The 276,789-nt window shown below is 37.1% G+C and overlaps 5 protein-coding genes across 6 annotated transcripts; 3 read left to right on the plus strand and 2 right to left on the minus strand.

Annotated features, from left to right (window-relative positions):
- The first annotated feature begins 47,217 nt into the window (after positions 1–47,217).
- LOC117330662 (protein O-glucosyltransferase 1-like) lies at positions 47,218–55,736 on the plus strand. The gene is made up of 10 exons (XM_033889098.1): positions 47,218–47,397; positions 48,271–48,367; positions 49,702–49,848; positions 50,354–50,489; positions 50,994–51,115; positions 51,481–51,640; positions 52,031–52,089; positions 52,795–52,962; positions 53,391–53,447; positions 54,277–55,736. Exons 1-10 carry the CDS (start codon positions 47,238–47,240, stop codon positions 54,419–54,421), a joined length of 1,251 nt encoding a protein of 416 aa, XP_033744989.1. The 5' UTR covers positions 47,218–47,237; the 3' UTR covers positions 54,422–55,736.
- Positions 55,737–65,944: 10,208 nt separating this feature from the next.
- On the minus strand, positions 65,945–70,117 carry LOC117330663 (WASH complex subunit 1-like). The gene is made up of 4 exons (XM_033889099.1): positions 69,948–70,117; positions 69,029–69,602; positions 68,186–68,394; positions 65,945–68,039 (listed from the first exon to the last, which is right to left on the minus strand). Exons 2-4 carry the CDS (start codon positions 69,562–69,564, stop codon positions 67,321–67,323), a joined length of 1,464 nt encoding a protein of 487 aa, XP_033744990.1. The 5' UTR covers positions 69,565–69,602; positions 69,948–70,117; the 3' UTR covers positions 65,945–67,320.
- A 34-nt stretch (positions 70,118–70,151) lies between these two features.
- On the plus strand, positions 70,152–100,962 carry LOC117330665 (mannose-1-phosphate guanyltransferase beta-like). The gene is made up of 11 exons (XM_033889101.1): positions 70,152–70,224; positions 87,952–87,983; positions 90,388–90,540; positions 90,958–91,038; positions 91,740–91,788; positions 92,139–92,281; positions 92,688–92,846; positions 93,943–94,021; positions 95,746–95,873; positions 96,400–96,582; positions 97,324–100,962. Exons 3-11 carry the CDS (start codon positions 90,412–90,414, stop codon positions 97,453–97,455), a joined length of 1,083 nt encoding a protein of 360 aa, XP_033744992.1. The 5' UTR covers positions 70,152–70,224; positions 87,952–87,983; positions 90,388–90,411; the 3' UTR covers positions 97,456–100,962.
- LOC117330664 lies at positions 70,474–85,650 on the plus strand. Its single transcript, XM_033889100.1, has 4 exons — positions 70,474–70,572; positions 79,417–80,337; positions 82,097–82,231; positions 83,129–85,650. Exons 2-4 carry the CDS (start codon positions 79,606–79,608, stop codon positions 83,684–83,686), a joined length of 1,425 nt encoding a protein of 474 aa, XP_033744991.1. The 5' UTR covers positions 70,474–70,572; positions 79,417–79,605; the 3' UTR covers positions 83,687–85,650.
- A 10,579-nt stretch (positions 100,963–111,541) lies between the features above and the next one.
- Positions 111,542–190,532, minus strand: LOC117330666 (potassium voltage-gated channel protein Shal-like). Of its 2 annotated transcripts, XM_033889102.1 has the most exons (5): positions 188,795–190,532; positions 126,929–127,091; positions 123,641–123,823; positions 121,593–121,766; positions 111,542–118,469 (listed from the first exon to the last, which is right to left on the minus strand). In XM_033889102.1, the coding sequence occupies exons 1-5, from the start codon at positions 189,898–189,900 to the stop codon at positions 118,185–118,187; spliced, it is 1,911 nt and encodes a 636-aa protein (XP_033744993.1). In that variant the 5' UTR covers positions 189,901–190,532; the 3' UTR covers positions 111,542–118,184. The 2 variants fall into 2 exon arrangements, with proteins under 2 accessions (XP_033744993.1, XP_033744994.1); XM_033889103.1 differs by lacking the exon at positions 121,593–121,766.
- Positions 190,533–276,789: the final 86,257 nt, after the last annotated feature.

Genomic DNA, 276,789 nt, shown 5'->3' on the forward strand with positions numbered 1-276,789 from the left:
ATACTAATGATACAAGGATATACCTTTGAAAATAGTTGTTTCGATAGCATTAAGAGAAGAACAGAATCAATGTAGTACACATCTAAGGCAAATCTAGATCTTGATTTTTGTTTGTTTTTATTTTTTGCTTTAGGGGTTTAACGTCCTAGCAACAGCCAGGGTCATATGAGAGCGAATGTCAAGGTCACACCAACAGCCAGGGTCATATGAGGACGAGTGTCAAGGTCACACCAGCAGTCAGGGTTATATGAGGGCGAGTGTCAAGGTCACACCAGCAGTCAGGGTTATATAAGGACGGGTGTCAAGGAGACACCAACAGCAAGGGTTATATGAGTACAGGTGTCAAGGAGACACAAACAGCAAGGGGTATATGAGGACGTGTGTCAAGGAGACACTAACAGTCTGTGTCATATGAGGACGGTTGTCAAGGAGACACCAACAGCTATGGTCTATTGAGGACGGTTGTCAAGGAGACACCAACAGCCAGGTTTATATGAGGACGGGTGTCAATGAGACATGAACAGTCAGGTTCATATGAGGGTGGGTGTCAAGTAGACACCAACAGCCAGGTTCATATGAGGACGGTGTCAAAGAGATGCCAAATCTAGATCTAGCATTGATTAAACACTTAATATATTCACAATTATGACCAGCATTTATTTCAAAATAATCTTTGAATATAGAAAATCTATACATTAAAGCACTTTTTGACTTAAACCGGAGTAAAGGTATCCAACATATTGAATGTATTTCTTACCACTCGATACCACTATCAGAAATTAATTTCTGCCAAAAGAGAGAAGGAAAAGTTTGAAGCCAAAAGTTACTTCGTGTTTCCATATTCAGTCCTGCTAGTTCTCAGACACTTCGTAACCCTTCGACCTCTTGGGATTAACCTCATTTGTTTAACTCGTCTGTTCGTGATCTCTCTGGTGTTTAGAATACCGCTACCATATTGATCCTTTGTTCCGAGATAAGAAAGACTAACTGTTTCGATCTGATTAGCCAGAGGACGATGGCCATACGTACTGTATCATTCACGCCCCCTGAGTAAACGTAATTCTACAAAAAGATGCCTGTGTTTTATGGGTTTCTCTCTACGGCCACCATATCCGGTTTGGGTTGGTATATATTACGAAACTGCGAGAAACTCCTCACCTGCATAATTAATTGAACTTGCGAGAAAGAACACATTGGACAAGCTTGTTAGGTCTTTAGTGGTGTGTTAACACCGACTCTGTTACATAGATCTTAACCCGACAAGGAAATTAATGAACTTGCGCGCATCAAATGAAATCTAAAAATGGCACCGACTTCTTCGTAATACGGAAACCGACGAACAAGTGTAACGGAATCAATGGAATGACACGTGTTCAGCCGAGTAAATACGGAAAAGGGCAAAAGACGATCGGGGCACATGTTTCTTGTTTTCTCAAATATACATTATCATATTGTAGAAAAATCATGTTATGTTAGTCTTTTCCCGTGTAAATGCGTTTATCTTTTGTAGGACATCGTTTGACCTTGTCGGATATACCGGATATGACATCACCATTTCACAATATCACCAAACCAGCCGGACCAATGAAGGTACAGTTGTATATGTCTGTGTTATTATATTTAAAAAAATAAAAAAATAACCAGTTGACATCTTGATGTGAGAAGAATGTATTGTTCTATTGACGCAAAGTATTATTTCTCAAAGAGAAATGTCTATTGCGCAAGTAACGTTTCCGGTTCATAGAAATGAATGGATTTGCAAAACATAACATCATTTTATTTAATACAGTTTTTGTTTTTTTGTATTATACGCTGTAGAAAATGATAAATGTCCCAGACAGTAAATATGTACACATCTTCCGTTGAAGTTCGCATTGTAATTGTTTCATATCATGTGGAAATATACACTTAATACATTTTAACAGCAGAGTCTTATTCAGTACCGGATATGGCCAGACTCGTTGCACATGTATATATACGTAGTTGTACTGATCAAATTGTATTTCTTTTACTTTTAGGAATAAAAACGTTTGTTGTATAATTTTTCCTGTAGAACTGCAAGTTACGAAAAATATTGTATACAATATAAGTCCATGGTATTTTTTTTTTTTTTTACATGATGTAATTTATTTGTAAAGTTTTGATAAAAGTTTCATTTCAGATAGGTTTTATTGAACTAAAAACTAAAAATACGCTTTAAGGTAAGCACGCAATAGCCATGAATCATACACAAAGACTCCCATTTCTTATACATAAAATACTGATCTCAAATGAACGTTTAACATTTTATACTTACATTGAATAAAGTCAACAATCTATGGTGGCTGATGAGTGCCATTTTCACTTTTGAAGACGCAAAAAGGTGAAAAATTGATTTTTTTTTTTTTTTTTCGCATTTTTCAACCGGAAAAAGGCGAAAAGGCGAAAATGGCACTAATTAGCCACCATATCAAGCATATCTTTCTGAAGAGTTGATTCAAAATCATATACGTAAATCAAAATTGTATGTCTGTATCTAGATACATGTGTTATGCTTTGTCTGTGTTTGATGCGATGTTGTTCCATATTCATTTTATTATATTGAAATACAAAGCGAAATATCACCACAACACTTACTAAACAAATGTTTTAAGTACAGTCAAAATATTTCTGAACGAAGCGTACAATTCCGTATAATTCCGTACAATTCCGTATGATTCCGTAAAATTCCGTATAATTCCGTACAATTCCGTACAATAGATTAGCCGAATTACTACAATGTACGGAGTGCAGAAAACAAGGAATGTTTCCTTGGCAGTAGTAAACCTACACTGGTAAAAAAATTAAACTTTCATTGCAGACCGATATTGTCATGTAGGACCTTAATGAGGACCATTTAGTGTATTCTATTTAATTCGTACGTTGATTCAATTGTCTCCTTTATCCCAATGTGCTACATATTGTGTATATCTTTACTTGAAAATTTAACAGTCACTGTTATCGTGTTTAAGTGTTAAAAAAGCATAAATCGACCATCATACAATTAAAGTCAATGTACAATGCAAGAAAGATATTTTAGGGGAAATCTGTATCTCCTAACTAATTCAGTCTAAAAGATTATCGACTAATTTGGCCTTTAAATTTCCCACTGGAAGTTCGCTATAGTGCACTAATAACACAAGTCGTTGACAATGAAATGTTCTTTCATTTTATATGCACTTTTACTGGAAGTCAACGTAATCCAAGTGCGTGTTCCCCATTTTCTCCATAAAACCTGAATGACACTCTAGACATAACGAGAAGAAATGGTGGCAGTTTTAGATAAATCACCGTAAAATGTCCATTTCCTGCCTTTCTTGAAATAATCTCCAGCTTAAAATATTTATATAGAATTTTTAATTTTCCCTTTTCAGTTCTCACCAACATCAGATTCGACGCAGACAATCTTACTACTGTACAATTTACCATTTGAATCGTTAAAATATTAGTTATTTATCATTGTGTGATATATAAACCTTCAGGACAAAACATTGGTTAAGATAAGCCGTGCCTATGATACGACAAAGTATATTTCTCCTAATTCCTGTAGAATTGTTGCAGTGTCTGGCATATATCTGGCTGATGATGAACCTACAACACGCAAGAAACAAATAAATTCGGGTATTTCTTCACTCTTATCGGTTATAAAATTCAGGTTTAAAACTGGTCAGTATATTATTGATAGCGACATTCAGACAATTTTGGTGTATCTTGATTTCATTAAAGACTTCATCTTCCATTAATGTGGGTTCTCTCGGGATTTGTCCATGCCCGCTTCGCTCTACCCGATTGCCAAACAACACCTGCAGCCGCCATGTTTACAGCTATTACAGCGACACCTGGCGGAGTTGCGTGACAACAGGTTGTATGAATGGGTAGATGTATGATATTTAGTGAGACTATGGGAGTCCGATAAACACCCATGGGGTCGGATGATGCTGAACGGGAGCATCCAGTGGTGCAGTTTGAAGGGGATGCTATGCATCAGGGTATTCGACTTTATAATTGAACCTTGAAGGAGACAAGGACACACTTTATAGACATCTTGTCGCCATTTAGGCTCCGGGTTTGGCCTTTACGACTAACATCATACAAATTAAATGTCCAAAGTGTTGGTTGTCACGTTATCAAATTCAAATAATCAAATTTACTTATACAACATTTATAGTGTAGCTATCGAACTTATTTAACTTAATACCCTAGAGTAGTGATGTTAGGTCGTAAATAAACAACTAGCTTATCAGGCGCCGTTTTACTTTTTATCCTCATTTAGTGATATCACTTAGAGTTTGAATACGTGATACGACTTAGACGTTTAAGTGATATTAAGCAAAACTTTTAAGTATGTACAGGTAAAACTTATCTTTTCTATCTTGTTTTCCTTAATGCTCCTAAGTTCCTATTTGGAACCCACAGAATTTTAGAAAAATCCATAAAGAATTTTCTTTGAATTGATAACAGCCTATACATTCCGATATAGTCGCCTGTCAGCTATTTTGTTTCTCTGATCAGACTTAAAATCAAACAGACATATTAAGAAACTAAAGTTAACCAGCATATCAAGTTTTAGAAATTTCTTCCAGTGCTTCTCTAGAAATCGTCTCGATAAGGATTGTTTAAAGAAGAACGCCGGACCACGGAGCACGAACGTTGGGCGATTTCAATAGCCCACCATCTAATGATGGTGAGCTTGACTTCGTAGCAGTAAAATGTATTCAGTAAGTCATGGTGTCAGTCTGAATGGGAACAACAAAAGGACCGATATATTGTGTCATTTCAACAAAAATACATGTGCTGCAGGTTGCAGCTACATGTAATTTATAATGGCACTGGAATTGGACCACTACATATATGACAGCTACAATGTATCTTTCTTGGTGTGTTCCTTTGAGCATGGCATCATGCAGGAGACATCAAATACCATTTTAATAACTTTGGTACGTCATGACATGCAGACAGAGCGAACAGCCTTCGGCACAGGTGCAAACGCTGAACTCAAAGGTCAAAAGTGAGGCAATATCAAGGGAGACATATGAAGGACAGCGTTGCTGTGGAAAATAATATAGACACATAAAAATGTAAGTTTCAGTCACTCCTACATTTATATCCCATGTAATGGGGACACCAGATATGCTCAAAGGTTAAAAGTGACACTGAATCTAGGGAGAAATAGCAGGAAAATAATGTTTCATCTCAAATTTAGTCGCCATGTGGGGACAGTAAATATAATTCTTACGTTATGAATGCTAGGACACAAAATATGACATATCTGGTGATATCTAAATATCGGCTGATTGACAACAATGGCTGGATGGGTTATTTTTGTCGCTATCTGCTTACCTATAGGTAAACAGTTATACGTAAGCAGATAGGGACAAACAAATCTCCTCCAACAATTATGCAAATTAGTCATGTAAGTTTCGTATTTCATTTTCACATATTTGCAAAGTTTCGTATTTCAGTATCAACTGACTTGAATAATATCAAAATTCTTCGTATTTCAAAGAATTTGATTGAAATGTATTTTAAACTAACTGGTTTGCGTAGTTTCGTGTTTCAGTATTTACTGAATTACATGGTTTCGCATTATAAAATGGCTTCCATGTTTTTTAATCTATTATTAACCAACCACATCAGCTAGTTTTGCGTTTGTCGAATGACAAATGACATTGTTGCTGTGATATGATACATTTATAAACAAAAAAATCTCATCTATTATCTATTATTCACTGTTAACGGATATAATCTTAATCTTGAATACACATTGTCTTCTAATTTTTCCTGGTAAACGGAAAACCCGTTATATGTAATATATAATTCAGACGTGATTCGTTGTTTTCAAACTTTCCTCCCAGCGGCGATGTCTAGAACGTCACAAAATAAGACACCTGTCATCATCTATGGTTATTTCTAAAGAAGTTAACGTTAATCATTAAAAGTAGTATTAACAACGAAAAATTAGGAGCTGGTGTCATCGAGGTATCGCTCAAAAAATCGATCTCGGAAAGTAAAAATCAAGTTTCGATTAATTCACTGAAATATCGCCTCTGGTTGTATTTATATTCAGGCAAATTCACTGTAACTATTCATATAGACCCCTTTCACGTTACATCACGGGGTTCGGATTTAGCAATAGTCTGTCGATTACATGAACAGAGGGTCAAATATTTTATCACACCCATAATATACTTGTTTTATTATATTATCACTAAATCACACTTAGAATCACTGAAATCTCGACTTTCCTGTAGGCCTAGAAGTCTTGCAGTACTACCAGGCGGCAGTTATGGCGACTTCGAATTCTAGGCCCACAGAAAAGTCGAGATTGGTGTTGACATCTGAGTGACTTAGACGCTTCAAAGGGTAGGACTAAATTCCGAAACGTCACGCGGTGTTCAATAGTTCGCACGTAACCGTGCAATATTCATTTTACCAGTTCAATAGTACAACATATAGCTAATGCGTACAGGTAAGGAAAATCAAACGCATTATGTTATAAATACAAATATTTATCTTTTTCGAATAAAGAAGTTATCGTACCTTACCCTTTTCAATTTATTTCACCATATATGTATACTCAGGTATCATATTACACCACTGACAACGCTCAAAAAATGTCCAACATGGCTACCAGATTTCTGCTGTGTGCACATATTCTATAATACACTGTATCGTATACTAACGGGATGTTTCCAGGCTTCATGCAGTCTGTATGCATTAACAGTATGTTTTACCGACCCTTTACACCATCTGTTTAAATACTAATTCACCAAGTATTAGCTCAACGGTATTTGCAAATCTTTTTGCACTAACAAACCATTTACAAACCCGTGTTTACTAATCGACATTATCAAATCTGTATTGATTAATTTGTCTTCTCGACTCAATGTCCATCAATCAAAACTCGCAATTCATTGATCAATATTAAGTACTGCGTAGCCATGTGCATTTTTATGGGTTTAAAGTACGTTTGTACTACATGCACAAGTACATTGTTATATAGATTAGCGGTAGACTGGTTAATTGTTCATGAATTTTATTGCTCAAAAGTGCATGTACGTTTGCACAACAATTAGGACATTGTTATACAGATTATTGTTGTTTACGGAAGCATTTCATTACATAAAAATTCAGCCTATTAGTTGTTTCACGAAATCTTACAAATATGTTTTCTTTTGTTAGGAGGGGAGTGAATGTGGGTCTCCTGCAGTTTGAAGGTAGGTTCTCAGATGTCAACCTTTTCGGTACACGGGAGAGCCCAAGAACGAAGCCCTGATGTACCCCACTACATGTCAATCGTAGGACACGAATGAAAGTAGATCTCATGAAGTTCGGAGGTAGTTTCTCAGATCGACCTTTTTGGTACACAGGAAAGCCAAAGATTGAAGCCCTGCTGTATGTTGATCGTTGGGAAGACTTAGCTCGGAAGGTTCCTTGGTGTATAGTATTGAGGGGATATAAATAACATGTTCCTGTCTTTTCTGTCTACTTTCTCTTTCTGTGTTGTGTTTCCTTCTGTTGGCAGGTCTAAAAGAAATGGCCATCGAAGCTCTCTGCTTGACACTGCGCTTTAAAGTTGGCAGTGAGGACTTGGTCGCCTGTTGTCAGTATACTCTGTTGATAAAGCCATTATTATAGGATTATCATTCAAAATATATTTCGATGTCAGTTAATTATTCCCTGAACCTTGAAAACACATAACTGGTATACGGTTGTACAGAAATTCCACTGATATATAAAACGTTCCACAACAGTTTACATGCTAAACCCATTCTTTGCCTCATAATTTAGGTATTTTATCAATTTGACGCTAATCTACAGAGGACATGTTTTTCCCCCTTAAACTTGATGACAAAAAATTTATTAATGTACCATTTAAACGAAAATTCTAAATCGGTGTGATGTACATACTGTAAATCGCTTAGATTTCGCAAATACTCTTAACCACGAACTTACCTCAGAACTATAGACATATTCGCGATCGCATGATTTTGCGAACGCTGATCTAAAAATTACGTTATGTTCACAAATGTTGCGTTATGAGGATCATGGACTCGCAAGACTCCTATATCGGTGACCGATAGCTGGGTTGCAATCAAGAGTTATTATTTTCGTACAAATAATCGCAAGGAATTTGAATTCGCGATTGACTTTCTTCACGAATTAACGCAAAAATAAATCCCACGCGAAATATTAGTGACTTTCAGTACCAAAACGCAGACACTGAAAGCTGGATTTCATAATACTCAGCCTTGACCACATCATCTGAACAGTTCTTCTTACTACTAAAACAAGACTTTGAGATAATAGAAATCAGAAATATTGACGAGAAAAAAAAACTTTTGTAAAAATTAACTCTTTTTAAAAACGGTTTCTGTCATAATTTCCAGATGTAACTAATATATATTATTTCAGAATTTCTAGGAACAAAAATACGAAACAATGACGTGTCGAAGGTAATTTGTGTCAGCAAACTCTACACGCTACATGAAATGGGAACGGCAACGCTAATTGTCCCCGAGATCCTCTTTACTTTTAAAGCGCTAAAACTGCAGCAACAAAGCGGTCGTTCGGTGTTGAATTATTTTAACGACAGAGAAGAGATCTCTTTGCTTGTTCACCAAATATTACATTTAAGTTCTGCCTTGTGCGTGACGTGACTTTTAATTGCATAAACATCACAAACAGCGGTCTGTAAAATTAGCAGTGGAGTTGAGGACAAGCGAATACTGCCGACAATGAAAGCCGTTAATGGGAGAAAGCGCAAGTTACAAAGCTGTTCAAATCAAGCGCTACTTCTTTATATTGTGTCCATCTAGGCGAGGAGGATCAGTTGGCTTAATCTCTAGGCTGAGACACACCAAAGTTTATGGTATTGTCCCTTAGTGTTCATTCCTTGACTTCCAGCTCTGATATTGGCACTAAGAACTGTAAGACCGTTGTCAGTCGTGCGTATCTTCTGAAAAGTCCTTTGGGATTGCAGGTCATAGAAACAGAAGGAGGATTCCTGAAACCTGCTACCACATTTGTCCTCATTTAAATAGTAGCGCAGTTCAGAATATACACCTGTGCTTGACGTTCTTTAGAAATCGAATATAAAAAATATGAATATTGAGTCAAGGGGTTATTGCCCCCACCCCCATCCAGATTTCGATATTTGATTTTGACTACCCAGATATCAACTCTTTAAGCCCTAAGCACACTACGGTGATGCGATACAGTCTCATGTATTTTGTCTTATTCTATCTAAATCTAAAGGACCTATTTAAGGAACAATTGTACTTTGCCCACGGACCAATTTTGACCAAAACGAGGTGTTGTAGCAACCTTAGGGACAACCCTTGAGGTAGGTTTAAAAATTCAAGAGGTTACAGGGGCCTGTTCTATGGCCATCAGGCGTGTGCGACAGGTTCACTTTTTATCCAAAAAGTGTCAAAACAATGTCGTAAGACATAAATGTTCAAATTTGAGGCACATTTTTAGCTGGGTCAATACTTTACTGAAGCGATACACCCACTTTGTTTCTTTTACACAAAAAATATTTTGTAATTAGCTATATTATGTTGAGGAAAAATGGTCAAAATTACAAAAAAATATCGGAAACAGGTTTGTCATCTAAACGTCAATTTGCCGGAAGGTATCTTTACGGTAAATCCAATTATTACAGGACAGCGTTCGTGTTTAATACTTTAACACAAAAACCAAAGTAATTTATTTTAAAATCTGTTAACATACATAGTCTTCAGTTCAGGTTAATATGGATTTAGAGCTCTTTTTGATAGCTCAAAACTTCCAATGGACTATGACTATACGAACGGATTCAAAAATACATCACTTTAGTATTTGTGTTTAACTATGAAACCCGAACATTGTCAGGTAATTATTTATTTTTTCCTATAAATTGACGTTTAGAAGACAAATATATCGGTTCCTGATTTTTATGTAATTTTGACATCATTACTCAACATAATATGCCTAATAATTACAACAATAACCGGAAGTGGGTGTATCACTTCTGTAAAATATTGGCAAACTCGACTTCTTTCGTGCGAGGGATGTTGTATGCAAGAACTACATTTCTCCCTCCCAATTGAAGAGTTACAAGACATGACAATTAACATCATAGTAGTATCTGTCTATTGCTATACCTGTGTTCAATTTATCATCAAACTTCAAAGCACAATATTAAGGATATTAAAGGGGGGGGGGGGGGGAGAAACCATCAGACTAGAAACATTGCTAGATAAGTATCACTTTGACACTTCTTCTCCCACCTTCGATTAGATTAGACTTTTATCAAATGAAACGCTTAGATGAACTTGGGTAATTCGAGAAATGATTTTTTTAACTATGGCGATATAACCAATTCGATATTGTGATATGTCTTACATTTACATTCTTTCAGCAGACGGGATCATTTGGGGACGGATGTCTTAAGGAAACCAAAAGAAGAAAACAAAGCAGTTGATTGTATGAAAAGGAAAGTTGATTTTATAAAACTTATTCTGAAACCTTAACGTATCGAGTTTTTACACATTTATATGGTAAATTAAACAAATATCGTTAAACAATAGGATATATCTCTATATTACATGTTTAATTAGGTTTGGCAATCTGTATCAAAGTTACTTTGGATCTTGTAACAAGTTTGGAAATCAAAATGGATAACAAACCGATGATTCTTAAGTGCCTGCTTAAGTAAGCGTTGCTGTCTGTCGGTGTCGCGTCCCTAACGACACTGACGAGTTGTTGATGTAGATATTAGCACCGTAAATTATCGCACGTGCGTGTGACATCACTGCTCGCGGTGACAAGGATATATACGACCAGGCTAATGTGCAATACACGACACCTCTAGTCTAAACTCATCAACACCCGGGCCGTACGTTTTATCTCTCTCCTCAATATATATACGAACCCTAATGTAACTTAAATTTGAAATACGACCAGGACAATAGCGGCTATTCACACCTCGGTTACAGAGCATCAGCTCAATAGCCATACATTTCTTTAAGCGTGGATTCTGACACCTTCCTCTAGTTCCAACGCCTTAGATTGATGTACCTGACAGACTACGGCAGATTATTACAGCAACATGCAAAATTCTCCGACATACCAAAATATTTCTCTTTTTTCCTCGCGTCCCGCCAGCAAAAGATGAGTACGAGAAATTTATTATCCATGGTAGAATCTTAAGATAATATTCCCCATCACGCGAACACAACACAAATATCACATCAAGGTTAAATTGGGAACTTCCTGGTAGGTGTTCCATGCCGTCTCCTACACGCTTGTTCTGTCGCTAACAAAACCATTAAACCGACATTTCCTTGTAGATGACTTCCATTTATATTTCATGAAATTAGAAATTAAATCATAAATTTCCAGGAAACTTTTTGACAAGATAATTTTAAGCGCTGGTATCATATTACCGGCTGATGGCGTGTATCACCATGGCGGAAAATAAACAGATTTATGGCCTGAAAGGCACCGAAATCTCCTGATAAATTAGGTAAAATAAATTTAGCCGGTCTTGTCATGGTAGAAAGGATGATTATAAGATTTCAGATAAATGTGGGTCCCTTTGGAACAGCGTAAACTCCAAACGTCTCTCGCTTTGGAACTATTTTGTAGCATATTGAATCAATATGGGACGAACTTTGAGAAGATAATAATTTTATCAGCTTTATTATAGTGAATATGGAAAACCTGTCATGTCATTTTCTTAATTATACCACGAACATGGGGGAATATGACTCGAATTACTAATTCAACATTTTTAGAATTTATCGAACGATTTGATAAATGAATACGTCAAGGAACGTTTTGATGACTAAAATATTTGTCGATAGAAGAGCAGTCGATATTTATCAGATATCGCTTAAACAGTAGATGTCGTCAAAAATGTTCTAACTAAAATATGCTTTTGTGATATCACAATTAAGGCGTCCAAAATGTTCTTACTAATTTCTTGATTGCACACATCAGGCATCCAAAACTTTAATGTTTTTATCTAGATGTATGCTAGTGAAGTCACAATTCAAAGTCATGAAATTTATTTTAAGATCATCTTTTTGTGTTATAGCGTAAAGTAGCTTCTTTTGAAAGATTTATTAATTAGATTCAGTTTCCTAGCCTAGGAAGACAATGATTTATTCCATACGCTTGCAGTGTGTCGGTGATTTGGCTAAAAGAATGCGTACTCTTGCAATGATGTTCAAATCATATTGTTTTAAACCAATACAGTGTCTTTATATCATTGAATGGGTACAATGGTAAATCTGGCTGGCTTTAACTATTATTGAAGCATGGGGGCGCGGAGCAACTTATTTTTTTCAAATGGAATGGCGCACCTGTCCATGGTAGGCAATATATATCTATCTATATAAGTCAATGTGCTTGATTTTGCAAGGAAAGGGTCAAAGGGGCTTATATTTCATTACTTTCTTTTTCGTATAGATTGAATAACATATTTCTATTTTATTGTTTCAAAACTTATATTCCATCCTAAGTCATCATTGTAAAGCGATCTTGTCCACTTTGCAACCCTTTGTATTAAACAATTCACTCGTACGTCATTATGTCATCTGCCTCACAAACGAACCCATATCTATGCATGTCCCTTGAGAGTGAGTACTTCCGAAGATCATCTTCGGCTACTCCTCTAGATTTGCCATTGTCCATAAGTCACCGACTGCAAAACCAAACAATATATTTATGCATCCCAAGAGAATGCGGACAAGTATAAGCGAGTTAGCATGCATTGTAGGCCTAGCGGAGCCGGTGTCATTTGCCTACCAGACAGATCGATACTGCCGTGTCTCTCATGACTGTATCAAGAATCTAAAACGAAATTAACGCAAGTCAGGCGGAAAATGAATACACAAACTATGCATTTCTCACGGATTTCACAAGTGGAATCCCCCGTAATTGATTTTTTACGCTTGTCCATTCCGATAGAATCCCATTGGCCATACAAGCGGTAGGCCTGTGTGCGAGGTTCCACGACGTGGCATAGAGAGGGTTAGCAGAAAAGCGATTATCTAGCCTACAAGTTTCGCCATTACCGGGCGTCTAACCGGTCCGATGGAACGGAGTGTGAGATATTGAATCGCTGGTTATTGAAACAGATAATAAGTGTTTATTCTGAAAATGACTCCCATGGCAATTCAAAAATACATTAACTGTGTGACGTGCTTGGTAATAGGAGTATTCGCAAGCTTCAAACTATTTTTATACATGCAAGCACGAAGAATGTGCAGGTGTTCTAATGTTTAAAAGTCGGTTTCCTCTTCATGTGCCATTTCCGTTTTATGAAATTTGAGATACATTATGTTATTAGAAGGTAGAGTAAATGAAGATACATTGCGTTGAATGATAATCTTATTAACGTTGAATAAAACGCCATTACCTTCAGGTAGGGCATGCCATTAATTGTCTTTCGCTTTCATTCAACCCTACATATAATACCATGAGTCCGCGATAGCTCAGTCGGTCAGAGCACCGGTCATGTAGCCTCAGGTAAGGTGGCCGCGATAGCTCCGTCGGTCAGATCACCAGTCACTTAACCTCAGATGAGGGGGTCGCGATATAGCTCAGTCGGTTAGAGCGCCGGTCATGTAACCTCAGGTAAGGTGGCCGCGATAGCTCGGTCGGTTAGAGTGCCGGTGACGTCACCTCAGGTAAGGTGGCCGCGATAGCTCAGTCGGTTAGAGCGCCGGTCATGTAACCTCAGGTAAGGTGGCCGCGATAGCTCAGTCGGTTAGAGCGCCGGTCATGTAACCTCAGGTAAGGTGGCCGCGATAGCTCGGTCGGTTAGAGCGCCGGTGACGTCACCTCAGGTAAGGTGGCCGCGATAGCTCAGTCGGTTAGAGCGCCGGTCATGTAACCTCAGGTAAGGTGGCCGCGATAGCTCAGTCGGTTAGAACGCCGGTCATGTAGCCTCAGGTAAGGTGGCCGCGATAGCTCAATCGGTTAGAACGCCGGTCATGTAGCCTCAGGTAAGGTGGCCGCGATAGCTCCGTCGGTCAGAGCACCGGTCATGTAACCTCAGGTGATGTGGCCGCGATAGCTCAGTAGGTTAGAGCGCCGGCCACGTCACCTCAGGTGAGGTGGCCGCGATAGCTCAGTCGGTTAGAGCGCCGGCCATGTCACCTCAGGTAAGGTGGCCGCGATACAAAATGTAGCTCAGTCGGTCAGAGCACCAGTCACTTAACCTCAGATGAGGGGGTCGCGATATAGTTAAGTCGGTTAGAGCATCGTCAACGTAACCTCAGGTGAAGATCCGAGGTATGCAGTCCGACGCTGTCGGTTTGTGTTTCTCTGGGAGCTGAGAAACGGGTCGGTCTGTGCTGTCGTGGTTGCGTCCTTTCGAGGGGGCTCTCGTATGTCGTTCGTTGAGGTAACAACGCGAACCGGTCTTAAAATGACAAACAAATAAAAATCATCTGACTCTGGTTGTTGCGAACGTGACATTACAAAAATGAAGCGAATACTGGCATGTGAACAAAACTGTGTAATTATATCTCAAAACCGATAAACAGACTGTAAAAAATGGACAAAATAAGAACAAAAATAATAATATCATGCGTTTCGGAAGAATAAGCGTCCTCTGCTTCATTGAAAACATGTACCAGGTAAATCTATAATTAAGGCAATGCCACGTCCTCAAACTTAGACTCAGGGTGGTGACAATGGAACCAATAGAATAGAAGAGCTTTAGATACATTCATCCTCACGTCGTACAAGGAAATATAATACGCCCTAACCACAATATAAGCCTGTATAATTAATCTTATTATTTGTAATATTTCTGTAAGAAAGGATTTCAACACACAAATTCCTACTCTGACCTTTGTTACGATACATGATATTCTCCAGAAAGCTCGTCTGTTTGTGTAATACTGTAATATGGTAACCTCCAAAGATTCACACTGATACGCTTGTTACATGTATGAAATCTAGTATTCTCTTAAAATCTGTTTTATATCCTTGCTTTTTACGCATAGTATTTCCTGTTGTTGCTGGGATGAGATGAGGTTTTGTCTAGAGTCTCATTTCAACTCGGAAAGTTGGTGCCAGTGTGTTTTATACAGGGGTATGATTGTAGCCATTGTCAATGCTGAATCACTTTAAGCTTGATATCATTTTTTGCTATTTATGCTCTAGATGTTGTTTCTCTCCACAGATTTGTACTGTGTATTGTCAGTTTATATGGTTTAACAATGATTTATTTTATATCTACAGTAATGTACATCCGTCCCTTCTTCTCTGTTTTCTGGAATTCGGCTGAACTGACATTTTGTTTGATCAAATACTGTCACGTCGGAAACGGAACGCTTTAATACAGAAAAATTCACAGCTGTCTGGGGAAAGTCATAAAAAGAGAATGTGTTAACAGACCAATATGAATCAGATCTCGTATTTTATATCCATTTAAACACCTAATGCTCAGATGATGTAATTAAGTTAACAGACATATATACCCGGCTGAACTACGCTCTAGTGTGGTATAAAATCTTGCCAGATTTGTGACCTTCAAATGAAACAGAATAGTTGTAAAAAGTGTACACCGTCACGTGTCTCGCTACTAAACAAACGAAGTGATGTTCAGAACAATAGATCTTCATGTACACTTTTCAAAATGTCCCTTTTTGCTTAACATTATATTTCTAGAAGCACAAATAAAGAAGAGACATTTACTAATTGATAACATTTTGCGAAAATGAAAAGAAGTAAATCTAGTGTGAAGGCACATTAAACTAATTGTATCTGTACCTAAATATATTTTTAAGGGATATTCTGCTTGTGCGTCTTCTCAACAATTAAATTTCATGCAGAATGTTTATAATGTCGAAATCACAATCTTCTTCTGTAAACGCTTCTTTGTACTAATGAATAATGAGTTGTACTAACGTTGTCATTTGGATTAAAAAAGTGAAGAGAAAACTATCGTTAATATCACCTTTTATACACGACTTCTCCAATCTGACGTGAAACGTCTTCCTCGTGTAACGGGTTTTCACTTCCGTTTGCACACGTGACCTCTCTTCTTACAAAAACAAAATAGAAAATATTCTTAAGATTTCAACTGCAATCAATTTTCTAGTTTAACGTTTATTCAAACTGCCAATCAATCGTTATTCATACCTTCGTGGGAACGTTTTAAGATATACCGATCCTAATGGTATTACCATTCTCTAGTTATACAAATCTATAATGGCAAACTTTTTCAAATGGAAATTCCGCGTAAAGTTTTTTGGGGTGAAAATTAATTAAGTGCGACACCTACTAAGCTTGCTGGAGACATTCTCGGTTTAGTCTCCAATTAGAGGCAAGTATAAACTCAATCATTAAAAATCAATACTTCCTCCCGCGTGGTATTACTGCACATTGAGTAGTGTTAGGAGCGAGATGTTCTCTTCCGGTGTAATTAGCGAAGCTGCTGCCGCTCTCGCATAATTGTAGAACTTGGCTAAATAATTTCCCGGAGGAGAGGCATTAATGCTTGTAGGAAAACATGATTACTATATTAGAACCAGTCTCCAAACAGGGTTGTCACCAGCACGCGCGCCAGGAGATCACCAATCAGATCGATGTACGTCACGCCTCGCGGAGGAACATCATAAAGTGTTTATGCAGTAAACAAACTTGTCCGTCTGTCTTACTTCAACCCATCCGCCATTATTGCCCGAGAAGTTCCAAGTGTCTACCTCAGAGTATCCCCTCAAACTGACCAGGGGGCACTTAAGCTGATAAAGAGGCTATTGAATGAATTATCGTTAAATATAACATGATTTTATGAGTATGACAGAATAAGTTGGGGTTTTTTTTGTTATCGGCATATTCAGTCATAATCGCAAAATGTACATGTATATTATATTTTATGGAAAGCATTCTTTCTTTTTATCTTATAAAGATGAAAAAAAGAAGAACAACATTTTTACATCGAGAAACCGCGGGGACCAATGGCAAAGTCATATGTTATTGCCACCTCAAAAATGACGCAGCTACATGTATTTATTATTTCATAGTTTTAAAAGATAAATCAAGTTGTTGGAAAATTCCTTTTACTGTTCAGACTATGAAGGAAATTCAGCAGCAAGTTTTAAATTAAAGCAAATTGACGCAAACAATGTCAAAATAGTTATCAGAGGCATAATCTTTTAATGTTTAATTATAAAAAAAAACGATGTAAAGTTTTACTAAGTTTTTGATTTCTTACATTTCACTGGTAAAATGTATTTTTATGATAAATAATGTATGTTTTTTATGATTAAAAATGTCTGTTCAAGATTTCTGAAATGGTCTGTAATAATTCTATGTGAGGTGGAACTTTAGAATACTTTTTTCATAAAAAATTTGTTTTGTCATCACGTTTCAATCATACGTGGGTTAGTTATCGACATTGTATGAAAGCTCCACCCAAAACTCACATCTACTAGATAACATTTTGAAATTTAAAAAAAATGTCTAAACATACCTGTGCTTATCTTGTGCTTAAATTTTATTTCAAAACAACTGACTTAAATTCGCAAATAAATGTAGTTTAAATTTGTAAACTGATTAAATTTGCGGAATTAATGAGTTAATAAATACTAGAATACAATTGTACGTTTTAGGAGATTTTGATTGCACTGTAATAAGCCAATTTACACATTTCGATATTTCGTTTTAAAAACAACACTGTGTTCTTATATATAGTTTAATTAAAACTAATATCCGCAATTTTCTTAGAAAGGCTATTCTACCTTACAGCGTACTTTTTGATTGCATGGTCGTTCAATCACTCCAGGCAATTTTTTATGTTTTAGGGAGAACAAACCAAGCATGGTTTCATCATTAGCCGCCGTTTCGTATACACAAGAGATTATATGGCCATTTCCATTCGTCGATATCAAAATTAGTCCAAATGTATCTGCGTTTTCAAAACGAACATGTTTCAATAAAAAAAATCCAATATCTTCGATGTTAAGTAAATTGGAAAAGAAAAAAGAAATAACTACCAAAATATCTTTCGGCCGCATTTGATCTATATTGGAATCTTATATCATATATTGCTTCAATATGATATCATATAATATCGCCTTTCTTCTCGTTATTAAAATTTTAGCCAAACAATGTGATATTACTGTGATTGCCAATCTTTTTATGTGAAATAAACAGGCCTGATTTTAGATGAGTATCAAATATTAAAATTCGCAAACCGAGTGCCAATCATAAGACAGGGTATGGTTATTACAAATACCGAGTGGCATTCCAGCGAACCACAACGAGGCGACTGATACCTCATGGCGAATTACCACCCCAGCGGGATCAGATTATGAGATGCTATCTTCTAGAGGTACTTAACTAATGTAGAATTACCTATAACAAAAGAAGCTTTAAACTAATTATTCACATTTTTGCGATTAAGAGATAGTCGTCGAAGCTGATTATCCTTTTTTCAGATGATGACGGTATTGGAAGGTTATGACACTGGTTTTTGTTCTAAAAATAGATGCACTCGACACCAATACATGTATTTGAATATGTTGTTATCATTATCCAAAATTGCAGCATTTGCTGTAGTTGTAGCTATGGTCATCATTTTCCAAAACATGTTATAGATGTTTGAAGCTGTTGCCAATCAAATGAAGACATTAAAGCTGCAGTCATTATTCTCCAAATGAAGAAATGAAGGATTTTTTAAATCTCGATCTTAAGTTGGCGTCTGATAGTCGAAGTTAATATCTGGATGTAAATTGAAGCTATGACCTTCATTTTTAAATCTAATATACATATTTAGCTAATCAGTATGTACATAAACAAACCTGTAGAAAGGACACTATCAATCATCGATTCATATCGGGAAGCTAATATTTTAAAGATATTGTATCTGGTTACGATATGAAGATGATACTCAAAGTAATGACCTTCTTCCTAAAGTTGAAATTTGATGTCCTATAAGGAATAATTCTAAATCTTGAGGCAAAACAGATAATCAAAAGAGACAACTTTCAATCGTGGGTTTAGACAGATATCTGAAGATAATGATGCCGAGAACAAACACAGATAAGGAACTGAATGGAGACTCCTGAAGAGCATAATGAGAATATGAGCAGGTGTTCCGGAGAAAGTAACCATTTTCTGTTTCATTGACGACACCGCTATACAAATCTAAGACAAATCCAAGTTAGGTCATCAACTCTAATGTGTTAGGGTGGGTGGTGACAACGGAACAACCAGACATGTCAACAAGCATCAAAGCCTTCTGCCTAGAATATTTCCAAATGCGATCATGTCAACCGTATAGCTTCCTCATTGTCTTTATTAAACCTCATCTCTTCTAAACCTTCTGTTGCTAATTTCTCAGTAGCCAACATCTTTCACAGAAAGTGTGATAATGAAACAAACGCTTGAAATCACGACAAATACTCAAAGCTATGGCCATCATTCGATAGATAAAGATGAATATGTGCAGCTGATGACTTTCAAAGTGACGACGAATGCTCGTCGAAGGATAAGAGACATTTTCGAAATCTCGAAAGGAGGTCGAATGCGTGGATGAAAGCTTGTGCTTATCTAAATGAAGCTAATATTGATAGGTGAAGATAAAGGCTTAGTTTTATCGAAATGAAGATGGGTACTTAAGCATGATTCTCATTTTCGAAATGAACGTTGCTATTCAAAGTATTGACTCTTCATCGACAAGTAGATGGATACTTAACTCTGATGACGTACATGCTTCCGTAATGGAGACGAATCTCACACATAATGGCCCCAATTCTTGGGATGAGGGATCTTGGTCTTATAATAGGTATTGGAATCTGTGTTCATCATTCTCGGAAAGAATACAAATACTCCAAGCTGTGACCCTCTTTTCCGAAATAAAGACAGAAACTCGAAACGAATACAATTACTCTAAGCTGAGACCCACATTATCGAAGTGAAGACAGTACTCAAAGATTATATTTGACCCACTAGTACATTTGTATTTCTCACAAGTTTATTTTCAAAGCTTGCCGGGAGCTTTCGATGGTTTGGGGCCGCGGTGGCCGAGTGGTTACACCTCCACCACTGGGTTGCGAGTTCGAAACCTAAGTGGGGCAGTTGCCAGGTACTGACCATAGGTCGGTGGCTTTTTTCCGGATACTCCGGCTTTCCTCCACCTCCAAAACCTGGCACGTCCTTAAATGACCCTGGCTGTTAATAGGACGTTAAACAAAAACAAACCAAACCAAAAGCTTTCGATGGCCACTGTCTATCTTGGCCACTTCAGTTGTTGGCTTGAAGGTGTGGTCACATCATTTGGCGAGATCCTTGCTTTCTTATTGAAAACTAAGTATTTCCAATGCATCATTCTTGAAATGAAAACAAAAACTCGAAGTTGTGATCGTCGTTACCGTAAATATGATGGAGGTTTAATGCTTATGACTCTTATTTCTAGACATGAATACGCACTCACACCTGTGACAATTATTCTATGATCATCGGAATCGACGTCCTCCAATCTCGGGGATGTAGACAGATACTGAAACATGATAACCCTTATTAAGGAGGTGGATATGTGGATTACGTGACTCAATCACAGGACGATCACGGTGTTTCCAGGGAATGGCTGTGTGAGATTGTCAGTGTAAGGTTCCTGTCAGGCGTTAATTCCACTTGTCAAATATATTTAATTACACTCAAAATGTCTTCAGCTAATGAGATACTTTGTGTTACTCAACTACTTTAATTACAAATTGTTGACGTTAAATTGGCAGGGAGCGGTCCATAACCATCGAGAAATTCGTGACTGCATATTTTGTTCGAAGGTTAAACTCACCGGTGCTGATATCGGAACAGTTAGCCCATTCATGCCTTTCCATCTCTCATTAATTGGATCGTCCTTCCACTGTGTTTATCGCTTGTAACATTTCATAAAAATCAAGGTCGGACATTTGGACCAGAACAGATGGAAACATTATCCGAAGTACGAAGATCCAGAAAGGACCTTCCGAAGCCATGACCACGTGATTTATGGGAAATAGTTCTTAACAATGTGATATATGATATTTCATATGATTTCATAAGATTCCTTGTCAATAAGCATTCTAAGACATCAAATGATTTCACGAGCCGAAGCGAAATATTAAGCGCGTACGTAAAATATTTGTCGTTGATGTTTGCAAATCTCAAAAGAGTTTAATGCATGAATAATTCGGACGCCCTTTAGGTAAGGACACTATGACGTCTTTTTTCTCTTTGGAAGTACAAATGCCTTTTAGGAAGAAAGTTGTGTACATGATTTACCTATAATTAAGTCAGCGCATGCTTATTCGCAATGTTTTATTTGGGTTTCTAAGATGTTTGTTCGTGCATTTTTTCAACTATAATTCAATTCAATTCAATTTGTTTATTAACCTTGAGCTTCACAGCTCATCAGTACAAACATATATAACAATAAGAATACCATTCATACCATGGGATTTGCCTCTTTTTAGACAATTAATAGATTTTTGGATTTCCTCAGTAGTAATAGGCACGTCCAGTTCATCAAACCCTGCCAACCCATCGTCAGGTAAAACTCTAGGCTGGGCCTGTTCATTATCATCAACAGATAAATCCTTAAAATGACTAAAAAAAAGTCCGAGAGCTGTACTGTGGGATTAACACGTTTCTTCGTCAAAATTTTTTTTATAAAAATATCTAGGGTTTGTTTTTCTTAGATGCTCCAACATATCACCTTCTACCTTCCTATACAATAATTTACGCTTCCTCTCGGCCGATTTATATTGCTTTTTACTTGCAAATAACTGTTGATGATTATCACGAGAAACTATGGTTTGTTTTCATTGGATACACGTGATTGCGACATGCTGTCGCACGTGCTGACCTGTCTGGACGCTCAGATTGCCCGGCTGTAGTAAATGGGGATAGTAAATCCACCAACTCATGCGTGACATTGTAAACACGGGTATTCATAGACTCTGGAGTACGACAACGGCTATCCGAACAAGAGTAACGTCATCGGTACACACTCGCCTCACATTGCTTGTCACTATATCTCCCAATAGTAGCAGGGGGCGAGTTAACCGACTGGAATCCCTATTGAATATCACTTTATCTCACTCTGATATTAGGGGTGGAATCCATATTGTAATATACCGATATTTCAGTTAAATAAAATTGCAATATTTAAAGATAAATAGACAACGTGTTTAAATAAGGTTTTAAACTGAAGTAAGCATTGAAATTATCGTTATTATGAAACATGTTTGACTCCGGGAAGTAACAGTTAAATCCTACAGACATAAAAAGTCCAAAATATTAATTCCGACTCAAGGAAGTAATAGGTATAACCTACACAGCAACCCGGAAACCAAATATTAGAACTCTAGTACAATTATAAAGGGACTTACTGATGCCTTTCAACACTTGAACCAAAACCTTAATATTTAGAAATTAAAACTACTGCTGCCGCCAACGCTGGGGTGACAAAAGTGCTTCCTCTCTTCGGGAAGCGAGCTTAAAATCAACGTTAAAGTCATTGTTCATAGCATCTTAAGTAATTCTTGATCCGTTATCATTTTGGAATTCAAGAACCAAATGATACCTGAACTGTGCTCAGAATTAAGAGTTTTCGTAAAGTGTGCAGTTAGATTATCAGTCAAACCACAGAGAAACCAATTCCATCGTTTAGCCATCCATCTCACCAAGTCCCCATGACGATCCGTTCCCGAGCGCCAGTCGCTTGGGATAAGTAGTTTTTAGTCTAGTACTGCGTATAACAAGTGATTCTTACTTGTGAAGATGCTTTTATCTCGTGAAGAGGGGTTTTCTGCATTTTCTTTTTCATAAATGTGAATATGTGAGGTCCATTTGTGTTGATATACATAGATGTGTTAAATATTGTTTAAAGGGGCACTCCTTCGTTTTGACAGCAGAACCATGCAATTTTTTTGTTTATGAAATCTATATCCAAATAAGGATTATACAAGTGTCTGTGTCTACTAGTAATGAAATGAACGCCAAAATGTACAGAACAATGACAAATTGTACTCAAATACAGTCTGTCTTTGCGGTAATTAATGATACTTCGGGGCGAATTAAGAATTTTTAGGAATTGATACTTGAAGAACTTTTGGGCTGTCTTGAGAGTAAAGCTGCCGTATTAATGTAAAGATTATAACTTTTACTACTAGGGATAAAAATAAATATTTCCCATTAAGTTCCATTTTGACAACCTAAACTAAGGAATACCCCTTTAATAATGCTAGAGGCATACAAATAAAACTTATCCCTTTAATAGATATTGAGATGATTGCCACGCCATATTTACAACTTTATAATTCCTTGTTAACTATCAAATGTAAATGACTTTGAACCCCAATAATTTTCGCCAAAAATATATCAATTGTTACGTTTGTTAGGGGGAAGATTTATCATATTACCCGAGGGCACAGCCAGTGCTAATTATCTCGAAATTCCTTATACAAAATGGTAAAATATACATTTTGCTACCCGCGGGCTATTCTCCGGAGCAGGTAATATGAACGAAAGTATTGACTGTTGATCGGAACTCCCACGTCAAATGATATAAATAGTCAATGATGTGTTGGTGAAGACCAATACAGACGATCACTTGACAGGCCTCATTTGTATATTTCGTACAATACGTCATCAACATAATATGTTATCCGTTTCACAGCCGATTGCTATAATATCATCAAATGGATTATAAATTAAATTATATATGTATATTTTGAACGTGTTTTATTACGTAGAATAAGCTTCGAGACTGCAAGAATGGCGTGAGGGGATTGTTTTATATATACAATGTTGTGAAATCACCATCACAAACAGTTGAACGGATAAATTTGCCTGTTCACAATTAAAAAGAGACCATAGCCACCTCGGCGATATATAACAGGCAACTTATCGGTGAATGGAAGGAATCACTTAGCCGCTGGGTTTCACGCAAATAATGACGTAATTAATTAAGCTAATAAAATACATGTATATCGCAAGCACCTGGCGTAAAAAAGACGCATAACTCCAAAAGACACAACAAAATAGTACAAGACTTTGAATGGAACTTACGAAACTTTAGTTGCCGAGTAGAAAGTCTGATGGTGGTAGTACAATGTATCAAAATGACACTATCATAGAGTATAACCTGGTGTTATGGATAGTGGTTATTGTTTCAGAAGCTGGCGCACAATGGTGTATCTTGGCAGACGTACACATCATTTTTCGGCGACGAGCAACGCTATACGCAAATGGCGGTCAACTTCCAGATTAGGATGAAAGGTTGTAAACACTTTTTATTGACATACAATCAATATAGATATTTAATGCATAATTGGACAGTTTTACTCCCAATTTCTGATCCAAGAACATTAATTGGTCAGTGTAGATACAAAGAATCTAGATTCTGGTTTACCAGTACCATTTTATCAGACTGCTTGTAGGTAATCTGATTATGCCCACACACTTGCATACAGTTCTTCAGTAGCGTTCCGGTTGGAGACACGACGTCAATTATTTTGTCATCAACGTCTTTCTTCGAGTGTTGGGTAAGCAGTTCATCATGAAACAAGGTCCTGGGGCAAATTATATAGCTGTCATCTAATTTGAACGTAAGTATGCAATTAAATTGTTTTTATATGTAAAAAATACATAATGTTTCATTTGACGTCACACATAGCACGAGCTTATAAATGAAAATTGATTTCAAGTAAATGATATAGTAGACAATGATTTTAGATGAAACGATGATCGAACTTCCATCCGGTTATCAGTGTTTCGTGTTATTTAATGATAAAACAATTATAACAAGTTTTAATACAGTAATTAAGTGACGTGTATTGTGATTACTATGTGGTTGAGTAGACCTGAAATTTATGTGAACCTTGACATTGTCTGGTTCATAAATCTTCATATTTACCGAAACAGAGGTCCATAATTGTAACTAATAAATACGTGACAGTGGTAACGACTTGTATAGACACCAGACCCGGTAGTCGTAGCTTCTAATTTATTTTGTCACGGAGACCAATATTCTAATAGGCGATTGTCCTAACGAAACCCTACCGGCACGCGACCATGAGTGGTCATTTATCCTAGTATGGACAAGATAGTTATTCAGACTTCTTCCTAATGATCACGTGTCATATATGGTCATTTAGTAATGGTCATGCTTCACCCGTGGTCAGCTCATGTCTGGAATTATTAGATGAATTATGTTGTGTGCTGTGTTTATGTCTGCTGGAAGTTGTGGTCAGAAGTTTATTGGAGGAGAACGTGTGGTCAGAAGTTCATTGGAGGAGAACGTGTGGTCAGAAGTTCATTGGAGGAGAACGTGTGGTCAGAAGTTGGCTTAAGGTAGACGGTGTGGTCCCTAGTTGATTTGAAATGAAATAAGTTGTCACTGTTTAATATGGGTATACGATGTGGTCACTAGTTGCGTTTAGGGGAAATAAGTTTTCATTGTTTGATATTGGGTATACGATGTGGACAGTTATTGATTTTTGATGAAATATATGATAGGTAGGTTATTTTCGAATAAATATGTTATGGTCAGTAGTTGATATTGATTTAAGCCGATGGTTAACAATTGATTTTGCGTGAAAGCTATAAATGATCAGTCGATACGTATACTTGTACATGTACATTGTATATGGTGAACTAAAGCTGGTACCTCGTGTCTACGGAACAAAAACTTGGTCATGCAACTGTTGCCTCAAGATAATATGCGGTCTCTGCAAATACGAGACCATATTGAATGAATTCGGTTCAAGTAGAGTAAAATCCCACAGGGAGCATACATATTTACAGATTCTAAGTAGCCAATTAAGTGCATATTTGTACAGTTTTATCAGAATACATCGGGAATATGGTTTGTAAATGTCTAGGCTCGTCTGTGGTCAGTTGATCTTGTCCGTCTGAGGTCAGTTGATATCGTCCGTCTTAGGTCAGTTGATCTCGTCCGTCATTGGTCAGTTGATCTTGTCCGTCTGAGGTCAGTTGACCTCGTCCGTCTGTTGTCAGTTGATCTCTGGTCCGTCTGTGGTCAGCTGACCTCGTCCGTTTGCGGTCAGTTGATCTCTGGTCAGTATGTGGTCAGTTGATCTCTGGTCCGTCTGTGGTCAGTTGATCTCGTCCGACTGAGGTCAGTTGATCTCTGGTCCGTCATTGGTCAGTTGATCACTGGTCACTCTGTGGTCAGTTGATATCTGGTCCGTCTGTGGTCAGTTGATTTCTGGTCTGTTTGTGGTTAGTTGATCTCTGGTCCGTCTGTGGTCAATTGATTTTCTGGTCAGTCTGTGTTCACTTGATTTCTGGTCAGTATGTGGTCAGTTGATCTCTGGTCCGTCTGAGGTCAGTTGATCTCTTCCGTCTGTGGTCAGTTGATCTCGCCCGTCTGCGGTGAGTAGATCTTGTCCGTCTGAGGTCAGTAGACGTAGCGTGCGCCCTATTAACGATAAACAATCGTATTATACTTACGGCGCAGTGGTCTGTATCTTCGTTAGTTTTAATTATATACCAACGCATTTGACTTCATTTGCATTCCTGGTATATTCTACAATAGGTTATACTGCGTATTTTTCTTTTGTTACAGGTTTATAAGCGGAAATACATCCATGATTGCACGTAGCGCATGAATACGTGTGAACGTGTGCTCTACAAACTATATATATGTACACTGTACAAGTGCATGATACAGTATACAGATTATTGATAATGCTGATAATCTTCTTGATATATGTTGATAATGTTCTTGATAAATGTTGATAATGTTCTTGATATATGCTGATAATGTTCTTGATGTATGCTGATAATGTTCCTGATGTATGCTGACAATGTTCTTGATAAATGTTGATAATGTTCTTGATAAATGTTGATAATGTTCTTGATATATGCTGATAATGTTCTTGATGTATGCTGACAATGTTCTTGATAAATGTTGACAATGTTCTTGATATATGTTGATAATGTTCTTGATAAATGTTGATAATGTTCTTGATATATGCTGATAATGTTCTTGATATATGCTGATAATAATCTTGATATATGTTGATAATGTTCTTGATATACGCTGATAATGTTCTTGATATACGCTGATAATGTTCTTGATATATGCTGATAATGTTCTTGATATATGCTGATAATGTTCTTGATATATGTTGATAATGTTCTTGATATATGCTGATAATGTTCTTGATATATGCTGATAATGTTCTTGATATATGTTGATAATGTTCTTGATGTATGCTGATAATGTTCTTGATTTACGCTGATAATGTTGCTGATATATGCTGATAATGTTCTTGATATATGCTGATAATGTTCTTGATATACATGTATGTTGATAATGTTCTTGATGTATGCTGATAATGTTCTTGATTTACGCTGATAATGTTCTTGATATATGCTGATAATGTTCTTGATATATGTTGATAATGAAAGGCTGATAATGTTCTTGATATATGCTGATAATGTTCTTGATATATGTTGATAATGAAATGCTGATAATTTTCTTGATATATGTTGATAATGTTCTTGATATACATGTATGTTGATAATGTTCTTGATATATGTTGATATTTTTATATGATACGTTATTATACCACTCTCTCCTATATCAAATATATATGTAAATCAAAACATTTACCAAAAACAGGAATGCCAGACAACCGGAACACTCCACAATGAGTTTTCGGACTTTATACATACTTAACAGACTATCGTGAATCAGAAACTGAAAGAAATTGTGTATTTATGAAAGTATACGGGGAATTCCGTAAAATAAATAACTGTGGCTGCCGGACCAAGTTTCTCTGAAAATTAGTCCCACACTGCAATGCCGGGTTTTACAGTCCATACAAAATGGCGGAACACCGAAAACGTGGACCTGGGAAAACGCAGACAGATTCTGCCAAAAAAAGACGCAAAAGTGAGTGGAATCGGCAAAACCCGAGTATTTCCTTAGAAAAGGAAATGATTCGTTGGAACATAGCGAGAAAAGAAAAGGAAATAGACTCGAATGCCGATTTTGCCGGTCGTCTATTGGATTGCTGGTTAGCTTTTGAACTTTTGTCAACTTCACCGATCTAAACTTTTATCGATGTTTTGTTGTATGCATATTGCTATATTTTAAAATTAAGTATTTAAATGTAAACTATGTTTATTTTGTTCAGTTATTACGCAAATATTCAGTTAATATGTTTAAATGAAAGCATAATTGGACAAAGTTCACGTTACTCCTATACGTATATGAGGTCTTATTCCACCTGATTACATTGGTGGATATTGCGACCTCATATCCCCTCAGCGTGTTTTTTCTTGTAGCTGCCAGCGCCCTGATTCTAGGGCGCGACGAAAAAGTGTCATAAACCATCTAAAACGATAATTCACGTTAACAAATATGTGTACGCTTACTTGTTGATGAAGTATCAATCCATTTATGCACAAACTGTTGATGGACACCTCTTAAATATAACTATATCCACAATAATTCTCTTGCAACCTACTGTGTTAAATATTGGGTCACTAAAACAACTTTGCTGTTCCGGTTATTATAAAATACGGAATGCAAATAAAACGGAAAACATAGCGTAACATTTTCACAGCGTTTCGTTTGTTTCGTCTATTTCAACTCCATATTTGGATAAACCGAAAATAACCTCGAGAGGTCACAATCAAAACAAGTATGGCGGTATATACAAATGGGACCTACGCTTAAACGACAAAAGAGGCTAATAATCACTGATCTTTGATATAGATATGGACACACGTTGTGTGACTTTGTGTATTTATGATAGATAAATAGAATAAGGTAGGTCAGATCATATGAAATGTGAGTAAAGATAACTTTTAAACGACTTTAATTAGGTGGGTCACAGCAACAGGTTTTATGTGCGGTGGTGATTAGAGGTTACATGACAGCCTGTCAAAAGTTTCCTGTCGTGTAAACCTCTAATATTATTGGAGTAAGTTCACGTATGCTCGAAATGTAAACAACGGCAATGTGTGTAGTTAGTGCAGCGCACGTTGTTATAGCCTCGTTCTCGACTCCGTGACAATTCTCGCGATAAATATAAACGCGACGAGTTATTTTTATTCACTGATGTCTCAAGGATTCCCCCGGTCAAGCGTCCAGGCCAGTGGCCATTTTAATGTTAGGAGAGCGTGAATGAGCATCTTGGATTGCCATTAATATATGTGTGCAACCAGAATTTTAGGTTTTCGGGAGTATGAGGCTTTAAATGGACACAAAGTTTAGCCATAAATTAAGAAGACGATTCTCGAATTTGACTAAACAGTATTTATTTTAACATCGATAAGAACTTTCATACAAAACATTAATAACTTTTCACCATTATTGAGTGCATGTTGAAGTATGTAAAACTTGTTAACCAAACGTTCAGTGGCCAAACATTGCATGTCAAAATTTTTGGAGGGTACGTCCATTTTGTCTTCACAGTATTGACGTTTGCGGAGATAATGATATACAAAACTAGAGACGCCATCTACATGAAGACCGTGTATTTTACCAGGAGGAATTAACGAGAGCACTGCCACAAACAAATCGAATGAAGTAAAGCTTTTACATGACAAAGACATGTGAAGCCGGTGGTCGGATCAATCAGCCATGTTGTTTTGTTGGCACACGCGAAAACAAAACATACCCGTACGTTGACGTAAACATATCACAGATGATTAATTACATGTAATAACTGGCAAACGAAAGATTCATCGATTTGATGTTTGATGAAGGCGTGCTTTCTTTATAAAATGACGTTGGTCATAGCTATATAGATATTTTATTCATTTCTTCATTTTGCCACTTGTGACTCGCATAACGCCACACCTCTTTGTACAGAACAATCATGGCTTTATTAATTGATATTGACAGTGTTTTTGGGGCAGAGCGAATCACTGACATATAATTTGTTTTTACATCTTAACCAAATACATCAAAAGGCCTTAACAAAATGACAGTGCTGTGGTCTCGCATTTCAGTTTCAATTTCAGTTCTTCGAAGGAATTAATTCCGGAAAAAAACAAACGTGACTCTGTGTTTGATGCGCCGGGACTCTATGAAGCCGATAAAGATCCACGCAACACCAAGCAATTTCAAAAAAGTACTAAACATCTATCTGGAAGAGAAACTGTGTTCTTACTGACATCTCACGCGATTTGAGGGACATCTCGTGACGAGATTTGAAGACATTAGGATAGTCTATATTGGATAGCTCGGTGACCCAAGATAATTGACAGCCGGTTCAATAACATGTTTCCTTCGTCCGGATATGCAACTGGAGGATCGAAGGATTCATCAAAGATGTCCAATAAAGGCCTGTCTACGACTGAAGAAAGTAACGACCTGGCCTTTCCCGCCATTATTGACTGAGTGTATCGTCTGCTCATTATTGCTGCCAGAAGACCCTCGCGCCGGGATGGCTATTCGATTTTCATCAGTTGTTCACAAAGATTGGAACGTGTACATTTATCTTCTCTTAATCAATTAGATGGGCTTACACTGGATAGGAAATAGCACAAATATCATCAATGCCTGAAGATAGCCCCACTTCCGCTATATTGGACAGACAAAAACACGTCCCTTATTTAATCCCGTCCCCCTCCCCCTCCCCCCATCCCCCTCCCCCCCCCCCCCCCCCCCCCCCCCCCCCCCTACTTCTGCCTCGTGTCGAGAGGAGATTATTGACGAAATGTTTCTGTAAAGAAAGCTAAAGGAGGTGATGTTTTTGAAGATATTCTCCATCCAGAATGTGACAATTATTTAGCATGAATGATGCATTTGAGAGACAAAATTCAATCATTTCATTTATGATTTAAAATATTACAACATTATCAGGCTTAAGACGCAAAGATGTAATAGTTGGGAATTAAAGGTATATTACAATAAATATGTCTCCATTTTTTTTTTATTATATAAGACGTACATGGCCATAATTAAAATTCCGCTTAGTTATATGTTTTAATTTAACTCGAAGTGAGCATAGTGTACAGGTAAACCTTTACTAAATCACGCCATTTTTTCAGAGACATCATAAATATCCTGTGGATTAAAACTAAAGATAAAATCCATTAGTAAGACAAGACTTTCAAACAGATGTTCAATACTAGTATTGAAAAAGTTATTTTCGGTAAAGTGGATTTAGGTATTTTGATTCAGTAAACATAAGTATATTTATACTACAGAGGTCATGTACATGCATTTCATGTTCATTAACAAGAGGTCCGTGGGCTCTAACAGTAGTGTAGTATACATGCTCAGTAGCAGTATTGTAGTATACATGCTCAGTAGCAGTATAGTGGTGTTGGCAACAATCGGGATAGTGCAATACTGTGCTATGGCCATGGCGGCCATCTTTGATTACTGAGAAACCGAAAACATAACAACACTTAATCAGAACCATCTTAGCATCATTTCAGACAGACTTGAGAAGAAAATATCAATATGGTGGTCATTGCATCCATCTTGGATTTCAGACCGAACTGAAAAATAACAGCACTTGGCTATGACCATCTCGGGATCATTTCAGAAAGTTAGAGCTGAATCCCACAGGTGGATCTTGAGAAAAAGTTCAAAATGGGAGTTGTTCAGGAAAACTATATATGATTGTTCAATAATGTTACAAAATGGCCGCCGTAGCTAGTGTCGAGGTTTTAAACAGATTTTCAGCTCAATAGCACCGGTGAAACTGGCGAAGAAGTTTGAAAAATGGTGGCCATCTTGGATATTGGATATTGGAATTTCAATGACGTTATCGACGAGTCCTAAAAGGATGAATCCGCCGTATGATGTCCCTGACATTACTGACGAGTCCTAAAAGGACGAAATAGTTGTGTGATGACCCTAACATCACTGACGACCCCTAAAAGGACGAAACAGATGTATAATGCAGCTACATAAACAGTATTCCCAATCTTCCGATTTAACAACATGACATGAAAACATAGAGTAGTTTCTATCAAATAGAAAAATCAGTCGACAATGGAACAACGGATGTTGTCGCTTACAAATAATTTAGGTCCAAATGAATCCAAAAGTCGGATTATTTAATTCCGGATGGTAGTAGTAATGTAACCTAATGGTGCTCACGTCTTTACTCTGAGCTCCAGCCGAGGACCACGGGAACCCATTACCGACGGAATGGTGTGTCGTAAACCTAAGTTGGAGGAACGTTTTTATAGCCGAATAAAACAATACTACATGTTTAACAAGACTGTGTGGGCCTATTAGCGGCTTTGCTGGTTGGTAAGGCTATGGGCCACGGGAACAAATCAGTGTTTAGGACCAGTTAAAGAAAAAAGGGAAAATTGTGAGAAAATGGATAGAGTAGTTGTAAGACACACTATAGATATAAAAGTACGTACATATATATTACTTACCTTGGGCAGAAACAGAATATCGAAGTGTACAAGTAAATAAACATTACTTACAGTAGGAATACAATATGTATTTAAATGTACATTGTTACAGTAGAGACATTATGTAAGAAATAAATCTGTTAAATGACAGGAGTTTACAGTATACAAACTAGCTTTAAGATCTTATACAACTGAACAAAGTATGCGGTCACCTCCTCTCCCAATGAGGTACATGTAGTTATGGTCGATTTTACTTCCCTTACCCTCATTCTGGAATTAGGCCGCAAAGATTACTAAAATCAAGGCTGAAGACTGAAGATGCAGATTTGTTCGTTAATCAGCCGCTGCTTTATCAATACTTTATTCGTATTAGAAGGTATTATTCATATTTCTTGGTATTTTTTTTCAATATTTTATGTTCGATTGTTTGCTTGTTGGTTTTTTTTTTTTTGTATGTCTGTCTCCTTGTGATAGAGCGGAATTGATGCCAACTTTATAGTGCTACCTCAATGAAACATACTACCGAAGACACCCTGCAGGACACCCCACTCGGTCAAATTATACTGACGACAAGGGAACTTTAATTGGTAACTGCTTATTTAGTTGGTAGATCGTTTCACATAGTATGCTATAAATTAATTAATTGCTTATAGTGCTATCTAGGAAGTCTTTAAAATTTGACTATTTTAATGACAAATGTTCACGGGATCGAAAAAATGGATGACTCATTGCTTAAAAACAAAGGTCTGAGAATAGATTAGTAGAGCGAGAATACGGAAATGTCTGAGGAGTGTGAACCCCAGCTGGATGGCTTCCCATCCACGGAGTACCTTGTCCGCTCCTCTAGAGATGTGTGATCTCCGCCAAAGTAATTTACTTCTGAGGCAAAGTTACAACTTTACATCTTTTATCGGTATTGCACGTAATTTAGGTTTTCCTTTATTTTATTTCAATTATATACAACACAATTCCCTGATATAAAACAAGCGGTCTGTCTCTATTCTTCCTTCGACAGATTGTGTGTGATAAATTGCAGCCAAATTGTCACTTGAACAGGAAAGATGCCAGATACCTTTGAAACAAAATTGTTTGCCATATCTTTCTTTTATTTCTTTTTCTTTTTTTTTAACGTTTTTGTTGGTTTTCGGTACTTTACACAACCAGGGACTTGAACAGACCGAGGATTTGGCATAAAGGGTTCTTAATTCCATTACAACCGGCGGTTTGTAAAATGCATCCTCAAGATGTTATGGCCGATGATTGCTTCGTCTCTAGTTTTTTGGCATTGTCTTCTACATCGATATTCCGTCGAAGGTCTCTCACTACAAACAAAACTTCAATGGGGAAAAAAATCTAATTCCGCTCCTGTGTTTTGTGTTTTTGAAATTTCTATTTAAATACTTTGGTCACGATATTTTCATATTAGACATTGCCTAGGCGATGCCTTACACATTTTGCCAATAAATCCTTCCCGTGGCGTCTTACAATTGCTGACAGAAATGATGAAATCATTTGATAAATTAAGATAACATTTTACATTGTTTCTATGGAAACCGACAAATTACAGAATTATGTAGAATTATGAATAATTTTGAAAGTATTTCACAAAATTAATTATCAAGGCTTTTACAACGGTATTTCTCTCGAGGTCTATTTTCAAGTTTCGAAACGACACACGATATTTAACAGACACCTGTCTATCAGTAATGAAATCACCAGAAGTATCGCTTTTCTTAATTTTGTCAATATTGAATTGATGCCAGACCATTCCAGAAACATCTGATACCGAATCCAACCTCTTCAAAACGCACTCAAATATACAGAAGTTAAAATGGTCTGTGATCCAGGCAACGAACTGCAACGAAATATTTGAAGTGTTTTTGAAATGTATTAAATCTCTAAAACAACATTAAGTTGATTTAGAAACATAGTGTTTATATAGAATTACAACGATTTTATCTTCTCAAACGTTGATATCAATTGTTTTACATGAATTCTTAAGGCCCGGAAATGACGTCGGTTCGTTCGGAACTTTCAGTTCCGGTGGTGAATATGTATATTACAAGAACGTGGCCATAATTAGACATAACTTGGACATGCCATAACTGTTTTTACTCAATGAAGATAAAAACTTTTTCATTGATATATGAAATTCTCGACGTGTTTCTGCTTTAGTAAGTTTGCTTTTTGTTTGTTTGTTTTTTTTTTGTTTTTTTTTTTTTAATTGTTTGTTTGCTTGCTTGCTTGTTGTTTGTTTGTTTGTTGGGGTTTACATGCCATATGTAACTTCAAGGAAACGCGAAGAGAAGAAAAGCACAGGAATAGAAGAATAAACAAGATCACAAGGTCACAAATTTGCATTATCGGTACCGTTACTTTTATACGCTTGCGAATGTAGCAAGAACTGTTTTGCCTCTTCGTATTATACAAAATGTACACATCATACATATCAAATAACTCTAAACCTAATTTAGTATCACGGGACATTAACGTAAACATTATAGTTGGCTTGTTTAAATGAAAACAGGGCCTGAAAATAGCCATATATCTTTTCATGACGTCATAGACGTAGGAGCACATTGAAAAATCGATCGATGCCCTTGACCTTTTGACACCCTAGTATATCTCCTAGAGTGTTTTTTTTTTTTTTTTTTTGTCGATATTAGAGCTCTCCGTTTACTATAGGTTATAAAAACACTAGCTGAAAAATATTGATTCTTTTAGAATAGTTAGAGGCTAAAATTGTTTTAGATAGAGTCTAAGAATAGGGCTGGAATTCTTGTTAAGCCCAAAGGTTTTATTACATTATTTGGTGCGCGGTCTGTTAAAATACTGTATAGTCTTTGGACGACCGGACCAAATTTAACTGTTCATTAAGTTATTCAAAATCAGAAAACGATCTTCGCTCCGTCGGTTAGCGTGTTAACATCCTCTAACATCTATAAGTACTTCCATTACAGATTATTTCCTTGGTACCATTTACTGCCATGACCAGTAGAACGGAACGATGTTGTAAACGCTCTTTTCCATGTCAAACTTCAGTTACTTAAATCGCCAAGACGTAACGATCTTGAAATGAATTCTGTGATTGCTATTGCTAAATTAAATCGAGGTTTCATGGAACTATTCCGGAATCACATGATTGGCCACACAGAGGATATATGAGGTCGTGGAATTCCCTCCTCATCCTCCCCTTTGCTCTCCTTCCCTCTCCGGAACACAGTATGGGGGAACGAGTGTGGTAATTACTACATATGAACGTTGGCCTGTAATTTATGATGCAAAACAGCCAAACGGTGTAATCAACTTTCCTACGGAGTCGATTTTTCCTCCGTAACTTTCCCTTCCGTGTATTGATTTTTGCCAATATCCAGAGATCTCGTCGTCAAGAAGGTATATTTATAAGGGGATATTAACTTGCCGGTCACAATTGTAACATGTTGTACACTGACTGAAATTGATCCGAACCAATGTGTCAATCAAAATCTATTTCCTGGCTTTGATTCATTGTTCATTACATAGCTTCCTCCATAGACTCTGGAGTTCACTAGCTTACAATCCAATCTCTCTCTCTCTCTCTCTCTCTCTCTCTCTCTCTCTCTCTCTCTCTCTCTCTCTCTCTCGAGTCAGTTACATTACCTCTGACCTTTGACCTCAGTCATGATATATGTTATGTTGGGGAACAGCGGTGTCTACAGTACTACAGAAACGGTGTAAACTTCATAAATCATTGAAATTTAATTATGCAATATTTCCCCCCTGGTCTGGCGGTTTCACTCTTTACTTCCACAAATACAATTATCCCTTAATACATAATCAATAGTAAAGAGTCTAATTGTCAGACCGACCCCGGTGTATTATATATCATATTTTTAATTCCGACAACAATACACGGCTCCACAGAGAACACTACAAAGATGCTTCGCTTTGTTTTCGGGTATTACCTTGTTTCTGAGTATATTGTTTTTCGGACGAACGCTGAGACAAAGACAATGAGGCAAAGACAATGTCAAGTGAATGTAAGGTCAAAGGTTAAGGGTCAACATATCGAAACGAAAAATTCAGAAAAATCAGACCATCCAGTTTCAAAAGAGTTTATCCCTGATTAATGCGATGTATTGTTACAAATACACGTATGGTACATACAAACTATACGTACTTGTACATGTATGTATCAATACATGTCACAACGTTAAACTGCCCTGATAAATGTCTTGCGTTATTAATGACCTTAATGAATTGCGTAAACTTGCAATAAAATCTGATTTTTCGCTCAGACAATATGAGATATTTCCGCGTACAATGATAAATCATATTGCTAATAAATGCCATGTTGTACCAGCTCAATGATTATATTTTAACACATTTGGCTGTTTGTTTATATTTTAATTTAAACTTTAAAAATGAAATGAATCACTTGTTACCGACAGCATGATCCATAAAATGAAACAGCCATTCTGATGTTCTTACTGTCACCACACTCGGAACTCATCGAATGTGACTACGCATGTGTGAGAAGCACAGCCGATGAGTTCCGATTGACTGTCACCATGGTAATAATTATGACATCATAAATCGTGTGAGTAGTGGCATTTACAGTCTGATGGATCCCATATCAATGTTGTATGTTTGTATAACAAAGATATGCATTTCATATTATTTGTGACTCAAATTACTTACATTTGTCGTGATTAATATTTAATTTATCTTGATCAGGGATAAGAATTTCTTCTATTGCATAAAAAGGTTACAAATCAACATTTAAAATTCTAAGTGGGAAAACAGTTCTGCAAATAAACGTAGATGTATGACGTCATTATCAAAATCACATCATATATATTTGTATTTTATTATCTGGTATTTTACATTATTGGTTCGTACTGTGAGTTTGTTATCAATATTAAACATTGGATGAAATATCACTGTACCAGAATTTCTTGAAATTGTCGAAGAGCTGTAAACTAATACAAAATCTTTACAATTCAATCTGGAACGGATGGCGGATTCACTCCGCGTTCATTCATTATAAAGTGAAACTAATAACGACTTCACGGATATCGACGTATAAACAATTAAACAAACAATAGTCATTATATAATCAAATTGTCTGTTTCCTCACGCGAGCTAACGATTTCAGCACTCGACAACAGGAAATGATTCTAATTTGATTTCGGATATCGTAAACATCACACATTTCACGCCAGTATGTACCACATATTAAAGAAAATCAACTCCGTTTGAATACGTAGCAAGTATGACGGTTATACTTATCAAACACCAGATCTACTAAGTTAAAGAAAACTCGTGTACAGCTAAGATTTATGAAAAGTAATTTAGAAACTCAGAATGCTCATTTCATCACCGCGTTGCATATTTCACAAGATACTGCATTACATCAGCGAGAGGAATTTGGTGAAATCTAGTTAATCTATAATTCTTTTTTCCTCCGAATTGGTCTTTATAGAGGGGCAAAGGGTTCCTATAATTATCAATCAGGTGTCTGTGTACATCAATATTGGACGATCCAACACGTGTAAATTGAATATTTTTGTACATGTGTATGTTAGAGGTCACTGTACATGTGTATGTTGGAGGTCTCTGTACACGTGTATGTTGGAGGTCTGTGAGTGTGTGTATGCTGGAGGTCACTTACTCCAACAATGTTAGAGGTTTTACACGACGAGATACTTTTGACAGGCGCCGTGTAACAGTCGGCAAAATTATATCCGATAGAAAAAGAGCCGACCAGCGGCCTCTTATGTTATAGGAGTAGGAGGTCACTGTACATGTGTATGTTGGAGGTCTGTGTACACGTGTATGTTGGAGGTCTGTGTACACGAGTATGTTGGAGGTCACTGTACATGTGTATGTTGGAGGTCTCTGTACATGTGTATGTTGGAGGTCTGTGTACACGTGTGTGTTGGAGGTCTGTGTACACGAGTATGTTGGAGGTCTCTATACATGTGTATGTTGGAGGTCTGTGTACAAGTGTATGTTGAAGGTCTGTGTGCATGTGTATGTTGGAGGTCTCTATACATGTGCATGTTGGAGGTCTCTGTAAATGTGTATGTTGAAGGTCTCTGTACATGTGTATGTTGGAGGTCTCTGTACACGTGCATGTTGGAGGTCTGTGTGCATGTGTATGTTGGAGGTCTCTGTACATGTGTATGTTGGAGGTCTCTGTACATGTGTATGTTGGAGGTCTGTGTACACGTGTATGTTGGAGTTCTGTGAGTGTGTATGTTGGAGGTCTCTATACATGTGTATGTTGGAGGTCACTGTACACGTGTATGTTGGAGGTCTCTGTACATGTGTATGTTGGAGGTCTCTGTACATGTGTATGTTGGAGGTCTCTGTACGTGTGTATGTTGGAGGTCTCTGTACATGTGTATGTTGAAAGTCTCTGTACACGTGTATGTTGGAGGTCTCTGTATACATGTGTATGTTGGAGGTCTGTGTACATGTGTATGTTGGAGGTCACTGTACATGTGTATGTTGGAGGTCACTGTACACGTGTATGTTAGAGGTCTCTGTATACATGTATGTTGGAGGTCTCTGTACATGTGTATGTTGGAGGTCTCTGTACACGTGTGTGTTGGAGGTCTCTGTACATGTGTATGTTGGAGGTCTCTGTACATGTGTATGTTGGAGGTCTCTGTACATGTGTATGTTGGAGATCTCTGTACATATGTATGTTGGAGGTCACTGTACATGTCTATGTTGGAGGTCACTGTACACGTGTATGTTGGAGGTCTCTGTACACGTGTATGTTGGAGGTCACTGTACATGTGTATGTTGGAGGTCTCTGTACATGTGTATGTTGGAGGTCTCTGTACATGTGTATGTTGGAGGTCTCTGTACACGTGTATGTTGGAGGTCACTGTACACGTGTATGTTGGAGGTCTCTGTACACGTGTATGTTGGAGGTCACTGTACATATGTATGTTGGAGGTCACTGTATACGTGTGTATGTTGGAGGTCTGTGTACATGTGTATGTTGGAGGTCTCTGTACATGTGTATGTTGGAGGTCTCTGTACGTGTGTATGTTGGAGGTCTCTGTACACATGTATGTTGGAGGTCTCTGTACACGTGTATGCTGTAGGTCTGTGTACATGTGTATGTTGGAGGTCTGTGTACACGTGTATGCTGGAGGTCTCTGTACATGTGTATGTTGGAGGTCTCTGTACATTTGTATGTTGGAGGTCACTGTACATGTGTATGTTGGAGGTCACTGTACATATGTATGTTGGAGGTCACTGTATACGTGTGTATGTTGGAGGTCTGTGTACATGTGTATGTTGGAGGTCTCTGTACATGTGTATGTTGGAGGTCTCTGTACGTGTGTATGTTGGAGGTCTCTGTACATGTGTATGTTGGAGGTCACTGTACATGTGTGTGTTGGAGGTCTCTGTACATTTGTATGTTGGAGGTCTCTGTACACGTGTATGTTGGAGGTCACTGTACGTGTGTATGTTGGAGGTCACTGTACATGTGTATGTCGGAGGTCACTGTACGTGTGTATGTTGGAGGTCACTGTACATATGTATGTTGGAGGTCACTGTATACGTGTGTATGTTGGAGGTCTGTGTACATGTGTATGTTGGAGGTCTCTGTACATGTGTATGTTGGAGGTCTCTGTACGTGTGTATGTTGGAGGTCTCTGTACATGTGTATGTTGGAGGTCACTGTACATGTGTGTGTTGGAGGTCTCTGTACATTTGTATGTTGGAGGTCTCTGTACACGTGTATGTTGGAGGTCACTGTACGTGTGTATGTTGGAGGTCACTGTACATGTGTATGTCGGAGGTCACTGTACGTGTGTATGTTGGAGGTCTCTGTACACGTGTGTGTTGGAGGTCTCTGTACATGTGTATGTTGGAGGTCTCTGTACATGTGTATGTTGGAGGTCACTGTATACGTGTGTGTTTGAGATCCCTTAGCACGAGTTTCATTTAGCCCTGACACCATGACTGGTGTACATGGTGTCAGCGCCAGAGGAAACTCGGGTCTCTTTACATGGGCACGTCAGAAATAGCTTTTACTGACGCACTTTTCAAAATGTATATAGTGATTTTAAAATTTTAACTAACTGATCAGACTAATATATCTTTAACTTTTGGTTTTGTTCGCTTGCAAGATATTATCAATAAGAATCAAAGGAAGGGAGGTAACTCGACTTTCTTCGAAAATCGTTGGTGCGAGTGAAAAGTCCGCATAGCGTACTCTTGTAGGTAAACGGCTGCCTACACTTTATGATATGTTTGATGAGAACTATTACGCCGGATGATTTTTTTAAATAGTTATTTTCACAATGTATACAGATAAATAGAATTATTGTTCTACTTTTTTCCATCGAAAAATGTTTTATTAGTGTCTTTAGTTTTACTTGATACTTACCAAAAATAATTCGGTCAAAATCAAATCCGCCGAAATGTTTTGCTTTGTAATCGGGATGTTTTTTTTTCTTTATTAAGAGTAATTTTCCTCCACTGGACTGGAGGATCTGGATTATTCAGATTCCACTTTTAAACTAAATATACAATATGAAATATGTCACGAATTGGTGTAAAACGGAAATGGTGTTTTGAATTGCTGGCAGAAATTTCAAATGACGTTCTTCCTCAACTATTGACCTTTCTGACCTCTAAATGAAAACCATGTTTTCACAAAAACAACAGTGAGATATGTTTGTAATAGAAATGTTGATGACGTCATTGTATTTGTTGATGTTACTACGTGTATACCTTTGTCAGTTTAACTGTAGACCATTTTCCCGTCTTGCAATACTCTAATTTATTTTTTTTTGTCGATCACCCTTCTTGAAAAGCGACACAAGAAGTAATCTTTCCTGTATGTGCAATGGTCATTCTTTCAAGTGAAATTAAATCAGGAGTATTCTGTAGACATTTCGTCCAATACCGATTTGTTAACAAAATCCGATTCACTGCTTCAACGGTCGACAACTGAAGCGGGAAAGCATACCACATCCTGATTTCCGAATTTTATAATTGCTAACATTTAAACTTTTCTTTCAGTTCTTCTGTGATAGTTTTTTTTCTATCATATTTTATTTATCACTCCAGAAGTTGACATTCTTCATGATCAGCATTTTATTTTCTGATCTACATATTACCTCCCCTGTCGATAAAATAACCTCGTGACGTCATCATTATGTTTTGCTCTATGTGCTATAAGCCATATACTTTACATATATATGATACAAGAGACACATAATTAAAGGTGGTAAAATGCAAATTTCCCATTTAAGTTGACATGCATTTAGTATGAACAAACACAGGAACCGGAACTGTTATTTACAACAGGAAATGGGCAGTGGGTTGCATGCTGGGTATACTTACTGTGATCTTCTCCGTTTCTTCGCTCTATCTTGCCGAAAATAACGCGCATCGTTTAAAACACCAAACACGTCTTTATTTATGTATTTATTAATTAACACCAATAAGTACGATGGTAACGAGTTCCGGTTAAATCGACCATACATTCCCGCTATCATCTTTCTGTATTGCATTAATATGAACGCGGTGGTCAGGTGGTAGAGTGGTAACACATTTGCCTTTCAACTAGACGACCGGGGTTTGATTCCCCGATCGGACGTCAAAAGATTAAGGGTCGCCTGCCCGACCACGTGGCTGTTCTTCTGGCACATGGCCGGTTTCCTCTCACAATGATGCCCCTCGCGCGCTACCATCCGGGCCAACAAGCGTGATTAATACAAGTTGATATAATTTGTTTCGCAATTGCTGTAAAATAAATAAAGTTTAAATTACATTAAGTACGCGGCGTTTTAAATTTTAGAAAATGAAAGTATAGTGGGGATATGAAACAGATAGACAAATTTAATAACGAAATATGTACATGTTTCCAATACACGCAACCAAACTTTCAATTAATTTTTTACTGCAGGACCTTTGGGGATGAACGTAACCCATTCCAGAGTTTAATTGTATGATCCATTGAAACAAAAATCATATGTCAAAGCGCGATATCCTTCGATGTTTTGGTGGAATTTAAAAAAAATAATGTTAGTTTATGCGACTTCAAGTTATGATTAATAGTAGTTATAAAACACTATGTTGTCTGTTTGAACGAGTAGCGAACAGATGTACATGTTTCGTGGGGCAGTGGGGACATGCAGAGAGACTCACGTCGTCTTTTCGATCTTTCTTCTTTCTTCATCCGTGAGTCTTCACGTGTAATATTCTGTCTATCCATAATAAGTTGTGTTTGTAATACAGAGATATAACACGGTCGGTGGGATATCTCGCCAGTGTCCATTTGTGGTGTTTCGGTGTGACAACACTATATAAGTTTTTTATCAGCCTGTAGTTCATCGTCTTTTAATGATGTTATTGTGTTGGCATAACAAGCCAAACCATATCTCCGAAATGACATTACCACGCACTACTGTAAGCACATTCAGAATCTGTCCACTTCAGACTTTAGTTATAGTATCTAGGTTGGCGACAGTGTGATTATGCCTTTTGTTAATCTAGCCTCCAAAAACGTCTAGAAATTATACTCACTAGCATAGGTTCAAATACCTACTATACACCGCAACAAATTACCAGGTCCCTGTGGTCAGAAATGAGTGTCCGGGGTCGCGCACACGTGAAATACACAGACAGATGCACGTGATTGTCGTATTTTGTCGACACACCGGAGGCCCACTCGATTTGCACTCTATCAGGAGAGAAGCTTTCTAAGAAGATCACATTCCGTTATATGTAAATCTAGTAAACCGGTAGAATATAACCAAAAACAAACAAGTTTTAAGTTTTCTCAAACACGATGACACAAACATGTGCATGTATGTGTCATAAATCCTTCTCTAGTGAATCTCATCACTCGCACACTTAAAACATGGTCGCCGCCATCTTGGAAGATAAATCTTCCAGCTTCGAGACGGAAGAGGTAGAAGATCTTCCAGAAGCAGAAGAGCTACAAATCGAGTGACCGAAAGATATATTCTAGAAGGAGAAGAGTGCAAATCGAGTGGGGCTCCGGTTAGATGTCACTTCCGAATCATACCGGAATTAGCCGAGATGTTTACGGCTGGGAAAGATATTTCTAAATTGGCGATAATTATACTTATAATCAACTGCATTTTGAAATGATAACTAGACAACATGGAACACTTTATTACAAATGTAAACCTAATAATAAGCCATGGATGGCAGCAACCGTTAAAACTACTGCGAAACCATACCACGGAATATAAATAGCGATCTTTGTACAATAGAGTTATCATTTTTGTCAACTTTGCTGCACGATATACAAACATGTAAGATTGATTTTAATTAAACTGCATCGCATCTAATTCACAAGTTATATTCCGCGATGGGCGCTCATTTATAGATGATTTGAACATTTCTGAGTTAATTGATTAGCATGCGATAAAACAATAACAAGATGCCCCACGAGATCTTGTTCACACCATTGAATGATCTTGATTGGTTCTATCTAAGATGACACTTTATCACTAGCCCTCCACCACTGGGTTGCGCGAGTTCGAAACCTACGTGGGGCAGTTGTCAGGTACTGACTGTAGGCCGGTGGTTTTTCTCCAGGTACTCCGGCTTTCCTCCACCTCCAAAACCTGGCACGTCCTTAAATGACCCTGGCCGTTAATAGGACGTTAAAAAAAAACAATCTATCTAAGACTTATCGTCTCTCTACTTTTCCTTTCCTTTTCCTCTTCCTCTCAATCATTTGATAACAATTGTGGAATCTACGTGTATGAAATCTAAGAAAGATCTAAGAAAAACTTTCAGATGTATACAGTCACAACTAGGGACCAACGGGAGCCTACGTATATATCGAGAATTGTATGAGTAACAGCGATAACAATATTCAACAGTCGAAATTCATAATGGTCTCATGTCGGCCATTTTGTTTACCGATCATTCTCAAAATTCAATATACACAATAAGAGGCCAAAGGAAATAAAGGAGAGACTTCCTTCAGTTGTGTAAAAAACAATTAATATTTTGCATACTGACACAAGAATGTTGAATACGCCTATTGTTCACTATTTTTTTTATGAATTACTGGTAAACCCACACATATACATTGTAGTCCACGAACGAAGGGAATTTGATTTCGGGCTAAAAATGTCCATTTTAAAACAAAATCAAAACTGATTCCTGATTTTCTTTTTCTGGAAGAATTTATTTTTAAGAAAAAAAAAATCATAAAGCTTTTAGGTATAAACAACGTGATATGTAAAATGAAATAATGACAGGCGTCATACCTTAATTGGTAAATAAGATAAATGATCTACTGCACGTATGGTTAAGACCAGTAATTGTATGTACTTTTATGCGAGCATTGACAAATGATTTAAAGGTTTTAAGAACTTCATTACCGTCAACGTTTGTAGGCCCATCAAGATTTACATGTATATCTGAAATGTTAAAATTAAAAACTGACGAACCCGTTTGTCCGCATCAACGAGTGCGTACCTGGTGATCCGAGGAATGGTTGGCTTCTTATAATTCCCCAGGGTGGTTTGAGTTTCCGAGGAAGCTGACATCACCAGCCTTCTATTAAATAAATTATCGATTAAATTTTTTCTCGGTAAATTATATGCCGTTCATTGTCAAACCTATCCCGATTTGAGGAAGAAAGGAAATATTCATGCCGTTACATAAAAAAAAAAACGACGAGGGTTTATCATTTAATTAATTGGCCTGTTTCGTTCACATATACATGATAAACCCTCGTCGTTTTTTATGTAACGGTATGAATAGTTCTTGTATCATTACTGGTCGAGGAGGTATATGACTTTTTTAGGATAACATTATGTGATTTAATAAATTATTCCATCCATCGTTTATTAAGGTAATGCAAATCTTATTTTAGAAAATCCTGACTCCATGTACCGCATTTATATAACTACATATTATGTCTTTTGGGAAAGTTTTTTTTTAAATTTATTTACTATTTCAATTTGAAGAAATTGGTTTGATGAAAAGAAACTCAAAAGTTTCTGACGATTTATGCCATTTGTTTAGAAATAGAAGAATAACGCACGAACGTTTTTTTTTTTTTTTTTTTTTTTATGATGTCTCAAATGCAAGGTACAAATGTACTTGTAGGCATGGTAAACGTGGTAAACACAGTTTGGTTGATGTAGGGGGAGTGCCTCAAGGAGTAGTGTTAGTTCCCCAATGTTTTAGTCTTTTATTCATAACGGAGCTGATATACGGATTAAGAGGTATGTCTGGCTGCTGAAGGCCAAGGGAAAGGTTTTTGATAGACATAATGATCCCATTTGGAAATATTCTATTTCTTTATGCAACGTGACGTCATACATGTCTGATACGTAAATGTTGATTGTCTGGTGATTCCGTCGTCACCACCTACTTTAACTTGTGACCGATCCCGGATTTGACCTAGATCGGGTGCCGACGATGAATCAGAAGACGTTTACTCTTCCAGAACACCTGGTCTTATTCTCTTTATATGTTTTTATTCATATTTTGTCCTCGTTTAATCGATATTGAGTTTGAATTTTGGTTTCGTTGTGTCAGTATTTTTGTTGATTTGGGACTTTTTACCGATGCTATGTCCGTTAAATAAAAACATGGATAGTAGTAGCCCGAGTTTCCTCTGGCCCTACTCCTATACGTATATGAGGTCTTATTCCACCTGATTACATCGGTGGATATTACGACGTCACATGACAGCCTGTCACCATATGCAAAAGTTTCCTGTCATTTTAACCTCTAATATCATTGTAGGCCGAGTGGTTATAAGGTGTCCCGACACTTTATCACTAGCCCTCCACCTCTAGATCAGGGTTGCGAGTTCGAAACCTACGTGAGCCAGTTGCCAGGTACTGACCGTAGGCCGGTGGTTTTTCTCTGGACACATCGGCTTTCCTCCACCTCCAAAACCTGGCACGTCCTTAAATGACCATGGTTAACGTTGTTAATAGGGCGTTAAACCAAAAGCAAACCAAAATCATTGGAGTAGCCCTACACCAGACATATGGTATCAGGGCCAAAGGAAACTCAGGCAAGGATAGTAGACGAGTGGCGAAAACGCGTAGACTATTGACGGTGAGGCGGACCTAAGAATAGGCGGATACATATGGGGCGCCGTTTTACTATTATTCCCATTTGGTGATATCACCTATTCAATCAGTGATATCACCTATTCGAATATGTCGGTATCATAATTAACTAAAAGGTACGAACGCTGGCTGGTTACCTGGTAAAAATTATTACAGCATACATTTCTGAATCGTTTTCCTTTATTGTTCTATCAACTACATGTTTCTAAAAAACATTTTTTTCTACATGGTTTGATATTTATCGTAGCTAGATGAGAAAGAATCGGAGGAGGAGGCAAGACATGGGGGCCTGTTCGTTTTTTAAATGTAATATTTTAAACATATCTTGACGGACCTTCAAATGTTAATACAAGCTATGGAAGTCTTTGTCAAGGCTCGTCTGAAAACAATATAGAATTACAAGGTCCGTCTTTATTTCATAAACAAACAACACGGGTCTAACTGGACGAACCGTTAATTTGGACCGCAAAAACGAAAACGGCCTTCAGTGTCAGGGCCAGAGGAAACTCGTGCTAGATGTATATACACTTACAGGTGTGATTTATGTTAATGTGCTTTAGCTTTGTCTTATTTATTTATTTTTTTGTTGATTTACTCACTTATTCATTTGTTTGCGTATTTTGTTTTCGTAAATGATTTGATTGAGTTTTATTTATTCTTTTCCAGACAGTATACGTAATTTATACCAAAATAATGAACTCTCCCATCAGAGCTCTTCTGTGAAAAAGGAAAAATTGATCTACTTCCGGAAAGATGCGACTGTATGCCTTCTCGATATGTGTATGGGTTACCTGTATGTTGTTTATGTCACCCTGTATGTCTGACGAGATGTGTCAGGCGACAGAAGACACAGGAGGAGAGAGCTGTACCTCAGAACCACAGCAGAAAATTGATGATAATAAGTATACGCAATGTAAGTGTCGCACCGTTCGATTTTTCACCGGCGCGCTTCCCATTAGAGTTGTTTACATGGTTATACCGATTACATTAGTTTTTAAACTTTGATCAAATTTTGTGAGTACTGAGTACATATCACTATTATCTCGAAGCCAGCATGACCGCATCGTAATAAACAGGATAAATATTTTACAATTATATGTTATTAATTAATGCAACTGTACAGCTTTCCAAAGACTGAACTTCTGTCAGTTATAGTAGTCTGCATTTGCACTCATATACATGTATGCTACTTTTAACAATCATATTTCATTCATTTACTTCTGGAGTTAAACCAAAATTCTGTGTTAATTTGGCGATTGCTAAATGTGATACCAATAAATTCATCATATGTACATCAACCACCGAATGGTGCATTGTTTTTTTAAATAAAATCGTGTCTCAGGTGGTAAGCCCAGTCATATCTGTATTACAGTTCAAGTAAACAGGACCCTTATGACTTTTCAGTCTATTGTAACATGCCAAAATAATGATATGTTGGCAGCTTTTTTGGATTTCTTTTATAACTTTCAGAAGCAGGTACTGTACCCACCATTGTTGTACCTTTTAACCAATGTTTGTGACATACATCAAACTTTTTCTGTTTCTCAGTGATACTGAACCAACAGATTTTTTAAAGTACTGATTGGTCAGTTGGTCAAACATTATTTTTTTGCGATTGTAATTTGGTAGGCTGTTGCATTGGTTAACTGGTTAACACACATCTTTTTTAATATGTTGCAAAAGCCAATGTATACATGCAATTGTAAAATAAACACACAAAGAAATGTAATTTGATGGAAGGGAGATAACTCACTCTGTCATTGAGAATAATGTTATATCGTTACAGCATCTAATGTGAAATGGAAGAAGTATCTGAAAAAGATTGATAAGGCTGTGGCAGATCACACAGAATGTAGTTCAGATATCTGTTCATGTCACCAAGAGTGAGTATTAAAATCATTCTCATTTAAGATTGTAATATGGTGAGAAAGAAAACCAGCAACCATTAGTATTCAAATTGTCTGTTATTAACACTCTTATGCTTGTAAAGCATGGTATTTAAAGTACATATGTATTAATTAACTCAGTTTTGTAAATTACAATGTTAAGGTAAGAAATCAAAGTCCATAATGAAATTGATTTATTCATTTTGACATTTTGTCTAAAGTGGTAAATATTTGCAATGTCTATTACCTTTATTCCTTAATTATCATGTCGATGGGAAAGAGCATTTTAAAGTTGATTAAGATTCATTAATATCAAAAAACATCATATTTAATTTAGACTAAGTCATGGCCATGTCAGTCTTATTGCCAAGTTAGTTATTCGGATAGACAGTACTATACCCCGGTATAATAACATGAAGCAGCAGATCTACTAGACATGCAGTCACTCAGATTGTCTAAAAACAATGTGTTCTTTTATAAAAAAAAAATCATCATTTGTGTATGACATCATCAAAATGTGTTTTTCATAATTTTCAGTTAATAACTTGATAGATGGAATACCAATGAAAATGTTTGTTAAAAACAAGATTTAGGTACCTGTAATTACTTGTTGTGTTCTTATACATTGTACCTGTATCTTTAAAAGCGTTTGGACTGTGGTCAATTCTAGTCCATGTACAATGCTCACCAAATGCGATGTTGTTCCTATGTGATGAAGTATTGTGTATTTGTAGCGTGATTAGTAATGACCTCCGATGTTGTTCCTATGTGATGAAGTATTTTGTATTTTCAGCGTGATCAGTAATGACCTCCGATGTTGTTCCTATGTGATGAAGTATTGTGTATTTGTAGGGTGATTAGTAATGACCTCCGATGTTGTTCCTATGTGATGAAGTATTTTGTATTTTCAGCGTGATTAGTAATGACCTCCGATGTTGTTCCTATGTGATGAAGTATTGTGTATTTGTAGGGTGATTAGTAATGACCTCCGATGTTGTTCCTATGTGATGAAGTATTGTGTATTTGTAGGGTGATTAGTAATGACCTCCGATGTTGTTCCTATGTGATGAAGTATTGTGTATTTGTAGGGTGATTAGTAATGACCTCCGATGTTGTTCCTATGTGATGAAGTATTGTGTATTTGTAGGGTGATTAGTAATGACCTCCGTCCTCCGATGTTGTTCCTATGTGATGAAGTATTGTGTATTTGTAGGGTGATCAGTAATGACCTCCGATGTTGTTCCTATGTGATGAAGTATTGTGTATTTGTAGCGTGATCAGTAATGACCTCCGATGTTGTTCCTATTTGATGAAGTATTGTGTATTTGTAGGGTGATTAGTAATGACCTCCGAGTATGGGAAGAAAAACCTGGTGGAATTACGAAGGACATGATCACTAAATCTATAGACCGGGGGGTGCACTACCAGATCATCAACCATAAACTTTACCGTGAAGACAAATGCATGTTTCCTAACAGGTAAAACAAATCTGCCATGGTAATTGTATTCTGTCTTTTTAAATAGAATGGCAGAAGAGATTCCATGAACTTTGTATGTTCCAACCCTTATTTACAAAAACAAAAACAAGAAAAACCAACAAGTTTTTGCACCTTTGAAGTGCCAGCCCATTTTGATGATCATATATATAACATTAAAACAATAAAAATGAAATTAAGAAAATCTCAAAGAAGAGAAGTAAATCATGAAGGCATGTTTCCATTCAATATAATTTTCATTCTACATACATTACAGCTGGTTGATGACATATAGTTCATGAGATACATATTATTGTATAAAACATGTTGATTTTCCTCTTTAGTTTAGAAGAAACGTTGCTAAAACATTGTGCATACTTCTGAGGCTTTCGAAAATGGAAAAAAAAATATATAAAGATACCTTCCTATGAATAATGTAAACAGAAAGTTTGATTTTACTGAGTGTCATTAACGACAATTCACTCTACATATTTTGTTTTATTGACAGGTGTTCAGGCGTGGAACATTTTATCCTCCTCATTATTAAAAAATTACCTGACATGGAGATGTTGATAAACGTGAGAGATTGGCCCCAGTCATCCAGACATGCTCCACCTATACCGATCTTATCCTTCAGTAAAGTGGTATGTATGTGACGGCTCATCATACAGCAATCTGACTAAAACACAGATCATCATTATACACTATGTGTTTTGAAGATCTGATGTTGGTGAGTAAGGGGTCATATTCAGTTGACCTCAATACTTACAACCCAACTGAATTTGCTTTTTTTACAGCGTTGTGTGAAAAAAAATGGACAATTAAGGAGAAAAATTCATTGTTCCCACTGTATTTCAGATTTGTGATGATTTTCAGAATTTAAAAGAAAAAAGAAAAAAAAAGCTCTCCCAACTTGTTGAACTGATCGAGACAGAAAAGAAAAAATCACTTTGTAGGGTGGTTCTGGAAATAATGAAAAATGTTTTAAATGTGTACATGCAACAGTGAAATATTCATACAAAAAGTATTGCTCTCTGAACCTGTAAAACTAAACGCGATTTATCTAACAGGAATAATCAAAGTTGTGTATTTTACTTCAAAGTCTTAAGTCAATTCATAAAATATTTGAATATTTTGACATTCCCTAGATGACTGAACATTGGGATATTATGTACCCCGCCTGGACTTTCTGGGAGGGAGGCCCAGCTGTCTGGCCGATTTATCCAACAGGACTGGGACGCTGGGACGAACAACGAGAAATTATTCCAAGGTTTGCAGTTATTCCAGAGTGAAGTGATGTAAAGAGATTTAAGTATAACTTTACAAAATCACAGGTAGATGTAAGAAATTCAATATAAATGACCTGTTATTGTACTACCAGTACAAAGATACAAAATGTATGTAGTGGAATAAGAATGCAAATGAACAAAATGCCTGTAATAGCCAATATTTACTTGTCCGACAATAAGCTCACCCTCTACTTTATAAAGTTTATGATTTGGTCCCTAGGCCTATCGCGATTTAATTTGGTAACAAAGTTATAGAATGAAATATGGTGCATTAAAGAATAGAACAATTTTTAGGATGTACATTATTATATAAATAACTGTGGTGTTCGTTCGGCTTTGCTTGTAGGGAAGCGAAAAAGTGGCCATGGACAGTTAAACTGGACAAAGGCTATTTCCGGGGATCTCGTACCAGTGCAGAGCGAGATCCACTTGTACTCTTGTCTCGGAAACGTCCAGACTTAGTGGATGCCCAATATACAAAGAACCAGTCATGGCGCTCCAAGGAGGTGAGTTGTCACAAAGAGAATTTTTGTTTTTTATAGATAACCCAGCTAGACCATTCTGTTCAAAATGTCTGTCAGTCTGATAAAAATGAATAGCGTCAATTGAGATACAGGGTTTGCTGAAGAACATATTATTTGTTACAACATAAAACAAATCTTCAAATGCACGGTGGTCTGCTGGTGGTACACTTGGCTGGTGATTAAAAGATGGCAAGTTCGAGTCCCAGGCTAAAGGCCTGGAAACCACAGATGATAATTTGTTAACCATTTTGAAACAGCTACATATATGTTGCTGTAATAAAGCACTAGTACATGTATATCAGAATATCAAATTTAAATATATTGATAATTCGAACGTCCTCAATTATGAAATATTGTGTTTTCCTCCAACAGGACACGTTGGGCGAGGATCCAGCTAAAGAAGTACGTTTAGAGGATCATTGTCAATATAAGTAAGTTTTTTTATTTTATTGTTACAGATCGTGAAACTTTAATCATTTCATGATCTCAGGACAGAAGGAAAGGCTAAATACAAAAGAATAATTTCAACAAATTTCAAACCATTGTTAGTGGCAGAATTTGACAATAATTAAATGTGTTAAGATTTAATTTCTATAAGAAAATTGTTTATTCAGCAAGTTACTTGATATGAATATTCATTTTTAAGCAGGAATGCTAATATACAATATGATTAAGTTAAAGAATTTATCTGCCCAAATTTGTATGAATGATCAATGGCTACTGAAAAGAAAATTTGGGGAAAAAAGAAAAAAAAAGCATATTTCCAATCCAAATTTTTATGATTGGGTTATAGACCAGGAATTAAACAGCTAACCTCTTGATTGGAAAAAAGTTGTAATCCACATTTTTTACATTATATTTACGAGGCATCTCTTCCTATAGACCAAACAAAATTTCTCGACTTAGAGATGCTATTTAAAGAAACTACATGTTTTTGTATTGTGCTCCATTTCATTTCAACTTTTTTTTTGTCAATAGTTTGTACAAAATGATGGGACTGTGTTTGTACTGTGTTAAGCTGTACATATATTTAATTAAAAAGTTTTTGAGGATATCATTGATAGAAAGTGTTGGTGAATGTGACATTATGTTAAAATATATAAACAGCACAATTTATTTTCTGATATTTTTTGCAGATACCTGTTTAATTTTCGAGGAGTTGCAGCCAGTTTTCGACTGAAGCATCTCTTTCTCTGTGATTCGGTTGTATTTCATGTTGGTGACGAATGGCTGGAGTTTTTTTACCCTGCTCTGAAACCATGGGTCCATTATATACCGGTCAGACAGGATCTGACCGATGTCCAGTAAGTATCCTCTTTAATGCCACCCTAAACCGTATACTGTATCTAATATAACATGTCCAGCAATTAGTCAGATACACATACACATAGGATCTGACCCAATGTCCAATTCTGTTACATGTAAGTCTCTTCAACATCCCATTTCTAAGATCATAGGTCCATAGTCATGTGCTGATCAGACAAGATATGGCCAATGTCTGATAACCTGTTGACAGGGTCTTGATTTCTTTACAGACTTGTACTACCTCCCAAGTAATGAAGAATTCACAAACCTATCAGATAAAAACTTTATCTTAATATAAATGTATTATTATCATATACTTTTGTTTTATTATCTTATCTTGATGAAGTAATTCATGAAGAAATACCCTTATATCACAATTCCACTATAAAAACGTCTCCAAATCCTGATCTGTTTTGTTCTACCACAGAGATTTGTTGGAGTTTGCCAGACAGAATGATGCTGTTGTACAAGGAATAGCTGAAAGGTAAGTTGAAGAAAACAAAGGAAGACCTGTGTGCTGACCGGGCATCAAAATCATGATCTACCACACCTAATCGCCAAGCCAGAAATACCCACAGCTTAAACAAATGTGCCACATCTATATTCTCTTATATATATATACCAGTAAAACAAAGAAAGGCTCTGGTGTTCAGACAGCTTTTTTGAAAATTTTTTGTTGCAACAGACTAAGCTACTTCCTATTAATTTAAATTCTAGTTGACAGATGTCAATCGAAGGTCATTTGTAAAATTTTGCTTACAGGTAACTTCAAATTCATGTCACATTATGATTGGATCCTAATTAACTGTAGGACAAAAAGACAATTTCTGATTAGAACACTCACCTGTAGTACCTTCGGATCACACTATTACTAGATTTTAACAATAGATTAGAGTGATCAACATGGCGTTTAACAACCTAACTCGGACATGAACCTGGGGAATTCATTCTAGCTTTGTTAACATTATCAGCTTTGGATGACAGCTTCATGGTATGCACATATTTGCCTTGACTGTTCGGTGGAGTTACACTTTACTATAGTTTATATGGGGAAATCACATTTTTGACTATCATTTGTTTTGATTTCTATTGGAATTAATTCTAACTTTCTTAACATTATCAGGGATGGGATGACAGCTTGATGGTATACACATGTTGGTCCTGATCACGACTGACCCCATGGGTGGGGCCAAAAAGGGTTGACTTAAATTAATTATTTCAAAACTCAGGTGACCATTAAGGCCCATGGGCCTCTTGTATTTATAAATAATGAAACTTACCTATATTTAATGGGTTTTTTTTTTTTTTTACAGAGGACGAAAATTTATATGGGATCATCTGGAAATGGAGGATATTTCATGTTATTGGGAAAAACTTCTGAAAAGATATGCCAAGCTTTTAGAATATTCTCCCAAAAGGAAGAAGGAGTACAAACAAATCAAACCAAAGACATCCTAACACTACACATACAGTCCATATGTATATGTTTGAGCAGAGTCATCTGGAGTGCCGTTATGGACGGAATTTCATAACAATAGCTGTGTAAAAACTTGGTACATTTATAGATAATTACCATCAGTGGTAGATTTGATGGCTGATATTTTAAACAATAAAACCTCTCTATATTGCTGCTTACAAAAGTTGGCAGTTTATCGACGCTCTATGGGACCAAGATTGTGTCGTATATGACAGTGTTTCGGTGGTGAAGTCAGTATCAGCAGTGTCAATGGAGCTTATCACCGTTTTTTCTGGACATGGTCAGATGATACAGGATGTCGTTGAAGTCAGTGGTCGGTAAAGTCAGGTTTCATTGTATAATGACCTTGCGACAAAGTTTGCTGGACAAATTTGTGATGTTTTCGTTATAAGGATTGTCACCCACTGGGTAAAAGATAACAGCTAGTACATAAAGTGATCAGTTTAATTGAACAAAAGGTGGCAGTATAAAGAAATGGCACTGTACATTAATTTTAATATTTAATACAAATGTTGTGAATCCACTCATTATTAGGTTGGAAAGCACATATCTACAGTTTTTGATTTAGAGAAAGTACATGTATATTTATTTCTACAATTTACCTCTTCAGAGCAAAGAATAATGTTAGTGATGCAAATGATTTGATAGAACAAGTTTGATATAATTTGTGAAATATTGAATTAACCTACAATATGTATGTACGGTTGTGATGTCAGCTATAGTAATTTGTGATGTTAGTAGAATTGTCACCAACATAAAGTGATTTATAAAAGATTTAAAAAATGTAAATTTATACATTTGGAGATGATTTGTCACCAACATAAAGTGATTTATAAAATATTTAAAAAATGTAAATTTATACATTTGGAGATGATTTGATATTTAATCATCTTGTATCTAAACAGAAATCTATCTAATATTCTGTATACCTTTATACCTTAGAATTAGTATTGTATGAGGAAATCCAGATTTAAGAGGACTTATGCACGCAATTCATGTTTTATGTAAATTTACCTTAGATAAATATAACTAAATACACAACAGTATAGTTTGGTACTGTTTGTCTTATCTTTATGGCAGCTCGTGTTTCTAAAATCAAAATTGCTATGCAAATGTTTTAGATTTCTAGTAATATATCTGATATACAAGACTGTGCAGTTTTATGTGACATACTGACAGGCTAAAATATGTTCTTATTGTTTCCAACACATAATTTTGTTACTATAAAATCTATAGGAATGATATGTAACTTGATTTTTATTTTTTTTTTAAGTTATACAAATACATGTAGGGAGGGTTTTGGAGAAAGGGGTGGGGTTGGGGTTGGGGTTGGGGGGTGTGGGGTACGTGTGTTGAAGGGGCCAGAAAAGGGGTTGGGTGTAGGAGGAATCAGAAAGAGAGGGAGTGCATGTTTAGCATGTTATGTGTTCTAAAAATATATAAATTGTAGTGAACTTGAAATTCATTGACAAAAAAATTATCTTTTGAATTATCACGGGCGTCTTCATATGGTTAGTAGAAGTAGGGGTTAATATTTTTTTTCTATAATTACTAACCAGATGCAGACGCCTGTGGAATGATCAACCACAGGCAGCTCGCCTCATCTGTCAAACACCTAATATACAATCATAGATATTGACAAATGAGGCGGGCACCTGTGGATCAACTCCGCAGAAAGAAACAGGAAAATATAGAAAAAACACTTTTTAATAGAAAATGTTAAAGAGAAAATGAAAGAAGCCTACACTCATCTATCCCATCCTATACAAAGCTGTATCATTCCCTCCTTTGTTTTATTATACTGTAGTTGGTCCAACAACTGTATGATTTATTATGATAATAGCTTTAGTGAAATCTGTTTTATAATGTTTTATTTAATATTGTTTAGTACATGTATGTACAAGTTGTATTCAATGGTGCTAGGTAGAAAACTGAGATATGGAGTGTCATTTTTGGTGAACACTCATCTTAATGAGAAAAAATAAAGATGGTCAACAAGTATGATACTGAGTTCAACTTTCATATTAATGAGGAAACTCTTATCCCAATTTACTATGTGCTCTTGGTTGGGAAAAAAGTTGTTTGGTAAACAAAATTGCAAAGATACAACGTGTGTCGGCTTCAAAATAGTTTTGGAATTATGGCGAGAAAAGGCAGAGACTTATATACTAAAGTTGTATATAGAGCTCTGGAAAATGTGAACACAGCTGTACTGGTGTACCGGTGTAGTATGGTAAAGTGAACCGTGGTCATTATGGTAAAGTGAACCGTGGTCATTATGGTAAAGTGAACCGTGGTCATTATGGTAAAGTGAACCGTGGTCATTATGGTAAAGTGAACCGTGGTCATTATGGTAAAGTGAACCGTGGTCATTATGGTAAAGTGAACCGTGGTCATTATGGTAAAGTGAAGCCCATGGCACACAAAAAATGTCTGGGGTAAGGAAATTTTTGGTAGGGCATGGCACTTCACTTTACCATGGCCATGCCAAATCTTTTTTAGATTACCTCCTTTCATTCCTCTTAACACATCAACACACAAAAACATGTCTTGGGTAAGGAAATTTAGTGTTCTGTGGGGCACTTTACTTCACCTTACCCCAGATATTTTTTGTTTGTTACTTTGGAGGAATTATATAATGTAATTTGAAAAGATTTGGTGAAAAAAAATGAATAAATAAGAAAATATGTAAGTATGGTGTTGTCCTCAGTAAAGTTCAGGTGCTTTGGCAAAGACACGTTCAGAGTTCTGTGACATATTCCTCATTCTTTTGTGTCCATGTATTCAGACGCATTGAGTGGACTGTCTCAGAGCTGAGTTTCATCTTCAGCTGTTCCAGAACCAATTTCTCATCATCTAATGTCATCTGAGGGTGATGAATTTGATGTACACTCAGAAACATTGAGCGGGTCCACCAGTTGTCTCCGTCATCCCCAGAGCAAACCACAGAATGCTGTTTACAATTGGTCAGAAAGCAAGATGGCAGACACACCACCATTTTTAATTTTGCAGAGAGTTGAAGTTTATCATTATTTCTCAGAGAGTTGTTCATGGATCTTTCCCAAATTTCATATACAATGTACCTGGTATAGGCTCCTGTTGGTCCTTTGTTTTGTATGTATTATTTTGAGACTGATCTGGAAACAAGATGGCTGACAGGTGCCTGGTGGCCATGTTGAATTTTGTCAGTTGAAGTTTGTCATCTCTGTTTCCCTGAGAATTCTTCGTGGATCTTGCTCAAATTTCACATGAAGGTTTCCCCTTGGCCACTATTTGGCCAGTAAACCTCAAAATGGCCAATACACAAATAGTAAGCTGAAAGAGAGTACTTGGATCTTTCTTGGATTTGATAGGTAGGTTCCTCTTGTTTTCAAATGATTAAGAGGAAGAAGAAAAATGTAGTTTAAGAGAAAAGATTAGTCTAACAAAGATCCAATAAAGGTCATTCAATGATGGTGTCAAGATCCCTCAGTGATCTTGTTGCATATAGAGAGTTCTTGTATTTAACTTCAAATTTAATGCATAGCAGTTTGCTATACTGTTTAACAGAGTATTTTTCATGATTGACCTAATAATTACCTAGAGAGTAGATAATTCTTGCAAATAAGGAAGAGTTATGTATAAGAAAATTCATTTTTTTAACAGATGAACTGTGCATTGTTAAGGATTGAGAACATTGAAAGACTTGCTGTATTTGAATTTTAATTATACCCCATCAATGAAGTTTAATTAGGTGTATTATACTAGCTGGAATCACCCTGTCTGTTGTCTGGACAACTAAACTTGTGAAACCTGTGAAACAATTTTAATGAAGCTGTCCCTTTCAATTCTGATTAGGATAAAAAATGACCATCTAGGATTTTAGCACCTTAAGCTTGTTATCGCGATTTTTTTTAAAAGCAAAATGGCTGACAGGTTACCATCTTGGATTTGGACAACTGTTAGTGCCATTTTCAAGCTTTGACACACTAGTTTAGGCTATTCACTTTCAAAGTCTAATCGACCAACAGATGAATTTGGTATTATTACATCATTAGATATGGTAGGCGCCAAGATCTTGTTCAAGAAGTAGCGATAAAACTGTCTAAAATCCAAGACGAGTCATTGAATTCACAATTTTGGTAAAGCATCTCAAGACCCTTCCATCTATAAAGATTACTTGATTCTGCTTTATTCGGGTGTGAGAAATCTCCTATTTCTCAGAGAATACTGTAAATCACTTGAATTCCCTGTTGGATTTATTTTTTAGTCGATGCACGAGAAAATTTAAAAGTCCCTTGCGATAATTTGTAATAAAACAAGAGGCCCATGGGGCCTGTATCGCTCACCTGGTTGGATTTGACCAAACGTCAAAATAATGTTCATGTTCAATTTGTTAATACTCATACTCTCTAAGGGACTGAAATACCCTACGGATTATTTTTACAACATAATTGTGTTTAAAGAAACTAATTCCCTTAGGGTGGGGAAAGACCCTTGGGCCTATTTTTACATAAGAATTGTGTTTATCCTTCAATGTCCAGCGATATGCTATACATAGTTATGGGATGGAGGGCTACCATTTATGCAAAATCTGTTCCCCTTTCACCAAGGATGTTTCTGACCAAATTGGGTTCAAATCCATTTAAAACTTTATGACTAGTAGCGATATAAAGACAAATTTCTATTTCCCCTATTTGGCCCCACCCTTCAAGCCCCTTGGGGGTCAGAGTCAATATTTATATAAACTCTCTTTCCCCCTTCCCCCAAGGATAGTCTGGAAAATTTGGTTCAAATCCATTCATAACTTTATGATAAATAGGGATTTAAAGTATACACCCCTATTTTCCCTATTGGGCCCCACCCCTAATGCCCCTGGGGGTTCAGAGTAAAAATTTATACAAATTCGGTTCCCCTTCTCCCAAGGATGTTCCTGACCAAATTTGGTTAAAATCCATTTAAAACTTTATGATAAGTAGCGATTTAAAGGATAAACCCCTATTTTCCCTATTGGGCCCCACCCCTAATGCCCCTGGGGGTTCAGAGTAAAAATTTATACAAATTCGGTTCCCCTTCTCCCAAGGATGTTCCTGACCAAATTTGGTTAAAATCCATTTAAAACTTTATGATAAGTAGCAATTTAAAGACTAATCTCTATTTCCCCTATCTGGCCCCACCCTCAGGCCCCTGAAGGGTCTGAGTCAATATTTATACAAAGTCTTTCCCCCTTCCCCCAAGGATGTTCCTGACCAAATTTAGTTAAAATCCATTTGTAACTTTATGATTAATAGCGATTTAAAGGATTAACCCCTATTTTCCCTATCGGACCCAACTCCTCAGTCCCCTGGGGGTTCAGAGTAAAAATTTATACAAACTCAGTTCCCCTTCTCCCATGGATATTCCTGACCACATTTTGTTAAAATCCATTTAAAACTTTATGACTAGTAGCGATTAAAAGACTAATCTCTATTTCCCCTATTTGGCCCTGCCCTCTATTTCCCCTATTTGGCCCCGCCCCTCAGGCCCCTAGGGGTACAGAGTAAAAATTTATACAAACTCTGTTCCCCTTCCCCCAAGGATGTTCCTGACCAAATTTGGTGAAAATTCATTCATAACTTTATGACTAGTAGCGATTTAAAGGATTAATCCCTATTTCCCTATTTGGCCCCACCCCTCAGGCCCCTGGGGGTTGAGAATAAAAATTTATACAAACTCTGTTCCCCTTCCCCCAAGGATGTTCCTGACCAAATCTAGTTAAAATCCATTAAAAACTTTATGACTAGTAGCAATTTAAAGACTAATCTCTATTTCCCCTATTTGGCCCCGCCCCTCAGGCCCCTGGGGGTTCATAGTAAAAATTTATACAAACTCTGTTCCCCTTCCCCAAAGGATGTTCCTGACAGAATCTGGTCAAAATCCATTAAAAACTTTATGACTAGTAGCAATTTAAAGACTAATCTTCCCCTATTTCCCCTATTGGGCTCCACCCCTCAGGCCCCTGGGGGGGGGGGGGGGGGGGGGCAGACCAACCGTTTAAACAAAATTGGTTTCCCTTCACCCAAGGTTGCTTCAGACCAAACATGGATCAAATCCCTTTATTCCTGCAGAAGAAGAAGGATTTTAAAGAATATGGATAAAATCCCTTTATTCCTACAGAAGAAGAAGGATTTCAAAGAATTTGCCATATTTCCCCTATTGGGCCCCATCCCTCAGGCCCCTGGGAGGCCAGACCCACTGTTTATACAAAATTGGTTCCCCTTCACCCAAGGTTGCTTCAGACCAAACATGGATCAAATCCCTTTATTCCTGCAGAAGAAGAAGGATTTTAAAGAATATGCTATATTCCCCTATTGGGCCCCACCACCCGGGCCCCTGGGGGGCCAGACCCATTGTTTATACAAAATTGGTTCCCCTTTACCCAAGGATGCTTCAGACCAAATATGAATCAAATCCCTTCATTTCTACAGAAGAAGAAGGATTTTAAAGAATTTGCTATATTTCCCCTATTGGGCCCCGCCCCTAAGGCCCCTGGGGGGGGCCAGACCCACTGTTTATACAAAATTGGTTCCGCTTCACCCAAGGATGCTTCAGACCAAATTTGGTCAAAATCCACCGAGTCGTTTAGGACTAGTAGCGATTTAAAGGAAAAGTTGACGGATGCCGCGCCATGCCATAAGCTCACCGGCCCTTCGGGCCAGGTGAGATAAACAAGAGGCCCATGGGGCCTGTATCGCTCACCTGGTTGGATTAGACCAAATGTCGAAATAATGTTCATATTCAAATTGTTTTATTTGTAAAACTCTAACAATGCTATATATGGTTATAGTGTGGGAATCCGAACTGCTTTAAAGATTAATGAAGTCCAGACTCTCTAAGGACTGAAAGACCTCAAGAATTGTTTATAGAACATGCATTCATCACTTTATGACTAGTAGGAATTACCTCTATTTCACCTATTGGGCCCGCCCCTTTGGCCATTCGGGGGTCAGATCTAGCTCGAGTCACCATTTATGCAAAATCTGTTCCCCTGTTTCAGACCAAATTGGGTTCAAATCCATTCATAACTTGATGACTAGTAGCGATTCAAAGGAATTACCTCTATTTCCCCCACTGGGCCCCGCCCTTTTGGCCCCTTTAGGGTCAGAGCCACCATTTATGCAAAATCTGTTCCCCTTCCCCCAAGGATGTTTCTGACCAAATTGGGTTCAAATCCCTTCACAACTTTATGACTAGTAGAGATTTAGAGGAATTACCTCTATTTCCCATATTTGGCCCCGCCCCTTTGGCCCCTCGGGGGTCAGAATCACCATTTATTCAAAATCTGTTCCCCTTTCCCCAAGGATATTTCTGACCAAATTGGGTTCAAATCCATTCATAACTTTATGACTAGTAGTGATTTAAAGGAATTACCTCTATTACCCCTATTGGGCCCCGCCCCTTTGGCCCCTCGGGGGTCAGAATCACTATTTATGCAAAACCTCTTCCCCTTCCCCCAAGGATGTTTCTGACCAAATTGGGTTCAAATCCATTCATAACTTTATGACAAGTAGAGATTTAGAGGAATTACCTCTATTACCCCTATTGGGCCCCGCCCCTTTGGCCCCTCGGGGGTCAGAATCACTTTTTATGCAAAATCTGTTCCCCTTCCCCCAAGGATATTTCTGACAAAATTTGGTTCAAATCCATTCATAACTTTATGACTAGTAGTGATTTAAAGGAATTACCTTTATTTCCCCTATTGAGCCCTGCCCCTTTTGCCCCTCGGGGGTCAGAGCCACCATTTATGCAAAATCTTTTCCCCTTCCCCCAAGGATGTTTCTGACCAAGTTGGGTTCAAATCCATTCATAACTTTATGACTAGTAGCGATTTAGAGAAATTACCTCTATTTCCCATATTTGGCCCCGCCCCTTTAGCCCCTTTGGGGTCAGAGCCACCATTCATGCAAAATCTGTTCCCCTTCCCCCAAAGATATCTCTGACCAAATTGGGTTCAAATCCATTCATAACTTTATGACAAGTAGCGATTTAAAGGAATTACCTTAATTTCCCCTATTGGGCCCCGCCCCTTTGGTCCCTTTGGGGTTAGAGCCACCATTTATGCAAAATCTTTTCCCCTTCCCCCAAGGATGTTTCTGACCAAATTGGGTTCAAATCCATTCATAACTTTATGACTAGTAGTGATTTAAATGAATTACCTCTATTACCCCTATTGGGCCCCGCCCCTTTGGCCCCTCGAAGGTCAGAGTCACCATTTATGCAAAATCTGTTCCCCTTCTGCCAAGGATGTTTCTGACCAAATTGGGTTAAAATCCATTCATAACTTTTCTGACAAGTAGCAATTTAAAGGAATTATCTTAATTTCCCCTATTGGGCCCCGCCCCTTTGGCCCCTCGAAGGTCAGAGCCACCATTTATGCAAAATCTTTTCCCCTTCCCCCAAGGATGTTTCTGACCAAATTGGGTTCAAATCCATTCATAACTTTATGACTAGTAGTGATTTAAAGGAATTACCTCTATTACCCCTATTGGGCCCCGCCACTTTGGCCCCTCGGGGGTCAGAGCCACCATTTATGCAAAATCTCTTCCCCTTCCCCCAAGGATATTTCTGACCAAATTGGGTTGAAATCCATTCATAACTTGATGACAAGTAGCGATTTAAAGGAATTACCTTAATTTCCCCTATTGGGCCCCGCCCCTTTGGCCCCTCGGGGGTCAAAGCCACCATTTATGCAAAATCTTTTCCCCTTCCCCCAAGGATGTTTCTGACCAAATTGGGTTCAAATCCATTCATAACTTTATGACTAGTAGAGATTTAGAGGAATTACCTCTAATTCCGATATTTGGCCCTGCCCCTTTGGCCCCTCGGGGGTCAGAATCACCATTTATGCAAAATCTGTTCCCCTTCCCCCAAGGATGTTTCTGACCAAATTGGGTTCAAATCCATTCATAACTTTATGACTAGTAGTGATTTAAAGGAATTACCTCTATTTCCCCTATTGGGCCCCGCCCCTTTGGCCCCTTGGGGGTCAGAGCCACCAATTATGCAAAATCTCTTCCTCTTCCCCCAAGGATGTTTCTGACCAAATTGGGTTCAAATCCATTCATAACTTTATGACTAGTAGAGATTTAGAGGAATAACCTCTATTTCCCATTTTTGGCCCCGCCCCTTTAGCCCCTCGGGGTTCAGAATCACCATTTATGCAAAATCTGTTCCCCTTCTGCCAAGGATGTTTCTGACCAAATTGGGTTCAAATCCATTCATAACTTTATGACAAGTAGCGATTTAAAGGAATTATCTTAATTTCCCCTATTGGGCCCCGCCCCTTTGGTCCCTTTGGGGTCAGAGCCACCATTTATGCAAAATCTTTTCCCCTTCCCCCAAGGATGTTTCTGACCAAATTGGGTTCAAATCCATTCATAACTTTATGACTAGTAGTGATTTAAAGGAATTACCTCTATTACCCCTATTGGGCCCCGCCACTTTGGCCCCTCGGGGGTCAGAGCCACCATTTATGCAAAATCTCTTCCCCTTCCCCCAAGGATATTTCTGACCAAATTGGGTTGAAATCCATTCATAACTTGATGACAAGTAGCGATTTAAAGGAATTACCTTAATTTCCCCTATTGGGCCCCGCCCCTTTGGCCCCTCGGGGGTCAAAGCCACCATTTATGCAAAATCTTTTCCCCTTCCCCCAAGGATGTTTCTGACCAAATTGGGTTCAAATCCATTCATAACTTTATGACTAGTAGAGATTTAGAGGAATTACCTCTAATTCCGATATTTGGCCCTGCCCCTTTGGCCCCTCGGGGGTCAGAATCACCATTTATGCAAAATCTGTTCCCCTTCCCCCAAGGATGTTTCTGACCAAATTGGGTTCAAATCCATTCATAACTTTATGACTAGTAGTGATTTAAAGGAATTACCTCTATTTCCCCTATTGGGCCCCGCCCCTTTGGCCCCTTGGGGGTCAGAGCCACCAATTATGCAAAATCTCTTCCCCTTCCCCCAAGGATGTTTCTGACCAAATTGGGTTGAAATCCATTCATAACTTTATGACAAGTAGCGATTTAAAGGAATTACCTCTATTTCCCCTATTGGGCCCCGCCCCTTTGGCCCCTCAGGGGTCAGAGTCACCATTTATGCAAAATCTGTTCCCATTCTGCCAAGGATGTTTCTGGCCAAATTTGGTCAAAATCCAATAAGAACTTTATGACTAGTAGCGATTTGAAGCAAATGTTGACGGACGAACGACGGACGACGGACGACGGACGGACGACGGACGCTGCGCCATGGCATAAGCTCACCGGACCTTCGGTCCAGGTGAGCTAAAAAACCACCTTTAGATGATGGCTGATGCTACAAGTTACCAATATAGGTGTTTGCAGAGCCTACGACCAATAGATGATTATTAGCTCACTAAGTGAGCTTATGCCATACCGTGGCGTCCGTGGTCCATCTGTCTGTCACGTAACAGTTGTTCGGACAACTCCTTATAAAGTACTACTCCGATTTTAACTAAACTTGGTATACATGATCAGTATAACATGAAGTTGTGCATCTTACATTTTTTTCTCGAAAAACCATTTTTCAAAATGGCCGCCGGCTTCTCATTGGTTGAGGCTTGTCCGGACAACTCCTCCTAAAGTACTACCCCGATTTTAACAAAACTTGGTATACACCTCTAGAGAGAGAGAGAGAGTGTGTGTTACATATCTAGACTTCATTGTTTAATTCCTCTAAACACAATAACACCTCGCAAGAGGCCCAGAGGGCCTGTATCGCTCACCTGGTTTATTGAGATATGAAACAAGAACTGTATTTGTCACTGGTATTGCTATGTCAATATATCATAAGCATTGTATATGGGTACATGAACATTGGTTTTATTGTAATTCTAAAAAATGTCAATTCAGCCAAATTAATCCCTTTTGGCCCCGCCCCTCAGCCCCCTTGGGGGTCAGCCCCACCATTTGTACAATTTTGAATCCCTAACCCCAATGAGATGCTACCAGGCGAATATGAGCGATATCCATTGCTTAGTTTCAGAGGAGAAGTCGTTTATATCAATTTAGCCAAATTGACCCCTTTTGGCCCCGCTCCTAAGACCCCAGGGGGTCAGCCCCACCATTTGTACAATTTTGAGTCCCCACCCCATAGGGATGCTTTTGACCGAATTTGGTCAAATTCCGATCTGTGGTTATGAAGAAGTCAATTGTTGACGGACGGACACCACGGTATGGCATAAACTCACCTTGGTCCTTTAGACCAGGTGAGCTAAAAACTGTCTTGGGTCAGGAAATTTAGGGTGGGGCATGGCACTTCCCTTTTAGAATTACTTTTTTTTAAAGTACATGTAGGTCAAAGGTCAAGATCAAGGTCAGTAGGCCCTCAAATGTAGTACCATTGGCAAGGTCTTGTCACAAGGAAAACATGTCAAATATGATACTGTGGAAACATAGAAATATCAGTTTAAATCTATTTACTAAATATTGACAGTAAACAAGACATCAACACAAAGACACATATAAATATAAATATTTTTTATTTCTATTTCTGTAGATGATATTTATCTCCATAAACTTTGGTAATAATCAAATAGAATCAATAACAATGCTTCAATACAACATACAACAAACTTTTAATTCGTATGTAAACACTCATTACATAGTTATAATATAATTATCAACATTATGTACGTAGAATTTTTACCTGATCAAATCCCTCCTAATATATAATTACTTTGGAAAACATTAATTGGCTACAGGAGTAGGTGTCACATTTCCACTATTTGTGTAGCTCTATCCATGATTCTATTGGCCGAATGATACAGTGAGTAGAGGATGACTTCATCCACTACCTATAATATATCAAAGCAGATAGTCGGAATCATTCAGATTCTACAGACCCCGATACTGTTGGAAAATGTCATTAGTTGTTCATATAAATATTACACTACAGGTCGCGTGGAGAATGACAAGTTCCACAATCCATTGGCATAATTCCACTCTGGTCTACCTCGACTCCATGGTGGAGAATTACCTTACTCAAGATTGCACATCAAAAAGAAAGTTTTAGAGAGATTGTGACTGCAGCCTTATAAACAGACCATATAAATCACATCGTAAACTTTTAGACAAGACTAACAGTGGAAATAATAGTTCCAGTAACAACCTGTAAAGTATCACATGATATAATGTCCATACTGGTCTTCGTCATGTCTGTGGCTAGGATTCAGCCAGCCATGTTTGGTCCCATACACATACAGATAGTTCATATACACAGTACAGTCACAGTTTTATGCTACATTAAGCATCATCAGGTTCATACACTTTCATACAAAATCATTCTTACTTTATTTTTATCCAGTAATAAGCACAGGGGACCAATAAATAAACTTTGATACAAGCTAGGGATAGGCTAATTGCAGAAAAATGAAATACATGTATATGTATATGTGTGTAGCACTTCTACCAACCACAATAGATGTGGGTTGGCTTATTACCAGGCTCCATTGCTGGATAAATACAGAAGTTTTTGTTCATCTTCACGCATGGTGAATGTTTGTCTTAAAATGATTGTTCAACTTGTTGCACAGGATGCATAAGTATTGGGTGAAAAGTGGGATAAACAATTAATGTATATAAGAATGACAAAAGTTTGAAACAATTTTCTTGTATTTTTCAATCAAGTTATAGATTTTTTTGCTATTTTGCGCCATAATCAATGAAATGGAAATGAAAATCAAATGAAACTATAAAAAGTGAACTAATACATGATAAGTGATCATGACTTGCCAAGAATATTTTAAACATATCCCAAAGAGGTTTTTTTTGTCTAATGTTGACCTATCATGGTCTACAATGAATTGTTGCACATTTTGATTTTAGAGTGGGTTGGGTTCTTAATCATCCCAATCATCATCATCATCATCGTGTTCCTCCGTGTCTTCCCCCTGTGGTTTGGGAGGTGGAGGGATCATAGAAGATATTTTATCCATAGCTCCACCACTACCACCTGATTTAGAATCATTACCACTGGACTTGTCCCCACCTCCGGATGTCTTTTCACCGGAGATACCCTTCCGCCTCATCTGGAGCCTGCTGAAGAGGTCAGACATAAGGTCGCCTCCTCCTCCTCCACCACCTCCTCCTCCCTTGTCTTCCTTCTCTTCCTTTTGCTTCTTCTTTTTCTCTACCTTTCTATCTTTTCCGCTTTTCAGCCCTGCCTTCCCTGACCCACCTGCTTTCCTAATGGCATCCATGAGACTGGAGCGGCCGTCACCAGCATCAGCCACTACTTCTGGGACTCCCTCGGGGACCGCAGTGGGTGGACCTGTGGGGGCCTCTGCAGGTGGAGGAGGAGGTGGAGGTGGGGGAGGTGCCCCTGGAGGAGGGGGAGCTGGAGGCCCAGGAGGAGGAGGTGGTGCTGGTGGTGGGGGCCCAGCTGGGGGTGGGGGTGGGGGTGGAGGAGCACTGTCTCCTGGGGGTGCTGCCATATCTGTAACATTTGGGACCTCAGCCTCTGGTATAACCGATGGAAGATCTGGCATATTTCCTCCCATAACTGACGGTGCTATAGAGGGAATCTGATCCGCAATGTAGCACAAGTCATCGGCAACACCTGTAATAGGCAAATAGTTATAAATACAATACATCGTGTCAAAATATTCTTCATCCGACATTTAAAAATCCCATATACAATCTTTTTCATCTTCATCTTTAAAATTCTAAGTGGTCATCTGACTAGAATAAGGAGACAGTACTCACCTGGAAGGTCAGGTAACGATGAAGGGACAGCAATTTCAGGTACATCCCCGATGTGGGGGATATAGAAGTAGCTGTCAGCTTGTTGGCGCTGCAATTCTTCTCGCTGAGCGATTGTGAGAGGTGCTTCAGCTAGTTCTTCCTCCTCCTCAATAGCAGTCCTTGTCTTTGTCACCACCCCAAGGGGATCCAGCATCACATACTTCTTATACCTAGGTATAAATTATCATCAATTAGATTTGGTAGATCTAAAATCAAATCAAAGTACTGAAAGCTAAGACATGGAAATGTGGTATGTCTAGAAAGATCTAAAAACACCTTTTTTTTTTTTACAATCATCCACTGTTTTGCCTACATTTGGGTGGTGATGATCTATCTTCTGTTGTCTTATTTTTTTCAATATGCAGGAAGTTTTCATGAATATCATCTAAATAGCCTATTTTATCACTTCTATGGCGTTATATGCATTTTCTTCAATTTCTATCAGTGAAAATAACTTTGTTTCTTTAAATAAGTCCCATGTTATTATATAAATACTACTATATACTGAAAGAATTGCTCAAAAGCAGATTGCCAGTATAATGATTTCTTACCCAAAATGTATGTGATATTAGAATATTTTGATAACCATCAATGAGCCATAATAATAATGTAGATCTTTATGTAATATACTTAGAATATATATGTATAAGAAGCCCATCGCCAATTCTTCCAAAGCCAACATGTATAGTAAGAATCTCATCACCAATTCCAAACTACCGTCAATTCAACACTCAAAACCCAAACCCCACTTTCACTACTCAAAAATTAACAAAATAATACAAAACTGTGAAAGATATCACGTACAAGTTTTCTGATGTGTTGAAGAGCAGCAGCGAACTGACGGACTCCACAGACTTTGGAAGTCCTCCGAGTCCCTCCTGTTGTTTTTCTCCCTCCTTCTTCTTGATATTGAGGTGGACCATGTAGAACTGCAGCTTGTCCTTGAGAGCTTTGTCATCAAGAGTCTTATGTTTCTGCTGAACATGATAGTGTGGCCGTTTAACATGGGAGATCCCATTGGTGGAGCTAGTGGGGAACAACATCTGATGTTCTTCTGTAGTTGCAGCAGCGGGATATTTAGACGGGGCGAAGACTTTCGTAGCTTTGTTACTTCCCTTGATTTTATCTACTTTGGCCTGAGCTAAACTAAGTCGATCATTTACTTTCTGAAGTCTTGTACGATGATCGTTCACTCTGGTGTTGATTCTTTGGAAGATTTCACTGGCAACCTTGTCAAGATAATCTAAAGAGTCGGCTATCTGGTGAACAGTTTCGTCGCGGCGTAAGTCTGGGGGGATTCCCGGAACATTGCACGACTGTAACGACATGACTCCTGGCATCTAGATTCCTTATATGTTACACCAAGTTTGTAGGTTAACTGCAAATAAAAAGTATACAAATTGGAAGGACATACCTAATATTTAATGATTTTTCTTCATTTGAGAAATATTTCTGTCCTAATATTTAATGATTTTTCTTCATTTGAGAAATATAATATAAGTTAACGAGAATAATACACTATTTCGATAAACATGACATAGAATAGCTGTACATAAGTTGGTTTAAATATTAGTGATCGTCTCGTGATAGTGCATGATCAGCCCATGATCATCTGATCATAACACACCATGTTGTCATTCCCCTCCCATATCTTTCTTGTTACAATGTCTTCAAAAACAAAGCTTCCATGTTCACACCGTTATTTCATATTAACTGATCTTACATTTTGTTCCTTCTTTCCGGAACTAGCGAATGTCCAGTGCCATGTAGATATGTATTAAGTTCAGCAATAGATGTTCCCTTCGTCAATACTTCTTAGTAAGTGGGACGATATCACTTCCGCTTCTAAGGGAGCAGTCATTATTATGTTGTTGTTCCTAGTCCGTTTCCGTTTTGTGGATTATTAAGGCCCCGGAAGTTGTCCTCGATCTGAGCGAGCGTCGTGGCGTCTAGGTACTCGTGTTTCCGGTTCGCCCTGTCAAAATCAACAAACCTTCGTTACGTTGTAGCGTGTACTTTGCAAGTACCGTGAGAATTGCAAGCGCGCATGTGCAATGAAAATTGTCATTTCCGCCGTGAGAGTTACAAGTTTTCAGATCATAATACAAGTATTTCACTGTTAATGATGATAATCAAATGTGTCAACATTCGAAAACACCACAGTGAAGATCTTGGAATCACATAATTATATTAAGTGTGTCGGGAAACCCGCGAATACTACGCTAGCATCTGTAAAACGTTGTCTGTGAGCGGCGTATGTTACACCTCGTTTGCATACAAGATGTAAACAAAGATTCAACGCAGAAAAAAATATAACGGTTGGGAAAGCAGGTGTACCAAAATTAAAGGTAAGTATAGCAGAAATGTACTGTGGAATTTACTGCTTTATTTTATTATTTCCTTATTCCTTGGATGAGCATAGGTGCTTAGCACGTGTACAAGTAAAAGATCATTTCCCAACATTATTGACATAGGCAATTTAAAGATAGAAACAACAAGAAGCTAACCCATAACATACTATTCAATGAGCAACCGTCCATCTGAAATTATATAGTTTGTGTATTTTATAAGTTATATCTTAAATATGTTACCAGGTAAATATACGGCCATGCTGCAGATAATATTCCCATGATAAATTACATGTATAATTATTTCAATGCTTTTACAATTAAGGTACATGTAGCAAACGATAGGGACCTCTGCATGACTAACAAGTTTTGTGACAGTGTTTTTGGAAAATTTCAATTGACCAAATTATGTTAAAAAACATGGCCTTCTTTCATTAGTATATCCAGGGACATCTTATTATACGTCCCTGGTATATCATGCTTACAAGTTTTATAATGCAGTTTAAATTCTAGATGTATATATCATGGCACACACACCAATTTTTACCATTAACTGTCCTCTTCTCTGATCAGTAGTTTTCTGTAAATTGCCATTTTATTTTTTTTGTGTTTTTTGGAAGTTTTAATCAATGGACACAACTGGGTATTTATAATGCCTTTTTGGGGAAAATAAGGCTAAAACAGATGGGGAATGGAGTCTTTTGCGCACACAGTTATACAGACAGGAAAAACACTGTATGCATGCTCATTATATACTCCTTCTCAAGTTAAAATGTTTCCTTGATTTTCCATAAGTTATAGAGATGTTTTTAAATGTAATGCAATTCATTATTCACGAGTCCATACTTGCAGCACCATAACTGAGAGCTAGGGATCAAACACAGGACCTCTGGCTTACTATATATAGTTATCGTTGACTCAAATTAAACCAATTGACCCAATATTATATATACTTTTCTGATTATGGTAATTTTATACCATGTAAAAATATTATCTTGTAATAAGCCTTGCTGACCAATAAAAAACATTAACATAAAGTATAGCCACAGTAAGTTTATGACAGGGCAATCTTAAGGTACATGTATTTGTATTTGTAAGCATTTTCATTAAACTACAATTGACGTGGCTGGGATTATTATTGGGCATGGGCATTTTGCAAGATAGATGTGGTCATTTCCTTTAGCATATATATACAATACTACTTTTACTATTTTATACGATTGAGTATCATCAGCCAGTTATTTACAATAAAGTTTTGTACTTTCTTCAATCCAGACTTATAAACTTGTTGATCTGCAGAAACTGAAAGGGCCAACTTCTATGTTATGTGTTGAATTTATGAAGAATGGAAGGAATGTATGCATGATGTATGAATAAAATTAAATTGTAAATGTATATGTGCTGTTGAAAAATCTTCAAAAATGAAAAAAATCTTCTGTTTTCAAAATCAATGAAATCATTCCTAAAGTTACATCATATATATATATGGGGCAAAGAAGTAATTCAAACAGTGTAAACAATAAGGCTCGTTAAATTTTCGAGGCAATCCGCCCCTTTATCAAAACACAAAAAATTACAAATACAATCACATAATCTATATAAGAAGTACTGGAAATACAATAAAATACAATAAGAATAATGTTTTAGTAACTGGAGAAACCACAATGAACCCTTCGGCAAACGTGGGCCGAAGGCGGATACTAGCGTGACTGCATCATGTTCAACACTAGAACGCTATGCGACCAACGGCAGAGATATTTTGAATTCCCCCGCACATGAAAGTATATCAAAGAGTTCAAAGAGTGTTATCTGGATTATACTGTTCATATTACTTCTTTGACCCTTATATATATATATATATATAGCTTAGAAACACAAATGACGAAGGAAGCTAGACAACTTTTTGACTCGTGCCCTGACCGGGCCTCAAACTCACGATCTAGGCACCCAATCGCCTAGGCAGAAATATCCGCAGCCTATACCGCTGCGCCACATCGGCGTTCTTAAAAAAGAACGTTTCAATGGTACAGTGATGGTCGGCCTGATACCCTGACATGATCATTGTGGAAGTCGTATATTATATATATATATATATATATATATCGTGTACCTTTAACAACCCATTTTATTATGGGCAGTGTATATGTATATCAAACCTTTATGAAAAGTTGTAAAATTGTTGAACATTCTTGAAATGAATTATAAATTGTCAGTTACTCTCTGTAAGTTCATATACTTTCCAATTATCTTACCTGGAAGACTAGTTTATAAACAGCACACAAACTTTCCAATTAATATTAATTTGGGTTATTTCATTTTAGATTTCATTTAAACCAACTTCATCAGCACAAGAGAACTTGATTTGATTCCTAGAAACAAATTATTTACATGTACAAGATTATATGTATCAATTATGTAGTATCAGTGAACTAGATCTTTTAAGATCAGATTAGACCAAAATATTTTTTCAAAAGCTAACACTTTTATCTTTAAATGCTTTTCAAATATAACTTGAACTGGTTTATTGTGGTCATTTTGAGGTGAGCTCACCTGATCCAGCCATGAGAAATGCAAGCACAAGTTCAATGGGTCAAATATCACTGTTATAATGATTTATTATGGTCATTTTGAGGTGAGCTTACCTGATCCAGCCATGAGAAATGCAAGTACAAGTTCAATAGGTCAAATATCACTGTTATAATGATTGATTATGGTAATTTTGAGGTGAGCTGACCTGATCCAGCCATGAGAAATGCAAGTACAAGTTCAATAGGTCAAATATCACTGTCATAATGATTTATTATGGTCATTTTGAGGTGAGCTCACCTGATCCAGCCATGAGAAATGCAAGCACAAGTTCAATAGGTCAAATGTCACTGTTAAAATGATTTATTATGGTCACTTTGAGGTGAGCTTACCTGATCCAGCCATGAGAAATGCAAGCACAAGTTCAATAGGTCAAATATCACTGTTATAATGATTTATTACGGTCATTTTAAGGTGAGCTCACCTGATCCAGCCATGAGAAATGCAAGCACAAGTTCAATAGGTCAAATATCACTGTTATAATGATTTATTATGGTCATTTTGAGGTGAGCTCACCTGATCCAGCTATGAGAAATGCAAGTACAAGTTCAATAGGTCAAATATCACTGTTATAATGATTGATTATGGAAATTTTGAGGTGAGCTCACCTGATCCAGCCATGAGAAATGCAAGCACAAGTTCAATAGGTCAAATATCACTGCAGTTATAATGATTTATTATGGTCTCTTAAATCCAATACCAAACAAATATTAAGTAAATTTCATATACAGGCATGTTCTCTTTACATTGAGTCTCGGTGCTATAATGACATTACGAGATTTGAAAGAATTTGTACTGTACACAGTCTGTAAAAAAATAATGTAGAAGATGAGATGCACTTTATACTATTACGTCCAGCTCATTCAGAGTTCAGAGTTAGGTTATGAAACAATATTATATAGACACCCAAGTGATTATAAGCTTATAGAACTAATTTAATGAAAAAATTATAACAACTTTTGAGTAAATTTGTTTAATATTTGATGATGAATAAAAAAAACTTGAAACAGTTGTATTAATTAAAGCTTTATGTTTATGTTTAGATTTCCTCCTGTTTTATCCAACAATTTCTCTTTTGATGTGCCATATCAGCCAAAACTTCCATTTTAAGAGTTCAAAGAACAGAAGTACATATATATAATATTTATTGAGAGTAAAAATATGCACCATTTTTGATATGCATTTATATCAAAAAATAATACAAGGATAGTAAGTGTTATAAATACTTTCATGGAAAATTGTACCATGTGTCTTATAATAGAGTGATAGATATATTTTGGTGTGAGATTTCCTAAGAAAGTGTTTGTATGTAAATGTAACTCTTTCAGAAGTTACATTTAAATTTGATCTAGTTTGAAATAAATTTAAATTTATTTATTTCTTAATTCTTGAAATAGCACATTAAGCGCATGTTGACCTATATGCCAAACATAACACATAATCAATATGTGTGTAAATGTCACCCTAATTAACTGTAACCCTTGATATCTCAGGTGAGAATCATATAATTGGCTATGTTTGGTTAAAAAAACAAGTCATTGTTCTCCATAATGGGAGGTGGAGCTGTAGGGTAGAAGGGGACCAGGAATCACTTACCTGTGTAATATTTGTATCAATTATTAAACCACTTTGGGGCTTCCTTTAGCTCTTGTCCTAGACTTTTCGTCTGCCATGTTGTATATTCCATTTGACAGCATCTTCACTGACAGTAAAAACTAATTTGACAGAATCAACCAATCAAATTCTTCTAGAAAAATATATGATATAAATGTTGATGCTCCTATCGATTCTCAATGACATCTACAACATGGACCCAGACGAGTATCACGATTTAGTCTGTTTTCTTTCATCCACCTGTAGTTCTTACCCAGATGATCTCAAGGACAGCTCTACAAAGTTTGCCAGAAATAGAAGGGACAACTTTAAGCTAAAAGCCAGCAAGTTCTTTCTGAGAGGTATGTGTACCAAACAGTTATATAAAATATACAGTCAATATCAGAATTTCTCCAATTTTTTTGTCTGAGAACTTTGAAATCAATTTCTAATAAAATAGCTTTATCTAAATAAGAAAATTAGACTAAACATTTTTTATAAGAAATTTATCAATATATTTAAAATGAGACATCATCCTACTAACTATAAAGGAAATACATGGTAAAGGTTTGGTACTTTTTACTATATTGTATTTGTCATGTACTTTATTATTAGACCTTAACAAAATTTGCGAATAAATATACATTATTTCACAAAGAATCAGAAATATAATGCATATATCCCAGAGTACATGTAGCCTATAATTTATTTTTTCAGGCATAAAAAAAACCCTTCCAAAATTGGTGTTGTTTTGTCATTGTTTTTCTTTCTGGTTTTGAAGAAATTCTGATGATGGCTATATATATTTTGCAATAAAAGCAGGAACATCCTTGCATGTGATTCATTTGAATGAGAAACACATAGTTAATTTCATGTACATATATCAATGTAAGCAACTGGGTTAAACACCAAATTGTTCATTAATTAACCTTTTCATATAGTGAAGCAAGAACATTTCAGCACATGGTTCCTGTTACAAATTTAGCTTATGACTGATGGTTAATTGGATTTTGTTTTTTAAATGTGTTCAATTCACAAAATGAAGTTGTACAGTTGTTGAGTTTATGCTGTATTAAACTGGAATGTACTTATTTCCATTAATTGTTATATCCACACCTATAGCTATTTCAGCTAGTTAACCTTTGATTAGACTTTGTTGATTATTTGTACAATTACAATGTTGAAGTTTTCCATCTAGTTGAGTGTAATGAAGCAATTAAATTCATGCATTGCCGCATTTTTTGGTTCTGAATTATTTTCTGTTTTTTTGTTTTTTTGTATTTTGTTTTTTTTTTTGTATTTGTTGAATGCTATGAAAATGCAAATAATTTATCATACATAAACAATTTAATTCTCACACATTTCCTTTCATTCAATGAATATGAAATGATATTAAACAGCAGGTTTTAGTATGGTTATGTCAAATTGACCCACTATTGAAGTCTCAATTATGTCTGTTTTATATAGATACATATTAAAGTAAATATGAGCATTGTTTAGAAGTGATTGAAAAAAGAAAAGAAGGCACTTTATATATGTATAGAGGTCTTAGATTGGAAAGTAAGATATATGAGAGAGAGAGAGAGAGTTCAAGTAGTATAACTATGTATATGAAAATATACATTTATAAAATATTTTAAAGTTATGTGTTCATATTTTGGCAAAAACTGGGGACAGGGTATAACCATGCAATATTAATTAACTTTTCCCATTTTTTTGATCCAGTAAGAAATTTCAATAAAGATAATTCACCTTTGTTTGAAGCAATACGTATATATACATTTCTGAGTATGATATGTACATGTATCTTTGATAAGGTTCTTAAGTGCAGCTACTGACCGTGATGTTATTGTTTTATAATTAAAATTATGGTATTACATTACATTATCTACTCTACAACTAATACTATTTTGATTAAAATAAACCAAAAATGCATGTTTCCTTGTTTAAACCAAAAGGGATGAACTGTGCCTCAAGAAATAACTAAAAAATATTACGTTCCTCTTTTATGCTTCTGAATATTTCTAAGTTTAAGGATATATATGGATAACTAATCAAAGTATTTAAAGTATTGGACATACGGTATGCTTTTTTAGTGTTAGTAATATCTTGAAAGTTAGCTTTTAAATCATGTTTTTTTTAAATTCAACAAAATTATACTTCCTAGAAGAGTTAAATTTATCTTTAAGTTAGTCATTTATAATTTTTTAACCATTGTTTGTCAAATAAACTCTAAAATATTTAATAAACTTAATAGGTATTTTCAGTATATTTTTTCTCTATTATTGAATCTTCTTAATCTGTTATTTCCCTCCATGACTTGAACACGTCTTTCCGGAAAAGGTTTTTACACATGAATAATCAATTGGTAAACATTCTGAAAGAAAATTAAATGAAACTTCCTTAATAGCATATTTTTTTCAAATAACACTACGTATCCAGGTTAGTTAAGTTTCAAGGCTTCAATAAAAGACTTGATGTTAATCATTATAAACCATTAAACCAGTGATATTAGACATATTTAACACTGGCTTACATTTCTCATGGCCAAATCATGTGTGCTCATTCCTAAATAACCATTATAAACCATTACACCAGTGATATTAGACATATTTAACACTGGCTTACATTTCTCATGGCCAAATCATGTGTGCTCATTCCTAAATAACCATTATAAACCATTAAACCGGTGATATTAGACATATTTAACACTGGCTTGCATTTCTCATGGTTGGATCATATTGGCTGGGTACTAAATAACCATTATATATTGTTATTGCTCTTTGTAATAATATTATTGTTGGTCTTTGTAAACAAGATAAGTTCACAAACGCTTATTATTGAACAGTAATTTGCAGAATTGCCGCCCTTTGTTATTAAATTACTATTTGTTTCTGTGAACATGATAACTTGGGAAAATTTGTTTGTGGCCTTATAATCAGAAAGATCTTGAAGATTTGGAAAATAACTGTGATGAAACTTCAGCCTTAAAGGACAACTTCAAAATAAGACTTATTCAATTGGTATGTAAAGAGTTATTGCCATTTTTAATTTTCTTATCAGACCTTTTGAATGTGATAGATAAGGTTTAATAGTAAGATCTTCACTGCATTTGATATATCAAGTCTTCTGTCATTTAATTAGCAAGTTTAGATGAGTTTAAAAATGACATTAATTCAATAGAAATTTATTGATTTATTGCCCATTTTTACTTATGGTTTACTGAATATAAATAGATTTTTATGGAATGTCGTACTTGGTATGCTGGAAGAATCATTCAAAAGCTAATCACAGTTAAGTGTCCATTTCATGATGTTCCAATCTAGTCATGATATGTCATCATGTACATGTAGGTGTGATTTATTGCCGTTTATCTTTTTAGTGTTGCTTTATTAAGAAGATTAGCAAAAATGTTCCCAGGAAAAAATAGTTCTGCAGTAAAACATTCAAAACAAATTTTAAAAATATATAGGTGCTATGCTTTTATAATGTATACATGAAGTTGCAGATTTGTGTGTGTTCTTTTTTTTTATTTGATACTCAAAATAAAAACTTTTTATCTTAATATTATATTTCAATTGTGCAAATGATATTTTTTTTTCGTAAGTGTAGCTCAAACAGAATGGTAAAACTATATCAGGGATGTACAAATAAATTGAAAAAAAGGAACAAAAAACGCAGGACTTGTGCAAGTCTGCCAGTCTATTTTGCATTTGAATTGGGGCAATTTCCAACTTTTTAGGTCACCTGAGACAAAGTCAAAGTCTCAAGTGACCTATTCTAATCGGCTTTGTTCGTCGTGCATCTGTAAACAATTAAAATTTTCGACTTCTTCTCCTAAACAGCTGAACCAAATTCAATGAAATTTGGCAGGAAGCTTCTATGGCTATATAAACGTCAACCAAAATTGTGAATTATATGGTCCCCACCTACCAGGGGCCAGAGGGGCAGGGCCAAAAAGGGTCAAATTCAAAAATCTTCTTCTCAAATTCAGATATGGTGGAATCAAATACTCTTGTTCAATTTCTATTGGGATTCATTCTAACATGATTAACATTATCTGCCTGGGATGACAGTTTGATGGTATGCACCTGTTCAATACATCCATTATAGGGAATTATGTTACAATGGACTCTTGCGCAACTGGTGAGAAGTAAAGTTAATGGGATATTTGGGGATAATATAGCTTAATCATTTTATCAAGGGGTAAAGGTTTATAACACTACAAAATGTTCAGGTCGCAGAATTGTTGACGAAGAAAGGACATTATTTTCTTTTTATCCTGTTATGATGATGTGCTCGTAATATGTGTCCATAGTAATATATTTGTGAAATTAGTTGAAATAACGTTCGTTATGAATGTACATGTTGTAAATGTTTCAAAAATAGGCCTGGTAGAGTTTCAATTCAAGGCTCTGTTTAAAACGGCAATAAGTAAACTCAATGTGTTCCATTACTTATCAAACAGAAGAAAGTGGGCAAGTGTTCCAGCTTGTTAATATTGAATGAAATGACAAAAGGGAGTCAGTCTAATTATGTACTTTGCAAGAAAAAAAAAGAAGTAACCTTGCTCTGAGATTTTAATGTTCTTTTCTTTTTTAATTACCGAGAATGCTATTTTCAATTGATGCATTTCCATTTATAATAGTTTTCTTTTAACTGCAGGCTGATCATGAGGCATCGACAACAACGGAAGAGGCCAAACGTCAATATGTTGAGCAGAGGGAAGAAGCCTCGCTGAGGATTGCCCAGACAGCTAAGGTGAACATTGATAAAGCCCATGAAAAGCAAAAGAAAAACTTCAAAGAAAGACAGCGAAAAGGGAGGCGTTATGAGGACATTTGTGTGGGAAATATGGTTCTGATTCATAATGCAAGGAAGGCTGCTACAAAGAAGAAGGGAAATCTAGATCCGAACTACCATGGTCCATATAAAGTAGTCAATATAGATGGCAAGTGTGCCACTCTTCAGAACGATTCAGGACATACTCTAAAGAGGAAAACAAACATAGACCACCTGAAACTGTTCAAAGATCAGACCGCTCATGAGACAGATTTGTGTGCGCAGGACACCTGTGACAATACTTCTGAAGAGGGTACAGTTTCTTGTATGCAGGACACTGTTGGGAAATACATTGAAGATGTCAGTTCAGATGGCAGTCTGAATGAACTTTTTAAGTTTATAAGTGAACTGAACTTATCAAAGATATCTCTGAACACTTTAGGTTTTCAATATCACCACTGTCCACAACAGAGTTTCTTGAAGGAGGTTATCAGTGTATCGGAGGCAGAGTTAGAGTGCTTTGGTACACTATTGTTACCTCATCTGAGACATTTGGATTTGGACTTGTCAGTGAAAACATCAGTGGCTATGCTTACATCTGCAGTATGTGTTATGGCCAGTCATCAGTTTCAGCCACTGATGACCATTGCACAAACACTCAAGGAGGTACCAAGCCATCTTGAGGATGTTGACATTCACGAGATCCCACAACTCTACCCAACACAAAGACTCACAGTTGGCGGCGAGACACTAGAGGCGGTGGACATGGCAACTCTAGAGGATGGGAAGTGGATAAACGACAAGGTAAAAGCAGTTCTTAATTATTCAGCTTAAAAGCATTGAATTAAATTTGTATGTGCAATTTTTGGCTCGTCTCTTCGAAGAAGAGTGAGAGCTTATGTTAATTGTCACTCCGGCGTCAGCGTTGGTTTTTAAAATGTTAAATTTTTGGTGCGAGAGTTGAAAGGCATAGTAATTTATGGTAATATGATCCCTGTTGGGGTTAAACTATCCCCTGCTGGAGTTAAACTAAAAGATTTTTTTTGGGGAAAAAAACAGATTTTTGAAAATGTTTGGACTTAAAAAAAATTTGCGTTAAGGTTTTGGTGCAAGTGTTGAAAGGTATTGATACATCACTTTATAATTGTACTAGGGTGCTGATATTTGGCAATAGAGTCCCTATGTAGTAAGACAATCCCTTCCTGGTGTAAAACTTTAAAAAAGATGGATTTTATTCTTTTTAAATCTGTGTTTTTTTGTTTTTGTTTTTAAATCTTTGGACTTTGTGTTAAGTTTATGTTGTAAGTGTTGAAAGGCATAGTAATACATGGTATTAGGTTCCCTGTGGGGGTTAAACTATCCCTTGCCAGAGTTAAACTGAAAGATTTTTTGGGGGAAAAAACACATTTTTAAAATTTTTGTGCAAATTTTGACAGCTATTAACACATCACTTTATGATTGTACTAGGGTGCTGATATTTGTTAAAAGAGTCTCTATGGAGTTACACTATTCCTTCTTGGGGTGAAACTGAAAATAAAACAATGTGAAAATGCTCACATTAGACAATTTATACCGGTCCACATTTTTCAAGGTAGACAACTCTCATTAGGATAATATTTTTTCAAAAAATTGAAGAAATATGTCCAAAAGCAATTACATTTGTATCTAATATATTCATTTAATCTACAACAACATAGCTTGTCTCCCGAATGTTTGTCAATAAATAATTTATATATATGTATAAAAATTGGTATGGTTTTGAAAATTCAAAAAACATAATCTGATCAAGTAAACAATAAAAATATTATTAATGCAATTTGCCAAACATTCCAATTAATATATTTTAATTATTTATTGACAAACATTTGCGAGACCAGCTTTGCTGTTCTCCAACAGCTCTTGTTTTCCTTCCAAGATTGATATTTTCATGTATCGGCTGATAAAAAATCTTTGATGGTCAGGTCTCGATTCTAATAACAAAACATATACTAGATGGTCACTCTGTGTTCTATTTATCACAACATATACTAGATGGTCAGGTCTGTGTTCAATTTATCACAACATATACTAGATGGTCACTCTGTGTTCTATTTATCACAACATATACTAGATGGTCACTCTGTGTTCTATTTATCACAACATATACTAGATGGTCAGGTCTGTGTTCTATTTATCACAACATATACTAGATGGTCACTCTGTGTTCTAGTTACCACAACATATACTAGATGGTCAGGTCTGTGTTCTAGTTACCACAACATATACTAGATGGTCACTCTGTGTTCTAGTTACCACAACATATACTAGATGGTCAGGTCTGTGTTCTAGTTACCACAACATATACTAGATGGTCACTCTGTGTTCTAGTTACCACAACAGATACTAGATGGTCACTCTGTGTTCTATTTATCACAACATATACTAGATGGTCACTCTGTGTTCTATTTATCACAACATAAACTGGACGGTCAGGTCTACGTTCTAATTATCTCTACAATGGATCTGTAAGATACCACGAATTTAAGATGAGATGTTAACAGGTAATATTGTATTGCTGTTTCAGGTCATCAACTCCTTCTTGGCACTGAAAAAGATGGAGCAGAACACATCAGAATCAAACAGACACATTTATGTCCTTCCCTCGTACACAGCCGTTCAATGGGATCAAGGTCACCTGGATCACTGGATGTTTAAGAAGGTAAATAATGGACAAGGAAAATCTTTCCATAATGTTCTCGCTATTAAATTTTATTCTTTCCTCACATAAATGGATGTATGCAAGGTAGATCAGAAATCAAAGATGGCCATCATGGCCTCTGATAGGTCAAAATTTAAATAGTATCTGATTTTAATGAAATTGGGTATTAGACACAGATTTAAATTTAAATATTTTTTGATTTTAATGAATTTGGGTATTGGACACCGGTCACTGTCGTAGCCTCATTTTCACAATTTAACAAAATGGCCTCCATTTCATGGCCTATGATTGGTGGAAGTTCAGATATTGTTCGATTTGAATGAAAATTGCTATGTAGGGGTTTTGAGGGATGCCAAACACATTGGTACGACTACTGGGGCATTTGGAGGACATGTGTAACGGAACCACATTACAATTAGCAGTTGTTATGGTTGAATTAAGATAAAAACAAGTGGTATATGAACATGCATATGATCATTTTTCATCTATTAACCCACTGTAATCATATCAGGTCTTTAGCTGTGCATATTTAAATGTGTACTTAGCCTACTTAATTGTTATTATTTAGCAGGAGAAATTAACTTTTTAAATGCTGTGTTGATGTAAGAAAAACAAAGTCAAAATTAATTTTACCCATGTTACCCGACAATTTCTTTTAACATCTCACTTAATGTTAGTGTCAGGGCCAGAGGAAACTCAGATAAGGATCTTCTACATTGATACAAAGAATTACCTTCAGCTTATCAAATGTAATGTTGATTGAATTGAAGACTAATTAAATACATACTGACCAAATTTGGAATGCAACTTGGCACATATTGCATTTTTTGTCAACTTACAGCCCATGGTCTATATATACTAAGCAGAAATTTTACAATTCTATTTTGTTATTTTCAGGTTCAGTTCTCCAAATACACTCATGTATTCCTGCCAATATGCATCAATGGGAATCACTGGGTGTTGCTGGTTGCAGACGTAAAGCAAAGACTTGTCTACGTTCTGGACTCTATGAATGGGGAGGTTGGTCAGAAATGGACAAGGATGTGGGCAGAATTCATGGCCAATCGGGACAGACTTCCAGATGTTACTGAACAGTTTGGTGTGTGGAACTTCCCGGAGATCAGAAGCAGCAAACAGACCGACAGTAATTCATGCGGTGTGTTCACCCTGATGAATGCGGAATGCATTGCCAAGGATGTTCCCATAGCAGTCATGAGACAAGTGCATTGCCAAAGATATAGACAATATGTTAAGGCATCTTTGCTCAATGCTGGAGCAGCAAAGTCGGACTCTAAGTGTGACATGCCAGATTGTAGGATACCTAAAGGACACAAAAGATGGGTCCAGTGTTGCGTGTGTGGACGTTGGCTCCACACAAAGTGTTGCAGGATTCCGACAAAGGCAGCCATCGAGGAGGAATACGAATGCTGCTTCTGTGAAGCCATGTATAGATAGACATTCATAGCTCATTATTGCTACCAATTGGTTTGGAAAAGCTTCCTCTTCCAATTTCTATTAGGACTGGTCAAATTTGATGAACAATGTGTTATGGTGTAGTTTATCTGTCTGTTAATTTTTGTTATCTCCTACATTTTTCTAACAATCTCTTTGAAACTTGGTATTCATTATAATTATGATAGGAAATTGTATTACCCTGAAAAGGTTTTAATTTCATTATTTTTGAACAAGTTTATTTCAGTGATGAAAATTCTTGTCACATCATTCCTATTTTTATCCTGCCATCATCAGATGGTGGACTATTCAAATCGCCCTGCATCCATCATCTCTATGTCCATAACAATCCTTGTTATCATTATGTCAAAGTACTGGAGGTACATTTCTATAACATGATGAGTAGGTTCCCCTTAGTTCCCAGTTGTGTTAAAACAAAATGACTGACAGGTGGCCATCTTTGATTTTGAGAACTAGAAGATTTTTGTAGCTACATTGTATTTCTTAAAGTACTGGAGGAGTGTTTTGCAAACTTCACTTGTTCTTGTCATCAGATTATGAAGAGGGAAAAAAAAGAAATGGAAAAGTAATGAAATCAGTCTGACATAGAACCATTAGAGATTGTTCAATGGTGTACACCAAGATTCCCCTGGTCTCCTGTTAATTAGAAAAATGGATATAAATAATTTCTTGAAAAGTACTGAAGGAATATTGCTCAAATTTTGCTTGTAGGTTCCCATTGGTATCAAGTTGTGTCAATTCAATTTAGATTTTTGATGAGAAAAATAGAATGGTCGTCAGACACCCATCTTAGATTTGAAGAATTAAAGTTTGTTATATTATCACTATTTCTTGAAAAGGGATGTTTCTCAAACTTCACATGTACATGAAGGTTCCATTTGTTCTTTGAATCAGAATATTAAGAAAGAAAAAATAAGAGAGAGTTATAGAAGATCAGTGTGACACAGAACCGATCATTGAATTGTGGGTACCAATTTTCCCCTGGGATCACTCGTTAGCCTCAATTTTGAAAATTAATTGATAGGCTTTATATAAGATATGAAGTTGTTTCATATGAATGTTTCTACCCTTTGTTCATTTGAGCATTTTATAGTTGTCCTAAGATTTCCATTTTTTTGTGAACATGGAATGCATTATAGTCATAGTTATATTCCCACCACAAAAAAATTTTGGATTGGTCCAATGAATACTTTAATATTATTACTGGGGAGGGGGTAGACTTTACAATAGTTTATATAGGGATGACTTTCCACATTTTTGACAATCATTTAATTGTTGACATTTAATTTGTTAACATTATCAGCATTGGATGACAGCTTAATGATATGCACATGTTGGCCCTGACAGACCCCCAGGGACTGATGTGTGGGGCTAAAAAGGGTCAATTAGATTAACTGAAATATTTCAAATCTCAGGTGACCGTTAAGGCCCATGGGCCTCTTGTTAATTTGTAGATTTCTTTTGCATCTATTACATTTACTTTTTTGTAACAGAATCTGTATTATATTTTCTTGTGTCACAAGATTTGGAATTATATGTAAATTGTATATATCATTGCCACACCAAATGAAATTTTATGATTCATTTGTCAAGCTATGACTGTTACACTTTTCAGATATATAAGTCATTAAAAAGGAGGAAACATTTCAAAAACTATAGAAATGTTATATATATAAAAAATATTAAAACATTAAATTCAGTGAAGTTTTCTTTGATGTTCTACTTCTAAGATGTATGATCCCTGTGCTTGCTTTTGATGAAGTCTATTTGGAATTTCATTAGTAGGAACAATTGGAGTTACAAATACTTTGGTGTGGCCTTCATTCTCTAACTTACATATAAAGTTATTAAGTCACTTGCTTCGCTATGTAGCTTGTAGCTGTGACAAATGAAATATTCATTATAACTTTTCCTTTGTGCTGAATAAAATGTGAAAAGTACCATAATTATTTGTCTTGTCATGTTGTAACAGAGCTTTCATTTATTTGGATCTTGAAAGTGTTAAAAGCACTAAGACATAGTTGTTCAGTCTTCCATTTTGTAAAAGAAAAGAAAACAACATAAATGCTCATGTATTATATTCAATGTTTAATTTTATTGATGAAATGATATCAACATTTTAAATTGGAATCAAAACTTTTACCAAAGATTAAGGTCTGAACAACAATGTCTTTAGTGATCATCATGGGAAGTGAAAAATGGTCATTATTATAATAATAATCCTGCATGTTGAGGATTTTTACAATCATCAATATGAATTGACTTAGAATAGTATCATATTTAAAAGTAATATCAGACAAAATGGTCTTTTTAACTATCCTGCTAATGACTTCTTTGGCATTCTGGCTATGAAGAGGACATTCGCTGGTAAATATATATAATTTAATTTTGCTTGTAACAAGCATTTTCATTGGCTCAAAAAATTATGTTATCATCTCATAACATAAAAAAAAATACTGTGACGTCAGCGGAGTAATCATTCACAGGATTTTGTATTTATCGATGTGTTTTTAAATATCTGGAGCAAAATAAACATACTCGCGGTTTAAGAAAAGAGTACACCCCAGTTTTTTTGCGTTATTGCTCAATAATGTAAAAAAAAATATTACAGTTAACCCTTAAATTTAAAAATTCAGGCTATAATGAAATCAATTTTTTAAAAAGATGTGGTATACCTATTATTAGTTTGTATTTTTTATCCCCCACATAGGAAATTCCATAGCCAGAATGAGATAATTCAGCACTATCAGGGTATTGATTAATTAATAAATCTAATTTACTGAATTTGAAAATACTTCCTACACATTGACAGAACTAATGGATGGCAGTGCATAAAGTAACTCGTATGACACCTGAGACAAAGTCTCAAGTAACTTATACTAACTGTCTTTCGTCTGTCGTGCGTGCGACATCTCTTGTGCATCCATAAACTATTTACATTTTGCCTTCTCCAAAATCACTGGAACAAATATCGATATGGGTAAATTATTGTCCATTTCGGTAATTAAACTGACAGTTCATACAGCCGCTAATTGTGAATTCTTAAGAGAGAGAGATCGAGAGAGCATGTGATTTGAAATACTTCTTGGTCAAATAAACACAGCATATATTTTACATATACAGTGGGCATCGAAGAACATATTTGAGTTCATTCTCTCTGAAAATGATGTAAATTCCATGTTTTTTTCGGTCCGTGTCTGGTAACATGAATGAAGAACTTGTATCTTTGGGTGACAAAAATGCAGTGAAATGTCCTTAGACATGGACAATTGATTTTTTTTTGTTGGCGACTTGCAATTCTCACGGTAACGGCAATTTTTATATAACATTTATATTTTCTAAAACAGATTTTTGACATTTAATTCAACTTGTGCTTGCATATGCATCTCTATTTGAATACAGATATCTGAATTAAATAGGTAAAAACCCAAATACTATTTTTTTGTAGCTTGTCATAGTTTATACTCATGGTACCAGGATTTAATGTGGGTTATTGTTTTCAAATAATATGAGAGCTACATGTATCACCAAAACAGCTATGTCCTATGCATCATGAGGTATGCGATTATTTATTTAATCCTTTCTATTTTTATTTAAAAATGATTTACAATTCAGTAAACTGTGTTGTTTATAAATATTCATTTGGAATATGTCCATAAATACTTTCATCAAATAAAGAAAAACAACAGATTTTGGCTCATGTAAAGTATACAGTGACGCCCACATGTGACAGGGATATATAACAAGTGTCGCTGCCTGTGGTGACACCCCCATCATCTCGACAGTCCGATTCCTGTTGTCAGGGGTAGGCTATTGATCATGCTGTTCCGGGGGTTCCCTCCCTCTGTCTCCTCAGGCAAAACAGCAGGTAGAATATATAATTATCTGACCAATATTTCACGGCAGGTAAGATTACCCTATGGCGTAATTTAGAGTTTATTTAACTCCGATCGATATGCAGGTACAGTATATTGCCTACACTGGCTATTTTGTACACAGTCATTCTAAAAACGCAATGACAGTCGCCGCCGACATTGTAACGCGATCATTGTAACAGTGCAATATCTGTTAACATATTTAATGACGTAAAACACACAACTCATGACCTGTTCCAATGACAAACTGTTCTGGCTTGCAAGTCTCACGGTTCTTGCAACTCTCACGGCGACCGGTGCCCCCTCCGTGAAACTTACAAGTACCGGAAGCGGAACTTGCAACTCTCACGGACTTGCAAAGTACACGCTACAACGTGGCCTAGCTCTCTCTGTACCCTTTTCAGGTAAAGTAACGACAGAATTTGCGGGGTTCATGTATTTATTGGAAGTGCCTTGTACTAAGCCTTATTTTCGAAACCATCTATTGATTCGGAACCTGTTACTCTTTAACGAATGATGCAACATGACTTATCAAAACATAACATGTCGAAACTGCTTTTTATGCCGGACTTCTATAAAGGATCATGTTCAGTATTTCATCGTTTGTCTTGCTTGTGCTTTGTTAATATTCGACACCATTCATGAATGATATTTGCTATTATTCGTAAGAAGACCCGTCTGACCTGAGGGGCTCGCCAGGCTATAGCCTATAATTATTTATGAAGTGAAAATACTGCTGTCAGATGCTTTATCCAAGGGAAATAACTCTTATTAAAGTTTTAGATATCTTAATATAATCAACTTATTAATATTTAATGTCCGATTTTTTCATAAAGCTAACTTAAACGCTGAAAATCTAGATAGAAATTCAAGTTTGAACCATTAAGATTTTCTGCAATCAGGGCCAAGATCCTAGTCACAGTGACACCAGTTGTAGCAATTAATGCTCAACCATTTTTTCCCTTAATATGTGTTTATATAAACTGTATCGTATTTTGTTGATCTATGTTTTCTCATTACAAAACAGAAAACAGATTGGAAATCAGTTGAAAAACAAATTTTCTATGCGATTTTTAAAACACGAAAATCCACTGTCCTATAATGGCATTTTTTTCAAATATACAAAAAACGTGTACTCCATGCATCTTGATAAGTTGAATATGTTTGTTTGTATAAATGGTGTAAGAATTGGCCAATTGTAATATTCAAACTAAAAACAGAACATTCTCCTATTTTTATGTAAGATATTTTAGGTAAAATGTTCCATTATGACCATTCTAAGTGGAAGTTACTCCGGTCCCCTTCTTAAATGTTTAACAAGTGAAACTGAAAGTAGATTCAAATATCTTAACGAGGTAGTAATAACACCTCACTGTAGCTATAACACGATTTAATTAATTGTGTTTTATATATAAACAAATGATAGTAATGTTGGTATGTGATAAACTGCAGTCGACACAAAATATAAGTCTGTAAATGTGTATATTCAAAACTATAGGTCAAGTTGACTTTGATATGACATTGATCAGTCTTCGTCAATGAAATGGTGTGTTCATATGTTATTGTAAACGTTTCATTTGTTTAATATTGATGCTTAAATTGATTTGATTGTTTGCTGTGTAATTCAAACTAATGGATTCCATACAAAACTAGAGAGAAAATGTGTATGGTGTACCGCTGTGATCAGGGTCTCTCTGCGCTACTTTCGACCGCCATCTTTGATTTTACGATGTTTTTCAGTGACCCCTGTCTCGAATAAATGACATTTTCATGTGTTTCCCGGGATTTTCATGCATATTATTATATACCCAAAAAATCAGAAATGCCTAAGTAATACAGCCAGTATGGTCATGCCGTTTGACTCGGCCGGAATCACGGTAATATTCATAATTCAGTTTTTCAAAAAAATCGGCATTCCTTACCCTTTTGCGAATTTTAACATACGAAACATAGTTAAATCAATAGGATTCCTTATGGATATTTTTAGGTAATTTATGCGTTTGTACAGAATGATAAAGACAGTTAACTCCTCCAGATACTAAACCCTATAATTGGGGTACGTGTTTTAAAGCGTTTCTAAGATATTGATACGAGTTACCTGCCCTTTGCTTGAGCATTGCTACCAGTTGCATTTATCCAGGGCAAGGGGCCTGTTTGCAAATCAGTTTATATTTAAATGTAAATAATTCAGGCATACATGTAGATCTTGACAGACCTGTTGATGTTAATAAAGTCCTTCAAAGTCTTTGTCAAGACCCGACTTAAAATATCTCAAAATCACCAGGTTTGTCCTTATTTGATAAACAATTCTAGTCCAATCAATAAATAAAAATGACACATATATAGATAGTCCACTAGTCTATAACCAATCATGATTAATGCAGATGCTCCAACTTTCTGACCTGTCAGTTCGCTGCATGTCAGAAAATCTAGTGTACAATGTAGTTTTTCGTGCTAGAATATTCGGAGTGAACCAATCAATTAAATCATGGATGTAAGTTGTAACACAATTAGTTAATATCAGTATTCCTCTTGTTTATTGACATTCTTTTCTTTAGTTTCACAACCCTCTGTTTGGAAACTTCATTGTCAGGTGATATTCCGAGATTTTTTGTTGGGAGAAAAAGAAAAAAAATCTCACTGTTCATATATGTCAGTGGTTTGGATGAACCAACATTTTCGCATTTTCAATTATATAATAAAAGATGAAGCAATTCATGTACAATATCATGAAGCAAATTAATATACATGTATGTTAGATGTTTTTCTGAAAAAAAATATTTGATGAATTTTGGTAATCTATTGCAGGTTTCCATCTACAAAACCAAGAGAATGAAGGCCTTGATTCTAGTGGGAGGTTACGGCACAAGGTTACGACCTTTGACCTTAAGTTGTGCAAAACCTTTAGTAGAGTTTGGAAATAAACCAATGCTTCTTCATCAACTAGAGGCTTTGGTAGAGGTAAATATCATTATTATTATAAACTAAAAAAAAAGAGAAATCACTAAAGCCATTTGTATTTGTAGACTGAGAATCCCCACACTCATAACCTAAAGTATTTGTCACGAAATTCTGCACACTGAGTGGCCAGCTTTTATATAATCATTATATAGCCAAATTTTGTATTCATGTTTTTTTAAATTAAAACTTCATCCTGAGAATGATTAAATAGATTCTACTTCTTTTGTACATTTTGGTTTTTCTTCTTGAAGTTATTTTCATTATTCCATGTATTAATCTTTTATGTGGATTTTTGAAAATACATTTCATTTTATTGTATTTACCCCTGGCCTATAGAAGTATCCAAACAAAGCTGTATAATGAGTTGCAATCTCCAATTTCACACTTTTACATGTAGAAATGTGTTTTATTTATTAGGCTGGTGTCACACACATCGTGCTAGCTGTCAGCTACCGTGCCGATCAGATGGAGCAGGAACTTAGAAATGTGGAAAAAAAGGTAAATATTGTTCTCGTCATTTCTTTCATATTTTCATTTCAGTTTTAATATTGTTTTCAATATATAGGTTGGCATTTTCTACATTACAGGGTATAATTAATGGAATTACCATGTTTCACCAGGTATTTGATTTGAAGACAAGTTATTAGCAACAATTGATATTGGACGATAATAATCTATAGATATAGGTGTAACAAAATTTTAGTAGGTTGATATTATACATGTTATAGGTAACTGAAATGTTGACCAGCGCTCAGCCTCATCAATAGTCCTAATTCAAAGCTTCAGTATTTGCATCCTTCTCCATCAAGTGGAGAAGAAAGAAATAATCTATCTATAATGATATAGTAAAAAACAATTTTAATAATTGTAAAGTTAATTGAAAATAAAGAGTATCTGAATAAATTCAAAATCCAAGATGGCCATTATGGCAGTCATTTTGAAAATCACATTTTGAAAATTATTCAGTTCCACCCAAGATGGTCCTGATCAAGTGTTGTTTGTTTTGTGTCCAAACTGGTCTAAATTCCCAAGTGGAATCTCAATAATGAATTGTTCCCAGTTTCACTATATACTGCTAGTAAATATGTATACTCTGGTTCTAAATAGGCAGCTGACAGTTAAGGCCCATGGGCCTATTGTTAAGCTAAGGTTAAGGTCCTACTAAATGTCACTAATACTGTGCATTGTGTTATTTTCAGTTGGGTGTTAAGATAATTATTTCATTGGAATCTGAACCTTTAGGAACAGGTAAACAATATCACATTTGAAGATATTGGTGGACAATTTATAATTAATAGCAAATAATGCTTATTTAAGACTTCTATTTTCATCTGTCGAGATTTGACTTAAAGGATATTCTGGTTCATATTAAATTTTATTGAAATACTGAACAATACATTGCATATGCATTTCAATCAATAGCTTTGACAATTTTTTATACCAACTGACTCATAAATTTTCTTAAATAAGCCAAATAACTATATCATTAGTTTTCATGGTTTAATCCATTATACAATTAGCTGTCATCAATTTCCTCTGCTTTCCATTTTCTATCTATCTCATTGATTAACTTTATTATTGTTATATATCACCAACAGCTGGACCCTTAGCATTAGCCAAGGATCATTTAAATAAAGACAACGAACCTTTCTTCGTTCTCAACAGTGATGTCATATGTGATTTCCCCTTTAAACAAATGGTTCAGTTTCACAAACATCATGGCCGAGAGGGAACAATTATGGTAAGTAGACTACTGTAGTACTATTCTCAACATTAATGATAATACTATCAAATTTTTGACATCTCCCAAATCCAAGGGTTCTGCTGTTATTATACCTTTATTTATTACCCGTGGAATCTGTCATAGCAAAATCAAGGCTCTGAATGCATCATCTGTGGTGGATGATACAGGCTGTGTTAGTGATTATTCTTAAAATCATTAATGAAAATAAAAAGATTCCTGTATAAAAGACCATGTGTTCAGATGGTTGGTTTTAGTTTTACCGGTTGATAAAATTCTAAGGTGATGGCTTTGCCACTCATTCAGCGATATTTCTTGAGCAGCTTGAAGTTTATTTGTACCTTTATCTCAAAAATACAAATGTCTACGTAAAATTGATTTGAAAATTTAATCTTAATTTTCTCAGGTGACGAAAGTTGATGAGCCGTCCAAATATGGTGTTGTCATTTATGATGCAGAAAATGGAAGGATACAACGATTTGTAGAGAAACCACAGGAATATGTGTCTAATAAAATCAATGCTGGAATGTACATATTTAATCCTTCTATACTGGACAGGATTCCAGTAAGTATATCCTTCTTTAATTCTTTTTCTGTTTACATTTTACACTGCATAATAATTAGGAAGGATGACACAATTATTGATACAGATCTTATGGAAGCATACATTTGTAGCACTTGTGGCACAATGCATACATTTGTGGTACTATGCATACATTTGTGACAATATGCATGTACTTGTGGCACTATGCATACATTTGTGGCAATATGCATACATTTGTGACAGTATACATGTACATACATTTGTGGCAATATGCATACATTTGTGGCACTACATGCATATACTGGTGGCATTACCTGGTACATTGTATGCATACATTTGTGGCACATCTCAAATAAGGAAATGAATTTACATTAATTTGTTTTAAGACTTGGGATGCTATTTACATGTTTATGCCAAATGCCTATAGTTGTACTATTAGATTGGGCCTCACTGCTACATTGTATATGCTACAGTAGCTGTTTCTCTGGTAACCAAGTATTGATAATTTGGGATGTTACTGTAAAGTAATAAAACTCAGATAGTAGAAAACCTCATAAGTTAAAATGAATATTCAGGATTTATTAAACTGGTAGTTATAGATAGTTGTGTGTAATAGCTGAAGACAAACCAGGTTTTACTGCACAGAACAATTATTTTGATAGTGTTGTTATAGAAATGTTATTTAGAAGGGATTGACAATACACCAAAAGTGATATTTCAAAGATACTATATTAAATAAACCAAAAAAAAAGCAATAAGGGTAAAGTATTTTAAGGATAAGCAATATGGTAACTTGCGTGAGAGGATGTACAGGATGATTTTACGTTTTTCTTGTCCTCGTTATACAAAGTATGGTACAGTAAGTGTTTAATACTTGTGTGGAACTGAACTGGATTGTCAAGCTATTTGGTTAGAGCATAGAATTTGAAGGTCTCCTATGTTTCAATCCTAGCCTGATCATGATCATTGTACATGTGTATTTTCCCTTCCTTACTATAGCAGTTTTTTGTTTGTTTGTTGTTTTTTTGTTTTTTTTTGTGATTGGTCAAGTTTGATTGATCAGAACTTTTCTCATGTAATGTATGGCTAACTAATTATAAGTATGTATTGATTTCAGCTGGAGCCAACTTCCATAGAAAAAGATGTGTTTCCCAACATGGCCAGTGATAGTGACTTGTATGCCATGGAACTCCAAGGTAATGTCTTAAGGGTGTATGCATCCTTACTGTTTGTGAACATGTATGATTGTTTCCAATTCTTAAGATTCTCATATACATTATAATGGAGGAGAATTATTAATATGATTTGTTGAGGAAACTTGTGTGAAGAGTGTAAACTTGTGTGAAGAGTGTAAACTTGTGTGAAGAGTGTAAACTTGTGTGAAGAGTGTAAACTTGTGTGAAGAGTGTAAACTTTTGTGAGGAGTGTAAACTTGTGTGAAGAGTGTAAACTTGTGTGAAGAGTGTAAAACTTTTGTGAAGAGTGTAAACTTTTGTGAGGAGTGTAAACTTGTGTGAAGAGTGTAAACTTTTGTGAGGAGTGTAAACTTTTGTGAGGAGTGTAAACTTGTGTGAATGGTGTAAAACTTTTGTGAAGAGTGTAAACTTTTGTGAGGAGTGTAAACTTGTGTGAAGAGTGTAAACTTTTGTGAAGAGTGTAAACTTTTGTGAAGAGTGTAAAACTTTTGTGAAGAGTGTAAACTTGTGTGAAGAGTGTAAACTTGTGTGAAGAGTGTAAACTTGTGTGAAGAGTGTAAAACTTTTGTGAAGAGTGTAAAACTTTTGTGAATATTGTAAACTTGTGTGAAGAGTGTAAACTTGTGTGAATATTGTAAACTTGTGTGAAGAGTGTAAAACTTGTGTGAAGAGTGTAAAACTTTTGTGAAGAGTGTAAACTTGTGTGAAGAGTGTAAACTTGTGTGAAGAGTGTAAAACTTTTGTGAATATTGTAAACTTGTGTGAAGATTGTAAACTTGTGTGAAGAGTGTAAAACTTGTGTGAAGAGTGTAAAACTTTTGTGAAGAGTGTAAAACTTTTGTGAAGAGTGTAAAACTTGTGTGAAGAGTGTAAAACTTTTGTGAAGAGTGTAAACTTGTGTGAAGAGTGTAAAACTTGTGTGAAGAGTGTAAAACTTTTGTGAATATTGTAAAACTTTTGTGAAGAGTGTAAAACTTGTGTGAAGAGTGTAAAACTTGTGTGAAGAGTGTAAAACTTTTGTGAAGAGTGTAAAACTTGTGTGAAGAGTGTAAAACTTGTGTGAAGAGTGTAAAACTTGTGTGAAGAGTGTAAACTTGTGTGAAGAGTGTAAACTTGTGCGAAGAGTGTAAACTTGTGTGAAGAGTGTAAAACTTTTGTGAATATTGTAAACTTGTGTGAAGATTGTAAACTTGTGTGAAGAGTGTAAAACTTTTGTGAAGAGTGTAAACTTGTGTGAAGAGTGTAAAACTTTTGTGAAGAGTGTAAACTTGTGTGAAAAGTACATATAAGAATGTACACATTCAACAAACTAACTTGTACAATTGTTAGTTCCTTATTTTTTCAAGTCAACTTTAACATATTATAATAAAGGGAGATAACTCAAATAACTTGTTTATTGGCGTGGGAGTATAGTTATAGCATATATGATAAATATTGATTACTATATTGGTGATTACAATGTATATAGGTACTGTATAGAACTGTAATATCATAGTAGAGGTTTTTTGTGCTTTTTCTTAACAGGTTATTTCATAACTTTAATCCTGATGTTTTGTGAGTTAAAGATGATTTTTGTTAAAATCTATCAGTTCAGAATGCAAAAATAAAATTTCTACACAAATACACTCCCTTATAAAAGGTTGATGTAAACATTTTATAATTGTTAAAAACTTCTTTAATTAGGATATAAAATGTAAATATTACCTTAATATTTTTGGTGACAGGATTCTGGATGGACGTTGGCCAGCCTAAAGACTTCCTCACAGGAATGTGTATGTTCCTTGGCTCTCTACGCCAGAAGTCACCTGATCAGTTACACAGTGGAGAAGGGATCGTAGGAAATGTTTTAGTTGTAAGTTAATTAGATAAGTCAAACTTACTTAACAGTTGTTTGCTCCAAGTAACTTTGTATCCATTCATTATGTATGATGATTTTATCATTTAAAATGAGGAACTTTATTTTCTAGCAATACTTTTTCTATGTAGTTGAAGGGCAGTTGATTAGGTTAAATAGTTTTTATGTCCCCATTTGATTTATCATGCCCCTGTACATTTCATTTCGGGCCATACTGCTCCATGACTTACCGTGATTCCGTCTGTCTGTCTCTCCACCTGTCCAACTGCTGCCATAATCAAAGCTTATCAAGGCAAATCAGATCCAAGCTTAAAGTGTTGCTCTTTGTCTGTCAGTCTTCTTATTCTTCAAATGTTTAATTTTTTTTTTTTTTTTAGATATTTTAGGTTTTGGCTTTTTTTCAGTATTTATACACATTTATTCCTGTTTGTGTCAAAGCAGGAGTTTGGGCGTGCATATAACACAAACATTTTAAAGTCCTTGTAGTTTTTTATATGTCTTTTATGACATTTCTTTAACACAGGATCCTAGTGCAAAGATCGGTAAAAACTGTCGGATCGGTCCTAATGTGACCATAGGACCAGACGTAGTTATTGAAGACGGTGTATGTGTCAAACGGTGTACAATCCTAAAGGGGGCAACCATCAAATCTCACTCATGGCTCGAATCCTGCATAATAGGTTGGAAATGTGTCTTAGGTCGCTGGGTAAGTAATTTGATTGGCTCTCAGAAGTTACAGTAATGGAAATGAAGATACATTAATATTAATGAATCCAAAGTTGTGAATATCAATTAAAGTATAATATTACCTAGTTTAGAATTTTTGTGAATATCAATTAAAATGTAATATTACCTGGTAAGGAATCTTTGTGAATATCAATTAAAATATAATGTTACCTGGTACAGAATCTTTGTGAATATCAATTAAAATATAATATTACCTGGTAAGGAATCTTTGTGAATATCAATTAAAATATAATGTTACCTGGTACAGAATCTTTGTGAATATCAATTAAAATATAATATTACCTGGTAAGGAATCTTTGTGAATATCAATTGAAATATAATGTTACCTGGTACAGAATCTTTGTGAATATCAATTAAAATATAATATTACCTTGTTAGGAATCTTTGTGATTGTCAATAAAGATATACAAACATGGATTGACACTTACATTTAAATATGTGTTGGTATTCAGAAAATTGAGGTCTTTCCTCTATGATCCATGACAGTATTTGTTTTGTATGACGTCTATTCATGGTCACAAATCCGCGGCGATGTCTACGGCAGATCAGTTAGTATAGAGATGAAACATAGTAACAGATGTTCATTTTATTAATTGTTTTAAAAAAAAATTAAAAAAAAAATGATTTGAAGAAAATTCATGTTTGTGTTTGTTACTTAGGATTATTTCAGGACATTAAAACCTTTATATCTACTTTTCAGGTGAGAATGGAGAATGTCTCCGTGTTAGGTGAAGACGTCACGGTGAAGGACGAACTGTACATCAACGGAGGACGAATTCTACCTCACAAGACCATAGGCACATCAGTACCCGAACCTCAGATCATCATGTAGTCAGTTGTCCGGCATTCATCACAGCATGAATCATACTAGTCCATCATCTGACTTATGGAAAATAGAATGCGTTCAATGTTAACACTTTAACAGCACTCTTGAGTGTGTGAATTTGGACCTTTGACTGTGTTTCTTTTTTCTTTAGCTTTGATCATAAATGATTAAAATTATGAATTTTTAAATACCGGTATTAAATCATGAATTTGAGTATGAAAATTGTTGTACATTTTATAAAACTAAACAAATATTTGACACAAGATTTATGATTACAATAACACCTGACCGATGTTATGTATTATATGTGCAATTTGATATAAAATTATCAAAATTCTGTTAATTTAAGCTGATATGAAAGGCAGAAAATCTGTTTTTATAGGAATTTGTTTTAGAGAAGGGAGATGGTCTGAAGATTAATAGTTATTGCATAATCTTTTTTCGTACACATTCAAGCTTCAAATAGGTTGTTCTTGATAATTTTCAGTATTATGTTTTTGTACATTCCAGTTTGTTATGAATGGAATCCTTGTACGTAAAATGTGACAGTATTTATATTTCCAACAGAAATAATAGGTTTTGTGGTCCTCAGTCCTTTTAGATAATAACCAAGACTTGATATTGAATTTGTTTTAAGTATGTGATGTACATATTAAGTTAATTCAAATTTTAAATTTGTAAAATGGAATGGGAGGAGTCTGATGAAAATGGTGTAATCGACTCATGAGACATTTTTACATGTACATATTTAATGTGACAAGAATTTGATATGAGAGTTATTCATGACCTATACAGAATACATATTCCTGGATTATGGTCACTGATCCAATCCCTGAACCTGTTTTTGCACAAGTTGAGTATGTATATGTTTCTGACGAAGTTTAAAACAATCCTTTTTATTATCTGGCTTTATAAGAAACGTTTTGTTTACTGATATCAATCCCTATGTGCAATCTGTCATTAGAGATGTTCTTAATACACTTACATTATATGTATGTATTATTTTACTAGATGTGTTGTGTTCTTTTTTTAAACAATCAAATTCCGTGTAAACAAATAATTTCTCGTCCCCCATACAGCTGACACCAATTGGTTGCCATAGTTTTTTTTGTAACTTTCATTGAATATACCTGGGATTTTTTTGATTTTTTTTTTTTTTTTCAATGATTATTCAAGTGTGCAAGAAGCAATACCCCAAGATCTAGAATCTTGTACCAAATTGACAGTCTGTCCAATCAAGGATAAAAAGTAGTTGTTGGGGGAAATATAATCAAAACGATTTCTTAAAAAAAAATAATTAATTCATTTTAAATTCTTAAATCTCTTAATAGTGGTTTTTAATGGAGAAAAAACATTACTGAAGAAAAAATATTACAAAAATAAAAGATCCATATGTATAGTGTCATAACATATAAAATTATCATACAGAGGTACAGGGATGACCACTAATGCCTTATTTAGGGGAAAACACTTTAGAGGGATAGATTATTTTATTTTTTCCACTTTTCTGCTTTATGTTATTATATCATTGCTATGAAATCCATAAATGAACGAGAAACTGCTGTAAAGAGGTGAAGTCTTTGTCAGGTTTTTGTACAAATATATTGTCTATTCATTCAAAAGTTGTGCAAAAGATTATCAAAAATTATTTGGAAATGATTTTCATTCTGTAGAAAATTTTAATTGTACAGCCATATTAATCAAAACTTTTATTATTATTTTACACTCTCGCATATTAATTAAATTTCGTATAAAAATAATATGTATTCTTAAATCAAATTATTACAATACAACATTGGTTTCCAGTATCAGTACGAACAGCTGTTGTGAAAAAAGCACCAAGACAAAATAAAAAGCATGTGAAACAAAACTACCATTACCAGAAGATATTTAATTGGCATGGCTAGGCAATAAGAAAGAAAGGAATTTGCTTGTACAAAGTAACATTTAACAATAGCTCAATATTTTGTATCTGTGCCAAATATTGACACATTTGCAAGCTGAACCAGGTACATCCTCGATACTCCAGGCGTTGCGATTAAATAGCTCTCTTCAGGGGTGAGGAAAGCATATGTGATTGTAACCTCTGGAGTATCGACGATGAACCAGAGAATATTCTATGCAATTTCTGTGTTTGTAAAACACAAGTGTTTTTATTTGAGTGTGTTTTAACAGAATTATAATTATTTCTGTTTTTTTTGTGCCTTACATTAGATGTCAGATTATCTGCCTACAGAAAATGGAAATCAATTAGTGACATTTTATTAGTTCAAGGGTAATAACTGCTTGGTATGGTTTTCAGATTAGTGTTTTTCATCCTGTAAGCTCAGACTGCCGACACATAAACTTTGACTCAATATATAGGAGGACTTATTGAGGACAATTAAATTTTTGTTGGCATTTTAACTGCAATAGATATGGGTCAGATTATTATCAACAATTGACTTATATTTCGGACATAACAATCTTTGGATTTTATCCTTTTCAGTGTTTTGAGTTTTGGTAATAGTCAGAGAATTATAAATTACTATTGAATGTGTTCAATAAATAATTAACCCAAAGTATTATCCAATCATTTTGTGATAATAGATGGGGAAATTGTACCAGCTCTGATGATACTGGTGGCTCAATTATTCATACATGTACACTGTACTGTAGGTAATTTTCTAATATATTTATTTTTCAGAATATTTATTCACTGCAAAACAAAACAATATATTATTAGTGTTAAATTATATTTTAGATATGTTCATATTTATTTAAAAGCGCTGAATTATGATAATTGATAAATACAACCTTGTGGTGTACATGCATGCTATAAATAGCGGTAGTGTTAAATCAGAATGATGTAAATGAAATAGCTTATGTGTCAGTATGGAGGTATGAATGATAAATGTGTGTAGTATTATTCTACATGGGTATTGTATACAAATATATGTTGGCAGCATTTTTATATTCTTGTATACTTCGTATCTCCTCTCACGATGAAACCGATATGGCCACACACCAAGCATATTTGTTAAGAAAGCAAGTTCTGAACCATGAAATGGAACAAGGTACATGTAATTCATTATTTTTCTGAGAGTGGTATTATACACCTGTTTACAATACACCTGTGCTATTGTCTTTAGTCATTGTTTAGGTGACCTGAATGTGGAGGGGATAATTCTCCAACTGACATTTACTTGGTTAAAACGAATTTCATATTCATTAAGATGGATAAGAAGCTTTCAAATCATAATTACATAATTAAAAGTATCAAGAAAATTGATGTTTTATTTTCAAGAATTGTTTTTAGTTAAATTTGGGCTATATTTTCTAGTAGATGCTTTGGTTAAAATTGTAGAACTTTTATTTTGATGAACTGGGAAATGTTACTTTGATTTTGTTACTGTTCCATAGAGCAGAGAATCTGAATGTGCTTGATTATACCTTATATATAACATGTAACATGGCCTTGTTTAGAGATAAATTGGTTGTTACACTTCAATCTCTGGTTACATGTATTGGCATAATAATGAACTTTTTGATGCCAAAGACTTTAATTAAGATTACAATGTGGGCAATGTTATGATGACGAACTGTGGTTACATATATTTTGTATCACATAATTTAATGAATTTATCTTGATTGTGTTTGATATTTATTGTAAAAATATACAGGCAATAAATCTTATAGATTTATTAATGAAATAAAGAGGTTAACTTTATTTATTTAACAAATATTAATAGCTCTTGTGTGCCTGGATGGACCATTACAAGAGGCGGAAATTAATCGCCAAATATAAAGAAAAGAACATGGATAGGCAGGTGATCAGATCATTTTCCCCTACTGATCAGGAATCGGTCCCAAACACCCTTCTCTCCACTGCAATATCCACTGTGCCATATGTATTTATCTTTCAATGTAAAATGAAATGCAAACTCATTTAAAGGTATATGCTATCTTGCTGATTTGTGTATTCTTCACTGAAGAGTTCAACAATAATAAACTCTACATGGGAATTTATTGACAGCTGAGATGACTACTGACCTGGTAATGAATATAACACATCCACTGACGTCATGGTTTTATGAAGTATCTTCACAGAAATCATGGTCTAAAGTCACTTGAAAATAAGATTGCATTGTATTATGAATTATAGATTGTATACTGTATCCTTACCTGTGGATGACTGAGACCCCGGATGTGACAATCCCCACATGTGGTGCAGGGAATTATTTAAAAGGAATTCACTTTTTATGAATCCTTATGTCGATCCTCAATGTCACTTTAACAGAACTCCTTTTCTTGGCTGTTCAGAAAGTCATCCGCTACATGTTGTATGACATCATTCATGGGTGCCTGAATTAGCTGTTTTCAGTTTTGGAAATAGATGAAAGTCTGATGGAGCGAGATCAGGTGAATAAGGCGGATGCTCAATCAATTCAATGCCACAATTGTGAATGGCAGCCATGCCAATGACAGACTTGTGAACAGGAGCATCGTCCTGATGGAATAACACTTTTAGTGAGCATTCCGTGGCACTTAAGTTTAATATTTCCCCGTAACTGCCCCAGAAGTGAATAATAGTATGTGCCATTGATTGTTTGTCCCTTTTTGGAGATAATCTATCAGTAGAATACCAACTGCATCCCAGAAAACCGAGGCCATAGCCTTCCCAGCTGATGGAAGGAACAGTCTTTGCCTTCTTTGGCGGAGGAGAGCCAGGGTTCTTCCATTGTTTCGATTGTTGTTTGGCCTCTGAGATATAATGTTTCATCCATAGTGAAATCTCTGAAGAAAGTTGGCAGGATCTTCCTCAAAAAGGTTAAGATTAGCATGCGATAATGTGCGCCTGATGTGCTTCTGATCAACTGTCTTGGTACCCATCGGGCCGAAAACTTTCTCATTGCAAGATCCTCGGTTAGAATGGAATGTACTCTTTCCTGTGAAATGCCAACTCTACTGGCTATATATCTTTCAGTGACTCGTCTGTCAGTCATAACAATATCATGAACTTTATTGACCATTTTTGGGGTTGCAACATTGACAGACCTTCCAGGACTGGGGTGGATGGGTGGGGTTGGGAGTGTCCTCAAGGCTCTATCGGCCGCGCTTCAATTCCACAACCCACCTTTTCACTGTCGCATATGAAGGGACATCTTTCCCTTGTGTTACTACGATATCATAATGGATATCAGGTGTTAAACCTTTTTTATGCAAATATTGCATTACTGCTCTTTCACCGATTTTGTCCATTTTGCAATAAATCCCTTGTCTTGTTTACTTTAGGGTGCTACCTCGTCGATCCTTGAGTACACGGCCCTATATAGTCAGAGAACAGTGGTAAAGAATATCTTAAATTTGTCTACATATCATATATTAGATTATATAAAACTGGTTTCGAAGTTTTTAATCTTTTCTCGACAATTTTTTTTCTTAATTCTACGACTCGTTTCATAAAACCACAAATGAAATGAAAACTCATTCTAGATGGATCAAATATATCGGACGTGATCTCGAAGTCTTCATAAAGAAGTTAACCAAAATTTAAGCATACCACAAACAAAGGATGACCCAGGAATTCATCCGTTGTACATTTGTAAATAATGCATTGATGTTCCTCAAATGCCATCTTAATTTCTTTACTTTCAGGAAAATAATTTACATTGATGCCAAGATCTGCTTCTGAAAGTCATACATGTAGGATATACGGGGTTTCTTGTAAAATACGTAAATGTCTTTCCAATATTGTGAAATTGGTACCTTCCTTCCTTATGGAATCCCAGCCAGACCAGCGGAGTATCGTGGCTCGATCGCTCTGCTCATATACTGTTAACTCATTCATTTTCGTGGGTATTTAATTTTCGTTTAATTCGTGGGTGCTATTGATCCACGAGTTCAAATTTCCACGAATTAATTTTTTTTTTTAATTCGGAGTATATATATATATGAAAGTTATTTCGGTCTTTTGTTTACGTAGAATACTGTATGGAATCTAGTTAGATTATATTTCAATCAAGCAAATTAGAACGTAAATCTCTTTTATCTTTTAAAATGCCTCATACGAACCGTACGTTGTGACGAGGATTTGAGCGAAACCCCTGTTGGTGAAGTGATAGATTCAATAATTGTTTGGTAGATACTCTGATTAGAATTGTCAGAGTTCTTTCCCTTTAAGCAGGACATTTGCAGACTCAGATAAAAGTAGAATACAACCGCTCATGAATATAATGTTGAGTAAATCCTGGTGCATAATATATATATAAATATATATAGAAGCTCACGTGATTTTGTTCGGGGACGTGTAAGTCAATACGAAGTAAGATATATTTTTAGGTTGACTTGTTTAAGCGGTTAGCATATTATTCAACCAAGATTTTTTTTTTCTGTTATTGAAGATAGGCATTTGTTTTATGTATAGTTCAAGCAGATACCCAATGTATGCTTTTACCAGCATTCCTGGTATTCAAAAATGGAGAGTATAACACCATATGGAAGGTGACCGCCCTCGCTATTTAATACTAAAATCATATATATGCAATTTTTGAAATTGAAAAATCAAACCGAACAAGAGGACATATGTTTGAAGATTAAAAAAAAATAATGCAAGCGCGATGTCAGAAAGCATTCATTCATATTAAGAATCGTGGATATCTGGAACAGTCTTCCCGAACGTGTTGTTGTTTCTCCAACGATAAAAGACTTTGAGACCAGCCTTGATAACCACTGGAATGATCTTGAACTAAAATACCACCATTTTGCAAGTTATAGTTATAACACAATATTCGGAAGAGACACTAACATTTTAAACTAGTGATTCAGATATACAAAATGTAGAGGTGTATTGCCTGCATTCATTAATTATCATATATCATAACACTTGTGTCATAGGTCAACTAAAAAAGAGGTATGACTGACTCACATTTTAACTAGACAGTAGATCTCGGGGAATAAAGACCCAACTACTTGGATAACAAAGGCGATTTAAATGATACCGAAACCTTCTGGTATGTGGGTAAATATATTAATATGAAATGGAATAAATATGAGTATATTATAAATATTCATGGGTAAGACCGCAACAACTGAAAGCCATGTTCTCCTTGTGAAGGAAGATAAAATGGCTCTGAACGTAAATTCTTTGACTTTTCTATTTTAAGGATATTCTAAATAGCCAGTATAAAAAGGGATATTTTACAAGCCTATAAATTCCTAGTATGGTGTAATTTATCAGAAGCAACTTTTTTTTGCACTCAGAGCCGGTTAATGCAACCTATCAGCCAGCAACAACACGGCATCTGTTCCTATATTATCATACATGTCGTTCATACCTGTTCATACTTGTACAATGTATACTTACGTACAATCTTACATACACACATTCGTCCGTTCAAAAGCATACCCTCACACTCCCTCACACATGCACATGGTACGGAAAAAAATGCAGACTGACACGGAAAGTGGTGCACAAACAAATATACATGTCCTTTCTTAAGTACACACACATTCGTCAATACAATCATACAAACAACAAGATATACAAAAAACTAACACAGACTGACAGCTAATACAATTCATCACTTACACAAACAGAAACACTGCCGTACTTCACATCAGAAGCAACTTAATCAACGTTCAGTATGGTAAATTGTGGGCATTGTTGATATGTAATTTGTTAAATTGATTATAAGTTTCAACAAAACATGCAAAAATGTAAGTTTCAGGGGGACACATTTAGCTCATTTGTTTCACACATATTACACAAAATACCCACGCTGTTTTGCTGACAATAGGAGGCATTGGTCCGACCTGATTTGAATCTATAATATGTATAAACACTGATTCTATTTTGACACAGAATTGCAAATGGGGGTTGTGAATAATATTGCATGCAAGGAGGTATTTCAAATATAAAAAAAATGTTTTTATTAAACACTATAACGAAATCTAGACATGACAAGAAAACTGTTTCCAGGAAAAAAAGTTCAACCGTTGAGTTTGGGATAAAAAGGCATATTTCTGAAAAGGTCTCAAAATCATAAGTAAAACAATTTGTCTTAAAAACTCTTCTTACTGTGATCAGATGTTTTAAAAGTACAATGTATGATGTAGGAGCATTTTTATTGATTGAAATGCTTCCCGTTATGTTATATTTGTGTAATATATAATTCACAACCACCGTTTGCATGTCAAGGTCAGAACAAAATAAGTGTTTATATGTACATAAAGTCAAAATGCTCATATCTTGTGCTATAGACACTATTGGGCATAACAGCTTGGCATTTTTTCAGGTTTGGTTATTTATGTGACTTAGAATTATTCCATGCTACATCTTACCACAAAGTAACTCTATAGAAGAAACTGTTAGCATCTACAGCTAATTATTGGTGATTGTAAGAATCTACAAGTCGTAACAAACATTTTGGTATATTACATGACTATTTTTGGGCAAAGGAGATATTTGCTCGTGTTTGAAGTTCAACATTATTCCCATATATACATATTTTTAGATGACTCTTAAGTTGAATAAGTTTTTACTGTTAATCATGTATCAGTTGGGACAAATATGCCACGATGGGTGGTCGAAGTCACATGATTTATGAGTTAGTATGAATAGTTGGAGATGATTTTTAATTGTAAATCTCTTTTCATTGTACATGTAGATTGCAAGTATTAAATAAACCTGACCCCGGTTTCATCAACGTTCCTTTCTAAGGAAATATTTTTAATTTTTCCACATGGAAGTCTAATCAGATTTAAGGGAAAATTTTAGTCAAGGAATTCCCCTGAAATTCTGCAATGCTTTCCTTGAGACGATATTCCAATTAGAAGATTTTCCTTAAGATATTCAATATTGATGAAACTAGGGCCTTGAGAGTCTATTTAAAATTCATCATCGATACTCCAGAGGTTACGTTGACTTTGGCTCTCTGCACCATGGCAGTATAGTAAATTAATTGTTTTGTGATGATTTAAAATTCATCATCGATACTGCAGAGGTTACGTTGACTTTGGCTCTTTGCACCATGGCAAAATCGAATGCATACGAAGGCCAATTTGATTGGTGTCAGAGGAAAAACCTGACCAATCGCCAAGCTTGCGCATTTCTTCTGAAGCTTACAGAGAGGAGCGACAAACAACTTAAAAATGATCTGACGACCTCGAGATTCATCAATTGATAAAACTAGTTTTTTGTTTATTTTATCCACAAGATTGTGGTATAACTGATGACTACAGTGATGGGCCTTCAATTTCGCCATGACATATTCCAGAGGTGCACACAGCGAACGTGAACGTAGGCCCCGGAATATCGAGGATGTTTAAACTTTAAAAAACACGCTTTGTAATGGTTTTACGTCATTGAAACAGCTAAGCTAATTACAAGTTGGTGTCCATGGATACCGTAGCCACTCATTTGTTAAAGTATAGCCGCTACGTCATCTATTGTAATGTCATAATCTGTGCACGATGGTATGCCACACTATAGAAGGTCTGGTTACATGGGACTATAGTATAGACATGATATGTCACTGTATATTAGTTATATAATGTCACCAACCTGACTCTCATTCGTGATTTTGACTTAAACCCGGATTTGCCCAAGATAAGTATGACAGCTGTCGTTTATGAATTAGAATGTGCTTACTCTTCCGGGGAGTCTGGTCTTCGTCTCATTGTACTATTTCAGGAGTATCCATGCAAATCTATATTCTTGCTCATATTTTGCTCTCGCTCAGTAGAAGTTTAGTTTGAATTATGGCTTCGTTTTTATGTCGGTATTCTTTGTTGTTTATATCAAGACGTTACAAAAAGACAGTTCTTCGTAAGCACATTGATACTTCTCAGCTAATGATTTACAATCAATGGAAAGAGAGAAAAACCTATTTCAAAGTTGAATATACCTTTTATTCTTTGCAATCTTTCAATGGTGTGCGTATGTACAATGTAGGATATCGAAAAATAAAAACCTTGAAAACGGTGCTATTGCAGCATTTCCCTTTTCTCCATTAATTTTTTCTATCGATTTTTTTCGAAAATGATATTGTGATTAGTGTAATTATGTGGCATACATACGTTTTATGAATTTTGAAACCTTTTTAACAAGTCCCTCTCTTGACCAGCCCTATACCTTTAATAGCACCCGACGTATTTGAACGTGTTTGTACCTAAAAAAATCAGCCAGTCCTATATATTTTTTCAATACTTCGACATCAATATAAACCAGGTTGTGACTGTGACTTTTTTGGTGTATTGTTCTTTGACAATGATTTTCAATCCACGATTTCATTCCAGTTGTGAAACGTTTATGGATTTTTCACACTTATAAAAATCCTTAATATATTATTTATACAAATTGAAAATCCTTGTAGTTCCACAAACATCACGATAAGGACTCAGTTAAAATGGCTCCAAATTAATATAAAAATCCTCTGTAATAGTTCTCGACGGATAAAACAGTGGTATTGTGGATATTTAGTGATCGTTTTGAATGATATATTTTACAAAATTCATGTTTATTTATCGATCTATTTATCTATTTATTTATTTATTTATTTTGTTTGTTTGTTTGTTTGTTTATTTTTTTTATTTTTGCGTCTTTTATATCATTCAAAAATCTATTTTAAATTCACTTTAGTTTGGATACGACTGAAAGTAAGTATAGCGGCATGTACAGTATATGACATAAATATAAACTGCATGTAGAATGATATTACCATACGGATTTATTCGTTACCAACTCGACCATGAATTATATTGTATACGTATGTGTAAGATTTGTATTAATACACGTGTTATCCACTGAAAGTTTTAGTTTTGCATCCGGTTGTCTTGAATACCCCTAATAGGTAGGAAGCGAAAATGTTTCGGGAATACTAATGTTGAATTTAATTTTTGTTTCTATCATTTCATGGTTTGTATATTCGTTTTTCTATGTGCTTTACTACGTAAAAATGTTCCCTTTTTAATATACTCCGTAATTATGTTTTGATTTATACATATTGTAGATTCTATTTTTCAGTCCATACGCGTATCCATACAGCGCTCTGATTATAATGTTCTATAAGGTAATATTTTTTCTTTATTTTTATTTATTTTATTTTTATTTTAGAGACCGGGTACGATATTACTCCACTTCAGCGGTTCCATTTAACCCCATCAAACTATCACAAGGCTTATATTATCACAGCTGCTGGCGATCAGTTAATAGATATGTGGGTTAATTGGTACATGTGTTAGTCCTTTCTAGATGGTATTTCCAGATAATACATTCAGGTGAGTAAAATTAATTAATAATCAAAATATTTCATTAAAAATAAATGGATATTAAATTTTTATGTCAATATCAGTGATACTCTTGTTTAAAGCCATTCTTATTATATTGTATTCCTGTTATTATTATATTCAAATTGGATTTACGTGTATATTTAAAAAAAAAAAAATGTTTGGAGAATATTTTTTCTTCGTATTTATCTAGCTTCGAACTAAATCCAATATCGATTTACAAGATTATTCGTTTATAATTTACTGGTAGGTGTATGATACAAACAGCAACAACACAAACACAAAAAAATACACGGAAGACTTTGAATTGGTAATGTTGGGATTTTATTCGTAATCAAAAATGTAACAATTGGATCGATCGTTCTACGCCTACTTGCACTTGTCAAATGTACATTTGCCAAAAAAGATGGAAAAAAACAGGTGGACAATCAACGTTAATTAATATGTATATATACACAAGAGCCCGACCTTCAGTAGAGCACTGTCAAGCTATGTTCGCATTCATAAAATCACTTACATGGTCGGGGTCAAAAACCTTATAAACCACACACAGGGAGTTAAGTCTCTCCAACTCAACTGTCGACTATAATATCATGTGCTGGAAATGCATACGCAAAATAAGAGAGTGTAGATGTGAAAAAAAAACAAATTCCACTGGCGAATTGAAAAATGAGAAAAAAAGGAAAGAAATTGATAGACATTCTAATCTATAGTATGAATCCAATGTCTAAAAATGGTATATAAATTGAACGTTTTATCACTAACTCTGCAATGTATACATGTGTTAGACATGCAGACAGTCGAAACAACAATGGTTTTCGCTATAAATAACAATTATCTCAATGCTAGTGACATGCGCTTCTACCGGTGTTTGTTTATTCATGAAAATTCCACTATCCAAGTGAGAAATGTTTTCAATGTTCAAGTTAACGACCATTTTGTTTTAAAAGGTTTTTATGCGCAACCAGCTTACCTAAATTTACCGATTTTGTACAATTTTCAGGATCCTCATCTTAACAATTCAAATCGTCTAAGGATTTTATCAGTATTACATAAATAGTTAAGATTTACATATGTATGACTTTTGAAAATTACTACTGTATAACAAACTGTCTTTTTCAATATATTAAAAATGACATCCTGAAATGCATATGCTGGGTTCATGGAGCACATTTAACATATAAAGTTTACTTAGAAAATCCACAAAACACTTACAGGAAAGCATACAAGTGCTTACATGACTATATAATGATAAAACACTGTTTGGCAGACAAAGGATTAACGCACGCTATAGAAGCCATTGATAAATTGGCAAAGGTCAACGTACAATAGGGGCCATTAACAAATGGCAGAGGATAACGCGCTGTGTGGGCCATTAAAATATGGCAGAGGATAACGCGCTGTAGGGGCCATTAAAATATGGCAGAGGATAACGCGCTCTAGGGGCCATTAAAATATGGCAGAGGATAACGCGCTGTATGGGGCCATTAAAATATGGCAGAGGATAACGCGCTGTAGGGGCCATTAAAAATATGGCAGAGGATAACGCGCTGTAGGGGGCCATTAAAATATGGCAGAGGATAACGCGCTCTAGGGGCCATCAATATATAACAAAGGAGACAGAGTAATTCAAAGTATTTTTCAAAAAATATTGTTGTTGTTTATAAGTTAAAACAGTGGAAACCTGTTACTTTAAGTACGGTCTCAGAAAACTGTAAATTTTCAGATCTGTACAGACATGACAGGTTATTTAATATAGAAATAAATAAAGAACGGATTTGGCAAACAAAATGCTTAACATGATAATCCCATATCAATAATATTGTAAATGAGTAGAGTGCTGGTACAATTAACATCATATTTGGAAAATGAAGGAAACGTAAATGGTGGAAACTGAACGAAGTGACATAAACATTATTAGAAGATCGTGTCTTATTTTATTCCTCTTAATTTCACGAAAAAAACATATTGTACAGAGTTCTATGAGCATTTGTACGCTATCGTAAAGAGTTCTATGAATATTTTGAACTAAATGTTAAAGGATTCACATCCTTCAAAAGTTGTCCATTAAAATAACCACTGCATGGCGGTGCTATTAAATCATTTTAAAAATCCCAGTCCCAATCTCAATTGGTTTTAAGTCAAAAACATGAAATGTTCATGTTATCTTTATCATCGTTATAACAGTCTAAAAATGAAAGTATACAAGTGAATTCAACATTGATGTTGTGTTATATCAAAAGTATTATACATAATAAAATCAATATTTAAAAGGGTACTGTATGTGCCATTCCTTACCTCGTTTTAAAACAGTTTTTATCTAAACAAGAAGTAGAGTGTACTAATATGATCGCCCTGATTCCTAGTCAAAAGCTGCCTGAACAAAATACGTCACATCCCCATTGTAACAATGTCTATCGAAAATTTATTTTCGTTTTACACGAGCAAAACATCCTAGCATCTATACACATACTTTCATATGAATTACGTCTCCATCCAACACCTGACCTTTGTATGATCTTACAGGCAAATTGTTATTGGATACAGATATGTCCACATCCATCCTTAATATCCTGACGATAGATTAAAGTACACCATCTAATGTGAGTAGGTACATAGCAAATGTGTGCAACACCTGTTTCCATCTACTACGGTACAGAGTCGTGAACGTATATATGTGTTATGATACATATGTATCGGATTTATTATAATGTTACTAGAAGATAAATTTACCTTTATACCCATATGTGTATCAGGTATACCATTATGTTTCTGAAAGATAAATTTACCTGTATATCCATATGTGTATCATATTACTATAATGTTACTAGAAGATAAATTTACCTTTATACCCATATGTGTATCAGATATACTATAATATTACTGGAAGATAAATTTACCTTTATACCCATATGTGTATCAGATATACTATAATATTACTGGAAGATAAATTTACCTTTATACCCATATGTGTATCAGATTTACGATAATGTTACTAGAAGATAAATTTACCTTTATATCCATATGTGTGAATTGCCTTTTCATACATACATGTGTATGACGTCCTCATACACATTCTTATGTGTAACTGTCCTTCTATTAACACTTGTGTAACATTCATTATACATGCTTGTGTATGTTACTTGATCTCTACATACGGTAAATGTTCCTTAATTACCATGTAAATGTAATGTCATACTAAAAGTTACAATCTAGAAGTTTTGTTTCACTAAACGGTAACCCATGCTTTTCTTATACTAAACCTTAATTCAGCAGATGTGTACGTTAAACTTTAGTGAGTAATACTATTAACACAGCGTTAATTCAAAATATTTATTACGTCAAATATTCATCTTGACGATTAATTATATATGTATATATATATAGAATAATCCGAAAGATAAAATGCTATTCTAACAATTAACCCAGGAGTTGTAAACAGAGCGTTAATCGAAAAAGTTGATTACACTAAACGTTTATTAAGATTTGTTACATTAAGAATAAATCCAGCAGAATTGTAAACAGAACGTAAAAATAGGAGTTTGTTGTATCTAAATGATTTGTTAACCTGAACACTGGTCTTAAATATCTGTTATTGAACTCAGAATTTTAACTTCATTTAGGTCACATATAGCAAAATCCCAGAGTAAAAAGCAGTACATTTATTTTCATCACTGAAGTAGTCCAAACCAGTTTTTGTCCGATTTGACATACGTGGGTGTATATGTCTGATTATTCGTGAAATGTGTCCCGTTTTATTTACATTTCATATTCTCATTTAGTTAATATTTCATTGTTTCAGATACGACTATAATGGTTTATTAACACCAATAAAAATGAGAGTCAAAAAGGGGCAATCTAGTCTATAGACGAAGAAAAGATATTAAAGGAGATGTCATCAAACTGTAAGTTACCTTAGAGTTATCTCCCTTAAGCTGGTTTGATAATCGTATTTATCACTAAAACACATATGTAGTCTAACTAATAAATACATATATATATCAGTAGCACATCTCACATTGTCTTATTTGCTGAACCGACACTAAACCTATTGGTGTGGAACTCTTTTGAAAAGAAGTGGATGTGATAGTAAGGCAGCACACGTAGCATGCATCCTTAAGTGTTCATATCACACTGAGGTAGCATACAGCCTTAAGTGTTCATATTAAAGAATAGTGGCATGAAACCTTACATTATGACATTACAGTAAATCTGGTTGTGGCTATATTGTTTTCGTGAGCATCTGAGCGTGACGAAATATCAATAGGACTACATATTAGGTAACGTTTTGGCATACGTAAGTTTTTTTTCAACTTACAGGCGTCTTGGCAGAAATTCCCATCCCACAGTCCATTTAAATGTATTATAATACAGGTTGTGCTTAGACCGAGGGTTGGGAATTTGTGCTAAGTTCCTTGTATTTACTCTTACTAAACTTCCCAAAAACTATTCTACAACTTCTAATCAGGTTATCAAAACCAATGCAGTTCTAGTCTAAGCTGCCTCAGAAACTTCTAGTGCCAGTGAATTTTTGGAAACGAACTTTTCCTGTTCATTTAAATACTAAAACTACATTTTCAACAGGTCATTTTCTATGAGCAAAGGTTTAATTCATAAACATATGGAATACAATTTAACAGTAATGAAGTGACATCTTTGTGATAGCTGATAAACTTCAGATTGAATTTGTACAGCGCTATTACTCTCCATTGACTGATTTTGGATATACACTCTAACATCTTTTCAGTGTGAATGATATTTTGCTCATAGCATGTATAACACTATGATGTACATACTTACATATTTGTTGTCCATTTGTATTATATAACATATCATCTTAACATTTACTCAAGAAGTATAATCTCAAGAACTATATAATATATCATCTATTTGATACTGAACTCATCATATTATTTTATATGATAAACAAGATATATAATATCATATATAACACCGTTGTTACAATAAATCGAGTATTACTTTCTATTGTATGTCCTGCATGATCTTTCATACAAAATTGACATTGAATTAATTTTGAATAGGCTTTTACATCAGTAGAAATATCATTATATTTGTCTGTTTTAAAATTTGGATTTAGAAGTGAAAATATTTTGATCTTATTTTGCTTTATTCTCCTAACGTTTTATTTACATTCGAGTAACGCCCCAAAGAATCGTTATAATATCAAATGTGATTTCAGTCAATTGTCCTTAAGGAAGATAAATAATTGTCTTTATAATACAGCTATTGTATTGCTCGATACCTCCCTCTGACCTGTCTTTATTATCATCACAACAAGTCATAACAAACAGAGGGTAGGATATGTATTATTCTTATGTTTACATAAACATTGGTTTGTTTCTATTTTGTACAATATCACGTTTTATTTAGTAAGACTATCACAATATGCATCAGGTTGTTTAACCCCGAAAGTCATAGAACTCTTCAACTCTAAAACAGCGAGAGTTAAACTCCACAGAGAGAGAACTTTAATATGTATAGCGAGTGAGGAAATCAGTGCCACGCGAATTCAACTCTGTATAGCGAGAGACGAACTCAGTGCAGCACGAATTCAACTCTGTATAGCGAGAGACGAACTCCGTGCAGCACGAATTCAACTCTGTATAGCGAGAGACGAACTCCGTGCAGCACGAATTCAACTCTGTATAGCGAGAGACGAACTCCGTGCAGCACGAATTCAACTCTGTATAGCGAGAGACGAACTCAGTGCAGCACGAATTCAACTCTGTATAGCGAGATGCGAACTCCGTGCAGCACGAATTCAACTCTGTATAGCGAGAGGCGAACTCCGTGCAGCACGAATTCAACTCTGTATAGCGAGAGGCGAACTCCGTGCAGCACGAATTCAACTCTGTATAGCGAGAGGCGAACTCCGTGCAGCACGAATTCAACTCTGTATAGCGAGAGGCAAACTCCGCACGGCGCGAGTACAATTCTTCATAGCGAGACGTGAACCCTATGCGGCGAGAGTTCAACTCTCAAGTTAGGTGTGAGACTACTTAACACGTCCCTAGCATAAATATCCGCATTTAAGATACTGAGACTGGAGGGACATTCAATAACACTATATCTGTTAAAGGAATATGCTACTTTCCTCATTTCCTCAGTGTTTTTGTTCTTTAATGAGATATTAGCAAAAGAGTTGATAATTGTTGAACAATCAGTTGCCCTATTTTTCTTATTGATTAGAGAAAACAATTATATCAATAGTATTTTCATCTTCGAACAGGATTGTATTATATACAAGACAATTCTCATAACTAATAAAGTTCAGAATTCGTCTCCGTCCCCTAGACGAGAAAGGTAAAACACATTTTTGGCAAAATAATCTCTGAAATTTCAGTATGTATGACATTGTTAAGAAACAAAGAAAATGGACCTGACTAAGAAAAATCCAAGCTCCAAAACTGAGATTTCCGAAATAAAACCAATAGCTGTTATGGTTAGTGTTACAAAGACCACTGGATGAAGTGGAATCTTGGATCCAATGGCCCCTCTTTCAACAAATATAACGTCATATATAAGCTTTTTGCACATTTATGTATAGCTTCGCTAAAAAGTACGCTCTTGCATTTGTAGATAGTAAAAATATGACGTTTGAAATGTCGTAAAAATCCACACCACTCCTTTCATTTGTATCCCTTCCATCAACATTGTTTTGAAATAGAATATCACGCCAAATTGTTTCTGAGAATAAAACCAATTAATAAAAAAGATGAATCGGCGAAATCTGTGTCCTAGGCTTAGCTCGGAGAGAGAACTTCAGGCCAGTTTGGCTAAAACAAATTAAAAGCGACAAAATGACTTTTGGTGTGGCGGTATGGTAAAATGATGCATGCACGATTAAAAAACACCCAGCTGGCGGCTCAATCTGGAAATGTATTATTCGAGTATTCAGTGCACAAACTCATGTTAAGAGGTAGTATCTTTTGACGTCGTTAGAGAGAAGACAAAACTATCCTATGATGACGAACACAGCGGGAGATTTCACAAAGACATTCTATCATGCTGTAAAAAAGTATTTCTGTCGGATTTCACTACGACAATAAATTTGAAATATCTAATCTGATAGTACCGGAGTTCGGATTCAACCCTACTCTATACCAATTATCTACGCAAGCGGCTAACATCGACGAATAACCTCAAAAACGAAATGTCCGAAAACGTTCAGTGACGTCATCATATTGTGTGTATGTGGTCAACGTCACATTAAAATACACACAAGCGGTTGTCTGAAACGTCGTCGAAATTTATGCCGATGCCATTTATTATATAGTACTGTATTATCAGTTCCTATGTGTTATTACATAACTATTGAGTTAAAAGTTTTTATCCAAATATGACGTCATTGAATTTCGTGTACGTCTTAATAACTACTCCGTCCGTTTAGATTCCGAATGATGTCAATGTAACAATAGATCTCTTATTCTCTTATTAGATAAAGAAATGCCAGCAATGGTGAACTCACATCCGCGTGTGTGCACACTCCGTAAGCAATATTTGCATTAAAAAAATAGATAAAAAGTCACAGCCAGGAAATGGATAACCCTAACAAAGGCTACCCATTGACCGTATGCATGATAAACAATCATACTTTTCCCTAATTCTTTCACTCATTCACTTCAGCATAACCGTACATTTCTCATATCTTCACACAAAATGTTAAATAAATGTATATAGAAGCAAAAATATAAAAGAAAAATGTGTTTGATTTAAAAAGGGTAACAATTTGAAGATAATCAATAGTTTCTGGTTATTTACATGTTTAAATCCCTTGTGGGCAAACTTACGATCTACTAGTACACAAGGAGCGCATGTAGCTAAAGATAAAACACACTGGTCATTGTCAAATACACGCAAGGATATAGACACCTACGCCAAACATTTAAATGACGCTGATTTCCAATCCAAAAACGGTTCGAAATCAACACAATTTATCTTTAATGTAAATGCTTGTATTCTGTTGAGGGCAATATATGCTTGCATTCTGTTTAAAGGGTATCACCTAGTGGTGCCCGTTTGCAATGCATATTTTGGAAACGAACCAAGGTCGTTACAATGGCAATAGGTAGCAGTCCAGACTCTAAGAAAGGTCTTTTAACTTTACATCTATTTGTTTCAATTCTGTGCAGAAAATTATAAAAATAGATCGTAAAACATATTAAACAAAGCATGAGAAAGATCTGTGTCGTGATAAATAGCATACGGACTGTTCCAATGCCTTTAAAGAAGTTTGGTCAGCAAAATGAAGGAAAGGATTTTTTTCATATTTTTTAGCATACATTTTAGTTCAATTTAATCAAACCCATTGAATAGAGTCTATATAGTAAACACAAATTACATTGTAGTAAGGAAGGTGGATTTTACGTAGGATATATCAGCATAAACCGCTTATAACATTACAAAGACACGAATTGATCTATGCTACTTTTTAAGAAAACGCTACGGTAGAGCTAATAGCTATATAGTCTGGACTGCTGCCGAATAAGCAGAGACACACATTATTCAGTTGTGGTGCCAGCGACTGGATACATTTGAACGATATTTTATATGCTTTTATCCAATCACAGTTAAAAGTAGTATCACTCCCTGGATATCGACCACGACTAGACAAGAAAACTTCAACCCAGAGAAAAAAGTCAATTATACCATTCATTAAGAAATTCAACATGATAAAATAGCGATTAAAAAACTGAATGTTCATCCATATCATTCAAACAAGGGTTTAAGAAAAGCATGTAATGAGATCATTATGGAACAGGATTATACAAAAATGTAAACTCTATATCTACAGCTCATGAAAGTGAAACAGTCTCACATGATATGAAAGAATGTGAAGCATGGTATTGAAAGTAGAATTCAGGTATCGCATGAATCATATGTTCTTGTATTACATTCCTCTAGTATAATTTTTCTCTTCTAATTTGAGGAACAATCACACCTACCGATGTATATTCATACCATCGTCATACGTATTTGGATAGTGGGAAACACATTGAGAAAGAAACTGTTATCCTTTAAACATTCCGATATTTAGGCCAACAACTTGTGACTTGCGTCGTGACCATACGGCCTAGGACAGGAAAAACTGGCATATTCTGCCCGTGATTATGTACCGAACTCTTCTACGTCTTCTTTGATTAACTCCTATTCAGCTTTTGATTGAAGAGCTCAGAAGAGTGATTCAAGCAGGAAAATTTCCGCTTATTTCTTCAAATGACTTCATTGATGTTTACTTTGGAATCTTTAAAACTCTTTGCTCATTAACTTCCAGTTTTGGAAAATAGATAACATTTTCAATTACTCTTGTATTCGCTTATTCTACACCCCAAACATGAACGTTTTATCTTGAATTGCGAATGTATCGAATAGCATGACGTAATAAACCTGGGGTCTCAATCACAACACGCCATTTCTTTATTTCTACCTATATCCATAGCCTGTTATCACAAGGTCGAAATCCTTATGACGTTTCCTGGGTTCTGCGCCAGTCCTGGATTGGGACTGCCATATTTGGGTGAAATAGTACCACTGGTACTCTGGGTTTGGGCTGATTCGGTCTCTGGGGTAGTGCTTGGAGTGGGGAGGGTCACGATGGCTGTAGTAACGGTTAGAGTATTGTTTGGTTTGTTGTTCGTAGACGTGCCTACAGCATTTAAACTCGACCTTGACGATCTATTTATAGTTGGCATTCGAATCTGTATATCATTCAGATCATCCTTGTCTGCTTTCTGCAAAATGCATAAGAAAGAACATTTAGGTTTAATATGAAATATCATTAAAAACCTCGATTTCATGCATTGTAACAATTATATACATAACCGTTGAAATCCCTTAAATTAATACATTTTACAAGCTGAAAGCATAGGAATGCATATTCAAGACAAAAAGGGATCGTCCTCGATAAGCATTCCCTTGCACCACCTGTTGACCGGTACTCCTTTTAAGCGCCTCCACATAGCGATGGTCAATAATACAACATACAACTTACATGTAATACAAACACTACCCATATTATGACTTACACTATTTAAACTATTTCATTCACTAATTAGTACATGTATTTATGAACAGGTTATAATATACAGTAATTACAACACTCAGGGGGAATTTATAATTGTTTTAAGACATTTACCTACCCCTAACTTCTGATATTATTATGAATGTCATATCAGTGTCTTCATGGCTTTCCTTATTAGGACACGAAGTGACAAAACATTTTCGCTATCCATATGATTTTTGTAAAAATAAATACAATAAATAAATGTTATGACTTTATTTCTAATAAAAATGTTAAGAAAAAAAAGTAATGCAATATTCGGAAAACTTATCCCTTAATATACTGAATATCGCGTATTAAGGTAAAATTTAATTTGGTTGTGTCCCATAAATTCTTGGTTAATTGATGTTTACGCTGTCGGCGAACTGCTGAATTATGTTACATAAACATAAATTTGTTGGCGAAGCCTTTTCTTTGATCAATCGACAAATGAAACGGATGGATTCTATTCGTGTTCTATTTCTTGAAACTTCATATTTAAACCTGTGAGCAGGTGACAACAGCTAGCACGTGTACACAACACGCTATTTCTAGGAATCTTTAATCAGTCACTGGGGAATGAAAAACAGCTACGTTGGCATAAACATTCAACGGTGCTATTCTAACAGTTCTAGTTAGTAGTTGTGTAAACGAGTTTCGACTATGTATACCTACCTCTTACCTTTGTCTTAAATCTTCTAAAATGAATTAATCTGGAGTATGTGTCTTCTTAGAACATCTGTCTTACCTTTATAGACTCTACTGTCCATGATTGAGGAATAGGTTTCTCCCATTTGCATATCTCATTACTTCTACTGTATTACCGAAAACACTCATTCCTCTAGTTATTCTATCGTTAATGATGTATTGAGGTGTATATTTTTCTGACCTACAATGATGAAGTGCGGCCCCTCCAACCGTCTCATAATTTTATTCAGAATAATAAAGTACGTCTATACACTACATATGCCATAATTTCAAATATAAAGCTGAACATATGTGTTGTTCAGTTCGTTCCCTAGTATGTAGTTGTTTGTCTCTTCTTATTTATTAGCAATCATATAGTGGAGCTTATCATTTCATCACTTCAAGATTTTCTCACCGTAAATGACCTTATTTTTTCTCCAACCTTAATCAATGACAATTGGTACAAAGCAATATTACCCTCCCTAACCCGTAACAGCTTTCCTATAGTTATATATAAGCATTATCCTTCCACCTCTAGTGCTGTTAACGCAATGGATGACTCTCCCTCCAAACCCGTAACCCATCCCTACCCCCTTCCCCTGTTGTTGTTTCACTATCACACCTCATTGTAACACTCCATTAGTTAATATCTCCGTCCTGACACTTATTACCGCCATTGACTTAATGGAAATACCTCTCCCTAAACTCTTTTTCTCCGAGTCATCCGAATGCATGTCTCCTTCCTATCTCCTATTGACTAATGTCATTGATATGATGACGTATTTATGTACTGCTGAACACTTGATTCAGTGTAAACTGTGTTCCCTGGTAGCATATTTCTTCCTGTCAATGCCACAACGGAATGTAACATTTGTGTCTCTTCTGCATTGTTCTTACCGTTAAGTATACAGAGGGACGTTTCACCTTCTAGTCTCCGTCTTGATGTAAGCTTATATACACCTGTCTGCAAACGGTGTAATCTCAAATCTGTCAAATACTTACCTTTTTGGGCGGGCAACATTAGAACACATATTGCCTTAGTTCCTCTCGTCGCTTAGAATTAAGTTTGAATGAATATCTACACATACAAAAAATGTAAATTCAGTTGAACTCCTCGCCTTGATGGTTGTTTCAACGCAAAGATTAAATGTCATTGTTAATCTCCCAGCTACGATACCATAGTCACATAATTGGATTAAATAAAACCCATTCTTTCATTCCTTCATAATTTTAATTGAACCATCGGATTTCACTCATTTTTCAAAATAAAAATTCAAATTTCAATTTTCTTAGAAATAGAAAATAGAGCTTAAATAATAATAATGATAATAATAATACATATCCTCGTTATTACCCAAAATGGAGTAAGGAATACATGGGCTATAATACTATTGAATTAGTGTTTACTCAAAATAATTGAAAATTGCTAATCCACAGAAATTTAATCAAGGAAGTATTAAAACCAATTTTGAAAGTAATATTTCAAACATATGATAAGAATATGAAAGAAATTCTATTGTAATATGTAAAAAGAAATAATTTGAGTGAAATCAAATGCATAATATAAAACTACCAAAATTGCATTCCTGGTTAAGAAAAAAACGTGCTGTGTTAATTTAAATACTCGATCATTGATTAAACTAATGACCGAAGTACAACAACAGCGGTCAACATGCATTAAACCGTACAGAAGAAAATACACAACGACGAAAGGTCAGGAAAGAGGAAAAAGTCGTGCTGTTACAAGGCACGCCATGGTGTTAGTCATAACGCAGAAAACCAAGTCAACTCATTGCAGATGTAAACATGCAAAGCGGATGTCGATCTAACTTGTTAAATAATGACGAAAACATAAATTTGACATCTTCCAATCTTAGAGGGAAGAACTAAAGATAATTTTACTCCCTCGGGGTGGTTCCACCCGCTTTTATAAGGAGCAAGATGAATGTTGATGATGTTTAACTACGGAAATAAGTCGGCAAACTTAAGGGATGAAAATAATAGCCGCTCCCTAGACAACGTGCACGGCAATCACACCGGATGTCCCCATTGTCTGATAGACGCAGAAATAAACCAGTTTGAAATAAGTAGAAAGCGAGGACGATATTTCGTCAACATATTTCCTTACCTTACTTACTAAATACCTCCGATGTGATGAGAACCTACGAGCGCAACAGCCAGTACTTCGCCCTTTGGGATCCAGGGAAGCCAATGAAGGATCCGGGGAGGGCGGGGGTGTCTCCGATGGCTTATTCGTAAGGGCTCCGTTAAATGTCAGTTCTATATCGCCGAATTCACGGTCCTACAAAAGGGCACATTGGTTCTAAAGTTGCCTGGGCCCTAACTTTGATTTGGGAAATTAAAACTCTTTGTTGATACCCAGGTGATTTTGTACTCGTAAACGTGTATTTTCTCTTTAATGTTCAAGGAAGGCCAACGCATCCTCCTCAAAAAGCAACATGGTTTCACATATTGCTGCATCTGGGATAGTAATAATGAATCTTAAGGGTGTCTAACCTCAAAAAGATGTGAGTACAGTGGAGCCTCGTAAGTCTAGCAACCTTTCCAGGAACAAGTCAGTGAAACAGCTGTATGACTGAGCCAATTATACATGGCCAACTTAACGTACAAAAATTAACGGAGACTGGTCACTGGAATAACGAGGCTCCTCCGTTGTTGTATTAGGTAAGAAAAATATACCACAAGTTATGTGTTATTATCACATTCCGAGGTGGCAAAAGAGAAAAATTGACAAAGTGAAAATACATTGCTGGTATTTTTTGTTTTGTCTTAAGTAGACTGACACGATTGGCCCTACTTGAGAATTAAAAAAAGTGCAACGGACCTAAGAAGGTCGCACAAAATACAATCAACATTTGATAAATGTGAAAAAAATGTTTATAGGAAAAAAGTGTGATAGATATGTAGTAAAAAAAGAAATATCGATTGAATTGAACAGATATAGTTTTTATAAACCCAGTTATAGTCTCCGTGAGAGATGAGTTGATCTAATGATAGCCGATAAGTCAGTATAGATCTGAATGCTGGATTTCTACAGGGATAATAAGCAGCCGTTATAAGCGTATATTAAATACTAAGGGAGTCACTTGGAAACATCTAGGCGTACTATTCGTTTCTACTCAATTCTACTACCGTCCTGGAGATTGCATTTGATGGAGGAGCTTTCGTTGGCCCATACATATGTCAGTACGTTAGTTCATTCTTAATATAAACATGCAAAAGTGCAACGATCTTTGAAAGATTTTCGACAATATTATGAAACAGTACACCTTATTTGGTATATTTTGGAATCATTTTTGGATTTATTTTAATGTTCATCATTTAACGAATTTCATTTATAGAATTTTCATAATGGAAAGATAATTTAGAATAATTAATGACAATACAAACTATACACATAATCATATCATGCGTTTTCTTCGTTCACTTAAACGGTTAGTACTAAATGATTGTACACTCCAATCATATATGCATTCTCAGGTGGATGTTTGCCTGTGTAAATATACATAGATATATACGGAACGAAAGCAAGAAAAGACAAGCACTCCGTAGGACACATTTGCAAGGAAAGGGATCAAGATTTCAAAACGACGTTGCTGAAATATATATTTATTCATCACCCTCTTCTTGTTATGACATCTCACCAACGTCATTCTGCTGCTCCCCCTCCTCCTTCCCCTAACACTCAAAGACATCACCCATAAGCCAGGAATAAAGTGCGGTATACATAACGCATTTCATTTCATGAGTATATGGTTATTATGAGAAGTTGTAATTAATATATAGTTCAACAATATGCACGTAAATAACATGTACTGTACAGGAAAGCGGTGATTAAATTTTATTTTTAGAATGCGTCATTAAAGATGATAGAAAGATAAGTATGTTCTATATCCACAGATTATCTACTTTACTACACAAAGATAGAGAACATTTTGCCAAACACGTTAATATTTTACAATATGATTGTGTAAGATTTGCACGTGAAACGATATTCTACTAAATATCATATAGTAATGGTTAGCAGGCATTATTCCATGCAATATACGTGTACATGAACTATAATATATATGGCGCACATTTCAAGGCAGACTGGGTGTTATTTGGGAACGGACTGCAGTCCAGCGCCATTATATGGCGCTATGGTCGACCTACCGTGGTTTTCTCTAGACAATGCAGTAGATGATGGTGTTGCATCTCTAACATATTCTGTTTACTATCGTCTAACTCTACGCCACTTTCTCTTGCACGTCTTGCTTCCTCTGCTCGCTTCTTGCTATGGAGGAATGCTGCCCCACTGGCCTTTTTAGCCATGTGGATACGAGCCTGTCGTGCTTTCTGTAAACAAGTGAATATTATAAAACTTCTAAGATAACCGATTAAGGTCAAAATTACAACAATGTATTAATATTCCATTCATTAAAACACAATAAAAGTAGAAGGAACAAGACCAGAAACGTCACAATTGTCTCTAACGATAGTTCAAATTTCATTCACAATGTAGATTCACATTTCATCCGTTTTTACCAATGAATGGAACACGTTCAACGAAACAGAATTAATTTGAAAATATTTGGTAAGTTGTTAAGGATATTTGTTATTTGAAATCTAACCGGTGCAGAACTGTACGATATGTCTCAGGGCATTCTATTGAACATTGCTTTTAAATCAACTAGAAGATAAAAGCGTTTTTTCAAGAGGAAGTCAAAATGCTCTCAATCATTCAGATAACAGACTAAATTGATTTCTAATCGTTCGAGCAGTACAATATACATCACACCTATCCATGGCAAAGAGTGGATAATTGACAGCTTAGATAGAAATTATATTCGAAAAATTTATATATAAGATTTCTCAGCCTTCAATATTAACTGATGTATAACTATTCTTTTCTATATAAACGACTTAATGATGATCACCTCTATACATAGTAATGTGCTGTCATCTTCTATATACTGAACCTGTTATATAGTAATTCCTTATATTTCATCTTTAGAAAATAGTGTATAAATATTCATGTAAACTACAGTATTAAACACCTTTTATATGTGTGTATATATCATTTTATAAGACTGAATATATATAAACTACCTTAGAAATCCTTTTTATGAAGTCTTAACTTTACACTTCTTACTACTTTTCTTAGAACAATAAAGTCATGACTATAGTCCTATTCAGAAACTGTTGACTTCTTATGCGGAATACCGGGGTATTGGTATGTGGATTTTGAAAACCACCAGATCTTTTGGTTAATCTTGAACATCCGCTCCTAAATAATGTTAATTCCAAGCGCTCGTTCTCTTTTAATGTAAGATTTTCTTTTCCAAGAACGGCGATATAGTACATTTTTGAAAACTATGATAAGCATGATGATTTCGATTCCTCAGTTGTTAATTTTCCGTTCCTAGATAGTAACATCTCTCCACCCCTAACGGTGTTAACATATCCAAGTTGATTCGATATTCAAGGCCTTGTTCCAATTATCTAACGGGGAAAATAACACAAGGTTTCGAGAGTTACAGGTTGAAGACTAAGGAAAAGTGTAATGGTCGACATCATCATCTAATTTGTGAAATATTCTATTTCTTTGTGCACGGATTTGACATAGATTTGTATGGTGGGTGTCGTTGATTTGACCTAGATTTGTATGATGTGTATTGTTGATTTGACCGAGATTTGTATGGTGGGTATCGTTGATTTGACCTAGATTTGAATGGTGGGTATCGTTGATTTAACCTAGATTTGTATGGTGGGTATCGTTCATTTGACCTAGATTTGTATGGTGGGTATCGTTCATTTGACCTAGATTTGTATGGTGGGTATCGTTCATTTGACCTAGATTTGTATGGTGGGTATCGTTGATCTGACCTAGATTTGTATGGTGGGTATCGTTGCTGAAGCAGAAGACGCTTACTCTACCGGAACATCTGGTTTTATTATCCTGGTACTATGTACTATAGTCTGTATGCAAATCCACTTTTTTGTTGATATTTTGCTCTCGTTTAAACGATTTTGAGTTTAAATGATAAAATGGTTTGTATGTCGGTGGTTTTTTTAAATCATTAGAATAATACATGCACGTGTGTATGCAATGAATTACACCATATTGAACACAAAAAAAGAAGTCGTTTAAATACGACCGTAGTTCTAATCACCAATCAAAGAAACGAACGAAAGAAATATTTAAAAGGATTCCTTTGATAAACCCAGATGTCCCGAAGGGGTAAGCGTCTCATGTGACATCAATGACATTCGAATGACACGTTCTAAACGAGAAGGACCGTTATTGTGACACGGAAACCACCATATTTACTGGAAATAAATATCCAAATATGGACTTAAACCAGTGTTCTGAGTACGTCTGTAAGCATTCGACATCGGATACCGAATCAACTACGACATGTAAATCGAAGAAGCTAGTGTTCAGAATCGGTCTAATAGATAACAAAGCAATAACACAAGAAAAGGTCTAATTGTTTGACTTTAGCGTAAAACTATAGAAAAGTTTGCCACAAATAATCTTGCCCGAGTTTCCTCTGGCCTTGATACCATGTCTGGTGTAGGGCCCCTACACCAGACATATGATGTCAGAGTCAGAGGAAACTTGGGCCAAGAAGAATCGTACCGATTGCTCCTGGCCAAGACATCCTTTTGGCAAACTTTTATATCCCTGATTGCTCTGTCTTTTGAAATTTTCCAATGTTACAGGAATGAGTGTGTGCACATCTCCTTACATAGGTTTACCTGTATTTATGCAGATTTACTTTTTTAGGTGTCTTGCAACTTTTAGACCGTTAACATTACTGAACATTTCTATAAGAACGCTGTATGTAGCTGGTTTGTTTTGCTGTATCTTTTCGAATTCTTTGTTAAATGCTATTCAGCAACGTGTGTATTTTGAACCTTCCTAGGAATGCTCTTTGTTGAATTAAGTTAAAACCCATACATGCATACACGGGAATTAGAATAATTGTATCCTGTTTTTCCCCAAAGGGACACCGCCGTTTATTTATAAAACATTAATTGTATCGGTCTGAGGATGATCCATACTAAATTAAGTTAAATTCTCTTTATTCATACTTAAGGAATAGTTTTTGTTAAAAATATTAACATTACTTTCTCTTTAGGGACCAATCGGCCCACATCAGTGAAGAACGATTTCCTTTGAAAGACAATGGATTGTCTTCTCTCTGGAACACTTCCTACCAGACTACCTTAGAGATCGGTCGTTCTAGATTTGGTGCGTATTTCATAGTATTCCAATCTGTCAATTCGTCGATAGATCATTGACTTTTGGTCGTTGACCTATACGCACTTATGTCAAGGTAAGTTAAAATCTAATACCAAAGTTCCAGCACAAAGACAAATCCAGAAACATTGCTGTACTTCATTGATCTTAGAAATGGTAAACAACTTGAATTCTTGTATGCAGTGTTGACTTACCTTTTGTGCTTTGCGTTTGTCGGCTCGCTGGTTTTGATGGTAGATTCTGCTAAAGTTAGATACGATAACGGGAACAGGTAAGGCGATAACAAGAACTCCACTCAATGAGCACACACCTCCTACTACCTTACCGGCTATGGTCTTGGGCACCATATCACCATAACTGTAATGACGAAAGGTCAACGATTACTTATCACATATAGATCAATAGCAGCTAGGGTCAGTAAACTACCGCTACATGATGCTGTATAACACAAATTGAAACCAAATCATTTTTGCTGATATATATAATTTTCCTTTAGTCGAGCATATTTGTAATAAATTGATGATATTCAGCGGTTTTGCATTTATCTTTTACATATATATTGTGTATGACAGATACATATCAGGAGTGTGAGGTGAGGCATAGGTAGAATATATCGCTACATTCTATTATAGGATTCAAAAGTTGATATTCGATTGGAACGTATTAATGATATATATTCATCATATTTTATAGTGTATGCAATGGGACAAAATGTCACTCCATCAAATAAATTGTGATATATGTTTCAATAAAAGCGTACAAATTCGTGGCATACTATAATGACGTCAGGCCAAAAAATGTACGCTGTTTGAACGCTAATAGCTATGCCATTCAGTCTTTTTCTGTAAGCAATATTAATTTACACATTTTGGCGGTTAACTTATTTTGTGCGCTTTTCACATTAAAAGCCTTCTGCTTAATTATGTTTTGGTGTATATACTGTATATTGTTTTCAGCGGCAAATACTGTGAACGCGCCATTTACCCATTCCGCTCAACTGGCAATGCACTTGAAGTTGAAAACATATATAACCATATGTCGACAGTATCTGCTTGGGCTTGTAATCAATTGTGTAGTTTTGTTAACACAATAGTGTGGTCGTACATTAACTATCCATCTACCGTTTCTTAATCTTCCTATGAACCGGAAATATGTTTCATGCAATGAATAGAAACTATCGTTCTGATTGGTCAATAATAAAAGTAATATTTTCTCATTAAAATTTATGTTGCTTTAATAACTATATGTCTTAACATCAAAATGTTTTATATTAGATTGATATAATCAAATTTATCATCTACAACAGTGTCTACACTTGTATAGTCTATCACTTTTTACATAAAACTCTAAATTATGCATCCTTTTCCCCGATGTTCTATGCTTTATGTTTATTTATACATTACCGCTCATGAACACGTGCTGACAGTGGATAAATTATTCGGCCGAGCAGTTTTGATATTTGATATAACGTACCTGGTATACGATGTTGTATAAACGTTTCCCTGTCTTTATGAATAAATGGTTAATTAAAATGACTTGTGTAATTGTGGACGAGTATATTCTGACTGAGAAGGTGCCCTGAATAATCCTATAAAAGTATCCAGTGTGAGCAATGCGACATAAAATAAACAAGAGGCGAAATCATATTCTCTATAAACGAGAGAATATGCCTCGCATACAAAAAGTGGCATCATGCTATGACACGAGAAGTAGCATCAAGCCCCAACAAAAGAAGCAGTGATATCAGGTCCCAACACAGTAAGCGGCTTCAGGCCCCAACACAAGAAGTGGTATCAAGCCAACATGCACGATACAGCATCATACTCTCCACAAGGGGCGCCATGATCCCCAAACAAGAGCTGGGTTCGTGCTTCACCACAAATGGCGCCATCATGTTCCGATACCAAAACTGGCATCGTGCCCACACTGTAAGAAGTGCCATTTTGATCCCATACAAGGACTGGCATCATATTTCCCACGCAAGAAGTGTCATTATGTCCCGATATATGGATTGACATCATATTCTCTACACAATAAGCGGCATCATGTCCCCATACAACAGGTGACATCGTGACCCCACTCAAGAATAGGATAATGTCCAAACACAAGTTGCGACAGGCATTATAATCTCCATACAGAAATAACGTCATACAAGAGTTTATATGTCTTTTACATTATAGATGTTCCCAATACAAGACATGACGTCATATCCTCATTTTAAGATGTGACGTCACATCCTCATTTCAAGAGGTGGCGTTATGCCCTCCATTCAAGAGTTGACATATCCATATATACAAAAGGTGAATTGTATCCTCACACAGGTGTCAGCATCATGACCTTCAGAAAAAATGATATTTGGTTTCAACACAATGTTTGCCTCATCGCCTCCATACAATTGGTATTATGTTCTGGCGTGTTAATGCCCTACGTTAGAGGAAATGTAGGGAATTGTGTCAACAATAATCATTAAATGTGTCCATCTACTGATCTAGGACAGCACAGAACGAGGATTACTCTTAGCCGAGCTTTAGCACAGTATTTGTTTGCAAGTCATTCAATTTCTGTACATTTTGTTGTTAGAAAAAATAGTAATCATCATAAAAACTCACTTATTTGCAAGGTTATTACTTTCTAATTACTTAACCAAACACACGTTTAGCATGATTGTGAAGCGAAAAAAAACGTAATTGAATATTTCGTCACTAATATACGACTACTGATTTGCTAGCGCAATGCCAGTATTGGTCTATGGTAATACAGTGTAGGAAAAATATATATACTTGATTTATCTTTGATGAAAATTGCCAAAGTTATGTCAACTTATATTAATCACGCTTGTTGGCCCGGATGGAAGCCAGTGAGGGCTCTAAGTGTGGGAAGAAACTTGAGTACCCGAAGAAAACCCACATGGTCAGAAGACAGGTGACCCAACGCTATTCACCGCCTAGGTGAAAGGCAAATGTGCTACCATTATACAACCCGACCACCAAGTGTAGGAGTAATATTAAGGAATCCTTATTCATTGAAATATAATATAAAAATACAGGCAGTACCTTTCAGCTACCTCTTATCGATAAGCATTGGACATTAGCACCATGACATAGACCTCCGATCAATAATACATACAGTCAATCTTCATGATCTCTGATTTAACTCGAAGACACTGTTAAAATCTCATTCCCCCTCTACTTCTAAACCTGTTTATGCATTCCCTAAAATAGACAGGAAGTAAGGCTGACAAGCGTTACAGAATTTCTTACAATTTTGTCAGGTTAGCTTAATCAGAAATGATTTTATCAGAATTTTGAAATTGATGTTAAACTGTGATTTTCCCAATCACTAATTGTACAATTGAGCCCACATGTAATTAAGTACAACAGCACAGGTTGGGTAAATACGTCCTCCAACAGAAGTAAAACTGCTCCAAATGACAAGCAAGTTTTTGTTTTTGCATTAACACGGACACAGTTTCTTCAGTTTCTGATGGTCAAAGAGGAGATTTGTATAAGCGATACAAATACTAATGATCTGTAGATCAAGATCTTCCCGGAGAAGTCTTGTAAACTGATGGATAATGGTGCATGCATTTCATGCATTTCATGCAGCTTGGGCAAAATGAAAGCTCTGAATCTAATATCCCAGCAACAACGCATAAAGACGGCGTCTTATCAAACAGAAATTCCTAACACTCGCGGCGGCTGGGATGCTACTAACAAGAAAGGTAATGCTAACATGTTTGAAAACTAAATTGATCATGTTTTCTTAAAATGTTGCAGTGCAGTGACCAATTTTGTTAGGAGTGTGAAATACTAATATGAGAAAATGATATTAATGTAATAACTGAATCACGCGGTAGTTAATCAAAAATGTCTTTTTCAAAATGTGCATATATTGTATATCCAAAATAAAACAGTTCCGCCATTAATCCAGTTTTACGGGGGGAAATACAACACGTGCAAGTTCATTTCTGTCTAGAGGTCCAATCTTATGTTTCTATTATTTTGCCAATAAAAACACACATCAAGATAACTCGATTATGATAGTATGATTAGATCTACTTGCCCCGTAAATGACGCAAAAGGTTCATGATCGTGAAAAAAGATGGGCATACTACTGGCATCGTGAAGAAACGAAATCAAACACTAATCTAACTAGGCATTTCGAAGTTTCTCTAGTCTTGGTTAACGTCATAAGATACAAACATTCAGGTGATGGGCTATGTAGGCAAAGAGGTTATATAATTGATAACAAAAATAACTAGGCATACGGTTCGATGAGAAATTATTTAAAACTCAAAACTAAATTGTACTCGAACAAAGATAATTTAATCTTAAATTCTTTCTCCTATGGTATCTGCCCCAGATGCTCATTTATTTGACAACACAAAGCATGAATAAATCAATCAATCAATCAATCAATATTTTTTCGACTCGTCCATTTGAAATCGTTTTATTGGATATTTGGATATCTTGTCTTGTTTACTTAATATTTATTATAGTCAAAATCTGTCTAGTTTCATTAAGAGGATAATCTGTAATATATCTACCAGTAATTCCTCTCTAAGGCCATATCATCTGCCCCCAAAGGGAGTCACACATCCTTCAATTACTCAAACGTGAATTGTCTACGCTCAGGGACAACTTCTGATCAATTTGTCAACAACCATTCCGCCGTCTTTGTCTCGTGGCTTATTTAAAGCCAAGTGACGGACGGCGCGTCAGACCCTGAACTCGAGTAACCCTTTTGTCACATGGGTTTAGAATATACCACTATATGGTATGCTATACAGAGGGGAAAGGAAATCAGTGTCAATACCGAGAAAGTCGGTACCATCAACCGCCGCGTCAGCATTATAAAAGGATGGCATCTACGGGAATATATTTCATCAGCAAACCACGAGGACATCATAACAAGGAAAGGTATTTAAGATAATGTGGCGAAAACTTACCACAAAGAATGTACTGTAGAGGAATATATTTCATCAATACGTGTTGTGAAGTTACGTTAAAATGGCATTTACATAAACACAATTCATCTGCACACCGTGGAAACAAAGTTACAAAAGGCGTAATAACTATTCAAAAGAATATATCTCGCCAAGAAACCAGAGTTGTTCCGGCACTTATAGAAATATGTACACATCGAAAGGCATTAAGGAATGTCAACATTAACATGAACCGTAGTTCTAATTCGAAACCAACACAAAACATGGGCAAAATTCGAAAGTATTAATGTAATGTACTACGTGGAGGCATTCGAAAAGGAAAAGGAGAATAGGACACGACATTTCGAAAGGGTAAGCGTCATCTACTTGGTCGAAGACGCCAGCGAATCTAGGTTAAATCCGGGTTAAGCCACATACACAGAATGAGAATTAGGGTGGTGACATAGGAACCACTAGGCATACATGTACCAACAGCATCAAATACGTATGACTTTATATCGCACAAGGACGAGTTTTAACTTGACTGAAAATTCGACAAGTATAATGAACGCTTTAAAACTATCCTTAAGATATCAAAGTCTTCATTGTATCAAAATTATGTTGTACATTTTATCAGCATCAACACTTTTGTGGTACATTGTCATCAATATAGCATTACCACGTCATCATTCTTGAGGTACACTGTCATCAAACGGGTAGTACAGAGTCCTGAATTAAGTAATTCATGTTTGTCACATCATCGGCACTTTTATGGTAAGTACAGTAGTCATCAATATGACAATGCTACGTCATCAGTTCTAAGGACATTGTATATCTGTCTTATCTACTCTGTAGAACCATATTTAACATATCAATGCTAATATCATGTTTTATAGCATATGGTTTATTACTTTTCCTTCAACCAATGTTAGTTTAAGGAAAAATATATTTCGTATGAATTTGCGTTAATTGTGTTAGCGCCCGACTAAGATTGAATTGAGATTGAATTGAGTCTTCCAGGAAGGAATTGCAGAGAATAGTTATGTTTAACGTTTTCTGACCAGTGAACTAGTAAATAAGATATAGTTCATGATGAACAATTGTGCTGATAGATTTCTGTCATTAATTAACCGCCAATTTGATCAGAAATAAAAAGAAATCGTCATGTTTTAGATTATCAGAAATCAGCATTGTACAACAAAAGGATTATGTTATTTCATTAAAACAATGAATACTGTACAGCTACATTATACAGACACTTTCATGGGAAAACTCAATTTTTCACGCCAGGCTAGTTTTATGACACAAAGGTGACTCAAGTTTGATGACATGTTTAGTATTGAATAATATATCAAAAGGGATGTATATTTCGTGACATACCTGACAGGTACCTCCGAAAATACTTCATTATTTTTTCAAGTAGAATCAAGTAGAGCAGAATCGAATGTTAAAATTGTATAAGTACTGTGATAGGATGGGTAGACTATATATATGTGCAGTTCCGGTATGTAGCTTTATACCGGTAGGTTGTAGTTCCGGTCGATAGACATTTACTGGTATGTTGCATTTCCATATTCATGTAGGTCGTTTCTGTCTATGGATCTATATACCGGAAGTCCGTAGTTCAGGTATATAAATGTATGCTGGTAGATTATTGTTTCGGTCTATAGATATATACCTGTAGGTTGTAGTTCCGGTATCGAACTATATACCGGAAGTTTGTATTTCCGGTCTACAGATATATAACGGAAGGTTGAAGTTCCGGTCTATGAATCTATATACCGGAAGTCTATAGTTCCGGTCTATATGTATAACGGTAGGTTGTACCTCCGGTCTATATATCAATATACCGGAAGTTTGTATTTCCGGTCTATAGACATATAACGGTTGGTTGTAGATCCGATCTACAGATATATAACGGAAGGTTGAAGTTCCGGTTTATGGATCTAAACACCGGAAGTCTGTAGTTCCGGTCTATATGTATAACGGTAGGTTGTACCTCCGGTCTATATATCAATATACCGGAAGTTTGTATTTCCGGTCTATAGACATAAAACGGTTGGTTGTAGTTCCGGTCTACAGATATATAACGGAAGGTTGAAGTTCCGGTTTATGGATCTAAATACCGGAAGTCTGTAGTTCCGGTCTATATGTATAACGGTAGGTTGTACCTCCGGTCTATATATCAATATACCGGAAGTTTGTATTTCCGGTCTATAGACATAAAACGGTTGGTTGTAGTTCCGGTCTACAGATATATAACGGAAGGCTGAAGTTCCGGTTTATGGATCTAAATACCGGAAGTCTGTAGTTCCGGTCTACAGTTTCATACCGGTAGATTTGCTGATTGTTCACTATGTTACTAGTGACCACTTTTAGCTACTGACCCTATGTGTCAATAGGCTCATCGCATTACACTTCTGGCGAGTCGGACATGTATGAAGGTGATATTACATAATTTGATTGTGTCTCATCTCGTTCTGGAAATGTCGACAGGGATAAAAAATGGAGCAATTTCTATTTAGGGCCCCCTGATAAGATTAGGCGGAAGAGATGACTACCTTGCTACGTTATCATGGGAGAACCACTACTCAAGCCCAACTCTCGCCAGGACCATCTACCATCATTTCAAAAGGTTAATGTAATTGCCTATCGATAAAAGCCTAAAAATGGAAATTCTTCGGCTGCCGAGTGGTATACCGTCAACACCAAAGGTATTGAATGTCTTGTTGGATGTGAAGTGAGGCCAAGACATTTTCTCGCTTAGCTTTTTACTGCTTATTTAATTACAAAAATTGTGTGTTTAAATGATCAATATGCTTAGGTGAAATTGCGTAGCATAAATTCTAAGAGAATGTTGTTCAATTAATCTTGTGTTATAGTACAGCTGTATATATTGAATTGCTTTACTTTCACTTCCATTTTACTTCATCAAGTAAAATCGTCATCAGCATGATCACACATTGTCCTCAGTACCTCAGTATATCCCTACCTCATCATCATTGTTTTCAAATTGTCATCGGTGTGACAGTACAGGCATGAATTATGTCCTACATTTTTATCTGCATCATCACTTTTGTGGTACATTGTCATCAATTTAGTAGTACCAAGTCATCGCTCTTGAAGTAAAATGTCATCATTTAGGTAATACAAAGTCATAATGTATCTCGTTCGTTTTTGTCACATCATCAGCACTTTTTGTGGTACATTGCTATCAATGTAACATTACCACGTCATCATTATTGAGGTAAAATTTCATCAGTAGGGTAGTACAGAGTCATGAATTATCTCGTTCATTTTTGTCACGTCATCAACACTCTTTGTGGTACATTATCAACATAACATTGCTACGTCATCAGTCCTCGATACATTGCCACATTATGACAGTTCAGAGTCATCATCATAAGGCATGTTGCATATCGACATCAGTCGAGCATTGCAACGTCATCATTTCTGTGGTATGGTGGTACATTGTCATCCCTTTTTACATTCATTTCCCACATTGTGCTTGCATAGTACATATCAGTGGAGTGTCTCCTATCCATGATATATATATATATATATATACCGAAAACTCAATAATACTGTACATCAGTCAATAGAATGGGCAGAAGCTGCAGCTCAGTGCGACATGATACCGCCATATTCTATAGAACGTGTATTATCTCAGTCAATACACAGGAAATATAGCTGTATTTCATTATGACACGATACCGTAATCATATATTGAACACAAATATCCTTCCATAGCATAGTATGGTAGAGCATTGTAAGCCAGTCGATTCACAAACAAATACGCCTGGTTGTAAATTATTGATTTTAAGTCGAAATTACACACATGACAGCAGAAACTGTGTATGTGTGTTATCACGCGAGGGTTCTAACTTCACAGATACATACAAAAACAAGACTACTTTAGATAAAACACTGACCGCCTTATACAGTGTACACTAATACACTAACCTCGAGTGGCCGCTTATTTAGAAGAAATAGTACATAAGGGTACATATGACACTGTGTTCATGTATTTTCATAATGAATTTTGACATTTTAATATTTACTTAGAAATGACGGTATTTTTTTTCATGTAAAATCGAACCATGCAGTCCCCATACTATGCAGAATGGACTTTCGTCAAAAAAGTCCAGAAATATGACAGAGAAATCCAAGGTTTTATAATTGACCTATATCTGTCGACAATCAAGGTTATGCACTAATATTCATGTCTTCCTTTTCTATTTCATCGGTACTAAACATATATCTGACGCGGTATATTGTATGGTGTTGAACTTTGTGACATCTATATGCTTACAGTAATACAATTATGGCCTTTGATTGAGGTCAATTGATGATGTGATCAACGAGAGAAAAGTAGTACTAACTGAATAATCTGATGCAACAAACTGAATTATGGTCTTCATTGCATTATTTCATCTTGGTGTCCTATTTACCAGAAAGGTATTAATCTGGCTAAGTGTTTTCCAACAAATATTACGAAAATTAACCTCAACATGATTAGCACAACATTCACCATATCGTCCAATAAAATAGCAGTTATAATACGATGATTTCTATGATTGTATTAAAAGCATTTTTGTTTTTAACAATTAAACTTAAGCGAAATTTGTAATTGGAGGAAATGAAATTAGAAACAAGTTATATTTTACGAACAATTAAGCTAACTTGTTTGCGCTGGACAAATAAATGAGACATCAATATACATACCTCTTGTATTGTAATAGTGTATAACTATTTAAAAATTCATATCTAAACAGCTTTATTCACATCATTCATTATAAAGAATTAGTCTAATGTTAAACAGAATAATAAAAAAAAAATTCTTGGAGACCCTCCAAGGCAACCAAGTATTGACAAAAGATATTTGAAAGATATTTCCATTGTTTCAAGACAAAAGAAATCAAACAGAATACCAGTATAAGTCAAATATATGTTCTACTGTTATTGCCACGTAATGTGCTCACCTAATGTTGTTTCCAAGCAATTCACATTGTTGTTTTGTCTCTTAAATGTCATGAAGGCAATTCTTTTCCTTGACCAACCATGGAGAAGTAAACAGAGCTCTCACGTGCCAAAGCACCATGTTGCTCCTCAAAATAAGCATTCCCTTGTTTCGTCATGAGTTTTTAATTAAACGGAATGTATACTGAGGATGTTAGCCTATTGCGTAGAACTGCCAATCTTATTTAAAGATCTCATTCCATGAGTTGAAGTACATCATGTCCCTCCTTGCAAAAACCCGACATTATTTCTATCCTTTGACATTTCAAAAACGGTAAACACGTTGCTATGGTGACCAGTTTATCTCATTATGACGTCACAATAACAAGACTTTTATTCCTCGCAGTAGACTTGACTGTATTATAGGTTGGTTAAGAGTAAACAATGCTAATAAATTTATTGTTTTCTAACACGGGGACTTATCATGCTTGTTTACTAAAAATTGTATGTGCTTACGTGAGAAAGTGTCATGTGTTTCAATCTCAACCTTTCCCTTAATGTTCCTGTTTTTCCTTAATGCCATCATGCATTACAAATGTCTATGTCAACAAATCTATGAGATACCACATGCAGGTACTTACATTTCCATATTATATTATATTATTAATTCAGCATAAGTGTTTTATTAAGGTCCTATTTAATGATAGCCTCTTGTAAACAACACTGCTGTTTTCTCAAAACAGATCGAATTGTACACTCAGAAACAACAAAAATCTACGTTTCACTAAATTTATTTTGGTATAAAGTGACATTTACTATATGATATATAATGATAATTACTATATGATTTAGAAAGACATTTACTTTAATGATTATATGAGAATGATATTTACTATATAATATAGGATGATATTTACTATAATGATTGTGTGAGAATGATGTTTACTATAATGATTATGTGAGAATATGTACTATAATGATTATGTGAGAATGATATGTACTATAATAATATAGAATGATATTTACTATATGATACAGAATGATATCACGTGCAGTGCACAAAACAACTAGCTGAATTGATGTTTGCCATCGATTAGTTTCCACAGATGCATATAACGAATACTTTTGTGTTGATAAAGATCACTCCAGGCGGATATTGTTGTGTGTATATATAAAGATTATTTAAGATGCAATATTTCGTAATGCTCGATACATATATATTGTTCGAAGTGAAATATCTTTAAATGCATATGTCATACTTCCTAATACTGTTGTAGTATTTCATATAAGGATAATTAAGTATTGCTGTTTATATAGTGTTCAATATGGACAATGCCATATTGTCATCAAAACAGCTTTTAATATGGAATAGTTCATATTGATGTGTATATAATGTGTTTAATATGGAATGTTCCATATTGATTTATTTCATCAGATATAGCGTTTAATATGGAATAGTTTATATTGATGTGTATATAATGTGTTTAATATGGAATGTTCCATATTGATTTATTTCATCAGATATAGCGTTTAATATGGAATAGTTTATATTGATGTGTATATAATGTGTTCAATATGGAATGTTCCATATTGCTTTCTCTCTAAACATTTATATTGTGTTAAAGGAGAAATATAATTCCCCTTTGCTAGTGTTCAATTGTGGGATATTTCATATTTTTGGAAGTCTTTTCACTGTTCTTTTAGAATTATCAAAGAAGTACTTTTCCCCCGCAATGCTGACAATCTGTTTCCAGGTTTTCTCTAAGAAAGTGCCTGCATTTTATTTGATGTTTTATCGAATTGGGGCAGCAGCGAAGGACATGATTCAATACCCTTGCGTTTATGAATTTCCGGTATTATGAAACCGGAAATGAGTCTATTAATCAAATCAAACAGCATTATTAAACAAGCCTGCTGGCTAATTTTGTCATTTTAATTATTGAAAAATCAAATAAAGCTAAAAAAAATAAACCCCAGAATACCCAATGGAACTATTAATGTTCTTATTAATAAATAGCTTAAAGTACAGTTTAACACTGTCAATGTTCATGTGCACCAAAATAATAAAACAACCCTTCTTTTATTCAGATTTATTGGTAACTGCCATACAAAAAGAAATAACATAACTATTAAAAAAACTTGTAATATAATATGATGTTTGTATCTACAACTGTAGTCATTAATTTCTTAAGCAACTATTGTGACGTCATGAATAAATGACATCACAGGACTATATTGGTAGAAAAAAATGTACTGTATGTGTATAAATTCTTTTATGAAATCATATAATCTGCTGATGAATTAGAGTTATAGTATCAATAGAATATTGAATTTGTGTCAATGTAAAGTGAAATTGATTAGACGTGATACATAATTCCATATATCACTCGCCTTAAGACTCGTGACTCGTTATATATCATATCATTAAACGCTCTTAATGGATTTCGTATTATGTTGCGACCATGCAAGATTTCTTTTTATACAAACTTATTAGTATTGCTTGTTTTAAGGCCTGTTTTCACTAAAAGTAATGTCACATTCAAAACCAGGTCAAAGGTCAAAACTACGCATCAGATTATTGTTTAACAGGTATACTTTGTGATAAAATGGTCACCATAGTTACCACAACAATTGTATACCCAGCAGTGATGCCTAATGTAACTCACACTATTGACTACTGTGAGAATAACAAAGAGCTAATTTTATCTCTGTTTTATCTCCAGTGCTTACTTAAACGTATATCTAACAAGCAAGTACAGCCCGGCATGTTTACTATGCAATAACAAGTTATCGGAGTTTTGTGTAAACAACTTCATGAAATAAAACGAAATAAAATACAGAATCTGCAACAGATTTAATAGTTTTCTTAATATCCATACAATATTCTTGATCTCTAGATTCTAATATCGTAATTCTTGATCGATGCAATAAGGTTAACCCCGTAAAATATGAGATACGAAAACAAAAACGATCATACTGTTTTCAATAACTCTCAAATTCCTGGAGATCAAACGCAGTGTGGAATTAAGATAAATTTCAATGATTTTTTTTAATAGAATGATATATAAATTGTTTGTATATTTGTTTCTTTCGAAAGACAAACCATCCTCAATATATAATCTAGTGTAGAGTTAAGATAACATGTAGACACGTTGTTTCACTTAATCTGTTACCTCTGCAGCAACCCAGGTCAATAGAATACACAAACTGGTTTGAAGTGATACTGGTATACCCTACACCAAGTCGTGTTGTGTACATGTGCCTTTTCCCAGCTATAATTAGCCTTTGTCAGCAGTGTAATTGATTACCCTTATATTCACATTGTCATACCGGATTTGTCTGTTTTACGTAAATAGTGCTAATGCATTCCGAATTACTGAAGCGTGAATTACGACCGATAGACAAAAAGGCTATATACACAAAGCGAAATGATATTCCTGATAGTTTTTTTTATTTTATGTAACGTTATGTGGCAGTTATATATAGAACAGGGTCAATGAATATATTGCACGGCATGTTCTTAATTTATCTTTAACTGTGTATGAGTATAATTAATGATATTTTTCAAAGCTGATTTGTTTAACATCTCAAAGGCATTATTCTATGAGAGCAACTGTAAAAAAAACCCGGCAAACTGAGAATTTGAGGTATATTTTTATTATTAAACACAGCTGACGAAAGCATGGAACAACTTGAGAAACTTACAATAGGGTACAATCAATAGCCTTCAATATTAGGTCATGACAATAAAAGAACTGTTTATGATATTCTTTATTAGCTAATCCTAGATATTAAAAGCATTCATATTAAACTAATATTGTTAAATTTGTATGACATGTTTCGTCAATGATGCAGAAGACGCTACCCCTTCCGGAAGATATGGGTTAATTCAAATATGGCACTCATTTTATCGATTTTGACTTTGAATTGCGATTTTGTTTACATGTTGATATTCATTGTTTGTTTATGTAGAAGCGGTTACCTTTACTTGTGTGCTAATATCGATGAAAATATAGCGTCAAATCGCTGCTTTTCATGCAAAAAAAACCAAAACATTATAGTTTTCAACTAATAACTTGACCGAACACTATATTTTACATTGTATCAATAAACAGTTCATTGCCTGTTGTTATTAAATCACTTAAATGAGAATGGAGTATAAGTTATGTAAGGGGTAAACGAGAAGAAATGAAAGTGAAAATAGTGCAAGATGAGAAAGAGGCCTCCCGCCGAGGTGCTATTTTATAATGTAAGAGGGATAATTTCAAGGTTCCCAACCCTGCCATCTAAGATGCTGGAACAATTACAATTATTTCGTTTAAAACACTACTTCCGTCTTTTTTCATTTGCAGTAAGAATTATCTCGAAACTATAAAAAAAAGATCAAACGATTCACATTCTGTACAAATATTATGTGAAACAAAGCGTGTGGAAGAATAAGAGAAAACGGAAGAGCGTATAGAACACCGAAATGATATCAATGTAAAAGTATAATGCGTGAAAGTAAAATGAATGTGGAGAAAGATGCATGACGAGAAAAAGCCCTCCTACGAGAGGCCAATGTTACAACATTGCGAGAGGATAATGTCATCAACCTTCGCGATAGGACAATGTCACAACCTCGCGAGAGACAATGTCACAACCTCGCGAGAGGACAATATGTCACAACCTCGCGAGAGGACAATGTCACAACCTCGCGAGAGGACAATGTCACAACCTTGCGATAGGACAATGTCACAACCTCGCGAGAGACAATGTCACAACCTCGCGAGAGGACAATGTCACAACCTCGCGATAGGACAATGTCACAACCTCGCGAGAGACAATGTCACAACCTCGCGAGAGGACAATGTCACAACCTCGCGAGAGGACAATGTCACAACCTGCGAAGAGGACATGTCACAACCTCGCGAGAGACAATGTCACAACCTCGCAAGAGGACAATGTCACAACCTCGCGAGAGACAATGTCACAACCTCGCAAGAGGACAATGTCACAACCTCGCGAGATGACAATGTCACAACCTCGCAAGAGGACAATGTCACAACCTCGCAAGAGGACAATGTCACAACCTCGCGAGAGGACAATGTCACAACCTCACGAGAGGACAATGTCACAACCTCGCGAGAGGACAATGTCACAACCTCGCGAGAGGACAATGTCACAACCTCGCGAGAGGACAATGTCGCAACCATTATTAATTTATGAACTGTGTTTTGTCTGAATTTTTTTTAAATGTTCTGTCATACACGTATTATATTCAATATCAATATATTTATTCACCTAAATTAATGAAAAAGTACGAAAAATACTTTAACTTGAAACATCCTTTATCCCATTGTTTATTTACAAATATTGCTTTCCACGTGTGTTACTGTCAAGAAGTGTTGTAACGCTTTCACACCTCAAAGTAAACGCAAAAGACTATGGACTGGGGAATATCGAATCACTCACGAAGAAAATGTCAGTTGTTGGTATATTGTAAAACACTCAAGTTTGTAACATTTTATTTTTTTATCTCCAAAGTTATTTTCTATTTTATTTAAAGTCTTTTTCGTTTATTGTGATTGTTTTTGCTCGGAACGATATAATCTCAAAGCTATTCCATTTTACATTATCTCAAATGTGCAATATTTACATACAGTGCACAAGAAAACAAAATACATAAGCAATACGAGTAATCACCTGCATCGCCACTGGCGTTTTGGATTTAATTCAACTCGCCGGAACTGTACAAAATGTCATTATTTTTAGAATTCTAAAATAACTACAAGTGCATTAAGCTCTAAACATCGCAGACCTACTGCTAAAGATATCTAGTAAAACAACCCTAGAACAGCCGTAACTGTTTTAAATGGTTAATCTATGACGTGTAACATTCAATTTTCTTTGGGAACAAACATATTGGTTTCCGCTTATATAGTATGGTTTACTCACTGGAGCGATATCCCAAGGGAAGGAAGGTAGGGTAACCCACTAATTGAATTGAATATTATTATGATAGCTCTGGTGTGCATATTGACGGTATCGAAGATATTTACAACACATACATATTAATGTAGTTTGCCTCATAACTGGCACGGAATTGGCAATGATAAAGCAAGTGTCATAGCAGAAGACAATCATATGAAATCCATTATTGTATGGAAAGTAAATGTTGTGCCATCTCTAGGTATCGGCAGATTTCTATCGCTACCGACCGGAATTATTAACGGAGATGTTGAATAATCGTATCAACCAATCAGTTCTCTAAATCGAAAAAGCAATTCAGATGCTTCATTGGTTCCATTTCGTATTCCCGGGGTTGTGAATTTCCTTCGCCCATAATCGATAATTTCGTATTCCCGGGGTTGTGAATTTCCTTCACCCATAATCGATAATTTCGTATTCCCGGGGCTGTGAATTTCCTTCACCCATAATCGATAATTTCGTATTCCCGGGGTTGTGAATTTCCTTCGCCCATAATCGATAATTTCGTATTCCCGGGGTTGTGAATTTCCTTCACCCATAATCGATAATTTCGTATTCCCGGGGTTGTGAATTTCCTTCACCCATAATCGATAATTTCGTTTTCCCGGGGTTGTGAATTTCCTTCACTCATAATCGATAATTTCGTATTCCCGGGGTTGTGAATTTCCTTCACCCATAATCGATAATTTCGTTTTCCCGGGGTTGTGAATTTCCTTCACTCATAATCGATAATTTCGTATTTCCGGGGTTGTGAATTTCCTTCACCCATAATCGATAATTTCGTATTCCCGGGGTTGTGAATTTCCTTCACCCATAATCGATAATTTCGTATTCCCGGGGTTGTGAATTCCCTTCACTCATAATCGATAATTTTGTATTTCCGGGGTTGTGAATTTCCTTCACCCATTATCGATAGTTTCGTATTCCCGGGGTTGTGAATTTCCTTCACCCATAATCGATAATTTCGTATTCCCGGGGTTGTGAATTTCCTTCACCTATAATCGATAATTTCGTATTCCTGGGTTGTAAATTACTAACATCCATATTTGTGAATTTCGTATTCTCGGGGTTGTTAATTTCGTATTCCTGTTGTGAATTTCGTATTCTCGGTGTTGTGAATTTCATATTCCTGGAGTTGTTAATTTCATATTCCTAGGGTGGTTGTGAATTCCGTATTCTTGGTGTTGTGAATTTCGTATTCCCGAGGTTGTTAATTTCGTATTCCTGGATTTGTGAATTTTGTATTCCCGGGGCTGTGAATTTCGTATTGCCATAGTTGTTAATTTCGTATTCCCGGGGTTGTGAATTTCATATTCCATGGGTTGTGAATTTCGTATTCCCGGGGTTGTGAATTTCGAATTCAAGGGGTTATGAAACGTTTTCCAAGGGTTATTAATTTTAAATTCCTAGGTTTGTGGATTACAAGTATAGGAAACAACCGATCGATAGGCCAATGTACACACAGGTCGGTACGTGAGAAGACAAACACGTAGTATACATATATTATTACACAAACAGGTATAATACTGGGAGTATGGGGAAATGGACACAAGGCATGCCGTAGGAAAACTATTAGATAGCACAGTTAACATTGTAGTGCACGTTTTATAGTTAATAAACCATTTTCAATTAAGATAAGATATGTAGCCAGTATATTTGACACTTTCATTGCTATGGGTGTAATAAAAACACTATCTGGCGTAATATCCTGACGCCATACTTGTAAGATGTTGTATATCACAGATTTGACATTTCCAATTTTAAAGAAAACTTATCAAGGCTAAATACACGTTTCATTGACAATATGGTAGTTTAACTTATATATGTAGATTATTTGTTTTTCAACCTAATGATTTTTTCTGCGATTAGTGTAAATACAAGCTTGATAGGACCATAATGAATGGTTACTGGAAGAAGATCACGTGCGAGAATTGATCGCTAACTTGAGCTTCCGTAAAATACATAAAAGATTCAACCACACTGATAACAAGATCATAAATAGCTATAAATGTGCGTTGCCTTTGTGAGAGGAGCGTACGCGCTGATTGGCCTTTTAACCAGGCGTTAATCCCAATTTGGCTGTAGGATTCAGCATGTAACCTATTGTTAGAGTGAGGTTACTACAACGGCGCTTTCAAACATAAACTTGCTGGAATAATTAAAACACGGCAGTTCCCCAACATAAAACATGACAAGTCAATTTGAAATTGTTTATTAAAGCAATTTCATTTTGATAGTCAATATAAATTGTAACGCTTAAAAACGCAAAAAATAAGCCCAGAATACAACCGCCAAGTCTCCATCTGCTTTAATCTAGTTTATTCCCGCAAGGAGGCGTGCATGGCAATCTACATCATGACAACGTTTTGGTGAAGCGCGGCTTATTGAGTGCCGGTCTGTGTGCTATTTGAAGTGCTCTGATGCTATTTCCTGTAAAGCGTTAACCAAAATCCTGGCACTGATATAATTTCCTCGTACATGCCTATGGCATCACTAGCTTACAAAATAAGGGCTGCCAATGTGTGTGCCCAGGAGTATATGCTGACAATAGTCTGTGTTCTCCGGGGAGGATATCTGGAGCCACATCAAATCTAACAAAAGCGACAAGAAAACCATTACGCATAAAATGCTTCCTTGAACATCAATAGTCTACAATATTAAGATAACCGACATACGCTGTGTCAACGTTCTGTTAATTAGGTTTTAATCAAGAAGCATTCTTACAGTAAACTGTCTGTAAATAGTTCTTGTTTTTTCATCCGGTTACACCTCACTCCTGGAGAAGATGAATTATAAGACTTTCTTTCTTGTGAATGACGCTACTTGTTATTTAGCAAATAGTAATAGCAACAAGCCGCCAACAAGCCGTACGTTTATATCACACCACCAGCTCCTTAATAAAAAGTTAACAAGCAATTAAAGTGATGTCTTTTAAGAACATTCAATGAATATACTGTTATCTAATAAGTCGTTTGTAGTCTTTAAAAATCTAGCATTTGATAATAGAATAACAATTGATCTTTACGATGAAGTTAGACCTTGACAGTGTTAGTAGAAAAAAAGTCTATGTTAATGAAGCTCAGACCATAAACGGCACATGAGTTAATACATCACACGTAATTGTAGTAGATTATAGTGATGACGTTAGTCAGAGCTAACGGGGAGAATTAATTACGAATACACGGGGAATGCAACAGTTTTGCAGCATGTTTTATTCGTTGTAGCCAAAACGGATAGTCTTGGTGTGGTATTAATTAAACATTGCTATTCCTGGAGAGGATTTCACATATAATTCCACTTTACTCTTAATGAATGGCGGTCTCTACTGCATAATTACCCTATTGTTACTTTTATTGGAAATTCCAAATGCACGTGCGTTAACCAATATCCTGACCGATTTATATTCTATAGGAATATCTTCTATTCTATTTTTTTTAATTGCAATATTCAATTACAAAAATATATGTTTATTACATTATCACACTTTTTTAACAATATGGTCACAGGAAGGATTATAGAAAATGGATGAACGAAATACTATCTTGTGCAGAACTTTTCCCCCAGTATTTCGGAAAATAGTGTTAAGATACCTTAAACAATTGAATGTAATTTTATCTTGATACATTTGATAAGACGTTCTCCTTAATAAGCCAATAGGTTCACCATAGTCTAAACCCTAATATAAACCATAAAATAAACGAGACCATATTCTAGTCATGTATATTGTGTATTATGAATTAAAATTTTACTTTTGTGAAATAGAATAATTATTCATTTCCATTGACTTTAGTAACTGCATAATTATAGGGTGTGTTCTTTAGGTGTGATAGTTTTCAAATTGGAACACCAAAAGATTACTAGTATTACCTTTTCAATGTGTATTGTCAATGCTATATTGCCATTTCCATTTTTAATATTACTTTTCCAATGTGTATTGTCAATTCCATATTGCTATTTCCATTTTCAATATTACCTTTTCAATGTGTATTGTAAATGCTATATTGCCATTTCAATTATTATTATTGCCATTCAATGTGTATTGCAAACCTACATATCCATTTTAATATTACCATCTCAATGTATATTGTAAATACTATGTTACCATTTAATATTACCATCTCAAAGTGTATTGTAAATGCTGTATTGGCATTTTGATATTACCATCCCAATATGTATTGTTTATGCTATATTGGCATTTTAATAATACCATCCCAAGGTGTATTGTAACTACCATATTACCAACTAACATTACCATCCCCGTATGTAGTGTACCTGCTATAATGCCATTTAATATTTACCTCGTGTATTTGTTATTTCCTGGTTTATTGAGTTGAGAAAGAATCAATTCATTATTGTTCTCTGAACCAATATAACTGAACTTATTGATTAACTTCTTCTTTAAAAACTGTAATAAATCATTTACTCTTCACATCATATGTTTTCCTTCGTTATTATAAAGAAAACAATTGCACAAATTATACCCCATCTTCTATCCATAGAGGTACTTACAAGGATTAGCTTGGATATAGTTTTATGTTATGTTTTAATGACGAACTCTTTTCTGTTAGAAAGTACCAGCCAATCAAAAGCGACGTTACAAACAGTAATGCCATTTTACACGTTTTCGGCCGATACTATAAATTTCAAGCCAATAAAAACGCTTGTTACAAGCAAGATTGCATTGTGTATAAATAAATATTGTTTAAGTGTTCCATTCTTCCAAATTTACTTTTTTGAAAAAAGAAAAGAAAAGAAAATCGAGCTGGCATATCATATTACATACAAAAATTACCATATTTTCAACACAGATTGTTTGCAATGGAGTTCTGTGCTTATACTGTAAACCTGTGCAGTCTGTTGAACCAATAAGACGTTCAATTCGCGAGATCGACAAGATATACCAACGAGATACCGCCGTCCTGCGTATAGATAATCACAAGTCTATAACCTTGGATTGGTTTCTAGCGCCATGGCCTCCTCAACGAGTTGTGTTGTACACTCTGAGGGTGATAAATGCTGGCTCTGTTCAGAATTACATTGATTGGTTAATACCACCATCAGGTGATGCACTACTACCAAAAGCGGTTCCGCGTTCTACAAATGTCGTAAACCTATGGTACAAGACCAGCAGTTAAAACGCTAAAACTTCAACTGGGGAGCAATATTTCATCATTTCTTGAACGTTGAAATATATTTATCAGAAAAGCATTTAAATAGTGTTTTTTTTACTACCGGACAAATGTTTAAAATAACTTTCTCTATTTTAACGAAAGAACAGCATAATACATACTTAAATTTACATATGTTTCTTAAATTACAAATGGACAAGCAAGAAAACAATTTCCCGGTGAAAATGAATATGAATATGAATATGAATATCAAAACTAAGTGAATTCATTTGAGTAAATATGAGTTTTTATCTACAACTAATAATTTTACAACTTGTGATGAACGTGTTACTTCTTCCAACTTCACGAAATTAGACCTTTTTTTATTTTGACCAATATATATATATAATTGTTAAGCATGATTCCTACAGAAGAAGTCATACATAGAAAAAAAGAAATTACTCGACAACACGTCTTTAGCGCTTTCGTCGCATCTTGGCGATACTTCTGAGCATTTAAACCCTACTGTACACATGTGGTTTATTTCGTGGCCGTCCCAGTCAGACCTAGTTCGCGCAACCACATTCTGTATTAAACAATTATATACCTGTACATTTGTTTGTTTTTTGTAAATATTTACACTATGTTTAATGACAGTGAAAACAGCGAAATTGAATCTCCCGCGAATATTAACAACAGTAATATAGCGAAATTAAATCTCCCGCGAATATTAACAACAGCAATATAGCGAAATTAAATCTCCCGCGAATATAAACAACAGTTATATAGCGAAATTAAATCTCCCGCGAATATTAACAACAGCAATATAGCGAAATTAAATCTCCCGCGAGTACTAACAACAGTAATATAGCGAAATTAAATCTCCCGCGAGTACTAACAACAGTAATATAGCGAAATTAAACCTCCCGCGAATATAAACAACAGTTATATAGCGAAATTAAATCTCCCGCGAATACTAACAACAGTAATATAGCGAAATTAAATCTCCCGCGAGTACTAACAACAGTAATATAGCGAAATTAAACCTCCCGCGAATACTAACAACAGTAATATAGCGAAATTAAATCTCCCGCGAATACTAACAACAGTATCTCCACATGACATCGTACTACACCAAACCTTTAATACACTTTTAACCTTCCACTGATATCTTAGATATTCTTCTTAAAATGACAGTTAAAACATGCATACAACTACCAATAATAGCCATCAATTATTTTTTACATATGCCAAATGATGAAACATGTTTATATACATAAGGTATTTGTAAAAGACCATGAAAATTAAAAACTGAGCTAAAAATATTCTATAAAGTGTAAAAAAATGAACGTCTTACTATAAACCCATCCTTAAAATATAATGAAGAATGTCCAATTTCTTTATTGGGGAATAGCTGACCAATATGACTTAAATAACAAAGACTCAATCTCAAATTAATTTTAGATATTCAGATATTCACAGACAATCAATGATATTCAATTGATGTTCACATTTCACAAATATTCACTGATAGTCACTGATGTTCACAGATATTCACTGATATTCAGATATTCACTGTTATACATTGATGTTCAAAAATGTTCACAGATACAATGTATTTACTGATATTCATAGATATTCAAATATTCACAGATATTCACAGATATTCACAGATATTCACTTATATTGACTGATATCCACTGATATCCACTGATATCCACTGATATTTACAAATCTTAACATATTTTCACTGATATTTACAGATATCCACTGATATTCATAGATACACACAGATATTCACTTATGTTTACATATATTTACTACTATTCACTGATATTCATGGATAATCGCAGATATTCTCTGATGTCCACTGATACAGATATTAACTGATATTTATAAATATTCACAGATATTTACCGATATTCACAGATATTAAATGATATTCTAATATATTCACAGATACCACTAATATTCACAGATGTCTACTGATATTCACAGATGTCCATAGATATTCACTGATATTCATGGATAATCGCAGATAATCTCTGATGTCCACTGATACAGATATTAACTGATATTTATAAATATTCACATATATTCAGATATTTACCGATATTAACAGATATTCCCTTATATTCATAGATATTCTCTTATATTCACAGATATTTAATGATATTCACATATACCGGGGTATGTACTACTATTCAAATATATTCACTGATAATCACAGATGTTCACAGATACCACTTATATTCACAGATATTCACTGACATTCACAGATGTCCATAGATATTCACTGATATTCACATATATTTACTGATATTCGCAGATATTCACAAATATTCAAAAATATTCATAGATATTTACAGATATTCACTGATATTTACAGATATTCACTGATATTTACAGATATTCACTGATGTTCACTGATATTTGCTGAGCAGCAAATACATTATGGCCCAATACTCAGTAACATGTTAGAAGCAACAATTGCATTTAATTCATAAGCAGCTTCAAATAGTCACAACATTGACGAAAGCAAAACATACGTAAGAGCACATTTTCTTTTGAAACCCACTACACGAAACTAGAACCTCACGAAGATATCATGTTACACAGAAACTACTTGGTTGCCGCTATATTTACAGGGTTTGATGTGTCCACAATAGCAAGGGTCACGTGATTACAGCTGTCTGAGAAGAGGAATGCGTCTGTATACATGAAAGGTAAGACATGTCATCCTATAACGTGTTAAAACTGTGACATGAAATCATTTTTAGTTTCTTAAATGTCACTCTTGTCTGGAAAGAAACAGGCATGGGCTTTAAGTGTGACGACAGGCACGAGCTAAACCAGGGGCTGGCGACAAGAGGAAGACAGATACTAGAATATCATGGAGAAGTCAGTCTAGACGATCCCAAACAATAGTAATACAGATACAATGTAACAGTTTTAGAATTTCTAGGAGCGGGCCAGAGAAACTTATTAACTTGTCAACAATATCATATCCCCCACTTGACGTTTAATTACTGAACAAAATAAATGCAGAAGCTTACCATGAATATAAGAGAAAAAGGAACTCCTCCCGCTCGATGAAAGCCAAAAAACAACAACTATGGCAATGACAGTGAGAAATAGAATCAATGTTTTTTCGTGAAACAGCTGAACTTTTCATGCTTTAGAGGTCAGACAAAAAGCGAAAAAAAAACATCTGTTCTCTTATACTAAGTGGGATGGGAAAAGAGTAACATAACGGAAAAAATCCCAATTCTAGCACATTTTTAAATAGCAATACGTTCACAGCAATTAAAACACCTAAGAAATATCCCTACCCGGGGATAGAACGGCATAGACAGAACGACTTAAAGCAGTGAAGACAACAATACATAGCTCTCCCTGCCTCCCACTTGTGGCGGTTAGACAAACCTGTACTAGGTGCCCATAACTGTACAGTGGCGGTTAGACAACCCTGTACTAGGTGCCCACAACTGTACAGTGGCGGTTAGACAAACTTGTACTAGGTGCCCACAATTGTACAGTGGCGGTTAGACAAACCTGTACTAGGTGCCCACAACTGTACAGTGGCAGGTTAGACAAACTTGTACTAGGTGCCCACAACTGTACAGTGGCAGGTTAGACAAACCTGTACTAGGTGCCCACAACTGTACAGTGGCAGGTTAGACAAACTTGTACTAGGTGCCCACAATTGTACAGTGGCGGTTAGACAAACCTGTACTAGGTGCCCACAACTGTACAGTGGCAGGTTAGACAAACTTGTACTAGGTGCCCACAACTGTACAGTGGCAGGTTAGACAAACCTGTACTAGGTGTCCACAATTGTACAGTGGCGGTTAGACAAACCTGTACTAGGTGCCCACAACTGTACAGTGGCAGGTTAGACAAACCTGTACTAGGTGCCCACAACTGTACAGTGAAGGTTAGACAAACCTGTACTAGGTGCCCACAACTGTACAGTGAAGGTTAGACAAACCTGTACTAGGTGCCCACAACTGTACAGTGACTGTTAGACAAACCTGTACTAGGTGCCCACAACTGTACAATGGCAGGTTAGACAAACCTGTACTAGGTGACCACAACTGTACACTGGCGGTTAGACAAACCTGTACTAGGTGCCCACAACTGTACAATGGCGGTTAGACAAACCTGTACTAGGAGCCCACAACTGTACTGTGGCGGTTAGACAACCCTGTACTAGGTGCCCACAACTGTACAGTGGCGGTTAGACAAACCTGTACTAGGTGCCCACAACTGTACATTGGCGGTTAGACAAACCTGTACTAGGTGCCCACAACTGTACAATGGCGGTTAGACAAACCTGTACTAGGTGCCCACAACTGTACAGTGGCAGGTTAGACAAACTTGTACTAGGTGCCCACAACTGTACAGTGGTTAGACAAACCTGTACTAGGTGTCCACAATTGTACAGTGGCGGTTAGACAAACCTGTACTAGATGCCCACAACTGTACATTGGCGGTTAGACAAACCTGTACTAGGTGTCCACAACTGTACAGTGGCGGTTAGACAACCCTGTACTAGGTGCCCACAACTGTACAGTGGCGGTTAGACAAACCTGTACTAGGTGCCCACAACTGTACATTGGCGGTTAGACAAACCTGTACTAGGTGCCCACAACTGTACAATGGCGGTTAGACAAACCTGTACTAGGTGCCCACAACTGTACAGTGGCGGTTAGACAAACCTGTACTAGGTGCCCACAATTGTACAGTGGCGGTTAGACAAACCTGTACTAGGTGCCCACAACTGTACAGTGGCGGTTAGACAAACCTGTACTAGGTGCCCACAACTGTACAATGGCGGTTAGACAAACCTGTACTAGGTGCCCACAACTGTACAGTGACGGTTAGACAAACCTGTACTAGGTGTCCACACTTGTACAGTGGCGGTTAGACAAACCTGTACTAGGTGTCCACAACTGTACAGTGGCCGTTAGACAAACCTGTACTAGGTGCCCACAACTGTACAGTGGCCGTTAGACAAACCTGTACTAGGTGCCCACAACTGTACAGTGGCGGTTAGACAAACCCGTACTGGATGCCCACAATTGTACAGTGACGGTTAGACAAACCTGTACTAGGTGCCCACAACTGTACAGTGGCGGTTAGACAAACCTGTACTGGATGCCCACAATTGTACAGTGACGGTTAGACAAACCTGTACTAGGTGCCCACAACTGTACAGTGACGGTTAGACAAACCTGTACTAGGTGCCCACACTTACACAGTGGCGGTTAGACAAACCTGTACTAGGTGCCCACAACTGTACAGTGGCAGTTAGACAAACCTGTACTAGGTGCCCACACTTACACAGTGGCGGTTAGACAACCCTGTACTAGGTGCCCACAACTGTACAGTGGCGGTTTGACAAACCTGTACTAGGTGTCCACACTTGTACATTGGCGGTTAGACAAACCTGTACTAGGTGCCCACAACTGTACAATGGCGGTTAGACAAACCTGTACTAGGTGCCCACAACTGTACAATGGCGGTTAGACAAACCTGTACTAGGTACCCACAACTGTACAGTGACGGTTAGACAAACCTGTACTAGGTGTCCACACTTGTACATTGGCGGTTAGACAAACCTGTACTAGGTGCCCACAACTGTACAGTGGCGGTTAGACAAACCTGTACTAGGTGCCCACAACTGTACAGTGGCGGTTAGACAAACCTGTACTAGGTGCCCACAACTGTACAGTGGCGGTTAGACAAACTTGTACTAGGAGCCAACAATTGTACAGTGGCGGTTAGACAAACCTGTACTAGGTGCCCACAACTGTACAGTGGCAGGTTAGACAAACTTGTACTAGGTGCCCACAACTGTACAGTGGCAGGTTAGACAAACCTGTACTAGGAGCCCACAATTGTACAGTGGCGGTTAGACAAACCTGTACTAGGTGCCCACAACTGTACAGTGGCAGGTTAGACAAACCTGTACTAGGTGCCCACAACTGTACAGTGAAGGTTAGACAAACCTGTACTAGGTGCCCACAACTGTACAGTGAAGGTTAGACAAACCTGTACTAGGTGCCCACAACTGTACAGTGACTGTTAGACAAACCTGTACTAGGTGCCCACAACTGTACAATGGCAGGTTAGACAAACCTGTACTAGGTGCCCACAACTGTACACTGGCGGTTAGACAAACCTGTACTAGGTGCCCACAACTGTACAATGGCGGTTAGACAAACCTGTACTAGGAGCCCACAACTGTACAGTGGCGGTTAGACAAACCTGTACTAGGTGCCCACAACTGTACAGTGGCGGTTAGACAAACCTGTACTAGGAGCCCACAATTGTACAGTGGCGGTTAGACAAACCTGTACTAGGTGCCCACAACTGTACAGTGGCAGGTTAGACAAACCTGTACTAGGTGCCCACAACTGTACAGTGAAGGTTAGACAAACCTGTACTAGGTGCCCACAACTGTACAGTGAAGGTTAGACAAACCTGTACTAGGTGCCCACAACTGTACAGTGAAGGTTAGACAAACCTGTACTAGGTGCCCACAACTGTACAGTGACTGTTAGACAAACCTGTACTAGGTGCCCACAACTGTACAATGGCAGGTTAGACAAACCTGTACTAGGTGCCCACAACTGTACACTGGCGGTTAGACAAACCTGTACTAGGTGCCCACAACTGTACAATGGCGGTTAGACAAACCTGTACTAGGAGCCCACAACTGTACAGTGGCGGTTAGACAAACCTGTACTAGGTGCCCACAACTGTACAGTGGCGGTTAGACAAACCTGTACTAGGAGCCCACAATTGTACAGTGGCGGTTAGACAAACCTGTACTAGGTGCCCACAACTGTACAGTGGCAGGTTAGACAAACCTGTACTAGGTGCCCACAACTGTACAGTGAAGGTTAGACAAACCTGTACTAGGTGTCCACAACTGTACAGTGGCGGTTAGACAAACCTGTACTAGGTGTCCACACTTGTACATTGGCGGTTAGACAAACCTGTACTAGATGCCCACAACTGTACATTGGCGGTTAGACAAACCTGTACTAGGTGTCCACAACTGTACAGTGGCCGTTAGACAAACCTGTACTAGGTGCCCACAACTGTACAGTGGCCGTTAGACAAACCTGTACTAGGTGCCCACAACTGTACAGTGGCGGTTAGACAAACCCGTACTGGATGCCCACAATTGTACAGTGACGGTTAGACAAACCTGTACTAGGTGCTCACAACTGTACAGTGGCGGTTAGACAAACCTGTACTGGATGCCCACAATTGTACAGTGACGGTTAGACAAACCTGTACTAGGTGCCCACAACTGTACAGTGACGGTTAGACAAACCTGTACTAGGTGCCCACACTTACACAGTGGCGGTTAGACAAACCTGTACTAGGTGCCCACAACTGTACAGTGGCGGTTAGACAAACCTGTACTAGGTGCCCACACTTACACAGTGGCGGTTAGACAACCCTGTACTAGGTGCCCACAACTGTACAGTGGCGGTTAGACAAACCTGTACTAGGTGCCCACAACTGTACAGTGGCGGTTAGACAAACCTGTACTAGGTGCCCACAACTGTACAATGGCGGTTAGACAAACCTGTACTAGGTACCCACAACTGTACAGTGACGGTTAGACAAACCTGTACTAGGTGTCCACACTTGTACATTGGCGGTTAGACAAACCTGTACTAGGTGCCCACAACTGTACAATGGCGGTTAGACAAACCTGTACTAGGTACCCACAACTGTACAGTGACGGTTAGACAAACCTGTACTAGGTGTCCACACTTGTACATTGGCGGTTAGACAAACCTGTACTAGGTGCCCACAACTGTACAATGGCGGTTAGACAAACCTGTACTAGGTGCCCACAACTGTACAGAGGCGGTTAGACAAACCTGTACTAGGTGCATACAACTGTACAGTGGCGGTTAGACAAACCTGTACTAGGTGCCCACAACTGTACAGTGAATAGTGGTCACGTTAGATGCCAGATGGTAACACAAGTAGTCAACCTGTTGCCAATTTCATTTTCAGAAGTTCAATAAATTATTTATGACATGGGATGAAAATGGAAGCACACTTTTTTATTCTATATGCCGGAAACATGCTAAATGGCAAGGTATCATATTTGCTGTGCGGATTTGTTCGGTTCCCTTTGATGCCGATCAGACAAACACGATATTACGTAGGCGCCTGGCACTACTATTGGTAAAAGTCTAACATTTCATGGTCATTTCGAGAGGAGTTCAATATAGCAAAGAATATCTAGATAAACAATGATTTTTGTCGGGTGCCACATGCATTCCGTCTATGAGTTATCAAGCATGCAAACAATCAATCCAGTATGTAGACGAAATTCGTCGTAAATGTACTACTGTTTTTTCCCGTATTGATCGTACCTTCAGCCCGTCAACCCATTTCAAGCAAATATAGTTGAACACCTAGATATCGCCTCTACACCGCTTAATGACATCATTCACGCAGACACCACGCCTCGCGCTTGGTCATGGCTTTCGTCTACTTTGACGGCATCGGGAAATGTGCAGGCATGTTGCCGCCATGACGGTTGGTTCAGACCAATATCACGATACGTTTCCTCCTTGACGATAGTTGATATCAGTGCTACTTACTAATAGCCAGAGACACACGTAGACTATATGAAATTTCGAAATAAAGTATCCCATTATACCACATTTCTGTAACCGCGTATTTGATTGGATAACATTCATCACGTGACTTTCATAAATGTCGAATACCCAGGGTCATATGAGCCTATACTGTGCTCTTTTCTCTATTTTAGTAAAACAAAGCATTTATATTCCTTATTAGAGGGAGGTATTAATATTTTACCCGGGCGGGTCATGTTTTCTAGTCATTCAACGAGTGCTAGAAAAAAAATGCCTGAGTAATTCTCTCGAAATATGGTATAAAATGGATAAATGTATATATATTTATTTTTCAAATGAGGGAAAAAAATAGGCTTTTATCATGTTCATTCATCTTGTATTCAATTACATTGTCGTCGGTACATGTATGCAAATAACATTTACATTAACATATCATTTTTTCTGGATGTTAGTATGACAACCGAACAAATATAAAAAGTATCATGTGTAGCTACAGCAACAAAATAAAGAAATATGTAAAACAATACCCATATTGCAATCATCTTTGACCCTTTTTCTTAAAATCTTGGAAAACCTAAAAATATGGCACCCACTTTGCGTCCGAAAGAAAAATGTTATGTTTGGACGCACGAAAGAAAAGAATGCTTTATAATGAAGCTAGACTCCTATCTTATTAGTAAACCTCTTTCCTCTCTACCGAAATGAGATGGAATCATGGTTCTTACTGAATGTTCTATTTTCTAATTCATTGCTGCAAAATTACAAGAGATAATACGCCTTTGTCAATGGCGGACATGTCAAAAGTTTACATAAACAACACACAGCTAGCTGAATATTATCAATTACAAAATGAATGTATGTAAACATGAACTTATCAAATATTCTCTTTAAGAAATCGCTATTTTACCCTTGCATGGCCAATCTAAATTTTGTTAAAATATCAGAAAGAGATATATTTAATAATTTCGTTCATCAATTCAATTAGAAATTATAGTACTTAACTAAAGGTATAAGAAGGACAATAGTCCTTCTGTTTACAAGGTAGTTATTTCATTAATTTTATAGGTAAATTGACATTCATATTAGGAGGTGTAAAACATCGAAAGAACAGATCGTTCAGCCAAGCTTTAACTCACAAGCTCTTTCTATATCTTACTAGTTCATCATCACGTTTACTTGTCACCTCATATTTTGTGATCCTCGAAGACATTTTGAGTTAACGGTTATCGAACGGTGCTAAAAAATCTGTTTATTCGAAAGCTTATTGACTTGCTGCCCCCCACCCTTGTATGAATGTCTGTTGACTTTGTATCTACATATATATCAATATATATATATAAGTTATATTACTATCTCGTTGACACTTCATGTATATACCCTTATGAACATCTACATTGACAATATCTGCTCGTTCCGGTTCAAAAATAACTAGACCTTATCGTCACCCATGTAATGATGAATATCAAGCCGAGATATAAACGAGAACAAAAATATGTGCAGTAAAAACTATACTTAATATTGCAAATAATACGACAAATTAAATTTAATAGCTAATATGCCCCGATAAAGACAACACCAAAAGAAATCCTAGATTAAGTAGACCTCGAACATAAGTTTAAACTCGCATGGCCGTGTAGTAAGCTACAGGATCTAGATAGTTCACTGAGGTAACACACGTCTTCAAAACACAATTTGTTTAAGTGAAATCCTCTTATCACATTAACGACGACAGGGTAGATACTTGTTGTCGTAACATCGTACAGTGTTGGAGCCAAGGATTATTCCATACACAGAGAGAGAAAACAATCGATTTATTTAAATTATCACAAAAATACTAGCCAATCCTTAGAAAGGACAGGTATCATGAACGATGACATTGAACCTCATCTGCAAACAGAATAATTGTGTACCTTGGGGAAATATCTTCATAACAAACATCAGTTCCTATCTGTAGAAGACGAAAATGACAGCCTTCGTAGCATTATGTCATTGCTAGAACTGGTGTGAACATTTGCTTGGGATTAGCAGGGCAATACTTCAGCCTACAGCGGGCTTTGCTCAACAGCTTGGTATTCAAGTATAGCAACATCCCCAGTACCACAACAGAGCGAGAAAGACAACGGTCTCCGACAATCGATAAATATATATATAGATAGATATATATAACAGCACGTTTGCTTGCTGACTAAATAGAAATATTGCTTCGTATGCTTTTTCCATCCTTTGGCTATAGCTTCCTGAAGCTACAGTTCTACAATACGTTCTCTGTATGAGTTACAACCCACATCCCAATGCGTCCAGTGATTTTAGTCAAATCACAAGGGAGATAATTGTCTTCTATTGAATCGCTGAATACAAACAAATAAATAACAATGTTACCAATATACATTGATATATCATATCAGGAATACCCACATTGAGAGCAGATATGTGGATATATCATTTGGGAACTTAAACCATGGAAAAACTCGAATGAAAGGAAAGCATATTAATGTTTATCCTTTATTTATATAGATATTCTTCGGCTTCGACGTTTAGCCACTAACGAAAAGGTATGTACACTATACAACAGGTTCCCTTCATGTTGCCGACCAGCAAACGCCATGATGGTGACAGCCATGTTTCCTTCTTGTCATCGTCTGCCTCACACGTGAGGTGAAGTCATTAAGAGAGCTAACAGAAGGAGTAAAACAAAGTATGCACGTGTGTGTGAACCCCTTGTGTTGTATCTACAACAGGATGTCGTTTGAAATAGTGTACTATTCATCTGAATAAACTAAAGTCTTTAAAAACCCAACAGTATTTCCAAGCAATTCGACCACAGGTGGTAGTTTACACTAAACGACTGACTAACTACATATACACTGTACACTGTACGAACATCTCTAAACTCACTGTCTACATTCTTAAATGTAAACAGCTTGCTAGATATAGGTAGTCTATAGTCATATACAATACATACATGTACCTAGGTACAGGTAGTCTGTACACACATACAATACATACCTAGGTACAGATAGTCTGTACACATATCCAATACCTACCTAGATACAGGTAGTCTGGACACACATACAATACATACCTATATACAGGTAGTCTGTACACACATACAATACATACCTAGATACAGGTAGTCTGTACACACATACAATACATACCTAGGTACAGGTAGTCTGGACACACATACAATACATACCTAGATACAGGTAGTCTGTACACATATCCAATACATACCTAGGTACAGGTAGTCTGTACACACATACAATACCTACCTATATACAGGTAGTCTGTACACATATCCAATACATACCTAGGTACAGGTAGTCTGTACACACATACAATACATACCTAGGTACAGGTAGTCTGTACACACATACAATACATACCTAGGTACAGGTAGTCTGTACACACATACAATACATACCTAGGTACAGGTAGTCTGTACACACATACAATACATACCTAGGTACAGGTAGTCTGTACACATATACAATACCTACCTAGGTACAGGTAGTCTGTACACACATACAATACCTACCTAGGTACAGGTAGTCTGTACACATACAATACATACCTAGATACAGGTAGTCTGACACACATACAATACCTACCTAGGTACAGGTAGTCTGTACACACATACAATACATACCTAGATACAGGTAGTCTGTACACATACAATACCTACCTAGATACAGGTAGTCTGTACACACATACAATACATACCTAGATACAGGTAGTCTGTACACATACAATACCTACCTAGATACAGGTAGTCTGTACACACATACAATACATACCTAGATACAGGTAGTCTGTACACACATACAATACCTACCTATATACAGGTAGTCTGTACACATATCCAATACATACCTAGGTACAGGTAGTCTGTACACACATACAATACCTACCTATATACAGGTAGTCTGTACACATATCCAATACATACCTAGGTACAGGTAGTCTGTACACACATACAATACATACCTAGATACAGGTAGTCTGTACACACATACAATACATACCTAGGTACAGGTAGTCTGTACACACATACAATACCTACCTAGATACAGGTAGTCTGTACACACATACAATACATACCTAGATACAGGTAGTCTGTACACACATACGATACCTACCTAGATATAGATAGTCTGTACACACATACAATACCTACCTAGATACAGGTAGTCTGTACACACATACAATACATACCTAGATACAGGTAGTCTGTACACACATACAATACATATCTAGATACAGGTAGTCTGTACACATACGATACCTACCTAGATATAGATAGTCTGTACACACATACAATACCTACCTAGATACAGGTAGTCTGTACACACATACAATACATACCTAGATACAGGTAGTCTGTACACACATACAATACCTACCTAGATACAGGTAGTCTGTACACACATACAATACATACCTAGATACAGGTAGTCTGTACACATACGATACCTACCTAGATATAGATAGTCTGTACACACATACAATACCTACCTAGATATAGATAGTCTGTACACACATACAATACCTACCTAGATACAGGTAGTCTGTACACACATACAATACATACCTAGATACAGGTAGTCTGTACACACATACAATACATATCTAGATACAGGTAGTCTGTACACATACGATACCTACCTAGATACAGGTAGTCTGTACACACATACAATACATACCTAGATACAGGTAGTCTGTACACACATACAATACCTACCTAGATACAGGTAGTCTGTACACACATACAATACCTACCTAGGTACAGGTAGTCTGTACACACATACAATACCTACCTAGGTACAGGTAGTCTGTACACACATACAATACCTACCTAGGTACAGGTAGTCTGTACACACATAAAATACCTACCTAGGTACAGGTAGTCTGTACACATATACAATACATACCTAGGTACAGGTAGTCTGTACACATACATTACCTACCTAGATACAGGTAGTCTGTACACACATACAATACATACCTAGATACAGGTAGTCTGTACACACATACAATACAAACATAGGTACAGGTAGTCTGTACACACATACAATACATACCTAGATACAGGTAGTCTGTACACACATACAACACATACCTAGATACAGGTAGTCTGACACACATACAATACATACCTAGGTACAGGTAGTCTGTACACACATACAATACCTACCTATATACAGGTAGTCTGTACACACATACAATACATACCTAGATACAGGTAGTCTGTACACGTATACAATACATACCTAGATACAGGTAGTCTGTACACACATACAATACCTACCTATATACAGGTAGTCTGTACACACATACAATACATACCTAGATACAGGTAGTCTGTACACACATACAATACATACCTAGATACAGGTAGTCTGTACACACATACAATACATACCTAGATACAGGTAGTCTGTACACACATACAATACACACCTAGGTACAGGTAGTCTGTACACACATACGATACCTACCTAAATACAGGTAGTCTGTACACACATACAATACCTACCTAGATACAGGTAGTCTGTACACACATACGATACCTACCTAGGTACAGGTAGTCTGTACACACATACAATACCTACCTATATACAGGTAGTCTGTACACACATACAATACATACCTAGGTACAGGTAGTCTGTACACACATACAATACATACCTAGGTACAGGTAGTCTGTACACACATACAATACATACCTAGGTACAGGTAGTCTGTACACACATACAATACATACCTAGATACAGGTAGTCTGTACACATATACAATACCTACCTAGGTACAGGTAGTCTGTACACACATACAATACATACCTAGATACAGGTAGTCTGTACACACATACAATACATACCTAGGTACAGGTAGTCTGTACACACATACTATACATACCTAGATACAGGTAGTCTGTACACACATACAATACCTACCTAGATACAGGTAGTCTGTATACACATACAATACATACCTAGGTACAGGTAGTCTGTACACACATACAATACATACCTAGGTACAGGTAGTCTGTATACACATACAATACATACCTAGGTACAGGTAGTCTGTACACACATACAATACATACCTAGATACAGGTAGTCTGTACACACATACAATACCTACCTAGATACAGGTAGTCTGTACACACATACAATACATACCTAGGTACAGGTAGTCTGTACACACATACAATACATACCTAGGTACAGGTAGTCTGTATACACATACAATACCTACCTAGGTACAGGTAGTCTGTACACACATACAATACCTACCTAGATACAGGTAGTCTGTACACACATACAATACATACCTAGGTACAGGTAGTCTGTACACACATACAATACATACCTAGGTACAGGTAGTCTGTATACACATACAATACATACCTAGGTACAGGTAGTCTGTACACACATACAATACCTACCTAGATACAGGTAGTCTGTACACACATACAATACATACCTAGGTACAGGTAGTCTGTATACACATACAATACATACCTAGGTACAGGTAGTCTGTACACACATACAATACCTACCTAGATACAGGTAGTCTGTACACACATACAATACACACCTAGGTACAGGTAGTCTGTACACATACAATACATACCTAGATACAGGTAGTCTGTACACACATACAATACCTACCTAGATACAGGTAGTCTGTACACACATACAATACATACCTAGGTACAGGTAGTCTGTACACATACAATACATACCTAGATACAGGTAGTCTGTACACACATACAATACATACCTAGATACAGGTAGTCTGTACACACATACAATACATACCTAGGTACAGGTAGTCTGTACACACATACAATACATAACTAGATACAGGTAGTCTGTACACACATACAAGACATACCTAGATACAGATATTCTGTACACACATACAATACATACCTAGATACAGGTAGTCTGTACACACATACAATACCTACCTAGATACAGGTAGTCTGTACACATACAATACCTACCTAGATACAGGTAGTCTGTACACATACAATACATACCTAGATACAGGTAGTCTGTACACACATACAATACCTACCTAGGTACAGGTAGTCTGTACACACATACAATACCTACCTAGATACAGGTAGTCTGTACACACATACAATACATACCTAGGTACAGGTAGTCTGTACACACATACAATACATACCTAGATATAGATAGTCTGTACACACATACAATACCTACCTAGGTACAGGTAGTCTGTACACACATAAAATACCTACCTGAGTGAATGAATGAATGAATGAATTAATTAATCAATTAATGAACTAATCAATGAATGACCCAATCAATGAATGAATGAATGAATCATTAAATCAATCAATCAGTCAATCAATCAATAAAAGCCATATTAAATCAATGTCGGGTTTCTTAATTCCTATGAGTGTCCTCAATGCTTGTTACACTACAAAAACATCGGAACTAAACAACAGCCGATCAGTAATGCTATTTATAGTCAATCAATACAACCTCTGTAATTACACATGTAAAAGTGCAGCCTGTGTGTTCTATCTATAATGTACAATATTCTTCACTGTATTACGTGACGTATTGTTGTTCCCTGAATAACGTGACGTATTGTTGTTCCCTGAATTACGTGACGTATTGTTGTTCCCTGAATTACGTAACGTATTGTTGTTCCCTGAATTACGTGACGTATTGTTGTTCCCTGAATTACGTGACATATTGCTGTTCCATGAATTACGTGACGTATTTTTGTTCCCTGAATTACGTGACGTATTGTTGTTCCCTGAATACATGACGTATCGTTGTTCCCTGAATTACGTGACATATTGTTGTTTCCTGAATTACGTGACGTATTGTTGGCCCCTGAATTACGTGACGTATTGTTGTTACCTGAATTACGTGACGTATTGTTGTTCCATGAATTACGTGACGTATTTTTTCCTTGAATTACGTGACGTATTGTTGTTCCCTGAATTACGTGACGTATTGTTGTTCCCTGAATACATGACGTATTGTTGTTCCCTGAACTACGTGACGTATTATTGTTCCCTGAATTACGTGACGTATTGTTGTTCCATGAATTACGTGACGTATTGTTGTTCCCTTAATTACATGACGTATTGTTGTTACCTGAATTACGTGACATATTGTTGTTCTCTGAATTTCTTGACGTTTTGGTTTAATGCTGGGTAACTTATCGTCCTTCCAGAATCTTCCTGGAATTATGTGACCTACTAAAATATACCACTTCTATTGAACAATATGACCCGTCGCTCTTCTTTGAATTATGTGATCTACTTATCTTCCCTGTGTTATTTGACGTTTTTCTCTTCCCTGAGTTATGGGACGTTTTTCTCTTCCATAAGTTTTGTGACGTATTTCTCTTCCATGTATTATTTGGCATATTTCCCGCATTGTGACGTGTTTCTCCTTGAATCATGTGACCTAGCTTTCTCTATTTCCTGAATTATGCGATCTAGCTTTTCCTCTTCCCTGAATGATGCAACCTAGTTTTTCCTCTTCTTTGAATCATGTTACCTAGCTTTTCCTCTTCCTTGGATTATATGACGAATTATCTTGCCTGGATTATACGTATCTACTACTTTCTCAGTGATGTACTCTACGTATAGTTCTCTGATCTTGAACGGGTGTGTACACACTTTTATCGATGGTGTTCGACCCATCTGGACAGAAATTCCATACTTCCGGTCTTACACAGATCAACCGGAAGTTGCGTTCAACGAATGGCAAATGCTATCTGTATTGTAGAAATGTAACAAACCAAAATGTTAAAGAAAAGAGAACCTTTTAGAGATACAATCAATGTCTTCTTTTTCTTTTCTTATGGCAGTTTATGCATTTAAGCAACAATTTCACTTCCGATTGCTAAAACTGCAAGATAAACAACAAAAATGTCTTCGGTTGCCTTTTTAAATATGTGTCCCGGTATTTCTGTATTTGTAGATTTCTTTCTAACCCTCCGATAAGTTTCGGATAATCTCGACACTTACAGATATTTGGTTACCTAACCCTCCGATAAGTTTCGGATAATCTCGACACTTACAGATATTTGGTTACCTAACCCTCCGATAAGTTTCGGATAATCTCGACACTTACAGATATTTGGCTATCTAACCCTCGGATAAGTTTCGGATAAGCCGGATTTAATATTGGGCATAGAAACAGATTTATCTTTCCTTAACGTAACATCTTTCCTGCTGATCGCATACGTTAATGAAATCTATGATGTGGTAATGAAAATGGCACACCTCCGGGATTCTCCTGTTAAAGTCGAGACAAATTGTCTCATCCCAACTTCACACATTAAACTTTGTGACATAACGTTTTGATCTTCTATTTAATGTTAATTCAGAATAAGGCTGTTGTCATTGTCACTTTAAATTACAAGTTGAATGAGAAGACCACTTTTATGCAGTACCGACCGTCATATTCAAACTATGTGCTGTAAGGCTGTCATTTTTCAATCGAAGATTATGACGAAATAAGGTCTCGGTTACCGTCCTAATAATAGTATGGTCAAACAGAGACATATATACACAGATGTCTCTGGGTCAAATAAGGCACCGGTCACTGCCCAAATAACATAAACCAAATAAGGTCATGGTCCCCGCTCAAATAACATAAACCAAATAAGGTCATGGTCATCGCTGAAATAACAGCATGACCAAATAAGGTCGTGGTCACCGCTCAAATAACAGTGTGACCAAATAAGGTCATGGTCCCCGCTCAAATAACATAAACCAAATAAGATCATGGTCATCGCTGAAATAACAGCATGACCAAATAAGGCTGCGATCATCGCTTAAGTAACACCATGACCAAATAAGGCCGCGGTCACCGCCTAAATAACAACATGACCAAATAAGGCCGCCTTCATCACCCAATTAAACTATGTGACGAAACAAAATTAAGAGATAAGACCGGTGTCGTTGACAAATTGAACAATTTGATTGAATAATCCCGCTGTCGCCTACAGAACAGGGTAACCGTAAAGCCGCTCTAGTTACCCACCAGTACACTGTGTGATGAATCCACTGTAAGGACCCTGTCACACTTCCATTATATAATAAGCCCGCTGTCAACTTCCACAATTAAACCCCATAGTGAAATAAGCCGCCGACAATCTCGTTCCCAACTGTAATACAATCATTCTGATGACGTATAGAATCATCGATTCAATTTGCAGCAGCCGCTAAATTATTCACTCAAAAATTACTGACCTGGCTAAGGATGGCTGGCAATTGAGCATTGCCTTAGTGACTGACAATGGATATATCAAACGGCATTTGTATAATGCCAATCTATACCGGAGACTGGCCAGAAATCGCTATTGTGTTGTCATTCCTTGACATCAACTTGACATATAACACTTGTAGTTAATATCATTTGCAATGCCAAACCGAGTCCCGTTCAAGCCAGCCATCAAAAATATATGCATTGCCAAAGTATAACACGAACTGCACCGCTAATGCATATGTACCGAGTCTTTAAAATCATTTGAACTGGTCAATTAATTGTAACGTTAATAGCACGTGTACCAACCCATAACTTGAGTTAGGCAGTTAGAACTTGTACTTTAGTTAAATGCACGTGCATCGTTTCGTATAACAAGGGAATGGAGTTTAGTTCCTAAGTTAAATGCACGCGTAAATGCATATCACGAGTTAGGCAGAGTCCAACCCATAACTCCGGTTACGCATTTATACTAAGGTAAATTTCTATAAGTTGAGCGGTTACCATTTCGGTTAAATTTGAAGTGTACATTGACTAGAGTTAGGTAAACAGTACCAAGGTTAAAAATTTACGTAACCGACCTATAACTTCTGAATTAAGCAGTTACTACAAAAAAAATCCCCTTGAACCAATTCATATGATAGGTTGAGCAGTTAACATTTCCGCTATTTCACACCTCGAAGCAGCAGTTAGGCAGTCGGAACAACACCTAACATGAGTTAAGCAGACAATACTAACGATTAATTTCACGTGTAAAACATACTACATTGTAGGTATATTTAGAACCAATTACATAATGCATTCAGATGGAGCAAATGTAAGGAATCCTTTCAAGTGTTTATCCTTTTCTCATGTTACATTGTGAGTTCGTCGGCCTACTGACCCAAATATTCTAGACATTTTTAGGGCAGCACAACACGAATTCGCTATTTCCATTGTGCCCTTGAACAAGAAACCCTAAACCCATTGTTTTTGTTCAATCATCTGTACAAATGGACAAAGGAAAGCCCCGTAGTAATATTTTTAACATGTCCCACAGTATTGTTCCAGAGGAGATATAGTTCAAGTCTACGTAGCTGTATAAATTACAATAATATATGCATCAGTAGAAATGGTTCCAGGAAGACTCTCTAAGGATAGATAAAGTGACTTCCAAGCTATGTCATGACATGGTAACTTGGTTAAGCTCTGACACTTTGCGTCACAAAAAGCTCAGACAAATACCTTCCGAATACCGGGTATATTGGGTATATGACATAGGTCATTGAATGTAGCCCTGTTCATCGAATGTAGTCCTGATCATCGAATGTAGCCCTGATCATCAAATGTAGCCCTGGCAGACGCTTGAACCTGTTTATCCCTTAGCTGTAATATTATCAGCACTTAGCTTACATGATATTATTTTTATGATTCCACAGAGTAAAATAACACCGCGATGAATGACGTCACAACTCAACGCGACGTGACATTTTCTTCTGGTCGAAGTATCGTGCATGATGAAAAGTTATACAGTGGTAACGTAACGGTACATCATAAAGAGTCACTCTGGCCTCCAATATAATATACTCGCTGAGGGTTTTAGTATAACTTGATAATAACTTTACTTAATTAGATATCATTATTAATTAATTAATCCCTCGTTAGTAATCTCTTAAGTATATAGCTACGATTGATCTATCCTGTCACGTGTGTATTTATTGAGTGACAGATATACACAATACACTAGACATATAGACTTACACGTGTCTACATATTGTATAATAGATACCATTCATTTTTCATATTCTCTCAAGTGTATATATGTTTTAAATTTTTATAAGTTGTATATATACATGTAGATTCTTAGAAATATATAATGTATATTCCAACGAGTTTATATTTATATATAGTAATTCTTCTAAAGATATACAATGTGTATTGTATATTCTTACAAGTGTATATACATTGTATATAGGTAGTGTATATACATTGTATTGTATAACAGATACAATACACTTTGCATATTATCACAAGTGTATATATGTATAAAAGTCTTACAGATGTACATATATTGTATATTCCAACAAGTTTATATCAATATACATGTATAGCAAACTCTTCTAAAGATATAAATTGTATATTCTTACAAGTGTATATTCAATGTATATCGTAAATTCTTACAATATATATACAAGTGTTTATATATTGCAAATTCTTATAAGTTGTACATTGATACAGGTTTATATATAATGTAAATTCTTAAATGAATATATGTACATACATGTATACATGTATATTGTATATTCTTACACGTGAGTATATATATAGTATAATAGCCATACAATGTACAATTATAGCCTTTTGATAAGGTCGATACATTCTTTTATTAACCTGAAAAAATATCAACCGAGGACGAAGTATATAATATTGTATAAAAGGTGCATATGTATTATCACAAGCAAAGCACTTCTAAATATGAATAGAGTAATCGATGATATATATATATCTAATGATTAATATAAAACTACATTTCTATCCTCCAAGACTTGAAAGAGAGTTTGATTAGCTTTATAGTTTAATTGAGCTCTCCACGCTGAACAACATTCTTTAAAAGCCTTTGGAGCGATTTCTTTACAACAGCATACCTATCAGGTTAATGTCTAAAAATAGACAAAAGATTGGATCCTCATTCCATCAGTGTATTCAATCAATAGTGAATACACTCAAGATGAATTACATTCATTTATGTTTATTTCAAAATTAGGGCATTCTGATTGGCAAATTCATCACCAGGGACTCATATGAGATATTTACAGAACACTATGACGTCACCAATTAAGTTTTGTCCGGTTTTTGCCAGTGCCATTTCCCAGAATGGATCCTAGCCTGAATTTGTTAAATACCTCGCACCTCAAATGAACAAAAACTGATAGTCACTCAACAATTTTAAAAACGGTCTGTGGAATTTGTAAATGCAAGAGTTTCTATGGTTTACGTTAGCCTCTGCTGTCAGAATCATGTAGGTAAATGTATACATGTACAGTTATATCGCAGGCTTAATTCTTAGGAATGCAATCAAATACCTAATTGATCATACACATACACAGGTTGAACTGTTGCACGTTCTAGTATCGTTGTAAAATATAAACATGGAAGAAAATCAATAATCTTACGTATATATTTATTTTAATTATTCATTCATTTTTTTTTTTATTGTGATCCGATTTAAGCTAGCGTCCATGAACAAATAATCTCGAAAAATCTTCTCCAAAGACGAATAAACACTTGAAAATATATATTTCGTCAAATGATAAGTAATTTTAAAATATACAGTATAAAGACACTTGTTGACATACATGGAGCTAATCCCGAAATCAGAGAGAGATAGTAGCGAGTTTTGTATCGTGTGTAGTATTGGTGGAGAAGAACGGAGAGAAGGAATATTTCCCTGGGGCTGATGTTTGGTACATACATCATAGAGCGTTCTCCTCGGAGACGGCTCGTCCTATTAATTATAACACCAATTCTTCAGCAGATCGCCGTGTCTTACGGCACTGTTATGGCTCTTGAAAAGACCATTATACGATAACTGTGGAATACGCTTTGAGCTGGTCATGGCTATTCACCTGGATATGTGGCAAGGTGGAAATTTAATTCATTATATACATCGGTTGGTGTGTGAATCCTCAGACATACAGAGACTGTCTTGTGGCCCGAAGCGGCTCAAAGCGGGCTTAGCCACACTCGTACTGCTAATTTTGTAAGACCGACCGTGTCTTGGATTCGATCGCTGTTATGGTCATTTTGTGGTCTATTAAGTAACTGGTTTTGTTTTTATAAACTACCAGTAGACATGATGAGATGACAGTTATAAAACAAATATAAGAACGTACATATATTTCTCTGTACAATACACAACCGTTTGTGTTATCTTGTCGACGTTCAACGCTGTATAATGTCATACCAGTCCAGTATTTTCTTATTATATACACCGCACACTGGCGCGAGAGAATGCGTCTAAATTTAGATGACAGTGTTTGTATTAAAACATATGGTATTGTGATAATATATTCAGAGTCGATCTTTGTGTTAAGCAAACGTTTAGAGTGCCAGAGATGAGTTTTGAAGTTAAAAACGGCTGCATGCATTCTTAACTCCGTCATTAAGGTTCCAGTCCCTAGTTTCAGTGCTATGCAAACATCCCGAAATATCAATCTTACTTTTGTCGTGCATGGTGTTCGAGGCCCCCTTCTTGCCTCACAACATAAACACAACACAGCAGTAGAATTGTGTTCTTAACACAAAAGTTATTGAAAAATTTAGACAAAAATATCATAATCATTAGAAAACGGCGAAGTATGTTGAGTCGATATAACACTGACACAAAGAAATTTAAATTCATTGAAATACCAAGTAGTAAATATTGGACATTTTAGAAATTGATGTAAGGCACGATTGCATTAGGATTATTATACTCATAGAAGAGCTTTAAAAAGACCACACAGGTTGAATATGAGCTTTCTGAGACTCTCATTGTAGTTTTTTTTCGGGCACAGAATATCATAAAACGTATCCCATATTGTTATGGCAGTGGACATGCTTTTCTATTAAAAAGCTTAATATGTAAACTCAAGAAGTTCATTCTTTTTGGGAATGTCTTTAGCATTTTCCATTATCATACGTTTAATTTCAATCCGGACAGAACCGATAACGTTTAGCATACTATGTACATGTACCTGTGTAACCTTACATTCCCATATGTCTTGTATGATTTACAAATATATAATAAATATAACATGTACAGTATTTTACGAGATATTTTTATGAAAATGAACTTACTGACATAAAGTTTTACCCTTAATGATGAATATCAAAGCTTTTTAACCGGTACACTATTTTAATGTAAAGAAATAACCTTTTCTAGTCTACCCTATGACTTGGTTTATGAAACCATTTTTTGCCACGCATAAGATCCCAATACACGCATTAGTAACACACAAGACCTTTGAATACCATGGTGCAGTTGTTTCCAAAGCTCATCTCTCAGAATCACGTTTCACCATAAAGAAATCACGTGTTTATAATTGATAAAAAGTGAACCGATAAAGAACGTTTATCATTATTTCCGTGGAATCTCCCTTGATCCTTACAGGTAATGAACGATCCCCGGAAGAGGAATGTAGTGTGTTAACGTTTTTTCAGAACAATAGTTCAGTATGATAGTTAAAAAACCACTTCTAGATATATAACACTTTTTAAATACTGCGGATGTACATATTATAGCGGTAATCCTATTTTAGCGGTTTTTGTTTGTAAACCGTCGCGCGAAAGTATGATTACGCGCTGGTTGTTTTTTTCTACTATATATACTGTAAGTATGGATCCGTCAAATTATCAACCCAACAGGAAAAAAAAAGATATTTCATGAAAATTCGAGTACGCCAAAATATGCAGGGTTACAGTATGTATTTGAAATGACCTAGTACACGTAAAAGTATTACAAAAGGTAAGTCTAAGAACATTGTGTTTTAATAGTTGTTTTACAATTTCTTTATATATTGCATATAATTTTACATGAAATGTATTATGTTGCATGTCTTACACATACAACTTGTACATAATGTCTATTATTCAGAACGAAACGTGAGTAACACGTGCATGCACATGTAAAATACGCATGTATAAGTATTACATATAAACAGCAGTATAGCAAATATATTTGTTCCAAACACGTGTAGAGCTCGCATGAATAATTACTATACATACGTAAAACACGTTTGCACGTGTATAACACATTTACACGTTCTTCTACACCTCGCGCAATTACACAAGTAATACATTATTGTCATGTCCGATGATTTAGATATATGCACATTTAAAAGTGTGTATGGGCCTGTTAGACACATGTGCACGTGCATACTTTTATACCGTACCTATCAATGTAATTGTATACTGTATATAAGACAATATATTTTTGGAGACGGTAATGTAATGACCACAGAAATATGCTAGTTATGCATTGACCACGTCATGGTCAGTGCAACTTTGGTGTGATCAATGCCAGTAATTACCCTCATATTAGTATACACGGTCAGGACTCACGGCCGTGCCTGAGAGCGCACGAAAGGTACAGTTGATGGAGATAGTAGTCAAGAACATATGGCTCTCAAAATAAACACGACTAATTGATGCTGGTTGGTTCTGGTTCATGGCTACTCTCTGCTTGGCAAAGTTTTTAACCTTCTACACGTGTATTCTTAATGTAAGACACGTGCATACATACGACCATACTGCTTGTATGTAATAATCAAACTGTGTTAGCTACACACCTTATTGAGGTTTAAGACAAATGGCCGGTTCCAAATAATCATTAACCTCACTCGACATTGCGCTGCTGAGCCAAAATCTGAAGCATGCTACCAATCTGACGATGAGGAAGGACAGCTTTTATTGTCTGTATGATAGCATGTCGTATAAATTTCATCGAGGAGAAACCCTCAGGTAACCGGTCAAGGTCATCTATAAATAACCGTCAAGTATCTCTTCAATGTCGGTTAATTATCCGAATTCATCACTCAATACGATTTCGAACGTGATCATGTTCTCTTGTAATCGACTCTCAGTATGTGTACAATTCATGTGGTAAATTAAGACAATAGAAAATTACGTTTCCATTCTGGTTTTATAGTATACAGTATTACATCGCATGGGAAAGAGAGAAGGGTAATTATATAGTTATAATGTCATAGAAAGATTCCTGAGGACGGATACGGAGCAAGGCAGTTCGTCTTGAAGGGACACTAGGTCAGCAATTCCATGAGTCACTAATCTGTTACAATTGATCACCCCAATTAAAACCAAATAGTCAATTATCATTGTGTTTACAATCCCTCTTCACCATCGTTGTTTATTTGTAAAAAGTAGCCACTCTTCTCAGAGTTGTCTATGCTGAATGTTCTTTAAAATATCAAGAGTTATATTTACGTTGTTGGTCTTGTCTCTAGTTGTGTTAAAAAGATATGACATTCGTTCTACATATATAATATACATGTATATAATTCTGCGTACTAATCCCCATACAAACAGATCACAACAAAACCTATTGTCCCAAATGGACAGATATAAGCTATACCACAGAGAAACAGTTCATTTTCCGGGATATAGTCTCAGAACTATTTCCTAATTATAACGAACCAATCAAATCTTCACGTTGAAACTACACCTGACTATAACCAAGGTCATATTATGTCATCATACCACACGGACCAAGCCAATCAGGTGTGAGGAGGGCGGAGCTAATATTCGACCTTGGCGGCACCTGTTGCCTATCGATCAAGACATTATTGAAAGGATACTGAAAGATATGTGTAGCTTTCATTAGGTTTTCAAAACCTGTGACATGGTAAAATTGCTTTTTAAACTTGTGAAATACAGTCCCTATTAGTATAATTATATATGCGCAATATGAGTTGACAGGATCTAGATTTGGCAAGTTTCTGGCTGACTTCACGACCTGGACAATTTCTGGTCATTTTCTGAGGCGTACGAGACCTATAGTTTAGTCCATATCGATACTCTGTATGCTAATTAAGAGATAGTTACAAACTGGCCATAGTTTCAACCATATTCCCTTACCAAAAGGAAATTCCTTAACGTATTTCCATAGAAAGTATAACAGTATTAAAGGAAAGTCAAACGTCTCCTTGAATCCGTAAATACTTTCCTATGGAAAATGTTTAAGTTAAGTAAATTATGTTAGGAACGTTGATGGAAATGAAGCTAGGTCATTTTTCTGACCTTCAAAAGGATATTTTTCGCACGCATTGATAAATAACTTTACAATGACAATGTAATGTGTTTCGTATTCACTCTAAAGAGGATATCTAACAGTGTCGTCAGTAATAACAAATGTATTTCACGAGTGGGACTAATATTTCACTGCTAATTATACTGCTGGGTAGCACGAGTGAAGACTATCAAAATGTTACCCTCACGAGTGAAATTATGTTTGGTGTTACTGAAGATACTGTGGGATATCCTGTTTATTATATTTCATAGCAAAATCTATCGGGGCAGCTTTAAAGTTCTCCCATTGTCGTTTGTAAGAAGGGCTTTGATTGGTCAAATCAGAAAAAATGGGATATTTTTCACGAGTGAAAAAGTTATATTTTTTACTAGTGAAAAATATCACTTTTGCAGAATGAATAATTTTCGATATTAACTGGTAAAATGTTATTAATAACGATATCTTATTTCATGGTTAATATGATTGTGTATAACATACTTATCATATATCACTATTGACAAATGGTATGGTGTGTATTACGTACTTATTATTTTTCTCTCTCAACAAATTGTATATTGCGGTTTATACTTAAAATATTTCTCTATCGACAAATGATATGCTGTGTATTACTTGCCTCTTATATTTCTCTATCGATAAATATTATGTTGTGTATTACATACTTATAATGTTCCTCTATCTACGAATGTTATATTATTCCATATGTATATATATATATGTATATATAAAGTGTTGTACATGTATATCATATAACCCTGTCTAAACAATACATGTTACACTTGCCTCTCACTTATGCCACGTGTGAGGAATTTCTTGGACAAACACAGAAAACCTTTAGAACTAGACTTCGCAGATGGTGCCGTCTTTCCAACCCATCGATATCGCTACTAACGAGACTGGGGAATTAACTTGCCAAACAAATTGGTATTTTACCAAAACCAACAAACCAAAGTATGTAAAAGCCAACACGATATCCAACCAATCGGTAACAACAATGAAGACAATTTAAAGAAATACCGGAATCCATTTACCTAGACGATAAATCAACAGCCGAAAGAGAAGACGAGATATTTCGATAGTAATCTACAGCACAAAAGGGTTGTTACTTCCTTAAGGGCATATATATTTTACGTAGGAAAGGGGCTTTTAATTGACCTACCAATTCCCCTCAAAATAAGGATATATAAATGCAGTTTGGTCTTCATAAATTACATATAAAAATACTTAGAATGTGACAATTGATGAAATGGTTTGGTAAACTTATTCATTTGTTTATTTATTTATTAAGTAAATTTGGATATTGCAATTACCCGCATGTCCCAGAGGTGTAGTTATAGTATATTATCAAAAGCAGCTGTAAGAGAAGTGTTTCGAATGTCCTTAGTGATGACATATTTCCATTGATTATATCGATAAACATCTAGTAGTGAAACATGACTGTGGACAGGGGCCAAGCCATTCCTCCAAAGAGATTTTTACAGGATGTGTACGGTCTCAAGGCGACTATGGATCTGTAGTGTGTTTATCGTCCAAGACTTTTTGGCTTCGTATGTTGTTGGCAAATATTTCATGAAAATACATGTCATTATTTGCTTAAGCACTTTTTCGGACATTTTTTTTAATACGATATAAAATGAATAAGAGAAGAATAAATCGAGAATGAGAATAAAATGTTTGTGAATTTACTATGTTTTAAGATACCCGGGTCTGTTCGTTAAACAAAAAAGTCCTGAGATCAAACTTTTTAAGACAATGATATTGTCAACAAAAATCCGTGGTCATAGATTACATTGTTCTTTATACACCAAAAAGAATTTTAAAAGGACACGCCACTGAATGGCACATTTAAAAATAATTTTAAGAAGACAACAGTATCTGCCGAATCATGCATATATAATTGTATCACAAATGCTTCTGAGAATCGTCAATGATGTCTGGAACTAAAGTGGTAAACTCCAGAAAGAAAGACGGCGAAATCGAAATCAACTTGACAAATATTAAATTATAGAAGTGGAAGTGCATTTACTCCACAATTAAACCAATTTTGTAGTTTCTATATAATTCATAATTTTAAGAGAACATATATATATTCAAAACCTTAACCGCTATTCATGACTTCAGAATTAATATGTTGTATGCAAGCCTAGCTTAATAGTAAACCTTGGTGACATGAAGAGTCCACCGATAGAATGTTCCACTAAGAGATCCGCCAAAGGACTACAGCAACCCTTGGTGACATGGAGAGTCCACCGATAGAATGTTCCACTAAGAGATCCGCCAAAGGGCTACAACAACCCTTGGTGACATGAAGAGTCCATCGATAGAATGTTCCACCAAAGGACTGTACAACAAAAGCCTAGCCTAACCGTAAACCTTTGGAACATGAAAAGTCCACCGACAGAACGTTCCACCAGGCGATCCGCACAAGGACAGTACAATAGCCATACAATAATAACACCCTGTCTCCATCTTTTTTTTTTTTTTTTTGAGGAAGAATAATAGGTACACATAAACATGACGATACTGGGGGTTTACGAACTACCTAAACAATAGGTTCAGTTCTTCAAGAATCATCTTTAAAGAAGTAACGAAGGATTTGCAAGAACGCTATTCAAATAATCCTTTTTTTATAGCACGGAATAATGTGCAAGGTGACATATCGTACACTAGGATTGTTCTGACGTTTTCTAAATATAGTTTTCCAAATAATCTTACCAGGAACATTTCCCAGCTCTGCACTAATCAAAAGAACGGGCATGACAGAGTGCAGAGTGCAACGAAAAGATGGAGATGGATTGGGTATGTGTGTCGAATGGACACAAGAGTTGTCATGTGACGTGCACATCGTTAGAGATATGACGTCGTTCGTTGGACGGTGGGAGGTATAGATACGATTAGGTTCAACGTCCTCGTAGTGGGAAAAGGTTATATTGGGGACGAGAGATAAATTAACACAATGCTACGCACGAAACAGTAGGACAACAAATTCTCGAAAGAGAAATAATTGAGCTATTATGATTACGGGTCGACCTGACTTGTACTTTTCCCTTGTGTAACATGCTTCTTTGGTTCGGTTGCATGGTAAAGCCGAAGACTATCACTCGGGCGACTCGAGTTTGACTTTTGTCATAGCACACTAATGCATTTCATATCCTTATGATCCTATGCTCCTAGATATATAGAATGTGGGTGACTAGGTTTGTGTATACTTATACATTTTGTAGTGCCATTTAATAGTTAGACATTTATCAAATGTATGTAATATAATATACTACATTATCATGTCAATTCATTGTGTGTTGCAGTTGCGCCATTTACGAGCGAAACATTTGTCTGTAAGAGTCAACTAACTTGGTAAACTAAATGTTCACATTCGGGGCCTATCGCTGTTTGTAGTATATATATACGTATGTACATGTATATGTTTCGAGCCTACAACATCACCCTACGATAGTTAGTAGATTTTGTATAGGATATCGAATCGGTCACGCTACCGTCCCCTGGCTACTGACTCAAGATATGCAGGAAATTACAATGGCGAGTATAGACGACCGACACCGGAGTATTGAAAACAGAATATACAACAATGAGTGCCAAAGCGCCAGCAATTGATTTGATGTGTGTTGTTGACACACCCATTAATGTCTGAGCGGCCTACAGGTGGCGCTCGCGTTGTCAGTTTCCATTGCGGTTCATTATATCGCCAGTCTACATGACTAGTCATGAGGAGTCGTGTAAAAAGCGAGAGGTTACTCATTAATTTAGGGGGTTTGTGTATGATATGAGGGTCTGTGTATGATATGAGGGTCTGTGTATGATATGGGGGTTTGTGTATGATATGGGGGTCTGTGTATGATATGGGGGTCTGTGTATGATATGGGGGTCTGTGTATGATATGTTGGTTTGTGTATAATATGGGGGCCTGTGTATGATATGTTGGTTTGTGTATAATATAGGGGTCTGTGTATGATATGAGGGTTTGTGTATGATATGAGGGTCTGTGTATGAAATAGGGGTCTGTGTATGGTATGAGGGTCTGTGTATGATATGGGGGTCTGTGTATGATATGGGGGTCTGTGTATGATATGGGGGTCTGTGTATGATATGAGGGTCTGTGTATGATATAGGGGTCTGTGTATGATATGTTGGTTTGTGTATAATATGTTGGTTTGTGTATGATATGAGGGTATGTGTATGATATGGGGGTCTGTGTATGATATGAGGGTTGTGTATGATATGAGGGTTTGTGTATTATATGAGGGTCTGTGTATAATTTGTTGGTTCGTGTATAATATGAGGGTTGTGTATGATATGAGGGTTTGTGTATGATATGAGGGTCTGTGTATGATATGAGGGTTTGTGTATGATATGAGGGTTGTGTATGATATGAGGGTTTGTGTATTATATGAGGGTCTGTGTATGATATGAGGGTTGTGTATGATATGAGGGTATGTGTATGATATAAGGGTCTGTGTATGATATGGGGGTCTGTGTGTGATATGGGGGTCTGTGTGTGATATGGGGGTCTGTGTGTGATATGGGGGTCTGTGTGTGATATGTTGGTTCGTGTATGATATGAGTGTTTGTGTATAATATGTTGGTTCGTGTATAATATGAGGGTTTGTGTATTATATGAGGGTTGTGTATGATATGAGGGTCTGTGTATGATATGTTGGTTCGTGTATGATATGTTGGTTCGTGTATGATATGAGGGTATGTGTATGATATGAGGGTTGTGTGTATGATATGAGGGTATGTGTATGATATGAGGGTTTGTGTATGATATGAGGGTATGATATGAGGGTATGTGTATTATATGAGGGTATGTGTATGATATGAGGGTCTGTGTATGATATGAGGGTTTGTGTATGATATGAGGGTTTTGTATATTATATGAGGGTTGTGTATTATGTGTGGGTATGTGTATGGTATGAGGGTTTGTGTATTATATGAGGGTTGTGTATGATATGAGGGTGTGTGTATTATATGAGGGTTGTGTATTATGTGTGGGTATGTGTATGGTATGAGGGTTTGTGTATTATATGAGGGTTGTGTATGATATGAGGGTGTGTGTATTATATGAGGGTTTGTGTATTATATGAGAGTTGTGTATTATATGAGGGTATGTGTATTATATGAGGGTCTGTTTATGATATGGGGGTCTGTGTATGGTATGAGGGTTTGTTTATGGTATGAGGGTTTGTGTATGGTATGAGGGTTTGTGTATGGTATGAGGGTTTGTGTATGGTATGAGGGTTTGTGTATACTGTGAGGGTATGTTGATGATAATAGTGTTTGTGTTTACTATGAGGGTATGTGTATACTATCAGGGTATGTGTATGATATGAGGGTTGTGTATATTATGAGGGTCTGTGTATAATATGTTGGTTCGTGTATAATATGAGGGTCTGTGTATGCTATGAAGGTATGGTTATGATATGATGGTCTGTGTATGATATGAGTGTTTCTGTATACTATGAGGGTCTGTGTATGGTATGAGGGTATGTGTATGTTATGAGGGTCTGTGTATGATATGAGTGTTTGTGTATGTTTGGGGGTCTGTGTATGATATGAGGGTCTGTGTATGATATGAGGGTCTGTGTATGGTATGAGGGTATGTGTATGATGTGAGTGTTTGTGTATAATATGAGGGTTTGTGTATGATATGAGGGTATGTGTATACTATGAGGGTATGTGTATAATATGAGGGTATGTGTACGATATGAGGGTTTGTGTATGATATGAGGGTTTGTGTATGATATGAGGGTTGTGTATGATATGAGGGTCTGTGTATACTATGAGGGTCTGTGTATGATATGAGGGTCTGTGTATGATATGAGGGTCTGTGTATGAAATGAGGGTCTGTGTATGGTATGAGGGTCTGTGTATGATATGTGGGTCTGTGTATGATATGAGGGTCTGTGTATGATATTAGGGTATGTGTATGATATGAGGTTATGTGTCTGATATGAGGGTTTGGGTATTACATGAGGGTTGTGTATGATATGAGTGTTTGTGTATGATATGAGGGTATGTGTATGATATGAGGGTTTGTGTATGTGTATTATATGAGGGTTGTGTATGATATGAGGGTCTGTGTATGATATGAGGGTTTGTGTATAATATGAGGGTATGTGTATTATATGAGGGTCTGTGTATAATTTATTGGTTCGTGTATAATATGAGGGTATGTGTATGATATGAGGGTTGTGTATGATATGAGGGTATGTGTATAATATGAGGGTATGTGTATGATATGAGGGTTGTGTATGATATGAGGTTTTGTGTATGATATGAGGGTGTGTGTATGATATGAGGGTTTGTGTAGGATATGAGGGTCTGTGTATTATATGAGTGTTTGTGTATGATATGAGGGTATGATATGAGGGTATGTGTATGATATGAGGGTTTGTGTATGATATGAGGGTTTGTGTATGATATGAGGGCTTGTGTATGATATGAGGGTATGTGTCTGATATGAGGGTATGTGTATGACATGAGGGTTTGTGTATAATAATAGTGAGAGCGTGTCTGTATCATATGATTATGTGTGTATAATATGATGGGTTTTTAAACATCAAATGAATGTCTCGCTCTGAGTGTCTAGAATAATATGAGTTTCATGATAACGGTTTTTTTTGTTTGATATATGGATTTGTGTAAGACGTTCTGCACAGTTTAATTATTAAATCATTATATACCTCATTGAGAAATAGCGCTGTATATCTTATACGTATTTCCCGAATTTTTACGTGAAATACACTCAACAACCTGTGGACACGTCTACATAAGCTATAAACTCCTGAGAGTTCCAGCTTAAAGTCTAATGAATGACATAACTCATAACCAAACTGCTATTTCTAAGTTGGCATTCATATCACCTATAAATGCCAACTGGATCTAGTTAATATTTTTTCAATAATTTTTTTCCCCAATCAGTCATTGGCCCTACATTGACATCTATTGTCCCCTCTCGCAGGAGGGCTTATCACTCATCACACACTCGCAATCATTCTGTTGTGTATACCCCATATACACGTTTTAACATTATTTATGATATATACGTTCTTTGGGATGCTACAAATATCCGGCTAATCCGGTCGGCTCATGATTTTATCACTGACAATGTTTAATATTTCTTAGAAATATCCTTATCTCATGAAAATAATGGATTAAATTTCGAAATTTGTTGGAAAAATAAATGTTATTATTGAATGACTAGAACAATAGTTCAAACGGAAAATTAGCAAATGCAATGTTTCATCAAATCACATGTATAATAATGATAACGTCGATACGTGTGCCAAGGTATTCATAGCTGATATAAATTCCATCTGAATTCGATCTTATAATGAGTGATGGTGATCAAAAGATTATTTTCATGCTAAAAACCTTAGTTTTGAAATGTTGGATGCCAAAAACTGTTATCAAGAAATGTCGTATACTACAATACATATTCTAGAAATGTTCTATAATACAAAATGAGATCTAGAAATATTGTATACTTAGTACCACAAAACGTGATCTAGAGATATTTTATACCACAAAACGAGATTTAGAGATATTGTATACCACAAAACGGGATCCAGAGATGTTTATACTACAAAACGTGGTCTAGAGATGTTTTTAATACTATAGAACGTGGTCTAGAGATGTTTTTAATACTACAGAACGTGGTCTAGAGATGTTTTTAATACTACAGAACGTGATATAGAGATGTTAATACTACAAAACGTGGTCTAGAGATGTTTATACTACAAAACGGGATCTAGAGACGTTGTATACTAAAAACAAAACGTGATTTAGAGATGCTGTATTCAAAAACGTCATATAGAGATGTTGTAAACTTCTACAACGATTTACAATATGACAACAGAATTACAGAAGCGAAAGGACGGACAATTTTAAACTGCCTCATTGGCATATACAAATAAATATGTTGAAGAATTAGAGCCCATGCATAGATATATGCGTGTCGGCGTTGTATTGGTTACTTAACATGTCTTCAACTTCAGTAACCACTCAATGTTATTGAGCTTTCAATATCTGAAGAAAGGTAGAAATATTAAAAAAAAAAAAAAAAAAAAAAAAGTTATTTTGGAATAAGATGAGTCTAGAAGGAACTCACGTTGTGTGGAAGACTGTCTACCACAAAACGTGCTCTAGAGACGTTGTATTCTACAGAACGTGATCTAGAGACGTTGTATTCTACAGAACGTGCTCTAGAGACGTTGTATACTACAGAACGTGATCTAGAGACGTTGTATTGTACAGAACGTGATCTAGAGACGTTGTATTGTACAGAACGTGATCTAGAGACGTTGTATACTACAGAACGTGCTCTAGAGACGTTGTATTCTACAGAACGTGCTCTACTAGAGACGTTGTATTCTAGAGAACGTGATCTAGAGACGTTGTATTCTACAGAACGTGCTCTAGAGACGTTGTATTCTACAGAACGTGATCTAGAGACGTTGTATTCTACAGAACGTGCTCTAGAGACGTTGTATTCTACAGAACGTGATCTAGATACGTTGTATTCTACAGAACGTGATCTAGAGACGTTGTATTCTACAGAACATGCTCTAGATACGTTGTATTCTACAGAACGTGCTCTAGAGACGTTGTATTCTACAGAACGTGATCTAGAGACGTTGTATTCTACAGAACGTGCTCTAGAGACGTTGTATTCTACAGAACGTGATCTAGAGACGTTGTATTCTACAGAACGTGATCTAGAGACGTTGTATACTACAGAACGTGATCTAGAGACGTTGTATTGTACAGAACGTGATCTAGAGACGTTGTATTGTACAGAACGTGATCTAGAGACGTTGTATACTACAGAACGTGCTCTAGAGACGTTGTATTCTACAGAACGTGCTCTACTAGAGACGTTGTATTCTAGAGAACGTGCTCTAGAGACGTTGTATTCTACAGAACGTGCTCTAGAGACGTTGTATTCTACAGAACGTGATCTAGAGACGTTGTATTCTACAGAACGTGCTCTAGAGACGTTGTATTCTACAGAACGGGATCTAGATACGTTGTATTCTACAGAACGTGATCTAGAGACGTTGTATTCTACAGAACGTGCTCTAGATACGTTGTATTCTACAGAACGTGCTCTAGAGACGTTGTATTCTACAGAACGTGATCTAGAGACGTTGTATTCTACAGAACGTGCTCTAGAGACGTTGTATTCTACAGAACGTGATCTAGATACGTTGTATTCTACAGAACGTGATCTAGAGACGTTGTATTCTACAGAACGTGCTCTAGATACGTTGTATTCTACAGAACGTGCTCTAGATACGTTGTATTCTACAGAACGTGCTCTAGATACGTTGTATTCTACAGAACGTGCTCTAGAGACGTTGTATACGACAGAACGTGCTCTAGATACGTTGTATTCTACAGAACGTGCTCTAGAGACGTTGTATACGACAGAACGTGCTCTAGAGACGTTGTATTCTACAGAACGTGCTCTAGAGACGTATTCTACAGAACGTGATCTAGAGACGTTGTATTCTACAGAACGTGCTCTAGACACGTTGTATTCTACAGAACGTGATCTAGAGATTTATACGACAAAACGTGATCTGTTGTATATTACGAAACGAAATCTAGAGATGTATACTAAAAATATGATGTAGAAATAGTGCACGCTATACAAAGAATGTCGTATAGACATGCTTTATACTACAAAACGTGATCGAGAAACGCCGTGTACTGGATCCTTGTTTCACTCTCACGTGTTAGTGAAGAGAGTAAATAGTGTTAGAGGTGTATGATAAACCAATCATATGCCGTAGTCAGACTAAAGGTACGTATTGTAGACTCCTGATCTCAGAACCAAGAGTACCACCAATATGGTGTGTGTAGGCGTTACTACTAAGTCCGTACTGTTTATACTATTGTACTAATCAGACACAGATGCGATATTGCCTTGGTAGTACTTGCTCGGAGCCCAGCGCTACATACTAACCAAGTGACTTGTACAGTGGTGTAATTTGATGCCGTGTCAGTACAGCATGACGCGCACAGTGTTTCTTCTGAAATCTACATCATCGCCATTCTCATCATCATCATCATCATCATCATGGTTCACCTATTGTAGGTTCCATGCCAAGCATGCGAAGTGTTAGTCGTATAATTGAGCAACAGAAAAAAATCAACACGTACTTTATATCTGAAATATTAATCCATATATTGTGAACCATTGTAACATAATTAATGAATAAGTCATTCTATGCGTGTAACAAAAATACCATATACAGAACAACACAGCCGGTTAAAATCAATACTACCTGTGCGGCGCGGTGTGCGAGCTTTCCTAGCTTAACGGCGATTAAGCTCAGACATTCAACTTGATTTTTTCAGTATATTTTACGGGAAAAAAGAGTTTTATTAAAAAAATAATGTGATTGTAATTATTGTAAAATTTGATATTATTTGTTTGAATTATAAATCTATTCATAACGATAATATCTCTAGATTATTTTTAGAATTAGTGTATGCTGATCAATTAAATGTTGATCCATTCATCTGCTGACAGCACTAGCATCCATTCCTCAAATTGAAGCGTCACTGATCAATGGTCCATTAACTTCGGTCTGATCTTAGTACTGGTAAATTATCAATTAATGCCGTGAATAACGCCATGACACATGTACACACAAGCTATAACGGTACCGGATGTAAATTGAACAAATATCAGGTAAAACTGGTACTAACATCATATCTAAACATATATCGATCGATATGTATTATAATACAGACACCAGTCATAGCGAGGGATGGGTGGTATAGAGGAAAGGGATGGGGTAGGGGATTCCCCGGGGATAGGGATGGGGTAGGGGAATCCCCGGGGATAGGGATGGGGTAGGGGATTCCCCGGGGATAGGGATGGGTGGGGTAGGGGATTCTCCATGGGAAGGGATGGGTGGGGTAGGGGATTCCCAGGGGATAGGGATGGGGTAAGGGATTCCCTGGGGTAGGGATTGGGTAGGGGATTCCCCGGGGATAGGGACAGGGTAGGGGATTCCCCGGGGATAGAGACAGGGTAGGGGATTCCCTGGGGAAGGGATTTGGTAGGAGATTACCTGGGGTAGGGATTTGGTAGGGGATTCCCCGGGGATAGGGATGTAATAGGGAATTCCCCGGGGATAGGGACAGGGTAGGGGATTCCCTGGGGAAGGGATTTGGTAGGAGATTACCTGGGGTAGGGATTTGGTAGGGGATTCCCCGGGGATAGGGATGGGGCACACAGAAGCAGGATAAGGTGTGAGCGGCGGTCGGGTAGGGGATTCTCCAGGAAAGGGTAGGGAGGAGAGTTCGGCGAGGGGGATTCCCGGGGAGAGGGGAAAGGGGTATAGAGAAACAAAAGATAGATGGAAGGGTGAGATTTCGGGAAGGGGATTCCCCGGAAAAAGGGAAAGGGATAAAGAGAAACAAAATAGGTGGAAGGGCGAGAGTTCGGGAAGGGGGATTCTCAAGGAAAGAGGAAAGGGATATAGTGAAAATAAAAATATGTGAAAGGGTGAGAGTTCGGCGAGGGGGATTCCCGGGGAGAGGGGTGTAGAGAAAAAACTATTGGTTGGGGTATAGACAAACAGTACAAAGTGGGAGGGGAAACTCGGGGCGATGAATATCCGTGGTCGGGGTATAGGAAACCCTCAACTATACTAAAGTAGTATACGGATCCATAACCCGAGTCCTGACTAATAATTAATCGGTATTCAGTGAGGCCATCTGTGCCACAATTGCGTATATTTACATTTCCGCTTCATGTGATTATATAAACACAACAAAAGAATAAAGATACCGGCAAAAACCGTACTCTTATCACAAAATCGATAAATCTGTAAAATAGTAAAAACATAAACGAAATATTTACACGGAGGCCATCGTAAAAATGAAAGGAGACAAGGACCACGTGTTCCGGAAGTCCGTCGTCTCCTACTTCACAGACGGTAGCCCAATATAAATCAAACTCAAATCGATGTAATGTCACGCACTCAAAAATTAGAACAAGTCCATGTCGAGGGAATCATAAGATATGTGTATGAACATTGAACACGTCTGAGTTCATATCATATAATAAAATACGATTCTCCGCAAGGTGATCAGGGAAAATGCCAATAAAACTGCCCTATATTCTTCAACGTCATCTGTCTAGAAACCATGTGGAAGCAGAAATGGCACTATCCATAAATGGAATATTGTTGAAGCAGGTATGTTACTAATCATAAATGGAATATTATGGAAACGGTCTATCTACACACCGTGGGAAATAATTACGTTTATCATACATTTTAGATTGCTCGCTAATAACTTAGTCATTTAACATAGCGAGATTCACTATTTGCCTTCGTACTGTCATGAATATCAAACCGGGTTAAAGTCCTGTTGACCCCACGATAACACCACGATGTGTGACAATGAAAATATAATTAAAAGTGGAATATTTGACATCGAAAATGTCGACAAAGTGACGTCATCCGATTATAAATTATGACAGTATTTCATTATCACTGTAATTTACCGTCGCATAAAATGTGCAAGGAATGCACAAGCTCCATTAACTTTTATAAAAGTCACACGAACTAGTCTGTACTCGTTGTTCAATGTGTGAAGACAGATTCGGCTAGACCTAGGAGGTAACTTTCTAGGTTGTAGTTTGTACATTGTAGTAGAGTAGGTGAGCGATAACCAGCCAACTACAAAACTAGTCACTTTCGTGGTGGCAATACACCAAACATGTATGCCGACAATGCTTGGCATGCATTGTACTCTGGACCTAATGTATGACGATGGTGTTGATCCATTTCCACTCCCCCCCCCCCCCCCCCCCCCCCCTCCCTCCCTAACCCCTCCCTCATCACCCCCTCTAAAACCATTCTGGTACACATGGATATGATGCTACACCCATCATAATGCATGCCAGTGATCTTTCTAGCGTCCCTATAAGAATACCACACACACTTGCACACATAACGTTCACTCAGGTAACCAAGGCAACAATATAGCAATTGAAATACATGGAAGTTTCGATCATATCTGGAACTTTAAATTGATGTATACAAGAAAATGGTGCTTACCGAGAAGAAATTATTTTATCATTAAAAATGTCGTGATGCTTTGGTGCGTGAGATGCAGGTGTATATGTACATGCAAAGACTCTCCTACGCCATTACGCACGCACGTGCGCACGTGGTTTGAAGGTTGCAGAGCCACCTGGTTGGTACGATTTGGAGGCGCTCTGTACAACACTACATAACAACCTGTGCCGCTTTAACACGTCAATAACCCTTTGTCGAATATTCTCGGTCAGTCAGTGCAAAACAATATTATCTTGTCTACAGCGCGTGAACTACATCGTTCATGACTATTTTGAATGCAGTGTTGATATCCATATTGACCACTTGACCAAATATTTATGAGTTGGCAGACTCACAGTATTGTATGTCCTCGTTAGATCTAAAGGTTGTATAGAATGTAAGTGTGTCTATGAGCCATTCTTACTTTATCGACCAGTTGATAATTATATATATATATATATATGTGTGTGTGTGTGTGTGTGTGTGTGTGTGATTCGTGTTAGTCTCCAGCGCGACAGTACTCCGAATGTTAGAGAAATGGCTAGTATATCATATATTCACGACACGCTTATATGATAAGATATTTCTGACGCCATTGTGACCCTGTGACTGTTTTGTGTGATGTCACTATGACGTCACAGCACATAAGGGTTCTGTAAATATACATATCTATATATATTGCCATTTAAATAAAATTTTATCAAACGTTACTATGGTGACACACTTCATCACACTTTAATTAGCGACATCCGTGTATAACGTTTCCACGACGTCAACACGTTTTGCAGACATTTAACAATAAATTCTTTACGTGACACAACACAGCCCGAAATCGATCAGAATGGCGTGCTATATATAGATTGTTTACTTTACGATTGTAATGTCAGAAAAGGTCCTTCCTGCTCTTAGCAGACGATTCCGTGTATCAAAGACCGAATGGCTGAAGTCCGACTTATCAATTTACGTACATTATATACTTAGATGTGTCCCTGGATTGTGTTGTATATTTACAAAGCCTATACGGTACGAACGCACTGGCGCAACATTAAGCATTCTCGTCTTTTTTTATCCTTCATTGTAAGCATAATATAAAAGCGAACCAGACGGCTTTAGTAATCGGGTTATAATGTCTGTGATGATGATGTACACTAAAATGGCGTCATCTTAACCAGGATGGAATACGTCCCAAAATATAAGCATTACTGGTACCACGCGAGTCCTACAAGTATAGGTACAGTATGTGATATGAGTAGGCTGTGTTATATAAATATATATATATATTGACTATAGTACTCACCCTAGCGTTGTCATGGTAACGATTGTGTACCAGAACGCCGCTGGAATACTGGTAAACCGTGTGTTGGTCACATTCTTTTCCGCGTAAAACATCACTGTTGCAAATATTATTATAGCCATTGTTAGCGAAAAAAGCAAAAAGCCTAACTCGCTTGCACAACTTTTCAAAGTGTATCCAAGAATTCGTAATCCCTGTGAATGGCGAGAGAATTTAAAGATCCTAAAAACTCGGAATACTCGAAGTGTCACAAATGCGCCACTGACATCATCGTTGTCTGTTATTACCAGCCCAATGTAATAGGGCAGAATAGCAACTACATCTATTACACTCATTACACTACGCATGAATTTGCAGCGGTCAGGTGCAGCATAAAGTCGTAGAAGGTACTCAGCCGTAAAGATCATAACACAAGCGGTGTCCAAGCAGAAAAAAGCGATTTCAAAACGTTCTCCACATGATGGGTTTTCGTCCGTTCCGGCTTTCTGGCCACATGGTATGGTTTCGACCACATTGGCCATAACAGAAACAGCAATAAAAAAGCCAGTGACATAATAAAATACCAAAGCTGCTGTACCAACATGGGGGTTTTCGAAAGCCCTCCATAGCCTCTCCCTGAGGTTCGTGGCCGGATCCGCGTCCGCATTTTCCGAATTTTGATCATCTAAAAGTCTTTCCGTATTTTCCCGTCGCCTGTCCCTATAATCCTCGTAGCAACAGTCTCCGATGAGGTCCGGCATGATCCCAAAGAAAGCGAGTTCCTCATCGTAGGCAGATATGCATTCATGTTTAGGATAATGTAATTTCCCTGTTCTGTAATAGTTAAGTATGTGTCGAAAAAATTCAGGATCCCGGTCGAAAAAGTAATCCTTTGAGTCGTCATCGAAGAAAAATTCCTTTTCATTGGAACCCAGTAGAGTGTCCGGGTATTTTTCTACCGTCGTTCGCCAGGTTTCAAACTTTCTTCCACTAATATTGAGTGTAAGTTTTTCGTCTCCCCTCCTATTCTCCGCTCGCACAACAGGCTGGGGGAGGGGATTCTGTGCCACGGGCACCCACCCGATGGCCGACGCCCGGGCAAACGGTAACCAGGCGGCAACAGAAGCCATGACGTTCGCCTTTGATGACGTAATAAAATCAAAATTCTGAAGGAATACAATTTTGAATATTTAAGGTGAACAGTTTTAGGCGAAAAGGGTAGAATTAATGAAGAAAAAACGCCGTTTTAAATGTTCAAAGACAGGTTGAATTACAGTACAGACATTGTTTAGAAAAGTGTGACGTCTAAGGGACCAAAAACAATATAATGTTTCCGAACCATACCTTGACCGTGCCTAACGAATGTCATTCCCTCCCTGTACAGGATTGTACGTGTTCCCAGCTGCGAGTGTTCGGTAATGTATTCACCGAACTCTTTAGAGCCATCTCGTGTTTACCCCGTAGCCATTACACTACTCGAATGCACAACAATTCAAAACATATCTCCAAAGAATTGGTAAAAATCACATGAATTTGGACTTCAAGAACTTGCTTGCATGCTGTCGTGTTTTTGACGACCTCCTCACTGTTGATCTAGAATAACCGCGTGTGCTCGTAGCCTGTATCCATTGCAAGCCTGCCGCTGTCGGAGAAATACAGCGCTGAGAAACGGCGCTTTGTCGGTTGTCGCTGTTTCTCATTAAAACATCGTATGTGGAGGGCGAGCCATATAGAATTTACGATCGATATCCACCGCCGTGTTCAAAGCCCGGCAAGAGGCGGGATTGAGCGAGACATAATTAGTTTCCCTCATTCAAAATTCAACGAGGAGTAACAGTTATTTTTCTCTATTTCAACACATCTTTTGCCGGGAAATGTGTACAAACACTACTAAGGTAGCGACCCAAGATCCGCTAACAACCCTCTGTATTACAACACGTTAGCATAGGCAATGTTTTTATTTTACCGCAGCAGCAACGCTGGGATTGATTTTCCCTATTATATATTGTTCCTGGGCCAAGCAACATTTTCATGTACTGATCAATATTACAAAAGGTACTAAAGGCCTGCGGATGTAAAGGTATTAACACACACGAGGACGGTCACTATCACCTACTGTGATGGATGATCGTCAGTTACATATACCGTGTGTAAGACTGGTCACTGTCAGTTATATATACCGTGTGTAGACATTGATAGTAGGACTGTCACTGTCAGTTATATATACCGTGTGTAGACAATGATAGTAGGACTGGTCACTGTCAGTTATATATACCGTGTGTAGACATTGATAGTAGGACTGGTCACTGTCAGTTATATATACCGTGTGTAGACATTGATAGTAGGACTGTCACTGTCAGTTATATATACCGTGTGTAGCATTGATAGTAGGACTGGTCACTGTCAGTTATATATACCGTGTGTAGACATTGATAGTAGGACTGGCCACTGTCAGTTATATATACCGTGTGTAGACATTGATAGTAGGACTGGTCACTGTCAGTTATATATACCGTGTGTAGACATTGATAGTAGGACTATCACTGTCAGTTATATATACCGTGTGTAGACATTGATAGTAGGACTGGTCACTGTCAGTTATATATACCGTGTGTAGACATTGATAGTAGGACTGGTCACTGTCAGTTATATATACCGTGTGTAGACATTGATAGTAGGACTGCCACTGTCAGTTATATATACCGTGTGTAGACATTGGTAGTAGGACTGGTCACTGTCAGTTATATATACCGTGTGTAGACATTGATAGTAGGACTGGTCACTGTCAGGTCACTGTCAGTTATATATACCGTGTGTAGACATTGATAGTAGGACTGCCACTGTCAGTTATATATACCGTGTGTAGACATTGATAGTAGGACTGGTCACTGTCAGTTATATATACCGTGTGTGGACATTGATAGTAGGACTGGTCACTGTCAGTTATATATACCGTGTGTAGACATTGATAGTAGGACTGGTCACTGTCAGTTATATATACCGTGTGTAGACATTGATAGTAGGACTGGTCACTGTCAGTTATATATACCGTGTGTAGACATTGATAGAAGGACTGGTCACTGTCAGTGATATATACCGTGTGTAGACATTGATAGTAGGACTGTCACTGTCAGTTATATATACCGTGTGTAGACATTGATAGTAGGACTGGTCACTGTCAGGTATATATACCGTGTGTAGTCATTGATAGTAGGACTGGTCACTGTCAGTTATATATACCGTGTGTAGACATTGATAGTAGGACTGTCACTGTCAGTTATATATACCGTGTGTAGACATTGATAGAAGGACTGGCCACTGTCAGTTATATATACCGTGTGTAGACATTGATAGTAGGACTGGCCACTGTCAGTTATATATACCGTGTGTAGACATTGGTAGTAGGACTGTCACTGTCAGTTATATATACCGTGTGTAGACATTGATAGAAGGACTGGCCACTGTCAGTTATATATACCGTGTGTAGACATTGATAGAAGGACTGGCCACTGTCAGTTATATATACCGTGTGTAGACATTGATAGTAGGACTGGCCACTGTCAGTTATATATACCGTGTGTAGACATTGATAGTAGGACTGTCACTGTCAGGTATATATACCGTGTGTAGACATTGATAGTAGGACTGGCCACTGTCAGTTATCTATACCATGTGTAGACATTGATAGTAGGACTGGTCAATGTTAGTTATATATACCGTGTGTAGACATTGATAGTAGGACTGTCACTGTCAGTTATATATACCGTGTGTAGACATTGATAGTAGGACTGACCACTGTCAGGTATATATACCGTGTGTAGACATTGATAGTAGGACTAGCCACTGTCAGTTATATATACCGTGTGTAGACATTGATAGTAGGACTGGTCACTGTCAGTGATATATACCGTGTGTAGACAATGATAGTAGGACTGGCCACTGTCAGTTATATATACCGTGTGTAGACATTGATAGTAGGAATGGTCACTGTCAGATATACATACCGCGTGTAGATATTGATAGTAGGACTGGTCACTGTCAGTTATATATACCGTGTGTAGACATTGATAGTAGGACTGGTCACTGTCAGTTATATATACCGTGTGTAGACATTGATAGTAGGACTGGTCACTGTCAGTTATATATACCGTGTGTAGACATTGATAGTAGGACTGGTCAATGTTAGTTATATATACCGTGTGTAGACATTGATAGTAGGACTGTCACTGTCAGTTATATATACCGTGTGTAGACATTGATAGTAGGACTGACCACTGTCAGGTATATATACCGTGTGTAGACATTGATAGTAGGACTAGCCACTGTCAGTTATATATACCGTGTGTAGACATTGATAGTAGGACTGGTCACTGTCAGTTATATATACCGTGTGTAGACAATGATAGTAGGACTGGCCACTGTCAGTTATATATACCGTGTGTAGACATTGATAGTAGGAATGGTCACTGTCAGATATACATACCGCGTGTAGATATTGATAGTAGGACTGGTCACTGTCAGTTATATATACCGTGTGTAGACATTGATAGTAGGACTGGTCACTGTCAGTTATATATACCGTGTGTAGACATTGATAGTAGGACTGGTCACTGTCAGTTATATATACCGTGTGTAGACACTGATAGTAGGACTGGTCACTGTCAGTTATATATACCGGGTGTAGACATTGGTAGTAGGACTGTCACTGTCAGTTATATATACCGTGTGTAGACATTGATAGTAGGACTGGTCACTGTCAGTTATATATACCGTGTGTAGACATTGATAGTAGGACTGGTCACTGTCAGTTATATATACCGTGTGTAGACATTGATAGTAGGACTAGCCACTGTCAGGTATATATACCGTGTGTAGACATTGATAGTAGGACTGTCACTGTCAGTTATATATACCGTGTGTAGACATTGATAGTAGGACTGGTCACTGTCAGTTATATATACCGTGTGTAGACATTGGTAGTAGGACTGTCACTGTCAGTTATATATACTGTGTGTAGACTTTGGTAGTAGGACACGTCACTGTCAGTTATATATACCGTGTGAAGACATTGATAGTAGGACTGTCACTGTCAGTTATATATACCTTGTGTAGACATTGATAGTAGGACTGTCACTGTCAGGTATATATACCGTGTGTAGACATTGATAGTAGGACTGTCACTGTCAGTTATATATACCGTGTGTAGACATTGATAGTAGGACTGTCACTGTCAGTTATATATACCGTGTGTAGACATTGATAGTAGGACTGGCCACTGTCAGTTATATATACCGTGTGTAGACATTGATAGTAGGACTGTCACTGTCAGGTATATATACCGTGTGTAGACATTGATAGTAGGACTGGTCACTGTCAGTTATATATAACGTGTGTAGACATTGATAGTAGGACTGGTCACTGACAGTTATATATACCGTGTGTAGACATTGATAGTAGGACTGGTCACTGTCAGTTATATATACCGTGTGTAGACATTGGTAGTAGGACTGTTACTGTCAGTTATATATACCGTGTGTAGACATTGGTAGTAGGACTATCACTGTCAGTTATATATACCGTGTGTAGACATTGATAGTAGGACTGTCACTGTCAGTTATATATACCGTGTGTAGACATTGATAGTAGGACTGGTCACTGTCAGTTATATATATCGTGTGTAGACATTGATAGTAGGACTGGTCACAGTCAGTTATATATACCGTGTGTAGAAATTGATAGTAGGACTGGTCACTGTCAGTTATACATGTATATACCGCGTGTAGACATTGATAGTAGGACTGGTCACTGTCAGTTATATATACCGTGTGTAGACATTGGTAGTAGGACTGTCACTGTTAGTTATATATACCGTGTGCAGACATTGATAGTAGGACTGTCACTGTCAGGTATATATACCGTGTGTAGACATTGATAGTAGGACTGTCACTGTCAGTTATATATACCGTGTGTAGACATTGATAGTAGGACTGTCACTGTCAGTTATATATACCGTGTGTAGACATTGATAGTAGGACTGGCCACTGTCAGTTATATATACCGTGTGTAGACATTGATAGTAGGACTGTCACTGTCAGGTATATATACCGTGTGTAGACATTGATAGTAGGACTGGTCACTGTCAGTTATATATAACGTGTGTAGACATTGATAGTAGGACTGGTCACTGACAGTTATATATACCGTGTGTAGACATTGATAGTAGGACTGGTCACTGTCAGTTATATATACCGTGTGTAGACATTGGTAGTAGGACTGTTACTGTCAGTTATATATACCGTGTGTAGACATTGGTAGTAGGACTATCACTGTCAGTTATATATACCGTGTGTAGACATTGATAGTAGGACTGTCACTGTCAGTTATATATACCGTGTGTAGACATTGATAGTAGGACTGGTCACTGTCAGTTATATATACCGTGTGTAGACATTGATAGTAGGACTGGTCACAGTCAGTTATATATACCGTGTGTAGAAATTGATAGTAGGACTGGTCAATGTCAGTTATACATGTATATACCGCGTGTAGACATTGATAGTAGGACTGGTCACTGTCAGTTATATATACCGTGTGTAGACATTGGTAGTAGGACTGTCACTGTTAGTTATATATACCGTGTGTAGACATTGATAGTAGGACTGTCACTGTCAGGTATATATACCGTGTGTAGACATTGATAGTAGGACTGGTCACTGTCAGTTATATATACCGTGTGTAGACATTGGTAGTAGGACTGTCACTGTCAGTTATATATACCGTGTGTAGACATTGGTAGTAGGACTGTCACTGTTAGTTATATATACCGTGTGTAGACATTGATAGTAGGACTGTCACTGTCAGGTATATATACCGTGTGTAGACATTGATAGTAGGACTGTCACTGTCAGTTATATATACCGTGTGTAGACATTGATAGTAGGACTGTCACTGTCAGTTATATATACCGTGTGTAGACATTGATAGTAGGACTGTCACTGTCAGTTATATATACCGTGTGTAGACATTGGTAGTAGGACTGTCACTGTCAGTTATATATACCGTGTGTAGACATTGGTAGTAGGACTGTCACTGTTAGTTATATACACCGTGTGTAGACATTGATAGTAGGACTGGTCACTGTCAGTTATATATACCGTGTGTAGACATTGGTAGTAGGACTGTCACTGTTAGTTATATACACCGTGTGTAGACATTGATAGTAGGACTGGTCACTGTCAGTTATATATACCGTGTGTAGACATTGGTAGTAGGACTGTCACTGTTAGTTATATACACCGTGTGTAGACATTGGTAGTAGGACTGTCACTGTCAGTTATATATACCGTGTGTAGACATTGGTAGTAGGACTGTCACTGTTAGTTATATACACCGTGTGTAGACATTGATAGTAGGACTGGTCACTGTCAGTTATATATGCCGTGTGTAGACATTGATAGTAGGACTGTCACTGTCAGGTATATATACCGTGTGTAGACATTGATAGTAGGACTGGTCACTGTCAGTTATATATACCGTGTGTAGACATTGATAGTAGGACTGGCCACTGTCAGTTATATATACCGTGTGTAGTGTGTAGACATTGAAAGTAGGACTGGTCACTGTCAGTTATATATACCGTGTGTAGTGTGTAGACATTGATAGTAGGACTGGTCACTGTCAGTTATATATACCGTGTGTAGACATTGATAGTAGGACTGTCACTGTCAGTTATATATACCGTGTGTAGACATTGATAGTAGGACTGTCACTGTTAGTTATATATACCGTGTGTAGACATTGATAGTAGGACACGTCACTGTCAGTTATATATACCGTGTGTAGACATTGATAGTAGGACTGTCACTGTCAGTTATATGTACCTTGTGTAGACATTGATAGTAGGACTGTCACTGTCAGTTATATATACCGTGTGTAGACATTGATAGAAGGACTGTCACTGTCAGTTATATATACCGTGTGTAGACATTGATAGTAGGACTGTCACTGTCAGTTATATATACCGTGTGTAGACATTGATAGTAGGACTGGCCACTGTCAGTTATATATACCGTGTGTAGACATTGGTAGTAGGACTGTCACTGTCAGTTATATATACCGTGTGTAGACATTGATAGTACTACTGGCCACTGTCAGTTATATATACCGTGTGTAGACATTGGTAGTAGGACTGTCACTGTCAGTTATATATAAGGTTTGTAGACATTGATAGTAGGACTGTCACTGTCAGTTATATATACCGTGTGTAGACATTGATAGTAGGATTGGTCACTGTCAGTTATATATACCGTGTGTAGACATTGATAGTAGGACTGGTCAGTGTCAGGTATATATACCGTGTGTAGACATTGATAGTAGGACTGGTCACTGTCAGTTATATATACCGTGTGTAGACATTGATAGTAGGACTGGCCACAGTCAGTTATATATACCGCGTGTAGACATTGATAGTAGGACTGGTCACTGTCAGTTATATATACCGTGTGTAGACATTGATAGTAGGACTGGTTACTATCAGTTATATATACCGCGTGTAGACATTGATAGTAGGACTGGTCACTGTCAGTTATATATACCGTGTGTAGACATTGATAGTAGGACTGGTCACTGTCAGTTATATATACCGTGTGTAGACATTGATAGTAGGACTGTCACTGTCAGTTATATATACCGTGTGTAGACATTGATAGTAAGACTGGCCACAGTCAGTTATATATACCGCGTGTAGACATTGATAGTAGGACTGGTCACTGTCAGTTATATATACTGTGTGTAGACATTGATAGTAGGACTGTCACTGTCAGTTATATATACCGTGTGTAGACATTGATAGTAGGACTGGTCACCGTCAGTTATATATATCGTCTGAGACATTGATAGTAGGACTGGCCACTGTCAGTTATATATACCGGGTGTAGACATTGATAGTAGGACTGTCACCGTCAGTTATATATACCGTCTGAGACATTGATAGTAGGAATGGTCACTGTCAGATATATATACCGCGTGTAGACATTGATAGTAGGACTGTCACCGTCAGTTATATATACCGTGTGTAGACATTGATAGTAGGACTGGCCACTGTTAGTTATATATACCGGGTGTAGACATTGATAGTAGGACTGGTCACTGTCAGTTATATATACCGTGTGTAGACATTGGTAGTAGGACTGGCCACTGTCAGTTATATATACCGGGTGTAGACATTGATAGTAGGACTGGTCACTGTCAGTTATATATACCGTGTGTAGACATTGATAGTAGGACTGTCACTGTCGGTTATATATACCGTGTGTGGACATTGATAGTAGGACTTGTCACTGTCAGTTATATATACCGTGTGTAGACATTGATAGTAGGACTGGTCACTGTCAGTTATATATACCGTGTGTAGACATTGATAGTAGGACTGTCACTGTCAGTTATATATACCGTGTGTGGACATTGATAGTAGGACTGGTCACTGTCAGTTATATATACCGTGTGTAGACATTGATAGTAGGACTGGTCACTGTCAGTTATATATACCGTGTGTGGACATTGATAGTAGGACTGGTCACTGTCAGTTATATATACCGGGTGTAGACATTGATAGTAGGACTGGCCACTGTCAGTTATATATACCGGGTGTAGACATTGATAGTAGGACTGGTCACTGTCAGTTATATATACCGGGTGTAGACATTGATAGTAGGACTGGTCACTGACAGTTATATATACCGTGTGTGGACATTGATAGTAGGACTGGTCACTGTCAGTTATATATACCGTGTGTAGACATTGATAGTAGGACTGGTCATTATCAGTTATATATACCGTGTGTAGACATTGATAGGAGGACTGGTCACTGTCAGTTATATATACTTTGTGTAGACATTGATAGTAGGACTGTCACTGTCAGTTATATATACCGTGTGTAGACATTGATAGTAGGACTGGTCACTGTCAGTTATATATACTGTGTGTAGACATTGATAGTTAGACTGGTCACTGTCAGTTATATATACCGTGTGTAGACATTGATAGTAGGACTGGTCACTGTCAGTTATATATACCGTGTGTAGACATTGATACTTGATAGTAGGATTAGTCGCTTTAAAAGTTCCTACATACAAGTTTTGTGTTATGGAACAATGAAAAAAAGGAGTATTCTCTTCGCGATTTATTTAAAGCGCATATATTTCTTGTTTGTTTTACGTAATTTAAAAACTACCTTTCTTGATTCGACATATTATCATAACTGTAATGCCGATTACAAGTCTTGGAAAGCTAAGCATACCGAATTTCAAAATACATGTAGTTCCACAGCAAGTGTTGCATGCTAATGAGAGGATGTAGAACAGATGTAAATGTAATTCATTAAATCAGATACGAAATGTTTTTTCCTTTTTTTTTCTTTTTTTTTTCTCTCTTCTTTTTCTTTTTTTTTTTTTTTTTGCATTTTTTGCATTTTTTGCACATATGTATTTTTTTTTTCATGCAGTCCCCTTCGATACAAAATTTGGCGAAGATTCCAGAGGACACGGGGAAGTAAATGAATACACGTGGAGTTCCCATCATCACCAACCTACTTACTCTACCAATCTACACACAATTAATGACTTTCTGTATGTACACTGACCTCTGGGCCAATTTCAAAGACCAGTTACTTACAGAGAACTATAAGTGCCAAGAGAATACGATGTTTGGATAACAAATTTAATTTCACGAGTTCTTAATCAATTCCATACGATCCCAGTGTGGCACAGGTGTCTCGTCTCTGCCAAATGTCGGAGAATAAAAAAAAATATCATATAAACAAACATGGTGAACATGAATGTGCTAGTTTAAGATGAAGAAGGACGAGACCTAAGATGTACTACGTACCTTACATTGTTCACCTGTACAGGTAAACAGATACATCAATATATATATTGACCTTATCTATATATCTGACATCGCCCAGCACGTGACCGAACACTCATTACGTCACTCCGGTCACTCTGCGAACAGGCCACCTTGGATTTATCGATTTTGAAAATTCCAATACAAGACAAATCAGTCGATTTACTAAGCGTACATTTCTGCTAATTACAGACAAATATTAGTGGTCAGGCAAATATCGGTCAAAATATCAATATCTGAAACAGATTGACTAATTCGTTTCATTTCTCATTTGATTTATTTTGTTTCAGAAATGGCAAAAGTCTACATACAACGTTGGATTCATGTATTATTCAGTTTATCGGTTTGGTCAGAACGGTGTGGTCAGCACAGCCTGGTCAGTACACGGTGTGGTCAGTACAGCCTGGTCAGTGCGAGCGCCCTTGTTAATGACGTTACGCTATGTTTTACTGGACCTAATTGTCTCTATTGAATTATATCATTAGACACTCATTCTTAGAGCTGCGCGTGCGCTATAAACACCAACATGAAAACCAACAGACAGGAACACAGCATGTTTAATCCTCTGATCGGCAAATTTAAATTGGGATCCATCCCGAAATATGACGACAATAGTATGACATTCGAGCTGATTTTCCTATATTAAGTAAACTCAATAAGACAATGTATTCCCCGCGCTTCACACGGAACATAAGCAGTTTTTGTTTTCCAACATAAAGTCAAAACAATGATAGAAATTTACATTTAAACAAAACTGGATAACGAAGTAGGAAGAGAGATGAACGCATTGTAAATTATACAACAATGGGAACACTCATTAAATTTAGGTCATTATAAAAATGGAATAAAATAATGTTCCTCAACACTTAATGGGAATGGAGTTGCAATAAAACGAAGCATAACATTTTCATAGCAATGGTTAAACTTTGGAAGATATCGCTTACTGGACACTGAAAACAGACAGGTTGGGACGTCCCACACTACATACTACTGATAAATAACAGACATGATGGGACGTCCCACACTACATACTACAAGTTAATAACAGACATGATGGGACGTCCGACACTACATACTACAGATTAATAACAGAGAGGTTGGGACGTCCCACACTACATACTACAGCTTAATAACAGAGAGGTTGGGACGTCCCACACTACATACTACAGATTAATAACAGAGAGGTTGGGACGTCCCACACTACATACTACAGATAGATAACAGACATGTTGGGACGTCCCACACTACATACTACAGATTAATAACAGAGAGGTTGGGACGTCCCACACTACATACTACAGATTAATAACAGAGAGGTTGGGACGTCCCACACTACATACTACAGATTAATAACAGAGAGGTTGGGACGTCCCACACTACATACTACAGATTAATAACAGAGAGGTTGGGACGTCCCACACTACATACTACAGATTAATAACAGAGAGGTTGGGACGTCCCACACTACATACTACAGATTAATAACAGAGAGGTTGGGACGTCCCACACTACATACTACAGATAGATAACAGACATGTTGGGACGTCCCACACTACATACTACAAGTTAATAACAGAGAGGTTGGGACGTCCCACACTACATACTACAGATAGATAACAGACATGTTGGGACGTCCCACAATACATACTACAAGTTAACAACAGACAGGTTGGGACGTCCCACACTACATACTACATATAAATAAAAGACATGTTGGGACGTGCCACACTACATACTACAGTTTAACAACAGACAGGTTGGGACGTCCCACACTACATACTACAGATTAATAACATACATGATGGGACGTCCCACACTACATACTACAGATTAATAACAGACATGATGGGACGTCCCACACTACATACTACAGATTAACAACAGACAGGTTGGGACGTCCCACACTACATACTACAGATTAACAACAGACAGGTTGGGACGTCCCACACTACATACTACAGATAAATAACAGACAGGTTGGGACGTCCAACACTACATACTACAGATTAATAACAGACATGATGGGACGTCCCACACTACATACTACAGATTAACAACAGACAGGTTGGGACGTCCCACACTACATACTACAGATTAATAACAGACAGGTTGGGACGTCCCACACTACATACTACAGTTTAATAACAGACAGGTTGGGACGTCCCACACTACATACTACAGATTAATAGCAGACAGGTTGGGACGTCCCACAATACATACTACAGATTAACAACAGACAGGTTGGGACGTCCCACAATACATACTACAGATTAATAGCAGACAGGTTGGGACGTCCCACAATACATACTACAGATTAATAGCAGACAGGTTGGGACGTCCAACAATACATACTACAGATTAACAACAGACAGGTTGGGACATCCCACAATACATACTACAGATAAATAACAGACAAGTTGGGACGTCCCACACTACAAACTACAGATTAATAACAGACATGTTGGGACGTCCCACACTACATACTACAGATAAATAACAGACATGTTGGGACGTCCCACACTACATACTACAGATTAATAACAGACATGTTGGGACGTCCCACACTACATACTACAGTTTAACAACAGAGAGGTTGGGACGTCCCACACTACATACTACAGTTTAACAACAGACAGGTTGGGACGTCCCACACTACATACTACAGATTAATAACAGACAGGTTGGGACGTCCCACAATACATACTACAGATTAATAGCAGACAGGTTGGGACGTCCCACAATACATACTACAGATTAACAACAGACAGGTTGGGACGTCCCACAATACATACTACAGATTAATAGCAGACAGGTTGGGACGTCCCACAATACATACTACAGATTAATAGCAGACAGGTTGGGACGTCCCACAATACATACTACAGATTAACAACAGACAGGTTGGGACGTCCCACAATACATACTACAGATAAATAACAGACAAGTTGGGACGTCCCACACTACATACTACAGATTAATAACAGACATGTTGGGACGTCCCACACTACATACTACAGTTTAACAACAGAGAGGTTGGGACGTCCCACACTACATACTACAGATTAACAACAGACAGGTTGGGACGTCCCACACTACATACTACAGTTTAACAACAGACAGGTTGGGACGTCCCATACTACATACTACAGATTAACAACAGAGAGGTTGGGACGTCCCACACTACATACTACAGATTAATAACAGACAGCTTGGGACGTCCCACGCTACATACTACAGTTTAATAACAGAGAGGTTGGGACGTCCCACACTACATACTACAGATTTACAACAGACAGGTTGGGACGTCCCACACTACATACTACAGATTAACAACAGACAGGTTGGGACGTCCAACACTACATACTACAAGTTAATAACAGACATGATGGGACGTCCCACACTACATACTACAGATTAATAACAGACAGGTTGGGACGTCCCACACTACATACTACAGTTTAACAACAGACAGGTTGGGACGTCCCACACTACATACTATAGATTAACAACAGACAGGTTGGGACGTCCCACACTACATACTACAGATTAATAACAGACAGGTTGGGACGTCCCACACTACATACTACAGATTAATAACAGAGAGGTTGGGACGTCCCACACTACATACTACAGATTAACAAAGACAGGTTGGGACGTCCCACACTACATACTACAGATTAACAACAGACAGGTTGGGACGTCCCACACTACATACTACAGATTAATAACAGACATGTTGGGACGTCCCACACTACATACTACAGATAAATAACAGACATGTTGGGACGTCACACACTACATACTACAGATTAACAACAGACATGTTGGGACGTCCCACACTACATACTACAGATAAATAACAGACAGGTTGGGACGTCCCACACTACATACTACAGATTAATAACAGAGAGGTTGGGACGTCCCACACTACATACTACAGATTAACAACAGACAGGTTGGGACGTCCCACACTACATACTACAGATAGATAACAGACATGTTGGGACATCCCACTCTACATATTATAGATAAATAACAGACATGTTGGGACATCCCACTCTACATATTATAGATAAATAACAGACATGTTGGGACATCCCACTCTACATATTATAGATAAATAACAGACAGGTTGGGACGTCACACACTTCATACTACAGTTTAATAACAGACATGATGGGACGTCTCACACTACATACTACAGTTTTACAACAGACAGGTTGGGACGTCCCACACTACATACTACAAGTTAATAACAGACATGATGGGACGTCCCACACTACATACTACAGATTAACAACAGACAGGTTGGAACGTCCCACACAACATACTACAGATTAACAACAGACAGGTTGGGACGTCCCACACTACATACTACAGATTAACAACAGACAGGTTGGGACGTCCCACAGTACATACTACAGATTAATAACAGAGAGGTTGGGACGTCCCACACTACAAACTACAGATTAACAACAGACAGGTTGGGACGTCCCACACTACATACTACAGATTAATAACAGAGAGGTTGGGACGTCCCACACTACATACTACACATTAATAACAGACAGGTTGGGACGTCCCACACTACATACTACAGTTTAATAACAGACAGGTTGGGACGTCCCACAGTACATACTACAGATTAATAACAGAGAGGTTGGGACGTCCCACACTACATACTACAGTTTAACAACAGACAGGTTGGGACGTCCCACACTACATACTACAGTTTAATAACAGACAGGTTGGGACGTCCCACACTACATATAACAAGTTAATAACAGACATGATGGGACGTCCCACACTACATACTACAAGTTAATAACAGACATGATGGGACGTCCCACACTACATACTACAGATTAACAACAGACATGATGGGACGTCCCACACTCAATACGGAAAGAACACACTGAAAATGGACACATTGGGACGTGCCTCACAACAAACTGAAAACAGACAAGTTGGGATGTCCCACACTACATACGGTAAATAAACATCTATGTCCAAAACTGCACACTGACAATGGAAACATTAGGACGTCCCTCAGTACAAATTAAAACAGACAAACTGGGACGTCCCTCACTACAAATTAAAACAGACAAGTTGGAACGACCCTCACGTCAAACTAAAAACACACATTTGGGGACGTCTCTCACCTCAAACTAAAAAAAAGACAAGTCGGGACGTCTCTCACCTCAAACTAAAAACAGACAAGTTGGGACGTCCCTCATTTCAAACTAAAAACACACAAGTTGGGACGTCCCTCACTTCAAACTAAAAACAGACAAATTAGGACGTCTCTCACTTCAAACTAAAAACAAACAAGTTGGGACGTCCCTCACTTCAAACTAAAAACAGACAAATAGGGACGTCCCTAACTACAAACTAAAAACAGACAAGTTGGGACGTCCCTCATTGCAAACTAAAAACAGACAAGTTGGGACGTCCCTCACTACAAATTACAAGTCGGAACATAAGATGAGATTCTTCCAAAAATAGCTATGATATCCCTGGAATTTTAGCCATCTGTCTGACGTCATCCTTAAGACAGATAAACTTCCTACATGTACTGTTTTAGTCTGTATACATGACGTGTTGAGATATCTGCACCAGGATCGTCTACTTTAAAGAATATAATGAATGTTTAAAAATATCATATCAACAATATACTCCTGTCTAGATTTGTTTACAATGCTCCTCACCTCTCATGCATTTCATTCAACGATGGCGTTTGGCTCTTCAGGATTGGTTTAAGACAGGTGACGTAATTACAACAAATGCATATTTGTATAAATCATTTGTTATTTCTTGTCGATATTCCTAGCACTGAATATTAGGCATAAAATGTTGACGTCAATCCCTGTTGGAAAATTCCGCACGTCACTTCGCCGTTGGGAAGTTGCTTACACAATAATACGTACGCTCCACAATGATTTGATTTGTAAGAGGCGACTAAAGTAGGATACCATCCTCTATCTCCTTCCCAAACAAAATCTTTCTTCGTCCAAATGGCTCTCTGTCTTGTAGGTAGGGTGTAAGGATTGTGCCTGCTTCCCCGATGGGTGATTTGTAAGAGGCGACTAAATGTGCAATTTAATCTTTTATCTTCTTTCTGAACAAAATCCCCTTCTAAATGTCTCCCTTGATAATGCCTCATGTTTTGGCCTTTAGTTGAGCGTTGGACTCTGCGAGGAAGGATTTGGGTTCCGTCCCCTGGCCGAAACATACCAGAATATTTCATTTTAACAAATTTTATTGCAATAAAACAAATGGATTGGACAACAGGCAAGCCTATATAAGTCCTCTCCTCTACCAGAATATGATAGTTATTACCCCTGCTTAACGCTCAGCATTTTAAAGAATGGGACGACTTTTTTGTCTGTTGTCGGTGACCAGGTGGTGTGTCCTGTTGGCTGTCTTCAGCAGTATACTTCAGTGAGATACCACTTTAAGTTGGCATCAGTCCCCTCCTTAGCTGTTAATAGGACGTTAAACAAAATAAACCAAACCCTCCTTAAATGTTCCTTAAGTTAAGGAATTCATTGAAATTCATTTTTCCATTCAAGCACTTTTGAATAAAAGTATTATTAGATTTAAAGAGAGAATCTAATGCTTTCCTATGGGGAAATGTAATTAAGGGTTCTTTAAGTTCAGAAAACTAGGGACAGATTTTTTTTATTATAGGTCATTCAGGAATTCATTTGTTGTGGTCAAATGTAAATGTCCCCCAACCTGGTGTTTTGCAAGGATATTTCTTTTGTCCTCATAGATTAATCATAAAAGCGATTGGTGTTCATATACTCTTGTCTGTACACAAACGACATATTAACTAAAACATATATAACACTATTCAAGACTCGAAATAGGAAAACATATGCTAGAACTCCCGTTCACCTATTTTTGATTAACACCATCTAAAAATACCCTGTTATTGACGACAGTTTCACGTCATCAATGACATGGGAGTAGAAAACTCACGATTTATAAAAAAAAAAAAACATCTGCGAAACATATCCAATTTTTTTTTCTGTGGTTATGGAACTTTTGATATACTTATTATTTTACTCAAATGAGGTACCCTATTTGCCGAAATAGAAAAAAAGTAAATTCTGGTTTTAATCTTATCATTTGAGATCAAAATATGCCCAAGCGCACCGTACTTCTTTAACATACAATTGTCAGGCTGCATTGAAAAATCAATATCGATATGGTAAGGGGTTCTTTAGAGTACTGTTTGTCTGGAGTTTTTAAAGGAAGCTACATATTTTCTGGTTCTTCCTAATGGAATGGTCTGGAATCTGTCTGGATTTTAGCTTTATTTTATTACCACTCACCAGTATTTGAAAAAAACTCATCCTCTAGAACATGAGTATTAAGTATTTTTTTATTTTTATTTTATTCATATTTTATACAAGAGCTTATCAGGTTGTTGTCATCAACGGACAAAATATCTATTGAGATTGGCTTCAATGAAAGAATAAAAAACATAATTCTAAAATAATTTTAAAAACGATTAATCATAGAGTGATCTTGAACATTGTATATATTGGTCACCTATGTATCAATATCTAAAGCCTTTTGTATCACTAAAGAGTTCTAGAGGGACGAAGCAGTTGTATGGTGCAGTTAAAGTTCGTATCTGGCGCAACTGTACTGTATCTAAGAGTTTGTATCGAAAGGTGCTAGTCTGTTTTGAGTGTCTTTTGTACAAATCTTCTGGGAGATTACCCTAATTAGGAGTGATTCGTCCTAGTCCAGTTCGCTGTTTTCAGTTCCAAATGAAGCCACTAGAAACACTTACAAGACAACCCTTTTCCTGGGAACCGGTCACGTGAATGACAGTGAACGACCTTGGACAGATCCATCAAAAACTGCAGTCATTCACCGGCGGTGGTCCTAGGTTCCTAGACTGGATTGTCTGCCGTAGATTTTTTCCATTGTCTCCTCTTGGCCTCGCTCCCAAAATACACCAAACGCACCCTAGTGGAAAGAACTGATTCCAACGCCGATAATCCAGTCTGTCTGTGTCTAGTGCCATTCTTAGTCCCAATACAATATTTCCAGCAAAGAATTTTAACAATCACTGCGGTATCTACCTTTCTTGAAACGTGATATAAAATCTGTATGTCATTTGTTTTACTGAAACGTTATAGATTTGTTTATTTGGAATTAATAAATTAAATACAAATCTATAAAACTTGTACATCATCAGTACACTTCAAGTTATTTGATGCACGGTCCAACCGGCCAGATCAAACAAAAACATTTTTATAAATTTTACATGTTTCGGTTTAGTTCAAACATATTTTATTTGAAAAATTCAAATGAAATTGGACACAAGTTATACAACTTAGTAACGTCCTCTTTCATAAACTATTATACAATTGTAAATACATGTCAGCATTTTATTTGAAAATTTGATATATACACATATTTAGATAGAACAAAAAACTTAACATTATCATACTCTGATGTAGATACACATTCCTTCCTATATCAGCACTAACTAGTTATTCATTTGATATTTAACACACATATTTGTATATACATAAATAACGCCATCGTATTAAGGCAAAGAATTAAACTAGTTTGTATCTAGTACATGTAAAACTTAATAAAGTGAATACAAAGAATATGTACCATAATTATTAAGTACAATATATTGAAATGTTTCGGTTCTCCACGCAGTTCATGATATCTGAATCCCCTCTTTATAAAGACCGCCGTCTATCCCTTGATTGGCCTTTATATACAGGTTTAAATGTATTCGTTTATTAGCATCTCGCGAAAGTTTTAGCTACTTTACTCTATTATGATACCACTTTAACTAGGTTGTTTTCATGTGTCGCCATTTTTATTTTATATTTGATATAGGTGTCATGCTATGAATAATTGTATGTAAGACATCACATCAGATCACTGGACGTGCTTCTAGTTGCATTGATCCGTAAAAATATGAAATGAAACATCGTTCTTTGTTTCCTCTTTAGTTAATCATATTTTACCCAAAACCATTTCACGATCGTGAAGCATGGTGGATTACGTCTAAATAGCACAAGGACAACCCAACTCAAGGATGAGTTGTCTTAAAATGACATAAAATACACATGTTAATAGCACCTTTGAATATCAACTAAGATATTGTCAACCAGAAAGTTAATCATGTCTATAATTCCATCCGACGTAAATTTCATCCTCGTCTTGCAATCGGGAACCTTCGGGGTATTTTCTCGTTTGCGGAAAGTGCCGAAGGTTTCCGATTGCCTCGTCCTGGTCATACATGTACACACAACATTTGTTTTGTGTTATCAGTGAAGTTCAGTGCCAAAAATTATGAAAGTCCAAGGCGATTCTTCACTAGACAAATGCAAATTTAAAAATACAGAAGGCGATGGGTTTTACTTTTAAAAATAGATTAGACGCGGAACGCAGGGTTTTGACAAATCTTGGAGACCAAAAATCACGAGCGCTTACAGAACAACGATCGCAAAGAATATTGCCAAATAAATTAATCCAGTCATCGTTACAAGACATACTGAGTACGGAATAAAACTGTACCATACAACTCAGGACCTCGATCACTAATCTACATTTGATATGTGATATACCTTTCATTCAGATTATTTTTCAGATGTCTATCCAAGGATGTAAGATCGCGCAGGCTTATTATCTTGAGATAACACCGCCTTATGACTTTGTAGAACTGGTAAGATCAGTGCTCATCGTCTGAATAATTAAATTGTTTGACGTTTTCAAAGACATTTTTGAATGGCATATTCCATATAATTTTTTTCAACAAAATAATGTCGTCATCATCATCATCAGCATAATTAATCTTTATTCCCCCCTTGTGGAGATTAAGTACAGAAAAAAACAAGAAATCAAGTTCTTTAAAAAAAAAAAATATATATATATATATAAAAATATAAGGATTTAGAAAAATGAAATTCGGTCAGTTTATTGGGCCCCTCCCATTGGAGCGTATCACAACATTATCTAATCAAAATAAGCATGCGATGCTTTCGTCAGAAATGATATACACCTCAGGTGAAATTCATCAGTGAACAGACAGGGTCAATTTTGAAGCGGGTCTCCTTGTTGTAGCTTGTGACTATCTCAATGAACAACGGAAGGCCCGTCGCATGCCATTCAGAGAATTTAGGGTAAAGTGTCTTGTCCATGGACACAACCACAACAGGACAGACTGGCTTGTTTCTCATCTTCTTTAGAAACACAAACCGATACGGTTATGGTACGTCGAACCGCCTGGGTTTATCATGTGGTTATCGGGATGTTTAAATCAACGGACAAAAATATTGAGATCAACTTCATTGAAAGAATAAAAATCCTAATTTTGAAATACATTTGAAAACAAAGAAAAGCAGTGTGATCTAGATCGAGATTAACGTTCTATTCTAAATGATCATTTACTTTCCTATTCTTGATAGCCACATTCCAGCTCCCTTGCTTGTGTCGTATTGTTTCATTAACGTGCCACTGTTGTGTCGCTGCCTTTCCTCCTTCCGTTAGTAAATTTTTAAAATTTCAGTAAATTTGAGGAACAATTCAGAGATTTTGTTGAAAATGGTTTTCAATGTCTGGGTGCAAAAGGAACTGAAAATGCCTGACAATCGAAAACTGAAATACATATCAAATACAAATTTCTTGAATAAATAAATAAAACTTTTATTGCTTTCTTTTATTTTTTTTGCTAGTTCATTAGAATAAGTAAGTTTCTGGTGGTTTTGCAAAACTGACTGAAGTGTAGAAGATGGTCTTTTGGCGACAACAGGAATAGCAATAGAAAACCTAATATTCAGACATGGATGGCGAACAAATCGAGATTTTGACCATTTGTATTATCAGCATTAAAAATGACAAACAGAACAAACTATATTCTATATTCTTGTGTACGTGTCGTGAATTTCATTTAATGATAAATTAATCTTAGTCGAGTTTGTGTGTGAGGAAATGGTGCCATAAGGAATTCGCTAATGTATGTAGTTCAGGTTAGATATACATAAGTCTATTAGAATCGTCATCCTCTCAATAATTGGTAGCATATCAGCAAAGACAATGATACTGAAATTATGTTACATGCCTAGTGGTTCCTACGTCATCATTCTCAGTCTCATTTTGAGAATGTGACCTAACCCTGATTTGACCTAGATCTGTACTTCAGAAGACGCTTTCCTTGTCGGAACACCTGGTCTGAGTATCTTTGTTATTCAAGAGTCCTCATGTAAATCTTCATTTTGTGTTGTGTTCTCTTTGTTTATTGATTCTGAGTTAGATTTTCGGGTGCGTTTGCATACAAGTATTCTCTGTTTTTAATACACTTTTTATGACGAAAACCATTGTCGCCAAATTTTCAAAACGTCACTCACCTATATAGAGTTCCAATTGGAGTTCCTGTGGAGTTATTTTTTTGAAAAGAAAAAGGACACGGGTATTAGCACCGCCCAATACAAATAGATAAGTAAGATAAAATAGAACAACAACAACAAAACAAAAAACAAACAAAAAACAAACAAAAAATTAGCTGCATCATAAAGTTGTTCGGTCTTTCTAAGACTTGTCAGTGACGCTAATGACCGAAAATGTTGACACCAAGGAGATAACAGAATACTCAAAAAAAAGAGGTCAAAAGAAATGTCATCTCGCTGGGAATCGAAGATCCACAGATCTCACAATTCAATAAATTTCATAATTTTCAAAATTGGATTTCAAAAGAACGTCAAATATATGTGTATAATTTGAACTATGTCACTGATTAAAATTAATCAAACTATGGCATACTGGTTACGGAAAACCTCGGGGACTAAAGTCCACCAGCAATGTCTAACTCTGGTGATGTCGAAGGATTATACAAAATACATCCAAGATGTCAGATCGTCAGCTGGCGCCTCAGATTCCCCATAGATGTTGACACTACCTTGAGAACTGCTAATTTTTCAGCAAAATATGTTTTCTCAAAATAGCATTTTAAAAATGCATGTTGCTTCTCTTTTGGCAAATTAGGTTCTGACCATTTTAATTGATAACAGAAAACTAGTTTCGTCCATTGACACCAATAAACGCAACAGAACCAGATTCTTGTAATTACAGCATTGAAGATTATTTGTATTTAGTTACATGTTTGTTTTAATTAGTGCATTTGAATAATTTTATTAAAATGTATTGGACGTTCAGTATTTTAGAAATACAAATAATTATAACTTTATACATTGTAGATATCAAATCTAATGTTATGGAATGTTCCTGAATGTCATTATGAATGAAGATCGGAGTACTAAATCTTCGTACATTTTGATGTTTGAATCTTATATTTTTGATTCTGAAATATTTGTGATTTATCGTCGAATCGGTCAATATAATGTTGCACAAAATGTTCGTATTTTGTACCATGTTTTGACATAATTTATACCACATCTAAAATACTTGTATCAAATGTACAGGGGTTTCGGTCCAAAATACACTCGTGCATCGTATGTAAATAAACTAATATTCTTTCAAAATTGAATTACATTTAAGGATAAACTTGAAAATATGTTCATGTTATAGAATTATAACACCAAGTACGGGGCGTACTATTGATAAATTTCTCAGCGGTTTATGAGTTCATTCCAGTTTTTTGTGTCACGGCTCTACAACGTAAAAAAATGTATTCAAGTGAATCCTTGTAAGTTAACCTAATGTACACCATCCTTTGGAAAACATAGTTTTATTGTTATGTTATATTTTGTTTTTTGTTGTTAATTTTTTTAATATATTATTTCGCCGCAACATCAACAAATAAAAATCGACGTTACAAACGGCGTCGTCATATTTTAGGTTATTAAATTACCCTAATTATGCATAGAGTTTGGTAGTGAGGTGACCCCAATTATGCATACAGTTTGGTAGTGAGGTGACCCTAATTATATCGTATTGTAGGTAAATATCATAGAGTTTGGTAGTGAGGTGATCCTAATTATATCTTATTGTAGGTAAATATCATAGAGTTTGGTAGTGAGGTGATCCTAATTATATCTTATTGTAGGTAAATATCATAGAGTTTGGTAGTGAGGTGACCCTGATAATATCGTATTGTAGGTAAATATCATAGAGTTTGGTGGTGAGGTGATCCTAATTATATCGTATTGTGGGTGAATATCATAGAGTTTGGTAGTGAGGTGATCCTAATTTATATCTTATTGTAGGTAAATATCATAGAGTTTGGTAGTGAGGTATTCCTAATTATATCGTATTGTGGGTAAATATTATAGAGTTTGGTAGTGAGGTGACCCTAATTTATATCTTATTGCAGGTAAATATCATAGAGTTTGGTGGTGAGGTGACCTGAATTATATCGTATTGTAGGTAAATATCATAGAGTTTGGTGGTGAGGTGACCCTAATTATATGGTATTGTAGGTAAATATCATAGAGTTTGCTAGTGAGTTGACCCTAATTATATGGTATTGTAGGTAAATATCATAGAGTTTGGTAGTGAGGTGACCCTAATTATATGGTATTGTAGGTAAATATCATAGAGTTTGGTAGTGAGGTGACCCTAATTTATATCTTATTGTAGGTAAATATCATAGAGTTTGGTGGTGAGGTAACCCTAATTTATAACTTATTGTAGGTAAATATCATAGAGTTTGGTAGTGAGGTGACCCTCATTATATCGTATTGTAGGTAAATATCATAGAGTTTGGTAGTGAGGTGACCCTAATTTATATCTTATTGTAGGTAAATATCATAGAGTTTGGTAGTGAGATGACCCTAATTATATCGTATTGTAGGTAAATATCATAGAGTTTGGTAGTGAGGTGACCCTAATTATATGGTATTGTAGGTAAATATCATAGAGTTTGGTGGTGAGGTGACCCTAATTTATATCTTATTGTAGGTAAATATCATAGAGTTTGGTAGTGAGGTGACCCTCATTATATCGTATTGTAGGTAAATATCATAGAGTTTGGTAGTGAGGTGACCCTAATTTATATCTTATTGTAGGTAAATATCATAGAGTTTGGTAGTGAGGTGATCCTAATTATATCCTACTGTGGGTAAATATTATAGAGTTTGGTAGTGAGGTGACCCTAATTATATGGTATTGTAGGTAAATATCATAGAGTTTGGTAGTGAGGTGACCCTCATTATATCCTACTGTGGGTAAATATTATAGAGTTTGGTAGTGAGGTGACCGTAATTATATGGTATTGTAGGTAAATATCATAGAGTTTGGTAGTGAGGTGACCGTAATTATATGGTATTGTAGGTAAATATCATAGAGTTTGGTAGTGAGGTGACCGTAATTATATCGTATTGTAGGTAAATATCATAGAGTTTGGTAGTGAGGTGACCCTCATTATATCGTATTGTAGGTAAATATCATAGAGTTTGGTAGTGAGGTGACCCTCATTATATCCTACTGTGGGTAAATATCATAGAGTTTGGTAGTGAGGTGACCCTAATTATATCCTACTGTGGGTAAATATCATAGAGTTTGGTAGTGAGGTGACCCTAATTTATATCTTATTGTAGGTAAATATCATAGAGTTTGGTAGTGACAATGCCAGACAAATGTAAATATATATATATAATAGATTTATTGAGGGGTCACCATTGTCGTCATCCTGTTACGTAATACTGCATGTATTTGGTGTCGTCCTAAATCTATGGTTGTGATGACTTACTTTGGGTTCGTAATCTAATGCTGTGTTTTGTAATTTTCTTTATTTTCTTTATATATTGTAAGTGTGTTTATTCAACCGTGAAATGAATAACGTCGAGATATCAGACATGTATTTGAATGCTTGCGAGGAATTTGGAATTCGCTGCAGACTTCTCTCGCGAATTTCCACGAAGTTATAAACCGCTTGTGAAACGTGAGACAGCTTCAGAAATTGGTGCTTTCTAATCCTCATTTCCTGTCAACATCAAATCCTGAGTATTATTTTTGTATGTACCAAAATATCCTTTCTATGGCTGTATATGTCTGATTGACAGACGAGGGCAATGGTTTCGAGCAATTTAGCTAAGACGGCGAAACACCATATCTGTTTCTTTATAGCCAAGAATTACCTCATGTGATGTGTTACGCCGGTGTGAAGCTGGCCGAGGACCAGACAGGGTTCGGGACACGTATCTATCACCTCATCCGGATCATAATCACACGGCCCGACAATAATATACCGTCACATCTCCAGATTCGGATAATTCCGGACCAGTTACACCTTCTGCGTAATCTACAAAGTGAGATCAGCTATGTATACGCACTATTAGCTTTTTGTAATCATGTTATCATATTTTCTTTGATTGACGAACTACGTACTTTTTCCGCACTACTTTCTTTTCTGACAGATCGCATGATATGTCTGTCCCGGTGGCAATAAATATATATATAGAATAATGTATGCGTCTCGTATAAATATTGATGAAGTCTACGGAGAAGCGTTGTTGCTGTCTTGATTTATCTCCTTAACCTGAATAAAGTTTGAAGTTGTGGATGTTCGTTTGCATGTGGTTTCGTAGTCACTACCCTTGTTCTTAGTTTGAGGAGGTGACATAAATTGGATTTGACCAGAATTAACATTATGGCTGGTATCGTCTGGGGGCAAATAAAACGCTTGCTCTTCCGTACCATCTGGTCCAGACATGTGAAAATCAAATGACACAGGAGTTTATTCGGTCGTCAGTTTGTCGTGGTAGACACCACGCCCACATTTAGTCGGTCGTCAGTTTGTCGTGGTAGACATGTACACCACGCCCACATTTAGTCGGTCGTCAGTTTGTCGTGGTAGACATCACGCGCACATTTATTCCGTCGTCAGTTTGTCGTGGTCCACTCCCTCTACCTCTCACTGAGCCGCTCATTTACTCACCCTCCCTGTCTCTCACTCTTTCTCTCTAGCCATCACTCTCTTTCGCTCTCTAATCCTCTCCCTCACTTTCTCTCTCACACACTCACACACACACTCTCTCACACACTCTCCCTCACAGGTAGCTGTGTACAGTAAAATGCCCAGTTCTGTAAAATTAGGCACATGGTTTAGATATGTTAACATAGCCAGTTAACCCTACATTTTACCTATAATGAAGTATATATATATCTGTAATCTATACAATATTTGCAATTTTAATACAACTCTGAAGGATAAGTAGACTTATTTTTATATGTTTTATAGACCTGTGAATACCATGGTAACCACTTCAAAAAAACTTTAAAATTGCAAAATACATGTACCATGATTTTTGACCGAAAAGGACAAATTCTCTACACAATTTCTTTTCTGAAACCTATTTGAACTTAAATATCTCTATCTGAGAGACAGAATTAATCTTGTTTTTGTTGTATAATAAGTTGTTCAGCAATCTTACCTCCACTGTGAGGCACCATTTTTTCTGTAAGCATAGCTTAATTTCCGGTTTAAATACACTTTCGGAAAATGCGAAAATTGAAAATCCGAACGAATTTATTTATTTTTGTTTTAACAAATGTGAAGCCTTTATGTACTTTTTCATAATGAATATACCAAATAAAGTGTACATTTCTTTTTTCATCATAATGAGTTATTTGCTCATCAAAAAATCACCTATAGCCAGGCAAGTCTTTCTCTGGTCGGCTACCACAACCCCTCACCTACTCTCTTTCACTTACACACTATTTCACTCCATCTGACCACCGTCTCCTTTACCCAATTTTTCCCACACCCCCATATCTCTTAGGCAACCTCCAATAAAATGAAAGCTTAACTGCTATCAGCAAAAGGATGTCCAAGCAGAGGGTTCGATCCTACTAAAGAAGGACCCTCCGATGAAGGACTACAACTGCTGCAGCAATACTACTCTCCCAAAGGACCATTTATAAATAACACTGTACATGTATCAACCTACATTCGCACGGCAAGGCCAATTGGGGCTTAGGGGACCTTTGATTACACGATGGTACATATTCGCACCTGTGTTTGAGATAAAAACGCAATCTAAGTTCAGAAAAAAATACCAGTTTATACCAAATATCATATATTATCCCCACATTTACATACTTTCAACACAGATTTACATATCACTACAACCTTTTGTGTTTAACAAATTTGACTTAAAAAGTTTTAGAATATTCTAAACATTTACATATTAATATTGTTTCTAAATTTAAAAGCAAAGTTCATCGATAAATCAAATTTTGATTAATTCCAAGGTAGGTGTGTAGGAGGTAACTCTTGTTTGATTTGCCCCCTTGGTTAGGTAGACGAAGTACAGTTCACCCCTCTCCAGTACCGCTGCTAATCCCTCCCTAAGCCAGTACTAATCCCGGTAATTATCGCCGCCGGACACTCCTGCTACTCAGGTTAACGGTGGCGAAATACTCTCAGTACCCGATACAGTATTGATTATTCCTATTCTTTTTACAGTTTCAGTTTCATATCAACTGAAATGTCCAGGACAACAACAAATAGAACAGACAAGGAAATATCTTTAAAATAGCTGACACCATGTTATAAATAACACACTTACTGTTTATATCTCACAAATACCTTTCACCTTTGTACCTCGTACAAATCCTTCAACGACATCAGCATCATCAACTCTCCCTTCCCCACTCTCCATTTCTCTCTCCCTCCCCCTTTCTCTCTCTCTCCCTCTACTTCTCTTCCTCTCTACTTCTCTCGTTCTCTATAACTCTGTCCCTCCCCTTTCTCTCTCTCCCTCTACTTCACCCTCTCTACTTCTCTCGTTCTCCATCTCTCTCCCTCCCCCTTTCTCTCCTTTCTCCCTTTGCTTCTCCACTCTCTACTTCTCTCGTTCTCCATCTCTCCCTCCCCTTTCTCTCTCTCCCTCTACTTCCCCTCTCTACTTCTCTCGTCTTCCATCTCTCTATCCTCCCTTTTTCTCTCCTCTCTCCCTTTCCTTCTCCCCCTCTCTATTTCTCCCGTTCTCCATCTCTCCCTCACCCCTTTCTCTCTCTCCCTCTACTTCTCCCCCCCCCTCTATTTCTCTCGTTCTCCATCTCTCTCACCCTTTTCTCTCTCTCCCTCTACTTCTCCAACTCTCTACTTCTCTCGTTCTCCTTCTCTCCCTCCCATTTCTCTCTCCCTCCACTCCCCCCCCCCCCCCCCCCTCTACTTCTCACTTTCTCTCTCTCCACCTCTCTCTCTTTCTCTCGCTCTCTATCTCCTCCCCTATGCTTCTCTCTCTATCTCTCCCCCTCCCCCTCTCTACTTCTCTGGCAAACATGTAAACCTTTAGGTGCAAATCAAGACTCAAGTTCCATAGAAACAATAAGAAATATTAACCCTCGCCAATGATAGCCCAAAAATTCAATTTGGACTCTTTGATGTCAGCTAGCAGCTCATATTATAATTATGTAAAAGCTACAGACACAAGGCAGTGTTTAATTCTGTACCACGGAGATTCAAACACGGGGAAAATATCATTAACACCTCCTCTCCATTAACTCTGAAGGGAAGAACATCATAAACAACAAAAAGCTATGGAACCCGGTTAGAACCATAGCAATATCGCCCGCGAAAGGAGTTTATCGTAATTCGATGTGTTATCGGGTACAGTGTGTCATCACCTTTCAAAAACCCGAACAAGAATATATACAACGTCGTAATGTTGTTCAACTAGTGATATTTGTAGGTAGATTGCCGCGATGTCACTATCGCGAAATGTATACATGTACATTTGTCATTTTCGCCAAATTATAAGAGCGAATTCGACAACACAAAGAAACAACTCTCAACTGCAAACATTTCACGTCATGATCAGAGCTCATTATAATTTGTTAACATTATCATTTGTTAACATTATAATTTGTTAACATTATCATTTGTTAACATTATCATTTGTTAACATTATCATTTGTTGACATTATTATTTGTTAACATTATCATTTGTTAACATTATCATTTGTTAACATTATCATTTGTTAACATTATCATTTGTTAACATTATCATTTGTTAACATTATCATTTGTTAACATTATCATTTGTTGACATTATTATTTGTTAACATTATCATTTGTTAACATTATCATTTGTTGACAGAGGGTGAATTTTAAACGGATCTAAAATCATTTGCTGACAGAGGGCGAATTTTAAACGGATCTAAACATCATTTGTTGACCGAAGGCGAATTTTAAACGGGTCATTTAGGTCTTACAGACATTTTCTATTTAACAATTGTAAACAATCGAAACTTGTGGTAATCGTGGTATTGCTGCTCTCGACACCGACGTGTCTCTCTCTCCTGCAAGGATATGAAATAGGATAGCCAAAACCAAGTTTTTATTTATTTTTGTAATTCAATTTCATTACATGCATAAGTGGTATCTGTTCAACTGAAAATTGTTACAAGTATGTATGGATGATGCTTCTAGATCTCTATCGCTGTTCAAGAGTATACCTAAAGGAAGTAAGTTGTTTCTGTAAACAATTATAGGTCTCGGGTCACATTGGAGTGGAAGGTTCAGATTGGAGAGGGAGTTCATATTGGAGAGAGAAGTTCATATTGGAGAGGTAATTTCAGATTGGAGAGAGAACTTCACATTGGAGAGGGAAGTTCACATTGGAAAGAGAAGTTCACATTTGAGAGAGAAGTTCACAATGGAGAGAGGTTCAAATTGAAGAGAGAAGTTCACATTGGTCAAAGAAGTTAACACTGGAGAGGGAAGTTCACTTTCGAGAGAGAAGTTCACAATTGAGAGAGAAACTCACATTGGAGAGAGAGAAGTTCACATATGAGAGAAGTTCACATTTGAGAGAGAATTTCACAATGGAGAGAGGTTCAAATTGAAGAGAGAAGTTCACATTGGTCAAAGAAGTTAACACTGGAGAGGGAAGTTCACTTTCGAGAGAGAAGTTCACAATTGAGAGAGAAACTCACATTGGAGAGAGAGAAGTTCACATATGAGAGAGAAGTTTACATGGGAGAGAGAAGTTCACATTGGAGAGAGAAGTTCACATTGGAGAGAGAAGTTCACATGGGAGACAGAAGTTCACATTTGAGAGAGAAGTTCACATTGGAGAGAGAGAAGTTCACATTGGAGAGAGAAGTTCTACAACAACAACCAATTCCTCTGTGTTGTTACTTTTGAACAACGAACGTTTGTTGATAACGTCAGAGACCATTGTTTGGGTATCCACCAGACATTTACAACATATCAACCAGTCGACAGGGACCTGCCTTTTAAATCCTTTCATTCATATTTCCACACGTTATGTCCTTAACATCACTGATGAGCCAAAGAAGGGCGTAACAATTGCATGATGCAGTTTTGTTATTCAGCCTGTTTTTCATTTCATGTTTAAAGGTGATCTTCTTTAAGGGGATTTTTTTAAAATTTTTATTTCCATGCAACCACTTTTCGTTTGAAAGTAATCTAACTTTATGTATTTATAAATTACACGTACCTACACCGGCAATATTCCTTCACGTGAAATTCACGTGAAATTTCACGTGAAAATTTCACGTGAATTTCACGTGAAAAGGGCAAAAAAGTGAAATTCACGTTTTCATGTAAATTTCACATGAATTTCACGTGATATTCACGTGAAGGAATATTGCCTGTATTCTGACAGCGATTCTTTTAACTAATATTTAAAATCAATATTAAGTAGGGATTTAACTAAATGGGTGATCGGGTGGAAACGAAAGGGTGGCAATGCACCGTAGCTACAAATATATACTAAACTGTATTTCTGTAACGTACATTGTATGTATGCTGCATGCATCAGTTGTGTTTTAAATGACAGTCTGGTATTTCACGCACGTATATAGATACATAACAATATTTCATATAATAAGCGACAGAATTATTGATTTTAAACACTTCTAATTAATATATTATTGATAACAAATGTAGTTTACGCGTTTAGCTACATGTTACCATCAGACCGTTGTCACCAAGTTATTTACACGGTCGGTAATACATTATTAATGAATTTAACATTGGTGATTGAAACTAGAGTATATATATTGGTTTAAAATTACTAATTTAAAAGAAAATCACATTATTCATTTCCTTCAATTATTTATCTATTTCGGTGATCTGTGACGGCTAATAGTGTATAACATATAATCATTTTTCAGTATTGGAACACGGGGATGATGGACGTTAGTCGCATCTGACAGGTGGTCGCTTAATTAATTCAGGTCGCTAACAACGTTGGAAGGGAAAATGCGGTCGCATATGAAAGGGGGTCGCTTAATTCAGGTGCTCGCTAAGGCAGGTTTTAATGTGTATGTATCGGAATAGTTCAAGCTACATCTACCCACGACTTAACAAGTTCTCGTGTCCCTGTGGTTTAATAATTGAAGTTGTCGGCTAAATGACAAAAGACATTAGGCTGCCAGTGCCAAAAGGGGAGAGGGATGAAAGCTATGTGTGGGTGGAAAGTAATATACATTCAGTTGGCCAGATCTTACGATAGCACTCGTCAAACTTAAGGTCATCAAGTTCGAAGATAGTTTTCCATTTCAAATAAATTTAATTTTGAAATACACATATGTCGCTTTAATTGATTCCTCTCATCATTAAAGTGTGTGTATATATAAATATATATACTATCGGTTGTGTTTTGGAGCGTATATGATCAGAATCAAGTCTTGTGTATTCTTGTTATACCAAACGAACCTATATGTCAGGTTCACGTGTTGGACTTACTCAGCATCAGCATAACGTTCGCCTCGCTATGTCATAATGTACCTCATATTTCTTCAAATTATCAAGAAATCCACTCTACAATATTAATATACAAATGTACGTCATGTGACAACCGATATCTTTGGCACCAAAACTACTCATCCTGTATAGCTGGATATTTGGCAACATAACAGTCTGTTTAGCAAGGAAACATCACTGTTTCCTCTTTCTAATTAAAAACTATGGCACTGAAAACACAAGTATGTCTAGGAATGAAACATCTGCATGAAACTATGACATCCTTTTATTAATGTTTATGAACTTTCGCGAAATTTTACAATAATACTGGAAACCTTTTTCTTAACGATGTATACTGCTAATTAAGGCATGAATTCCTTTTGTAATTTATTCAAGAAGGACACAGAGTTTAGAAGTTATTTTCTCTCACAAGTGACAGAGTTAGAATTAATAAGTGTTAATCCTCATTGATTTCTCTTTGTCATTAATGAAGTGGATTTAAACAGAACGAAGTACTTACTTCACTGACAGAAGAAGTGACGTCATATACTACGCAGTCTAACACGCGCCCAATAATTGATTACCAGGCCCTGTGTCGCCGACGGCCTATACTATATCTATACATATCTGACCTTGAATTCGAGTATCATTTCCATGATATTTATTTTCGGCATCATTGGTGGAAGAACAAAAAAAAAAGATTACGTTGAAGATAAAACTATTTGTGGTTGATGTAGAGAACAAGGGATTCTTTTTATCGAGACTTGAATATTGATTACCACAGGAAGAGAGATACCTGGACACCTGTTGTCGGACCAGACAATAAAGTATACAGCACCAACATGTGTTTTTATAGGTACGGCAGACTATAACACGTACATGTTATAACCTATACCATGTGACACATGGTTGCGACAGATGATATGCAATGTCGAATATGTATACGAGTTTATATATTTGAATTCACCTATACATTATGAAATTTAACCTTACTTCTGACTTGGCAGAAACACTTAGATATTTTTCAGAAACTTGAGTTCAGTCAGTTAAATATCCTTGAATTGCACGTGATGGCTCGAAAATGGCAAGATCAGCATATACATGTATACTATATACTTTTAATAGATAAACAGAAAGCTATCTACCAATTGATAGTATGTAATTAAAATATATATGCATATAAAATGAAAACTTCATTTAGCAACATATGTCACCGCTAAAACTTTGTAACATCGTAGTTTACGATGGAACTTTCTTTTCAAAATGAATGTGATAATTTAACGAACGCAGAAACACAACGTGGCATATTACAAAAAAACTAAAGCTTGGTACTGATGTAAAATTGGTAACTAAAACGTGAGCGTTCAACTCGAAATGGTTACCATGTCGACGATCTACAATTTTAAAAAGTAAATGTTTTAAACTATAAACTTTAATAATTTTATAACAATATTTAAAACAAAATATATCAGCTGATATTGATCACTCTTGTTGGCAAGGATAGAGGTGCGCGAAGGTTTTAACTGTAGGAGGAAACGGGAGCACGCGGGAGAAACCCACGTGATCGGGCAGGTGAACCGCGTACCTTTTCACGTCCGATTGGGGAACTGAACCCCGGTTGCCTTGGTGAAAGGTAAGTGTGTTACCACCACTTATCCGACCACCCGTAAGCTTAAACTACTACATAGGCTTCAAAATCCAAAGTAATTTGGCACCGACTCCGATAAGAGAGGGTCGTCCTTGAGTTGCAATAAAAAGGATACATGTTATTGCGTCCATTGCGTGCCCAGTGTGACGTCATCACTGCAGCTCTCGGAACGGCGACTGCTCATACAGTTTGTCAACAAACCTTTGTCATTTATACCATCTTTCGGCTGGATGGTATATTAAAGCTAAAAATTAAACGCCAATACCGATGTTGTAAATTAAAATGGACACGTCATTTCTATTTCAAATAAATAAAATAGAAGGTACGAACGTCAATAGTAAAATAAACCAAGTATGACGGTTTCACTAGACCAAAAATAGACACCAGTGCCAAAACATGTCTTAAAATAGTCATTGACGACTTTCTAAGACAGAAATAGAAATTAATTAAAGATTGATATCCAGAAACGATAGCGCACAATTTATATTAAGATGTGCTGTGATAGTGTGATTGGCTGATTCCGCTAGTATGATAACATACATGTACATCTAGCGGATCTTTCCCTCAATGTTTCATTATTTTTTGTCGGTACATAAATCAAGTGAGCACGTTTCCCACAAGAAAAGGAAAAATAACGTACATTATACACGAATGCTTAGTCTTAATCTCAGTCTTTGTCCACTTAAATTACTGATAACTTTTTAATTGCATCAAAGCGCAGATGAAACCTTTTATATCTAGTATCTAAGGTTAGAATGGCGAAATCGGATTGGTAGAGAAATTAGACGAACTTCTGAGGTCAGAATGGTGAAATATGGTTGGTGGAGAATGATCCAGCCACATCACGTGATTACCATGAAAGCATCGAATCGGGGATACAGTAAGCTTCTAAGTCCCTGGGAACAGTTCTCTAGTCCCAAAAGTATATCATTTTTGCATATTAACAACATCACACCTGTATTTCAACCGCGATTTTCGAAAACCCATAAACCGTTAACAGTCTATATAAAGGCAAGAGTGCTCTTTGGTATTTGGTCTATACATCAGTAGACCAATTCATCCATTTTGAAACTAAAAAGCAAAAATTCCATAACGAAAATGTCTTTAAATATTTTTGACATTGGCCAGATACATTGAATTTTTGGGCTCTTTAGTGTTGCTCTCGATAGGAAATACTGCAGAATCCTGTGATTCTGTATGAGATTCCACATTAGTCGCCTCCTATGACGGCGTTTAAAATGTTTTAACATCTTGTGCGTCTTTTTCTCGTTCTTTTAAAGAATACTCGTAGAAAAAACAAACAAACAAACATCCCAACAATCTTTCAAAAGGGATGGGCCTAAATATTCGCCTCTTACGACTTACAGTAAAAGACATTTCATTCTCTTCTTTGTCTCCGCATTGGTCCTTAAATATAAAACGGAAAGGTGTGGCACATTCACGACATCTTTCTCCCTGTACTTCAGCACGTGTTTGTAACTAAGTGACATCATTAAATATGTAGAATATTTCTTCAAAAATACCTCGCACTTTTGGTTTTATTTTTTTAGGGGTTTCGTCAGTTCCCTTCACTGTTAATTGAACTTTTATGTTTGTACTGTGAGCGGTTTTATAAATAATCCCATTTACTGATGCAGAGGTGTCAGACCGTCATACCATGTTTTCGAATACATGTATGTTAAAACCAGAAGGACAGATATACATGTACCATATAGATATTGGATACGTATAAGATATAGACTAAACAGTGACACTTGGACATTTGTGGAAGGAAGCGACAGCCTGGCTGAATATTTAATGATATCACACCAGTTTGATGTGATTATATTTTTTAAGGTAAAATGTTCAGCAAACGGATTTATATTAAATAAATCGTATTACACATAATATAGAGACTGATAGATGAAATGTATACAGTATATCGTGTATGACGTGCATACACGTGCATTGTATGTTGATATATCGCCTGTGTCTTCCTACACACTCATGACCACTGATTTCTAGTGCTGTACGCGTAATTGATTTCCTCACCTAAAATATTTATAGAAAGAAAGGAAGTGCGATTGTGTGGGGCCAAGCGACAGTTTCGGAATAGGAATGCTCGACTTTTGAAATAGCTTTGTATGAATGTATGAATTATTGAGGGATGGATTGATCGGCAGTAGGAGATATATCCGCCAGAACACGCACTCCTCCTACAACCGCGCCTGACAATCTCAATGGATGTGTCATCTTGAGAAACACGGATATCTTTCGCCGACCTTGGTGTTCGAGAGTAATATCCACCTCCTAAAACCAAGGGTTCAACCTTGTTATCTTCTTTTTCAACTCCGAAGAGACAACAAGCGCCTGTTGATCACAGGGTTTTCGCTATACCATGCAAATTTGAGGGAAACAATGATCAGTCGATATTACGTGAAGTTATGTTTTAGGAAAATACTTATATAAAATACTTATATAGGCTTGCCTGTTGTCTAATCCTTGTGCATAGTTTATACAATAATTTTTTTGAAATGAATTTGCGTGACGCATTATGTAACCCCACAAAACGTCGTGTGAGAGATGAATTCGCCCTAGACCAATTTTCAGTTCCCTGTGGGTCAGCGAACACTTATCAACAGTGCAAGATACATGTCTCAAAAGCACTGTTACCATGGCATTAAGTCATCATTTATATAATTAATAACTTACTATTACATAGTCGATTTAGGATATATATAAGACAATTAACTTTCTACAGCATCCTGGTGCAGAATTGTCAAAAAAAAAAAAGACTTTAAAATTTGTAATACCATTCAGTTGATGTGACAAAAGAAAGGCCTTTGACATTTTCATTAAAAATTGCGTGGTGCTGCGCACAGGAGCCTCCTACAACCGGGGGCGAGGGTTCGGTGCGGGGGAGTATCTCATGCAGGTAGGATGTAAAGCATGTGTCATCTTTGAGAACTAGGAAACAGGTGTGTACACACGTGTAATTGATTATCATGAATTTCATTTACACACTTGAAGTAAACTGAAATGTCGTCATTTATATAGAAGTATTGGTGAACAAATATGACTTCAAACTGTATCATGAAAACAAGATAAAATTTTAACATCAAAGGAAGTGGTGGGTTGATGATATTGTCCACTCAATGCAATAGATGTTTGATCTGGAACCGGGACTGGTTCGACTATCGCGTGGTGCTATTATCAGCTGTTGATAGCAGAATATCACTACCCTAGAAAAATGACGTCATCTCGTCGTTGTTTATACATATAAGTCGTAGTGAAGCCAAAATAAATTATAAAACGTGTGGAAGGGTCATTGTCTGATGTCCGTAACAATCATTATGCACCTTTTCAATAAATTTGTACCGTCCGTAACGAAGAAATGTGTAGTGTCAATAACGGGCATTGCGTCGTACGTTACAAGAACTGTGTACTGCCCGTACCGGACATTTCCCCGCCTCTTACAATAAGTGCGTTTTGTCCGTAACGGTCACTGTGACGTCCGTTACAATAAGTGCGTTTTGTCCGTAACGGTGTGTCGTCCGTTACAATAAGTGTGTTCTGTCCGTAACGGTCACTGTGACGTCCGTTACAATAAGTGCGTTTTGTCCGTAACGGTGTGTCGTCCGTTACAATAAGTGTGTTCTGTCCGTAACGGTCACTGTGACGTCCGTAACAATAAGTGTGTTCTGTCCGCAATGGTCACTGTGACGTCCGTTACAATAAGTGTGCTCTGTCCGTAAGGGTGTGACTTCTGTTACAATAAGTGTGTTCTGTCCGTTACAATAAGTGTGTTCGGTCCGTAACGGTCACTGTGACGTCCGTTACAATAAGTGCGTTTTGTCCGTAACGGTGTGTCGTCCGTTACAATAAGTGTGTTCTGTCCGTAACGGTCACTGTGACGTCCGTAACAATAAGTGTGTTCTGTCCGCAATGGTCACTGTGACGTCCGTTACAATAAGTGTGTTCTGTCCGTAAGGGTGTGACTTCTGTTACAATAAGTGTGTTCTGTCCGTAACGGTCGATACGTCGTCTGTTTCATTAAGTGTGTTCTGTCCGCAATGGTCACTGTGACGTCCGTTACAATAAGTGTGTTCTGTCCGTAACGGTGTGACGTCCGTTACAATAAGTGTGTTCTGTCCGTAACGGTCGATACGTCGTCTGTTTCATTAAGTGTATGCCGTCTGTAAGTTCAATGTATGCTGTCCGTAATGATACCGAGCGATGTGACATATTTCATGTTAGAAACAGGAGGTACGATGGCTGATTGATAAGTTGTGAGCCTCATATTAAAGGATTTGAATTTTGCCGGACATATTGTATTATTTTTCAACATAATCCCCTTTAGTATCTATACACTTTTGCCAGCGGTGATTAAGGGCCTCAATGCCACTTTTATAGAACTCCTCTTTTTGGCTGTTCAGAAAGTCATCCACTGCATGTTAGGGTTTGGGTTAGGGTGTCTGAAATAACTGTTCTGATGGAGCGAGATCAGGCGAATAAGGCGGATAATCAATCAATCTAAAGCCACAGTCGTGAATGGCAGCCATTGCAATGACAGACTTTTTCACTTTACCCCTAATCCTAACCGATTTTGTCCATTTTGCAAAAGCCGCTTGTCTTGTTTACTTTAGAGTGCTAACTTGTCGATATAAACTAACCAAATGAGACAAGTCCTTGGGTTCACAGCCCTATATAGTCAGAGAATAGTAGGACTTAAAAAGAACATCCTTGAGTACCTCCTTCAATACGAGGCTCACAACATATCAATCAACCCTTTTAATATCGCTATGAGAATGAGTGTATTATGTATGGTTTTGAAACTATGTAGCGTTAATCTCCACGACTTGTCGGTTAATATTTATCCATTATTTATATAAGAACATATCCACCTCGACAAATGTCCATAACTGTTAGCATGCATCCGAGAAGATAAGTGTGTGTTTAGTACGAAGCTATTTGCTTACATTTTCTTTGTCACCATGTTTTTCGTTTTTGGTACCAATCCATACCATTAGTCTATTGAATCCCAGGGGCTTGGTACAAGTTCCCTAAACCCTGGTTCTTCTTGGTGTAATGATAAAACTGTAACGAACCACGGGATTGGGGGAATGCCGTAATGTGCGAAACCGGATATATCGCGTCGTAGAACACCCGGATATGTATCAACACAGGCCTGGACTGGCCACTCGTCCATTGAAAGGCCGTAAATATCGGTCGCTTAACTCGTTAATAAAAACACTAATGAGCTGGCCTCCAACGATGCCACTTAGTGATTCAGTGAAATATATGAAGTGTCGAGCCCCTGTGCGCTGAAAGGTACCAAAGATCAAAGATGGCGACCCTGTCCTTTTTCAAGCGTCTCGCTTAATTACTTATACTACTAATACAAAAACGATTTTCACTCAATGGTGTGTATAACGTGGATTTGATTAATTGTACCCGTATCACTTGAAATCCAAACAAATTTCAGACAATTTTACTCGAAAATAGTTAGCACGACAAAAAATACCTTCAATTTAACAAAATCAATAATTCCTTCTAAATAGGGCACTATGGCCTTGTTGGATTAGAGCATTGACTTTTATTCCGCTCCTCTATATACCATAATACTCTCATCAGATGCCAATATACTACACCGCTATAAATAGTCGTGGGGAGATGGGGCCAGCCGAATGGTAACAGTACACATTGTAAATATTAAGACATAACAATTACGTTTATTGATTTTTGATTTGTACGAGAGCTAACGCAACTGCTTTGTGTTTAAAGTGAATTTGGACACGTTTCTAATGTAGTAACAGAGATGTACAAACTAGCATTGTGTAACATTCACGGTCACTGGAACACTTTACATTCATAGTAATAGAACGTTAGTTACAAACGTTTTGCGTAAAGGTACAAATATTATTAATACAAGACATTTTTGACAATTTCTGGGAAATAAAAAAGCTATATACATTACAAATTTATAGTAAGCAAAAATTGATGTCGTGAGCATTTGTGTCAACCCACCTTTTCAATCACAAAATCAAGACTAACTCCTTCAAGAACAAAACAGAATAAAGACCTTATAGAGAAACTAAAAATAGACAGAACGATGTTAAATATTAACAAACATATGGATTTACATGGGGGCCAATAAAAGAGTACAAGGAGAATAGGACCATATGTCCTTGGGAGGTAAGCGTCTTCGGTTGATCGACGACACCCGCCATACAAATTAAGGTCATATCCGGGTCACAGTGGACCACATTCTCAAAACTAGAAGTAGGGTATTGACACCGGAACAACTGGGATTATCAATAATCTTCAATAACGTGTGACTTCATATCTCCAAAGGAAATAGTATATTTACAAATGTGATCACTATGTAAAACATAAAAATTCCCCGTGGTCTTCACCAACCTGCATTTCTAAGAACCTTGAATTATTTTCTTTTCTGTCATTCGTCGATACCTGTTGCGGAAATCGTGATAATTGGAGCAAGTCCTTGAATATCGAATCAGGGTTTGATACGAAGCCTTGGAGGATTTGGTCCATTATCATTTTCCAGGCAATTGATGTCTTTCAACGAGAGGACAGATCACTTCGCAGTTCTCTGTTGGTGCAACATGCGTAAATGACAAGAGTCTTGTTGAGTGAGACGTGTTCAATTTTGCTTCAATTTGAGAGTATAAAAGATACAATATTGACCATGATTTGTGTCCCCCTGAAAGTACTGCAATAATTTTAACGATAATTGTTAAAGGCGTTAAAACTTTAACGAAATTTGTACACACTCTACCGTCATTCGGTCAATCCCGTTGCATTATACGGCTGTTCTGTGATTCTAGGACTCTTCAGTGAGTTGGAAATAATAGTTCAGATATTCAACACCGTTGTACCGCTGTACATGTGTTATTCCAGGTCGTTACCAACAGAATCGTCATGAGAAGCACGTCGTTTATCTACGACTGTGCCATGGCGTGACCAGCCGCGAATCAACACAGCTAGGCTAGGATTAAATTCGAAACTAGTGGACATTGTCGAAGGTGATATTGGATTTAGCCGCTGATCAAATCAGGATACATTTGGCATAAACTTAAGAAGTACACATCGTCTAGTCCTGACACATACACGCGCAGTCCTCATGCTCTGACGGGGTATGGAGAGTTCAAATAGCCTCCCGATGGAGGGAGGTTCGGTAACAACACTATCTACAGAGGCAAATTGACGAGGTGCCTGGAAGTTTCGTGTTGTGGTTCGTTGGTCAACGCTGGCAACGCAACGCTAGATGTTTGATAATGGACTGGTACAATACTTTAGTTGTGGTGGAACTTCATAAGTATATTCTCAAAATGTTTAGCTATTGAACGATGATTTTCAATGGTACCCCCCGATAAAATGCTGATATTTACTGAATGTATCCTGATTAATCAACAGCAGTAGAATGCTACTACCAACTGAAACATCGCTAAACTGACAGTATGTAATTTTCGGACTACCCTATGATTGATAGGGCTATCAGTGACAGGGTAGAGAACTAACTCCCCGAGGGACAGAGAAGTCGGGACATTAGCTGGGCCTAGTTAACTGATCGAATCAGTTTATATAGATCCGTTGGAGTAGAGGTATGGCGTGCGAGCACCAGTCATAGTACAACTTACCTACAGATACAACGTTGATGCCTTCCGGTTTTCATGCAACACAACTTTGAATCTGATTCTATACTATATATGACATAATGTTGAGTGTTCATTGCGTTCATAGTACTATGACATTAAACGGAATCTGTTTGGTTTACAGAGTGACATTTATAGCGAAAAATTTATCAAGTTGACACTTTCATAGTTGTTGCTAAAAACAATCTATATCATATATAATATTACTGACATTCTGGTAAACTGGCTTCCTGTCATCTCGACAATGCAGAAATTCTCTTGGACTAAATTGATAGACACTTGTAGCTAAGAGGTTCTAGACTCGATCCCCAGCGCAAACATATAAATATATTCCCGCGAGGACATTATATTGAAATGTCAATTAGTATAACAATGAATAACATTGAATTACTATACAAAATATTACAATAAAACGTCATGCAAAATACAACACTAAAATGTTATAAAAAACAACAACATTGAAATTTCATAACATTGAATCTCATACAAAATATAACATTGAAATTTCATACAAAATACAACACTGAAATGTTATAAAATTACAACATTGAAATTTCATACAAATTATAACATTGAAAATCAATAAAAAACACAACATTAAAATATCATGCAAAATACAACGTTGAAATGTCGTACAAAATACAACACTTAAAGTTCATACAAAATACATTGAAATGCCATTCAAAGAGGAAACAGTGAAATGTTACTCGGAATACTACCGTGCACCGTACAGCATTGAAGAGTCATTTAAGATTGTCAGTAAAATGCCATACAAACTGTTTACTGAAATGTCATAAAAAGTACAAAATAAAAATGAAATCTAATGATTTAAATGAAAAGTCATACAAAGCACATGCTTTTGATGTGACTGTACCAATGTTGTACATATAACGAAATCCAAGTCAAACGGACATACAGATGCTTCAAGGAACATGTCCCACTCTATGTTTAAACAGAAAACGTGTTATCGATAAATTCTTTATGTTGTGAAAGTGTTACTACTTGTCGGGGTTTAAACATTCAGTGATCACGGTGGTAAAAAAAAACAAGAAAATCACTAGTACATTTAACAAGTATTTCGGGAAGGCTTTTACGTGGCAGAGTAGGGGACAACAAATACTATGGAGGTTTGTGGGAGACACGCCACGCACAAAGAGCGAGACGCCTGGCGTCATCCCTCCACCGAACGACAAGCTACAAGACTCCAGCAATATAGGGGTACTATTAATCTCCTGCCACTAATCAGAGGAGGACGCATGCTCCAGGCAAGAGTCGACTTAATCTCAATGTGTAATTACACCGACAAACACTGTTCAACGTTTTACAAACAGGCGTAATGTAAACGTGTCACCATCATGATGGCTGTGGCGTAGACAGCGCCATCAGATGTGTGCTGGTATCACTGTGCTGTTTGCAAGTGTTGTTTGTGAGTGTTGTTTGGTGAGTTGTTTGTGAGTGTTGTTTGGTGAGTTGTTTGTAAGTGTTGTTTGTGAGTGGTGTTTGTGAGTGTTGTTTGGAAAGCGATGTTTGTGAGTGTTGTTTGTAAGTTGTTTTGAGTTTTGCTTGTGAGTGTTGTTTGTAAGTTGTGTTGAGTGTTGTTTGTGAGTTGTTTGTAAGTGTTGTTTGTGAGTGTTGTTTGTGTGTTGTTTGGAAAGCGTTGTTTGTGATTGTTGTATGGAAAGCGTTGTTTGTGAGTGTTGTTTGTAAGTTGTTTTGAGTTGTTCGTGAGTGTTGTTTGTAAGTTGTTTTGAGTTGTTCGTGAGTGTTGTTTGTGAGTGTTGTTTGTAAGTTGATTTGAGTGTTGTTTGTAAGTTGTTTGTGAGTGTTGTTTGTAAGTTGTTTTGAGTTGTTTGTGAGTGTTGTTTGTAAGTTGATTTGAGTGTTGTTTGGTGAGTTGTTTGTGAGTGTTGTTTGTAAGTTGTTTGTGAGTGTTGTTTGTAAGTTTTTTTAGTGTTTGGCGAGTTGTTTGTGAGTGCTGTTTGTAAGTTGTTTGTAAGTGTTATTTGGTGAGCGTTGTTTGTGACACATGTTTGTAAGTTATTTTTGATTGGCATTTGTAAGTTGTTTGAAATAGACATTTTCGAGTTGCTTATGAGAGATGTTTGTGAATTGTTTGTGATTGTTTCTTTTGAGTAGTTCGTGAGCTGTTTGTAAGATATGTTTGTGAGTTGTTTGTGAGTTGTTTGTAAGATATGATTGTGATCTGTCTTTAAGATGTTTGTGATCTGTTTGTAAGATATGTTTGTGAACTGTTTGTGAGCTGTTTTTAGGCTGTCTGTAAGATATGTTTGTGATCTATTTTTAAGATATGTTTGTGATCTATTTTTAAGATATGTTTGTGATCTATTTTCAAGATATGTTTGTGATCTATTTTTAAGATATGTTTGTGATCTATTTTTAAGATATGTTTCTGATCTGTTTGTAAGATATGTTTCTGATCTGTTTGTAAGATATGTTTGTGAGTTGTTTTTGAGTTGCATGTGAGAAATGTTGCTTGTGATTGTTGTTTACTGATCGTTGTTTCTTGTTTGTGAGTTGTTTGTGAGTTGTTTGATATTATTCTTTGTGAGATATATTTGTGAGGGTGTTTATAAGTAGTTATTTGTTATTGTTGTTTGCGGTTCTTGCTTATGAGTTGTTTATGAGTAGAGAAAATGTTATTTCTTAAAATACGTACGAGGCCGTTTGTTTTTGTGAATCTGTTTGTGTGTGAAGATGAGTGAGTGTGTACATTGTTAGTAAACGTAAATTGCGATGAGTATGGCTGATATTTGTGTTTGTTGTTTGTGAGTGTGAATGTTGTGTGTGAGGGTGACTGTTGTGTGTGAGTGTGATTGTTGTGTGTGAGTGTGACTGTTGTATGTGAGTGTGACTGTTGTGTGTGTGTGTGTGAATGTTGTATGTGAGTGTGACTGTTGTGTGTGAGTATGACTGTTGTGTGTGAGTTTGACTGTTATGTGTGAGTGTGACTGTTGTGTGTGAGTGTGACTGTTGTGTGTGAGTGTGACTGTTATGTGTGAGTGTGACTGTTGTGTGTGAGTGTGATTGTTGTGTGTGAGTGTGACTGTTGTGTGTGAGTGTGACTGTTGTGTGTGAGTGTGACTGTTGTGTGTGAGTGTGACTGTTGTGTGTGAGTGTGACTGTTGTGTGTGAGTGTGACTGTTGTGTGTGAGTGTGACTGTTGTGTGTGAGTGTGACTGTTGTGTGTGAGTGTGACTGTTGTGTTCGAGTGTGACTGTTGTGTTCGAGTGTGACTGTTGTGTGTGAGTGTGACTGTTTTGTGTTAGTGTGACTGTTCTGTGTGAGTGTGACTGTATTGTGTGAGTGTGACTGTTGTATGTGAGTGTAACTGTTGTGTGTGTGTGTGACTGTTGTGTGTGTGTGTGACTGTTGTATGTGTGTGTGACTGTTGTGTGTGTGTGTGACTGTTGTATGTGAGTGTAACTGTTGTATGTGAGTGTGACTGTTGTGTGTGAGTGTGACTGTTGTGTGTGTGTAACTGTTGTGTGTGTGTGTGACTGTTGTGTGTGAGTGTGACTGTTGTGTGTGTGTGTGACTGTTGTGTGTGAGTGTGACTGTTGTATGTGAGTGTGACTGTTGTGTGTGTGTGTGACTGTTGTGTGTGAGTGTGACTGTTGTATGTGAGTGTAACTGTTGTGTGTGTGTGTGACTGTTGTATGTGAGTGTGACTGTTGTGTGTGAGTGTGACTGTTGTGTGTGAGTGTGACTGTTGTGTGTGAGTGTGACTGTTGTGTGTGAGGGGTCTGTTGTGTGTGAGTGTGACTGTTGTATGTGAGTGTGACTGTTGTGTGTGAGTGTGACTGTATTGTGTGAGTGTGACTGTTGTGTGTGTGTGTGACTGTTGTGTGTGTGTGTGTGACTGTTGTGTGTGAGTGTGACTGTTGTGTGTGTGTGTGACTGTTGTGTGTGTGTGTGACTGTTGTGTGTGAGTGTGACTGTTGTGTGTGAGTGTAACTGTTGTGTGTGAGTGTGACTGTTGTGTGTGTGTGTGTGACTGTTTTGTGTGAGTGTGACTGTTGTGTGTGAGTGTGACTGTTGTGTGTGAGTGTGACTGTTGTGTGTGAGTGTGACTGTTGTGTGTTTGTCACTTGTGTGTGTGAGTGTGAATGTTTAGTGTGAGTGTGACTGTTGTATGTGAGTGTGACTTGTGTTTGTGAGTGTGACTGTTGTGTGTGAGTGTGACTGTTGTGTTTGAGTGTGACTGTTGTTTGTGAGTGACTGTTTAGTATGAGTGTGACTGTTGTGTGTGAGTATGACTGTTGTGTGTGAGTGTGACTGTTGTGTGTGAGTGTGACTATTGTGTGTGAGTGTGACTGTTATGTGTGAGTGTGACTGTTGTGTGTGAGTGTGACTGTTGTGTGTGAGGGGTCTGTTGTGTGTGAGTGTGACTGTTGTGTGTGAGTATGACTATTGTGTGTGAGTGTGACTATTGTGTGTGAGTGTGACTGTTATGTGTGAGTGTGACTGTTGTGTGTGAGTGTGACTGTTGTGTGTGAGGGGTCTGTTGTGTGTGAGTGTGACTGTTGTGTGTGAGTATGACTGTTGTCTGTGAGTATGACTGTTGTCTGTGAGTTTGACTGTTATGTGTGAGTGTGACTGTTGTGTGAGTGTGACTGTTGTATGTGAGTGTGACTGTTGTATGTGAGTGTGACTGTTGTGTGTGAGTGTGACTGTTTTGTTTGAGTGTGACTGTTTTGTGTGAGTGTGACTGTTGTGTTTGAGTGTGACTGTTTTGTGTGAGTGTGACTGTTTTGTTTGAGTGTGACTGTTTATTGTAAGTGTGACTGTTGTGTTTGAGTGTGACTGTTTTGTTTGAGTGTGACTGTTTTGTGTGAGTGTGACTGTTGTGTGTGAGTGTGACTGTTTTGTGTGAGTGTGACTGTTGTGTGTGAGTGGGACTGTTTTGTGTGAGTATTACTGTTTTGTGTGAGTGTGACTGTTGTGTGTGAGTGTGACTGTTGGTATGTGAGTGTGACTGTTGTATGTGAGTGTGACTGTTGTGTTTGAGTGTGACTGTTTTGTTTGAGTGTGACTGTTTTGTGTGAGTGTGACTGTTGTGTGTGAGTGTGACTGTTTTGTGTGAGTGTGACTGTTGTGTGTGAGTGTGACTGTTGTGTGTGAGTGTGACGGTTGTGTGTGGGTGACTGTTGTGTGTGAGTGTGATTGCTGTGTGTGAGTGTGACGGTTGTGTGTGAGTGTGACGGTTGTGTGTGGGTGACTGTTGTGTGTGAGTGTGATTGCTGTGTGTGAGGGTGACTGTTGTGTGTGAGTGTGACTGTTTTGTGTGAGTGTGACTGTTTTGTGTGAGTGTGACTGTTGTGTGTGAGTGGGACTGTTTTGTGTGAGTATTACTGTTTTGTGGGAATGTGACTGTTTTGTGTGAGTGGGACTGTTTTGTGTGAGGGGGTATGTTGTGAATGTGGCTGTTGTCTGTGTTTGTCTATGTTATATATGAATGTGGCTGTTGTCTGTGTTTGTCTGTGTTATATATGATTGTGGCTGTTGTCTGTGTTTGTCTGTGTTTGTCTGTGTTATATATGATTGTGGCTGTTGTCTGTGTTTGTCTGTGTTTGTCTGTGTTTGTCTGTGTTATATATGAATGTGGCTGTTGTCTATGTTTGTCTGTGTTATATATGATTGTGGCTGTTGTCTGGGTTTGTCTGTGTGTCTGTGTTTGTCTGTGTTTGTCTGTGTTTGTCTGTGTTTGTCTATGTTATATATGAATGTGGCTGTTGTCTGTGTTTGTCTGTGTTTTTCTGTGTTTGTCTGTGTTTGTCTGTTTTTGTCTGTGTTATATATGATTGTGGCTGTTGTCTGTGTTTGTCTATGTTATATATGATTGTGGCTGTTGTCTATGTTTGTCTGTGTTTGTCTGTGTTTGTCTGTGTTATATATGATTGTGGCTGTTGTCTGTGTTTGTCTGTGTTTGTCTGTGTTTGTCTGTGTTTGTCTATGTTATATATGATTGTGGCTGTTGTCTGTGTTTGTCTGTGTTTGTCTGTGTTTGTCTGTGTTTGTCTGCGTTTGTCTGTGTTTGTCTGTGTTTGTCTGTGTTTGTCTGTGTTTGTCTGTGTTTGTCTATGTTATATATGATTGTGGCTGTTGTCTGTGTTTGTCTATGTTATATATGATTGTGGCGGTTGTCTGTGTTTGTCTGTGTTTGTCTATGTTTGTCTGTGTTTGTCTGTGTTTGTCTGTGTTTGTCTGTGTTTGTCTATGTTATATATGATTGTAGCTGTTGTTTTTGTTGGTTTATGTTATGTGTACTTCTTTTATTTGTTGTATTCAAGATATTTGTTGATTTTTGACAGATGTTCGTTGCTATTTTAAACACATCGACGTCATAGCCTGCAGACCGTCAGTCTTGCCATATTATCTTCAAAAGTACAATGAGCCCTGGCGGACCCCCTAACACAACATATTAACACATTACGGACAATTACGGTAGAAAGAGAAACGTAATCGAATCTCCCTGACAGAAGATATTACACTAGAAACTGACCAATACCCGCATATCTCTACAAGGGTGAGTGGAAGTGCTGCTGTTATAGACAGCTCAGGGGTTACAACATTAACAGACATATTTCACAAACGTTGTACTTTATTAAATTATAAATGTTTTGAGTCTTTGCTAACGTATTTCTTTTTCATGACCATTTTGACAATAGTCAAACACTTTGTTCCCAATTTTGTGGAAACGTTTTCTTGGTAAATTTTGTCCAATGATTCTATTCCGAGGGCACGTTCTCCGGATCTTCTATATCAAAGACGGACAACAGCTTTGGCAACATGGAATCAATCACATGTTAAAGACTCGAGGAAAATCTAGGAAATTATTCTTGACCAAGAAGAAGATAGCAAAGATTGATTAATATTGAGGAAAATGAGTTATTCATGCTAATAGGTAACCCAGAAAGTTTTTATATCTAATTGTCATTTGACCCTCCTTAATGTTCATCCATTTAGTTTGAAATATTTAGTAAACACAAGTAGGTGTTTCGTTTGGGGTTTAACGTCCTCATAAAATGCGACATCAAAATTCAGAGTCACCTGGGGACAGGTGTTAAAGCGACACCAACAACCAGAGTCATATTAGAAAAATTGTCAAAGAGTCACCAAGAGTCAGGGTCACGTGTGGACAGGTGTCAAAGAGACACCAATAAGAAGGGTCACGTGTGGACAGGTGTCAAAGAGTCACCAATAAGAAGGGTCACATGTGGACAGGTGTCAAAGAGTCACCAATAAGAAGGGTCACATGTGGAGAGGTGTCAAAGAGACACCAATAAGAAGGGTCACATGTGGACAGGTGTCAAAGAGTCACCAATAAGAAGGGTCACATGTGGACAGGTGTCAAAGAGACACCAATAAGAAGGGTCACATGTGGACAGGTGTCAAAGAGTCACCAATAAGAAGGGTCACATGTGGACAGGTGTCAAAGAGACACCAATAAGAAGGGTCACGTGTGGACAGGTGTTAAAGAGTCACCAATAAGAAGGGTCACGTGTCGACAGGTGTCAAAGAGACACCAATAAGAAGGGTCACATGTGGACAGGTGTCAAAGAGACGCCAATAAGAAGGGTCACGTGTCGACAGGTGTCAAACAGTCACCAATAAGAAGGGTCACATGTGGACAGGAGTCAAAGAGACACCAATAAGAAGGGTCACATGTGGACAGGAGTCAAAGAGACACCAATAAGAAGGGTCACATGTGGACTGGTGTCAAACAGTCACCAATAAGAAGGGTCACATGTGGACAGGAGTCAAAGAGACACCAATAAGAAGGGTCACATGTGGACAGGAGTCAAAGAGACACCAATAAGAAGGGTCACATGTGGACAGGTGTCAAACAGTCACCAATAAGAAGGGTCACATGTGGACAGGAGTCAAAGAGACACCAATAAGAAGGGTAACATGTGGACAGGAGTCGAAGAGTCACCAATAAGAAGGGTCACATGTGGACAGGAGTCAAAGAGACACCAATAAGAAGGGTCACATGTGGACAGGTGTCAAAGAGACTCCAATAAGAAGGGTCACATGTGGACAGGTGTCAAAGAGTCACCAATAAGAAGGGTCACATGTGGACAGGTGTCAAAGAGACACCAATAAGAAGGGTCACGTGTGGACAGGTGTCAAAGAGTCACCAATAAGAAGGGTCACGTGTGGACAGGAGTCAAAGAGACACCAATAAGAAGGGTCACGTGTGGACAGGTGTCAAAGAGTCACCAATAAGAAGGGTCACGTGTGGACAGGTGTCAAAGAGACACCAATAAGAAGGGTCACGTGTGGACAGGTGTCAAAGAGACACCAATAAGAAGGGTCACGTGTGGACAGGTGTCAGAGAGTCACCAATAAGAAGGGTCACATGTGGACAGGTGTCAAAGAGACACCAATAAGAAGGGTCACATGTGGACAGGAGTCGAAGAGTCACCAATAAGAAGGGTCACATGTGGACAGGTGTCAAAGAGACGCCAATAAGAAGGGTTACATGTGGACAGGTGTCAAACAGTCACCAATAAGAAGGGTCACATGTGGACAGGAGTCAAAGAGACACCAATAAGAAGGGTCACATGTGGACAGGTGTCAAACAGTCACCAATAAGAAGGGTCACATGTGGACAGGTGTCAAACAGTCACCAATAAGAAGGGTCACATGTGGACAGGTGTCAAAGAGTCACCAATAAGAAGGGTCACATGTGGACAGGTGTCAAAGAGACACCAATAAGAAGGGTCACGTGTGGACAGGTGTCAAAGAGTCACCAATAAGAAGGGTCACGTGTGGACAGGAGTCAAAGAGACACCAATAAGAAGGGTCACGTGTGGACAGGTGTCAAAGAGTCACCAATAAGAAGGGTCACGTGTGGACAGGTGTCAAAGAGACACCAATAAGAAGGGTCACGTGTGGACAGGTGTCAAAGAGACACCAATAAGAAGGGTCACGTGTGGACAGGTGTCAAAGAGACACCAATAAGAAGGGTCACGTGTGGACAGGTGTCAGAGAGTCACCAATAAGAATGGTCACATGTGGACAGGTGTCAAAGAGACACCAATAAGAAGGGTCACATGTGGACAGGAGTCGAAGAGTCACCAATAAGAAGGGTCACATGTGGACAGGTGTCAAAGAGACGCCAATAAGAAGGGTCACATGTGGACAGGTGTCAAAGAGACTCCAATAAGAAGGGTCACATGTGGACAGGTGTCAAAGAGACGCCAATAAGAAAGGGCACATGTGGACAGGTGTCAAAGAGACTCCAATAAGAAGGGTCACATGTGGACAGGTGTCAAAGAGACGCCAATAAGAAGGGTCACGTGTCGACAGGTGTCAAACAGTCACCAATAAGAAGGGTCACAAGTGGACAGGAGTCAAAGAGACACCAATAAGAAGGGTCACGTTTGGACAGGTGTCAAAGAGACACCAATAAGAAGGGTCACATGTGGACAGGAGTCAAAGAGACACCAATAAGAAGGGTCACGTGTGGACAGGTGTCAAAGAGACACCAATAAGAAGGGTCACGTGTGGACAGGTGTCAGAGAGTCACCAATAAGAATGGTCACATGTGGACAGGTGTCAAAGAGACACCAATAAGAAGGGTCACATGTGGACAGGAGTCAAAGAGACACCAATAAGAAGGGTCACATGTGGACAGGAGTCGAAGAGTCACCAATAAGAAGGGTCACATGTGGACAGGTGTCAAACAGTCACCAATAAGAAGGGTCACATGTGGACAGGTGTCAAACAGTCACCAATAAGAAGGGTCACATGTGGACAGGAGTCAAAGAGACACCAATAAGAAGGGTCACATGTGGACAGGTGTCAAAGAGACTCCAATAAGAAGGGTCACATGTGGACAGGTGTCAAAGAGTCACCAATAAGAAGGGTCACATGTGGACAGGTGTCAAAGAGACACCAATAAGAAGGGTCACGTGTGGACAGGTGTCAAAGAGTCACCAATAAGAAGGGTCACGTGTGGACAGGAGTCAAAGAGACACCAATAAGAAGGGTCACGTGTGGACAGGTGTCAAAGAGTCACCAATAAGAAGGGTCACGTGTGGACAGGTGTCAAAGAGACACCAATAAGAAGGGTCACGTGTGGACAGGTGTCAAAGAGACAACAATAAGAAGGGTCACGTGTGGACAGGTGTCAAAGAGTCACCAATAAGAAGGGTCACATGTGGACAGGTGTCAAAGAGACACCAATAAGAAGGGTCACGTGTGGACAGGTGTCAAAGAGACACCAATAAGAAGGGTCACATGTGGACAGGTGTCAAAGAGACACCAATAGGAAGGGTCACGTGTGGACAGGTGTCAAAGAGACTCCAATAAGAAGGGTCACGTGTCGACAGGTGTCAAAGAGTCACCAATAAAAGGGTCACGTGTGGACAGGTGTGAAAGAGACACCAATAAGAAGGGTCACATGTGGACAGGTGTCAAAGAGACTCCAATAAGAAAGGTCACATGTGGACAGGTGTCAAAGAGACGCCAATAAGAAAGGGCACATGTGAACAGGTGTCAAAGAGACTCCAATAAGAAGGGTCACATGTGGACAGGTGTCAAAGAGACACCAAAAAGAAGGGTCACGTGTCGACAGGTGTCAAAGAGACACCAATAAGAAGGGTCACGTGTCGACAGGTGTCAAAGAGACACCAATAAGAAGGGTCACATGTGGACAGGTGTCAAAGAGACGCCAATAAGAAAGGTCACATGTGGACAGGTGTCAAAGAGACACCAATAAGATGGGTCACATGTGGACAGGTGTCAAAGAGACGCCAATAAGATGGGTCACATGTGGACAGGTGTCAAAGAGACACCAATAAGAAAGGTCACATGTGGACAGGTGTCAAAGAGTCACCAATAAGAAGGGTCACATGTGGACAGGTGTCAAAGAGACACCAATAAGAAGGGTCACATGTGGACAGGTGTCAAAGAGACACCAATAAGAAGGGTCACATGTGGACAGGTGTCAAAGAGACGCCAATAAGAAGGGTCACGTGTCGACAGGTGTCAAAGAGACACCAATAAGAAGGGTCACATGTGGACAGGTGTCAAAGCGAAACCAACAGCCAGGGCCATATGAGGACAAGTTCTAAGGAAACACCAAAAGCCAGGGTCATGAGAATAGGAAGAAATGGTATGATGACGATATCAGGCCTTGAAATAGCACAGCAGATATCTTAAGGTCTTTTCAATGTACTCAATGCCATCGAGACAGAGGACACCAAAGACATTCTCCTATTCTGAGAGGAACCACTTTCAGTCGACTCCACCTATCAACAGGACGTGGGTTACAGCGGGTCATATTATTGGGCTCTCCAATATTTCCTGGACAGTCATCGGTTTAATAACCGTCCTTACAAGAAAGGGAGTGGATTAGTCTCCTCAAACGACAAACAATGAGAGAAAATAAGTATATTGTCTTCCTTCAGATGTACAATTAGACTACGGCCGGTACAAAAGACACTTACTTCATGATTAAGAGTAGACTGCGGACGCTACAGAGGACGCTTACTTCATGCTTAAGAGTAGACTACGAACGCCACATGCACAAAGGACGCTTAAGTCAGGCGTAAGATTAAAATACTGATGCTACAGAGGTCGCTTACTTTAGAGATAAGAGTAGACTACGGACGCTACATAGTGCTTACTTCAGAGATAAGAGTAGACTACGGATGCTACAGAGGACGCTTACTTCAGAGATAAGGGTAGACTACGGACGCTACAGAGGACGCTTACTTCAGAGATAAGTGTAGACTAAGGACGCTACATAGGACGTTTACTTCAGAGATAGGTGTAGACTACGTACGCTACAGAGAACGCTTACTTCAGAGATAAGTGTAGACTACGGACGCTACACGTCAGAGATAAGAGTAGACTACGGACGCTACATAGGACGCTTACTTCAGAGATAAGGGTAGACTACGGATGCTACAAAGGACGCTTACTTCAGAGATAAGTGCAGACTACGTACGCTACAGAGGACGCTTATTTCAGAGATAAGGGTAGACTACGGACGCTACATAGGACGCTTACTTTAGACATAAGTGTAGACTACGGACGCTACATAGGACGCTTACTTCAGTAGTAAGAGTAGACTACGGACGCTACATAGGACGCTTACTTCAGAGATAAGTGTAGACTACGGACGCTACATAGGACGCTTACCTCAGTAGTAAGAATAGACTACGGACGCTACATAGGACGCCTACTTCAGAGATAAGTGTAGACTACGGACGCTACATAGGACGCTAACTTCATAGATAAGAGTAGACTACGGACGCTACATAGGACGCTTACTTCAGAGATAAGAGTAGACTACGGACGCTACACAGGACGCTTACTTCAGAGATAAGTGCAGACTACGTACGCTACAGAGGACGCTTATTTCAGAGATAAGAGTAGACTACAGACGCTACATAGGACGCTTACTTTAGAGATAAGTGTAGACTACGGACGCTACATAGGACGCTTACTTTAGAGATAAGTGTAGACTACGGACACTACAACGGACGCTTACTTCAGAGATAAGAGTGGACTACGGACGCTACATAGGACGCTTACTTCAGAGATAAGTGTAGACTACGGACGCTACATAGGACGCTTACTTCAGAGATAAGTGTAGACTACGGACGCTACATACGACGCTTACTTTAGAGATAAGTGTAGACTAAGGACGCTACATACGACGCTTACTTTAGAGATAAGTGTAGACTACGGACGCTACACAGGACGCTTACTTCAGAGATAAGTGCAGACTACGTACGCTACAGAGGACGCTTATTTCAGAGATAAGAGTAGACTACAGACGCTACATAGGACGCTTACTTTAGAGATAAGTGTAGACTACGGACGCTACATAGGACGCTTACTTTAGAGATAAGTGTAGACTACGGACACTACAACGGACGCTTACTTCAGAGATAAGAGTAGACTACGGACGCTACATAGGACGCTTACTTCAGAGATAAGTGTAGACTACGGACGCTACATAGGACGCTTACTTCAGAGATAAGTGTAGACTACGGACGCTACATAGGACGCTTACTTTAGAGATAAGTGTAGACTACGGACACTACAACGGACGCTTACTTCAGAGATAAGAGTGGACAACGGACGCAACATACGATGCTTACTTCAGAGATAAGTGTAGACTACGGACGCTACATAGGACGCTTACTTCAGAGATAAGTGTAGACTACGGACGCTACATAGGACGCTTACTTCATAGACAAGAGTAGACTACAGACGCTGCATACATAAAGGACGTTTATATCAGACGTTAAAGTAGAATACGGCTGTGACAGAGGCTATTTACTTGATGACTAACAGCCATGGGCAGTATAAACATACCCGGAAGATAATAGAAAAATGATATCGATTCAATAAATATTTATGCTAATTCTCACTTCATAACTTGTGGCAGTAACCTTATCCTTTGAAAGTTGGCAAAATATTTGCTCTCCGTGAGCTGGTTAGCAATCCAAATATCAATTTTCGCATGTTGCTGATTCGATCCAAAATTTGCTATATGAAGAAACAAGCAGTGAAAGGTAAGGGCATCAGAAGTTCCATTCCAAAACAATTTCAAGAGGTCTATTAAGGTAATTATCTACATTCTTCTGAAATTTTAATCAATAAACAACACTATGATATATCTATTGCGTTGACAGTAAGCTGACGTGGGATAAATCAGCTCTAGTAGAAGACCACAAAACGCATCAACAGAAACAACAACAGTAATTTTGCCTGAAATTCTTACATAACTAAAATACCTAATAAACAGCCTTGTAACGAGGAATACCTACAACACCCAATATATAGCCTGGTAACGAGGATTACCTACAACACCCAATATATAGCCTGGTAACGAGGATTACCTACAACACACAATATATAGTTTGGTAACGAGGAATACCTACAACACACAATATATAGCCTGGTAACAAAGAATACCTACAACACCGAGTATATAGTCTGGTAACGAGGATTACCTACAACACCCAATATATAGCCTGGTAACGAGGATTACCTACAACACCCAATATATATTCTGGTAACAAGGATTACCTACAACACTCAATATATAGTCTGGTAACAAGGAATACCTACACCACCCAATATATAGTCTGGTAACGAGGATTACCTACAACACCCAATATATAGCCTGGTAACGAGGAATACCTACAACACCCTATATATAGTCTGGTAACGAGGAATACCTACAACACCCAATATATAGTCTGGTAACGAGGATTACCTACAACACCCAATATATAGCCTGGTAACGAGGAATACCTACAACACCCTATATATAGTCTGGTAACGAGGAATATCTACAACACCCAATATATAGTCTGGTAACGAGGAATATCTACGACACCCAATATATAGCCTGGTAACGAGGATTACCTACAACAACCAATATACATCCTGGTAACGAGGAATACCTACAACACCCAATATATAGTCTGGTAACGAGGAATACCTACAACACCCAATATATAGCCTGGTAACGAGGAATATCTACAACACCCAATATATAGCCTGGTAACGAGGAATACCTACAACACCCAATATATAGTCTGGTAACGAGGAATACCTACAACACCCAATATATAGCCTGGTAACGAGGAATACCTACAACACCCAATATATAGTCTGGTAACGAGGAATACCTACAACACCCAATATATAGCCTGGTAACCAACACCCAATATATAGCCTGGTAACAAGGAATACTTACAACACTAAATATACATCCTGGTAACCAACACCCAATATATAGCCTGGTAACCAACACCCAATATATAGCAAGGTAACGAGGAATACATACAACACCCAATATATAGCCTGGTAACGAGGAATACCTACAACACACAATATATAGTCTGGTAACGAGGATTACCTACAACACCCAATATATAGTTTGGTAACGAGGAATACCTACAACACACAATATATAGCCTGGTAACGAGGAATACCTACAACACCCAATATATAGTCTGGTAACGAGGAATACCTACAACACACAATATATAGCCTGGTAACGAGGAATACCTAAAACACACAATATATAGTCTGGTAACGAGGAATACCTACAACACACAATATATAGTCTGGTAACGAGGAATACCTACACCACCCAATATATAGTCTGGTAACGAGGATTACCTACAACACCCAATATATAGCCTGGTAATGAGGAATACCTACAACACCCTATATATAGTCTGGTAACGAGGAATACCTACAACACCCAATATATAGTCTGGTAACGAGGAATACCTACAACACCCTATATATAGTCTGGTAACGAGGAATACCTACAACACCCAATATATAGTTTGGTAACGAGGAATACCTACAACACACAATATATAGCCTAGTAACGAGGAATACCTAAAACACACAATATATAGTCTGGTAACGAGGAATACCTACAACACCCAATATATAGCATGGTAACGAGGAATACCTACAACACCCAATATATAGTCTGGTAACGAGGAATACCTACAACACCCAATATATAGTCTGGTAACGAGGAATACCAACAACACCCAATATATAGTCTGGTAACGAGGATTACCTACAACACCCAATATATAGTCTGGTAACGAGGAATACCTACAACACCCAATATATAGTCTGGTAACGAGGAATACCTACAACACCCAATATATAGCATGGTAACGAGGAATACCTACAACACCCAATATATAGTCTGGTAACGAGGAATACCTACAACACCCAATATATAGCATGGTAACGAGGAATATCTACCCCACAGATAACACACCACCTGGTAAAGAAAACTTTATTGATCTCCACAACATCTTCATAACTCACCATCTGGCAACGAGAAATTTCTACCCGTCGTACTACCCACGACCTGACAACGAGAAATACCTACATCACACTTCACACCATATTACACACTGCACACGATCTGGTAACGAGAAATACCTACATCACATTACACACAACCTGGCAACAAAGAATAACTCTAGTTAGCGAGGAATATATACAACACGCACTACACACCACCTGGTAACGAGGAATACATACAACACACACTACACACCACCTGGCAACGAGGAAAACCTACAACACGCAATTCACACCATCTGGAACGAGAAATACCTACAACACACACTTCACACGATCTAGTAACGAGAAATACCTACAACACAATACACACGATCTGGTTATGAGAAATACCTACAACACACACTACACACCACCTGGTAACGAGAAATACCTACAACACACACTACACACCACCTGGTAACGAGGAATACCTACAACACACACACTACACATCACCTGGTAACGAGGAATATCTACAACACGCAATTCACACCATCTGGAACGAGAAATACCTTCAACACACACTTCACACCATCTAGTAACAACACACACTTCACACGATCTGGAACGAGAAATACCTACAACACACACTTCACACACCACCTGGTAACGAGGAATATCCACAACACACACTTCACTTGATCTGGAACGAGAAACACCTACAACACACACTCTTCACACACCACCTGGTAACGAGGAATACCTACAACACACACACTACACATCACCTGGTAACGAGGAATATCTACAACACACACTTCACACGATCTGGAACGAGAAATACCTACAACACACACTTCATACCATCTAGTAACAACACACACTTCACACGATCTGGAACGAGAAATACCTACAACACACACTTCACACACCACCTGGTAAAGAGGAACATCTACAAAACACATACTACACTTCGCCCGGTAACGAGGAACATCTACAAAACACACTACACACCATCTAGTAACAACACACGATCTGGTAGCGAGAATACATACAACACACAATTCACACCACCAGGTAACGAGGAATATCTACAACACACACACACTGAACACCACATGGTAAGAAGAATATCTTCAAAATATAATATACGGTACAGAAAATGATTTAACATTTTGACATTGGAAAACTCTTTAAGCTGCCATGCTCTCTCTTTCTTTATGTTCTTCATGAGAAACTGACAATTACGTACCGACTACGCTTAGTTGACTTAAAACCAGCATTACAACGAAACCAATTATATATCTTTTTAACAGACTGTTTCTGATAATCCCAACTTTGAGAAAGTTGTGATCGACTGGTATTTGAGAAGCTCCTTGGGGCTACATGGGATGGTCGTACAAGCTAGTTATACCCTTATTAAGCCTACAGAACGAACACGTATCAAGCTAAATTAACACTTAAAACGGCGTTTATCTCTTTATGTGATATCTGTGCCACCTGTTAATGACTTAATTAGCGTTTAAATCGAGGGTTCGGTCGGCACGTTGAGAGGGTGGGCTGTATAAATGTGTTACACTATATTGTTTATGACAGAGAGATTTGCCTATATAATCTGTCCAACGCTAACCCTGAAGCCAGATCGTCCGATAGGATCTCCACCTGCCTACGAGTCCATGGGACCAGTATACAAGTATGGTAACTGTGACGTAAAATATATTGATATTATACGTTTCCTATGAAACAAGATAGTTTCTCTAAGGATACTTGCTCGGTTTTTTCCAGTGTATTTTTGCTAATTGCGTCAGCTTAAAAATAAGAATTATCAAAACTAAATTTTATGTGAATCAGCTGTTCTTCATACAATTCTTGGATTAATTTCTTAAAAAATTTAAAAAGAAATGTCAACTTGTAATTTTCATCACCTCTTCTAAATTGGTCCTTTAAATGAATGCAGTCCATAGCAATCTAATTTGAGCTCAAGTATGTTGTGCATGGAAAATATATTGTTTGAGGTCGGGTGACGTATCAAAGTATCCGGTAATATGTGTCAGTGGATCTTGCTATATAGTAGGAATTTGTGGATGAATTTAGTATCTTTGCAAAATGTTAAAACATCTTTGTCAAATGACCGTGGTCTCAAACGCAGGTCACGTGACGTTGTTGGTGGACCCTTGTTTGTCATGTGACGTTGTTGGTGGACCATCGTATATGTCACGTGATGTTGGTAGAACGTTGTATATCACGTGAGTGTTGATGGATCATTGTATGTCGTTCTGTTGTTGGTGGGCTGTTAATGGATCATTGTACATGTATGTCACGTGACCTGGTTTCTTGATTCTAGTACATAAGGCTAGGTTTGCAGTACTTTGGGTGACATGTATGGAATCCATAACGTTATATGACATAGCTCCTGGAACCGGAGTTTTCAGACAATATCGTTGTTAGACCCTATTCGGACAGTCGAAGACAACGTAATCACACCGTTTCTGACCGGCCGTCCTTAATCAAGTTTAGCCCCCAGCTCAGGTCGATGCCAACCTTTGCCATTTCTATCTTCATGCACAGTAGAAAGCTTTCAAGTCATAAGTGGGTTACTGTGCTAGGCGAGCGTCACCATACACTGCAAATAACCTAGTAGTCGGTTCATATTGTTGAGAAGCTCAAAATCAATTTTTGAAACCGGGGAATCATCGTTTTATTAAGATTGTAAGATAATTAAAGTATATACTATATTAATATTACGTTTTTGTGGGGTTTTCGTGGGTTTTTTTTAGACACTGCATGGCGTTGAACGTTTTGCTTTACTTTCACGTATACTGTTGTATATAACTATGAGGTTTTAGATAACAGTTTATAAATCAAGGAATTCATACTGATCATTGATCATACTTCAAATCACAGCTTCTTATCAAACCCACGTGTGGACAGAACAGACAGCATTTCTATCGATTTTGTAGACAAAAAAGCGAGGCCCTTGGAAAAAAACACGCCTATAAAATATGGGCCGTTAGTATTGAACAATTTGATTGAGAGTGGAATCGCTAGGTGCACTTATGGCCTCCTTTACAACTTCGTTTCCTTATTCTTCAGAGCTGCGGCAGAGCCCACATCTTCAGTATTTTTATCATTTACAAATCCCAAGTCGACATTGGCACGAGTGGTGAGTTGTTACCTATACCAGAATCAGGTTTGTTGACGACCGATTCCAAGTGTATAAATCGACTGTACAGGACAAATATTTACTTTTGAGACTTTTCTCATACTGGACTCCATGTAGACTCGATGTCTTCACACTTTCACCGTGTCGCCCGATTTGCGACTCCGGAACGGAAGTAAGCCATGTGAATGTAATAGAAAAGTGAGATACCGGACCGGCAATTAAATAGCGGGCCCTGCGGCCTCTGTTGATTGGACGGTAATGGTAGCCGTGTTTGGGTTTTATTAGTACCGATCTCGTTCCTGTTTTGTCTCTGGCTTCTGGTTAACCATATTCTCGGCTTATGGTCCCTATTTACACCACTATCACATCAGACGATTAATATTTTATTGAATTTAATTTTGGACACCCTAGACAATTTCGTGAGACGGCCAGTTTCAAATAAAAAATGTCATTTAAAACCGTTGTTGTTCAGTGTGACGTCACATCATTGTCTCAGTAAGTTAACGACAAAATAGTTCCACTGTAACTGCAAAATAAGGTTATTATATGATAATGTAGCAGCATACTACATGTAATTACAAAACACAAGTGATTACAATATAGTTGTATGATACAGGTAACAGCACATTAGATACAATTACAAAATACAAGTGATTACAATATAATTGTATGATACAGGTAACAGCATAGTCCATGTAATTACAAAATACAAGTGATTACATTATATTTGAATAATACAGGTAACAACATATTACATGTAATTACAAAATACAGGTGGTCGCATTTTTACAGGTGATTAAGTCAGACATAAGATCACGTGATACATGTCTCAGCATAAACACGTGAATGAATTAGACATGTGCATGTCTTAAAGTTTACTGAAAAGGCATGTCCTAAATGTACCACCGACCTCATTTTCTCGGAGACGTAGGCGGAATTTTAAATTAGAGACTAAAGATCAGACGAAATACTGCTAAAACAATTCTACATTAGGGAAATAAATTGCCAACGAATATTAACAAGGTTCATCGTGAAACACGCTACTGTCTACTTAGCTTGAGAAGTTGAAGTTCCACATATCTGTGCTATCACGCCTGGAGTCACTTGTAAACGACTAATTCAAGCCCCGAGACGACCGAACGCTGTGCTGGCAGTAGACAGCATATCTTCTTCTTTCAATAAAAACTCTTCAAATTACAGGATGGCGAATTCAATGGCAGACATTTTGAAAGTTAAATATGCGGGCTTGTAAACTCAGTGTGGTTGTGATGATGGAACCTCATGACCGCCAACTTGTAAAGCTTTCAGGAAGAAAACCTTGGGAGTGGTGACAGTGTTCGAGAATACACTAGCGGTTAAAAGCCATTTTCCCTTACACGAACGCGACCGGAGTTCGATTCCCGAAGGAACGTCACACAGTTGTATCATTACATACTTGGACACAGTTTGGGATAAAACATATAGATTTAGTTTTCAAGTTCGATTGACTTTTTTCTTTTGAAATTGTCTGATCGGGTATTAAGGCAATTATAAAAAAGTGACACGGTAAATAAAAGATATATATTTCGTATGTAAGCGATGGAATAGCGTTGTTCTGCGAATGGATATCTTTTTAGGGACCGAAACAGTAACAGTTTAATTTCTAGTGTATTTATTTACCATGAAATCCCCTCCAGTCGAAGTTGGTGATTGAAGAAATTCACTATACAAGTCCCTTGCTGCATGCTTCACGATTATTGGAAGATTCAGACCCATATCGACTGTACCGTAGTAATTTTACATAATTCTTTGTTTCCGCCGAGGATGGGGAGGGTCAGGACACCGGTTTAGAAGGATTCCGAACAGTAAATGATGAGCAATGCTTTTCACACTCGTGACCCAAAATTAGTCACCGCATAATCTTCAGGAATTGCCTATTTGTATATATGATAACTTGCACACAACAGATGAATCATTTATCAGATTAATAGAAGGTATATCTATTGCATTTGAAGATATGTACCTTTTACTTTCGAAGATAATTATTTTAAAGACACATCTTAACAGTTTTAGATACATGTATAATTACGTATTAATACGTTCAGAGCTATATTTGGGTTCTTAATATGTCAGTTTAATTCTTTCCGTTTAAATAGTATTTTTCCATAGTTTCACAATGTATACATACAAATAATGTACAAGCTTTTTCATTGAGATTAAAAGCAAACTTAAAGCTTATGTTTATTCATCACAAAATTATAGCGTTATATATTAAGTTATATTCCTTAAACATTTTAGGATATCCGTTCTATTTAAAGATATATCGAATACTTTTTATGCGCTTCTTGTGTATAAATGACTTATATCATAGGGAAAGAATAGGCGCAGAGATTGTCTGTCTAAGCTCTATGCACGCGGCAGCCTCCTCTTGAAATCAGAAGAGCTCGTGCGAGTAAAATTCGATCACGTTCGTGACAAAAAGAATAGAATGGGTTAACTGTTATTGTTACCGCTAAAGCATTTATCTCGAGACCCTATATTAGCAACTGTGGATATAAACGTTGATTGAAATGGTATTCGGGGCTAGAAGAAAGGGTGAGACGGTATTGTCTCGCTTAGTCAATTGATAAACCTTTGAAAAATCTCTGCAAATACACTGAGGCGCACAACACGTCTACATTCAATTTATTTCTATAACAGCATGGTCATCTGTTGAAGTTATAGCCTGCAGAGAAATCAAATAAAATCTTATTGGATGACCCTTCCCTAATACGCATAAAGATTTCAAGAACTTACGAATTCTCATCAAAACGAAAAAGGTGTGTAATACACCGCCCTAAATCTATCACTTACTTTGGTCGGTGTAATACACCGCCCAGATATAACCGTCTGTTCTAGTCATTGTAATACACCGCCCCGATATATCCGTCTATTGTAGTCAGTGTAATACACCACCCCGATATAACCGTCTATTGTAGTCAGTGTAATACACAGCCCCGATATAACCGTGTATTGTAGTCAGTGTAATACACCACCCCGATATCACCGTCTATTGTAGTCAGTGTAATACACCGCCCCGATATAACCGTCTGTTGTAGTCAGTGTAATACACCGCCCAGATATAACCGTCTGTTCTAGTCAGTGTAATACACCGCCCCGATATAACCGTCTATTGTAGTCAGTGTAATACACCGCCCCGATATAACCGTCTATTGTAGTCAGTGTAATACACCGCCCAGATATAACCGTCTGTTCTAGTCAGTGTAATACACCGCCCCGATATAACCGTCTATTGTAGTCAGTGTAATACACGGCCCAGATATAACCGTCTATTGTAGTCAGTGTAATACACCGCCCCGATATAACCGTCTGTTGTAGTCAATGTAATACACCACCCCGATATAACCGTCTATTGTAGTCAGTGTAATACACCACCCCGATATAACCGTCTGTTGTAGTCAGTGCAATACACCGCCCAGATATAACCGTCTGTTCTAGTCAGTGTAATACACCGCCCCGATATAACCGTCTATTGTAGTCAGTGTAATACACCGCCCCGATATAACCGTCTATTGTAGTCAGTGTAATACACGGCCCCGATATAACCGTCTATTGTAGTCAGTGTAATACACCGCCCCGATATAACCGTCTGTTGTAGTCAATGTAATACACCACCCCGATATAACCGTCTATTGTAGTCAGTGTAATACACCGCCCAGATATAACCGTCTATTGTAGTCAGTGTAATACACACCCCCGATATAACCGTCTATTGTAGTCAATGTAATACACCACCCCGATATAACCGTCTATTGTAGTCAGTATAATACACCACCAAGATATAACTGTCTATTAAAATCAGTGTAATACACCACCCCGATATAACCGTCTATTGTAGTCAGTGTAATAAACCGCCCCGATATTACCAACTATTGTAGTCAGTGTAATACACCGCCCCGATATAACCGTCTATTTTAGTCAATGTAATACACCACCCCGATATAACCGTCTATTGTAGTCAGTGTAATACACCATCAAGATATAACTGTCTATTAAAATCAGTGTAATACACCATCCCGATATAACCGTTCATTGTAGTCAGTGTAATACACCGCCCCGATATTACCAACTATTGTAGTCAGTGTAATACACCGCCCCGATATAACCGTCTATTGTAGTCAGTGTAATACACCACCAAGATATAACTGTCTATTAAAATCAGTGTAATACACCATCCGGATATAACCGTTTATTGTAGTCAGTGTAATACACCGCCCCTATATAACCGTCTATTGTAGTCAGTGTAATACACCACCCCGATATAACCGTCTATTGTAGTCAGTGTAACACACCACCCCGATATAAACGTCTATTGTAGTCAGTGTAATACACCACCCAGATATAACCGTCTATTGTAGTCAGGGTAATACACCACCCCGATATCACCGTCTATTGTAGTCAGTGTAATACACCGCCCCGATATAACCGTCTGTTGTAGTCAATGTAATACACCACCCCGATATAACCGTCTATTGTAGTCAGTGGAATACACCGCCCCGATATAACCGTCTATTGTAGTCAGTGTAATACACCGCCCCGATATAACAGTCTATGGTAGTCAGTGTAATACACCGCCCCGATATAACCGTCTATTGTAGTCAGTGTAATACACCACCCCGATATAACCGTCTATTGTAGTCAGTGTAATACACCACCCCGATATAACCGTCTATTTTAGTCAGTGTAATGCACCACCCCGATATAACCGTCTATTGTAGTCAGTGTAATACACCACCCCGATATAAACGTCTATTCTAGTCAGTGTAATACACCACCCTGATATAACCGTCTATTGTAGTCAGTGTAATACACCACCCCGATATAACCCTTTATTGTAGTCTGTGTAATACACAGCCCCGATATAACCGTCTATTGTAGTCAGTGTAATACACCGCCCCGATATAACCCTTTATTGTAGTCAGTGTAATACACCACCCCGATATAACCGTCTATTTTAGTCAGTGTAATGCACCACCCCGATATAACCGTCTATTGTAGTCAGTGTAATACACCACCCCGATATAACCGTCTATTTTAGTCAGTGTAATGCACCACCCCGATATAACCGTCTATCTTAGTCAGTGTAATACACCGCCCCGATATAACCGTCTATTGTAGTCAGTGTAATACACCACCCCGATATAACCGTCTATTTTAGTCAGTGTAATGCACCACCCCGATATAACCGTCTATTGTAGTCAGTGTAATACACCACCCCGATATAAACGTCTATTCTAGTCAGTGTAATACACAGCCCCGATATAACCGTCTATTGTAGTCAGTGTAATACACCGCCCCGATATAACCCTTTATTGTAGTCAGTGTAATACACCACCCCGAAATAACCATCTATTGTAGTCAGTGTAATACACCAACCCAATATAACCGTTTATTGTAGTCAGTGTAATACACCACCCGGATATAACCATCTATTGTAGTCAGTGTAATACACCACCCCGATATAACCGTCTATTGTAGTCAGTGTAATACACCACCCCGATATAACTATCTATTGTAGTCAGTGTAATACACCGCCCCGATATAACCGTCTATTGTAGTCAGTGTAATACACCACCCCGATATAACCGTTTATTGTAGTCAGTGTAATACACCACCCCGATAAAACCGTCTATTGTAGTCAGTGTAATACAACACCCCGATATAAACGTCTATTTTAGTCAGTGTAATACACCACCCCGATATAACCGTCTATTGTAGTCAGTGTAATACACCGCCCCGATATAACCGTCTATTGTAGCCAGTGTAATACACCACCCCGATATAACCCTTTATTGTAGTCAGTGTAATACACAGCCCCGATATAACCGTCTATTGTGGTCAGTGTAATACACAGCCCAGATTTAACCGTCTATTGTAGTCAGTGTAATACACCACCCCGATATAACCGTCTATTGCAGTCAGTGTAATACACCGCCCCGATATAACCGTCTATTGTAGTCAGTGTAATACACCACCCCGATATAACCGTCTATTGTAGTCAGTGTAATACACCACCCCGATATAACTATATATTGTAGTCAGTGTAATACGCCGTCCCGATATAACCGTCTATTGAAGTCAGTGTAATACACCACCCCGATATAACCGTGTATTGTAGTCAGTGTAATACACAGCCCCGATATAACCGTCTATTGTAGTCAGTGTAATACACCGCCCCGATATAACCCTTTATTGTAGTCAGTGTAATACACAGCCCCGATATAACCGTCTATTGCAGTCAGTGTAATACACCGCCCCGATATAACCGTCTATTGTAGTCAGTGTAATACACCACCCCGATATAACCGTCTATTGTAGTCAGTGTAATACACCACCCCGATATAACTATCTATTGTAGTCAGTGTAATACGCCGTCCCGATATAACCGTCTATTGTAGTCAGTGTAATACACCACCCCGATATAACCGTGTATTGTAGTCAGTGTAATACACAGCCCCGATATAACCGTCTATTGTAGTCAGTGTAATACACCGCTCCGATATAACCCTTTATTGTAGTCAGTGTAATACACAGCCCCGATATAACCGTCTATTGTAGTCAGTGTAATACACAGCCCAGATATAACCGTTTATTGTATTCAGTGTAATACACAGGCCAGATTTAACCATCTATTGTAGTCAGTGTAATACACCACCCCAATATAACCGTCTATTGTAGTCAGTGTAATACACCACCCCGATATAACCGTCTATTGTAGTCAGTGTAATACACCACCCCGATATAACCGTCTATTGTAGTCATTGTAATACACCACCCCGATATAACCGTTTATTGTAGTCAGTGTAATACACCACCCCGATATAACCGTCTATTGTAGTCAGTGTAATACACCACCCCGATATAACCGTCTATTGTAGTCAGTGTAATACACAGCCCCGATATAACCGTTTATTGTAGTCAGTGTAATACACCACCTCGATATAACCTTCTATTGTAGTCAGTGTAATACACCGCCCAGATATAACCGTCTATTGTAGTCAGTGTAATACACCACCCCGATATAACCGTCTATTGTAGTCAGTGTAATACACCACCCCGATATAACCGTCTATTGTAGTCAGTGTAATACACAGCCCAGATATAACCGTCTATTGTAGTCAGTGTAATACACCACCCCGAAATAACCATCTATTGTAGTCAGTGTAATACACCACCCCGATATAACCGTCTATTGTAGTCAGTGTAATACACCGCCCGATATAACCGTCTATTGTAGTCAGTGTCATACACCGCCCCGATATAACCGTCTATTGTAGTCAGTGTAATACACCACCCCGATATAACCATCTATTGTAGTCAGTGTAATACACCACCCCAATATAACCGTCTATTGTAGTCAGTGTAATACACCGCCCCGATATAACCGTCTATTGTAGTCAGTGTAATACACCGCCCCGATATAACCTTCTATTGTAGTCAGTGTAATACACCACCCCGATATAACCGTCTATTGTAGTGAGTGTAATACACCACCCCGATATAACCGTCTATTGTAGTCAGTGTAATACACAGCCCCGATATAACCGTCTATTGTAGTCAGTGTAATACACCGCCCCGATATAACTGTCTATTGTAGTCAGTGTAATAAACCACCCCGATATAACCGTCTATTGTAGTCATTGTAATACACCGACCCGATATAACCGTCTATTGTAGTCAGTGTAATACACCACCGCGATATAACCGTCTATTGTAGTCAGTGTAATACACCACCGCGATATAACCGTCTATTGTAGTCAGGGTAATACACCACCCCGATATAACCGTCTATTGTAGTCAGCGTAATACACCACCCAAATACAACCGTCTATTGTAGTCAGTGTAATACACAGCCCCGATATAACAATCTATTGTAGTCAGTGTAATACACCACCCCGATATAACCGTCTATTGTAGTCAGTGTAATACACTAACCGATATAACCGTCTATTGTAGTCAGTGTAATACACCGCCCCGATATAACTGTCTATTGTAGTCAGTGTAATACACCACCCCGATATAACCGTCTATTGTAGTCAGTGTAATACACCGACCCGATATAACCGTCTATTGTAGTCAGTGTAATACACCACCGCGATATAACCGTCTATTGTAGTCAGTGTAATACACCGACCCGATATAACCGTCTATTGTAGTCAGTGTAATACACCACCCCGATATAACCGTCTATTGTAGTCAGTGTAATACACCACCCCGATATAACCGTCTATTGTAGTCAGTGTAATACACCACCCCGATATAACCGTCTATTGTAGTCATTGTAATACACCACCCCGATATAACTGTCTATTGTAGTCAGTGTAATACACCACCCCGATATAACCGTCTATTGTAGTCAGTGTAATACACCGACCCGATATAACCGTCTATTGTAGTCAGTGTAATACACCACCGCGATATAACCGTCTATTGCAGTCAGTGTAATACACCACCCCGATATAACCGTCTATTGTAGTCATTGTAATACACCACCCCGATATAACCGTCTATTGTAGTCAGGGTAATACACCACCCCGATAAAACCGTCAATTGTAGTCAGTGTAATACACCGCCCCGATAAAACTGTCTATGGTGGTCAGTGTAATACACCACCACGATACAACCGTCTATTGTAGTCAGTGTAATACATCACCCCGATATAACTGCCTATTGTAGTCAGTGTAATACACCGCCCCGATATAACCGCCTATTGTAGTCAGTGTAATACACCACCCCGATATAACCGTCTATTGTAGTCAGTGTAATACACCACCCCGATATAACCGTATATTGTAGTCAGTGTAATACACCACCCCGATATAAAAATGTCTATTGTAGTCAGTGTAATACACCGCCCCGATATAACCGTCTATTGTAGTCAGTGTAATACACCACCCCGATATAACCATCTATTGTAGTCAGTGTAATACACCAACCAATATAACCGTCTATTGTAGTCAGTGTAATACACCACCCCGATATAACCTGTCTATTGTAGTCAGTGTAATACACCGCCCCGATATAACCGTCTATTGTAGTCAGTGTAATACACCACCCCGATATAACCGTCTATTGTAGTCAGTGTAATACACCACCCCGATATAACTGCCTATTGTAGTCAGTGTAATACACCGCCCCGATATAACCGCCTATTGTAGTCAGTGTAATACACCACCCCGATATAACCGTCTATTGTAGTCAGCGTAATACACCATCCAAATACAACCGTCTATTGTAGTCAGTGTAATACACCACCCCGATATAACCATCTATTATAGTCAGTGTCATACACCAACCCGATATAACCGTCTATTGTAGTCAGTGTAATACACCACCCCGATATAACCGTCTATTGTAGTCAGTGTAATACACCACCCCGATATAACCGTTTATTGTAGTCAGTGTAATACACCACCCCGATATAACCGTCTATTGTAGTCAGCGTAATACACCACCCCGATATAACCGTCTGTTGTAGTCAGCGTAATACACCATCCAAATACAACCGTCTATTGTAGTCAGTGAAATACACCGCCCGGATATAACCGTCTATTGTAGTCAGTGTAATACACCGCCCCGATAAAACCGTCTATTGAAGTCAGTGTAATACACCAACCGATATAACCGTCTATTGTAGTCAGTGTAATACACCACCCCGATATAACCGTCTATTGTAGTCAGTGTAATACACCGCCCCGATATAACCGTCTATTGTAGTCAGTGTAATACACCACCCCGATATAACCGTCTATTGTAGTCAGTGTAATACATCACCCCGATATAACCGTCTATTGTAGTCAGTGTAATACACCACCCCGATATAACCGTCTATTGTAGTCAGTGTAATACAACGACCCGATATAACCGTCTATTGTAGTCAGTGTAATACACCACCGCGATATAACCGTCTATTGTAGTCAGTGTAATACACCACCCCGATATAACCGTCTATTGTAGTCAGTGTAATACACCACCCCGATATAACCGTCTGTTGTAGTCAGTGTAATACACCACACTGATATAACCGTCTATTGTAGTCAGTGTAATACACCACCCCGATATAACCGTTTATTGTAGTCAGTTGATTGTAGTCAGTGTAATACACAGGCCTGATATAACCGTCTATTGTAGTCAGTGTAATACACCGCCCCGATATAACTGTTTATTGTAGTCAGTTTATTGTAGTCAGTGTAATACACAGGCCTGATATAACAGTCTATGGTAGTGAGTGTAATACACCACCCCGATAAAACCGTCTATTGTAGTCAGTGTAATACACCGTCCCGATATAACCGTTTATTGTAGTCAGTGTAATACACCACCCTGATATAACCGTCTATTGTAGTCAGTGTAATACACCACCCCGATATAACCGTTTATTGTAGTCAGTTTATTGTAGTCAGTGTAATACACAGGCCCGATATAACCGTCTATTGTAGTCAGTGTAATACACCGCCCCGATATAACCGTCTGTTGTAGTCAGTGTAATACACCACCCTGATATAACCGTCTATTGTAGTCAGTGTAATACACAGCCCCGATATAACCGTCTATTGTAGTCAGTGTAATATACCACCCCGATATAAACGTCTATTGTAGTCAGTGTAATACACCACCCCGATATAACCGTCTATTGTATTAAGTGTAATACACCACCCCGATATAACCGTCTATTGTATTCAGTGTAATACACCACACAGATATAACCTTCTATTCAAAGTCAGTGTTATATACCACCCCGATATAACCGTCTATTATAGTCAGTGTAATACACCACCCCGATATAGCCGTCTATTGTAGTCATTGTAATACACCGCCCCGATATAACCGTCTATTGTAGTCAGTGTAATACACAGCCACGATATAAGCGTCTGTTGTAGTCAGTGTAATACACAGCCCCGATATAACCGTCCATTGTAGTCAGTGTAATACACAGCCCCGATATAACCGTCTATTGTAGTCAGTGTAATACACCACCCCGATATAACCGTTTATTGTAGTCAGTGTAATACACCGCCCCGATATAACCGTCTGTTGTAGTCAGTGTAATACACCACCCCGATATAACCGTCTTTTGTAGTCAGTGTAATATACCGCCCCGATATAAACGTCTATATTAGTCAGTGTAATACACCACCCCGATATAACCGTCTATTGTAGTCAGTGTAATACACTGCCCCTATATAACCGTCTATGGTAGTCAGTGTAATACACCACCCCGATATAACCGTCTATTGTAGTCAGTGTAATACACTGCCCCTATATAACCGTCTATTGTAGTCTGTGTAATACACCACCCCGATATAACCGTCTATTGTAGTCAGTGTAATACACCACCCCGATATAACCGTCTATTGTAGTCAGTGTAATACACCGCCCCGATATAACCGTCTATTGTAGTCAGTGTAATACACCACCCCGATATTACCGTCTATTCTAGTCATTGTAATACACCACCCCGATAAAACCGTCTGTTGTAGTCAGTGTAATACACAGCCCCGATATAACCATCTATTGTAGTCAGTGTAATACACAGCCCCGATATAACCGTCTATGGTAGTCAGTGTAATACACCGCCCCGATATAACCCTTTATTGTAGTCAGTGTAATACACAGCCCCGATATAACCGTCTATTGTAGTCAGTGTAATACACCACCACGATATAACAAACTATTGTTGTCAGTGTAATACACTACCCCGATATAACCGTCTATTGTAGTCAGTGTAATACACCGCCCCGATATAACCGTCTATTGTAGTCAGTGTAATACACAGCCCCGATATAACCGTCTATTGTAGTCAGTGTAATACACCGCCCCGATATAACCGTCTATTGTAGTCAGTGTAATACACCACCCCGATATAACCATCTATTGTAGTCAGTGTAATACACCACCCCGATATAACCATCTATTGTAGTCAGTGTAATACACCACCCCGATATAACCGTCTATTGTAGTCAGTGTAATACACCGCCCCGATATAACCGTCTATTGTAGTCAATGTAATACACAGCCCCGATATAACCGTCTATTGTAGTCAGTGTAATACACCACCACGATATAACAGACTATTGTTGTCAGTGTAATACACCACCCCGATATAACCGTCTATTGTAGTCAGTGTAATACACCGCCCCGATATAACCGTCTATTGTAGTCAGTGTAATACACAGCCCCGATATAACCGTTTATTGTAGTCAGTGTAATACACCGCCCCGATATAACCGTCTATTGTAGTCAGTGTAATACACCGCCCGATATAACCGTCTATTGTAGTCAGTGTAATACACCACCCCGATATAACCGTCTATTGTAGTCAGTAGTATATACCACCCCGATATAACCGTCTATTGTAGTCAGTGTAATACACCACCCCGATATAACCGTCTATTGTAGTCAGTGTAATACACCGCCCCGATATAACCGTCTATTGTAGTCAGTGTAATACACCACCCCGATATAACCGTCTATTGTAGTCAGTGTAATACACCACCCCGATATAACCGTCTATTGTAGTCAGTGTAATACACAGCCCCGATATAACCGTCTATTGTAGTCAGTGTAATACACCACCCCGATATAACCGTCTATTGTAATCATGTAATACATAGCCACGATATAAGCGTCTATTGTAATCATGTAATACACAGCCCCGATATAACGTCTATTGTAGTCAGTGTAATACGCAGCCCCGATATAACCGTCTATTTTAGTCAGTGTAATACACCACCCCGATATAACTGTCTATTGTAGTCAGTGTAATACACCACCCCGATGTAACCGTCTATTGTAGTCAGTGTAATACACCGCCCCGAAATAACCATCTATTGTAGTCAGTGTAATACACCGCCCCGATATAACCGTCTATTGTAGTCAGTGTAATACACAGCCCCGATATAACCGTTTATTTTAGTCAGTGTAATACACCGCCCCGATATAACCGTCTATTGTAGTCAGTGTAATACACCACCCCGATATAACCATCTATTGTAGTCAGTGTAATACACCATCCCGATATAACCATCTATTGTAGTCAGTGTAATACACCACCCCGATATAACCGTCTATTGTAGTCAGTGTAATACACCACCCCGATATAACCGTCTATTGTAGTCATTGTAATACACCACCCCGATATAACCGTCTATTGTAGTCAGTGTAATACACCACCCCGATATAACCGTCTATTGTAGTCAGTGTAATACACCGCCCCGATATAACCTATCTATTGTAGTCAGTGTAATACACCACCCCTGATATAACCGTCTATTGTAGTCAGTGTAATACACCGCCCCAATATAACCATCTATTGTAGTCAGTGTAATACACCACCCCGATATAACCGTCTATTGTAGTCAGTGTAATACACCACCCCAATATAACCGTCTATTGTAGTCAGTGTAATACACCACCCCGATATAACCGTCTATTCTAGTCAGTGTAATACACCACCCCGATAAAACCGTCTGTTGTAGTCAGTGTAATACACAGCCCCGATATAACCATCTATTGTAGTCAGTGTAATACACAGCCCCGCTATAACCGTCTATGGTAGTCAGTGTAATACACAGCCCCGATATAACCATCTATTGTAGTCAGTGTAATATACCACCCCGATATAACCGTCTATTGTAGTCAGTGTAATACACCGCCCCGATATAACCGTCTGTTGTAGTCAGTGTAATACACAGCCCCGATATAACCGTCTATTGTAGTCAGTGTAATACACCACCACGATATAACCGTCTATTGTAGTCAGTGTAATACACAGCCCCGATATAACCGTTTATTGTAATCAGTGTAATACACCGCCCCGATATAACCGTCTATTGTAGTCAGTGTAATACACCACCCCGATATAAACGTCTATATTAGTCAGTGTAATACACCACCCCGATATAACCGTCTATTGTAGTCAGTGTAATACACAGCCCCGATATAACCGTCTATTGTAGTCAGTGTAATACACCACCCTGATATAACCGTCTATTGTAATCATGTAATACACAGCCACGATATCAGCGTCTATTGTCATCATGTAATACACAGCCCCGATATAACGTCTATTGTAGTCAGTGTAATACACAGCCCCGATATAACCGTCTATTTCAGTCAGTGTAATACACCACCCCGATATAACCGTCTATTGTAGTCAGTGTAATACACCACCCCGATGTAACCGTCTATTGTAGTCAGTGTAATACACCGCCCCGATATAATCGTCTATTGTAGTCAGTGTAATACACAGCCCTGATATAACCGTCTATTGTAGTCAGTGTAATACACCGCCCCGATATAACCGTCTATTGTAGTCAGTGTAATACACCACCCCGATATAACAGTTTATTGTAGTCAGTGTAATACACCACCCCGATATAACCGTTTATTGTAGTCAGTGTAATACACCGCCCCGATATAACCGTCTATTGTAGTCAGTGTAATACACCGCCTCGATATAACCGTCTATTATAGTCAGTGTAATACACCACCCCGATATAACCGTCTGTTGTAGTCAGTGTAATACACCACCCCGATATAACCGTCTGTTGTAGTCAGTGTAATACACCACCCCGATATAACCGTCTATTGTAGTCAGTGTAATACACCACCCCGATATAACCGTCTATTGTAGTCAGTGTAATACACCACCCCGATATAACCGTCTGTTGTAGTCAGTGTAATACACCACCCCGATATAACCGTCTATTGTAGTCAGTGTAATACACCGCCCCGATATAACCGTCTATTGTAGTCAGTGTAATACACCACCCCGATATAACCGTCTATTGTAGTCAGTGTAATACACAGCCCCGATATAACCATCTATTGTAGTCAGTGTAATACACCACCCCGATATAACCATCTATTGTAGTCAGTGTAATACACCACCCCGATATAACCGTCTATTGTAGTCAGTGTAATACACAGCCCCGATATAACCATCTATTGTAGTCAGTGTAATACACCACCCCGATATAACCGTCTATTGTAGACAGTGTAATACACCACCCCGATATAACCGTCTATTGTAGTCAGTGTAATACACAGCCCCGATATAAACATCTATTGTAGTCAGTGTAATACACCACCCCGATATAACCATCTATTGTAGTCAGTGTAATACACCGCCCAGATATAACCGTCTATTGTAGTCAGTGTAATACACCACCCCGATATAACTGTCTATTGTAGTCAGTGTAATACACCGCCCCGATATAACCGTCTATTGTAGTCAGTGTAATACACCGCCTCGATATAACCGTCTATTATAGTCAGTGTAATACACCACCCCGATATAACCGTCTGTTGTAGTCAGTGTAATACACCACCCCGATATAACCGTCTGTTGTAGTCAGTGTAATACACCACCCCGATATAACCGTCTATTGTAGTCAGTGTAATACACCACCCCGATATAACCGTCTATTGTAGTCAGTGTAATACACCACCCCGATATAACCGTCTGTTGTAGTCAGTGTAATACACCACCCCGATATAACCGTCTATTGTAGTCAGTGTAATACACCGCCCCGATATAACCGTCTATTGTAGTCAGTGTAATACACCACCCCGATATAACCGTCTATTGTAGTCAGTGTAATACACAGCCCCGATATAACCATCTATTGTAGTCAGTGTAATACACCACCCCGATATAACCATCTATTGTAGTCAGTGTAATAGACCACCCCGATATAACCGTCTATTGTAGTCAGTGTAATACACAGCCCCGATATAACCATCTATTGTAGTCAGTGTAATACACCACCCCGATATAACCGTCTATTGTAGTCAGTGTAATACACCACCCCGATATAACCGTCTATTGTAGTCAGTGTAATACACCACCCCGATATAACCATCTATTGTAGTCAGTGTAATACACCACCCCGATATAACCATCTATTGTAGTCAGTGTAATACACCGCCCCGATATAACCGTCTATTGTAGTCAGTGTAATACACCACCCCGATATAAACGTCTATTGTAGTCAGTGTAATACACCACCCCGATATAACCATCTATTGTAGTCAGTGTAATACACAGCCCCGATATAACCGTCTATGGTAGTCAGTGTAATACACCGCCCCGATATAACCCTTTATTGTAGTCAGTGTAATACACAGCCCCGATATAACCGTCTATTGTAGTCAGTGTAATACACCACCACGATATAACAAACTATTGTTGTCAGTGTAATACACTACCCCGATATAACCGTCTATTGTAGTCAGTGTAATACACCGCCCCGATATAACCGTCTATTGTAGTCAGTGTAATACACAGCCCCGATATAACCGTTTATTGTAGTCAGTGTAATACACCGCCCCGATATAACCGTCTATTGTAGTCAGTGTAATACACCACCCCGATATAACCATCTATTGTAGTCAGTGTAATACACCATCCCGATATAACCATCTATTGTAGTCAGTGTAATACACCACCCCGATATAACCGTCTATTGTAGTCAGTGTAATACACCGCCCCGATATAACCGTCTGTTGTAGTCAATGTAATACACAGCCCCGATATAACCGTCTATTGTAGTCAGTGTAATACACCACCACGATATAACAGACTATTGTTGTCAGTGTAATACACCACCCCGATATAACCGTCTATTGTAGTCAGTGTAATACACCGCCCCGATATAACCGTCTATTGTAGTCAGTGTAATACACAGCCCCGATATAACCGTTTATTGTAGTCAGTGTAATACACCGCCCCGATATAACCGTCTATTGTAGTCAGTGTAATACACCGCCTCGATATAACCGTCTATTGTATTCAGTGTAATACACCACCCTGATATAACCGTCTATTCTAGTCAGTATTATATACCACCCCGATATAACCGTCTATTGTAGTCAGTGTAATACACCACCCCGATATAACCGTCTATTGTAGTCATTGTAATACACCGCCCCGATATAACCGTCTATTGTAGTCAGTGTAATATACCACCCCGATATAAACGTCTATATTAGTCAGTGTAATACACTACCCCGATATAACCGTCTATTGTAGTCAGTGTAATACACAGCCCCGATATAACCGTCTATTGTAGTCAGTGTAATACACCACCCCGATATAACCGTCTATTGTAATCATGTAATACATAGCCACGATATAAGCGTCTATTGTAATCATGTAATACACAGCCCCGATATAACGTCTATTGTAGTCAGTGTAATACGCAGCCCCGATATAACCGTCTATTTTAGTCAGTGTAATACACCACCCCGATATAACTGTCTATTGTAGTCAGTGTAATACACCACCCCGATGTAACCGTCTATTGTAGTCAGTGTAATACACCGCCCCGAAATAACCATCTATTGTAGTCAGTGTAATACACCGCCCCGATATAACCGTCTATTGTAGTCAGTGTAATACACAGCCCCGATATAACCGTTTATTGTAGTCAGTGTAATACACCGCCCCGATATAACCGTCTATTGTAGTCAGTGTAATACACCACCCCGATATAACCATCTATTGTAGTCAGTGTAATACACCATCCCGATATAACCATCTATTGTAGTCAGTGTAATACACCACCCCGATATAACCGTCTATTGTAGTCAGTGTAATACACCACCCCGATATAACCGTCTGTTGTAGTCATTGTAATACACCACCCCGATATAACCGTCTGTTGTAGTCATTGTAATACACCACCCCGATATAACCGTCTATTGTAGTCAGTGTAATACACCGCCCCGATATAACTGTCTATTGTAGTCAGTGTAATACACCACCCTGATATAACCGTCTATTGTAGTCAGTGTAATACACCGCCCCAATATAACCATCTATTGTAGTCAGTGTAATACACCACCCCAATATAACCGTCTATTGTAGTCAGTGTAATACACCACCCCAATATAACCGTCTATTGTAGTCAGTGTAATACACCACCCCGATATAACCGTCTATTCTAGTCAGTGTAATACACCACCCCGATATAACCGTCTATTGTAGTCAGTGTAATACACAGCCCCGATATAACCATCTATTGTAGTCAGTGTAATACACAGCCCCGATATAACCGTCTATGGTAGTCAGTGTAATACACAGCCCCGATATAACCATCTATTGTAGTCAGTGTAATATACCACCCCGATATAACCGTCTATTGTAGTCAGTGTAATACACCGCCCCGATATAACCGTCTGTTGTAGTCAGTGTAATACACAGCCCCGATATAACCGTCTATTGTAGTCAGTGTAATACACCACCCCGATATAACAAACTATTGTAGTCAGTGTAATACACCGCCCCGATATAACCGTCTATTGTAGTCAGTGTAATACACCGCCGCGATATAACCGTCTATTGTAGTCAGTGTAATACACAGCCCCGATATAACCGTTTATTGTAGTCAGTGTAATACACCGCCCCGATATAACCGTCTATTGTAGTCAGTGTAATACACCACCCCGATATAACCGTCTATATTAGTCAGTGTAATACACCACCCCGATATAACCGTCTATTGTAGTCAGTGTAATACACAGCCCCGATATAACCGTCTATTGTAGTCAGTGTAATACACCACCCTGATATAACCGTCTATTGTAATCATGTAATACACAGCCACGATATCAGCGTCTATTGTAATCATGTAATACACAGCCCCGATATAACGTCTATTGTAGTCAGTGTAATACACAGCCCCGATATAACCGTCTATTTCAGTCAGTGTAATACACCACCCCGATATAACCGTTTATTGTAGTCAGTGTAATACACCACCCCGATATAACCGTCTATTGTAGTCAGTGTAATACACCACCCCGATATAACCGTCTATGGTAGTCAGTGTAATACACCGCCCCGATATAACGTTTATTGTAGTCAGTGTAATACATCGCCCCGATATAACAGTCTATATGCTAGTCCACCGTTTGTCTATCAATATTCACGGGAATTCCTGTGACCTTTAACTTATCTATCACCCTACACCGATACGATCAACAGATTGATTTCGTTTGATTCTATGAGAAAAATTTTCTGCTTCAAAGAAAATTCTGAAAGAGCACTTGCGGACCGAATCCCGATCCGAAATGTGCCCGTCTGGTTTGGGAGATGTTAGCAACCACACGGCAGACGGAATCTATTCATTTCGGCTAGATCGATTTGTGACGCGCTCTCGACTGTAGAATCGGATCCGCTCGGAGGAGCTTCATTTTGAAATGATCTTCTTTTTGATTCTATTGAGAACTTATGATGTGACATTGAATTACTAATTATTTCACGGCGTTTACTACAATAGAACGACGGCCGTTAAACCTTCGGAGACGAATTGAGGGATAGAATCGCGATATGGACATGTATATGATTATACAAAGTGGGGACCCAACCGTGATGTCGGCATAGAGAATATGTGATGATATAGTGTTGATGATAATGACATGGAAAGTAATTAACAGTATATAGGACCTACCAACATGTCTTAGACAGACCACCTGTCTAACAGAGCAACCTGTCTTTAGCGCATTTGTAACAACAAATATCACTTGCGCTTGTCCATAGTAACCACAAGTGTATAAACCCGTATATAACAACCATCTGTCTATAACGACCACCTGTCTATAACTACTGCCTATCTATAACGACAACCTGTCTATATCGATCACCAATTTATATCTACCACCTGTCTATATCGACCACCAATCTATAACTACAACCTGTTTATATCGACCACCTATCTATAACTACCACCTGTCTATAACTACAGCCTGTCTATGTCGACCATCAATCTATAGCTACCACCTGTTTATATCGACCATCTATCTATAACTACCACCTGTCTATATATACCACCTGTCTATAACTTCAACCTGTCTGTAACTTCAACCTGTCTATATCGACTGCCAATCTATAGCTACCACCTGTTTATATCTACCACCTATCTATAATTACCACCTGTCTATAGATACCACATGTTTATATCTACCACCTATCTATAATTACCACCTGTCTATAGATACCACATGTCTATATCTACCGCCTATCTATATCTACCACCTGTTGATAACTAACACCTGTGTAAAACAACCACCTGTTCCCTACTACAACCTGTCCAGAACAACAACCTGTCTATAACTACCACCTGTCAATTACTACCATCGGTTTTTATGGCCAAATTTCATTTTAGTCAGCAGTCATGACGTGAAACGACTAAACTGAAACACAAGACAACAGCTCACAATTCACACAATTGCGCATGCGCTCTTCTAGCTCACTAGCAGCAGTGACACGGTTTCTTCCGTTACATTTCCGTTGAAGATTTGCTACAGTGTTAACGTGAAATACGATGGGTTTTTTTCTAAGACAGTAATTTGACTTTTTTTATTTTTCAGAATTTTAATCCATAGAGTCGGCTCGAGCAACTGCCAGCGTTCTGCAAATTACAAACAATTAACAAACGAGAACATCGGTACAACTGATAGGGTAGCGAGGAAGTCATATATAAAAACTTACTGACACAGAGAGAGACTCATATTTTTGGAATTCTCCAAAAAATATCCTCACCACATGAAATTGATTTCAATTTGGTTGATTTTCTGTTTCATTTTTGTTCGAATTTCGATTAACTTGCCGCTTGTAAACAACATAGTAAGATATGGGTTTATTGGTTTCTGTTGAAATAATTAAAACATTTACTGAAGACTACATGAGATAAAATTAGACCTATAATTGCCAAGCTAAAGTACACGACTCGCTGATCGATAGTAGCCTTCAAACAACATGTAAACAGGTGATCAGAAAACGTTACTCCCCAGCACGTTAACATAAACAAATTGATGTACTATTAAACAGTCTCGTTCTGATCTCCATTACTATCCCATTGTCAATTCTGACAGGTATCGATATGGTTTCATTCTGACCTATATTTGAAGCGTGCTGTTTCATTCTGACCGATATTTCAAGCCTGTTGTTTCATTCTGACCGATATTTCCAGGCGTGTTGTTTCATTCTGACTTAAATTTCCAGCGTATTGTTTCATTCTGACCTATATTTCCAGTGTGATGTTTCATTATGACCTATATTTCCAAGGTTTTGTTTCATTCCGACCTACATTTCCAGTGCGATGTTCATTCTGACCTATATTTCCAGCGTGCTGCTTTATTCTGACCTATATTTCCAGTGTGATGTTTCATTCTGACCTATATTTCAAGCCTGTTGTTTCATTCTGATCGATATTTCAAGCCTGTTGTTTCATTCTGATCGATATTTCAAGCCTGTTGTTTCATTCTGACCGATATTTCAAGCATGTTGTTTCATTCTGACCGATGTTTCCAGGCGTGTTGTTTCATTCTGACCTATATTTCCAACGTTTTGTTTCATTCTGACATATATTTCTAGTGTGATGTTTCATTTTGACCTATATTTCCAACGTTTTGTTTCATTCTGACCTATATTTCCAGTGTGATGTCTCATTCTGACCTATATTTCTAACGTTTTGTTTCATTCTGACCTATATATCCAGTGTGATGTTTCATTTTCACCGATATTTCCAGCGCTTTGTTTCATTCTGACCTATATTTCCAGTGTGATGTTTCATTCTGACCTATATTTCCAACGTGTTGTTTCATTTTGACCTATATTTCCAACGTGTTGTTTCATTCTGACCGATATTTCCAGTGTGATGTTTCATTCTGACCTATATTTCCAGCGTGATGTTTCATTCTGACCTATATTTCCAGTGTGATGTTTCATTTTGACCTATATTTCTAGTTTGATGTTTCATTTTAACCTATATTTCCAGCGTTTTGTTTCATTCTGACCTATATTTCCAGTGTGATGTTTCATTTTGACCTATATTTCCAGTGTGATGTTTCATTCTAACCTATATTTCCAGTACGATGTTTCATTCTAAGCTATATTTCCAGTGTGATGTTTCATTCTGACCTATATTGCCAACGTGTTGTTTCATTCTGACCTATATTTCCAGTGTGATGTTTAATTCTGACCTTTATTTCCAGTGTGATGTTTAATTCTGACCTATATTTCCAGCGTGATGTTTCATTCTGACCTATATTTCCAACGTATTGTTCCATTCTGACCGATATTTCCAGTCTGTTGTTTCATTCTGACCTATATTTCCAACGTGTAGCTTTATTTTGTCCATCAAGCATTTATTTGCCATCAGTCTGATTCACTGTGACCGTTGGTACAGCCATACTATTTTAATAAAATACCTGTTTTGTGACCGACCTCTCTGTACGCAGACTTTCATACATGTGTTAGATATTTCTATTAGACTGTGATGTAACTGTAATGACTCCCTACGGCATAGTTTCCATATAATACTATAAGTATCCGTGAGAAAATGCACAGTTGATGGAGGGTAATTATCGACTGTGTTTAGTACAGATAGGTTACTTTGACACAGAATCCTTGTGGTTTATAGTGGTCAGCAGCAGGTGACAGTTCTAAGTACCATGAGACACTAGAATTTCACTCTGTTTCTTCCCACCAACCTATCTACTGTTGCACTTCGTTACGCTATGGCGTTTAAGTCATAGAAATTTATACACAGATTACCCTATAAGTATCCATATATATTTATTAAGATAAAGTATCATTCATTTATTCATTCATTTATTTTATATTTTTTTTTTTATATTTTTACAAGTATGTTTTACGCATTACAATCAGATATGCGATAACATTTAAAAAAAAAATTATTTATTTTTTTTATTTTTATATATTTTTTCTGAGCTGATTACAGTAAAATAATCAATGAGGGAAGAAGTAAGATTATGTACGTTTTCATTTATTTATTTCTTTAATTTATTTTTGTTTATACGAACAAAAGGTCATCGGGGTCAAATTTGGTAAAAACGCTCTATTCGCTTTTGCTAACTAGATGTCTTGTCATATTTGGCAAATATCTTGCTGGTATAGAATGATACAAAATTCGCAAAAGGAAATGTTCTTTTTATGCATGTATATCTAAGGTTACAAAATACATTGAAACACGCAAGAGACTTCAAGAACCAAACGCATCAAAATTATTGTTATTGTTTGGACAAAAACTTACTTCGAAAACGGCAACATGTACTGTGATACGATGTCGCCAAAGTCATTTGGGACCTGGTACCAGTTTGTCAATAAACACAACTCTATAACGAGTAAAAGTTTATTGATATTCTGAGATATTTTCTAAACAACTCATAAGGAATGCTTCCGGAGAGCCGTGTATTAATCGGTTAGTTTAGCCTGGTAGTCACTGGCACCTGCTTCCTGTGACTCGGCTCATCTGTGTCTGTGCAGACATACGAGGTACTTAGTATTTTGTCAATAGGGCCAACTGAGAGATATGTTGTAGTGTGAGCGAATGACGCTACATTACCTTGGTAACGGATCAAGGTAACGGAATGTGATTGAATGTTCGTCATGACGAACAACGATAAGATTTTTTTATAGTATGACGTTGATGCTATTCCGTTTACTCTGTTGCTGTGGCAACGATGACATCAGTTCAGCCGAGAAACATTTTGTGATATTTTCAGTTCAGATGAAGACGGTAGATTGTTGGAAATGGAAAGTTGGAACCGTAACTGTTTCAACTTTGACATTCATTGCAAGAGATTAAGGAAATCATTTAACATTCATGATGACCTTGATTTTTTTCTAATCACTTTAAATTCGACAATGGAAAGATGTAAAATATAAGACTCTCGAAATTTTGATATTAATTTTGTATTAATTTATAGAACAAAAAATCACATTGATAAAGAATGTAGGGGAGACCGGGGAAAGTCAAAAAGTGTCGGTGAATGGAGCTCTGAGCTCAGAGTGGGCTAACGTAACTTGGGGTCTCCAATGGATTTCTTCGGTAAAATTAGTTCTAAAGCGACCATTTAAAGGCCTCTAATGGTGACGAATATCATTAAATTTGAGAATGTTCAGAATTTAATACACAAAGGAGAAACTTTCTTGGTAAATACTACTGTAAAAGAGTTAATCTTAAGAAAGCTCAGAAATTTATGTAAGTTTATCAAATGTATTAATGACAAAGTCTGTTCTCGGGTGTAAATGAAAAAAAACTACAATATATGCTGTTCTGAACACACAAATATATAGAGGATATTGAATAATTTCCCGTTTAATATAACATATATTTCACGACTATGACGGAATATCGATATTTTCACGAGTGCGTCATCTCTTTGTGACGTTACTCCACGTCAACTTGACGGCGCCATTTTGAAAGGACTGGTCAGCGCAATTTAAGCGGAACTAGTCCCGAGCAGTATTTTCGTAACCATTATATAGCACCTCCTTGTATAAGACATGGAATGGAACTCACATTGTGTTATATCAAAGACCAATAGCCTACCTTAATACAAGAATTAAACTTCCATCCTAATCTAAACAGAACTCGGGTAAAAATAAACACTGAAATGGATGTGAAATATTTACTCACCAGGCGAAAAAAATAAAAGTTTCAGCGCAAAAGCGCCATAAAAAAATATAGGGCGATCATCGTTTTATTGCTGTATATTTTTTTTTTGTATATCACATCGTCACAATATTGGGAACAGTTGTCTATTTTGTTTTACACGCAGAATATAGTCAAAATATATTTGAAAATTACCACAACGATATTTTTTTTTGTATAAGTTGATATTTGCTATCTATACAGTGTAGTTTGTTCGGGGTGTACTCTCCGGGACATCGATAAAAAACGAAAGGTCAGTGCACTCGTAGGATAAAAAAACAGCCGACAAATTACAAATCCATAATTTACACTTGTGTCTCCATTACTAGAAGAGTTCGCCTTCATAGGTACATGTATATTGACATAGTCAGGATCATAATGTCTGATATAATGCCCCACTGAGTCATGTGATATATAAAGACGAACAGTTTCTCTATTATATCTGTCACGTTTTGACTTATCGAATTTAAACCTTCGTCGAGTCTTCACAGACTACCTTAACTAATTTCATCCATTATGACGTCAGAGAGTTAGACTAACGTCACATGATCTGTGTAATTCCAGTCTGTTTCAGTCAGAGGAGTATTGCCATTCCACGCGCGAGCAGCAACAGTCTGGTTAAAGGAGACCATTTTCCGAATGGAAGAAATAGGTAGATCTTCGAATTAACAGGAACACGAAAAGCAAGGAGGGAAGAGGGGTGGGGGTGTGCGTTGGGTGTTTGGGAGCAGACATAAAACCCAAAGAAAACAGCATTCCACATGCATCCATTCAATGTAAAATGCATTGTTATGTCTTTGTTGGACCTAGTTATTCGCGGGTATTAACCTCACATTTGTGTATCTATATAAAATATATGCATACAATACATATTCATAATACATGATTTGAATACTCGCGAAGCATTTATGTTTGCGCTTTGTTTCATAGCCGCAAATATACAGTGGAATTAAATCTGCAGCGAATATGACCAACTATGAAATGCTTCATATTTATATAATTTAATCTGTCTTGCAACAAGCACTTTTATTGGCTTAAATTCATGTTATCAACCCATGACGTAAAAAATGACGTAGCCGATTTTAAAATCGCCTTTTTGCATTAGTGTTTGGCTGATACAGCTAACTTTATATTCCATTGATTACTAAAGTATCAACAAAATGACGTTAAAATTTTAATCAAACTCTCAACGATTGATACAAAGCTATAAAGAGTGTTATCGGAGGCGACGTTCAAAACGTTGATGCAATATAGATAATAATGACGTCATAATGACGTCTATTTGTTGATACAATCCATGTTAGTATAGCTTAAATTATTCAATCGCGAAACGTCGTGCATTCATGAACGTGTATGGTAATTCAGCATGGCAGATGTTAAAAATATTATTTTCAATTATTTAAATGCGAATTTTCACGGTTTTATGGAATGTTTGAATAGTTTATTTTCGCGAAAATCATGGAACGGGATATAATTTTCTCTATTTTCCACTTTCCGGGTACCCGTTTTCTCCCAGAAAATACAGTAAAATCCCATTAAAATACAGCAGACTGTTCTATGGGGTAACAGATATGATAGTCAGATCGTGTATGTGTCGATGTAGTGTTAGGACCACCAAGCCGGGTATTGAAATGGTAGTAGGAGGGGAGACAACTCCAAGTTTTTTGTGACGGGTATGTATAGGATATAGATACACCAACATCCCATGGCTAATATACTGTCATAATGGAGTCTGGCGGTGCGTAGCGGGGAAATATACGGTGTGTATCGACTTTCAACCATGTTTGCGTTTTTCGTCATGACTGGACTCGTGGATACCAGGTGAAGACGGTTCTGCATCATTCTATATTCGTCCCCAATACTTCAAAAGAAAAGGAAATTAAAATGTTGTCACCGCTGAAGCAAAGAATAATTTTGTGATTAAATTGAATAAAGTACAAATTAAAGATTGTCTATACTCTAATACATTTTCTCATAATGCTGGGTTGCAAAAAATATTTAATAGCATATGTATATGAAAATCTTTGACCGACCTATATCGTTGACACGACGAGATCGCTCCCCTGTCAGGCTCCCCAGTCCCATAATGCAGCGCGAAAGCTGACGTTCTGGTGTAAACAAAAATGGCCGAACGAAAACGTGCTCGAAAGAAGACATTAACAGAGTCCGCCACAAAATCAGAGAAAGAGAATATTACATACACAGTATCCAAAGATATCTTTGAATGTCACCAAACAAGAAACGGAAAAGCCTACATCATATTTGCTGTCGTACGTACTAGTCAAATGGTAGCGAACATAGTTGGTCTACTTTTTGTACGCTATGCTTTGTCCCGTGCCGCTTTCTTATGCGTTGCATTATGAACTTAATGGGGTTTTTTTAGTTTTTTTTTTCAAAAAAGCCTCAATGATTGAAAATCAAACTTTTCCATCAAAACTAAATCAAACATTCGATCTTTGATGAAGTACAATTTTCACACAAACCAATGTTGCATAGTAGCCTCGTTCTCGATATAATCGGACCACTCGCTCAAATAGGAAAGAATTGTCCTGGTCAAGCTGGACACTAGACTGTCCAATAAAGTCAATACAAGAAGGCATGAACATCTGAAATCAACATGCAGCTATGTGTGAAATTGATATTTTCCAATATCTTATTA

Source organism: Pecten maximus, chromosome 7 (assembly GCF_902652985.1).
Source record: "Pecten maximus chromosome 7, xPecMax1.1, whole genome shotgun sequence".
Lineage (NCBI taxonomy): Eukaryota > Metazoa > Mollusca > Bivalvia > Pectinida > Pectinidae > Pecten > Pecten maximus.

Coding starts and splice junctions, on each gene's coding strand:
- LOC117330662 (XM_033889098.1), top strand. CDS start 47,238: ATGCGACTGTATGCCTTCTCGATATGTGTATGGGTTACCTGTATGTTG. Junction 49,849..50,353: donor AAATGCATGTTTCCTAACAG/GTAAAACAAATC, acceptor TTTTATTGACAG/GTGTTCAGGCGTGGAACATT. Junction 50,490..50,993: donor TCTTATCCTTCAGTAAAGTG/GTATGTATGTGA, acceptor GACATTCCCTAG/ATGACTGAACATTGGGATAT.
- LOC117330663 (XM_033889099.1), bottom strand. CDS start 69,564: ATGCCAGGAGTCATGTCGTTACAGTCGTGCAATGTTCCGGGAATCCCC. Junction 68,395..69,028: donor TTCAACACATCAGAAAACTT/GTACGTGATATC, acceptor ATTTATACCTAG/GTATAAGAAGTATGTGATGC. Junction 68,040..68,185: donor ATCGTTACCTGACCTTCCAG/GTGAGTACTGTC, acceptor TGCCTATTACAG/GTGTTGCCGATGACTTGTGC.
- LOC117330664 (XM_033889100.1), top strand. CDS start 79,606: ATGGTTCTGATTCATAATGCAAGGAAGGCTGCTACAAAGAAGAAGGGA. Junction 80,338..82,096: donor GGAAGTGGATAAACGACAAG/GTAAAAGCAGTT, acceptor TTGCTGTTTCAG/GTCATCAACTCCTTCTTGGC. Junction 82,232..83,128: donor ATCACTGGATGTTTAAGAAG/GTAAATAATGGA, acceptor TGTTATTTTCAG/GTTCAGTTCTCCAAATACAC.
- LOC117330665 (XM_033889101.1), top strand. CDS start 90,412: ATGAAGGCCTTGATTCTAGTGGGAGGTTACGGCACAAGGTTACGACCT. Junction 91,039..91,739: donor TTAGAAATGTGGAAAAAAAG/GTAAATATTGTT, acceptor TGTTATTTTCAG/TTGGGTGTTAAGATAATTAT. Junction 95,874..96,399: donor TCGTAGGAAATGTTTTAGTT/GTAAGTTAATTA, acceptor TCTTTAACACAG/GATCCTAGTGCAAAGATCGG.
- LOC117330666 (XM_033889102.1), bottom strand. CDS start 189,900: ATGGCTTCTGTTGCCGCCTGGTTACCGTTTGCCCGGGCGTCGGCCATC. Junction 127,092..188,794: donor GTTACCATGACAACGCTAGG/GTGAGTACTATA, acceptor TCGTCATTACAG/TTATGGTGATATGGTGCCCA. Junction 121,767..123,640: donor ATTGTCTAGAGAAAACCACG/GTAGGTCGACCA, acceptor GCCCTTTTGTAG/GACCGTGAATTCGGCGATAT.